This window comes from Neoarius graeffei, chromosome 21 (genome assembly GCF_027579695.1).
Source record: "Neoarius graeffei isolate fNeoGra1 chromosome 21, fNeoGra1.pri, whole genome shotgun sequence".
Classification (NCBI taxonomy): Eukaryota; Metazoa; Chordata; class Actinopteri; order Siluriformes; family Ariidae; genus Neoarius; species Neoarius graeffei.
The window spans coordinates 19,866,596-20,127,604 of NC_083589.1; the positions used below are offsets into that span (position 1 = coordinate 19,866,596).

General features: G+C 42.8%; 3 protein-coding genes, 2 long non-coding RNA genes and 1 pseudogene across 24 annotated transcripts; 4 read left to right on the forward strand and 2 right to left on the reverse strand.

Moving 5' to 3' along the window:
- Positions 1–683: 683 nt before the first annotated feature.
- LOC132869560 (flap endonuclease GEN homolog 1) lies at positions 684–43,408 on the reverse strand. 4 transcript variants are annotated; one of them, XM_060902793.1, is made up of 14 exons: positions 43,334–43,408; positions 40,619–40,781; positions 39,300–39,504; positions 38,971–39,147; positions 37,177–37,287; positions 36,966–37,039; positions 35,871–35,956; positions 35,341–35,491; positions 6,798–6,834; positions 6,623–6,703; positions 6,330–6,460; positions 5,668–5,729; positions 4,910–5,062; positions 684–2,226 (listed from the first exon to the last, which is right to left on the reverse strand). In XM_060902793.1, exons 2-14 carry the CDS (start codon positions 40,777–40,779, stop codon positions 1,001–1,003), a joined length of 2,655 nt encoding a protein of 884 aa, XP_060758776.1. In that variant the 5' UTR covers positions 40,780–40,781; positions 43,334–43,408; the 3' UTR covers positions 684–1,000. The 4 variants fall into 4 exon arrangements, with proteins under 4 accessions (XP_060758776.1, XP_060758775.1, XP_060758774.1 ...); XM_060902792.1 differs by having other exon boundaries at positions 43,205–43,398; XM_060902791.1 differs by lacking the exon at positions 43,334–43,408 and adding an exon at positions 42,863–42,998.
- A 3,990-nt stretch (positions 43,409–47,398) lies between these two features.
- On the forward strand, positions 47,399–50,129 carry ost4 (oligosaccharyltransferase complex subunit 4 (non-catalytic)). Its single transcript, XM_060902796.1, has 3 exons — positions 47,399–47,488; positions 48,119–48,255; positions 50,032–50,129. Exon 2 carries the CDS (start codon positions 48,120–48,122, stop codon positions 48,231–48,233), a length of 114 nt encoding a protein of 37 aa, XP_060758779.1. The 5' UTR covers positions 47,399–47,488; position 48,119; the 3' UTR covers positions 48,234–48,255; positions 50,032–50,129.
- Positions 50,130–52,811: 2,682 nt separating this feature from the next.
- LOC132869562 (uncharacterized) lies at positions 52,812–56,459 on the forward strand. The gene is made up of 3 exons (XR_009650985.1): positions 52,812–55,819; positions 56,096–56,252; positions 56,410–56,459. It is a non-coding gene; the product is annotated as an uncharacterized LOC132869562 (long non-coding RNA).
- Positions 56,460–62,329: 5,870 nt separating this feature from the next.
- agbl5 (AGBL carboxypeptidase 5) lies at positions 62,330–132,485 on the reverse strand. 8 transcript variants are annotated; one of them, XM_060902798.1, is made up of 17 exons: positions 132,385–132,485; positions 132,054–132,126; positions 131,756–131,802; positions 131,318–131,576; positions 130,299–130,470; positions 129,186–129,355; positions 128,772–128,949; positions 124,157–124,335; positions 123,302–123,806; positions 121,379–121,548; positions 120,802–120,937; positions 120,522–120,712; positions 120,162–120,343; positions 118,019–118,210; positions 97,694–97,827; positions 97,567–97,621; positions 62,332–62,581 (listed from the first exon to the last, which is right to left on the reverse strand). In XM_060902798.1, exons 4-17 carry the CDS (start codon positions 131,500–131,502, stop codon positions 62,550–62,552), a joined length of 2,481 nt encoding a protein of 826 aa, XP_060758781.1. In that variant the 5' UTR covers positions 131,503–131,576; positions 131,756–131,802; positions 132,054–132,126; positions 132,385–132,485; the 3' UTR covers positions 62,332–62,549. The 8 variants fall into 8 exon arrangements, with proteins under 8 accessions (XP_060758787.1, XP_060758784.1, XP_060758781.1 ...); XM_060902799.1 differs by having other exon boundaries at positions 132,059–132,126; positions 132,273–132,485; XM_060902797.1 differs by having other exon boundaries at positions 132,273–132,485.
- A 21,670-nt stretch (positions 132,486–154,155) lies between these two features.
- Positions 154,156–213,564, forward strand: LOC132869564 (uncharacterized). Of its 10 annotated transcripts, none has more exons than XR_009650994.1 (10): positions 154,156–154,242; positions 198,195–198,251; positions 198,385–198,815; positions 198,920–199,103; positions 199,237–199,294; positions 199,639–199,731; positions 200,496–200,617; positions 209,195–209,410; positions 209,477–212,964; positions 213,075–213,564. It is a non-coding gene; the product is annotated as an uncharacterized LOC132869564 (long non-coding RNA). The 10 variants fall into 10 exon arrangements; XR_009650992.1 differs by having other exon boundaries at positions 209,477–212,390; positions 212,825–213,564; XR_009650991.1 differs by having other exon boundaries at positions 209,477–211,959; positions 212,198–213,564.
- Positions 202,079–205,430, forward strand: LOC132869629 (GRIP and coiled-coil domain-containing protein 1-like; annotated as a pseudogene).
- Positions 213,565–261,009: the final 47,445 nt, after the last annotated feature.

Consider the following 261,009-nt stretch of genomic DNA (forward strand, 5'->3'; position numbering starts at 1 on the left):
TTATTATTATTATTATTAATAGAAGCATGAACTATACTAGTTTTTCAATTTCTTTAACTGAAAAACAAAACTATAGTATTACTACTATTACTAATTATTATTATTATTAGTAGTAGTAGTATTAGTAGTAGTGGCATTATTAACAATATTAGTAGCAGTAGACTACAAGTAAACTACAAGTTTGTTTACACTTATTTTTGTATAGAGACAAACTCCCTCCTCAATAGATTTCCATTAGATTCTCTCTTTTTCTTTTTGCCGAGTGCCACCTCACTTGTATCGATACATAAATTTATGTTTGCCTGTGAATGTTTGACTTTTACCACTACTGTAACACTGCAATTTCACTCAGGACCAATAAAATTTCTATCTATTAATAATAATCATTATATTAATACTATTAAAGTAACAATAGGTTATTTTGAAGTGTGCAGTGAATGCCAGCGTTTAAAATAAGACAAACATAAGATCTGCTAATTTAAATATATAGCTAGCTAGTCTGACCCTCTACAGATATTGTGAGTGCTGCAGCTGTCATTTCCCTCTTTCCATACAGACCTCTCCAAGCTTTCATGTCTGAAAAGGTGTGCAACATGTCACTACATGGGTGAAGAAAGACCAACACAGGGTGTGCAATAAAAGTGCGCCATGTTTAAGGGATCTGGGTGAGGAAAAGGAAGTGACACGTTTAAGCTTTTATTTTTTTAACGTCCTTATTAGTACATGGCTGTTACTTCATGTCACAAAATCAGCACATGGCCTGGTGGCTCAGTAAGAAGATAATTAGATGTTAATCCTAATAAAAGAGGTGATAACTTCAAGTTTGTCCTATGGGTATTAAATTTATCATGTCTAGTATACACTGAGACAAACCCAACATGCAACCCAAACTTTAGTAAATTGCACATTTTTTGTACAAACATGCACTGATAGAGTTGCAATCAATTATTAATAAAAACAAAATCAGATGGTTTATTAGCAGTAATTAAAGGCATTATTTTTATTTGTTAAATTTAAGTTTCAACCTCTCTGCTAGTGGCAAAGGGCTACAAAAGGAAGCATCTGAATCCTCATCACTCTTTGTACTGCATGTCTGTGTTATGGGATTTGTTCTTGAGTTTGTGTTGAATGGTTGTTTTTCAGGAGTCGTGGAGTCTGACCTTTGATGTGTGTCTACAGAATTTGGAAACGTATTGCATCTGTCCTGTTTACCAAGTTGCTGTGCTCGGACAGTTTTTTGTACAATCCATGATTTAGGCTTGACATTGGCTTTTAGTTTTTGTTGTTTGGCTCGGGGCTGATTCACCACTTCACTGTCATCACTGGAAGAACTTTGTCTTCTACAAACGCTGTTCTTGCATGCACTTTCTTTACGTGTCTGATCAGGATCTTTGGACATTCTGTTGAAGTGTTTGGGTTTAACAAATTTGTATTTGGGTAGCACCAGGACAGGGAAAGAATCTTTGGGCTGCTGTGTTTTTGTGAATGCTTTTTCCTTTGCATCAGAAGCCATAGTGTTAATTGTGCTAAGCTCCAATTTGTGATCCCGTGACTGAGATGGTACTTTAGGGTTGTGACCTAAACCTAAAGCGCATTTCAGTTCAGAACTAACAACTTTGGATTCCTTCTCTTCATTATTCTGAGAACCAGAACACTTTATCATATTCCTCAAATGGACTCTTTCCATCAGTGAACACTGTGAAAGGCCATCAGTCCCTGGAGCTGTTGATTCAGCAGTAGATGAACCACAGACTTCCATTTTGGTACCTTCATCTGATATTTTTACTGGTTGAGGATCAGCTTTACAGTGCTGAGACTGAGGAGATGGGGCAGCAGTAAAAGACAAAGCATCCCAGTCTATGCTACTCAAGTGAAGCTCATCAATCACTACAGATACTGAAAGGGAACTCTGGACCTGAGATACTGTCCCTGTATGGCAGGATGAAGCTAGAACTGCTGGTTGTCTCAATGAGGAAAGAGGGCCATCAGATGCTGACTGGATTTCATGACAATTAGAGTGTTTAGTGAGATGTGATGCAGTAGTTGGTGTGGCAGCGACACAGCGGTCAGCATCAGACTCAGGAATGGGTATCGCCTGTAAGCTTTTCCCTGAGGACACAAGGGCTTCAGGATGTGAAAAACTTTTCAGTGACATCTGAGCAAAAAGATCAGACACTCCATCAGAAGAAACAGCCGGATTCTCTTCTTCTGCCTTCGGTTTCTTTTCTGTTGACATCAAACAAAAAACAAAAGATCAGAACTTTTTTTTGTAAACAAAAAGGTTGCATTTAAAAAAACAACACCACAAAATTCAGTGTCTAAAATGTACCTTAACACATTTTCAAAAACAGTTTTTTATTCTTATGTTTTCAATTAATTTGGAATAAACAACATTATTTCCTCAAACAAACTTACAGACCGACAACTGAGACAGTAGTACAAGTACATTCTGGCACCTAAACTGCAATTAAAACACAGTAAAAACTATGTACTTGAGGTTTTTTCTTGTAAACGTCACACCAACCTGAGATTATAACGAATCCACTTTTGTTAAAAGCTAGGTAATTACTCCATGAATACAGCCTTAAACACATAGTAAAAGCTTCTTTAGAAGAATCTCATTAATGTCTATAAATATTTGTCTGAGGTGTCTGATCATAAATACAGGATTTCAGCCACTTGGCTGAAAAAAAAATTTAAATTTTAAGTTGTGTGATCTTGGACAGATTTCTCAAAGTGAGGTCCTTTATTTGTATTTTAAACTTGGATACATCTATTTGAATTAAAATCTGCTTTATAGTTAAAACAGAAGCCCTTAGCTGCAGAATGTTTGAGGACCCTGGGTCCAGGATATCTAATCTTAAATCAAAAGCTGTTGGTGGATGCGAAAGATTCAGCTGATTGTGGGAGACCAGAAAAACACAATATTTGTGTGTTTGGTTAAGAGGAACAGGTGATTCCATGTTAAATCAACCAGTGACAGAGGACTTTTACACCACCCAATCTCAGAGTTTACTGAGTTTTTCCTCACTTCTGTATGAGAAATGGTGGCCATTTCAAAAAAATTTGCCCTAGCCCCTTAAAAAAAAAAAAAAAAGAGAAAAAAGTAGGAAAAAAACCCTTTTACCTTCATAACTTTCAAAATATACATTCTATAAAGACAAAACATGAAATTTTTATCTAATTTTGGATGTAATAAAAATGTTTGATCTGCAATCAAAACTAGCTGCAATTTGTAATGATTTCAATGGTAAATGGCAAACACTACTTTTCTGTGGGACCCATAATTGATGTCCCCCAGAACCCTACTTCTGTCAACCTGTATCAATCTACACATTTTATGAGACCCTTAGATTTACTTCATGTTACAAAATAAGTGAAGACTGGCTTTGTTTTATGCCCCATTACAAAGAAATAGCAAAAAAGTATCAACAATCCATCAGTGTTGGAGTTTTGCCATAGGAATGTTCATAGAACTGTAATTAATGCATTGAAATGGCCATTTAACCATATCAGGCTAAAGGAGAACCAAAAAACAGAATGGTCCTTTCAAACTGAATGCAATTTGAGAGAGAAGGGGTGTGTGTGTGCACGCACGTGTGTGTGAGAGAGACTGGCCAGTGGAAGAGAGTTAACTGGACGGGGCCTCCTGTGCCACACATCGTGTTAATCAAAGCATTTGAGTGCAGAATGACTGCTGGGATCTGGCTGTGGAAGTGTGAGGGGTTAGCAAGCCAAACACCAGCAGGTGTCACAATCACAGCTTCAGGCTTTGATCTCTGCCACTTCACAGAAGGAAAAGCCCATTTATTTAACCACCCAAGAAATTCTCAGGGTCACTGGTTACCAGGGACAACAGCCTGCATCACTAACAGTATCACTGATGTATTAATTAATTTAAGTATCAGCAAGCCAAAGAAACAATTTCATACATTTCTTAAATGCTTTAAATATGGTGTCCTCCAAATCGATTGCTCCCCCGCAATTAAAAAAAAACAAACACACAAACTGGTTGTGTAAAAACATTACATACAATAATTTAAAAAAAAAAAAAATCCACTCATACAAGACATTATCTCTAACAAAAATTTCATGAGAACTATTAGAACACCGCTAAGGACTATTTTGAATAAATGCAACCAATTTGTCATTCTTAAAATACTTAAATTATTTTTTTATTTGTTTTCAGTATCCAAGAACACCTTACAAAAAAAGGCTGTTTTGTGGCTCGTGGTTCAGGGACTCTTACAAAGGTTGGATATTTCAGCCCAAGATGTCTGCCAGGAGATTCAGACTTTACCACTGATACTTGATCACTGAACCAGTGAAATGATTAAAGCAACAAAAATTCAATGTTTTGCGATGAGCAATGACCAGCTCAGAACTTGAACCCATCTGAAACCCTGTGGTGTGAATTTAAGAAGGAAGGATGGCCACATGCACAAGCCTTATAATATAATATAATATAATATAATATAATATAATATAATATAATATATGTTCTGGATGAAGACCCCTTTTTAAGTGTCTCCAACATCATTAGCATTACAGGAAGACACTCAGGGCTGCTGCTCTCTTCTGGGAAGGGTTGACAAAATATTAAATGTCAGGGTGACAATTTTCAAACCAGCATAGAAAGAACTGCTCTACTTTTAAAGCTGTGGTTCAATAAACTCCTTGTATGCTTGGTCTCAAAATAATCATGTATTGCATGATTACGTAGTTATGGATCACTTTCATGAAGGGAATCAAAAATTTTGACACCCATCATAAGAAGCAGCACAAAGTCTTGAATATTGTGTGTGCAGTGATATGCATTATTTAACGTGTGCTGTTTGGGCTTGTTCACTCAAAAGCAATTGAAACTGATGTGTTTGACTGTGTGTTAGAAGGACAAACAGGGACATACTCTTCTTTAGTTTGTTGTCCTTGGTCTCTGTGGTTTCCTTGTGGAAGAGCTGGACAATGTCTGGGAAAGCCACGGTGAACAGGGTTTCCTCTTCCACAGTCCTCACTACATCCGTCTCCTCCTGAGAGCAGTCCTCAGGAAATACATAATGATCTGCACCGATAACAATACACATATAAGATCAGATGTCAGGTGAGTTAACATCTCAAAATCATTTGATCTGAGAATAAAAAAAAAAAAAAAAAGATACTTTTCAGATTCAAATTTAAATGAATCAGGTCCACACAGTGATGAGGAGTCTTTTATTTTATTATTTACTCATTATCCATTCAGGTCCTGTGTAGAGAATGAGATCATTTGTATTGATGTCCTTCATTTTAAAATGCATTCTCTAAACTTGGTGCATGGACTGTGTGTGTACAGGATGTAAGGAGTCGAAGTTCACAGTTTCCACAGGAAGCAACTTTAGCACGTCAGGATGCCACATTTGTTCCATCACCTGCGACCCGCAAATCACACCACCAATCTCCTTCACGTCTGCTTTCACAACAAGACACTAACAAGAGCAACAGTGACACTTGTCACACGTCCAGAGCTAGAGACTCACGGCTCTGTCTGAAAAGAAATATTTAAAAATCTGCAAAGCCGGCCAATTACTAATGTCCTGGACGCTAAATATATTCCCTTGGATGGCAACAAGTATCAGTATTTGACCTTGAAATATTTATATTTAAGGTTTACAAGATGGAGGATCTCACCTGGTTTACACCACAGGATTTCAAAGCAGGAGATACCATTCCTTATGCGCCGCTTGTGTATTCTGTATAAACAAAAATCAATCTAAATTATTGATCAACTATCCAGAAAGATAATTCTCTATGAAAGGGTGCATTTTGCTAACAACATGCTAGTCAGCTAACATTAGTGGTCCTGATTAACTTTATGATGTATTTGCTCCCTCAAAACAATGATCTGTATGGCTCAATTAATAGCTTTAACCATCAAATGTGTCTGTATTGATTAATCTACTATAAATTCTACTATAAACCCATTTAACGTTGTGATATTTTATTTACTGTTGGCGGTAAGAGCAGCTGTGTCAATGTTATGATGGTTAGGGAAAGTTTCTCGACTTTCCAAGAAGGAATTCCAAGTTGAGCAGGCATTTGGCTTGTTTTTTTATTTCCAATGTCAAAAGTAGGAAATTCTGAATTACAAGCATTAACGCCTCTTTTTAGCTTGATAGCATTCTTACATCCTAACATGTAAGTACTAGCATGAGGATTTGTTTTTGATTGGACTACAAAGCACTTCTCCAAGTCACTTCTGTAAAGAAAAAGGCCAAATTCGGCTAAAATCCGTCAAAAATAATTTGAAGCAAATGCAAGAAAAATGACTAAAGTTCACATGCAGCACAAACCGAATAGGTTGAATCTGTGTTGATGATTGTGCCCCTTGACTTCTGTTCATAAGTTCAGTGTAGGTCATCAGAGAAAGAACTTTCTCACTGGTGTAATGTTTGGGCCACTCCATCTTGTCCAGAGCAAAATTCTGACAGAAACAGCAGTGAATAAAAAAATATACACATAAGTCCTGAAGTACAAGTGATGCTTCAGTATGTAAAGCGTGATGTTTATAATAAAACTCATAGACTGCAAGCTAAACTCTCAAGGTTATAACATTATGCAGAACAGATATAAAATCACCAGAGACCTGCATGAGGAGTAGGTTGGGTTTCCGTCTTTTAAAACTAGTAACAGCTTTGTCCTTTGGAACCAAATATTCATTGATGATCTGAAAGACAAGAGAAATTACACAAATGATACTAATTTCTCAAAAAAGAAAAAAACCAACGATGCATATTATAGACGATGTTAATGGTACTCACCTCTGTGAAAGGGAACATGTCACAGGCCAGGGTTTTCCTGTCAACAAAACAAAACCATTAATAGGCAGCCTTTCATTAATATGCTTGTGGCAGCGGGTGCGTGGCCTAGCATCAGTTTGTGAATGGAGGGCGGGGCCAGGAAAGGTGAGTGGCAAAGTCAATGCACCTGTTATCAATTAATGTTGCATGTGTGTTTGTCTTGCAGTGACGGTGGAGGTTAGAAAAGGAGCTCTCCCGACCAGAACACGTGTGCGTCTGTGTGTGAGAAGCGAGTGAGCGAATGATGCTGAAAAGCAACGAAAAGAGTAAAAATGAAGTGCGTGCGAACATCAGCTCCAGCCTGCTCTGCTTCTGTACTCCACCCACATCAGAGACATATTACAGTGGTGCTGAAACCCGGGAGCCCTCCAGAAAGAGCAATAGCAACACTTTGAAGCCTTGATACTGGCCCAGCAGGAAGATTGCCAGGCGTTCTGGCATCTGGTCACGTCGGCGGGGGCCTCGACCGCCACCGCGGTGGACCCTCCCCACTTCACCCTCACAAAGATGGGCCTGCACGACGATACAGAGGCCTTCATCACTCTCTTTGAGCAAGTGGGCGAAGTGTGGAGGTGGCCGGTCAAGCAGCGTGCAACGCAGCAGCTCCCCGCCAACAGCCAGCTCGTATATGCGGACCTGAAGCAAGCCATCCTGCAGCATGTCGGCCGCTCCCCAGAACAACATTGTCAGAGTGCTTCCAGATGCTGACATTGGAGGAGGTTGGCCAGCCGTTTACTTTCGGCCAACGGCTCTAGGCTGCCTGCCGACGGTGGCTGAGGGTGGATGACTGCAACGCAGAGGGGATCATTGACCTGGTGACACTGGAGCAGTTCATTGCGTGACATCCAGAAGGAACAGGGAGTAGGTCCAGTGTCATCGCCCGGCGTTGCTGGGTCAAGTCATCGAGTTGGTGGAGGACCATCTGGCGGCGGTTCCAGCGACAGGCACACGTGTCACCTATTTCTTTTTCTCTCTCCTTCTCCCCTCCCTCCTCTTCCCATCCCTGCTCCATTCCCCCACCACGGAGAAGGGGGCCGGCTCCCCCCCAGCTGGCCCGCCACACCCATGGTGTGCTCCCATCTTCTCCTTCCGTGTCTGTGTCTTCTCCCCCCTGGTGAGCGATGCCCAGAACACTGGTGCAGAGGGAAAGCCTGGGCTGGTATGCTGGTGCTGCGGGGAACTGGGACAGCTCCAGAGTCAGTGCTCCATGATGGAAGTGGGAGCTGTGGTCCGGATCCCCGACAAGCCAGAGACCGCCCCCGATCAGAGCGCATCGTATACTGGTAAGTGTCCAAGGGGATACATATCACACGTTGGTGGATTCCGGCTATAATCAGACCTCAATCCACCAAAGCCTGGCACAAGATGAGGCATTGGGGAGAGCACAAGCGGTGAAGATTGTGTACACGGGGATGTTCACAATTATCCTCTAGTGTCGGGTCTATATTCTATTTCAGGGACAAAAGCATAAAATAAAGATAGCGGTTAATCCTCATCTCACCCACCCGCTGATTTTGGGGACTGTCTGGCCAGGATTCAGAAACTTAATGGATCACATAGTAGGGGGTGGGTCCTGCAATGATGCGTCACAGAGGGATCCCGGTGTGGCATTGACTGGGGAAGCTGTCACAGAGCCATCTACGTTAGCATCATGTCAGGGCGATGTGAAGGAGTGAGGAGCAGCCCACCCCTCCTCCCTCTCTTGGGGATTCCCTCGAGAATTTCCCATTAGAGCAGTCACGACAAGACTCTGCATCATGCATTTGACCAAGTGATGGTCAAACTCTCCAGCCAAATGCAACACCCTCCTTCTCGTATTTCACTATTATTAAGGATAGGCTATATCAAGTGACGCAGGACACTCAAACCGGTGAACAGATAAGTTGTTAATCCCTAAGAGCCGTAGGGAACTCGTGTTCCATGTGGCTCACTTTAATCCCATGGCCGGACACCTAGGACCAGGATAAAACACTAGCCCGAATAATGGCCCAGTTCTACTGGCCAAGGATTTGCGGGGACATTTGTCGGTGATGTGCGGCGTGCCACGAATGCCAATTAGTAAATCCTGCAGCCACTCCAAAAGTGCACCCACTCCCTCTAATCGAGACTCCCTTTGAGAGAATTAGCATGGATCTCCTCTGGCCATTAGATCAGTCAGCACGAAGATATCGCTTTATGATTTTAGTTCTGGTGGACTATGCAACGCAATATCCGGAAGCAGTGCCTCTCCGCAATATCTCCACACACAGTGTTGTGGAAGCGTTTTCCCGTGTTATCTCCTGGGTCGGGATTCTGAAAGAAATCTTGATGGACCAAAGCACTACGTTTGTCATGCACACTTCACAAGCTGTACGAGTTTTTGGGAATTAAATCTGTCCAAACCAGCATCCATCACCCACAAACGGACGGTTTAGTAGAGCGATTTAATCAGACACTCAAATTTAATTCAGAAATTTGTAAGTGAGGATGCACGTAATTGGGATAAATGGCTCAAGCCCCTGTTATTCACAGTACAAGAGGTCCCACAAGCCTCCATGGGGTTTTCCTCAGTTGAATTATTATATGGGTAAAAGCTGCGCGGCATCTTGGACATGCTGCAGGAGGTTCCTTCAACTAGCAAGAACCAAATTCAATACATTCTCAACCTGCACACAAACTCCACACCCCACACCCTCACGCACTTAACCCAGGAGAATTGATGGCAGGCACAAGAACATCAAGCCCAGCTGCACGACAGGGGCACATGCCTTAGGGAGTTCACTCTGGGAGACAAAGTACTCATGTTATTGCCCACATTTAGCTCCAAATTAGTTGCCAAATGGCAAGGGCCCTTTGAGGTCACATGGCGAATCAGGGATGTCAACTATGAGGTGAAGCGAACGGATGGGGCGGGGCACTATAAATATACCACCTTAACCTCTTAAAACGTTGGAACGAGGAGATCCTTGTGGCGTTGGCAGTTCCAGAGAAGGCAGAGGTGGGGCTGGAGGTAAAAACAACCAAACCAACAACCCAAACTGCTCCGGTCCCTTGTGGAGACCACCTCTCACTGGCCCAACTCACAGAGGTTGCCAAGTTGCAGGAGGAATTTTCCGACGTGTTCTCGCCCCTTCCCGGCTGCACCCACCTCATAGAACACCACATTGAGATTCCCCCCGGGGGGGGGGGGGGGGGGGGATCCCTTACCGCTTACCTGAAAGCAAAAAAAGATGGTTCGGGATGAACTCAAGGCCATGCTCAACATGGGCATAATTGAGGAGTCACACAGTGACTTGAGCAGCCCGGTGGTCCTGGTACCCAAGACCGATGGGTTGGTCCGGTTCTGTGTAGACTACAGAAAGGCCAACGCTGTGTCTAAATTTGACACATACCCAATGCCTCACATTGATGAGTTGTTCAATCAGTTAGGTGCTGCTCACTTTTATCTGACACTGGATCTAATGAAGGGATATTGGCAGAGCCCCTTGACTCCTCTATCCTGAGAGAAAACAGCCTTTTCCACACCGTTTGGATTACATCAGTTTGTTATGCTTCCTTTTGGGTTATTTCGGGCTCCTGCTACATTCCAGTGGCTCATGGACAAGATCCTCCGTCCCCACGCCACATATTTCGATGACATTATTATATCCAGCAATGATTGGCCGTGGCACCTGGAACAACTTGGGGCCATCCTAGAGGCGCTGAGGCATGCGGGGCTCACAGCTAACCTGAAAAATTGTGGAATTGGTTGGGTGGAAGTACAGCATCTGGGTTTCCACTTAGAGTCACAAGCAAATGCATCCCCAAATTGACAAGACTGCAGCGATTGCGGCCTGCCCGAGGCCCAAGACCAAAAAGGGGGTGGGACAGTTCCTGGGGTTGGCTGGCTACTATCATAGGTTCATACCTAATTATTTGGACATCACCAGCCTCCTGACTGATCTCACGAAAAAGGAAGCATCAGATCCAGTCCAGTGGACAGAGCAATGTGAACAGGCTTTCAACCAGGTAAAAGCTGCACTGTGCTGTGGTGGTGGTGGGGCGGACGCATTGGACAGAGGGCTGGGAGCCGTTTTGTCCCAGGAGGTGGAGGGCGAGGAACGTCCCATGCTGTACATCAGCTGCAAGCTCTCAATGCAGGAAAGTAAGTACAGCACCATACAGTAGAAAAGGAGTGCCTGGCCATCAAGTGGGTAGTCCTCACCCTACAATACTACCTGCTGGGGCGCCTTTTGGAGGGTGCTCTGTTTGGACCACATGCCCATTCAATGGCTCCACCGCATGAAGGATGCCAATGCATGGCTCACCTGTTGGTATCTCGCTCTCCAGCCGTTTAAATTTGAGGTGGTCCACAGGCCGGGGGCGCAGGTGATGGTGGCAGACTTCCTATCCTGTCGGGGGGGAGTCCGCTGCAGTCGGGCAATGTGGCAGCGGGGGCGTGGCCTACCGTCAGTTTCTAAATGGAGGGCGTGGCCAGGGAACGTGAGTGGCAAAGTCAATGCACTTATCAATTAATGTGTGTGTGTTTGTTGCAGTGATGGTGGAGGTTAGAAAAGGAGTGAGACAGTGAAGAGAAAGGAGCTCTCCCGACCAGAACACGCGTGTCTGTGTGTGAGCAGTGAGTGAGTGATGCTGAAAAGCAACAAAAAGAGTAAAAATAAAGTGTGAGAGAACATCAGCTCCCGCCTGCTGTGCTTCTGTACTCCACCCACATCAGGGACATACAACCCCGATTCCAAAAAAGTTGGGACAAAGTACAAATTGTAGATAAAAACGGAATACAATAATTTACAAATCTCAAAAACTGATATTGTATTCACAATAGAACATAGACAATATGTCAAATGTCAAAAGTGAGACATTTTGAAATTTCATGCCAAATATTGGCTCATTTGAAATTTCATGACAGCAACACCTCAAAAAAGTTGTGACGGGGCAATAAGAGGCTGGAAAAGTTAAAGGTACAAAAAAGGAACAGCTGGAGGACCAAATTGCAACTCATTAGGTCAATTGGCAATAGGTCATTAACATGACTGGGTATAAAAAGAGCATCTTGGAGAGGCAGCAGCTCTCAGAAGTAAAGATGGGAAGAGGATCACCAATCCCCCTAATTCCACAAATAGTGGAGCAATATCAGAAAGGAGTTCGACAGTGTAAAATTGCAAAGAGTTTGAACATATCATCATCTACAGTGCATAATATCATCAAAAGCTTCAGAGAATCTGGAAGAATCTCTGTGCGTAAGGGTCAAGGCCGGAAAACCATACTGGGTGCCCATGATCTTCGGGCCCTTAGACGGCACTGCATCACATACAGGCATGCTTCTGTATTGGAAATCACAAAATGGGCTCAGGAATATTTCCAGAGAACATTATCTGTGAACACAATTCACCGTGCCATCCGCCGTTGCCAGCTATAGTTCAAAGAAGAAGCCGTATCTAAACATGATCCAGAAGCGCAGATGTCTTCTCTGGGCCAAGGCTCATTTAAAATGGACTGTGGCAAAGTGGAAAACTGTTCTGTGGTCAGACGAATCAAAATTTGAAGTTCTTTATGGAAATCAGGGATGCCGTGTCATTCGGACTAAAGAGGAGAAGGACGACCCAAGTTGTTATCAGCGCTCAGTTCAGAAGCCTGCATCTCTGATGGTATGGGGTTGCATTAGTGCGTGTGGCATGGGCAGCTTACACATCTGGAAAGACACCATCAATGCTGAAAGGTATATCCAGGATCTAGAGCAACATATGCTCCCATCCAGATGACATCTCTTTCAGGGAAGACCTTGCATTTTCCAACATGACAATGCCAAACCACATCACCAATCCCCCTAATCATGGCTGTGTAGAAGAAGGGTCCGGGTACTGAACTGGCCAGCCTGCAGTCCAGATCTTTCACCCATAGAAAACATTTGGCGCATCATAAAACGGAAGATACGACAAAAAAGACCTAAGACAGTTGAGCAACTAGAATGCTACATTAGACAAGAATGGGTTAACATTCCTATCCCTAAACTTGAGCAACTTGTCTCCTCAGTCCCCAGACGTTTACAGACTGTTGTAAAGAGAAAAGGAGATGTCTCACAGTGGTAAACATGGCCTTGTCCCAACTTTTTTGAGATGTGTTGTTGTCATGAAATTTAAAATCACCTCATTTTTCTCTTTAAATGATACATTTTCTCAGTTTAAACATTTGATATGTCATCTATGTTCTATTCTGAATAAAATATGGAATTTTGAAACTTGCACATCATTGCATTCCGTTTTTATTTACAATTTGTACTTTGTCCCAACATTTTTGGAATCGGGGTTGTATTATAATGCTTAATGTGCAATACCTTGCAAACTAAAAAAATAATTACCAGAAACACGTGAATTTCAGAAAAACTCTTAAATATCGCAAAAATGTTTATACGCTCACATTGAGGTGATTTTTTTTTCAGGATGATTTGACAAAGTGAGCAAATTTTTTTTTTTTTTTAAATATATGAGTCCATCTCAGAAACTGGTCTCTCATTTGGGACATTATGGTCAAAAAATACATTTTCTAATTTTACTTTTTTTTGCATTTACCTAACACTCAATTTTTCTTTTGTCATGTTTAATAAAAATAAAGATAGCATCTTGGTTTATCTGGCCTCCACTGTGGAAACTTTTTGTGATTGCAATTCAAATGCTTTTGTAAAATTGATTTACATGTAAAATAACTACATCATAGGGCAGCACGGTGGTGTAGTGGTTAGCGCTGTCGCCTCACAGCAAGAAGGTCCGGGTTCGAGCCCCATGGCCGGTGAGGGCCTTTCTGTGCAGAGTTTGCATGTTCTCCCCATGTCTGCGTGGGTTTCCTCCGGGTGCTCCGGTTTCCCCCACAGTCCAAAGACATGCAGGTTAGGTTAACTGGTGACTCTAAATTGACCGTAGGTGTGAGTGTGAATGGTTGTCTGTGTCTATGTGTCAGCCCTGTGATGACCTGGCGACTTGTCCAGGGTGTACCCCGCCTTTCACCCGTAGTCAGCTGGGATAGGCTCCAGCTCGCATGCGACTCTGTAGAACAGGATAAAGCGGCTAGAGATAATGAGATGAGATGAGAACTACATCATGAAAAATTAAAGCCCCTCCTTCACAGATGAGTGAAAATATTGAATAAATTTCCTCTTTTTGATTGCTTGGGTTAAAAATGCCAAGTTATGATGACTGAATTGATTATTCACTTAAATATGAATAATATGATACATTTTGGGTATTTGATATGGCCAAATAGGACACAATGGAAAAATCAAGAACACACCGGAAAGATGAGAATAACGGCGCTGGTAAAAGAACAGCGACTGTACTGGCTGAAGGTCACGCGAGTCTCTGCTGCAGCGCGCGAGCAATGGGACATCACTACTGCACTGGATGGAGCACGAGGCGGGGGCGGGGCAAAATGACTAGCCGTAGATTCTATCAAAAGTTCGATCTAAATTGACCATGGTTGCAAAATATTGGCCAAAAATACACAAACACTACAAAATATGAAAGTAAGATGAAAAAGAAACAAACATTCTATTGCCTTATACTGCAAGACTAAAACAAAATAAAACTGTCAAAACTCACCTTTTCAGTGATAACATCCGAACAGATTACTCGTGTAACAGAAAGACCGCAAATGGAAGCACGATCAACTTCTAACTGTTAGAGTGGAAAACATAAAAAATTACTACTTTTGGTGAGGTAGTGACCTTGACCCTGAGGCTTTCTGTTTAGATCAAAACACACGATCATATTGGTTTTGGGTATGCGGAAAATGGAGTTACAACAGTGATCAAATATTTTGCATGGATGTTTTATTATGGTTATGATTATTCTGTGAGCGCACCAATCCTTAGGTGTATAAAGTTACAACTTAAAATACAATTAGCGATAACTAGACTTTTCAGTGGAGTACAACCTTTTTAAGGGAATGCAATGTAGTCAACCATTTATCATGTCCCAGATCAAGCCGCCATTTTTCCACAAATTTGCAGAATTTTTGCCAAATTCTGAATAAAAGTATTCATATCAAAGATTTAGTTTTATCTGTATTTCTTTCATCATTTTATTTCAAATTAAAACCAACATCACCATTCAAAACCGTATAGTTTATTGACAGAGTATATTTAGTGGGTACCCCCACAGTACCCAGTTTCTGAGACAGACCCATATATAAATACCATGTCAGCCCCTGAGGCTACATCATGGCAAAAGCATTTTAAGCAGATATCCCAATTACTTTATAGATAAATAATAATAAAAAAAATCACATAAAATATAAAAAGTAAATAAAAACTAATTAAAAAAATAAATGAGCTGCTTTAAAAACACATGACAGAAACTAACACTTTTGGTGGTGGCATCTTCTTAAAAACATCATCCGAGGTATTTTGCAAGTAAAAGTTCTTTTGTGGCGTTTAGCCTAGGATAGCAGAGTGAAATATGCTTGATTGTTGACAGTGTCTTGCAAAAATGGCATGTTGCTGGTTCTTCACCTTTTAATAGAAAACCATGGGTGAGCGTTGTATGTCCAATCTGACACCTGGGATATACCACTTGGTCATATCTATTTTGGAATGGGGATAAAGTTTTTTTTTTTTTTTAAATAACAGGGTTCATTTTGTGCAATTTGTTTTTGGGACATTTATCCCATTCAGTCTGCCACATATCTAAAATATAGGACGCCAGCGCAGGTCTGAGGTCCAAGGCTGGGATTCTGCATTCGGTGATCTACAATTTGACAAAGAAATATTTTCAAAATTGAAATGGAAACACATTTTTCACACTTGAGCCATTGTGAACGCAATCGAAAAACACCATGTTGACATTTATCAGGTCTTGGGCCTATTTCCATCATGTTTAACTGGAATGACTAGCGTGAGATGAGAAAACCCAGCTTTAACCACATAACATCACTCAGTGGGGAAACAGACCATTCGCTATTGGGTTTTGTTGACTTAAAAATTTTGTGCAAAAATTGCAATGGAAACTTGCCTACTGAATGTGTTTTAATGATGTCCTTTCTGTTAATGACAAACAAGTATCTCCTGACCCAAAACATATTGGTGAATTAAATTTATTTACAAAGAGAAGCCATCATATATTTTAACTTGAAGAGCTTTATGGAAAAAAATGCATTATAGCAAACACCATGGTAAATGTCAAATTGTCCAAAGGTGTTGATTAATTTTATATTAATGCGCTTGCTCTAATATATCCAAATTCACTGGATATGAGCAATCATGCGCTCTGATTGGCTACTCTACTACTAGGATATCAGCTCATATACCATGAGTAGAGCAAAACAAAATGGCAGAGAGTGTTGCTGAACCAACTGAGGATGAAATAAAATCTCTACTCGAAAACACCCCCCCCCCCAATAAATAAATAAATAAATAAATAAAAAGCAACAAAATATGGAATGAAAGTATTTGATGGAAAGAACTTTTTTTTTCAAGAACTATCATTATAGCATTTTTTTCACAAACTGCTAGTCATTTTGCTGGTTTGTTTACATTCTAAGCGGAAATTATTTTGTTGGACGTTTTGTATAAACTTTTTTTATTTATTGAATTTGCAAAAAATAAAAATGCTCCGTTTCTCAAGGTCCAGTGAATGTGAATAGAATTCCACTTTTTCCATAGAATGTTGAAGAATGTGAATAGAATTCCACAGTTATTCCACTCACTCATTATACAGGGTTTCCCCAGGTTTGACTACCATAAATTTAAGACTTTAAGACCTTTTTAAGACCAGTTAAATGAGAATTAAGACCTACATCGCACCCATTATGTGGTCATAGAACACCAGATCAAATTCCCAATAATGACAAATGTTCCAAGTAAAAATACTTGTATTATAAAAGTTATATACTTAAGTCATTATGTGCATTGCTTGTCGAATCTTCACATTCAAGACAAAAAGACAAGTCTAAACCTGGAAGAAAGGAGCACAATGTAGGGCCCAAGTCATGGCCTTAAAGGTACACAAAAATGCAATAGGCATACCAAGACATTAATGCCAAAGGTGTGCACTCACCAGTCAAAAAGCCAAACTGAGGGCCTAACTCTAGGCCTAAAGAACTGTCTCTGAACTAATTATGACCATGCACCTAGAGATGATACTTAAAATAAAAAAGTGATGTGGGTGTATTTTTTTTTAAATAAAATACCAAAACATTCACAACACTCTAAACAGACAAACTCTTTGTCTTAGTTTCCCAGCACTTGCTTCAACCATTTTACATTTTGTACCCTTGTAAATGAGGGAGGGAGAGAGATACAGAGGGGCGTAGATAGATAAGAGACGAGGGGGATAGATAGATAGATAGATAGATAGATAGATAGATAGATAGATAGATAGATAGATAGATAGATAGATAGATAGAGTGGGGCAAAAAAGTATTTAGTCAGTCACCAATTGTGCAAGTTCTCCCACTTAAAAAGATGAGAGAGGTCTGTAATTTTCATCATAGGTATACCTCAACTATGAGAGACAAAATGAGGAAAAAAAAATCCAGAAAATCACAGTGTCTGATTTTTAAAGAATTTATTTGCAAATTATGGTGGAAAATAAGTATTTGGTCAATAACAAAAGTTCATCTCAATACTTTGTTATATACCCTTTGTTGGCAATGACAGAGGTCAAACATTTTCTGTAAGTCTTCACAAGGTTTTCACACACTGTTGCTGGTATTTTGGCCCATTCCTCCATGCAGATCTCCCCTAGAGCAGTGATGTTTTGGGGCTGTCGCTGGGCAACACGGACTTTCAACTCCCTCCAAAGATTTTCTATGGGGTTGAGATCTGGAGACTGGCTAGGCCACTCCAGGACCTTGAAATGCTTCTTACGAAGCCACTCCTTCGTTGCCCGGGCGGTGTGTTTGGGATCATTGTCATGCTGAAAGACCCAGCCACGTTTCATCTTCAATGCCCTTGCTGATGGAAGGAGGTTTTCACTCAAAATCTCACGATGCATGGCCCCATTCATTCTTTCCTTTACACGGATCAGTCGTCCTGGTCCCTTTGCAGAAAAACAGCCCCAAAGCATGATGTTTCCACCCCCATGCTTCACAGTAGGTATGGTGTTCTTTGGATGCAACTCAGCATTCTTTCTCCTCCAAACACAAGTTGAACTTTTACCAAAAAGTTCTATTTTGGTTTCATCTGACCATATGACATTCTCCCAATCCTCTTCTGGATCCTCCAAATGCTCTCTAGCAAACTTCAGACGGGTCTGGACATGTACTGGCTTAAGCAGGGGGACACGTCTGGCACTGCAGGATTTGAGTCCCTGGCAGCGTAGTGTGTTACTGACGGTAGCCTTTGTTACTTTGGTCCCAGCTCTCTGCAGGTCATTCGCTAGGTCCCCCCGTGTGGTTCTGGGATTTTTGCTCACTGTTCTTGTGATCATTTTGACCCCACGGGGTGAGATCTTGCGTGGAGCCCCAGATCGAGGGAGATTATCAGTGGTCTTGTATGCCTTCCATTTTCTAATAATTGCTCCCACAGTTGATTTCTTCACACCAAGCTGCTTACCTATTGCAGATTCAGTCTTCCCAGCCTGGTGCAGGTCTACAATTTTGTTTCTGGTGTCCTTTGACAGCTCTTTGGTCTTGGCCATAGTGGAGTTTGGAGTATGACTGTTTGAGGTTGTGGACAGGTGTCTTTTATACTGATAATGAGTTCAAACAGGTGCCATTAATACAGGTAATGAGTGGAGGACAGAGGAGCCTCTTAAAGAAGTTGTTACAGGTCTGCGAGAGCCAGAAATCTTGCGTGTTTGTAGGTGACCAAATACTTATTTTACCGAGGAATTTACCAATTACTTCATGAAAAATCCTACAATGTGATTTCCTGGATTCTTTCCCCCCATTCTGTCTCTCTCTCAGTGTACCTATGATGAAAATTACAGGCCTCTCTCATCTTAAGTGGGAGAACTTGCACAATTGGTGGCTGACTAAATACTTTTTTGCCCCACTGTAGGTAGGTAGGTAGGTAGGTAGGTAGGTAGGTAGGTAGGTAGGTAGGTAGATAGATAGATAGATAGATAGATAGATAGATAGATAGATAGATAGATAGATAGATAGATAGATAGATAGAAAAAAGGTAAGCCTAAAGTCTCTTAAACGTGCACAAAAATGCAATTGGCATACCAATACATTGATACAATGGTGTGCACTCACCAGTCAAAAAGCCAAACTGAGGGCCCAACTCAAGGCCTAAAGAACTGTCTCTAAACTAATTATGACCATGCACCCAGAAATGATAAACAGATAAACTCTTTGTCTTAGTTTCCCAGCATTCAACCATTTTACATTTTGAAGAATAAAAAGAAATGTAAATACTCCTAGTAAACAAGGGAGGGAGGGAAGACATAGATGTGGAGGTGGATAGATAAGAGACACAATGAGATAAATCCACCACTTGCCTCGTTAACGTCTTTGACTAACTCCGTTATATAAGGAGCAAGACTGAATTTTCTTATGTAAAACGTTTTGTTTTTTCCACAGGAGAATGTTGTAGTGACTTCCGAGTCTGGGAACATAGCCTTAAAGCAGGGGTTCTCAACCTTTTGCAACCTGGGCCCCACCAAAGCTGGTTCATTGCAGTTGGGGGCCCCTCTTCTCGCCCCGCCCCCATCCCCCCCCAAACACACTCACCCGCAGTGACGCCACCCGACCTACAGCACCTTATATCGATAGATAGATAGATAGATAGATAGATAGATAGATAGATAGATAGCCCTGGGCTAGATTATTATTATTATTATTATTATTATTATTATTATTATCATCATTATTATTATTATTATTATTATTATTATTAGTAGTAGTAGTAGTAGTAGTAGTAGTAGCAGTAGCAGCAGTAGTAGCATTATCCATTCCATAGAAATACATAGGCCTATTATCATTATTAGGCTATTGTTATAATTGGCAGTAGCACCACATTTCTAATCTGCTTTCGGGCATTATTATAATTATAATTATTATAATAATAATAATAATTATTATTATTATTATTATGGCCTATTATCATTACTAAGCTGTTGGCAGTAGTACAAGACTTATGTTCTTTCAGGCATTATTATTATTATTGGGCCTATTATTATTATTATTATTATTATTATTATTATTATTGCTGTTGTTGGTTGTTGATATTATTATTATTATTATTATTATGCTATTATTATTAATAGGCATTATTATTATTATTATTATTATTATTATTATTATTAGTGTTTTTATTAGGTATTTTATTAGGCTTATTATTAGCTGGCTATTGATATCATTGGGAATTGGGACCAGGCGTGAATTTAGGTTTTACTTTTTACTGTGCCTTTGTGATCTGCATTTGCGTTAATGCGAGACCTGAGCCTGCTTTGCCTTACAAAGATCCTCGATTCTTGGCGAAATGTTTGACAAGCACAGTCTCAAGTCATCCTCAATTTGCGCACGATTGCGATATTTCGTTTTGAGCGCAGTCATTTTTGAAAATCCTGCCTCACACAAGTAGGTCGATGCGAATGGGATGAGCAGTTTCAAGGCTACGTCACACAGTTGCGGGTACTCCTGCATCAATGCTGCCCAGAATGTCGAAAGAGGGCATGAGGTGAAGACTGCCTTAAGTCTACTGTCACTCTTCAGCTCAATAAGCTGTTCCTGCATGTCAACCGGAAGTTCGTCAGCAGTACACACAAATGGATCTCGAACCCACGCAAAAGAGCGATAATCCTCTGTGAAGTATGCCGCAAACTGTTTTCTCATTACCGACAGGTGCTCTGACGCTGCTTGAAAGACAGATGAGAAATCGTGGGAAGTGCCTGCATTACTGATAAAGTCTGCAAGGCTTGGGAACATATCACAGTTCCCCCGACTGATGCGGCCACACACACAAGATTTTATGATAGATTGATGATAGATTTTATAATAGTATTGATTTGTATGTAATAGTCCATTGTCCTGCATTTTGACATGGGTAAATGTGTTGCATCTGCTTAGCTACTATAGCCTGTTAGCCCCAGATTTTTTTTTTCCTCCATACATGAAGCCTACTCGCGACCCCCCTGGAGTACCTCCGCGCCCCACCAGGGGGGCGCGCCCCCCCGGTTGAGAACCACTGCCTTAAAGAGTTCGCTTATGCCCTCATTCAAGCTGTACGAGTGGTGTTCCGTAATTGTTTTTAAAATCCAGAGCACCTCTGCCCGAAGTGTCGGGGTTCCACCGACACCCATCATGCCACTGCTCAGCCCTTGTGTTGTTGCTAGCCTTGCCAATTATGTCTGGCTTGGCTGATGCTCGACAGTGGTGCTAGTGCCAACTCCAGGTGCATTCGGAGATTGAACTGTGCAGAACTGAGCGATGGGCTGGTGGCGGTGGAGGGCAGATGCAATGTGCTTTGAGCTCTTCATGTGAGACTCTAAAGCGAAATGACCTATAGTGGACAACTTGAAGGTCTTTCGACAAACACAGCGTCTTGCTTCAACGTCGCTTCCAGGAACCTCCCTCACCCAATCACGATATCAGGGCTTTCCACAAGCACCGGCTGCCGGCCATACAGCCGACTACACAATTAAGTCCAGCCGGCTACTTTAATGACTATTATTTTTGTAGCCCACAGGCTCTAAATATTAATTTTCGATTTTAATAAAATTAAATGTTTATCTAACGGACTGACAATAATGTCAAACTGATTCGCGCTGTTTGTACCGATAATAACCACAAATTCCCCGCCGACTTCGTTGATCAAGGGAGAGTAACTCATCCGCGGCCCCGACATGCGGTGTGCGCGCATGCACTCAGCGGAGACAGTAGTGTGTCGGGGCCATCGGAGGGAACAGAAGCAGAGATGACGCTTATTTTGTCTCCGGTAAACCAGACTTCTCTCATTCAATTATGTGCTGGCATCAAAAGACACCGTTGGTTGTAAATGAAACCAAACTGAGTGGTTGGAGTGTATTTTCATACACAAATGGAGAAATGTTCGCTGAGTGTTTAATTGTGTAGCCCCACTGCAGACCGTTGTCGTTGTTAATTCATAGCATGCTCAGCTGCGTGAATGTGTCATGCACCGAAAATAAGAGATTTACAAGCCAGCAATGCCTCATGATGCAATACGCAAGAAAAGAAAGATGATTTACTGCCATTTTACTTTGTATTTGAGTAAAGTGAATAAATAAATGGTCTGTCGAAAATACATTTAATCCTGGGAACTGCGTGCACAGGAGTTTATTTTGTGTTTACTCCCTATCAACTCTGGAGAAATTCCGGCTTTATAATGGGTGTCTATGGCGTTATACACCAGTGGAGCTCGTTAAGTTAGTATAGAGAGCTTGAAAAAGTAGCTCAAACTTTCTCATTTAAACTGTGTTTTCAGCCACAAATTTCACTCTACAGACATAATTTTCTCAAAAGTAGTAGTCACACTTGTCTTGAGTCACACAATGTGTCTACCTGAGCGATAGGATTTACAGTTTTTGAATGAGAACCCCGAAAGTAAGGAGAGGACAGCCGCGCTGCCCCATAGACTCCCATTCAAATCCTGACAGCGCTTTTACTACAAAATCACTTGTTTTTAACTTGCTCTATTGTCCACATTTTTACACTAGAGACAAAAAAAATTACATCAATGTGTTCATGAGAGCCTTGTAGCGCTCAATGTGAAAGAATTTTGTGAATAGCTCCTTTCGTTTCCGTGTAAATCACCGTTGTTTGAGGAGAGGGAACTCTGAGAAAAAGTGCTATTTGCTTGTCATATTGTGTCTCTTCCCTAGTCTGGCTAACGCAACTTCAAAGCTCTGCGAGCATTGGTCTGGCATAGATATTAAGCCCAACCGTTTCCCAAAGCGCGTGGTTGACCTGCCTCCCTGAAATGCCTCAGTTTGCTACTGGTCGAAGCCAGAAAAGGCTGTGACGAAGCTTAAACCAATCAAATCACTCTTTCCCCTGACGTATGTGACGCGACGGAAACTGCTTGAGTAACAGGAAGAAGGAGGAGCTGAAGAGGAAGAGGACAATAATAGCGCGATCAAAGGCGAGACGACCACAACGATAGGATTCTCGCTGAGCCCCATTGATTTGGCTACCAGCGGGGCTAACTGGTAGATTAAACTCTTACCGAAGCCGGTCGGGAGCAAGGCGAAAACGTCCTTCCTTTCAATAAATACCTCCAGGGCTGCTCTTTGCTCCATTTTCAATGAGAACTTCCCGTTGAATGCTTTCAATACAGCATCTACCGCTGTGTCAAAGGCTTGCCGCTGCTCTGCCTTGAACACGCCTCTACCCAGGGCCGTTGGAGATGCTCAAAGTTGATTGGCTCCCAATTTTTTGGGAGCTTGGAAGAGCTGGAGATAGCTTGCCTTGCCAGACTAAGTTCGCAACAGCCCCCCATGTTGCGTCACACTTAGCCTGGGCCCGCCCATCCTATCTCTTCCCTGCACTTGAGCACTGTTACCAAGGCGACGAGCTCCACTCAGGGAGCAGAGAGGGGAGGGGCTGCTCACTCTCTCGCTCAAACACACACAGGCTCAGAGCATCGGAGCCTCATAGCCTGCGATAGCGGCTGCTACGCGCACTGCATCACTCTCACGGTTTCCCATAGGGGAATTGTCGTTTCTAGTTTTGTGTTTACTCCCCCCCCGGCTGGCTACTTATTTGTCATGGCTGGCTAGTATGAGCCTTAGTGGAAAGCCCTGACGATATCTTTAATCTGAAAGCCACTGCTGATTAAAACGACACGCCCCCATGCTGCGATTCGCGGAGTCTCCTCTCCACCACGGACTCCGACAATTGCGCCGGCGCGAAAATGTATCAATATTGTTTCTTTCTTTGTGCATACTCCAAGAAATTCACTGATGTTACGCAAAACCCACGTTTTCACATTGTAGAATAGTATGAGTAAATTTAAGACCTTTGTTTAAAAAATTAAGACTTGGGCAAAGCAATTTAAGGCCTTAATTTTGGAATATTAAATTTAAGACTTTTTTTAAGACTTTTAAGACCCCGCATCTACCATGTTATACATGGCTTATAGCCAACTCAGTGCTACGCACCTTGTCAGCTATCAGCTCATGTACGACTCGATTTTGTGGAATAACTGTTAAATAGTTTATATGGTAACATCATGGGAGATGTTTCACTTAAACAGATTAAGAACATTGTTGAAATAGTGAATTGTTCTCTGAAAAGAGGTTTGTTTAGCAATTTTGTAAGGAGTCTCCAGTGTCAGGACTTTGTAACAGTGTAAGAGCTAAAGCTACAAGTTTTCTACTCCAGGAAAGTTATTAGCCAGTTTCATGCACTGGGGTTTCTCTGTAGAATGACAAGCTGCACTTTCGGGTGAGGGAACGAGTGGTTATAGCTGATGGTGATGTAGGAAATGAAGGTGATAACACTAACTTGTTTAGTGGACATTTGCTAATATTAAATATGACTATAAAAGGCTTAAAAGTACATCATTCTATAATAAAGAAAATTTGTTAGTCAGTGATCAAAGCCTTTGACTTGATTATATCAAGAAATGACTTGAAAATGATCATCATGTCTCCTGACTACATACAGTTAGGTCCATAAATATTTGGACAGACACAACATTTTTCTAATTTTGGTTCTGTACATTACCACAATGAATTTTGAACAAAACAATTCAGATGCAGTTGAAGTTCAGACTTTCAGCTTTAATTCATTGGGTTGAACAAAATGATTGCATAAAAATGTGAGGAACTAAAGCATTTTTTAAACACAATCCCTTCATTTCAGGGGCTCAAAAGTAATTGGACAAATTAAATAATTGTAAATAAAATGTTCATTTCTAATACTTTGTTGAAAACCCTTTGTTGGCAATGACTGCCTGAAGTCTTGAACTCATGGACATCACCAGACGCTGTGTTTCCTCCTTTTTAATGCTCTGCCAGGCCTTTACTGCAGCGGTTTTCAGTTGCTGTTTGTTTGTGAGCCTTTCTGTCTGAAGTTTAGTCTTTAACAAGTAAAATGCATGCTCAATTGGGTTGAGATCAGGTGACTGACTTGGCCATTCAAGAATATTCCACTTCTTTGCTTTAATAAACTCCTGGGTTGCTTTGGCTTTATGTTTTGGGTCATTGTCCATCTGTATTATGAAACGCCGACCAATCAGTTTGGCTGGATTTGAGCACACAGTATGTCTCTGAATACCTCAGAATTCATCCGGCTGCTTCTGTCCTGTGTCACATCATCAATAAACACTAGTGACCCAGTGCCATTGGCAGCCATGCATGCCCAAGCCATCACACTGCCTCCGCCGTGTTTTACAGATGAGGTGGTATGCTTTGGATCATGAGCTGTACCACGCCTTCGCCATACTTTTTTCTTTCCATCATTCTGGTAGAGGTTGATCTTGGTTTCATCTGTCCAAAGAATGTTCTTCCAGAACTGTGCTGGCTTTTTTAGATGTTTTTTAGCAAAGTCCAATCTAGCCTTTTTATTCTTGAGGCTTATGAGTGGCTTGCACCGTGCAGTGAACCCTCTGTATTTACTTTCATGCAGTCTTCTCTTTATGGTAGATTTGGATATTGATACACCTACCTCCTGGAGAGTGTTGTTCACTTGGTTGGCTGTTGTGAAGTTGTTTGCGCCGAGTCCTTTTTTCCCCACGAGTGCCGGCGTTAATTACTAATCCTTTTTTAACTTTTTTCTACAAATAAATTTCCAGTACCCTCTTCATTTTTATTGTACTGTCGCTTTCCTTTTTGTACTTTTCATTTTCGCTTTCTTTTTTCCGTTTTTTCTCGTTCTTTTTTCGTAAGAACGCCGAGACCGGAAGCTTTCTTTTTCTCTCCTCCTGTGTAAAGACCACAAGTGGAGGCCATCCACATCGGATCTGCTTTAATATCAACAGATCTTCGTTTAAGGTACGTAAATCTTTTCATCATGGCACACCTTCTGCCTGTTCAGTGTGCTGAGTGCAGGATGTTTAGTCATTCTTCCTCCGTCGCTAGCGATAGCTTTATTAGCTTTATTTGTGATAAGTGCAGATTAGTTAGCTCTCTGACGGAGAAGATTACAGTGCTAGAAGCGCGTGTCCAGGCTTTACAGCAGGTTAGTGAGCGTGAGAACAGTGTAGCTTCTGTAGGGGAAAGTCTGGATGCCCTAGGTGGAGTTAGTAATCCCCCAACTCCGGCATTAGAGCCCTTACAGCGGGGCGAATGGGTGACGGCTCGGCGGCATAAGCGTAGAGCCAAAGCTACCGCTGAGGCTCACCCACGGGAGCACCACTCCTCTCCGCCTCACGTGCCGAACAGGTTTGCTCTCCTTAGTGATGCACCCACTGAGAAACCTGAAAGAGCTCTGGTTATAGGGGACTCTATCATACGGCATGTGAAATTAGCTCAGCCTTTAGGGGCACCAGCAGCTTTAGTCAGGTGTATTCTGGGAGCCAGGGTGCCGGACATAGCAGGTAATCTTAGGGTCCTAGGCAAGCACAGGTTCTCAAAGATAGTTATCCATGCAGGAGCTAATGATATATGCCTTCGTCAGTCTGAGGTTACTAAGAGTAACTTTGTAGAGGTGTTTAAATTAGCGAAGGCGATGTCCGATGCTGTAGTATGCTCTGGCCCCATCCCAATGCGGCGTGGCGATGTAGCTTACAGCAGGTTATGGTCGCTGAACTGCTGGCTGTCCAGGTGGTGCTCTGAAAACAGTGTGGGCTTTATAGATAATTGGGCTAATTTTGAGGGCACTGCTGGCCTGTTAGGGCGGGACGGTATCCATCCCACTCGGGAAGGTGCTGCTCTCATTTCCTGCAGCATAGGTCATAGTCTCAGAACAGGCCTAGTTAATTTCTGACAATCCAGAGCCAAGGCCAGGGAGCAGATGAACAGGCTAAACTGACTGTCTGCTAGCTGCACAGAGTCGTCACTCAGGGTCCACTACATTGAGACTGTGTCTGTTCCCCGAGCTCAACAAAAAGGTAGAAATTTTCAGAGAGGTTGTTCCAGTAACCTAATCAATATAAAATTAGATCATACTGACTGTACAGCTGCTGCCAGCACCTTTAATCTAAAGGTGGGGTTATTAAATATTAGATCTCTTACATCTAAAGCGCTAATAGTTAATGAACTCATTACTGATCAGGAGTTTAATGTACTTTGTTTAACTGAAACATGGATTAAGCCAAATAAATATATAGCATTAAATGAAGCAAGTCCTCCTGGATACAGTTATATACACCAGTCTCGTCTAACTGGCAGAGGAGGAGGCGTTGCGGTTATTTATAACGATTATCTAGGTGTAACACAAAAACCTGGTTATAAATTTAATACATTTGAAGTTCTTCATACTCATATAATGTATGTAGCCTCGAAAAATAAGTCTACCCAGTTAATTCCATTGCTTATTATTTACAGGCCCCCGGGGCCATATTCTGAGTTTCTTTCTGAATTTGCAGATTTTATCTCAGATCTGGTTATTTCCTTAGACAAACCTTTAGTTGTCGGAGATTTTAATATTCACTTCGATAACCCAGAAGACCCTTTAAAAACAGCGTTTGTGTCCATCTTAGATTCAGTCGGGATTAAGCAGAATGTCATAGGACCAACCCATAATGGTGGTCACACCCTTGATCTAATACTAACATTCAGATTAAACGTAGACAATATAGTCATACTTCCACAGTCTGAAGTTATCTCAGATCATTGTCTCATCTCATTCAAACTATGTCTGAGTAATAATATATGCACCTCACCACGCTACTGTATTAAACATTCTTTCACGTCAACTACTACACAGAGCTTTATAAATGATCTCCCAGAGTTGTCAACTTTGATTGGGTCACTGTCAGCCCCTGCAGAACTTGATCAGGCAACTGAATGCTTAGAGTCAACATTCCGCCATACTTTAGATAATGTAGCTCCTCTAAAAAGGAAAATGGTCAGAGACAAAAAATTAGCACCCTGGTATAATGATCACACTCGCACATTAAAACAGACCACTCGAAAATTGGAACGTAAATGGCGTCAAACAAAATTGGTAGTGTTCAAATTAGCTTGGAAGGAGAGCTTCCTGAAGTATAGAAAAGCTCTTAGTGCTGCGAGATCAACATATTTCTTCTCCCTAATAGAAGATAACAAAAATAATCCTAGATTCCTATTTAATACTGTAGCAAAATTAACCAGGAATAAGTCCACTATCGACACATGCACACCTGCAGTATGTAGTAGCAACGACTTCATGAATTTTTTTAATGACAAAATTGAGAATATCCGACAAAAAATTCAAACTACTAATTTAAGGTCAGACAATGAAAGTGACCTTGTAGTTAACTATATAACTGTATCAGATCATCAGTTAGAATGTTTTACTCCCCTTAAAGAAACTGAATTACTTTCATTAATCTCTACATCAAAAGCCTCAACTTGCGTACTAGATCCCTTACCTACACATCTATTCAAACAGATAATGCCTGGAGTAATTGAACCGCTTCTAAAAATAATAAGTTCTTCTCTTACGATTGGCTATGTACCCAAATCCTTTAAACTAGCAGTTATCAAACCCCTGATTAAAAAACCTGACCTTGATCCCTGTCAGCTGTCCAATTATCGGCCAATATCAAACCTCCCCTTTATCTCCAAGATCCTTGAAAAAGCTGTGGCACAGCAGTTATGCTCATATTTACATAGGAATAACATCCATGAAATGTATCAGTCAGGATTTAGACCTAATCATAGCACAGAGACAGCTTTGGTTAAAGTAGTAAACGACCTACTGTTGGCGTCTGATCAGGGCTGTCTCGCTACTTGTGTTGCTTGACCTTAGTGCAGCATTTGATACCATTGATCATTCCATTCTTCTGGATAAACTAGAAAATGTTGTGGGAGTTATGGGAATGGCCCTCTCCTGGCTCAGGTCTTATCTAACTGATCGTTATCAGTATGTTTATATAAATGGTGATATTTCTAGACGTACCGAGGTAAAGTTTGGTGTTCCACAAGGTTCTGCCTTGGATCCACTGCTTTTTTCTCTATATATTTTACCTCTGGGTGATATTATTCGTAAACATTGTATTAGTTTCCACTGTTATGCTGATGACACACAGTTGTATGTCTCTGCAAAACCTGATGAGAGACACCAGCTTAATAGAATTGAGGAATGTGTTAAGGACATTAGACACTGGATGCTTATTAATTTCCTTCTGCTTAACTCTGACAAGACTGAAGTACTTGTACTAGGACCACATACAGCTAGAAGTAAGTTTTCTGATTACACAGTGACTCTGGATGGCCTTTCTGTTTCTTCACGTGCAGCAGTAAAAGACCTCGGAATGATTACTGACCCCAGTCTTTCATTCGAAACTCACATTGATGACATCACCCGGATAGCTTTCTTTCATCTCAGAAATATTGCAAAGATAAGAAATTTAATGTCATTGCGTGACGCAGAAAAACTAGTCCATGCTTTCGTTACCTCCAGGTTAGATTAGTGTAATGCCTTACTGTCTGGATGTTCCAATAAGTGCATAAATAAGCTCCAGTTAGTTCAAAATGCAGCAGCAAGAGTCCTTACTAGAACTAGAAAATATGACCACATCACGCCTGTCTTATCCACACTGCATTGGCTCCCAATCAAATTTCGTATTGATTATAAACTACTACTATTGACCTTTAAAGCACTAAATGGTCTTGCACCACAGTACCTGAGTGAACTTCTGCTCCTCTATGACCCGCCACGCCTACTTAGATCAAAAGGTGCAGGCTATCTGCTGGTACCTCGTATAGTGAAGGCTACATCAGGGGGCAGAGCCTTTTCTTACAAAGCCCCACTGTTATGGAACAGCCTTCCAAGTAATGTTCGGGAATCAGACACAGTCTCAGCATTTAAGTCTAGGCTGAAAACATATCTGTTTAGTCAAGCCTTTTGTTAATGTTGTTTATGAGGTAAAGGTGTAGATCTAGAGGATCTTCAGACATACTGTGTTTTGGTAAACTGGGATGTATGGATGCTGTCAGTCCCCACTCGCTTGCTCACTCAAGTTTGTTGACGGTGTAGTGGCTGGCTGCTTTATGTCCCGGGGCTCCCTCATGCCTGTGTTACCTTCTGGCTCTCTCCTTTTAGTTATGCTGTCATAGTTAGTTGCCGGAGTCCCTGCTTGTACTCGGTGCAATATGTATACTGCTCCTACTTATTCAGGTGACATTGGGCATACCTAACAACCTGTTTTTTCTCCCCCCCCCCAAATCTGTCCCTCTGAGTTACATGGAGTCAACAGGAAATCTTTTGGTGGAGAGGGTGGAGACCTCGACTGGCTATCGTAGCCTGCGGGGAATCGGCCGTCAGACTTTCTGTCGCATGTCCCAGACCCGGTGAAATGTAACTGAATTGACTAAGGGTCCCATCTGCATCTCATCATTGCTGAGGAGAGTGCTCCCATCACCCAATCAAGCATCCAGCCAGAGCAGGTCATGATATATTTTTTACCATATTAACATGCCATTGTTGTGTGTTATGCCTGATGTAAAGACTCTCGTCTCTGCGAGCCTACCACACAGATTTAATACTTGTCATTTTTAGGGCATACCTAACAACGTGTTTTCTTTCTCTCCCCCCCCCCCCCCCCCCCAATCTGTCCCTCTGAGTTACATGTTGGTCCTGGGATTGAGATGCTGGCCTCTTCTGCCCCTCGGACCTGCTTGATCCATCCTGGTGCCCTGCGTCTGGTCGGAGTTTTATCGCACCGCTCCTGTGAAGGACGGCCCCATGAGGACAGTTGAGGGTTATACCTGGAGGATGCTCTGGACTCTTACAGTAATGCTTTTATGGCTGAGGACTACAGTTGTCTTGCTAACTTTAGGACTGCAGTTATCATGAACAGTTTTGCACTCAAGTTTCCATCAATGAAGAGTTATAACATCAACGAAACTGTCCTCATGTTAAAACTGTTAATATTATAGTCAGGCTGTCTGTTGTTGCCCAAATGAGGATGGGTTCCCTTTTGAGTCTGGTTCCTCTCGAGGTTTCTTCCTCATGTCGTCTGAGGGAGTTTTTCCTTGCCACCATCGCCACAGGCTTGCTCATTGGGGATAGATTAGGGATAAAATTAGCTCATGTTTTAAGTCGTTCAAATTCTGTAAAGCTGCTTTGCGACAATGTTTATTGTTAAAAGCGCTATACAAATAAACTTGACTTGATTTATTCTGCGATCATCCACTACTGTTGTCTTCTGTGAGTGTCCAGGTCTTTTTGCATTGATGAGTTCACCAGTGCTTTCTTTCTTTCTCAGGATGTACCAAACTGTAGATTTTGCCACTCCTAATATTGTAGCAATTTCTTGGATGGGTTTTTTTCTGTTTTCGCAGCTTAAGGATGGCTTGTTTCACCTGCACGGAGAGCTCCTTTGACTGCATGTTTTCTTCACAGCAAAATCTTCCAAATGCAAGCACCACACCTCAAATCAACTCCAGGCCTTTTATCTGCTTAATTGAGAATGGCATAACGAAGGAATTTCCCACACCTGCCCATGAAATAGCCTTTGAGTCAATTGTCCAATTACTTTTGGTCCCTTTAAAAACAGGGCTGCACATGTTAAGGAGCTGAAACTCCTAAACCCTTCATCCAATTTTAATGTGGATACCCTCAAATGAAAGCTGAAAGTCTGGACTTTATGGCCATTATATAACTATAACTTGAATATGTTTCAGTAAACAGGTAAAAAAACAAAATTTGTGTCAGTGTCCAAATATATATGGACCTAACTGTATTTATGCTCAAACAATAGAAGAAAGAAATGCGAGAGACTACCCGAGAAAGCTGTTGCATCATGTGAGTTATGTTTTACACATCAGGTATGATTTCCAGATAATCATCCAAATTTAAAGTAATGGTGACAAATTAAAGCAGTAAAAACAACATTGTGTCTTAGTAAGGTGCTGGACCAAGAATCAAGAACAAGTTCCTATTAAAGTGGCCAGTAAGTGTATACTCACAGGCCATTTTAATAGGAACTTGTTCTTGATTCTAAGATTCCTGTTATTGGCTGCAGGAGTGGAACCCAATGTGGTCGTCTGCTGTTGCAGGCCGAGATGCTTTTCTGCTCACCACAGTTTTAAAGCGTGATTATGAGAGTTACTATATCCTTCCTGGCAACTCGAACCAATCTAGCCATTTTCCTCTGACCTCTCTCATCAACAAGGTTTGTTTCCCCCCACAGAACTCAATGTTTTTCGCACCATTCTGTGTAAACTCGAGAGACTGTTGTATATGAAAACCCCAGAAGATCAGCAGTTTCTGAAATACTCAAACCAGTCCATCTGGCACCACCACTCATGCCACAGTGAAAGTCACACTTTGAGATCACAATTTTTCCCATTCTGATGTTTGAAGTGAACATTAACTGAAGCTCTTGATTTGTAGCTGCATGATTTTATGCACTGTGCTGCTGTCAAGGGATTGGCTGATTAGAGAACTGGATAAAACAGTTGATGTATGGGTTTTCTTTCCCGCGACCTAATAAAGTGGCCGGTGAGCGTATATCGAAATTTAGGAAAAGGAAATCTAAAGAATCATTCTCAAATAATTATGATCGGATCAAGTAACTAATTAGATGACCATATCAAAATTGTGACCGGTTTAAGACAGATTTTATATATATATATATATATATATATATATATATATATATATATATATATCTCACACACACACACACACACACACACACACACACACACACACACAGGTGCTTGAAAGTTAGTGAACCCTTTAGAATTTTCTATATTTCTGCATAAATATGACCGAAAACATCATCAGATTTTCACACAAGTCCTAAAAGTAGATAAAGAGAACCCAGTTAAACAAATGAGACAAAAATATTCTACTTGGTCATTTATTTATTGAGGAAAATGATCCAATATTACATATGTGAGTGGCAAAAGTATGTGAACATTTGCTTTCAGTATCTGGTGTGACCCCCTTGTGCAGCAATAACTGCAACTAAACATTTCCGGCAACCGTTGATCAGTCCTGCACACCGGCTTGGAGGAATTTTAGCCCATTCCTCCGTACAGAACAGCTTCAACTCTGGGATGTTGGTGGGTTTCCTCACATGAACTGCTCGCTTCAGGTCCTTCCACAACATTCCGATTGGATTAAGGTCAGGATTTTGACTTGGCCATTCCAAAACATTAACTTTATTCTTCTTTAACCATTCTTTGGTAGAACAACTTGTGTGCTTAGGGTTGTTGTCTTGCTGCATGACCCACCTTCTCTTGAGATTCAGTTCATGGACAGATGTCCTGACATTTTCCTTTAGAATTCGCTGGTATAATTCAGAATTCATTGTTCCATCAATGATGGCAAGCCGTCCTGGCCCAGATGCAGCAAAACAGGCCCAAACCATGATACTACCACCATCATGTTTCACAGATGGGATAAGGTTCTTATGCTGGAATGCAGTGTTTTCCTTTCTCCATACATAACGCTACTCATTTAAACCAAAAAGTTCTATTTTGGTCTCATCTGTCCACAAAACATTTTTCCAATATCCTTCTGGCTTGTCCACGTGCTCTTTAGCAAACTGCAGATGAGCAGCAATGTTCTTTTTGGAGAGCAGTGGCTTTCTCCTTGCAACCCTGCCATGCACACCATTGTTGTTCAGTGTTCTCCTGATGGTGGACTCAAACATTAATGTGAGAGAGGCCTTCAGTTGCTTAGAAGTAGGGGGGTGTGTTAGACCAAAAATTTTTTTCCTACCCCCTCCAAAATATGGAGATGATCTATCTAAGTATGGAAATACCAATACTTGGCCAACTGAAAAATGCTAACCCCCCTGTACATACCCTCTGAAGTTAATAACCCCTCCAAATAGTCAAAAACTGCCTTTTTCACTAATATAAACATTCCTTAACGGAAATAACTCTTAAATATAACATCAAAAATCACAGTAATAACATTTATTTCTCACAAAAAGAATTGCTTAAGGCACTGGAAATGTTTCAGATGCAACAGATAAGGCTAAGTGGCAGAAATTGTGTCTGAAATGTCCATTTTGACAATCAGTAGAGAATTACATAGTTTGCACTGATTTGTCAGTGATTAAACTTGTTTGTCTAGAATAGCACCCATTGCTTGAGTGAGGTCATCCAGAGTAACCTCTGCATTGGAAATGATGTTGTTCAGATATAGTTTCAGATTGACTGCATATGAATTAAGGGGGAGCTTCCTGTGGTCCTTCATTAGGCGAAACAGATCACTTGTCTTAGGCAGGGAAAGAGATGTGTCTCGGACATAACACACCTCCAAGTAGAGACGTCCTATCTTGGTATCCTTATCTATATCAGTTGCAGCTAGGTACTTATCAACTTCAGCAGCTGATGTGAATGGACCCCCCCATAGATTTGAGAGCAGTGAGGTCTTTGTTCCTACGGTGTTCCACTGCAAGGTTGGCATTCTTTTTCAGTTCCTCTTGTTTTGCATCCCAAGCCAACAGGATCTCTGGAATCCTACCTCCTTTTCTGACCACACTGCCATAGCTTCTGAAGGATCCTGACTGCCTTTGTTCAACAAGATCTGTTGCCTTAGCTTTTACTTGTGCTGCAGAGGCACTTTTGAGCCGTTTGTTGTAGTCGTACCTAGTGGCATACCTGAAGAGGTTCGCATTCATAGATAACTTTAAAACACATTAAAAATAGCAGCATTCTAATATCAAACAGCACTGTAATGTATTTTGTCATATTGTAAGAATGGAAACTTTCAGAGGGTATGTGCGAGAGGGGTTAGCAAGGTTCAATTTAATAAAATTTGACATTTTCCCACATAGATGGACCATCTCCATATTTCTAGGGGGGTAAAACATGGAAAAGTCAAAATTCTTAAAATAACAACCCCCCCCCATTAGAAGTTACCCTGAGGTCCTTTGTGACCTCGCCGACTATTACATTGTTTACTCAACAATGGTCTTGAATTTCTTCCATTTGTACACAATCTGTCTGACTGTGGATCAGTGGAGTCCAAACTTTTTAGAGATGGTTTTGTAACCTTTTCCAGCCTGATGAGCATCAACAACACTTTTTCTGAGGTCCTCAGAAATCTCCTTTGTTCGTGCCATGATACACTTCCACAAACGTGTTGTGAAGATCAGACTTTGATAGATCCCTGTTCTTTAAATAAAACAGGGTGCCCACTCACACCCGACTGTCATCCCACTGATTAAAAATACCTGACTCTAATTTCACCTTCAAATTAACTGCTAATCCTAGGGGTTCACATACTTTTGCCACTCACAGATATGCAATATTGGATAATTTTCCTCAATAAATAAATGACCAAGTATAATGTTTTTGTCTCATTTGTTTAACTGGGTTCTCTTTATCTACTTTTAAGACTTGTGTGAAAATCTGATGTTTTAGGTCATGTTTATGCAGAAATATAGAAAACTCCAAAGGGTTCACAAACTTTCAAGTACCACTGTGTACACACACACAAATGTCATTTTCAGCTTGTTTAAATATCTATCTATCTTAATCTGTGCTCAAACATACTGTAGATAACTCACTTTTTGATGACCGTTTCGACAGAAGAGGCATGGCGAACGTGCTCAGAGCGGTGCCAGTCACAGGGACACTGCGATTCATAGTCCTGAGGCTGACAGAATTTTGCACTGCCACAAAACACACAGCCACCGCGCTCATGAGCTTTAGTAGAACCTGCAGCATCCGGGAGAAAGAAAGACATGCGAAAGAATACCTGAGAAAGCTGTTGCATCATGTGAGTTATGTTTTACACATCAGGTATGATTTCCAGACAATCATCTAGGTTTAAAGAAATGCAGACAGGTGGCAAATTAAAGGGGAAAAAACAACATCATTCTGTCTTAGTAAGGTGTTGGACCATCATGCCTCTCTTTAAGGGGATAAATGGACCCAAACCATACCCTGACAATTCCATAACCACTTATTATTCCTTTAATTTGACACCCATATCAAATATTTCATTCTATGTTCAGATGAAATGGGAATTCTTGGTGGTTTGGGAATAAAACTGATGAATTGTGATAGTTATGTGTATATTGTGTGGTAATCTCACCGGGGTGACGACACACCGGGCAGTGGGTGACCTTCTTCACAGCAAACTCTTGAATCTCGGAAGCAGTTTTCCTCCAATCACTGAATCTATGAGAATACATGTTGTAATAATGATAATAATGCGGCACGGTGGTGTAGTGGTTAGCACTGTCACCTCACAGCAAAAAGGTCCTGGGTTCGAGCCCAGCGGCCGACGAGGGCCTTTCTGTGTGAAGTTTGCATGTTCTCCTTGTGTCTGCGTGGGTTTTCTCCGGGTGCTCCGGTTTCCCCCACAGTCCAAAGACATGCAGGTTAGGTTAATTGGTGGCTCTAAATTGACCGTAGGTGTGAATGTGAGTGTGAATGGTTGTTTGTCTCTATGTGTTAGCCCTGCGATGATCTGGCGACTTGTCCAAGGTGTACCCTGCCTCTCGCCCACAGTCAGCTGGGATAGGCTCCAGCTTGCCTGCGACCCTGTAGAACACGATAAGTGGCTACAGATAACGGATGGATGAAGTCTTTTTTTTTTTTAAATCAAACCTTCTCTAGCCATATTACGGTTTCCATCCTGTACTACTATTACGATTGATTTATACAAATTTGTGAAACAAAATTTAGATGTACTGTCTTCCTGGTTTCCAATTGGTACAAAAATGAGTCTGAACCCCGATGATGTCAGGAGACAAAGAGAGCCAAATTGATCATGTTCTCACAGTGGGAGCAGCATACTCTTTCGTCAATCAATCAGAGCAATACTAACCAATCAGGGGCGTCTGAACTCAAGAGGGTAAACGGTGTTTTTCTCCGAGTGTATTACACTACCTTGTGAGGCAATGTGAAAACATGCAGCGGGATCACGTGTCTCGGAGGAAGCACATGCCTTCACTCTTCCTGTTGGTAGCTGTTGTGTGAAAGGAAAGCTAGCTCCTGGGTGTAAATTGGCAAATGACGAAATTAGGAGTAAATGGAGCTTTAAAAAAGGCTCTACTAACACTACGTTCACATCTATGGACCTTCTATTGTTTGAATAATGCTAACTATGCCAATGCAAACCTCCTGTTATCATATGAAGCATCCACAGTTATAACAAACTAGTCAGAAATCTTTCTGCACCTACTTCTGAAGAAGAGTTGTTTCTTTTAAATTCTGTATTAATTTAAGAGCTTGTTCTTTCCCAACGCCTGGAACACCCTGCAGACAGACACACACACACACACACACACACACACACACACACAAGCATTTAGCTTAAAGTAATTCTCTCAAATGGCTATCATGGACATGTCCAAGGTTTAAAATTCAAGTTCTCTGTGTAGTCCTTAGTATACTTTAGGTATGTAATCACAGCCCAGGAGCATGGCCAGGCCCACGAGTGTCTCTCGCTTCAGCTGCAGCTCAGTCTCCACTCTGAACATCTTATAGCAGTCTATCTGAGGGTCCTGATGTGTGTGTGTGTGTGTGTGTGTGTGAGAGAGAGAGAGAGAGAGAGAGAGAGAGAGAGAGAGAGAGATGGCATGAGTGAACAGATCGTTTTAGAATAAGGGTGTGAAGGCATTTTCACCGCAATAGATGAAGTAACACATTGTTTACATGCATATGAGTAAGATTAAATTGTAATGAATGCAAAGACCTAGAGAGAAAAAAATGTATGTAAACAAGTTCTTCTGCATGTTTACAAAAGAGCTTGAATTCGAAAGTGTCATTGTTAAAGGTTTCTGTTACAATTAGTATCACACACACATTAGCAGATGTTCAGGACCTGATGTGTGTGCCATTTTCAGTCTCTCTCATTTAAAAACACCTGTTTGGTATTTCTTTCTGAGAAAGACATAAGAAGCCTTCAAAGCCTTTTTATCTCCCAAGAATCTACAATTAGAGATGTGTGCATTATTATGTGTGCTATTATTATTATGTGTGCTTTTCAATTAATGTCAAAAGTTTCTTGCCTTCTTAATGAGTTTGAGATCAAACAGTAAATAATAATAAAAATACAGTAAATAGCCCTATTCTACAACTGTAGAAATCCATATGTCTTACAACAACTTGTTCATGATGTGTTTAAAGGTGCAACAGTTTTCCTTTTTTTCTTCTTAAAAATACAAATAACATGGAAAAGTATGTAGAAATGACAGCTGAGGGAATCCTGTCTGGAAAACTACCATCTGGTCCAGAATGCTTGTTTGTGTTCAGATAGACCTCCTGTCAGCCTTTTTACAGACGCTCCCTAATGCCCCTTTACTAATACGACACGTTAAAGCCCATTATCTGGAAAACAGCACAGCGAGTGCACTTGTGAACATCCTCATAAATTACTACAAGCTGAATTTTGTGGGTTTGTAGTGTTATATTGTGTGCATGAAAGTGATGCCAATGACAATCCTTGTTGTATACAGTACCAGTCAAAAAAGTTTGTACACTCCTACTCAAGTTTGTCTGTATTTAGACTATTTTCTACATTGCAGAACAATACTGACGACATAGCAACTATGAAATAACATATGGAACATGTATGGAATTATGTGGTAAACAAAAAAAAAAAGTTTCATATTTTCGATTCTTCAAACTAGCCAGCATTTACCTTGATGACACTTGGCATTATTTTACCAAGCTTCATGAGGTAGTCACCTGGAATGCTTTTCAATTAACGTCAAAAGTTTCTTGTCTTCTTAATGAGTTTGAGATCAAACAGTAAATAATAATAAAAATACAGTAAATAGCCCTATTCTACAACTGTAGTAATCCATATGTCAAGAATGGCTCAACTAAGTAAAGAGAAACGATATCCATCATTACTTTAAGACATGAAGTGTCTTAATTAATAAAACAAAGAAAAACTATTGAATTAGGAGGTGTGTCCAAACTTTTGACTGATACAGTATTCAACATGCACTTTGTCAACTTTGCATAATGCTATGATTTAATAATGACACTAGTTGAACCACCATGGGTTCTGGGGAAGGAGCTTTGTATTCATGAGACAGGCTCATGGAGGAAAAGTTTAAAAAAAAATGTATCATTCAAATCTTATTCAACTCTACCTACAAATTGTTTGAGAATGGCCACCAACTCCACATTTCTGATATGCGTGTATTTCATAATGATTCTGATACGGAAGTGAGGACCTTTGTGTTCATGTTGAAGTTTCTGTAGACAGTTTGTGCGCCGTATAAGAAAGCATCGCCATCACTGGTAATGCAGCCGTCCACCAAACCCTGCGCATCCAAAAATGCACACATCGCTTCTGCCTCGCCTGCTGCAGACACCCACGGTATTCCCAGATAGTCTAACATCTCAGCACACTGAAAGACAGACAAAACAGAGATACAGGATGATGGACTGCAATAAAGATTCAACAAAATTTCTTCAGTAACAGGTGGACTGGTTCCGTCTTGTTTATTTAATATTTTACTCGAACCTTTACATGCTTTTAAAATAGTTAGCTATAACATACTTCTCTCAGCACAGCTTTAAACCGCCCTCTGCTGGTGTTTTTGGCTGTTGCTGGTTTAGAGATGCTCTTGGATTTACTGCCACTGAACATCATCCCTGTTCTCTTGCTCATAGTCTCTGCCTTGATCTTGGGAGCTTCTCCTTCCATAACGAAAACGAGCTTGGTGCCCATGCGAAGGAGGGAAGATGCGCGAAAAAACAAATTGCTGCAAGAAGCATTTGAAGCATTCAGTTAGAAGAACTGAGGAAAGAAAATGAAAATTCACCAAACAGCAACTGGAGGTTATATTAATCAATTTCACACAGTTTTAAGTGTGTTAATTCAGTGCATTGTTTGTGGAAACAGGTTACATTTAGCATTGAAAGAAAGAAGACCAAAAAACTAGTGCTGTCAAAGTTAACGTGATAATAACGTGTTAACGCGATCTCAATTTAACGCGATTAAAAAAAATAGTGCCGTTAACGCAAATTCTAATTTGGCCCTGCGAGTCACCCGTAGTTCCTGTTGAGGCTTGTCGTGCGCTGCTTCAATAAGAGTACGTGTGAGTGATGGAGAAAGGCATAGACATATAAACATCCTCGCCGCCATATTGGATGGGGCAAAGTGGAGATTCTTCAACTGTCTCTGGTATAGCGTCTAGACAGTAGCCGAGAATAAAGATGCCTCATTCATGTGCTGCGTTTAACTGTACCAACAGGTTTACCGTCCAAACGAGATCACATGGGATTACCTTTCACAGGTGAGACTGGAAAAATACTTTTCAATACTGTTCCTTCAGTCTTCAGTTTCCCAGCTCATCTCCACCGGGTAGGTGTAGAGTTATAAACAGTGAGAATTAGATAATACAGTGCCACACTATGATGAACGTTTTTGAACGTATGATGAATGTTTTTATTTTTGTTATCTGTTTTTTTCTTCTTTTATGGCAAATACTTCTCTTCAAAAGAAACTAATGAAGAGTAAAATAAAACTTTTTTATTTTCACAGTAATATGCACTTTATTTTTCATCCCTTGGTTTTCTCATCTAATATGGAAGTTATGGATGTCAGTGGCTGTGACAAGATGTGTTATGCTCTGCAATAAAAAAAAAAACATTGGTACAAAGCAAGCCCATTCACTTTTTTATGCTGATAAGAGAATTACAATGGTTTTTCATGTGACAAAAATGTGCGATTAAATTGCGAATAATCACGAGTTAACTATGACAGTCGCGACATTAATCGCGATTAAATATTTTAATCGCTTGACAGCACTACAAAAAACATAAATTTACAATCTTGAATATCATCTAGATTCTATAAATCAAATCCATTCCTACCGTAGGTGAGGTTTTGTGACTTTGCCCATCATGCCTTGGACATGCTGAGCTTCACAGATCCACAGACTGAGATCCACAGCTAGAGTTTTACCTGCGAGACTGAACAACGGGACGGATTCCCGCACCGGACTCAGGATTGACCACAAATCATTCACCCCCATGACTGATGAGGAAACAGGAGATAAACAAAATGGTTTAAAAAAAATACAACAGTTATTAAATACTGTGTGTGTTTGTAGTGTTATATTGTGTGCATGAAAGTGATGCCATGACAATCCTTGCTGTATACAGTACTAGTCAAAAGTTTGTACAATTGTGTGTGTGTGTGTGTGTGTGTGTGTATATATACACACTGCATGAACATTAAGCACAGTGTTTGTGTGCATCACTGGATGAACACAGTGTTACTGCATGAGCATTAAGCACTGTGTGTGTATCATTGCATGAGCATTAAACAGTATGTGTATCACTGCATAAGCATTAAAGCGAGACGACCTTTTGATTTCATAAAAATTGGTGAAATTTAGTTCCCTCTGAAATTTCGTCATTGTGATACATGTTTATTTCTTTAATATCTCACAAAATATCAGGCCATTCTGTGGCTGGGAAATTATTTAATTTGAGCAGGGATGAGAGTGGGTCCTGATGAAAAAAGGATAAAATCTGTAATACCAACAATCCTCTCTGGCTAAAATGCATACGTTGCAATCCTGAAATGAGTGTCCTTTGTTGTTAAGATGAAGGTAGACAGCAGAGTCCTGGCCTGAGGAACTGGCTCTCCTGTGTTGAGCCATGCACCTGTGAAGTGGTCGTTTTGTTTCCCCAATATACGAGTCTGTGCATTCCTCACTGCAGTGAATTTCATACACTACGTTGTCCTGTTTGTGTCTGGCTTTTCTGTCCTTAGGGTGGACCAGTTTCTGCTTCAGGGATGTTACTGGGTCTGAAATGTACTGGAATGTTGTGTTTGTAGAAGATCCTCCTGAGTTTCTCAGATAGACCAGAAATGTAGAGAATGACAATGTTCTTGCGTTTGTTCCTGTTATCCTCCTTGTCCGTTATGTTCCTTTTTCTGCTCTTGAAGAAAGACCAGTTGGGATACCCACAGTTCTGAAGTGCTTTCTTGATGCGATTCTGCTCCTTCTCTTTTCCCTCTACCATTGTAGGGATGTTCTGAGCCCTGTGTTGCAACGTCCTAATGACCCCCAATTTGTGTACCTTCATCTTAACAACAAAGGACACTCATTTCAGGATTGCAACGTATGCATTTTAGCCAGAAAGGATCGTTGGTATGAGCGAGGAGTTAAAGAAGCCATTTTTGTCAACCTGGAACAGCAATCACTGAACAGAGGTGGGGGTCTAAGACATCATTTATCAGCCAACTACAATGCAGTCCTTGGCACACTTCCCAGACAACTGAATGCACACCAAAACCCAGCTGTTTTCAGTGACTCACAGGAGGACAGAGAGAATCAGCATTCCACTGATCACCCTAACGACTCTCGAGGCCATTCACATCCAGCCCCTGTGACCCACACCAACAGGGTGACTCAACGACACCTTATATGAGCTTTTAATCCATGAGAGGATAAATATCTGATACTTCCTATTAGTCAGACAGAACTGAAGAAGCCTTTCGGATGAGAGGTGAAACGTCTTCAAGAATCTTCAAGCAAGTCCAGTTGCTCTCTTTTACCAACCACAGTTTACTATGACCTGGATGACTGAAAATCTTCACAGACATAGATAACACGAATTTTACATCACATTCAACGAGATTTAAATGAGACTAAAGATGGTGACTTACAAATAATGTGTAAACATCGTTGGAGTTAATAAAGTTTGAACAGCATGAAGGAATATACCCTAACCCCCCGAAATTAATTTAAAAAAAATTCTCAACGGATTTGGCATAATATAAAAAGGTCGTTTTTACTCAGAAAAAGCGGAAATCCGCCAAAAAGCGGACAACTCATCCTTGTTTGAGGGAATTCCCTAGCAAATAATGTGCATTGAATCACTCGATTCGCACAGTCAAGCAGACAGAGGAAGTCTGTGTGTGCATGGGCAGATTTACGTTTGACCATTCTGTCACTAAACAAACAGCTGATCACACAGAGGTGCTCGCCAATCACCAATATTTATTAGTTTGGTCCTGCGTTTCCTTTCCTTCGCAACATAATGTCTTTTCTTCTCACTTTCTGTTACTGCAGTCGGTCTTTCACATTTCATTCGCACACTCACATCCTCCATTTTTCTCTCCTGTTTCAAATTTGTATCCCACAATGCCTTGCACAAACAGGGAAAGCCCACCACGTGATGCATGATGTAGTATCTTGAACTGGATCATGGTGAAGCAGGAAAAAAAAATTGCAGAGAATTTAGGGCCACGTGGCCTGAAATTCATTAACTGTTCTATTTTTTTAAAACCTAATAAAATTGGAAATCTGTGATTCGAATTCAATGGCTTTCGGTCCACTAAACAAAAATAACTGGGTGTCAGGGAAAATTATTTTTATGACCTACACTTGAAAACTCTGAAAAGCAGTCTACCTTTAAGGAGTGTGTGTGTGTGTTTTTACCTACCTAGACTGAACCCCAGACTGCTCTGCTACCCCGTTTATAAACACACAGTTAAATCATTATCTGTAACTGTTTCCTGAACCTGCTCTCCATATTAACCCATAAACACCAGAAAACTGCAGCTGTACGAACTGTACAATGAAGACGATCGGAATATCCACAACAAATAGTTTGAATTTCATCTTCGGCGCCATAGATCTGCGCTGCTCCCTTCATCATGTGTCCACACTGCGCCCCCTGGTGCCGCGGAGAGCTGTGACTCCACCGCTCAGCCAGCTGGCCGCCATCTTACCACTCACATTGCGTGTGTTTGGCTTGTGTGTTAAACCGTCGTATCCGATCAAATTTGCCCCAAGAAAAGTATCTCCTGCCTCCCCCCATTACATCCTCTTATTTTCTTAACTTTACCCACATTCCTTTCATATCTTTATAGCACTCCCCTTCACTGTTATTGTTTTTTTCCCTTTTCCAGTTCAGTCTCTGATCATTTTTTAATGGCTCTTTTACAACCCCGATTCCAAAAAAGTTGGGACAAAATACAAATTGTAAATAAAAACGGAATGCAATAATTTACAAATATCAAAAACTGATATTGTATTCACAATAGACAACATATCAAATGTTGAAAGTGAGACATTTTGAAATTTCATGCCAAATATTGGCTCCTTTGAAATTTCATGACAGCAACACATCTCAAAAAAGTTGGGACAGGGGCAATAAGAGGCTGGAAAAGTTCAAGGTACAAAAAAGGAACAGCTGGAGGACCAAATTGCAACTCATTAGGTCAATTGGCAATAGGTTATTAACATGACTGGGTATAAAAAGAGCATCTTGGAGTGGCAGTGGCTCTCAGAAGTAAAGATGGGAAGAGGATCACCAATCCCCCTAATTCTGCACCGACAAATAGTGGAGCAATATCAGAAAGGAGTTGGACGGTGTAAAATTGCAAAGAGTTTGAACATATCATCTACAGTGCATAATATCATCAAAAGATTCAAAGAATCTGGAAGAATCTCTGTGCATAAGGGTCAAGGCCAGAAAACCATACTGGGTGCCTGTGATCTTCGGGCCCTTACACAGCACTGCATCACGTATAGGCATGCTTCTGTATTGGAAATCACAAAATGGGCTCAGGAATATTTCCAGAGAACATTATCTGTGAACACAATTCACCGTGCCATCCGCCGTTGCCAGCTAAAACTCTATAGTTCAAAGAAGAAGCCGTATCTAAACATGATCCAGAAGCGCAGACGTCTTCTCTGGGCCAAGGCTCATTTAAAATGGACTGTGGCAAAGTGGAAAAATGTTCTGTGGTCAGACGAATCAAAATTTGAAGTTCTTTATGGAAATCAGGGACGCTGTGTCATTCAGACTAAAGAGGAGAAGGACGACCCAAGTTGTTGTCGGCGCTCAGTTCAGAAGCCTGCATCTCTGATGGTATGGGGTTGTATTAGTGCGTGTGGCATGGGCAGCTTACACATCTGGAAAGACACCATCAATGCTGAAAGGTATATCCAGGTTCGAAAGCAACATATGCTCCCATCCAGACGACGTCTCTTTCAGGGAAGACCTTGCATTTTCCAACATGACAATGCCAAACCACATACTGCATCAATTACAGCATCATGGCTGTGTAGAAGAAGGGTCCGGGTACTGAACTGGCCAGCCTGCAGTCCAGATCTTTCACCCATAGAAAACATTTGGTGCATCATAAAACGGAAGATACGACAAAAAAGACCTACAACAGTTGAGCAACTAGAATCCTACATTAGACAAGAATGGGTTAACATTCCTATCCCTAAACTTGACCAACTTGTCTCCTCAGTCCCCAGATGTTTACAGACTGTTGTAAGACATGCAGGTTAGGTTAACTGGTGACTCTAAATTGACCGAAGGTGTGAATGCGAGTGTGAATGGTTGTGTGTCTGTGTCAGCCCTGTGATGACCTGGTGACTTGTCCAGGGTGTACCCCGCCTTTCGCCTGTAGTCAGCTGGGATAGGCTCCAGCTTGCCTGCGACCCTGTAGAACAGGATAAAGCAGCTAGAGATAATGAGATGAGATAATCAATTTATTTGGGGCGGCACGGTGGTGTAGTGGTTAGCGCTGTCGCCTCACAGCAAGAAGGTCCGGGTTCGAGCCCCGTGGCCGACGAGGGCCTTTCTGTGCGGAGTTTGCATGTTCTCCCCGTGTCTGTGTGGGTTTCCTCCGGGTGCTCCGGTTTCCCCCACAGTCCAAAGACATGCAGGTTAGGTTAACTGGTGACTCTAAATTGACCGTAGGTGTGAATGTGAGTGTGAATGGTTGTCTGTGTCTATGTGTCAGCCCTGTGATGACCTGGCGACTTGTCCAGGGTGTACCCCGCCTTTCGCCCATAGTCAGCTGGGATAGGCTCCAGCTTGCCTGCGACCCTGTAGAACAGGATAAAGCAGGTAGAGATAATGAGATGAGATGAAAACATAACCCTAGGGACAATCTCCTCAACACCAAATCAACAGGAAGTGATGTCAAATCAAATCAACATGGCTGCTCACTACATGAACAGTAATCACTAATAACCTACATCATTGTTAAACATAGTAGCATTTCTTAATTTTATCCCTTTCATGCATAGTGTCCACACTCATGGACCATCACTTTAAGGCTCTTTTTTTTTATGTTTTAGGATCTCATCTCGGGCGGCACGGTGGTGTAGTGGTTAGTGCTGTCACCTCACAGCAAGAAGGTCTGGGTTTGAGCCCCATGGCCGGCGAGGGCCTTTCTGTGCAGAGTTTGCATGTTCTCCCCGTGTCCGCGTGGGTTTCCTCTGGGTGCTCTGGTTTCCCCCACAGTCCAAAGACATGTAGGTTAGGTTAAGTGGTGACTCTAAATTGACCGTAGGTGTGAATGCGAGTGTGAATGGTTGTCTGTGTCTATGTGTCAGCCCTGTGATGACCTGGCGACTTGTCCAGGGTGTACCCCACCTCTCGCCCATAGTCAGCTGGGATAGGCTCCAGCTTGCCTACGACCATGTAGAACAGGATAGTGGCTAGAGATAATGAGATGAGATGAAAACAAAACCCTAGGGACAATCTCCTCAACACCAAATCAACAGGAAGTGATGTCAAATCAACATGGCTGCTCACTGCATGAACAGTAAACACTAATGACCTACATCATTGTTAAACATCGTAGCATTTCTTAATTTTATCCCTTTCATGCATAGTGTCCACACTCATGGACCGTCACTTTAAGGCTCTTTTTTTATATTTTAGGATCTCATCTCATCTCATTATCTGTAGCCACTTTATCCTGTTTTACAGGGTCGCAGGAAAGCTGAGAAGTTTTGGATGTGCTGGAGAAAATGTTACATAGCGGTTTCACTCTCCCATCCTCAACACAAGATCTCAGTGAAAAATTAATACAACTCTGGACTGAAATAAATGTTGAGACATAGTATAAGTTTATTGAAACAATGCCATGGCGAAAGCATGTTGTAATCAAAGCTAAAGGCGGCCGACCAAATATTAGAGTGAGCAGCTTTTTCTTTTCTTTTTCTTTATTTGCTTGTTCAATCTATAACACTGACTGTACAGTTCAGGGGTGGGTTTCCCAAAAGCCTCTTAATGCTAAGAGCATCTTAACTCAGAGAGAGAGCGGTCATTGTGCTGCTTGCTGTACCATTTAACGATGATCTTTGTGCTACATGTCCCCCCCATTTTGTAAGTTCAAAAACCACAATGGAAAGGCTGGGTACATACGGTATACCCAACACTAAAGTCAGAATATTCAATTCCACTGTTAAATCTGTACTCCTCTAAAGAGCAGAGACGTCGAGAGAAACCTCAACCATCAACTTCAAACCCAGAACCTTCTTCCTGTGAGGTGACAATGAGTTCAATCTGAGTTCAATCTAGACTGCCTTAGTCAACAGTCTGAATACTTTTCATGATGACAGATTTCAGTTTTTGATTTTAATAAATCTGCAAAATTTTATGAAAAAAAAAGTTTTTGCTTTGTCATTCTGTATTATTGTGTGTAGAATCACAGGTTCACAACCGTGGTCCTGGAGAACCCCTGTCATGCACATTTTAGTTTTTCCTGCTCTAAAACACCCAACTTCAATCAGTAGTAAATAAAGTGAATAGTCTCCGTTGAAAACAGATAAACGCAGTCCATCTGGCGCTTCTTGAACGCTGCATGATATAGTTCCACGATGACGTGTCTCTAGTCTGCAGAGGCGGAAGTAGACGTATAGCTGCTGTTGCTCGGCTAACAACCTTTCGGCTACGTTAAACTCAATAGTTCATGTAAGTTATTTATTTTATTAGGCATTTTATTTACAGCTGCAGTTTAAGTATTTCTTAATGTGCTTGCGTGCTGACTGCATAGAGGTCTTTTAAATATTTAACAAGACGTATCTGATTTAGGTAGTTAACATTAGCTAGCGCCAGTGTTTTAAGTGTCTTGTTAAACAAAGCTACGGCTAACTAACCGGACTCTTCAACATTAAAACACTGACTACATTTGGTTTACTAGTTGATAGACTGTGTAAATGTACAAGTGAATAGAATGGATACATTATATTTCTGTATTTAATTGATTAACCACTCCGTCAGAAGTTCACTTCGTGAACGAGTCGACTCTTTTATGTAAACGTAAACGCACAGTTGTATACACTGTTGAGCAAAGACGAACAGTTATCGCAAACTTTATTTGGTTTGGGAGAAATTGGCAACGAATCATTTGAGGACTGAAAGAGTCAGCTTTTATTGGTGAGTCGAGTCAAATGATCCGACTCACTGAAAAGAGCCGAAATTCCAGATCGCTACCAGAACCAGGATAGAGTTAAGGAGTTTATATGCGTCCTTAGTATAGTGATCCGTGCAGTACATTTTTATTATTATTATTATTATTATTATTATTATTAATTCCTACAGCATGGTGACGGATGTACAGCTGGCCATATTTGCCAACATGCTGGGGGTGTCACTGTTCCTCCTGGTGGTGCTCTATCACTACGTGGCTGTCAACAACCCCAAGAAGCTTGAATGATAACATCAAGATGACTCGGAAGGTAATTACCATTATTAGTGATCCTATGTGCTGATCTTTCAGTCCTCGGTAATGGATTCAGGTGCATCTCTGAAATGTTAATAGTTTAGATTTTGTTAGTCTTATTTTCTTTTTAAATGCTAAATACAGTGGGGCAAAAAAGTATTTTGTCAGTCACCAATTGTGCAAGTTCTCCCACTTAAAAAGATGAGAGGCCTGTAATTTTCATCATAGGTATACCTCAACTATGAGAGACAGAATGGGGGAAAGAATCCAGGAAATCACATTGTAGGATTTTTAATGAATTAATTGGTAAATTCCTCGGTAAAATAAGTATTTTGGTCACCTACAAACAAGCAAGATTTCTGGCTCTCACAAACCTGTAACAACTTCTTTAAGAGGCTCCTCTGTCCTCCACTCGTTACCTGTATTAATGGCACCTGTTTGAACTCGTTATCAGTATAAAAGACACCTGTCCACAACCTCAAACAGTCACACTCCAAACTCCACTATGGTCAAGACCAAAGAGCTGTCAAAGGACACCAGAAACAAAATTGTAGACTTGCACCAGGCTGGGAAGACTGAATCTGCAATAGGTAAGCAGCTTGGTGTGAAGAAATCAACTGTGGGAGCAATTATTAGAAAATGGAAGACATACAAGACCACTGATAATCTTCCTCGATCTGGGGCTCCATGCAAGATCTCACCCCGTGGGGTCAAAATGATCACAAGAATGGTGAGCAAAAATCCCAGAAGCACACGGGGGGACCTAGCGAATGACCTGCAGAGAGCTGGGACCAAAGTAACAAAGGCTACCATCAGTAACACACTATGCTGCCAGGGACTCAAATCCTGTAGTGCTAGACGTGTCCCCCTGCTTAAGCCAGTACATGTCCAGGCATATCTGAAGTTTTGCTAGAGAGCATTTGGATGATCCAGAAGAGGATTGGGAGAATGTCAGATGAAACCAAAATAGAATTTTTTGGTAAAAACTCAACTTGTGTTTGGAGGAGAAAGAATGCTGAGTTGCATCCAAAGAACACACTTCCTACTGTGAAGCATGGGGGTGGAAACATCATGCTTTGGGGCTGCTTTTCTGCAAAGGGACCAGAACAACTGATCCGTATAAAGGAAAGAATGAATGGGGCCATGTATTGTGAGATTTTGAGTGAAAACCTCCTTCCATCAGCAAGGGCATTGAAGATGAAATGTGGCTGGGTCTTTCAGCATGACAATGATCCCAAACACACCACCCGGGCAACAAAGTTGTGGCTTTGTAAGAAGCATTTCAAGGTCCTGGAGTGGCCTAGCCAGTCTCCAGATCTCAACCCCATAGAAAATCTTTGGAGGGAGTTGAAAGTCCGTGTTGCCCAGCGACAGCCCCAAAACATCACTGCTCTAGAGGAGATCTGCATGGAGGAATGGGCCAAAATACCAGCAACAGTGTGTGAAAACCTTGTGAAGACTTACAGAAAACATTTGACCTCTGTCATTGCCAACAAAGGGTATATAACAAAGTATTGAGATGAACTTTTGTTATTGACCAAATACTTATTTTCCACCATAATTTGCAAATAAATTCTTTAAAAATCAATGTGATTTTTCTGGATTTTTTTTTCTCATTCTGTCTCTCATAGTTGAGGTATACCTATTGATGAAAATTACAGGCCTCTCATCTTTTTAAGTGGGAGAACTTGCATAATTGATGACGACTGACTAAATACTTTTTTGCCCCACTGTAAATGTCAGAAACAACACTGAGTTTGTATTTGCAGACTGTCTTGTCCTCCCCCTTTAGGTGAACATTGAGACTGGGGACCATCGAACGAAACGGAAGATGATGCAGCCTGTAAAATTGTTTTGTATGAAAATGTTAATAAATCTGTAAATGTTGAATCTGTCTTGTTTGATTACAAAGTCAACACTGTCATGAATCTGATTTGAAGATACACTTCAATAGGAATGTAGGGAATCTGAACAGGATGTGTGTCTTTAAAAGGCTCTGATTCAGGAATAGAGTGCCTTGTATGAAAGTGGTGGTTTGTTTTAAAGAGAAGCTTATAATACAATGCAAAAAGAATATACATGTTTCAAACATGTTAGCTAATTAATTCAGAGCTTGTATGATGGTAGAAATGTCATGGGAGTTTTCTGTAAGGAGATGTTTATGGAGGCGGCACGCTGTCGCCTCACAGCAAGAAGGTCCTGGGTTTGAGCCCCGGGGCCGGCGAGGGCCTTTCTGTGTGGAGTTTGCGTGTTCTCCCCGTGTCCGTGTGGGTTTCCTCCAGGTGCTCCGGTTTCACCCACAGTCCAAAGACATGCAGGTTAGGTTAACTGGTGACTCTAAATTGACCGTAGGTGTGAATGTGAGTGTGAATGGTTGTCTGTGTCTATGTGTCAGCCCTGTGATGACCTGGCGACTTGTCCAGGGTGTACCCCGCCTTTCGCCCGTAGTCAGCTGGGATAGGCTCCAGCTTGCCTGCGACCCTGTAGAAGGATGAAACGGCTAGAGATGATGAGATGTTTATGGAAGTGTGACAGCTTTGTAAGAATCAGAGGTAAAGCTGTAAAGTTTTCTGCTATGGGAAAATCTTCAGGATGGAGGACATTGCACTGTATGGTTTCTCAGTAACAATCTGTGGTGTGTGTGTGTGTGTGTGTGTGTGTGTGTGTTTAATTATTGATGTCAAAAATGAGGCATACAGAGTTTATCCCAAAATGGAAGAGAAGCTCTTCTTTTTATATGGTCACATGTTATACTAGTCAGAGAGAAATCATTAGCTATGACATGATCAAACTGTATATTATTCACTATTTTATGACTCGTACAGCCTACAACGCCATTATGAATATTCATGAAATCATTCTGCCCATTACATGTGAGACTGAGGATGATGAGTGAGGAAGGAAAAAAACTGGTTCAAACCAGAACCTTGAGTTCTATATGTTTGGGTTTAATGAGTGGTGTTTTAAGGAGCTGTGTGCGATTTTGGAGGATGTTCTTGTTTAAAGTCAGTGATAAAGCTAAGCAGTCATGAGTTTCGCTATTATAAATGCAAACAATGAAACATATTTCTAAATCTGGAGATACATTTATTAGAAATAGGAGTGCAATCTCCGTGTTATAATACAGTGGAATAATCTATCTCAATCTTACTACAAAACACATTGTTTCTTTTAATACACCTATTTCAACTCACATCCAACAGTTTGACAATTGTGACACAAGTAAGCTGGTGTTGATTACTTTTCTATAATGGTAGTTCCAAGGTTTATATTAATGAGCTTGTTGAGTTTTAATCCAACTTACACATGGGTTGTATGTGTGATACTGAACCATGAAACATGGTTAATATTTGTATGAAATATCAATAAACATTTTTTTATTGGGGGAGGTTTCTGTTAGGACAAGTCTAACATTTTTGGAAGGAGTCTCCAGTGTCAACACTGTGTAAATCAGGGGTCACCAAACTTTTTTTCTCTGGGGGCCACATTGTCGTTCCTGACTGTGATGGGGGGCCGGGGTTGGGTCAGCTATATAACACAGAATTGTATGACCCAGACAAATATGACCACCAGCAGGCCTCATTGTGTAGTTGAGATTACTATCCTGGCACAGCCATCCCCACTACTATATCAACACTCGATTCCTGGCACATATTTGTTTATCTTTACTAGTGGTTTGCAAAAGTAGTAATCGAGTCTTCACACTTTGTTTTAATTTGAAATACCACAGATATTCCATTTATTTATTTTCTAATAAAAATAACATCAAAGCTGTCAAAGTAAGAAACATCTGCCTAGTTGAGGTGATTGACACTGGCAAAGGTGAATGGAAAATTATAAATTGTAGGTAGGCCTGTTGATATTATTAATAATAATAATTGTGTGCAGCACTTAATAAAGGTCAAATAAATAGGCCTATAAAATAAATACATAAAAAAAACCCCTGAAATTATAATAGATCACAGCAGTTGTGCTGTCATGGGCGCCGCCAGGGGGAGAAAGGTTAGAACAATTCTAGGGGCCCAGCACTGCCATGGGGCCCTTTAAGGGGCTGATAATATGCTTTTAATGATTTTAATAAGACTTTTGAAATAACAACAATGCAATATTCCATCTGGCAAAATGAGCTAATTGAACAAGGTTGTCTATTTCTTGAGTTCTTCAACATATTGTCATTTAACCCTCCCCCTTTTGCGAAATGGTACGGTCCAGTTCTGGTAGAAGTGCGATGCGTTAAATCTGTGTGCTGATCAGTGCAACGCTACTTGCTGCTGTGTCGCGGTTATTGGTGGGACATGGCGATTCATTTCCGCCAGTTCGTTCATGTCGGTCAGTTCAGCAAAGAAATTCGTTTAGTTCATCTTGAACTAAATTCGAAGTTTAGTTCATCTTGAGTGAACGAGAGGTGGCAGAGGTCTCATCTCATATCATCTCTAGCCGCTTTATCCTTCTACAGGGTCGCAGGCAAGCTGGAGCCTATCCCAGCTGACTACGGGCGAAAGGCGGGGTACACAAGTCGCCAGGTCATCGCAGGGCTGACACATAGACACAGACAACCATTCACACTCGGTCCATTCACACCTACGGTCAATTTAGAGTCACCAGTTAACCTAACCTGCATGTCTTTGGACTGTGGGGGAAACCGGAGCACCCGGAGGAAACCCACGCGGACACGGGGAGAACATGCAAACTCCGCACAGAAAGGCCCTCGCCGGCCACGGGGCTCGAACCCAGGACCTTCTTGCTGTGAGGCGACAGCGCTAACCACTACACCACCGTGCCGCCCGCGGCAGAGGTGCCATCCACAATAGATTTTCATACATTACAATGTGCTTGAGAAAAAGATGGAAGAAAAACATTATCCTAGCATTATCTGAAAAAGACTACATAAACAAAGCTCTGAAAGTTAATTAAATGTAGATGAGAATAAAGCTGTTTTTATATTTATTATATTTATTTTAGTAGAGCCATGGTCTGCCGGCTATGCAGTTGTTCTCTCAAAGCCATTAAGCAAAAAAAAAAAAAAAAAATTGCTTATTTAACAGCAACACTCATTTCAGAGAATAACATGCACCCCCCCCCCCCCCCCCCCCCCCTCCTCCACACCCAAGTTCATGTTAAAGACCAACGGAATATTCAACTCTCGTCCCAGCCGGGGCGAGGGGGGGGGGACGACTTATCGTGATGGTAAAAGTTGTGATAAATCAAGTCACTGTAAAGTTAATCTGAAAAGGTAAATAAAGTTCTTGTAATTTTTATATGTATTCGTACTGCCTACATTGTTTGCATTGTTTCTTCTTGAACTGGTCTCAATTTTAAAACTCACAATTTACAATGACCAGTCAATTGTGTACTGTATCTGGCGCTAGCTCCGTCCAGTACTACTCTGTCAACAACGAGAGAGGTGGTGGTGTTGCTGAAAAAATGAATACAAATGCTAGTTCTGAATAAATAAGTAGTGGCAGCCCGCTGTATTTTATTCTCTCTTTTTTTAAGTATTATTATGAAATTGTAATAGACATGCATGCCCCCCGCCCCCATAGTGGTGCGAACTTTCTGATAATGGTATCTCCCAGTAGGCAAGGGAAATGAAGTAAAGCCAACTACGATAGATGCAGACTGTTTCATGCAGTTGTTCAAACCCATTAAGTAACACCCATTTTGCTCATATTCAACAGCAACGCTCATTACAAAGAACAAACCACTTTATTACAAATTGCATTAACATTAAAAAAACGAACACAGTATGCCGCGATCTCCAGAGCCACGTTCTTCATTGTTTATCACAGTCATGGAAACCGTTGCTATGCGCCCAGCCCAGTATGGCAGCAGGCAGGCTGGCTGCTGGCTGTTCGTTCGTTCGCGAACTGCTGAGCTCGTTCGCTGTGAACTGAAATGTATTGCTGAGTGAGAGCTCTAAATTGTAAACTAAAGACCTGGCATGTGTCAACGCTCTGATAATAGGGCTCAGATAGCCCTTAAAGAAGTAAAGTGGCGCTGCTCTGCACAGATCAAAATGCAAGTTGGACGCCCTTCTGCTACTGAACAGATCCTGCTGATTCGCCAACGACCGAGATTCAGCGACCGCCCTGCTGCCAGCGAGCAGAGACTGCTGATTCGCGAACAACCGAGAACGAGAGGCAGCGCGAACTAGTTCTAGTCGTTCACTTCGAAGACTCGTTCAAAAAGAACGGTTCGTTCGTGAACAACACACCACTAGTCGCGGTGCAGCAGCCAGCCAGCCAGCAGTGGAGTGCGTACAGTCTGTGATCGCTAAATATGAAGAGTGACTGTCAAAAACGTAAAGAAAGGCAGCTGAAAGCTGAGAGGGACCGGAGAGGCAGGCAACTGGTCACTCAGCTTTTCCCAAAGAAAGGTAGCTAATCGCTCACGTGTGTTCAAAATATTAGCGAATGGTAAATGAACAGTATGAACGTGGTTGGATTATACTATCAAGAGAACACTTTTACAGTTTGTACAGTGACATTTTTTCCATTTTAATAACTGAACTGACTTGTGTGATAAACAAGATGAAATATTACGGTATGCTGGTGCTAATAACTAGTGCTAATAATCAGTTTCATAACTAATGGGGTGCCCTAAATATGCACAGATTCAGCCTCAGGGGGACCTCCGCCCTACCAAACCACTGAACCCCCCTTTGGAGAAGGAGGTAAGCAGCAATACAACCCATAAATGATTTAGGCCGTAAGGTGAACCCCGAAAAGTCTTTCAGAAACAAGATTCCGCTCCGACGTCTCCAAACTACATAATATCCAATTCTTAAAAATGGATGTATTATGAAATGATGTCATCAAAAAGTTCTCACCTTGTAATGCTGTCAATTTTTCGCACGAAGGCTTGAAAAAGCGAACTAATGTCATCGGCGTGGAATGATATTTTGGCACCGCGGAATAAGATTTCGCTACAGAACAGGTTCCACGGTTGCTGACGTAGCCCCATTTCGTAAACAAGAGACCAACATGGCAGCCGCCACAGCCTCGTCTAGCAGCAGTGGAGGAGAGGAAAGTTTGGAAATAACGGCAAAAAGGAGAAAACTTCTTGCACGTAAGCAGTGCTATACGCATATAGCTTCTGTGAAGCACGGAGTGACCCAGGAATTTACCTTCAAACGGTGGAATACGTACCGGGACAGTATCCGACAGTGGCTGCAGTTGAGCGGTGAGAACAGGAGAGTAGCCGAAAACTACAAACACTGTTTAGATTTAGAGTTTGACAAAATACCCGAGGATGCTGCCTTCCACCCTGCATGTTACCGCAGGTTTACGGACAAACTTGCTATTGAACGAGCGGGAAAGCGTATGGTGCGCAAGAAAGAAGGGGGAGATGAAACTCAAGACGCCGCAAGACCCCCCGAAGCTGCCCCCCCCTCCGAAGCTGGCCCCTCAACATCGGGCAGCACTAAGAGTCTTAGATCCAGGTCAGCACTACCTATGTCCAGCTCAGGTCCCGTCCTTCCTGCCCTGTGCATTATATGTAAAAAACCCCCCTCAAATTCGTCTTAAAGGGAGGCAAACGACAAAGGGAAGCTCTTTCAAAAGCTGAGACCTTAACAGCAGGTAAGCAAACCCCCCCCCCCCCCCCCCACACACACACTCACACAAAGGGTCACAATCACTGATCAGCCCACCAACCCCCCTGCCCCCACACACACAAAGGGTCACTATCACTGATGACTATCTACAGTGCTATCTCCCTCTGCAAGTGTGTTTGCATGCATGGATGTTATGTTTCAATGTTTGTATGCATGTAACATATGTGTGCCTTTATGTGAATATGCTACTGGCAAACTTAAATTCCTATGTGGTAATAAGCATGTCTTTCTGTCTGGCAAGGCAAGTTGCAGACTGCTGCTGAGACTAAAGATGACCACAGTATTCTGGTACACATTAAGGACAAAGACTGTGTGGCTCTGGAGGTGCAGTACCACAAGAGCTGCTACCAGCAGTACACCAGATTTCTGAATGAGCCTGCTAGACAAGAGAAGGACAAGTAAGCCATGTACTAACTTCTCATACATGACCATAGAATGCTACTTGCTACTGTTCAATGTGAAGACAATTAGTCACAGCACTGTGTGTGTGTGTGTGTGTGTGTGTGTGTGTGTGTGTCTTCCCCCCCCCTCTCTTTCTCTGTCACTGACACCTAGGTCATTGCCTGGATGCTGACCCCTGCCTTTTTGCACCGTGCCACAGGACTTTTTTATATATATATATATATATATATATATATATATATATATATATATATATATATATTTTTTTTTTTTTTGTATATATATAAATTTGCATTTGTAATGTGTATATATCACTGTTTTGTTGTTTACATTTTCTATTAAAGTTTGCAATTTGCCACATAGTTCTGTTGTGTGATGTATGATGACTCAGTCTTGCATCTTCTTTGTTGCCGCTGCTGCAGGTGCATAGTGCTGCCTAGTGCATTTACCTACCTCTACTGTGCCGCTGCATAGGTAGTGAATACTTGAATCTGTATCAATCCATTGTGCCTCTTCAATCCATTGTGCCTCTGAACTGAGCAATAGAACTGCAATATTATATATAGGTTGTATTATTATTATTATTATTATTATTATTATTATTGTGTATTATTATTCCTATGGACTCTTCTCCTTCCTGCACAATTTCTTAAATCTTGATCTGAAATCACACGCATTGCCTATATATTATATATGCCATTTTATGGCTAATCCATGGTGTGTATAGCCCACAATGACGAGTCAATACTCTATTCCATTACTGCCTGTGTAACATTGTAGGTCTGTTTTTCAAGCAAATTGTTTTATGGTTGATCAGTACTTTATAGTTAATAACCTAAGAGAATGAATACATGAATGGTCCTAGTCATAGACCATTACACCATATTTTGTACTATAATAATGGTGATAATAAAAAATTTTATTCTAATAATAATAATAATAATAATAATATAAACACTTCAATATACCACATATATGCAATATTGTCTTAGTGATGTATTTAAAGCACTATTTAGGACTTAGAAGACATTTCACCCACTTTGGAGGGTGTTTTGGAGACTTTTTCTACGAATGTGACTGTAATTACGCAAGCTGTCAGCTGATCTGTGGTCAAAAATCGGCAACGCGATTGGTCCAGACCGGTCACGTGATGTCCCGACACGTCATTTTTAGAGGAAAATACTTCGCCACAGCAGTTATGCTCATATTTACATAGGAATAACATCCATGAAATATATCAGTCAGGATTTAGACCTCATCATAGCACAGAGACAGCACTGGTTAAAGTAGTAAACGACCTACTGTTGGCATCTGATCAGGGCTGTGTCTCGCTACTTGTGTTGCTTGACCTTAGTGCAGCATTTGATACCATTGATCATTCCATTCTTCAGGATAGACTAGAAAATGTTGTGGGAGTTAAGGGAATGGCCCTCTCCTGGCTCAGGTCTTATCTAACCGATCGTTATCAGTATGTTGATATAAATGGTGATATTTCTAGATGTACCGAGGTAAAGTTTGGTGTTCCACAAGGTTCTGTCTTGGGTCCACTGCTTTTTTCTCTATATATGTTACCTCTGGGCGATATTATTCGTAAACATTGTATTAGTTTCCACTGTTATGCTGATGACACACAGTTGTATGTCTCTGCAAAACCTGATGAGAGACACCAGCTTAATAGAATTGAGGAATGTGTTAAGGACATTAGACACTGGATGCTTATTAATTTCCTTCTGCTTAACTCTGACAAGACTGAAGTACTTGTGCTAGGACCACATACAGCTAGAAGTAAGTTTTCTGATTACACAGTGACTCTGGATGGCCTTTCTGTTTCTTCACGTGCAGCAGTAAAAGACCTCGGAGTGATTACTGACCCCAGTCTTTCATTCGAAACTCACACTGATAACATCACCCGGATAGCTTTCTTTCATCTCAGAAATATTGCAAAGATAAGAAATTTAATGTCATTGCATGATGCAGAAAAACTAGTCCATGCTTTTGTTACCTCCAGGTTGGATTATTGTAATGCCTTACTGTCTGGATGTTCCAATAAGTGCATAAACAAGCTCCAGTTAGTTCAAAATGCAGCAGCAAGAGTCCTTACTAGAACTAGAAAATATGACCACATCACGCCTGTCTTATCCACACTGCATTGGCTCCCAATCAAATTTCGTATTGATTATAAAATACTACTATTGACCTTTAAAGCACTAAATGGTCTCGCACCACAATACCTGAGTGAACTTCTGCTCCTCTATGACCTGCCACGCCTACTTAGATCAAAAGGTGCAGGCTATCTGCTGGTACCTCGTATAGTGAAGGCTACATCAGGGGGCAGAGCCTTTTCTTACAAAGCCCCACTGTTATGGAACAGCCTTCCAAGTAATGTTCGGGAATCAGACACAGTCTCAGCATTTAAGTCTAGGCTGAAAACATATCTGTTTAGTCAAGCCTTTTGTTAATGGTGTTTATGAGGTAAAGGAGTAGATCTGGAGGGTCCTCAGACATGGAGTGTTTTGGTAAACTGGGATGTATGGATGCTGTCAGTCCCCACTCGCTTGCTCACTCGAGTTTGTTGACAGTGTAGTGGCTGGCTGCTTTATGTCTCAGGGCTCCCTCATGCCTGTGTTACCTTCTGGCTCTCTCCTTTTAGTTATGCTGTCATAGTTAGTTGCCGGAGTCCCTGCTTGTACTCGGTGCAATATGTATACTGCTCCTACTTATTCAGGTGACATTGGGCATACCTAACAACCTGTGTTTTCTTTCACTCCCCCCCCCACCCCAAATCTGTCCCTCTGAGTTACATGGAGTCAACAGGAACTCTTTTGGTGGAGAGGGTGGAGACCTCGACTGGCTATCGTAGCCTGCAGGGAATCGGCCGTCAGACATTCTGTCGCATGTCCCAGACCCGGTGAAATGTAACTGAATTGTCTTGGCCAGCCCTAAGGGTCCCATCTGCATCTCATCATTGCTGAGGAGTGTGCTCCCATCACCCAATCAAGCATCCAGCCAGAGCAGGTCATGATATTTTTTACCATATTAACATGCCATTGTTGTGTGTTATGCCTGATGTAAAGACTCTCGTCTCTGCGAGCCTACCACACAGATTTAATACTTGTCATTTTTAGGGCATACCTAACAACCTGTGTTTTCTTTCTCTCCCCCCCCAATCTGTCCCTCTGAGTTACATGTTGATCCTGGGATTGAGATGCTGGCCTCTTCTGCCCCTCGGACCTGCTTGATCCATCCTGGTGCCCTGTGTCTGGTCGGAGTTTTATCGCACCGCTCCTGTGAAGGACAGCCCCATGAGGACAGTTGAGGGTTATACCTGTTAAAACTGTTAATATTATAGTCAGGCTGTCTGTTGTTGCCCAAATGAGGATGGGTTCCCTTTTGAGTCTGGTTCCTCTCGAGGTTTCTTCCTCATGTCGTCTGAGGGAGTTTTTCCTTGCCACCGTCACCACAGGCTTGCTCATTGGGGATAGATTAGGGATAAAATTAGCTCATGTTTTAAGTCGTTCAAATTCAGTAAAGCTGCTTTGCGACAATGTTTATTGTTAAAAGCGCTATACAAATAAACTTGATTTGATTTGATTATAAAACTCCTTAAAGAAGGTAATTCAACACTGAGTGTGGTAAAAGATGTTGGTTGTTTCCAGTCAGCTGTGTCTAAAATTTGGAGCAAGTACAAACAAAATGGGAAGTTTGTAAAAGGGAAACATACAGGTAGATCAAAGTGTCAGGACAGGAAACTCAAAGCAAGATGCCTTGAAAATAGACAATGCACAAGAAAAGAAATGAAAAACAAATGGGCAGAAACAGGAGTCAATGTTTGTGACCAAAATTTAAGAAATCGGCTGAAGGAAATGGGATTTACATACAGAAAAGCCAAACGTTAACCATCATTAACACCTAAACAGAAGAAAACAAGGTTACAAAGGGGTTAAAGAGAAGGAGTCATGGACTGTGGGTGATTGGATGAAAGTTATATTCAGTGATGAATCATGAATCTGCATTGGCCAAGGAGATGATCCTGGAACTTTTGTTTGGTGCTGTTCCAATGAAACATATAAAGATGACTGCCTGAAGAAAACAAGCAAATTTTCACAGTCATTGATGATATGGGGTTGGATGTCAGGTAAAGGACCTGGGCAGATGGCAGTCATTACCTCTACAAATGCACAGGTGTACATTGAAATTTTGGACACTTTTCTCATTCCATCAATCAAAAGTACTTTTGGTGGTGATGAAGTCATTTTTCAGGATGATAATGCATCTTGCTACAGAGCAAAGAGCATTAAAACTCTTCTTCAGGAAAGGCAGATCAACTCAATGGCATGGCCAGCAAACAGTCTGGATCTCAATCCAATTGAAAATATATGGTGGAAATTGGAAAAAAAAAAGTCCATGACAAGGCTCCATCCTGCAAAGCTGATCTGTCAACTCTTATACGAGAAAGTTGGAACCTGACTGATAAAGAATATTGTTTTTCATTAGTGAAGTACACGCCTCAAAGAATTCAAGCTGTCATAAAAGCCAGAGGAGGTACAGCAAAGTACTAATTGTGATTTTTTTTATGATTCCATAATTTTTTCCTTATCATTGAGTGATTCCATAATTTTTTCTTCTACTTGATCTTGAAAAAAATGTGCCATTAATTACAAAAAATTAATTTAATTTTTTGAGGTATATTTTACAAAGCCAGAATGTTCAGCTGTTAAATTAAATAATTTTGTGTCATATCTGTGATTTTTTTTTTGTGCTACAAAGTAAAACAGCTGAATTAACATCCTCCAGGAGTAGTGATTCCATATTTTTTGCCAGGGGTTGTAGGTGCGGAGAGACTCACCACGTTGAGCGCATTCTTCTTGTCGGGACACACCTCCTCAGCCACAGCAAGCATGCATACTTTAACAAAGTCCCCATCAGTAAACGGCTTTCCATGGGTAGCTAGTAGGTGAGCTACCTTATAGCTAGCTCGGACAGCAGCCTGGTTGATCTGGGTTTGGCGAAGGAATACATTCTGTTGTGCAGCCAGTCCGCATTTCATCCTCCGAATCCTGTCTTCTCTTGTTTGCCCTCGCAAACTAGCATACTCTTTTTGGCGGGTTTCGTAGTGAAGACGCAGATTATATTCTTTGAAAACCGACACACTTTCTTTACATACAAGACAAACTGCATGGTCCTTACACTGAACGAAAAAATAATCGGTGGTCCACTGTTCTTTAAAAACTCTGCACTCTCTGTCAGCTTTTCGCTGACCGCTAGCCATTTTGCTGTCCTGAACACTGACAGTTCTCTGCGCATGTGCTGCCTGTCACTGCTTGATCGCGAGCATATGACGAAAATTCGGAAAATATGAATAGTTCATTTTATAACTAAATATCAATTTTAATTGATAAAATCAACAAAATACAAGATGCAGACATGTTATTATTTGCCAAAAAGCAATTTAAAAAAATAGGCCATGACCACTTTTGGGGATTGCCTCATAGGGCCGGTTCAAGTGGTGGGGGGCAGAGGGGCTGGGGGGCCGGTCAAAGGGGGGTGACGGGCCGTAGTTGGCCCGCGGGCCGTAGTACTACTTTTAGGTTCTCCACCACAACTGAGTCTTCAGGACAAAGGGCTCTGTAACATCAGAAGGTACATTTTTTTTTTGTTCGTTTTAGAAAAATGGAGAAAAAAAAGAGAGGTTGTGAACAACTGTTTATAGCTGTTATAATGTAAGAAACAGGAACTACTGTATCTTGTCTAATGGATGTTCCATGATTATTAAGTGCAACTATGAACTCATAAAATGTGCTGTTCTTTAATAAATAAAAAGTTATTGTTGGCAAATTGCTATGGTAGGAATAAATCTCTTTGGAATAAAGAGGAATTAGTCACTTTGGGACGTGTTGCTACGTGCTGGTCAACAAAATATTAAAATAAAATCTTTTTATAACATTATTCATACTACAGATGAACAGTCACATAAGATCTGAACATGCTATCTGATACATGAAGATGATTAATCCTTTATGTAGTTCCTGAGTCAAAATGTGATTGGTCCATCGTGTGAAAGTCCATGAAGCTGTGAAGCTTTCATCTTAAGATGTGATCTTGTACAGGCATTACTGACACCGTCAGGTTAGGATTATACACGTGAATAAAAGCTGCAGCTGTGTGTTGATTCACGCTGTACCATCATCCTGCCGAGTGAGGCAGTATGTGTGAGTGAGGGAATAAAATGGATATTTAGAGAAGCAGTTCAGGTCTCTGTGCTCTGGGAAACACTGCCACTCATAGGCCAAAGCTCAGATTGTGCTGCATCTGGAGCATCGTCCTGCTAAAAACAATGAAGACTGCGTTTAAATTATACAGTACTTACAAGAAAAAAAATACATACAGTAAAAGGAGCACATTACAAGTGTCTTAAGTTATAATATGCTGTTTCATTTCAGACGAGTTTATAATGAGTGTTCAATGAGAACGAGGTTTCTTTTAGACAATTACATGATCCCTTAAATTAATGTAGAGCCACAAAGTCAAATGCACATATCATTTAATCTAGTTTTCTGGAGTCTAAGGTCATTTTCTCATTTGCACATCGCCTTAAAAGGCATGCGTATATAACAATTCCCATGTGTTTCATATTAAAGGGCACATTCTGGACCAATTTCGGTTTTTTTTTTATATGAAAGTATGTCCCTTTACACACTCATCCAGAAGGGTAATTTTGCACAAGGCCATCTGTCTACAGCAGAAAAAAATAAAATAAAACGTGTCTGGAAAAATCCCAAGGGAGTCTGGAGCCGGCAGCATGGTGGTGTAGTAGTTAGCGCTGTCGCCTCACAGCAAGAAGGTCCGAGTTCGAGCCCCGTGGCCGGCGAGGGCCTTTCTGTGCGGAGTTTGCATGTTCTCCCCGTGTCCGTGTGGGTTTCCTCTGGGTGCTCCGGTTTCCCCCACAGTCCAAAGACATGCAGGTTAGGTTAACTGGTGACTCTAAATTGACCATAGGTGTGAGTGTGAATGGTTGTCTGTGTCTTTGTGTCAGCCCTGTGATGACCTGGCGACTTATCCAGGGTGTACCCCGCCTTTCGCCCGTAGTCAGCTGGGATAGGCTCCAGCTTGCCTGCGACCCTGTAGAACAGGATAAAGCGGCTAGAGATAATGAGATGAGATGAGTCTGGAGCCAGAATCGTGACGTTATCTGCGGAAGCGCGAGCAGGCTGTGCAAGCTTTGCATGGTTTCAGTGCACAGCCTGTGTAGACCAAGCGCTCCCATTTCAAACTCATTGTCCAGTCTTTTGGAAAACGATGAGTACTAATCCTATCAAGATTGGTGTTGCTACACCCTCCTACGATACATCTGTTAACTATTTTAATAATTACGCAATAACGTTGAAGAAATTTGCAGAAAACCACCAGGTCGTTTTCTCATAAACAAACCAGCGCTGACGTAGGATTCAGAGGGAAGCGTCCCGCACGTGACATCACGACAATCAGTGTTTCCCGGGAAATCCGAATGCCAAGGTTTTTTTTAGAGGCGGACCAATTTGCCTCAAATGGCTTGATTTCAACTGAATTTTTCTGGTATTGTGCAAGGTAAAAAAATTGCAGAGAATGCAGAATGTGACAGATATTTGACCAAAGTTTAATATAAAATAGGAGAATTACATTGATCTTGCTCCTGAATTTACCCGTGATATGCCCTTTAAAATGTTCAGAACAGCCTTAGCGTTCTCTATAACCAGGCCCTGTTTTGAACTAGAGCATTGTTTAAAGAGATAATTTGACATAGAAGTTAAAAAGTTGAAGTCAGATTTTAGAAATTCTTCATATCTCTTGTAAAAAATACTAATGTGGACAAAGGTAGTAGAATGTATGGATAAAACGTATAATAAATGTCTCAAATGAAATTTCGTAATATTCTTTATTGAGTAGAATTCCTGTCTATCACTTTACTTTCAATAAATGCTAAAGGAACTGAGATAAAACAGGACTGAATAATGACTTTGTACTACATATCAAGCTTCATGGGATATGTACAAATGAAAAATGAGCATTAAAACTTTTTTTTTCCAAACCAAATATTTACTATTTAAAAAAAAAAAACACTGAAAATCAGTTTCTGTCTAGCTGTAGGAGCAGGGAAACATTACAGGACAGGCCACGTCTGGAAGAAATGTCGCTTCTGCCGGTGTAAATGGAAAAGTCTACTGTGTAGCCATTCTTTGAGTTAGCCAAGACAAACAGTTTGTATCCTCAGTTTGTTGGTTTTGCCTTCATATACTGTTATCCCAGTTTGAGTCTTGGAGGCAACCATTATTTCATCCACAGCCAAGTCTCTGTAGGGATGATAAAATGACTTGTATGCATTCTTGAGGGTGTCTATCAGGTGTTTTAGCTGGACGAGTCTATCACGCTGGGCCGTCCCCTTTTTCCTGTCATTATGGACATCATCAGCGTTGCGCAAATGAAGATTCCAAGATATTGTTCTGTATCCATCCTGTGATGGCAGAAGCAAAGAAAAGCTGTGATCCTGCCTCCTGCTGCTGTCAATTTTTCACCATAGCCATGTACAAAAGCAGCCCAATGTACTTATAAAAATCCCCTGCATCCAAGTCTGACTATTTGTACTTCTTTCTCTGGGGTACATTTTAAGCAGCCACAGTGTTTGTATTGTTTGTACAGGGAAGAAACGTTTGAAGAAGTCATTGAGGGGTGTATATGTGCAGGTGGAGCTGAGCTGTGGCTCTGGTGTCCGAACTGGGTGAAACCTGGAGACGTGCGTGTGTGTGTGTGTGGAGGGGGCAGTGTCCAAGTCTTTATCAGCCTTCCAGGACAGTGGTGCTGGCTGCTGAGTAGGTGGATGCACTGGTGTATGGGGTGCTGTGGCTGTGGGAGAGGTACTTGTGCCTGGGAGAATGAGTAAGAATTTACTCAAGGAGCTTGAGTCAATGTAAAACATCATTTTACAACCCCAATTCCAAAAAAAGTTGGGACAAAGTACAAATTGTAAATAAAAATGGAATGCAATAATTTACAAATCTCAAAAACTGATATTGTATTCACAATAGAACATAGACAACATATCAAATGTCAAAAGTGAGACATTTTGAAATTTCATGCCAAATATTGGCTCATTTGAAATTTCATGACAGCAACACATCCCAAAAAAGTTGGGACAGGGGCAATAAGAGGCTGGAAAAGTTCAAGGTACAAAAAAGGAACAGCTGGAGGACCAAATTGCAACTCATTAGGTCAATTGGCAATAGGTCATTAACATGACTGGGTATAAAAAGAACATCTTGGAGTGGCAGCGGCTCTCAGAAGTAAAGATGGGAAGAGGATCACCAATCCCCCTAATTCTGCGGCGACAAATAGTGGAGCAATATCAGAAAGGAGTTTGACAGTGTAAAATTGCAAAGAGTTTGAACATATCATCATCTACAGTACATAATATCATCAAAAGATTCAGAGAATCTGGAAGAATCTCTGTGCGTAAGGGTCAAGGCCGGAAAACCATACTGGGTGCCCGTGATCTTCGGGCCCTTAGATGGCACTGCATCACATACAGGCATGCTTCTGTATTGGAAATCACAAAATGGGCTCAGGAATATTTCCAGAGAACATTATCTGTGAACACAATTCACCGTGCCATCGGCCGTTGACAGCTAAAACTCTATAGTTCAAAGAAGAAGCCGTATCTAAACATGATCCAGAAGCGCAGACGTCTGGATCATTTAAAATGGACTGTGGCAAAGTGGAAAACTGTTCTGTGGTCAGACGAATCAAAATTTGAAGTTCTTTATGGAAATCAGGGACGCCGTGTCATTCGGACTAAAGAGGAGAAGGACGACCCAAGTTGTTATCAGCGCTCAGTTCAGAAGCCTGCATCTCTGATGGTATGGGGTTGCATTAGTGCGTGTGGCATGGGCAGTTTACACATCTGGAAAGACACCATCAATGCTGAAAGGTATATCCAGGTTCTAGAGCAAAACATGCTCTCATCCAGACGACGTCTCTTTCAGGGAAGACCTTGCATTTTCCAACATGACAATGCCAAACCACATACTGCATCAATCACAGCATCATGGCTGTGTAGAAGAAGGGTCCGGGTACTGAACTGGCCAGCCTGCAGTCCAGATCTTTCACCCATAGAAAACATTTGGCGCATCATAAAACGGAAGATACGACAAAAAAGACCTAAGACAGTTGAGCAACTAGAATCCTACATTAGACAAGAATGGGTTAACATTCCTATCCCTAAACTTGAGCAACTTGTCTCCTCAGTCCCCAGACGTTTACAGACTGTTGTAAAGAGAAAAGGGGATGTCTCACAGTGGTAAACATGGCCTTGTCCCAACTTTTTTGAGATGTGTTGTCATGAAATTTAAAATCACCTAATTTTTCTCTTTAAATGATACATTTTCTCAGTTTAAACATTTGATATGCCATCTATGTTCTATTCTGAATAAAATATGGAATTTTGAAACTTCCACATCATTGCATTCCGTTTTTATTTACAATTTGTACTTTGTCCCAACTTTTTTGGAATCGGGGTTGTATAATCTCCAATGTCAAATGAATGAAAAAGTCTGTTTCTGACATGATGGGTAAGTTCTTAGAGAGTTCCTAAGTTTCCATTAGTCAGTTTCATACAAAATGTAGATGGACACACAAATCCATCAATTACACAGGCTGAGAGGTAGATGATGTGGCGTCAAGCTCTCTTCTTAGCCTTATGCGTAGTTCCATTTAACTCGGTAGTTGGAAGTCAGAGCTGGGAATGCCAGCCCACCTGAGTTGACCGCATTCCAGTACAAGTTGGAAAATCAATACCAGCAATATCAGTTCTAGGTATGGTTATCCGTAAGCAGTAGCAGTTGATAAAATGCATTGCATGGTATTTTTGTACAAACAAACATTGTAGCAACATATCCACAGATAAAAATTGGACAGTACTGTGTGTACGACTGATTTACTGAGACACAAATAAGACAAATGTGCTAATGAACAGTATATTACTACAGCTTTCACTACTGTTGATGCACAGTGCATCCATCTTGGATTTTGAAGTTGGGGTTGGTGAAGTTCCTCTGACTTTCCGAATTGGAAATCCCATTTCAGGGGACATTCCAATTGACATTTCTGACTGGGAACTCAGAAATCCTAACTTTGCAGTACAAATGGAACCCACCAATACTAAACGCTGCATATTTGATTGAATGGAATATGTTAATGCAGCCGCCATCTTGGTCTGGCCAAAACTGACCTGTAAACCAATGCAATTTAAAAAGGAAGCTGTGGATCTTTCAGGCTAAAAAGCCATCGAAATTACACATTTCTCAGAGTCCCATAAATGATGCCTTACAGTTAAGGGTTTACAATCTACATTTGAAAAATACTGGGTCACCGCTAGTGTTGCTGAGAAATCTATGATTTAATGTGACTTAATTAGTTTAAAAAAAAAAGGTAAGAAAAAAATCCACCTTTTGTTGAAGTTGCTTCATCACACAATGAAAAAATGAGAAAAATCCAACCTTACATTGAAAAACCTGTTTTATAAGGTTGGAGATGCAGAGCAGGGCATTGGAGACCATTCCTCTTTACACAATCTCTCCAGATCATCCAGGGTTCTCTTCAGCTCACCCCACAGGTTTTTATTGGGATTCAGGTCAGGGGACTGAAATGGCCATGGCAGAAGCTTCATTCTGTACTCAGCTAAACATTTTTGTGTTGATTTGGACATGGTTCAGCTCATAGGTGGCACAGTGGTGTAGTGGTTAACACTGTCACCTCACAGCAAGAAGGTTCTGGGTTCGAGCCCAGTGGCTGATAGGGGCCTTTCTGTGTGGAGTTTGCATGTTCTCTCTGGGTTTTCTCCAGGTGCTCTGGTTCCCCCCCCACACACAGTCCAAAGACATGCAGGTTAGGTTAATTGGTGGTTCTAAACTGACCCTAGGTGTGAGTGTGAATTGATGTTTGTCTTTAGGCGTCAGCCCTGCTGGCAACTTGTCCAGGGTGGACCCTGCTTCTCGCAGTTGGGATAGGCTCCAGCTTGCCTGCTACCCTGCACAGGATAAATGGTTACGGATGGTTCAGATCATTGTCCTGCTGGAAGATCCAATGATGACCCAGTTTTAGTTTCCTGACAGAGGCAGCCAGATTTTTATTTAAAATGTCCTGGTATTTCATGGAGTCCATGATACCCTAACAAGGTTTTCAGGGCCTTTGGAGGAAAAACACCCCACAAAACATCACAGAACTTCCACCATGTTTTACAGTTAGGATTGGGTGCTTTTCATTAAAGCCATCCTTCTTTTTACACCAAACCCACCTTGAGGTGTTTATTGCCAAAAAACTCCATGCTTGTTTCATCAGACCATAGAACACAATTACAGTCAAAGTTGTATTAGTGTTTTGCAAACTTCAGGCGTTTGCATTTGTGGTTAACGGAGAGAAAAGGGTTTTATCTATAATTTGTGCGCGTGGAGGTGGCGTCTGATGGTGGTTTTGGAAACCCCAAGATTTTACTTTTTCTTGTAATTCACCAACAGTGATCCTTGGGGATGTTTTTGCTTCTCTTACCCTCCTCCTCACTGTACATAGGGCAAAATAAGCTTGAGTCCTCTTCCAGCCAATGGAGGTGCAACAGTTCTAATTGGTGTCCAGTTTTTCTTTTTTATTATTATTATTGCCCTAACAGTACAAATGGACATTTTCAGGTGAGTAGATTTTAATATAACCATTCCCTGACTTATGAAAGTCACCACACTTCTCCCACATTTGGTTTGTGTTCTCTCTTATTTTTCCCATGTTGATAGATGATTCAAGGAATTTGGCCTGTGTGTCATCTCATATTTGTACCCCATTTAATCAGCAAGCCATGGATTACAGCTTGAAAGTTCCTAGACATGCCAATCAACTCAAAAATGTACAATGAAATGGGAAACATGCTTCAGTTACACTGCGTTCACTATAATTTCCAGGAGTGCCAATAATAGTGGCATGTGTTTTTGTTGAAAATAATTATTTATTGATGAGGGATTTGTTTTTCTCTGAATATATTTATTTCAGTTGAAGGTTGGATTTTTCTCTTTTTTATTATACAGTGTAGAATGTGGAACTGATCATTTTATGGTCCGTGGAAAGTTCAACCTTAGAACTTGTTTTTTGTTTTAAAAAAAAAGGGGGTTGTATGACTGGAGTCCAAGTTCCAAAACATTAAATGTATTTTGATGGTTCTTGGGAAAACTTTAGGGAACAATTCTATTCTGCAGGCCTCGATGTCCTTGGTCTTACACAAAAGCAGCATAGAGACTGGTTTGATGAAAATAATGTCAATCAGCTACAGTGGTGCTTGAAAGTTTGTGAACCCTTTAGAATTTTCTATATTTCTGCATAAATATGACCTAAAACAACAACAGATTTTCACACAAGTCCTAAAAGTAGATAAAGAGAACCCAGTTAAACAAATGAGACAAAAATATTATATGTGGTCATTTATTTATTGAGGGAAAATGATCCAATATTACATATCTGTGAGTGGCAAAAGTATGTGAACCTCTAGGATTAGCAGTTAATTTGAAAGTGAAATTAGAGTCAGGTGTTTTCAATCAATGGGATGACAATCAGGTGTGAGTGGGCACCCTGTTTTATTTAAAGAGCAGGGATCTATCAAAGTCTGATCTTCACAGCACATGTTTGTGGAAGTGCATCATGGCACGAACAAAGGAGATTTCTGAGGACCTCAGAAAAAGCGTTGTTGATGCTCATCAGACTGGAAAAGGTTACAAAACCATCTCTAAAGAGTTTGGACTCCACCAATCCACAGTCAGACAGATTGTGTACAAATGGAGGAAATTCAAGGCCATTGTTACCCTCCCCAGGAGTGGTCAACCAACAAAGATCACTCCAAGAGCAAGGTGTGTAATAGTCGGCAAGGTCACAAGGACCCCAGGGTAACTTCTTTTTTTTTTAAAGATTTTTTTGGGGCTTTTTTCACCTTTATTGAATAGGACAGTGTAGAGACAGGACAGGAAATGAGCGGGAGAGATAGACGGGGAGGGATCGGGAAATGACCTCAGGTCGGAATTGAACCCGGGTCCCTGGATTTATGGTATGGCGCCTTAGCCACCTGAGCCACGACACCCCCCCAGGGTAACTTCTAAGCAACTGAAGGCCTCTCTCACATTGGCTAATGTTCATGAGTCCACCATCAGGAGAACATTGAACAACAATTGTGTGCATGGCAGGGCTGCAAGGAGAAAGCCACTGCTCTCCAAAAAGAACATTGCTGCTCGTCTGCAGTTTGCTAAAGATCACATGGACAAGCTAGAAGGCTATTGGAAAAATGTTTTGTGGACAGATGAGACCAAAATAGAACTTTTTGGTTTAAATGAGAAGCATTATGTTTGGAGAAAGGAAACACTGCATTCCAGCACAAGAATCTTATCCCACCTGTGAAACATGGTGGTGGTAGTATCATGGTTTGGGCCCGTTTTGCCGCATCTGGGCCAGCACGGCTTGCCATTATTGATGGAACAATGAATTCTGAATTATACCAGTGAATTCTAAAGGAAAATGTCAGGACATCTGTCCATGAACTGAATCTCAAGAGAAGGTGGGCCATGTAGCAAGACAACGACCCTAAGCACACAAGTTGTTCTACCAAAGAATGGTTAAAGAATAAAGTTAATGTTTTGGAATGGCCAAGTCAAAGTCCTGACCTTAATCCAATCGAAATGTTGTGGAAGGACCTGAAGCGAGCAGTTCATGTGAGGAAAACCACCAACATCCCAGAGTTGAAGCTGTTCTGTACAGAGGAATGGGCTAAAATTCCTCCAAGCTGGTGTGCAGGACTGATCCACAGTTACCGGAAATGTTTAGTTGCAGTTATTGCTGCACAAGGGGGTCACACCAGATACTAAAAGCAAAGGTTCACATACTTTTGCCACTCACAGATATGTAATATTGGATCATTTTCCTCAATAAATAAATGACCAAGTAGAATATTTTAGTCTCATTTGTTTAACTGGGTTCTCTTTATCTACTTTTAGGACTTGTGTGAAAATCTGATGTTGTTTTAGGTCATATTTATGCAGAAATATAAAAAATTCTAAAGGGTTCACAAACTTTCAAGCACCACTGTACTCTCCATGAAATAAGAACTTTATATATCCTTCTTCAATGAGAATCTGAGCAATCACCCTGCTGTCGAAGGAGCATACAAAGAGCATAAGGTCACTGTGCAACATGAGTTAAGAAGGATGAAAAATGAGTGGTGGTCCAATATTTCAGCACAAGTTCAGAATGCATATGATAGGACAGATTCTAAAATTATGTACTCCGTGTTGTGGAAGGTATTTGGTTCATATTCATCCAATCTAGTACCTTTGAAATCCAAGGACGGCACGTCACTCATATAAAAAAACAAAACAAAACAAAAAAACCCCAATATCACTCAATGCTGGCACAAACACTTTTCAGACCCATCAGTGGTCAATAATGCAGCTATCAACAGTTTACCCCAACATTATATTAACCATCTTATGAACCTGACCCCAACCACCGATGAAGTTTGCTCATCGCTTAAGCAGCTCAACGCTGGGAAAGCACTTGGGTTTAGATGGTATCCCCACCAAACTCGTGCAACACAGAGGTGAAAACATATTGTCTGTTATCCATAACATGATCACTCTTTCCTGGGAGGGAACTCCAAAGCCACAGGACCGGGTTGATGGCATCTTGGTAACCATTTTCAAGGGCAAAGTAACCAAATCTGAAACATGATTATTACTGAAGCATCACTCTTTTGGAGGCAGTTGGCAAAGTGTTAGCCAGACTGTTGTTGAACAGGTTGATGGAATACATCTGCCCTGAGGTCATCTCTGAGACTCAAATGTGGTTTCAGGTCAGGGAGAGGGACAATGGATATGATTTTCTCTGCACATCAATTCCAGGAGAAGAAGTGCACTGAGCAGCAGATTCTACTGTATCAAGTCTTTGTTGATTTCACAAAGGATTTTGACATCGTAAACACCCAAATGAGGATGGGTTCCCTTTTGAGTCTGGTTCCTCTCAAGGTTTCTTCCTCGTATGGTCTGAGGGAGTTTTTCCTTGCCATTGTCACCACAGGCTTGCTCATTGGGGATAGATTGGGTATAAAATTAACTCTTGTTTAAAGTCATTAAAATTCTGTAAAGCTGCTTTGCGACAATGTCCATTGTTAAAAACGCTATAAAAATAAACTTGACTTAAACAGAGATGCCTTGTGAAAAATCCTAGGGAAGCTTGGGTGTCCACCAACTTTCATACACATGCTGAAACAACTGCATAGGAATATTAAAGCTTATATTATGGTCAACGGTAAGTCAATGTCTGATAAGATATCTGTTGACAATAGTGTCAAACAGGGAGACATTCTTGCACCCACCTTATTCTCCATCTACTTCGCTGTACTACTCATGCATGCTTTTCAAGACTGTGACACTGGTATTTTCTTGAGGTTTAGAACAACAAGAAAGGTTTTCAATTGGAGATAGTTTTATGCCAAAACAATGACCTTTGAAATGGTTATTTATGAACTGCTATACGCTAATGATTCTGACCTTCTTGCTCATAGTGAAGATGATATGCAGGATAATGGATCGTTTCTTGGCTGCTTGCACTGCCAATAAGTATGAAAAAGACAAAAGCTGATGTTCACACCTGCACCATGTGAACCATACATGAAGCCAAACATACACGTAAATAATACCAGACTGTAAGTATCCAGATTGGATACTTTTGTACAGCTTGGGAGTACTTTGTCAAGAGATGGATCTCTGGCTGTTGAAATACACCCGTGTATCCAAAAAGTATCTGTTGCCTTTGGAAAGTTGGAAGAGAGTATAGTATTTCTCTGAAGACTAAAAAAAAAAAAAAGTCAGTGTATACAAGTCACGTATACAAGTATACAAGTCAGTGTATACAAGTCACACTTGTCTTTAGCAAACCTCAGCCTGGCTCTTCTTTGCTTCTTCATTGATGGAATTTTTTCTCGCTTTGCATGAATTCAAACCCGCCTGGAGGAGCCCATTTCGAACTGTCCTTGCCATGCACTTAACCCCAGCTGCCATTCTTTATGTAGGTCACTTTTTTTTTTAAGATATTTTTTTGGGCTTTTTTTCACCTTTATTGGATAGGACAGTGTAGAGACAGGAAATGAGCGGGAGAGAGACAGGGAGGGATTGGGAAATGACCTCGGGTCGGAATCGAACCCGGGTCCCCGGATTTATGGTATGGCGCCTTAGCCACCTGAGCTATGACCAAACATCTCGTCTTGGACCAGAAAGTCATTGAGGAACTTCGAGGCCTGGGTCTTCTCTGCCAGACTACAACATCACCGGACTTGCATGCTGTGTCTCACCCAGAGAGGAGGTACTGGAAGCGGTGTGAGAGGAAACAGAAGCATGGCAAGCGCAGAGGTATCCACGCTAGGGTAGCTGCTAGCCTGCACAATACCATCCCTCATTCTGGCCAACGTATGCTCACTAGACAACAAAATAGATCACATAGAACTCATGCAATCTGCGCTATGTGATATGAAGGATTGCTGTGTTTTCATCTTTACGGAATCCTGGCTGAATAACAACATCAGCTTTTGGAAACATCAGCTGATGAGATCAATAACCAATAACATCCGGTGACACTCTGAGGAAGACGACAGTTACGTACGTCGAAACATGTCAGGTAAACAAACCTAAAACTAGATGTCTGATAAAAAAGAAAAAAACTAACCATATCTAATATAAGACATAATGAACGTAATTGAGAGAACATCACCCCGGACTCTGCTATCCAGCTAGCTGGGCTAACATGCTACAGCGCTGACCGAGCGTTTATGGAAGGAGGCAAGACTCGCGGTGGGGGAGTGTGTGCTTACATCAGTGATGCTTGGTACCAGAATGCTACTGTTATGCACAAACACTGTTCTCCGCTGGTGGAGTTTATCATCATCAAGTGCCAACCCTTCTATCTACCGAGGGAGTTTACATCGATTCTGCTCGTCGCTGTTTACATCCCTCCCACCGCTAACACCAACGTTAGGAGCGAGGCACTCAGTGAACTCTACCAGGCCATCAGTGAACAACAGACAGCACACCCAGATGGATTCCTCATCACAGCAGGTGACTTCGATCACGCAGATGGTTTTACTGCCCAAATTACATCAGCATGTGGACTTTCCAACAAGAGATGACAACTTACTGGACTTGGTGTATACAACTCACAAAGGAGCTTACAAGGCCTTCCTCCTCCCCCACCTGGGTCTCTATTGCCCCTTTTCCACCAAAGCAGTTCCAGGGCTGGTTCGGGGCCAGTGCTTAGTTTGGAACCGGGTTTTCTATTTCCACCGACAAAGAACTGGCTCTGGGGCCAGAAAAACCAGTTCCAGGCTAGCACCAACTCTCTGCTGGGCCAGAGGAAAGAACCACTTAAGTCAGCGGGGGCAGGGGGGCGGAGTTCTTAAGACCAACAACAATAACAAGACCGCGAAAGATCGCCATTTTTAAGTGACGAGAAGCAGCAGCTGTACAAACGCGAAGTCATCCATTATCATTATTGTTGTTGTTGCTGCTGCTTCTTCCGCGTTGTTTTTGCTTCGATATTTGCGCCAAGGTTTATGCAAACGTAGCGACGTAACTGACGTATACAGCGACGTAATGACGTATCCAACGACGTAGCTGATGTATACAGCGACGTGGCTTCCCTTAGCACCGCGAGCTATGTGTGGGTGCAATCAGTTAATTATTGATATTAAGTGATCAATCTCGTTAAATCAGTCTCATTAAATTTTGAAGGTTAATAATTAAAATGAATCAATCCCATTGAATCGTTTACTTTGACTCATTTGAATAGAATCATACCATAGAATCACTCATTTGAAGTGAATCATTTAGTGAATCATTTAGTGAATCATTCAATGAATCGTTTAGTGAATCGTTCAGTGAATCATTTAGGGAATCGTTCAATGAATCATTTAGTGAATCATACCATTAATCCTGGTGCTTAATAATAAATTACCAAACAGCTAAATTATGGTATATTTCCAAATTATTACGATCACTTACCATATTACATAACTTGTATATACACCCTTTTGAATTCGAGGGAGACTGGGGACTTCATATTGTTCACACAAATAAACACAGCTTGTTTAATAAATGAATTTATTATACAAAGATAAAATAAATCAATATATACACAAGCAGTGAGGTGTGTGTGTGTGTGTGTAGGACTTGACCATGTGTTTAGCCTCGTGTAGCTAACTACACGTGGTGGAGGCCTAGCTTGTTGGTAGCTAAACAAAAGAATGTTATCTAAACAGAACAAAGGATTAGCTCTGTGTTTAGCCTTGTGTTGCTAGTGTGAGTTTGCTAAAGGCCCTATGGCCTAGCTAAAGTGTGTGTTTGTTAGGCCTGGTGAGGCCTACTGAGCACGTGTTGCTAAAGACAAGGGTATTAGCCGTAGCTAACTAAAAGCTAGCTTGTGGATTTCTAGCTGAGGTGTGGTTTATCAGGCCTGATGGCCTGCTGAGCACATGGTAGGCCTTGATTAGCTTTGTGTTGCTAAGCAGACAAAAGGGAAGCTGTAGCTAACCCACTAGCTCATAACCATACTGAATCCACTGAAATCTTGAGATCAAGATGTATAATAAGAGAACTATATGTTAGTAGTAAAGAATAAAAGAGAGAAGCATGCGCAGCCTATCTATTAAACAATTGAGAGAACATAGAACCAAAATAAATCAACACGCTGCGTGTCTAACAGTGTAACAGATAAACCTGGGTTTAAATTCACACTATTTCAAATAAAAGCAAATTCCTAAGACTATCCTAATTATGCCCAAATGCCAAAATCTTACTTAATCCTGCCTTTAGCAAGATATGAAGAACTATTCGCCGGTGTAGTCTCGGGCCTCGCCGTGGGAGCACGTGAGCCGCTCGTGATGGAGGCGGAGAAAACTTTCGGGTCCAGCGGAGCACTTGGGTGGGTCCCGTGGAAAGCAGAGGGTTCTTGGTCCGAATCTCAGCGTTCGTGAGGAAAAGTCTCTGATCAGAATAAGATGCACAGCGCTTTGAGTTAAAAAGGATTCAATCGCTTCTTAACTTTTAACTGCCTGGGCTGCAGTCGTGACGTCACTTCTAATGCAAGTAAACCGGTTGTAACTCAGGTTGAGTTTAAAGATCGCGCGACTCTAGAGTTTACCTTTGCCAAGGGTAAGAAGGAAAATCGCGCTGAGTGATGGATCTTGCAAGAAAGAAGACGTCTTTTTGGGGTGGAGAGCGCGCCTCTTTATACATCCAGATCCATCGGAAGCTAGACGTGAGAGAGCAAGATGGAAGCGTTGTCCCATTGTTTTATGTTTCCTTGAATGATGACGTAGATGATCCCGCCCACGCGTGACGTAGGTCACACGGAAGTGGACTGGGAATTGTAGTTCTGACACAAGATGGCGGCATGATACCTACAGTCCCCCTTTTGGTCTCAGGGGTATGACGGAGTCGTAGCACTGAGAGCACCGTATCGTATCACCGCCGTGTCCACAGTCCTTGAGGTAGAGTTGCTCTGCACAGTCCATGGTGTCCTGTGAAGACTGTGTAAACTTGTGAGTTCCAGTAAGACAGTTGGAGACAGAGGCATTTTGGGCATAATATAATCACTATGGGCATTTTGGGCATATAATCACTATCTAACTAACTAGATCAAAACCACATCAAAAAAATTAAACATGGAACATGAAACATGTAGTGTTCAATTTCTTATGCATAAAAAAAACAAGAAAAGAGAAGAAATGAAGGAAGGAAAGAAGTATTGGTGTTTGGGTTGGCAAACCTAATCTTCTGGGAAGGTGATAGCAGTGGGTGGTCTGGCTAGAAAGCGTGCGCTACTGCGGCTAGCTGTCGGGGACACAGACCATCTTATCTAGCTTGGCGTAGTGTCATGTATGGGTTGCCTGGGCAGACCCAGTGGATGTCTTTAGTGAAGGTGCACATCTCTAAGTTTTGTGGATTCACAAAAGTGAGGATAGCACTGCCAAGACTATATGCCAGGTGTATTTGCGATGAATACACACTAGTAATAATAACGGATTTTAGTATTTTATCTACCATGTTATACTGGAGGGTTATTACTTCATTGGGTTGGTGAAGTCTGACCGGGAATGTTAATGTACGCTTATGGTTGAGTGATGCGTACAAGCTAGGTGGACATGATGGGCCTAGCTGTCGTCCACCCCCTTTTGGAGTGAGGACTGTTCAAAAGGTTTGATTCGATTATCATGGAAATCGATATGAAAGTGTTTGATTAGGCTTAGATGTCCTAATGTGATACGCGACGGGGAACGGTTTTCCCACGATCGAAAGGTCTCGACCAGGGTGGTAGGAACTTCTCTGAGATTCGGGCGTAGTAGGCTTTGTGTCCTTCTACTCTCGAATCGAGATTCTTTTGGGCACCTGTAAAGGTTGACTGTAGGTGGCGTCGTAGGTCGGCGACATGTTGATGTGCGGTGTATGCAATCGCGACGCTCATGGCCTCTGGTTTGTATAGGAGATGCGGGGGAAGAACCGACTCTCGCCCAGTCATCATCCCAAAGGGTGTGACTTCAGTGGCGCAATGAGGGGTGGACCGAATGGCCCTTAGCACCAAGGGAAGTTTCACGTCCCAAATTTTACCATGGTTTGTGATATACTCTCGCAGCATGCTCACAATGGCTTGAATGGCTCGTTCAGCCTGACCAGAGAATTGAGGGTGGTACGCGATATTGAATTTCACCTCGACGCCTAACATGTTCCACAGCGCAGCCATTACACCAGCGGTGAAATGGGTGTCTGTGTCTGAGTCGATGGACAGAGGGAGATTTTTGCCACTAGGGGGAATCGCGATGTCGGGTGTTTCGACACCAGACTCGGTGTGCAAAGACGAACTGAAGTTCATCAAAAATTTGATCTCGCGTGGTGCTCGGTTGATCGGTGTTCGCACTGATCTCGTCGCAACGGGTTTGTGCATATTTTGTGGGATCCAACGACTGTGGGGTTTTGTTTTGTGTGAAGTTGACTAAGTTTATGTCGCAGGGCTTGGTTGGGATTGGGTCGCCTTGTGAGAGCCGTGTGTCTGAGAAATGGTGGTGAAGACTTTAGCGCACATGAGAGGTGCGTCTTGTGTGTTTGCCTTCGCCACCAGGGGGGCCCTACATCCTGACCCTCGCCTGCTGTTTCAGAGGGATCTCCTTCCCCCTTTTACGAGATATACCCGTGGTTCCTGGCCTAGTCATGCCAGCAAATAGCTTTTTGCCATTTTTCTTGGGCTCTTTTGTTTTCTCTGTTGAGGGGTCTGACGTCTCCTGTAACAGTTCTTTAATCTCAGCCAACTGGGCTTTTAAAGAGTCCAGCTCTGAGTGGAACTCACCAGGTTGGTCTGAGTCACTGTGTTGGTCGTCTCTACCCTTATGTTTAGAGCTACGGTCGGAACGCTTCTGCCGTTTCTGGTTAGAGCGGGGATGACGGTTTTGCTGCCAACCGTTTTGTTCCCTATGACCCTTTTCATGTGATGGGCGATTGCCATAGTCACTGTGGACTCGCCCTCGGTCCCTCCTGGCCTTACCTTGTCAATTTTTCCACTCATCCTTGTGATGGTTCGGCAAGGATCGGGCTGGACCGGAATTTTTCCAGGTGGGTCCCCCTTTTGGAGCTTCGCCTCCTACTAAGGTTAGTGGGGGCTTGTCCTCACCCTGGAGACTAAGGACTCTGGGTTCATCATCATTTCCGTTTGCGGTTTTGACAATGGTCTCCCAGGTCATTTGGGCTAATCGCCTAGTTTCCCTCATCGAATAGCGACCTTGTCGACACGTCAGTGTGACATGGGTCCGCACGCTTGGGTGGAGGTTATGTAAGAAGAGAGATATGAAACCTCTATCTTCTTCCAAACCTGGTGCGCTACTACCTTGGAAATAGGCAGTACGTAGCCGTCTGTAATATTCACGAGGCGCCTCAGACCGTTTTTGTTTGATTTGTAATGCACACAATATCGCGGAGGTTTCGTCCGTGTATGGCGCATATTCTTCCCTCATGTAATTGCGAAGTTTCGAATAACTATCGCGAATGTTTGGGGGTAGTGTCTCTAAAAAGGCACGAACGCTACTACTGGAGGTCTTCCAGATTAGTCTAAGTTTTTCACGTGTTGTGGCGTTCGGCAGGTCCATCAGGCATCGATCAATTTCTCATAAATAGTTATTTACATTTGTTCTTTGATTGTCGGGATCGAATTGTTCGACATCTTTGGCAAGTAGGTCAATTTGCCGTAAGCGAAGGGTTTGGTGCACGTCCTTGTGCGACCTTCTTGGCTCTTCTGAGCACTCACTATCTAAGCTACTCTGGTGTTGTTCCCGTTTCGCACTAGATTCGTGGTCTGATTCATTTGAAGATGGATCAGGGAGACTGAAGCGCACTGACCTAGGTGTGCTACGGGCCTGGGCTCGGGATGAGCGCAGGGCGGCTCCATCCTGGCTAGACGACGACGGAGTCGTGTAGCGAGTTGATGGAGTTTGGCGGGGTGTCTGGTCCTCGACCAGATCATTTACGGTGTCCGGTTCGGACGCCTCTTCCCGCTCTGAGCTTTGGCGCATTGTTGGGGGTCTTTCACGCCCCTTGCGCTGCTCTGGGGGGGTCTGCTCCTGGGCAGCCCTCTTAGCAACCATTTCGGCTTTCTCTAGCCGTTTGGTGCAATCATCAAGGGAGGTCTTCAAGAGCTCAAGCTCCCTATGTAAATCATTATTATCGGCTGTCAGCTTGGCGTTGCTGGTGGTCAGCCTTTCAACCTCTCCACGAAGGCATCTGATTTCTGAATCAGCATTTTGGAAGTATGATAGGAATAGCTTACCTAGTGCCGCTTGGACACTAATAGTTCTTTTTGGATCTCTCATATGTTTGTTTGAGTTATCTAAGTTGTTTTGGCATTCACTCTCACTCGTGCTCTTAATGTTTGCCTTTTCGGAGGCAGAGCAGTGAATGAGGTCTGCGATGACCTCAAGGAGAGACACGTCTTGAGCGTTGTCTTCCATTTTTGAGACATGAGGGGATGCCATTTTACTTAGGCTGGATGCTAGATAATTAATCAAGTTAATTATTAATTTAATCATTATTAATTAACTATGTAATTAATTAATAAGGTTTATTTGGAAATGCTCTCTTATCCCAAGTTAAATAGGTTATGAGCATTGGTGATATGGTTATCACACTACTGTTAACCGTTTTAACACACCTGGGGATATACCTTAGCAGTTGCTGAATCAACTGAGTTTATTTGTTGTTGAACAATATTCCAGAAGTCAACAAACCAATCGCCTCACACGGGGCACCAATTTAACTGTGGGTGCAATCAGTTAATTATTGATATTAAGTGATCAATCTCGTTAAATCAGTCTCATTAAATTTTGAAGGTTAATAATTAAAATGAATCAATCCCATTGAATCGTTTACTTTGACTCATTTGAATAGAATCATACCATAGAATCACTCATTTGAAGTGAATCATTTAGTGAATCATTTAGTGAATCATTCAATGAATCGTTTAGTGAATCGTTCAGTGAATCATTTAGGGAATCGTTCAATGAATCATTTAGTGAATCATACCATTAATCCTGGTGCTTAATAATAAATTACCAAACAGCTAAATTATGGTATATTTCCAAATTATTACGATCACTTACCATATTACATAACTTGTATATACACCCTTTTGAATTCGAGGGAGACTGGGGACTTCATATTGTTCACACAAATAAACACAGCTTGTTTAATAAATGAATTTATTATACAAAGATAAAATAAATCAATATATACACAAGCAGTGAGGTGTGTGTGTGTGTGTGTGTGTGTAGGACTTGACCATGTGTTTAGCCTCGTGTAGCTAACTACACGTGGTGGAGGCCTAGCTTGTTGGTAGCTAAACAAAAGAATGTTATCTAAACAGAACAAAGGATTAGCTCTGTGTTTAGCCTTGTGTTGCTAGTGTGAGTTTGCTAAAGGCCCTATGGCCTAGCTAAAGTGTGTGTTTGTTAGGCCTGGTGAGGCCTACTGAGCACGTGTTGCTAAAGACAAGGGTATTAGCCGTAGCTAACTAAAAGCTAGCTTGTGGATTTCTAGCTGAGGTGTGGTTTATCAGGCCTGATGGCCTGCTGAGCACATGGTAGGCCTTGATTAGCTTTGTGTTGCTAAGCAGACAAAAGGGAAGCTGTAGCTAACCCACTAGCTCATAACCATACTGAATCCACTGAAATCTTGAGATCAAGATGTATAATAAGAGAACTATATGTTAGTAGTAAAGAATAAAAGAGAGAAGCATGCGCAGCCTATCTATTAAACAATTGAGAGAACATAGAACCAAAATAAATCAACACGCTGCGTGTCTAACAGTGTAACAGATAAACCTGGGTTTAAATTCACACTATTTCAAATAAAAGCAAATTCCTAAGACTATCCTAATTATGCCCAAATGCCAAAATCTTACTTAATCCTGCCTTTAGCAAGATATGAAGAACTATTCGCCGGTGTAGTCTCGGGCCTCGCCGTGGGAGCACGTGAGCCGCTCGTGATGGAGGCGGAGAAAACTTTCGGGTCCAGCGGAGCACTTGGGTGGGTCCCGTAGAAAGCAGAGGGTTCTTGGTCCGAATCTCAGCGTTCGTGAGGAAAAGTCTCTGATCAGAATAAGATGCACAGCGCTTTGAGTTAAAAAGGATTCAATCGCTTCTTAACTTTTAACTGCCTGGGCTGCAGTCGTGACGTCACTTCTAATGCAAGTAAACCGGTTGTAACTCAGGTTGAGTTTAAAGATCGCGCGACTCTAGAGTTTACCTTTGCCAAGGGTAAGAAGGAAAATCGCGCTGAGTGATGGATCTTGCAAGAAAGAAGACGTCTTTTTGGGGTGGAGAGCGCGCCTCTTTATACATCCAGATCCATCGGAAGCTAGACGTGAGAGAGCAAGATGGAAGCGTTGTCCCATTGTTTTATGTTTCCTTGAATGATGACGTAGATGATCCCGCCCACGCGTGACGTAGGTCACACGGAAGTGGACTGGGAATTGTAGTTCTGACACAAGATGGCGGCATGATACCTACATATGGAAAAGCAAACTGGTTCTCAGCTGGCTCGCAAGTTGAACGAGTTGTGAACCAGCACTGGCCCCGAACCAGCCCTGGAACTGATTTGGTGGAAAAGGGGTATTAGAGGAATACACTGAGGCCGTCACACATTACATCGCTAAATGCACTGATGATGTCACTCACTGCAAAACCATCACTGTTTGTGCTAACCAGAAGCCTTGGCTGACAGGAGAGGTTCACAGGCTCCTGTGGGCTCGAGACGCAGCCTTTAGGGCTGGTGACACCGCAGGTTTAACAACAGCCAGCGTGAACCTGTCCTGCGGCATCAGGGAGGCAAAATGTCAGCACAGCAATAAAATATCTGGAAATTTCATCAACACCAGAGATGCACAGTCTCTCTGGCATGGCATTCAAACTCTCAGAAACTATAAACCCCCACCATGGACCTGTGAGAGTGACATCACATTGCTAAATTGCCTAAATGACTTCTTTGGACCCTTTGAAACACAAAACAACACACCAGCACAGAAGACCACTCCTCCCCCGGATGAACAGGCCATATGTCTGGATCCAACCAGTGTGGAGAGGACCCTCTCCAGGATCAACCCATGTAAGGCAGCTGGACCAGACAACATACCTGGTCGTGTTCTGAAGGACTGTGCCATGTAGCTCAGGGATGTCCTCGCTGACATCTTTAACATCTCCCTGAACCAAGCTGTTGTCCCCATGTGTTTCAAAGCTACAACCATAATACCAGTGCCAAAGAAGCCCCTCCCATCTAACTATAATGACTATCGGCCCATAGCACTGACTTCCATCATCATGAAGTGCTTTGAGTGACTGGTCATGCAGAACATCAAGTCCATTCTCCCTCCCTCTCATAACCCATTCCAGTTTGCATATAGGTCAAACAGGTCCATAGAGGATGCCATTTCTGCTGCTCTCCACCCAGCCTTCACTCACCTGGACTTAAAGAACACCTATGTGCGAATGCTGTTCTTGGATTACAGTTTGGCATTCAACACAATCATTCCCCAGCAGCTAATACAAAAACTCGGACATTTGGGACTCAACACCTCTCTTTGTAACTGGGTGCTGGACTCTCTTATAGGGAGGTCACAGAACATGTGGGTCGGCAGTAACACCTCCAGGACCATCATGCTGAGCACAGGGGCCCCACACAAGGGTGTGTGCTCAGCCCGCTGCTCTTCACCCTGCTGACCCATGACTGTGTACCAATCTACAGCACCAACCACATCAAGTTTGCAGATGACATGACTGTGGTGGGCCTCATCACTAAGAGCAATGAAGCCAACTACAGGAATGAGGTGAGCCAACTGGTCGAGTGGAGTAAAGACAACAATCTCTTCTTGAATGTGGAGAAGACCAAAGAGATTGTAGTTGACTTCAGGAGAGGTCACTCACAGCATTCCACTCTGACCATCGATGGTGCTGCAGTGGAGAGGGTGAGCAGCACCAAATTCCTAGGGGTGCACATCACTGAGGATCTCTCCTGGTCCAACAACATCGCATCGCTGGCCAATAAGGCCCAAACTCACCTCTACTTCCTCCGCAAACTGAGGAGTGCACGAGTCCCACCCCCCATCATGTGCTCATTCTACAGGGACACCATTGATAGTGTCCTCACTGGCTGCATCACTGCGTGGTATGGAGGCTGCAGTGCCTCCTGCCGGAAGACTCTGCAATGCATAGTGAACACGGCCAGCAAGATCATCGGTACCCCTCAGCCCTCCCTTACGGACATCTATCACTCCAGTCTCACCCACAGAGCCATCAGCATCGCTGGTGACACCTCCCACCCTTCACACTCACTCTTCAGCCTCCTGCCCTCAGGGAAAAGGTACTGGAGACTCTGGGCCTGCTCCACAAGACTGCTAAACAGCTTCATCCACCAGGCTATCAGGATGCTGAACTCTGTCCACTACCTACCCCTGGTCTGTAACACATTCATTCACACAAGAAAACTACCTCATCCGTTTGCACATCACACCACAAACATTAGCATTACTGCTGTATCTGCTGCTATTGCAAATTTGCACTACTGTCATATACACCTCATAAGCTGCTCTTCTAGCACCTTCTTCGTTATTGTACTGTATTGCACTACTGCTATTTTGTACACTGATTTTAGAGTATATTTTTTATTGATATTAATATACATTTTTCTTAATTTTTTATCTATATTTATAAATATTTATATATATTGTTTTTTCATAAATGTTTTTTTGTGTGTGTGTATGTAATCTTAACCTGTTTTTACAAGTAAGGTGAGAGAGAGAAACAGCATTTCGATTCTCCTATATGTCCTGGATATATAGTGAATTGACAATAAAGAATCTTTGAATCTTGAATATTTTTGAATTCCAATTAAATTTAAGGAACTACAAGCACCGTTTTGCCATCCAAACTGGTTCTATTACAAGAGGATAGTGATGACCACAGCAGTGGCTTTTATACTTTTCCTCATTAAATAAGATTTGGTTCAGGTGATCACCTAATCAGTACCTAATTAAGTAAAATGAGGTATGCTTGGGTTGGAATTCTAGTTTTGGATATTACTATGAAGAGACACAACCAGCCTGAAATCTATCAGTAGTCATAAGTCCGTTATGGCAGCTCATGCTAATTTAATATCCACTAATTAGAAGCATGACCAATCCCCCTCATCCTCGAACAAAGAGTAGGTGAGACAAGCCCAGAACTTCCTGCAAGATGCCCATGCGATCACCGATAACATCCAAAGCAAGATTGACAGCATAAATCATCTTCACCTTTCCCAACAACATTGCGCAGCTTGGAAAATAAATCAACAATATCACCGGTAGGAAGGAAAGACCATCGGTCTTGGTCAATGGAGGATCACCTGAAAAGTGCAAAGAAGGCTGGCTGAACTACTTCAAGAAGCTTCTTGGAGGCTCTCCACCTGTCTCATAAAACCTCCCAATAATTCAAATTGCAAAGGCCCTTAATATCAACACTTCTCATTTCATGAGCAAGGAACTTGAAGCAGCTACCTCCCCTTACAGAAAAACCACATGAACTTCACATGTGATTTCTCACATGCGAAATATGTGGAAAATGTGTTTTGCACATGGGAAACATGTTATTTGCACATGGGAAACGTGGTTTTGGCCCAATTTTATGTGAATCACATGTGGGAATGTTTTACATGTGGTAACATGTTTTCCACATATGCTCTACATGGTAACACATGTGGTAACATGTGATCACATGTGGTAACGTGATCACATGTGAAATACATGGGAAATTCATGTGTTTTTTCTGTAAGGGTCTGAATTTACCAGCATGACGTCATCTGGTCCTGGCAACATTCCTCTCTTGATCTGGAAAAATAAGAGCTTCCACTTGCTTCTTCTCGAGATTTGCAACCATGTGTACACCTCCCATGAGGCAACTTCATTTTGGTTTTCCTTGAACACTCTACCCATACCAAAATAAAGAAATTTTACTCTCCATAAAAACTATTGCGGGACCTCTCTGACTGCCATAGCCGCAAAACTGTACAATAAAATGCTCCTTAACACACTTGTTCTGAAAGTAGATCCTTCAAATAGTTGCTTCATGTAAATCAAAATAGCTTTTGCATAGGGCATTCTACTCTTCCTCATATTCTTTCACTCTGGAGGATAGTTGAGGAAATAAGGAGCACAAAGAAAGAGCTTTTATTCGTTGACTTCAAGAAAGCCTTCGATTCTGTCAACAGGGAGGTCATGTTTGAGATTCTTCCCCTTTATGGTGTTCCAGATGAGACTGTTCAGGCCATCAAGGTTCTCTGCACCAACACCAGTACAAGAGTTATTACCCTTGACAAAGAGACTGAATCATTCCAAAATAGCACCGGTGTTCTACAAGGGGACATCCTTTCCTTTTTATCATTGTCCTCGACAACATCCTCCATGTCTCTCTTGATGCCAATAACAAAAAGAGTCTGCTAATAAAGCCTGGCACCAGCTACAGACATCCAGGTAAATACATCACTGAATTTGATAATATTGCAATCCCCTCCAACACTGTAGCAGATGCAGAGAACCTTTTCCATGCCCTAAAAGAAGCTGCTGATTGTGTTGGTCTTCAATGCAACCCTTCAAAGACAGAGTTCATCTCCAAGTCCAGAGCCTGTCTCAAACAAGCTGGTTTATGCTTGGGTTCTTGGATCATGGACTCTGGGAAAGACTTCTTCATTAGGAAAGCCCAAGCTTGGAATTCATGTAATAAAATGAACAGCGTTTGGTGCTCCAACCTGCCAAACTTATTGAAATTAAACCTTTTCAAGTCCACTATCGAATCAAACTTAATGTATGGCTCAGAGACCTGAACCCTCCGTGCACACCTCCAGAAATGCCTCAATGGTTGTGACACCAACTAGCTCCACAGGGTTCAGGGTTTGTCCTGGAGGTCCCACCCCACTTTGGACCAAATCTATGGTACCCTGCCGAGGCTAAGCACCCACCTGAGTCAGGTACATGCACAGTTTGTGGACCACTGCTTCCGTGCCAAGGAGAAGCTAATTTCCAAGTTCCTCCTTTGGAAATTAGCTGGTAGGAAATGCTTTACCTATCCCCAGGTCATTGCTAGGGACACCAAGATCACTCTCACTGAACTGGGCATTGCTTTGGGAGACCCTGACTGCTGGCGGGAGGTTGTGCGTATTCTCTCGGCCAAGGCTGCACAATGATGATGATTTGTTGTAGCACAGACTGCTGTTCCTTCACTTAAAAATGACTAATTTTACATCGGAAGAAGCAAAGATGAGGAAAGTTATCATGAGAAAAAGCATATGGGGAATGAGAATGTGAGATTTGCATCAAACGTGCAAGTCTTCCACTCAGTGTGAAAGAGTTGGCAGCCTTGTCTTTAATATACTCTGAATAAGGTTATTGTCACATAACCTAGCACAAACTTGACAGATAAAATAATACTGAGGTAAACTGATAAGTATAGCCTATGTTATACATTTACTTGTTGGCCTCATAATGGAAAAGTGGCTATAATGAGTAGCTTTGCTAGGTTCACCATTCGAATGTCACCATTAACTGGGTAGGATAGTAGTGTTGGACAGCTAACATTGCTAGGCTAACGATAATTTACTCGAACTGGTTACAACCATAGCCTAGTTACAATAGTGCTCAACATAAGGCTGTAATGACTAAATAACAAAAATAGCCTCAATGAGGCTGTAGCTCATACTGGCCACTGTTGTGTGAGAGTTTGAAATCCGATCAATCCTATGGGAGGAGTAGCGATTTTTGTGAAATTGCATATGACCCCTGAGTAGCCGCATCCATGGCAGGTGGCACCACCTGGCGAACAATTCTTGTTGGAATAATTATGTCTTTAGAGTCTTCTTGAGTTTCAGTGACAACACCCCTGCAGTTTAAGAAGAGTAGCGTTTAATGTGATGAGTCACTCAAAAGTTTCAGATACCCATAAAATTGTAAATATGACAGGTGGCACCACCATCTTGACAACTTGTATGCACACCCACCTGGGGAACATTGTATGTGAGTCTGATCAAAATCCAATCAATCCTGTAGAAGTAGCAATTTTTGTAAATTGTGGATGGATGACAGACAGACGACAGATGGACGATGCATGTTCGCATAAGCTCATCTGGCCTGGCCTGCAGTCAGGTGAGCTAAAAACCAATTATGCAATATTACCTGTGAAAGGTTATTCCAGTACCATGGGCTTCTACCATTGAACTATTTTGTTTTTACAACCCCACACAGCACAAGAGTCCAGTATTTTTAACAATGTTTCATTGTTCAAGCAACCACTGACTTTCATTCATTCACACCAAAAAAAAAATCTCCTGGACCAATTTGGTGGCACCATTGAGGTATGAACCAGAGGCCAATGCAGCATCTATGTTTATACGTACATGTTCTTAGCCTCATTACTCTGAGTCACATATGATCTTGCAATAAATTGGAATCGAAAGAAGGCTCTATAGACTGAGGCACCATTTGAACTGTATTTCTGCGCTGTATCATCACAAAGATATGAATGGAAAAATTGAAAAACACCAAATCTGACCCAGGGGCGCATTCACCTACCCCTTTGCTCATAAGGACACCAGAGCCCCAAAGTAATCACATTAAGTCAATTGTGATATCATAAATGACTTTCTGATATTTTAAGCACTTAGAAACATGCAAAAGTTGAAAGAGAATTTGAATTAGGCTACATTACATCTCTGAAAAGTTAAAGGGGCCGGTTCACCCTTCTCAGAAGCCTATGCACCAAGTAGCGATTCACCATTTTTACATACGTGGATATTCCACTGCTTGAAAAACAATCTGGCAACATTCTAAACCATAGATTATAAATTGTAATGTGAAACTAAAGACATTTTCTCAAAGCAGTTACAGTGGCATACAAAAGTTTGGGCATCCTTGCTTAAAACGTCTGTTACTGTGAATAGTTAAGTGAGCAGATGATGATCTGATCACTAAAAGGCATAAAGTTAAAGATGACATTTCTTTTCAGCATTTTATACAAGATTTGTGTATTATTTTTGTTTTGTAGAATTGTAGAGTGAAAAAAAAGGAAAGGAACACTATGCAAAAGTTTGGGTACCCCAATACATTTGAGTTCTTAGGTAACTAGGAGCTGGAGACATTCACAGGAACGGTGCTGGACTATATCAAGTTCTGCATCGGGAATGTGATGGTGGATAAAAACATCCAGGTCTTCCCAAACCAGAAACCCTGGATGACCAGCCAGGTCCGCTCACTCCTCAGGGCTCGCGATGCTGCCTTCAGGTCAGGTGACAGAGCTCTGTACAGAGCTGCTCGAGCTGATCTGAAAAGAGGAATAAATAAAGCCAAGGCGGACCACAGGCTGCGCATAGAGTCCCACCTGTCCAGCAACAACACACGGGAGGTGTGGCAGGGCATTCAGGACATCACAAACTTCAGAGACTGTGATGTGCCAACAGGAGACTGGAGTGCACCACTAGCAGAGGAGCTAAATTGCTTCTTTGCTCGCTTTGAAACATCTCAGCAGCACTCATCTGCTCCTGCCCTGCCCCCACCACCACACAGTTCCTACACCACTCCTTTCACTGTACAGGAGCACGATGTCAGACAGGTGCTCCTGGCAGTGAACCCCAAGAAAGCTGCCAGCCCAGATGGTGTACCTGGTAAGGTGCTCAGAGCGTGCGCCCACCAGCTCGCCCCTACCTTCACCAGGATCTCCCTGGCTCAGGCAGTCATCCCGCCCTGCCTAAAATCTGCAACAATAATCCCAGTGCCGAAGAAGTCTCCCGGCACCAGCCTGAATGATTACCGTCCTGTGGCCCTCACCCTGGTAATCATGAAGTGCTTTGAGAGACTAGTTCTTCAGCACATCAAAGACCACCTCCCCCCAGACTTCGACCCCTACCAGTTCGCATATCGCACAAACAGATCCACAGAGGACACCATTGCCGTAGCTCTCCACTCTGCGCTAAATCACCTGGAGCAGCAGCAGAGCTACGTCCGCATACTCTTTGTGGATTACAGTTCAGCTTTTAATACAATAATCCCGGACATCCTTATTAGAAAACTGGACACTCTTGGCCTCCCCCCTCTCACATGTGCCTGGTTAAAGGACTTTCTTACTAACCGGCCCCAGACTGTGAGACTTGGCCCCCACTTCTCCTCCACCCGCACGTTGAGCATCGGCTCTCCACAGGGCTGTGTGCTGAGCCCCCTCCTGTACTGCCTCTACACCCATGACTGTAGTCCGACCCACAACAACAACAACCTTATCGTCAAGTTTGCTGATGACACCACAGTGGTCGGACTCATCTCAAAGGGAGACGAGGCAGCCTACAGACAGGAGGTCCTGAAGTTGGCAGCCTGGTGTTCAGAAAATAACCTCGCTCTAAGAAAACCAAAGAGCTCATTGTTGACTTCAGGAAACACAGCACCGACCTAGCCCCCCTCTACATCAACAACGTGTATGTGGAGAGGGTCCACACCTTCCAGTTTCTCTGTGTCCTCATCTCCGCCGACATCTCCTGGTCAGCAAACATTACAGCAGTCTTTAAGAAGGCTCATCAGCGGCTACACTTCCTGGGAGTCCTCAGAAAGTACAACTTAAGCTCCAACCTGCTGCTGACCTTCTCCCGCTCATCCATCGAGAGCATGCCGACGTACTGTATTGAGGTATTTCACCTGACGTCACAGGGTCACGTGACGCCCCGGTGTCCGCCATTTTGAACGTCAAGCTACATACTAATGCTGCAGACAGAGAGGGAGAACCGGCTTGAAAAAAAAACGTGTTACAGACACCTAGAATAGATTAATTTGTCAGTAAGCACTCTATAAATAACCATGGTGTTTGCTTGTTGTGCTGTGGGCTGCCACAACAGACAGGGACAGCGTACAGGACGCTCCTTTTACCGGTTTCTAGTGATGGGAATTTCGGCTGTTTTTCGGGAGCCGGCTCTTTTGGCTCTTCTTACTATAAGGAGCTGGCTCTTTCGGCTCCCAAACGGCTCCTGAGATTTTATTTTTGATTTAATTGCTGCAATTAACTAGTTAATTAATTACATTATTTATATTTTATCAGTAGGATGTTTTCCATTTTATTTTTTAGTTTTTGTAGCCATTGTAAAGCTTTATAAAGTATAGCAGTGTAACAATGTTCTAGCTATAGAAATAAAACTTACTTACCAATTAATAAATTATTTTCTCACAAACATAATGCAAAACTGTGTTATATTACCAATATAAAATACACAGCTGATTTACCCCTCCTCAGGTGCCTCACAGACTCCTCTCCCCTGCGCTCCACAACTTTAAGCATTACACCAATTTTCGTATTTTCGCAGCTGTGAATGACATCAACCAAAAAAAGTAGGTGTACACCATGCTACTTTTTTTCCTTTGAATGGTAATAGACAACACAAAGACGCAATCGGACAGCAACTTTTTTTGTGAAAGTCTCTCTCTCTGAGGCACCTAAGGACAAAAAAATAATTCGGCTCCCCAACTCGGCTCCCACCGAAGAGCCGGCTCCCGTCGTTCACTTCAAAGAGCCGGCTCTTTGAACCGGATCGTTCGCGACCGACACATCACTACCGGTTTCCTACTGACCCAGACAAGAGGGATTACAGCTGTGAAGAGACAGGATTGGGAGCCAACAGAGTACTCCAGACTTTGCAGTGATCATTTCATTTCAGGTTAGTTTATCAGTTAACGCAATTTTGATAAAATATATAGCAAAAAGTAAATGGGTCAGTGTTTGTTAACCCATCTGAGCAGTGAAACAAGGCAGTGTTAATTTGTCTAGGGTTGCATGTAGCAGACATCAGACATAAAACGCAATAACAGAGGCTAGAAAGAAACGGGACACAGAAATAAACAGGGAAATTAAGTAAAAAGAAAGAAAGAAAGAAAGAAAGAAAGAAAGAAAGAAAGAAAGAAAGAAAGAAAGAAAGAAAGAAAGAGAAAAAAAAGAGCACGGATCTCCAAACACATGAGAAGCCTATCTTACGCACATATCACACGGACTCCACACACGCATCGCGTCTGAAGTCATAACTCATCAGGGGAAATCGTATCCGCATTGGCATGTTCAAAAAACAACCTGGGCGGCACGGTGGTGTAGTGGTTAGCGCTGTCGCCTCACAGCAAGAAGGTCCTGGGTTCGAGCCCCGGGGCCGGCGAGGGCCTTTCTGTGCGGAGTTTGCATGTTCTCCCCGTGTCCGCGTGGGTTTCCTCCGGGTGCTCCGGTTTCCCCCACAGTCCAAAGACATGCAGGTTAGGTTAACTGGTGACTCTAAATTGACCGTAGGTGTGAATGTGAGTGTGAATGGTTGTCTGTATCTATGTGTCAGCCCTGTGATGACCTGGCGACTTGTCCAGGGTGTACCCCGCCTTTCGCCCATAGTCAGCTGGGATAGGCTCCAGCTTGCCTGCGACCCTTTAGAAGGATAAAGCGGCTAGAGATAATGAGATGAGATGAGAAAAAACAACCTCGCGTCAACAATGATACCACACGCAAGAAAAAAAAAATAGTCAGGCTACTCAACAACCATCCTGGCAGCAGCAGTCGTTGTCATGTAAACACAACACTTCGGATATGCAAATGCTTCCCGTTACACACGATTGCTATGTCAATAAACATCATTTTGCCAATATTTTAGAGACCCCCCAACATTTCCCAAATCATGTTTTCAAAGGATCTCATGTCTGTTTCAGGGGATCTCGGATCCCCCGAGTAACAAGACAGTGTTGTGAACATAGCCTACCTTGTACCGTTTCAAACTGCTGGGGTCATCCTTCATCAAACTGTTGACTTCTGTCGACAACCTTGGCTCCATACCAAGGCTGGGTACAGTGTTTGTGATAAAAGACAGATCCAATTTAACACGAATCACAGCTTACTTTCTTGTTAAAATGTGCAAAGGTCTCCACCATCTCATACTGCCTTACACTGAAGGACTTAAGCGTGCCGTCCAAAATGGCTGCATCACGTGACTTGGTCACGTGGGTGAAATACCTCAATTACAGTATGGTACGGCAGCTGCACTGCTGTAGACAGGGAGAGGCTCCAGAGGGTAGTTAAGGCAGCACAGAAGATCACTGGCTGCCCTCTCCCCTCCCTGATGGACATTTACACCTCCCGCTGCCTTAGCAGAGCTAAGAATATTATCAAGGACAGCTCCCACCCTGGCTTTGATCTGTTCGACCTGTTGCCCTCAGGGAGGCGCTACAGGTGCATCAGGACAAAGACAAATCGATTAAAAAACAGCTTCTTTCCAAAAGCCATAACCGCCCTGAACTCGGATATGCTCTGACTTTATAGTCTATTTATTTTACTTTTAGTTTTTTTTAGATTATGGCGTGCTCTTTTTCCAATGGTTTAGTCTTTTTTTAAGTTTGGGTGCTCTTTAATCCAAGGTATTCTAGATCCACAGCCAAAAAAGAGAAAAAAATCTCTGACTAAGGCACTCCAGATTAAAATGTCTTTAATATTTTAGACAAGTCCTACATGGACAAATTAAAAACAAAGCCCACGCGTAGCGGCATGGGTGCCTTCTTCAGGGCAATATAACAAAGGAACAAGGTAGCTTTGTTCAAGATGTAGAAAAGGACAGGTGAAGACAATTGGATAATTAGTCCTGAAGCTCTACACATTGCTGAGTCCGCCCCTCACACATCTCCCAGCACTAAAACGTTGCACTAAATGCACTAAAAAGCCATTGATTGACAGTTTTTGATGGAAAACTTTTTAGTGCTGGGAGCTGTGTAGGACTTGTCTAAAATATTAAAGACATTTTAATCTGGAGTGCCTTAGTCAGAGATTTTTTTCTCTTTTTTGGCTATTTATTTTACTATTTTACTAATTTATAATGTGCAGTACTTTATAAGATGACTCTCTATGCAATACTTTTATAATGTGCAATTCCACACTCCATAATGTGAAACGCAACACATTCACCTCAGGACTGTGCACCTTACACACAGCACATACACCTCAAGTCTGTGCACCTTACCTTACCTTGCAATACTTCATAATGTGTAATATTTTATCTTATAATGTGACTCTCTCGTGCAATAATTTATAATGTGACTGTCTCTGTGCAATACTTTATATGTGTAATACCTCACTCCATAATTGTGTAACACAACACATACACCTCAGACTGTGCACCTTACCCCCATTACACCCCCCCTTTTTTCCCCTCCCCCTTCCTCTCTCTCTCTACACGCTGTTTGCACCATTATTGGAGATGCTTTAATCTCATTGTACATGTGTATAGTGACAATAAAGGCATTCTATTCTATTCTAGCTTTTACCAAGGTTTCAGACCTTAATTAGTTTATTGAGCTATGACTTGTTCACATTCATCATTAGGAAAGGCCAGGTGATGCAAATTTCAAAGCTGTATAAATTCTCTGACTCTTCAAACTTGTCCCTAAAATCAACAGCCATGGGCTCCTCTAAGCAACTCCCTAGCATTCTGAAAAAATAAAATAATTGATGCTCACAAACCAGGAGGAGAAGGCTACAAGAAGATAGCAAAGCATTCTCAGGTAGCTGTTTCCTCAGTTTGTAATGTTCTTAAGAAAGGGCAGTTAACAGGAACGGTGGAGGTCAAGAAAGGTCTGGAAGACCAAGAAAACTTTCTGTAAGAACTGCTCATTGGATTGCTAGAAAAGAAAAGAACCCCCCGTTTGACTGCAAAAAGAAGATTTAGCAGACTCTGGTGGTGCACTGTTCTACTCTGCAGCGACACCTGAACAAATGACCTTCATAGTAGAGTCAGCAGAAGAAAACTTTTCTTGCATCCTAGCCACAAAATTCAGCATCTCAAGTTTGCAAATGAATATCTAAACAAGCCTAATGCATTTTGGAAACTAGTCCTGTGGACTGATAAAGTCACAACAGAACTTTTTGGCCACAATGTGCAAAGATATGTTTGGAGAAAAAGGGTACTGAATTCCAGGAAAAGAACACCTCTCCAACTATTAAGCATGGGGTGGATCGATTGTGCTTTGGGCTTGTGTGGCAGCCAGTGGCACAGGGAACATTTCACTGGTAGAGGGAAGAATTAATGCAAATAAATACCAGCAAATTCTGGAAGAAAACATCACACCATCTGTAAAAAAAAATTGAAGTTAAAAAGAGGATGGGTCCTACAACAAGATAATGATCCAAAACACACCTCAATATCTACAATGGCCTCAACACACACAAGCTGAAGGTTTTGCCATGGTTCTCACAGTCCCCCAACCTAAACATCGTTGAAAATCTGTGGATAGAGCTCAAAAAAGTAGTGCATGACAGCTCAAGAATTTTGCAGAATTGGAAGCCTTTTGCAAGAACAAATGAGTGAAAATCCCCCAAGTAAGAACTGAAAGACTCTTAGCTGGCTACAAAAAGCATTTCCAAGCTCTGATACTTGCCAAAGGGAGTGTTACTAAGTACTGACCATGTCAGGTGCCCAAACTTTTGTTTCAGCCCCTTTCCATTTTTTTGGTATTTTATAAATACAAAAAAAAAAAAGGAAAAATAAATTTTGTAAATGATGGAAATAAAAATGCAATCTTACCAAAAATGTTAAAGAAATGTGTCATCATCTTTAACTTTTTTGCCTTTTAGTGATCAGCTCATCTTCTGCTCAAATAACTATTGGTTGGGCAAGGGTGCCCAAACTTTTGCATGTCACTGTATATTTTAAGATCCATTCTGTTTTCATTTGATTTTTCCATTGTAATGGATCAGAACCAGCCTCAGCCATCTCTCTTGCTGCCACAAAGGAAAGACAATATCAGGCAGCATAGTCTACTCAGAACTTCCACATATGACATGTAGATGAAGAGAATAACCATATGAAAATGGAACAGATCAACCAAAATAATTTAAAATATAACTAACAAAATATCTTCAATTTCATGTTATAATTTATGATTTTTGGCTTAGGATGTTACTGGATTGTTGCGGATTGTTTATCAAACTGGAAATTCCATAGATGCAAAAACGGCAACTTGTTACTTGGGGCAGAGGCTTCTGGGAAGGGTGAGCCAACCCCTTTAACTAGATGCAACCTTTTCAGATTTTTTTTTAAATTAATTGACTGTCACATGTCATGGTTTAAAATCCCTTAAAATTACCATATTGCAGAACACAGCTATTTCCATTTCAGTTTAATGCAACTGCAATGGATTATATAGTACATTCGAGTTTTTGCTTTATTATATGAACTATGTTATAAGCCATATATTTTAAACAAGTGTTCCATCCCATGAAGCAAGAACTGCACACACACACTGGAGTTGAAAATGAAATAGCTACAATTCCCAGTGGTATCTTTTTGCACTATATGTACATTCAGCACTCCATTACTCTAAAAGGTGTGTGTGTGTGTGTGTGTGTACTTGCAACATATTGAGGACGGGAATACGCTTTTTCCCCCCAACAGAGTTAGGACATTTTGGCTGGTCCTCACGTCTTCAAAGGGCTGATTGAGGGTTAAGATTTAGATTTTGGGTTCAGATTAGAGTTAGGTTAGGGTAATGGGAGTATTAGGGTAGGGCTAGGGAACATGTTATGTTAATGAGTGTCCCCACAACGATAGAAGTATGTACGTACGTACGTGCGTGCGTGTGAGAGAGACCTGTTTCCTTGTGGCTTCTCTCATCTCCCCAGAGCACTTATAACTTTGGGAAGAGTTCCTCAGCAGAGCTTTTGTCATTGAATGCAGCGCAGTGTGATCTGTCCCAAACACACCACATAATGAAGTCACTCATCATGTAAAGACTAAGCTCCCTAATCACACCTAATTAAATTAAATTTAAAAAAAATGCAAAAAAAAAGTTTTTGTATAGATTTCCAGAATTCTTTTTAAAAATAATTACCTTCTATTTGAACCAGAATCTAAACAAAAGAAGCTTACAATAGAAAAAAATTTCCTTCAACTACTAATGAGGTACCTCACCGCAGTTTCATGCAGCACATTGACATCAATGATGTTGAGATAATTAAGTGTAGACCTGTTAGGTGTTTTTTGAGACCGGGTTTGACAAGCTTCCAGGATCTCATGATGGGACTGTCACAGCATGTTAACCGAGGGAGAGGATGAGAGGAAAACTCTGTTTTAAGTACTGGGATTCGACTAGGGCAGAAATGCAGCTCACACCTGAAATCACAGAGACCAACAGAGAAGATGAACCCATCTCATCTCATCTCATCTCATTATCTCTAGCCGCTTTATCCTGTTCTACAGGGTTGCAGGCAAGCTGGAGCCTATCCCAGCTGACTACGGGCGAAAGGCGGGGTACACCCTGGACAAGTTGCCAGGTCATCACAGGGCTGACACACAGATACAGACAACCATTCACACTCACATTCACACCTACGGTCAATTTAGAGTCACCACTTAACCTAACCTGCATGTCTTTGGACTGTGAGGGAAACCGGAGCACCCAGAGGAAACCCACGCGGACACAGGGAGAACATGCAAACTCCACACAGAAAGGCCCTCGCCAGCCACGAGGCTCGAACCCGGACCTTCTTGCTGTGAGGCGACAGCACTAACCACTACACCACCGTGCCGCCCAAGATGAACCCATTTGATAAAAATAAAAGAATATAGATGTTTTATTCAGGTTTAACAGCTGCGATATGAAAATTAACTGCATTACCTTCTGCACTCAATGGATGAGATAACGTCCATGAAAAGAGCTCCTTTAAAGAGGTCTGAAAAGAGAACGTGATAAGTAACTTAAATTTCCAAGACGTATGCAGGTTTATACAGTCACAGTGCTCTACCTGTGACAACCTCTTCCTCTGCAATACTGAAAATGACTGAGTGGAGCTTGGCCTGCCATTCATGATGCCCCTCCCATTCCATGAAGGAGGATCTTTGCTCTGTAATGTTGGCTGAGAATGAGGATGTCTGTTTCCTACGCAGACACAAGAAAGTAAAAGAAGAATGTAATGAAAACCAGGATTGTTGTGAATTATTTTTTTTAGTCATTCAAAAATTAAAAAGTACAAAATGTAGTCCATAAATCCTGTACCAAAAAATGTTCATTTGCATGGCCAGCTAATGTACACCTGCTCTTTCATGCAAATATCCAATCAGTCAATCATGTGAGAGCAGCGCAATACACATAATCATGCAGATACAGTTCAAGAGCTTCAGATAATTTTTAAATCAATCATCAGAATTAGGACAAAATGGGATCTCAGTGACTTTAGCCATGGCATGGACGTTGGCCTGGTTTGAGGATGTCTAGAACTGCTGATATCCTGAGATTTCCATATGCACAATTCCAAAGACTGTTTACACAGGATAGGACAGGTAAATTAAATAACAACCCTCTTTACAACCATGGTGAACAGAAAAGCATCTCAGAACACACAACACATCAAACCTTGAGATGAATAGTCTAAGACTACATTCAGACTGCACCCTGAAACGACCCATATCCGATTTTTTTGCCCATATGCGACCTGTATCCGATTTGTTATTGACAATCTGAACGACACAGATTCGATTTTTTCACATGCGACCCAGGCCGCTTGGATATGTGGTCCTAATTCCGATTCATATCCATTATTTTCACATGCGACTGCAGTCTGACCGGACAGGTCGCATTCATGCGACCTACACGTCATCAACAAGAGACAAACGTCACTATTCTGCGTTGGCTAATCCCACCTCTTTGGTGGAAAACAACAACAATGGCGGACGACAACTCGGCAGGCGGCCATGGAGATGCTGCAGAAACCTCCGAGGGCACCCAATGGAGGGACTGTGAGGTGCTTGAATTACTTAACATTTGGGGGGATAAAGCTATGCAGGCGAAATTGGAGGGGTCATACCGAAATCGCGCTGTTTTTGAAACAATAGCAAAAGCACTGGCCGAGCGCGGGTACACGAGGTCCTGGCTTCAGTGCCAGCGAAAGGTGAAGAGCCTTCGTGCTAAATATAAAGAAGCTAAGGATGCCAACAAAAGAAGCGGCCGGCGTCGTGTGACATGTCCACATTACGACCTGCTCGACCGCATTCTGGGCGACAAACCTCGCGTGGACCCTACAGAGCTGCTGCTGGATAGTGCGGAGCAAGCCTGCACCGAGGCGGGCACCGACGACAGCGCAGGTCACGCTGCTAGGGCAGATAGCCCTACCAACTCCGATACAGGTGGGTGCACATGCTGTCCGAGTTAACTAGTTGTTTTGCAATTCGAAATACTACCGCAGTGGTTTGAAATGGTTGAAAATGTGGACCTAAATGAAACTTTGTTGCTTATTTTAATAACATCCAGTAATTCTATAAAAAAACACTGTACTAGCGTATCATTAACTGTATTGTGTTATTGATTACATGCACAGTGGATGGGCCGACATCACTGTCCCCAGGTTCCCCTGGTTCCATCGCGGAAGAGACACAAAACAGTAGGGCTACTGATGCACCACACAACTCTTCTGCATCTACATCCATTGGCTGTAAGTATTGCCGTTTTTTGTCATTATAATTTAAGCTACATCTTTTGGCAACAACCTACCTGAAAACACAACAACAATAATAACGATAATAATAAAAGTAATAGTAATATTAATAGTAATACAACAAGAACAACAAAAACTTTGATTTATAAAGCACCTCTCCAAATACCCAAGGTCACTTTACATGGTGTGCATGAGTATGTACTGTGTGTGCATGCACGCGTGTATGTACAGGGAGTGTGTGGGATAGAGGGACAAAGGCTTCTGTGAAGAGGTGTGCTTTGAGCTGGTTTTTCATCTGGGCCAGAGGGGGGTTACTAACCCATTCCTATGTTATTCCCTTTGTAGCTGCACCTGCAAAGACTCGTAAGAGGAAGTCAAAAATGGAAAGTACTCTGGAGGTGTTTGCTGACAGAATCAGTAAAGCCTTTAAGGCTGAAGACAATGGCCTACTCCTGAAAATGCAGGCGGCTCAACATGAGCATGACCGCAGGATGTTCCAGATGTTCACCCAGTTTATGGACCGACATCCTCCACAGCCACCCCAGCCACATTACCAGGCCCCAATGTACAACCCAAACTATCCACATCATTCCTGAGCCTATCCAATGTCCCCATCCCCATCTCCAACCCAGCCTCTGTTCCTTCAGGATCTCAACCAGCCACTGCCACATGCTTTCCACCCCCAGGATCACCCCCCCCCCCCCCCCTCCTTTAGACCTGAGGATGAAAAGTAAGGGCTAATACCATGTTCAGTTTTTCAACTTGAAGTTGATTTTTTTGTTATAACTATGGTGTAATAAATACACAAGCAACACCAAAACAAGTGTGTGAACCTTTTATTAATTCTTAAAGCAGCAGTAGCAAATAAACTAACAAAAATATGTTGATTTATTGTTCACAGTTGGTGTGGGTAACACTCGCAATAACAATCAAACTATAATTACAACATAATGAAATGTACTGTTAATCTTTTTAAGTCAGGAATCAGATATCAATGTATTTGCACATTTTTAACGTGCTATATTGACAAATAGGATACAGCTGGCTACAGCTGGCTATAGAACAGTTGTGTCAGTGCTTCCCTCACTCTTGCTGGTTGCACATCTGGCAAGGCCCCTCCTTCAGGCCCTCTGTCAACATTGAGAGCAGCTCCACTGAAGAACACAGCAATGTTCTTTTTGGAGAGCAGTGGCTTTCTCCTTGCAACCCTGCCATGCACACCATTGTTGTTCAGTGTTCTCCTGATGGTGGACTCATGAACATTAACATTAGCCAATGTGAGAGAGGTCTTCAGTTACTTAGAAGTTACCCTGGGGTCCTTTGTGACCTCGCTGACTATTACACGCCTTGCTCTTGGAGTGATCTTTGTTGGTCGACCACTCCTTGGGAGGGTAACAATGGTCTTGAATTTCCTCCATTTGTACACAATCTGTCTGACTGTGGATTGGTGGAGTCCAAACTCTTTAGAGATGGATTTGTAACCTTATCCAGCCTGATGAGCATCAACAATGCTTTTTCTGAGGTCCTCAGAAATCTCCTTTGTTCGTGCCATGATACACTTCCACAAACATGTGTTGTGAAGATCAGACTTTGATAGATCCCTGTTCTTTAAATAAAACAGGGTGCCCACTCACACCTGATTGTCATCCCATTGATTGAAAACACCTGACTCTAATTTCACCTTCAAATTAACTGCTAATCCTAGAGGTTCACATACTTTTGCCACTCACAGATATGTAATATTGGATTATTTTCCTCAATAAATAAATGACCAAGTATAATATTTTTGTCTCATTTGTTTAACTGGGTTCTCTTTATCTACTTTTAGGACTTGTGTGAAAATCTGATGATGTTTTTGGTCATATTTATGCAGAAATATAGAAAATTCTAAAGGGTTCACAAACTTTCAAGCACCACTGTATAAGCCATAATCACCAAAATTAAAACAAAAAAGGCTTTAAATATTTCACTTTACATGTAATGAAAATGAGTCCATGAAAACACAAGTTATTAAATATATAGCATTTATAGCCTATATACATTGTCATTTAAAAGTTAAAATAAAATGACAGATAATAATGGACAATGACGGAATTTTTACAACCCCGTCTGTCAAAATGACGGACAATGAAAAAGTCTAACGTAACCACTGTGTGTATATATATATCAGCTGGATAGTACAGTGGTAATGCTCACTGACTACGACGCAGGAGATAGGGGTTCGAATCCCAGTCGGGGCAAAACATCATCCAGTAAGGGTCCTTAGGCAAGACCCCTCATGATATATCGGCCTACCTCAGGAATGAGTGAAGACATAACTGATAGAGTCATACCGGCTCAGACGTCGCCCGGGTCAACAGTTGCTAGGGAACCAGGGCAAACTGATGAGAAATGGGCTACTGGAACAAGACATCGATGGACGAGGACAGAAAATACGGAGTTGCTGGAATGCTACTATACAAGCAGTCCCAGAGAGAGGGGACCATTGGATACTTCGAAACCCACAATCAAGGCTAACAAAGAAACAGCTACTAGCCCAGTGTTCCAACATCCGTAATCGAAATCTACTATCACAACTAGAGATTAATGAAATACAACAACGATGCTACAGCAAGGGGGAGCCAGGAAGACAGGTCAGCGGGGAGATGTCATCATCCCCACAACCAGAGATTGGGTACCAAGCCCCAACACCTAACAGCTGCTGACCTGAGAAGGAAGATCGTGACCCAACTGGAAACCTGGAGCCCCCGACGAATACTGAGACCAACAAGCTGATACACAGTACAGCAACAGTAATCATGGAGATGCTTGGACACAAGGTGGGCTCGGGACATAAACAGTATCCAGACGATTAGAGGCCAAGATAAAGGCAGCATGGAGAGAAGTTAGCCAGCTAGCTGAACTACAGAAAGGGAACATGGTGAATAAAGGGGCACCCAGGAAGTACAACTCACTCTCCATACCAGAGGCACTCGAAACTGCCAAACTGCTCTGGCCACCCGGTTGAAGAGATACAGGTATTAGGTTAGTGGACCTAAGAGCTGACCACAGCAACCTCCCATATATACCTTGGCATATACCAAGGAGATGCGCTATCACATATCTGCATAGGCCTGAACCCCCTCAGTCGGATCATCACGAAGAGCGGCTACGGGTACCGATTCCGTAGTGGGGCAACAATCAGCCATCTGCTCTACATGGATGACATCAAGCTGTATGCCAGGAACGAGCGAGAAATAGACTCGCTGATCCACACCACCTGGATCTACAGCGATGACATAGGGATGTCATTCGGATTGGACAAGTGTGGCCGGATGGTCTCAAAGAGAGGCAAGATGATCCGGACTGAGGGGATTGACCTACCAGAGGGCAACATAGGTGATATCCAAGACAGCTACAAGTACCTTGGCATTCCACAGGCTAATGGAAACCATGAAGAAGCCACAAGGAAGTCAACCACAGCCAAATACCTCCAGAGAGTAAGGCAGGTCCTGAAAAGTCAGCTGAATGGTAAGAACAAGGTCCGAGCCATCAACATGTACGCACTACCAGTCATCAGATACCCCGCTGGCATCATAAACTGGCCAAAGGAGGAGATAGAAACTAGACTATCAAGACTAGAAAGCTCCTCACCATGCATGGAGGGTTCCACCCCAAGTCCAGCGCCCTGAGACTATACACTAAGCGGAAAGAGGGAGGCCGAGGGCTAGTGAGCGTCAAGACCACGGTCCAGGATGAAACATCGAAAATCCGAGAATACATCAGAAAGATGGCCCCAAAGGATGAACTGCTAAGTGAATGTCTCAGGCAGCAGAACCCTGATGAGAGTGCAGAGGAGGAGGAGGAGGAACAGACAACCTGGAGAGACAAACCCCTACATGGTATGTACCACCGTCAGATAGAGGAAGTGGCTGATATCAAGAAATCCTACCAGTGGCTGGATAATGCAGGACTGACAGACAGCACAGAGGCACTAATCATGGCAGCACAAGAACAGGCCATAAGCACAAGAGCCATAGAGGCCAGGATCTACCAGAGTAGATCAGACCCAAGATGCAGACTGTGCAAAGAAGCCCCTGAAACAGTCCAGCACATAGTAGCAGGGTGTAAGATGCTAGCTGGATCAGCGTACATGGAGAGGCACAACCAAGTGGCTGGGATAGTATACAGGAACATCTGCAACCAGTATGGAATAGAAGTACCCAAGTCCCAATGGGCCATACCACAGAAGGTGGCTGAGAACAACAGGGCCAAGGTTCTGAGGGACTTCAGCTTCCAGACTGACAAACAGATCCTGGCTAACCAACCGGACATAGTGGTGATGGACAAAGAGCAGAAGAGGGTGGTGGTGATAGATGTGGCGATCCCAGCTGACGCCAACATCAGGAAGAAGGAACATGAGAAACTTGAGAAGTATCAAGGGTTGAAAGAGCAGCTGGAACGGATGTGGAAGGTCAAGGGTTGCGTGGTCCCCGTGGTAGTGGGGGCACTTGGGGCAGTAACCCCCAAACTGGGAGAGTGGCTCCAGCAAATCCCAGGAACAACATCTGAAGCCTCAGTCCAGAAGAGCGCAGTCCAAGGAACATCGAAGATACTGCGCAGAACCCTCAAACTCCCAGGCCTCTGGTAGAGGACCCGAGCTTGAGGATGACATGCAGGGACGTCACTAGGTTTGAGAGACAGGGGTAGCTTAGCACCCAGAGGAGAAAAGGTATTGTGCGCGCGCAGCGCGCGCCGAACATTTTTCAGAGCACCTACTAAGGCTGTCAATCAATTCATTATTTCAAGAGCATCACACCTTGGGGACACACTTCCCACCATTTCTATTCTATTTTAAAATTGCTTTCATCATTTAATTGCTTGCTGAAGCAACTTCACCAGACTCCCTTTCTTAAAAAATCTTCATATATCCATCTAGCCAAAGGATAGACAGACAGATAATCTTTTCCCATGCCAAAACTAATGCTAGTAGGCTACAACCCACACAGCTTAGTAAGTTTGTTCACCATGCTAACATGCCAGATTTACAGTTGAAATAGAAAAGCTACAATATCGTCTTTCCTCACTACTCATTGCTCAATATAGCCTAGGTAAAGTTAAGCAAATGCGAACCACTGACATCAAATTACAATCTCACCGTGTGTGTCTGCAAATGAAAGCATAGAATTCTGACTCTCTGCAAACCCAACTCAATGGAAGCCCGCACCGCGCCTGCTGCAGAATGCCCGCGTAGTTAAAGTCCTACTAGCCTACCACTCGACGTGACGCTTGACACAGAGCCAATGAGGAGGAATCATAACGATATTAATAATATTGCATTAAACAATAAATAAGCAAGCAGAAACTGTTGTTCGGATTAACTTGCGTTCTTGATGGCTCATGTTCAGTGCTTTACTGCCTTTGTTTTTTTTTTGGGAAAAAAAATAAAAATATAAATAATTTAAAAAAGGGCAAAAAATATAGGGTGGCTTTGCCATAAGATAGGGTGGCTGGAGCTACCCTAAAATGGGTCTGGCGACGTCTATGATGACATGGATACCACCACCCCCCCCGGGGGTGAGAAGGAGATTGATTTTATATATATATATATATATATATATATATATATATATATATATATATATATATATATATACACACACACACACACACACACACATATACACACACTATATTGCCAAAAGTATTTGCTCACCCATCCAAATTATCGGAATCAGGTGTTCCAATCAATTCCATGGCCACAGGTGTATAAAATCAACCACCTAGGCATGCAGACTGTTTTTTACAGTTTGGAGCTGGCCCCTTCCTCTTCCAACATGACTGTGCACCAGTGCACAAAGCAAGGTCCATAAAGACATGGATGACAGAGTCTGGTGTGGATGAACTTGACTGGCCTGCACAGAGTCCTGACCTCAACCCGATAGAACACCTTTGGGCTGAATTAGAGCAGAGACTGAGAGCTTGTATTATTTAATCATTTATTTATGCATTTATGATGCAAAAAGATGAACAGAGATTCTGACGTTCGGTCACTTGTGAACCCATTTTCCCTCCGCTAAAAACATTGCGGCTGTTGTGCCTTAACGGGCATATGAACAATGTTATTTTACAACGTAGCAAGACAATTGCAGTTAAAATATGAACAGTCCACTACAACGATTTAAGTGACAATCTAATTTGACCTGTTTGCGTGAGCTCAAACCTTCCTTCTGGCCCGCATGGATTTAAATTGGGAACTCGCTTGTGCATAATCAAAGTCGTCAATGGAGACTGCTGCCGAGGCAATTGTCATTAAATTTTGCGTCTTTGCCTCGGACAGACGACTTCTCATTGACGTTTTAATTTTATTCTGAAGGCTGAACCCGCGCTCTGCTGTGACACTGGAGACGAATAACCAGCGCCACTTCAGCCAAAGTTCTGAAGTCGGGAAACATTTCTCCCAGGGAAGTGATCAGAAGCCGGCAAGAGCCTCTGAAAGTTGGATTTCCCGACCCTGCTAGTAGCTAGAGACCGCGACAACAACGTCAACGTCATTCAAAACGTTGAACATGATGCCGGTAGAGCAGCAGCAGCTAGCTGATGTGAAGTGGCACTAGCTGAGGAGGATAACAAGACACGTTGCCACCTTCCATCATCAACAGTGTCAACGTTGACACAAATGAGGTGGAAGAGTTATCCAGTGATGGCCATTTTGACACCGATGATGATGACCATATTGTTAGTTGGTGACAATGTTTTTTTTTAATTATCATTTTACATTTTCCTACATCTGGCTGTGCATCATGTACGTGTGAAGACCTGTGAGAAGACATCAACAAGTAGGACTCTGATGTGGAGAACAATCTCTCTTTTCTCTCTCATAGACTCTCTCATTCACTCACCCTCTCTGTCTCACACACACACACACACACACACACACACACACACACACACACACACACACACACCACTCTCTCTCACACTGTCTCATTCTCTCTCACTCACTCACTGACACATACGTTCACATGGATATGGAGTTGCTTAGAGCCAAATGCCACCTCATCTCTCCTCAGTCCACACTTCTTACCTCCCCTCACTCACTCACTCACACACACACACTCACTCACACACACACACACAATCATGTACATAGTTTTATTTATAGAATGTTTGAAATGTTCTGATCTTTAAAAAAATAAAACAGTGCTGGTTTTCCTGGCATTTTGGCAAAGACAGATGTTATCTGAAATCTTGTTCTCTGTTGGGTTCCATCATGACTATTAGTTTGTGTAGTGCTACACTTTGTGTGTTCTCTGCTTTCCATCTTCATTTTGGAGTAAAGAAGTGTATGCAGGGTTTAAAGGGGAATGTTTTTTTTCTCCTCTCCAACCTTTACTTCCCTATAGATTAGCTTTACCTGCCTATCCACCATGCAGTCGGTACATTGTTTTGTTTTTTGTTTCGGATCGGATGGGGGGGGGCCCATACATACCTTCGCCTGGGGCCCCCAATTTGCTACATCCGCCACTGTATATACACACACACACACACACACACACACACACACACAGGGTGCGATTTGTCAAAAAAACAGAAGGGGGGATGGTTTTTTTTTAAATCATGAAACGTCACAAAATTAAGGTAACAATAGGCTAACAGCTCAATAACATCCGATGATCAGGGGCGCGGACAGGATTTTTGAACTGGGGGGGGACTGAGCTGTCAGCAAATGATTCCATTTTGTGTATATATGTATGTGTGCATATATATATATATATATATATATATATATATATATATATATATATATATATATATATATGCACACATATATACACACACACACACACACACATACACACTACCGTTCAAAAGTTTGGGGTCACTTTGAAATGTCCTTATTTTTGAAAGAAAAGCACTGTTCTTTTCAATGAAGATCACTTTAAACTAATCAGAAATACACTCTATACATTGCTAATGTGGTAAATGACTATTCTAGCTGCAAATGTCTGGTTTTTGGTGCAATATCTACATAGGTGTATAGAGGCCCATTTCCAGCAACTCTCACTCCAGTGTTCTAATGGTACAATGTGTTTGCTCATTGCCTCAGAAGGCTAATGGATGATTAGAAAACCCTTGTACAATCATGTTAGCACAGCTGAAAACAGTTTAGCTCTTTAGAGAAGCTATAAAACTGACCTTCCTTTGAGCAGATTGAGTTTCTGGAGCATCACATTTGTGGGGTCGATTAAATGCTCAAAATGGCCAGAAAAATGTCTTGACTATATTTTCTATTTATTTTACAACTTATGGTGGTAAATGAAAGTGTGAATTTTCATGGAAAACACAAAATTGTCTGGGTGACCCCAAACTTTTGAACGGTAGTGTGTATACATGTTATTTCACCTCCCTCACTGCCATCACCAGGAACTATCTGCAGGCCAGGACAATGATAACATTTTAACATAGCCTATGGAAATCCAAAGTTTACACATTATCATCACGGACAGCAATTGCAAAACTAGTTTTAAAACCGCTAAGTTCCAACTGTTAAACATAGCGAGAGGCTGGGCTACGTGTGTGTGTGTAAAGTGTAAACCAGTGCATCCTGACTTTCTAACTATGCCTGTGTGTTGCGTGAGCAGCAGTCAGTCAACAACTCTTCGCAAAATTTCCTTATGAAACAATATGCTCGCTGAAATTATGGCAGGGAACGCCAGATTAAACATTAAAACTGCCTTCTGAGCACTGTATCTACAGACTACCACCGAAAGAAGGAGGCTACCAGAAAGGCTTCTCTACTCCGTACGATTTTACTTTCACTACGACATTACTTTGAACAGACTATCAAAAAATTGCAAGGTGATATGATAAAGTAAGGCACAGTTTACTTAGTCGTTTTTTTTTTTTGTTGAAAAAATGATGCAATCGTTTTCTGCCTTTTGGCACCCTTCATCATGCCGTGTTGGGGTCCTGAACTAGGAGGAGCTGTCCCCGATATGCCTGTCAAACTTGTTGTGGGTAACCATAGCAACCAAGCTCGAGCTCGCAACCTGTGCAGTCTGCGCAGTTGCAACTATGTACAGTGGTGCTTAAAAGTTTGTGAACCCTTTAGAATTTTCTATATTTCTGCAAAAATATGGCATAAAACATCCTCAGATTTTCACACAAGTCCCAAAAGTAGATAAAGAGAACCCAGTTAAACAAATGAAACAAAAATATTATACTTGGTCATTTATTTATTCAGGAAAATGATCCAATATTACATATCTGTGAGTGGCAAAAGTATGTGAACCTTTGCTTTCAGTATCTGGTGTAACCCCCTTGTGCAGCAATAACTGCAACTAAATGTTTCCGGTATCTGTTGATCAGTCCTGCACACCGGCTTGGGGGAATTTTAGCCCATTCCTCCATACAGAACAGCTTCAACTCTGGGATGTTGGTGGGTTTCCTCACATGAACTGCTCACTTCAGGTCCTTCCACAACATTTTGATTGGATTAAGGTCAGGACTTTGACTTGGCCATTCCAAAACATCAACTTTATTCTTCTTTAACCATTCTTTGGTAGAACGACTTGTGTGCTTAGGGTCGTTGCCTCGCTGCATGACCCACCTTCTCTTGAAATTCAGTTCATGGACAGATGTCCTGACATTTTCCTTTAGAATTCCCTGGTATAATTCAGAATTCATTGCTCCATCAATAATGGCAAGCTGTCCTGGCCCAGATGCAGCAAAACAAGCCCAAAACACGATACTACCACCACCATGTTTCACAGATGGGATAAGGTTGTTATGCTGGAATGCAGTGTTTTCCTTTCTCCAAACTTAACGCTTCTCATTTAAACCAAATTGTTCTATTTTGGGCTCAGCCATCCACAAAACATTTTTCCAATAGCCTTCTGGCTTGTCCATGTGATCTTTAGCAAACTGCAGACAAGCAGCAAGTTTTTTGGAGAGCAGTGGCTTTCTCCTTGCAACCCTGTCATGCACACGATTGTTGTTCAGTGTTCTCCTGATGGTGGACTCATGAACATTAACATTAGCCAATGTGAGAGAGGCCTTCAGTTGCTTAGAAGTTACCCTGGGGTCCTTTGTGACCTCGCCAACTATTACACGCTTTGCTCTTGGAGTGATCTTTGTTGGTCGACCACTCCTGGGGAGGGTAACAATGGTCTTGAATTTCCTCCATTTGTACACAATCTGTCTGACTGTGGATTGGTGGAGTCCAAACTCTTTAGAGATGGTTTTGTAACCTTTTCCAGCCTGATGAGCATCAACAACGCTTTTTCTGAGGTCCTCAGAAATCTCCTTTGTTCATGCCATGATACACTTGCACAAACGTGTTGTGAAGATCAGACTTTGATAGATCCCAGTTCTTTAAATAAAACAGGGTGCCCACTCACACCTGATTTGTCATCCAATTGATTGAAAACACCGGACTCTAATTTCACCTTCAAATTAACTGTTAATCCTAGAGGTTCACATACTTTTGCCACTCACAGATATGTAATATTGGATCATTTTCCTCAATAAATAAATGACCAAGTATAATATTTTTGTCTCATTTGTTTAACTGGGTTCTCTTTATCTACTTTTAGGACCTGTGTGAAAATCTGAGGATGTTTTGGGTCATATTTATGCAGAAATATAGAAAATTCTAAAGGGTTCACAAACTTTCAAGCACCACTGTATGTACTGCTGTGCACCTCAATAAACCGAATGGTAATTAGTCTTTTGATTTTTCCATGAGGTTTGCCTTATGCAAAGAAAGACAGCATAGACGTTTTTACCTCCCTATAAGGGGGGGGGGGGGGGGGGGGGGGGACCGAACGAGGTGAATTTAAATCTGGGTCGGACGAATCCCCCCCGTCCCCCCCTCTATCTGCGCCCGTGCCGATGATATCAAATAACACTAAATGAAAATGAACACTAAACCAGAGATAGTAAATTCATCTTCCTATCTCTCTGACTAAATACACGAACACTAACACACAACAAAGTTCGCATTGCTTGTCGTGTTGCTGTGATGTTTCTCTCCCTCCGGATTAAATGGACAGTGACTCGAAAATCACTAAAATACATGAATACTAAATGAACAGTTTGCTCTGATGGCGCCGTTCATGTGGCCTTTTCTGCTTTCCCGTCGGTGCGCTATCCGCCGCGTTTCGCCCTTCTTTAATCCACATTTCTGCGAATTTCTCAGCAGGGAAGGAACGCACGTCTGGCCCATTGACAGCGAGGAAAAGAAGGCTGTTCAGTGTGGATACATTCATTCTGTTGCACTCATCAGTAAGGATGTGATTCATGGCGCTAAATCCACGTTCACACACTGCTGTTGACACGGGAAGCGTGGAGACGACAGAAAGCAAGTTGAGGAGATTTTCTCCTTGGACTCCGTTGAACTTGTACTGTCGAAATTCTTTCAGCAGCAGAGCGGTGTCAGAGACCTCAGCTGCCAGGGTTTTTTGAATTCTGACAAGTTTTTCTTCCCCAAACAGAATGCGCTCGCCTTCATCCTTCGGCCAGCTTAAGGGGCACAGCGCAGCACACGCAGCAAGCACACCGTTGTCGTCCAGCCTGGATATTGTTATTATCTACAATGTATCTATTTGCTGGGGACGTTTGTGAACATCAAGGCTGCCAGTTCGGGTCATTTTGAAAGTGAGTGCAATGTAGACCATAGAAAACTGTGTCACAACATGCCTGTCATGTCAATTTTTTTTTTTTGGTTTGTTTGTTTTATTGACGGGGTTGTCCCCGAGGATTTTTTTTCAGCGGAGATAAAAACCAGAGGGGGGATGATCCCCCCCCAGCAAATCGCACCCACTATATACGTGTGTGTGTGTGTGTGTGTGTGTATATATATATATTATATACACACACACACACACCTCCTACTTATTCAGGTGACATTGGGCATATCTAACAACCTGTTTTTTTTTTTTCCTCCCCCACCCACATCGGTCCTGGGATCGAGATACTGACCTCTTCTGCTCCTCAGACCTGCCTGATCCATCCTGGTGCCGTGTCTGGTTGGAGTCTCATCGCATCGCTCCTGTGGAGGGCAGCCCCATGTGGACAGTTGGGGGTCGCACCTGGAGGACGCTCTGGACTCTTGCAGTGGTGCTTCTGTGGCTGGGGACTGCAGTTGACTTGCTGACTTTGGGACTGTGGTTGTCATGAACAGTTTTGCGCTTGGGTTTCTGTCGGTGGAGGGTTTATAGCATCAACGAAGCTGACTTTATGTTAAGACTGTTAATGTTATAGTCATGTTGTCTGTTGCCCAAATGAGGATGGGTTCCCTTTTGAGTCTGGTTCCTCTTGAGGTTTCTTCCTCATGTCGTCTGAGGGAGTCTTTCCTTGCCACCGTCGCCATAGGCTTGCTCATTGGGGATAGATTAGGGATAAAATTAGCTCATATTTTAAGTCATTCAAATTCTGTAAAGCTGCTTTGCGACAATGTTTACTGTTAAAAGTGCTTTCCAAATAAACTTGACTTGACTCGAATAATTAGTGAATACCTCGGGCAGCAGAAACCTGAGAAGGAAGTGCAAGAGGAACCATTATGGAAAGACAAACCACTGCACGGGACGTACCGCCAGCAGATAGAAGTGGTGGCCGATATTGAAAAATCCTACCAGTGGCTGGATAAAGCTGGACTGGAAGACGGCACAGAAGCACTAATCATAGCTGCACAGGAACAGGCCCCAAGCACAAGATCGATAGAGGCCAGGGTCTACCACACGAGGCAGGACCCCAGGTGCAGACTGTGCAGAGATGCCCCCGAGACAATCCAGCACATAACAGCAAAGTATAAGATGCTAGCAGGAAGAACGTATATGGAACGCTATAACCAATTGGCTGGCATAGTGTTCAGAAACATCTGTGCCAAGTATGAACTGGAAGTCCCAAGGTCAAAATGGGACACACCTCCGAAGGTGGTTGATAATGACCAAGTTAAGATCCTGTGGGACTTCCAGATGGACAAACTGTTAATGGCTAACCGACCAGACATGGTAGTGGTGGACAAATGAGAGAACAAGGCTGTAGTGATAGATTTGGCAATACCAAGTGAAAATAACATCAGGAAAAAGGAACTTGAGAAGCTCAAGAAGTATCAAAGGCTAAAAGAAGAGCTAGAAAAGATGTGGAAGACAACAGTGGTCCCTGTGGTGATAGGAGCCCTCAGTGCATTGACCCCCAAACTGGGAGAGTGGTGCCAACAGATCCCAGGAACAACATCTGAGCTCTCTGTCCAGAAAAGTGCAGTCCTAGGAGCAGCTAAGATACTGTGCAGGACCCCCAAACTCCCAAGCCTCTGGTAGAGGACCCGAGCTTGAGGAGAAAAAAAATAAAGAAAAAAATCCTGCCTGAAGGAGGAGCAAGTGGGGACTTACAATAAATAAATATATATATTTTGTGTGCGCGTGCGTGCGTGCGCAATTAAAATGTATATAAATTACACACACATACGTGTGTAAAATAAATGATCGATAGAAATACAAGCTCATGCCATTTTCTTTTAAAGACAACATAAAAGGGACCTTTATACATGCAAGTAAATACGAAAGTTGTTTTTTTTTTTTAACACTCAGTATACACTTGATTGGCTATGCTCAGGTTGGGGTTTGTACTAACTCAACAATGATTGCTGAGATACTTTTTCACTTTGGTAACTAGCTAGCAATCTACTTATTTTGAACATCTAGTATGACTGTATATATTTCAAAGGAAAATTGTTTTGACTGCATTATTCTTGTTGTCAAGGAAAAGTGCTTCAAGTTGCTCTTTAAACCTTCATTTCCCTGTACTGCAAGTGTCCACTCATCATGAAGTTGATTCATATCCAGAAAAACAGTAATACAAATGTAGGGTTTAAAAGGTTGTCAGTTGCTACAGTTCCTTAAAGGCAGGGTAGGCAATTTTTTTAAAAATCAGAAACAGTTATTTTTTTAAACTTTTCGTTATATCCTGATAGCAATGAAGAAATCAAATGCTCCGATGATGAAAAGAAAAAAAAAAGAAAAAGGTCAGTCATCTCTGGCAAATCACAGGGCTGTAAAAAGCCCGTCCAATTATTTCAGTCAGTCTGAATAAAATGAATGGATATCCTACCTGCGCACACTCTGCCAGTGTACTCAACGTGTGGGACCATAGTCTTCCACAAGGCTAGCTAGGCATATTGCAGACATATGGCTAGTGCTAGCAGGCTAGTTACACAAGAACGACAGAGAAAGGGCAGTGAAAATTTCCAATTACACCTAATGTTATACCTACAACAGTTTGTACTGCTAAACAAAGTAAGAAAAGAAAGATGAAAAAGAAGCTGGATAAATGCTGACTTCACATGCTATTGGAATTATGGTAAACATGAGTTGCAAACTTGAAAGTTGCATAAGAATGCCCCCTCGACTCGTAATTTTAAGTGGGAACTTACAAAATAATTTGCATACCAGAGTTCCTGAATTGAGATGACCTTCAAACTTTCAACATGGCAGAGGACGACAGTTGTGGATGGTACACAAATGCTTATTTTTAACAATCATTAGCTGTTGCTTGTGTAAATAATCTGTGTACACTTTATTTGATATAGAACAATGCAGGGTAGCATGTGTGCTACCAAATCAAAATAGGAGATCCCCAAGAAGCAAGTGAGAAGGAATTTTGCATCTGTTTTCATTTCGCTCCAAAAATAAAAGCACTTGAACATGACATACTCATAACTCCTACTTCCCAAGTGGGAAGTAGGGCCCTCTGACTAGCATGTGAGGGCAGGAAAAGCAGGACGCCAAACCAAAGTGAACATTGGTGCGGCTTTTCAGCGATGGTGATAATGGAGGGAGTTATCTGGTTTGCTTTGTTTTTTTTTGGGGGGGGGGGGGGGAATTTTGTGAGTTGGATACAACAGTGATGTGCTATGCTCCTCTCCCCCAGTGTGGACTCATCCTTCAGCAGAAAGGAGGGGGTGGGACTTTTCGGTTGGATTCTTTTCAAATCTAGCTTACTCTTGCTGATTTCTGCAAAAATCACCTACTCTGCCTTTAAATTCATGCCAAGAATTCAGTTGCTGGAAATGTTGCTCCAAAAAGTTGTCAAGGTGGATATACTGCTATTTATAAAAAATATTACATCATTTATAAAGTCAAGAATGAGCTTAAGATTTAATTACTGAGGTTCATGATATTTTCTCGGACTCCGACAATGCAAGGTAAACATCCTACCTTATAGTAGCGTGAAAAGCAACATGAAAGGCGAAAGAGAGAAAAAAAAAGCAAGAGCTGAAACTTCAGGACAGTCAGAGCAGAACCCTTTTAAAGGTGCAGTGTGTCATTTTAGTGCATCTAGTCACATTTTATTGCAGTTTCAAATGACAAATTGCCCCTTTAAAAGACATGAAAGTGCAGGAAAAAGAAGTCAGAATTCTTTGTTTCCATTTAACCAACTGTCATGTTTATTTAAGAATCAAAAATTTGGACCACCATCTCTTCCAACAGCCCAAACAATGTGCGTAATATATGGTACAGTATAATAAATTATGTAAAGTGTATACATACAGTATAATGGTGTACACTGCTTTCCACACTGCAGATTAAACGTGAAGCACATTGTAGAGTTAAAGGCTAAACATGATGTGGAAATTTGCTTCAGACACGAGCATCAGCAGCTTGATTATGGACAACTCGTGTTTCTTGTTTTGTTTTTAAATAAACAAACACTCAGAATCTAGTAGTCTAAATAGTTCGGGTTGCTCCTTAAATGATCTACAGGAGCAGAGCCCTGCGTAGAGCATAGATACCCTTTCACAAGAAAGCTACATCCCATGATGGAACTGAATTTAGGTTATAGAATATAAAAGACTGAAGAAGAAAAGAAGAACAGGACACTTTTACTGATGGTTATGAGGTGATACCACAGCAGAGACAGCAGGGGCTAGTAATGGCTTACAAAAACAAGGTCGATCACACACACAATCTATTCACTGAACTGGCGATTCTATCCAAACTTGATCCATTAAATCACAAGTGGCCTCATCCAATAATGAAAAAAAAAAAAAAAAAAAAAAAAAAAATCACAGATGCACACAAATCTCATTTCCATCACAGTGGTTCAAAATCAAGGCTACATTTAAAACAAACAAAAAAACCAGGCAAAAAGTGTGGCAGTGCTGACGTAGTATGGGTCAACGAGTTGAATAAACTGCCTGCACATTACACTTATGCTGCATTTGATTATCTAAATTTTTTGAACTCAGATTAGGAAAAAAACACGCCCCACAACTCAGGAAGGTCTCCTCAATCCTGAGTTCAGCAAGTGATGTCAAATCAACATGGCTGTTCACAGTATGAACAGTAAACAAAAGGAGCACTTCTTACCTTTGAATGAGTCCTGTGTGTGTGTGTGTGTGTGTGTGTGTGTATATATATATATATATAAAAACACACACACACACACACACACACACACACACACCCTTGTTAAATCTATAGTTCACCGTTTTGTACATCACTCATTGTTGCTAACGAAGTTAACGAACTTCTTTTCCTACTTTGTACCTTGAAAATGACGTAATTTCAATTTCAGAGTTCCCACTTCTGAGGCAAAACGAATGCAACTACCTTAAATAAAATGAATCTTGCTAATTTAAATTTTCAGAAATGTTCTCCAAATTTAGATTCAGAGTGGTAAATTTAATAAAAAGTTTCCAGAAACATCTATACAGAAAAGAGCCACCTACCAGTGATCTGAATAAACATTTCTAAACATTAGAATTGCCCTACATAAAACGTACTGAATAAAATTTATATACATCATGAAGCTGACAAATGGTGAAACATCTATGAATTTTAGTGAATGTGTTTAAATGGTTGGATTTGTTACAATACCACGCACAACAGTCAGATGAGGACTTTTTTTTTTTTTTTAAATCTCAATCTGGCAAGGAAAAAAAAAATTTTAACTACTGTTTGAGTGGACTGGCTGATATTTTAGCAAAATGAGCAGAGACTACCATAAGAACAGAAACACTCATACTTCACTCTCGTACTACAGTACTGTGCAAAAGTCTTAGGCACCATACAAGCTTTGTTACAGATTTCTATTTTATGACTTCTACATTATCAAGTCAGTACAATTTTTTTTAAGAGTTCTAAACATTCGTTTTCCAGCACAAAATTAAAATGTTACAAAAGAAAAAGTTTGCATCTGAGCAGCATATTATATAAGAGACCACTTTTCAGACTGAAAAAGAAAACATAATGAAGGCTACTGAATTTTGCTGCAAAGTTAAGAAGCAAGTGTGACAAAGTGTCCAGAAGAACTGTGGCTGGTTCTGCGAGATGCTCAGTTAAATCTACAGCTCATTTCCTTATACAACTACACTCATTGTACCGGAGACTACTATTTATTTTTTTTAAAGCAAAGGGTCGTCTCACACCTAATATTAACTTTGTTTCATTTACTATGGCTTACTGCTGTTTATAGTAATTTTTTTTTTAATCGTTGAAACATTTCATCTTGTTTTTTTAAGACAGACATTTTTGGTCTAAAAAAGTATTTCATTACATGCACCTAAGACTATTGCACAGTACTGTATATTGAGATTTGAAATTGTTTTGCTATGAAACTGCTTGCCAATGTGAACCAGAGCTTGTAGTCTTAGTCAACATACCCCTTTATTCTGTTAACACATTGCTAACATTGTAATTATTCTTTTGAATAGTGTAAACAACAAATCTGTTCACAAACTGAGTAACTTACTTTTAGTGATATTGGTAATTATTTCTTCCTTGAGAAATATTACTGCACAAAGTCCTCTGTGAATGGAACCTCTAACTTTTCATGACATATGATGCTTTTCAGTTCATAACCACATGACTAAAGGTCTATAAATGTGACATTATGCTACAGTATTAATATCTTGCAGTCTTGTTTTCAGAGATCATAAATACTGTCTGACAGTAATATCCACTCTTTTAACCCCAGGAAGGTAGACAGACTGAAGAAGTGGTGGTATAGTACAGGCATTTTCTATATATTACAATCTTAATTGCAAAGAAAATTAAAAAAGAGTTAATCAAATTCAGAAATGAATGACGAGAAGAAAAGTGCAAGAATGCGTACTGCAGAAATGATTCATCACTGCTCAGGAAACAAATATTTCTGGAAAAAAAAAAAAAGGAGCGCACACACACACACACACACACACACACACACACACACACACACACACACGTTGACATACAGTTGCTATGCACCATTTTGTGTTCCCGTTACATTCAGTCATTGGCATGGAGTATGTGTTTCAATATTAATATGATCAAAGTGCAATGCTACGAAAAGAACGGACCCATTACTTGCATGATTTAAAAAAAAAAAGGGAGGTTTAAAATTTGGCTTTTAATACCAACAAGCAGATTCATAATTTTGTAAAATCACTGCCCATTCTGTCAAATTAAAACCATTAAAACCCTCAGGGCCTTCTATTTAAAGAGAAGCACCATGTCAGAGACTCAGTTTCTCTCTCAATCTCACACATATGCACGCATGCCCACACAGCAGCCAGTTATTCTTGCTGCGCTGGCTGTGCTTTCGGAGTGTCTCTGAGGCAGGTATGGTGCAGAGGGCTTAGTTTGGTGAGCAGGCCTGTGTGGGAGTACAGACCTGCTGTATTGATGGAGCAGGAGGCTGACCCCGCCCCCAAGGAGGACGAGGAGGGAGAAGAGGAAGAGGAAGAGGAGGAGGATGAAGGGGAGAGCGGGGGACGTGCTGGGACAGCTTGGCTGTTGCTGGGACAGTGGAGTGAGAGGCGGTGACTGAGGTGATGTGGACGCCTCTTCTCCTGAGCTTTCGACTCTACAGGGAACAGATATACAACATGCACCTGGGTGACACACACCAATATTTACAATTGATGGCCATGTAGACAAATTCAAATGGAGTAGGTCAGTTCTTATATCGATGTACTGATTACCAATCAGCAAGTTGTTTTACTGATGTTTTTGAGGCATCGTTTATTAAAATCAGCTGACATTTAAAATTAGACATCTAATGTGTGCTTTCCAGTTCATTCATTTGGCCTTCCGTTTAATGCAGACTGGAATAATAGCTTTCAGAGATCACAAGAGGGTGATATAAAATCTGATATGATGATCATTTGACCTGACAATTCGTTTGGTTGTTCACAATCAGGCAGGTTAATACGGGTCCATCTAGTGGTCCTTCCTTATATGACACTGAACACCGATAATCACAACTTGGATAATTAAAGTGCATATCCTGGACCAAATTCGTTTTTTTTTTTATATGAAAGAATGTCCCTTTACACACTCATCCAGGAGGGTAATTTTGCACAAGGCCATCTGTCTACAACAGAAAAAAATAAAATAACAAAACGTGTCTGGAAAAATCCCAAGGGAGTCTGGAGCCAGATTTGTGACATCACCTGCGGAAGCGCCAGCAGGCTCCGAGAGCTTGCACGGTTTCAGTGCACAGCCTGTGTAGACCAAGTTTAGCAGCGAGCAATTTTGCATTGAAATATGGAATTGTCACCTGAGCGCAATGTAGGAAACGATGAGCACTAATCCCACCAAGATTGGTGTTGCTACACCCTCCTACGATACATCTGTTAACCATTTTAATAATTACGTGATAACATTGAAGAGATTTGCAGAAAACCACCAGGTCGTTTTCTCATAAACAAACCAACGCTGACGTAGGATTCAGAGGGAAGCGTCCCGCACGTGACATCACGAAAATCAATGTTTGCCGGGAAATCCAAATGCCAAGTTTTTTCAGAGGCGGACCAATTCGCCTCAAATGGCTTGATTTCAACTAAATTTTTCTGGTATTGCGCAAGGTAAAAAAAATTGCACAAAATGTGACAGATATTTGACCAAAGTTTAATATAAAATAGGAGAATTACACTGATCTTGAGGGCGGCACGGTGGTGTAGTGGTTAGCGCTGTCGCCTCACAGCAAGAAGGTCCGGGTTCGAGCCCCGTGGCCGGCGAGGGCCTTTCTGTGCGGAGTTTGCATGTTCTCCCCGTGTCCGCGTGGGTTTCCTCCGGGTGCTCCGGTTTCCCCCCACAGTCCAAAGACATGCAGGTTAGGTTAACTGGTGACTCTAAATTGACCGTAGGTGTGAATGTGAGTGTGAATGGTTGTCTGTGTCTATGTGTCAGCCCTGTGATGACCTGGCGACTTGTCCAGGGTGTACCCCGCCTTTCGCCCGTAGTCAGCTGGGATAGGCTCCAGCTTGCCTGCGACCCTGTAGAAGGATAAAGCGGCTACAGATAATGAGATGAGATGAGACACCGATCTTGCTCCTGAATTTACCCGTGATATGCACTTTAAGGGTTGAACTATTTATTTACGTCTGTTTTTCCTATCTGAAAAATGCAAATTTTATATATATTAAATAAAACAATCATGGGGAAAATGCTCCAATTATCAATACATGAAAAAGGCATCGAACCCAAGCTTAAAGTAAAGTATTCTTAAACTTTCCATCGAGAGAACACCAAGTCCAATTTCCAGACCATCTTGTTTTTGAGTTCTTGAGGTTTGGATTAAATTCAGTTCAAGTAACCAGTCAAATAAGCTCATAACAATAAAATCTCGCTAAGAAATTTAATTGTTCTGACAATATTGGGTTATGAATTCCGGTATCATGCACACACAGTAGGCAAAAAGGCATTAGAGGCAGTGCTAAATCCTGATCTGTAAGACCACACACATGCTATGTGTAATTAGTCATACATATTCTTGTACATCTATCCATGTTAGCAACAGAGAGCTCGCTCACCTCTGATTGGCCCCAGGGCTTTGTGGGCGGGCTTGTGTGAGCTGGGGTTGTTTCCAGAGTTGCTCCAGCCAAATGTAAAGCTAGGGGAACTCTTCAGCTGTGAAGAGATTTGCTTGTTCCCAGCGATGTTGTGGCTGCGACTCCGGCTTAAGGAATTTTCCGAAACAGAGCTGCTCAGACTTCTGATGCATACAGTGAGAAAAGGAACAGTTGTTCCTTTTAATAAAGCAGTAGAAAAAAAAATAGGATCCCCCCCAAAAAAACAAAAAAAAACCCACAACACTACATACAGCACATACAAACATACAACTTAGTTGAGAATTTAGGAGGATATAAAATTTGGTTTCAGATTGCCCTTACGTGCATCTCGGAGGGCTGGGAGCCTTGTTTGAGTTCTTCTGGCCGTTTGAGCCCAAGCCCTTACTGTTGCGCACATGCTTGAGCAGTGATGCTCGTAGGTTCACCAAGCTGCTGTGCTCAGACAGGACAAGCCGTGGCCATGGGTTACATTCAGCCATGTCCAGTGCTGCTATTGCGACTGCACGGCCAACCTGAAGAACAAACAGGAATGAACACTTGAGGAACCTGGCTCCAGGATGAGACAGTATAATGCACACAGATTATGAATGATTTGTTTTACCTGTTCGTATACCTCAGGAGTGTATTTGGGAGGGAAGGCAGGAGGGGGAGGAGGAGTGGCTCGGCCGTTGTCATGGCAGGCAGGTGGAATGGTGTTGACTGAGCGGCCTGTGTTATAGTTACACTCCAACGTGTAACTGCACAAAGATCAAAGCAGATCTCTCAGTAATCCCATACTGAACTTTTGAGCTGCTGTTCAATCTCAGAATAAAGTCAGTCAGTCAGTCAGTCAGTCATTTATACTTCATTTTTAGTTATACAGTATATTAATGCAAACATATGGCTTGGGGAGAAATTAAAGGAGAAATTTAAAAAAAAAAAAAAAAAAAACTGTGGGAAGCATTCTGCCAGCAATGGTTTGGCTCTTCTTTAAGAGTAAAACAAAACATCATTGCAAATCAATATCCTGACTGATCATCTTTATCCTATGAAGAACATTTCCATTCTGATGAGAATGGTCTCTTCCTGGAATGTTACCAATGTCACCATCCACTGAATGATCTGATGAGTATTTAAGGCTCTTTATACTCGTTTTTCCTTGAATTTGTCACCAGACTGTGCATACATTGGTGGCTTACCTGTGAACTAATCCAATGGCTTTGTGTATAGCGACTCTGCCGCTGCCCTCTTTAGACTGACCATCACGCTTGTCCCGTGCGTACATGTTCTTCTCTGAGAAGTTACAGCCAAGAAAGTCGAAATGGGCACAGTTCAATGAGATCAGCTTCGGATACATCAGGTTCTCCACCTACAACAAAAACAGATGAAGAAAAATTAGTTTGTGCTCATTTAGGATCAGGATTTGTTTTCCTTGAGCCATGAGAAAAATTAATAGAGAACTGGAAGCTGTGAAACATTAGACACAGGCTATTGTGGGTGGTAAAAGAGAGCAACTGGACTTGCTTGAAGACGTTTCACCTCTCATCTGAAAGGCTTCTTCAGTTCTGTCTGACTAATAGGGAATATCAGGTATTTACCCTCTCATGGATGAAAAGCGATCCTAAGGTGTCGTTGAGTCACCCTGTTGGTGTGGGTCACTGGGGGCTGGGTGTGAACGGCCTAGAGTGTCGTTGCGGTGATCAATGGGTTGTTGGTTCTCTCTGTCCTCCTGTGAGTCACTGAAAACAGCTGGGTTTTGGTGTGCATTCAGTTGTCTGGGAAGTGTGCCAAGGACTGCATTGTAGGTGGCTGATAAATGATGTCTTAGACCACCACCTCTGTTCAGTGATGGCCGTTGCAGGTTAACAAAAACGGCTTCTTTAACTCCTCGCTCATACCAACAATCCTCTCTGGCTAAAATGCGTACGTTGCAATCCTGAAATGAGTGTCCTTTATTGTTAAGATGAAGATAGACAGCAGAGTCCTGGCCTGAGGAACTGGCTCTCCTGTGTTAAGCCAAGCGCCTGTGAAGTGGTTGTTTTGTTTCTCCAATATACAAGTCCGTGCATTCCTCACTGCAGTGAATTTCATACACTATGTTGTCCTGTTTGTGTCTGGCTATTCTGTCCTTACGGTGGACCAGTTTCTGCTTCAGGGTGTTACTGGGTCTGAAATGTACCAGAATGTTGTGTTTGTAGAAGATCCTCCTGAGTTTCTCAGATAGACCAGAAATGTAGGGAATGATAAATGTTTTTGTGTTTGTTCCTGTTATCCTCCTTGTCCGTTATGTTCCTTTTTCTGCTCTTGAAGAAAGACCAGTTGGGATACTCGCAGTTCTGAAGTGCTTTCTCAACAACACCTTAGGATTGCTTTTCATCCATGAGAGGATACTCCCTATTAGTCAGACAGAACTGAAGAAGCCTTTTGGATGAGAGGTGAAACATCTTCAAGAATCTTCAAGCAAGTCCAGTTGCTCTCTTTTATCACCCACAGTTTACTATGACGGGCGGCACGGTGGTGTAGTGGTTAGCGCTGTCGCCTCACAGCAAGAAGGTCCGGGTTCGAGCCCCGTGGCCGGCGAGGGCCTTTCTGTGTGGAGTTTGCATGTTCTCCCCGTGTCCGCGTGGGTTTCCTCCGGGTGCTCCGGTTTCCCCCACATTCCAAAGACATGCCGGTTAGGTTAACTGGTGACTCTAAATTGACCGTAGGTGTGAATGTGAGTGTGAATGGTTGTCTGTGTCTATGTGTCAGCCCTGTGATGACCTGGCGACTTGTCCAGGGTGTACCCCGCCTTTCGCCCGTAGTCAGCTGGGATAGGCTCCAGCTTGCCTGCGACCCTGTAGAAGGATAAAGCGGCTAGAGATGATGATGAGATGAGTTTACTATGACCTGGATGACTGAGAATCTTCACAGACATGACGCAGGCTATTCATCTAAAAAGTATCACCTATGCTGCAAGTACATGCCATTATAAATAATGGCTGCACTACCCCACTACGTCTCATTTCTACTGACATGTTGCAACTGCATGTAGTATACATTCTACACATCAAATCAATATAAACCATCACTTTATTTTATAGTCCGTGTCACCAAGAACGCATATACACATACACACTTACTTGCTGATTCTCATCAGGTAGGTTGTTCCCATACATAAAGCATCCTCTTTTGGAGGCATGGCCATGCAAGTCTATGTAATAAGCCACTCCACTTTCCTGGGGTGGGATTTGCTCTGTCGGGGAAAGGTTAGAGACGCACGCTTCACTCCGACTTGGTGTGGAATCGTTCTCATCGCCTTGCCCGAGCTTGCCCTTCACTCTGCCTTTACTCTCCCAGCTTTCGTCCATCTGCATGGGAATCTGTGAGAGTTCGAGGGTTGGGCCCTCCAATCGCTCCACCTCGTTGCGACAGTTGAGGTAGTGTTCAAGTTCAAGGGGTGTGGTTAGCTGTGGCATGGTGGTATTGGATTGGTTGGAGAGTTTAAGTGCTGAGGGAGAGCTGGGTTTAAGGCGGTTGTGCCGGTGATGGTACAGGAGGAGGGATTTGGCTCCATAGATGGAGGGGTGCAGCTCAGCACTTGGGTTCATGTACTGTCGGTTAAGATTCACGCCACGCGAGTCCGTCCTAAAAATCCAACCATATACACAAACACAGATACACACAGCACTGTGTTACGACACTTCAAATTACGGTCACGGATGAAGCAAATTCTCCAAAATTTAGTAAAGATTTCATACTTAGGAAATGTTGCAGTTAGTTCTAACTAAAACGATCCAGAAACAAAATCCCTGAAACGATCATTAAAGACTGAAAGGAAAGTGAAATGCCTTTTCCATTTTCAGTTTCAATTTATTACATTTAAAAATTTTACATATTTATTTGGTCCATATATTATGTTATTTGATTAAAATTAGGATGAGACGTGTTGTTGAAAACAGCCATCAAAAAAAGTTATGGTTCTCTGTGTTACAAACCTATAGTGACCTCTCACAACCCCATCGGGATTGAGCATGGGGATGAGCTTAAAGACAAACATCCGGCACAACATCTGCGCCCGTGGGTCCTCCTGATTCAGAATGAAGTTCAGGAAGCCATTGAACACAAAGCTGGAGGGTGTCTCCCCAGGATGCACCCTGCTGCTGATGAAAAATACCTACACAGATATATAGACACAGAACTTCAGTTGACATAAAACACAACCTGGCATGCAATTATAGGAGAATAAATCAACAACGGACCAGACTTGAAGTGGAATTACCCCAAAGTGGATTATTTTCCAATAACAGCATGAAATGGAAAAAGTGTGAAAACATTTTTACACCAGCAGCATTAAGAGCTGATAGCTCACAGTAAAGTGTTATAGGAATTTTAGTCAAGCTTAAAGGGGAACAGAGGGCAATATATAGAGTAAATAACAATAAAACACACATTGATGAACCTTATTCAAGACTTACAAAAGTTTTTTGTTCTAAGGTTGGAAAGTTAGTGTTTTGAAAGTAGCTCGAGCAAACTATTTCCGCAGTTTGAACAGCCCGCCATGATATTAATTTTATCCAATCAGAATGCACGTTCATTTTCTCTGTGTAACACTCATGACGCATGTATGTGCCCAGTTGTGTTGGCTCATTGAGGTTGGGAATAGCACGTGTGAAATACCTGTTTCTGCCTCTTGCGACGATTTCGCAAGTCCACGGGTGGCGCCTATCTCATTGCAGCAAATAAATTCTGCTGGACTCGTGAGCAACTCCACGTTACATTTTCCGCACGAGCACCACGCCGCGTCACCTGCACGCAGACGCTCTGCCCCATGCTCGCCATGCCCATGGTCAGCATCAGTCTCATCCTCGCCGTCATCCGAGTTTTCTTCTCTTATTTCATCACCGGAGTCGAGAGTACCTCTCTTAGGTTCAAACTGGTACCCTTCTAAGCCATAGCCTGCTTGCAGTGTGTCTTGCGGGATCTCTTCGTATGATTCGACAGAGCTGTCGCTTTCACTTGATGCGCCCGACGCCATGATTACACACTTATCTCCTCTATTTCGGAGAGTTCCGCTAGTGCAGTGGGTAGCGCTGACGTCACGGTCTTTTAAAAATGGCGACTCTCGTGCGGTTTAGCGTATAAAGTATTATATTTACAATTACCAAGATATTTCGTTGTTTTCTAGTACATAAATTTGATAGAATACTTAAGAATACGTTACTTTGTCACATCAGCAACCGTATATATTATATTTTGTACCCCTTTAACTTGAGGGCAGTGGGTGGACACCCATTCAGGGCAGCCTACAATGAAGAAGTAAGACAACTCCTTCCCTACGCTAGTCTGGGAGCTTACCTTGGGCAAGCGTCAGTACTCCCCTAGCCTCCCTCACCAGGGATACAGGTACGTCACACCTAGCCCTAGGATGGACTCCCAAGAAGTCATGGGCAGCAGCATGATGGATTGCTGTATCAGCAAAAGAGCCTTTACAGTCACCGGTGAATACAGCAGGATGCTAGCATTCTATGCTCGGGTCCACCAGACCCAATTAGGTGGCCACTGCGGCTGAGGAAGGCAACGGGAAACCACCTCAGCATATTTTCTTCTTCCTTTGATCACTTATAGTATTACGACTGATACAATGCATGATATTGGAAGTAACGACGTGAATGGGATCTCTGCTAGGCAAGGTGCCACATCCGGCAGGAGAGGAATGGGGGCCTCTCAGGTCGTCAATATGCGAAATCCTCCTAATATGTTGATCCGAATTGGTACATGGAATGTGAGAACAGTGTTGAGTAAGGAGAAGTTAGAGAGCATCAAGCATGAAATGCGCAGAGAAAACACTCAGATCTTAGGCCTTACCAAAGCATGCTTGAAAGACAGGGGTGATTTCCTCAGTGATGGCATGCACGTAATCTACTCTGGAGGAATAAGGAGGGAAAGAGGCGTCACCTTGCTCTTAGACAATCAGACAGCAAAGTGCGTCGAGATAGTGGAAAGTCATAGTGACTGGCTTCTGATGGTAAGATTAAGAGGAAATCCGGTGGATATTACAGTCATCGTCATGTACATGCCTACCACTGACCACCTGGACGAGGAAGTAGAGGAAATGTATGATAATGTCAAAGAGTTGATCAATTGCAGAAAGAGCAATGATTACATGATAATCTTACGAGACTTCAACACAGTTGTTGGAGTAGGAAGTGAGGGTTTAGTTGCAGGCCGTTTTGGCCTTGGTAAAAGGAATGAGACAGGTGATATGCTAATTGAATTCTGCAAGCACATGAACCTTATGATAGCTAACACCTGTTTCGAGCACCACCCAAGACAAAGGTATACATGGAAGGCACCGGGAGATGTCAGGCACCTGCAGGTCGATTTCATCCTGGTGAGGCAAAGGTACCGAAACAGTGTGAAGAATGCAGCAGCATACCCAGGAGCTGACTGTAATTCCGATCACAACCTCATCATGATGAAGGTGAAGCTAAGAGAGTATCCGGTAATAAGAAAATCATGAGGTGGAACAGGGAGAAGCTGAAAGGTGATGATCAAGAAAAGTCTGCAAAGGGAGCGAATAAATATCTTGAAGTGGAGACTGAATGCACAAGCCAGAACTTGGTATAGAAATGCTGGAATCACCTCAAAAGCGCAGTTGTGAAAAGCAGAGAGGAAAATGTCAGGTACAAAGCAAGTAAAAAGGTCAAGAAACCTTGGGTCACTGAGCAAATGATAGACAAGATGGAGGAGAGGAGGAACGTAAACACGGAACACGGTAAAGCGATGTACAGGAAACTTAATGAACTTCGCAGAGAAACGGATAGAGTGCGCACTAAGGGGTGAGAAGATGAGTGCGTCGAGCTTGAAGAACTGGATAGAAGAAGGAGGTCAGATCTAATGAATGCTAAGATGAAGGAGCTCTGTCAGGGGGAGCGAGGGGGCAAGAAGCAAGATAATGTGCTGAGTAAGGACAGAACTCTGCTGACAGATCCAGCTGATGTTAGGAGGAGATGGAGAGAATATGTAGAGGAGCTCTACGCCAAGGATGACAAACCAGATAGCATACCACTAGAGAGGGAAGAAGTAGTCAGGTCAGGTGACATCGGACCTGATGTCTTAAAGGACAAGATTGTAAAAGCGTTACAACAGCTGAGTGATGGGAGGTCGGAAGGAATTAACGGAATACCGGCGGAAATGTTGAAAGCAATGGGTCCAGAATATGTGAATGCATTTGTAGATCTCTGCAGGTCTATATACAAAACTGGAGTTTGGCCAGAGGACTGGTTGAAGTAAGTGTTAATACAGTTGGAGAAAAGATCACAAATGACACGCTACGAGGAACATAGAACCATAAGTCTTATCGCACACGCCTCAAAGGTGATCCTCCGTGTTTTGTTGACTTTCGGAAAGGGGTTGGTACCAGGAAGGCCATAGCGGTCATGAGGCTGCTCAGTGAACGCTGCATTGACCGTGGTCAGGATGCATACGTGTGTTTCGCGGATTACGAGAAAGCCTTTGACAGAGTAGAGTGGATAAAACTCCTGGAGGTGTTAAAAAGCATTGGTGTTGACTGGCGTGACAGGAGACTGAGAGTGGCTTTATATATGGGCCAAACAGCTACTGTGAGAAAGAAAGATGGTGCCACAGAGCCAGCAGATATCGGATGTGGTACTAAGCAAGGTTGCTCTCTGTCGCCACTTCTATGCAGAAGCGATGCTCAGAGAGGCTTTATCAGATATCGAGGAAGGCATTTGCGTTGGTGGCCAGCTCGTCAAGACAGTCAGGTATGCAGACGACCAGGCGACGGTAGCTAGTTCTGCAACGCATGTTGGATTGAATGATGGCTACTGCCGTGCATTATGGTATGAGGATCAACCTGAAGAAAACAAAGATAATTAAGATTAGTAAAAGGCCTGGTGAACAATTTGAGATCCGTCTTGAGGGTAAGAAGTTAAAACAGGTGACACAGTTAAACTACCTTGGAAGTATTCTAAGTGAAGATGGTTATTGCAAAAGGGAGGTCAGATCAAGGATAGCTTGAGATAAGGATGCCTTCTCGAGTAGAAAACAGTTGATGCCCAAGAACTTCAACTTCAGTTTGAAGAAGCACATCATCAAAGCTCTTATCTGGAGTACCCTCATGTACAGTACAGGTGTGAAACATGGTCACTGCATAAGGACAAGATATGCAGGCTGGAGAGCTGTGAAATGTGGATGTGGAAACAAGTAAATGTGGATGTGTGACATTGTCTGGTTAGATAGGCTCAGTAATGAAAAGGTACTCAGGCGTGCCAGGGAAGAGCGTGCAATTATACACACAATCAACAAGAGGCATAGAGCTTGGTTTGGACATGCACTTCGGCATGGGGACCTGCTGGTCAAAGTCATGGAAGGCCGTATGGCAGGAAAGTGGCCTCCTGGGAGACGAAGGACAGGGATGCTAGATTGTATCAAGGATGGCCACTCTTACACAAGAGTAAAGAGACGGGAACTAACAAGAGACCTACTATAAGGCTGGACCTGCCTTAATACGGCAGAGCACTTGAGAGATTTAGCTACGTGTCACCTTTCTGTGTGTGTCTGGTTATATAGCTGTAGAGGAATTAATACCCGTTTGCCAGCAAAGCGGTGTGGTCGTGGCATGCTGTGGTCAGGAAAGAGTTTCTCCAGTCTGGGCTCTCTCTCCTCCAGCATGCCATGGCAGGAGGTCACAGTCAGCAGGTCTACTCTGTGCCCATCCAGAGAGTAACACAGCAACTCACGGTGATAATACAGACTGTCTGCTGGACTAGAAACAGAGAGGAAGAAAACGAGGTGTTGAACTGCAACTAGATCCCTGTACTAGTTAATTCATTTCAGAAACAAACAACCAGGAACTGATTCTCAAATTTTTGCTGCTATCAGTGAATTACTGCAAAGAAATTAATCAATGAATGACAGTGAACAAAGCATGTCAGGAAAAAATAAGAAACAAGTATGAGAAAAATAAGGGGCAGTGTAAGAAGAGACAGTGAGTGTGTATACCTGCATGGCCCCAGTGTGTGAGAATGGCTGAGCAGTCTTTGGTCGAGCTGCAGAAGCATGTCCTGGCACTCAGTATACGAGAACGGATAGCAGAAAGCAAAGTACGTGAGGACTCCTCTCCCTTCCAGCACACGATGCACAAACGACAAAGTGAACTGATTCTCTGACATCTATGTGGGGGGGACCCCACACACACACACAAACATGGAAGTCACTCAAATTTGTTTACGGACAGTCAGAAAAGTGAAAAAAAAATGACTAGATTATTTTTTTGCAGGGTTTTGCAACAAAATATAATTTTCCAGATTTTCTGCATTGCTCACCCTTTGGCCCCTCAGTGAATGATAGATTTCAAAGGAAAAACCAAAATACTGCACTGCTTAAACATTTAAATGATTATGCAAAGAAGAGAATTTCACAGCATGGGCATGGTTGTGTAGTGGTTAGCACTGCTGCCTAACAGCAAGAAGGTTCTGGGTTTGAGCCCAGTGTTTGACAGGGGTCTTTCTGTGTGGAGTTTACATGTTCTCCCCGTGTCTGCATGGGTTTCCTCTGGGTGCTCTGGTTTTCCCCACAGTTCAAAGACATGCACTTAGGTTAACATGGGGCAGCCTTGGCCTGAAAGTTGGGCTGAAGTGTCCTTGAGCAAGGCACCTAACCCCCAACTGCTCCCTGGGTGCTGCAGCATAGCTGCCCACTGCTCTGGGCATGTGTGTGTGCTCATTGCTCACTTGTGTGTGCTCACTGCTTCACATGGGTTAAATGCAGAGGTTTAATTTCACTGTGTGCTTAAGTCTGTGCTTGAGTGTGCGTGTGACAAATAAAGGCTTCTTGGCTTTGCTATTTAACAAAAGTAGAAAGTGTCACAAAGGACAACGTTTTGTCCACAGTGCTGTGAGAGACAGGAAATCTCTTGTTGCAGCCATTAGGGCTAAAAGGAACCAAAGAGTCCAAAGACTGAATTATCACAAAGCGTTGAGCTAAACAGAAGCCCATGATTGTATTTAACAGTTTGATAAAAATATGCAAGAATGCAGAAAATCAGAAGAGGTACAATGCCCTGCAAATCAAGCAGTGTTAAAGAGAAAGAATAAGAACAGACACAAGTACTACCTCGAATGTTGGTCGGTCTCGGACTCTCTCCCAGCGCATTTTCACAGGAAAAGTGCGCACAAATGGAGCCATGCCTTGAGAGTACAGCTTGCTCTGTTTATTCATGTTCATCACATTAATCTTCAGCAGTTTACCCGGCAACACGCCACGCACGCTGAAGTAGAACCAGGATCTGCACTCATATGGACACACAGACAACACATCACTTTAGGAAAAAGATACTGTTTTGTTAAAATCAGTAAGATATTTGGGAGAAGGTTGTATGGAATGACTGTGCACATTTCTAACTAAAGCCCATTTTAAACTCATTGCTTCATTCAGAATTATCATGATCATTATCATTTCCATCAAAGTGTTAGATGCCTTTGTGCATGCCCATCCTGTATCTTTGTTTTAGATTATTTGTATCAATTTGTCATCATCATGGATTTTATGCAGTATTCAAGAGCTATGCATCATACCTTAGGCTATATTTTATTGTACACTATATGGCTAAAAGTATGTGGACTCCTGACCATCACAGTCAAATGTGCATTTTGAACATCTTTTTTCCAGATTTAGTCCCCCTGTGTTTATGGTTATAATAAGCGCCACCCTTATGGGATGGCTTTCCACTAGATTTTAGGGTGTGGCTGTGGGGATTTGTGATCATTCAGCTACAAAAGCATTTGTGAGATCAGGTACTGATGTTGGATGAGGAGGTCTGGGATACAGTCGGTGTTCCAGTTCATCCCAAAAGTGTTTAGTAGGGTTGAGGTCGGGATCAGTGCAGGTCACTCAAGTTCTTCTACTCCAACCTTGGCATGACCATGTCTTCATGGAGTTCACATTGTTTACAGGGGCATTGTCATGCTGGAACAGGTTTGGTCCTCTTAGTTCAAGTGAAGGGAAATGGTCATACTATCATCCTATAGAATTATGCACTTCCAATTTTGTGGTAACAGTTTGGAGACGAACCACATATGGGTGTGACGGTTTGGATTCAAATTGACCAGGGTGACCAAATACAACATTCTTACCGGTTCCCATTCTCGAACTCAGTGTTTGCACAGTCAGGTTTAGTCCAGAGATTGAACTCATAGTCGACATGCGAGAACGAGCTTCTCTCAGCATCATGTTCGGGCGCATCCACCTTCTCCACTCGGCCCAGGTTCCCAGAGTCGAAGCGTGAGCTGAACACCACATTCCCAAAGCGGGCCTCCATGACCAGGGCTCTGGGCTCAGATCACCGCTTAAACATGCTGCTCCTTGACAGTCTCTCACAAACACACCTCACATCTAGCAGATGCAGAGAGGACACTTGAATTTAAAACAAAGTGAAAGCAGAAAAAACATTGCATTTACTCTATTCTCTGGGATGCTTAAAAAAAAACGTTGTGGATTGCACTGCTTGGAAATTGTGTCTTGAGGAAAGTTAAGCTGATTTATAAGTTTATAAAAATGGTTCTTTCATTTACCTTTTATTTTCCCAACAAAGCCAAGCAGCTCAGCACTAGAGATGAACCTGTGGAGAAGGATATAAAAAGATAAACCTGTATTAATCCCTGATGTGAAAATGAAAGTGTTGCTGAGACATGAACAGTGAGACAGAATAATACATATGACAATGTCATAATATGAGAAGTAAACAGACTGAAAGGCAGCACCATGATGTGTGCAAATGTGATAATTGTAGAATTTGTGAACCATGTTAGTGATCACAGGTAAACCTAAATGATCTTTTGTATAAAAACATAAATATTACAAACAGATTACCTTACAGCTCAGTTGCTGGTTTCTACTTACAGTCTTCCAGTTCAGTAACCAGTTTTAGCTAGCTTGTCTTTACCTTATTGATATTCCGAGGAACAAACAAACAAGATACAATGACAGCAGCACTTATCATTACTGACTCCTTTACTAAATCACACAGTTGGTTTAAATGCACAATAATACACAAAAAAAAATTAATAAAGAATAAAAAATGCCAAAGACCTGGCTCAGATTCCTATTCTAGCGCTGATAGTTTTCGCAGGCCATTGCAATGACAACACAACTGTCTGATAATTTAATGTATACACAGCAGGAAATAAAGTAAAAAAAATACCCAGAAATGCATCGTACAGCACTGCTATTGTACGAAATCCAACCCAATTCTCACCGTCCGCTGAACAGACTCTAACACCCAAACAAACCCACTTAGCCGTCTCTGTGTTACAAAAAGACGGCCGCTGATTGGTCCGCTGGTCTCACAGCGCGCACACAGGATCATAGTGAGCGCTCATTGGCTGCTTCCACGGAAACTCTTCATCTCTACATTTTCTCCAATTTGAAGTTTCTGAATCACAAAATACCTCATGAAACAAAATAGTAATAAAATAAATCACATTAAAACAGTAGTGTAAAGAGATAAAACAAATAAAAATATGAGCTCATTGTAACAGCAAACACGTCTTTTTAAAATTAATTTATTTAAGTATTTGTTTAATTATTTACCGTTACTACACTTCAAATGAAGGTCACAAATGAAGCAACTTCTCCAGAATTATCATCTCATCTCATCTCATTATCTCTAGCCGCTTTATCCTTCTACAGGGTCGCAGGCAAGCTGGAGCCTATCCCAGCTGACTACGGGTGAAAGGCGGGGTACACCCTGGACAAATCGCCAGGTCATCACAGGGCTGACACATAGACACAGACAACCATTCACACTCACATTCACACCTACGGTCAATTTAGAGTCACCAGTTAACCTAACCTGCATGTCTTTGGACTGTGGGGGAAACCGGAGCACCCGGAGGAAACCCACGCGGACACGGGGAGAACATGCAAACTCCACACAGAAAGGCCCTCGCCGGCCCCAGGGCTCGAACCCAGGACCTTCTTGCTGTGAGGCGACAGCGCTAACCACTACACCACCGTGCCGCCCCAGAATTATCATTGCAAATAAAATGGACAATAAACTACATATATAAATAATAATAATAATAACAATAATGAACATAAAACATGTGATAAACAAACTAATGTGAGCTCACTGACTCAGCAATAAAATAATTAGGGAATAGCTTGGAACACTTCTTCATAAAAACATTTCATCGCTAAATTTTTTTGTTAAATTAAAGATTTCTGAGTTATACTACTACTAATAATAATAATAAAACTAATACAATAAATCTCATATTAAGATAGAAGTGCAGATAGCTTGGGTAATAAACTACATATCTCATCTCATCTCATCTCATTAACTCAAGCCGCTTTATCCTTCTACAGGGTCGCAGGCAAGCTGGAGCCTATCCCAGCTGACTACGGGCGAAAGGCGGGGTACACCCTGGACAAGTCGCCAGGTCATCACAGGGCTGACACATAGACAGACAACCATTCACACTCACATTCACACCTCATCTCATCTCATTATCTCTAGCCGCTTTATCCTTCTACAGGGTCGCAGGCAAGCTGGAGCCTATCCCAGCTGACTACGGGCGAAAGGCGGGGTATACCCTGGACAAGTCGCCAGGTCATCACAGGGCTGACACATAGACAACCATTCACACTCACATTCACACCTACGGTCAATTTAGAGTCACCTGTTAACCTGACCTGCATGTCTTTGGACTGTGGGGGAAACCGGAGCACCTGGAGGAAACCCACGCGGACACAGGGAGAACATGCAAACTCCACACAGAAAGGCCCTTGCCGGCCACAGGCTCGAACCCGGACCTTCTTGCTGTGAGGCAACAGCGCTAACCACTACACCACTGTGCCGCCCTCATTAAAAATGTAAAAAAGCTAATGATAAGCAATAATAATTAAACAAACAAAATACATACATAGGTAAATAATAGGATAACATTAGTTTGTTTGTTTACTACCTCCGCCAAGGAGGTTATGTTTTCGGTAGCATTGGTTTGTTTGTTTGTTTGTCTGTTAGCAACATTACAGAAAAAGTTATGAACGGATTGCTCTGAAATTTTTTCCAGAGGTGTGACTGGGCACAAGTAACAATCCATTAAATTTTGGCAGTGATCCGGATCACCTTCTGGATCCCAGATTTTTTTAAAGGATTCTTGGCGGAGGTCTGCACTCTCCGAGTGCTTTTCTAGTTTTACCTATGTATTTACCGATGTAAATACCCAGTCACTGGGGTTGTACTAGATAGTGCATAGTACTGGTCCCAAGCCCGGATACACTGGGGAGGGTTGTGTCAGGAAGGGCATCTGGTGTAAAACCTACAGTGGTGCTTGAAAGTTTGTGAACCCTTTAGAATTTTCTATATTTCTGCATGAATATGACCTAAAACATCATCAGATTTTCACACAAACCCTAAAAGTAAATAAAGAGAACCCAGTTAAACAAATGAGACAACAATATTATACTTGGTCATTTATTTATTGAGGAAACTGATCTAATATTACTGTAGTAGTTCAATACTGGTGGGTGGAGCACAGAGGACGGCAGGACAGAGATCAGGTCCAACTTAGCGTTTATTGTCACACTTTTCAGTCTAACAATTCAAATAGACACACACACACGACAAGTGTCTCGTTCAGGGTTGAGCCCCTCTGCTGTCTGCTCTCCCTCCTTATATAAGGCGTGGTCACTGGGAAGACACACAAACAGGTTAATTGCTCTCAGGTGTAGTGATTCTGCCACTCACCTTCCCTGACTCCGCCCTCCTGTCACAGACCGGCGCTTGACCACGCCCCCGCTGCCACATACCCCCACCACCCGACTCAGGCCGGGCAGCCGTCCGGCCTGCAGCCGACTTCCCCCCCCTTGACGGGAGAGGAAGTCCGCCACGACCATCTGCGCCCCCGGCCTGTGGACCACCTTGAAATTGAAGGGCTGGAGTGCCAGATACCAACGGGTGATCCGCGCGTTGGCATCCTTCATGCAGTGGAGCCACTGGAGGGGCGCGTGGTCTGAACAGAGGGTGAAAGGGCGCCCCAGCAGGTAGTAACGGATGGCGAGGACTGCCCACTTGATCGCTAGACACTCTTTTTCGATTGTGCTGTAGCGCCCCTCACGCACTGACAGCTTCCTGCTAATGTACAGGACGGGGTGGTCCTCCCCCTCCATCTGCTGGGACAAAACCGCCCCCAGCCCTCTGTCCGACGCGTTGGTCTGCAACACAAAAGGGAGAGAAAAGTCAGGGGAGTGTAATAGTAGCCCCCCACACAGTGCAGCCTTTACCTCAGAGAAAGCCCGCTGGCATTGCTCCGTCCACTGGACCGGATCTGGTGCCACCTTTTTAGTGAGATCAGTCAGCGGGCTGGTGACGTCCGAATAATTAGGTATAAACCTACGATAATAGCCAGCCAGCCCCAGGAACTGTCTCACCCCCTTTTTGGTCTTGGGCCTCGGGCAAGCCGCAATCGCTGCTGTCTTATTAATTTGGGGACGCACCTGCCCGTTGCCCAAGTGGAAGCCCAGATACCATACTTCCACCCGCCCAATCGCACACTTCTTTGGGTTGGCTGTGAGACCCGCTCGCCTCAGCGACCTAAGGACGGCCCTGAGGTGTTCCAGGTGCCTCGGCCAGTCATTACTATATATGATGATGTCATCAAGATAGGCGGCCGCATAGGTGGCGTGGGGGTGGAGGACCCGGTTCATCAGCCGCTGAAACGTAGCGGGCACCCCAAACAGCCCAAACGGAAGTGTGATGAATTGGTGTAACCCAAACGGTGTGGAAAAGGCCGTTTTTTCTCGGGATAGTGGAGTCAAGGGGATCTGCCAATATGCCTTCGTCAAATCCAGTGTCGAATAAAAGCGAGCCGTGCCTAGTCGATCGAGCAACTCATCAATACGAGGCATTGGGTATGCGTCGAATTTAGACACCGCGTTGACTTTTCTATAGTCCACACAGAACCGGACCGACCCGTCGGCCTTGGGTACCAAGACCACCGGGCTGCTCCAGTCACTGTGGGACTCCTCGACGATGCCCATTTCAAGCATGGTCTGAAGTTCTTCCCGAACCACCTTTTTTTGTGTTCGGGTAGCCTGTAAGGGCGGCTACGCACTACCACCCCCGGGGGCGTCTCTATGTGGTGCTCTATGAGGTTAGTGCGACCGGGCAGGGGCGAGAACACGTCCGAAAACTCGGTCTGCAACTGGGCAACCTCCGCGAGTTGGGTCGGGGAGAGGTGGTCTCCACAGGGGACCGGAGAGGGACGTGATGCTAATGTTCCTTTTTGAACCACCGACACCAACGCCATGGGGACCTCCTCGTTCCAGAGTTTGAGTAGGTTGAGGTGGTAAATCTGTAGCGCCCCACCCCTGTCCATTCGCCTCACCTCATAGTAGACGTCCCCGACTCGCCGTGTGACCTCAAAGGGTCCTTGCCACTTGGCGACTAATTTAGAGCTCGATGTGGGCAACAGTACAAGTACTTTCTCTCCCGGTGCGAACTCTCTAAGGCGCGTACCCTTGTCGTACAGGCGGGTTTGCCGTTCTTGGGCCTGCCGCAAATTCTCCTGGGTTAGGTGTGTGAGTGTGTGGAGTTTTGCGCGCAGGTCAATAACGTATTGAATTTCATTTTTGCTTGGTGAAGGTCCCTCCTCCCAATTTTCTCGCAGCACATCTAAAATGCTGCGCGGCTTATGCCCATATAATAATTCAAACGGGGAGAACCCCGTGGAGGCTTGGGGGACCTCTCGCACTGCAAAGAGCAAGGGTTCGATCCATTTATCCCAGTTACGCGCGTCCTCACTTACAAATTTTTTAATTATGTTTTTAAGGGTGCGATTAAACAGTTCCACTAAACTGTCCGTTTGTGGGTGATACACGCTGGTGCGGATCGGCTTAATACCTAATAACCCATACAGTTCGTTCAGTGTTCGTGACATAAACGAGGTGCCTTGATCAGTCAGAATCTCTTTCGGGATTCCAACTCGGGAGATGACGCGGAAGAGTGCCTCCGCAATACTGCGTGCTGAGATATTGCGAAGAGGCACTGCTTCCGGGTATCGCGTTGCATAGTCCACTAGAACTAATATAAAGCGGTACCCTTGTGTTGACCGATCTAATGGCCCGACAAGATCCATCCCAATTCTCTCAAATGGGGTCTCGATTAACGGTAGAGGGCGCAAAGGCGCTTTTGGAATGGCCGCTGGATTTACTAACTGGCATTCGCGGCATGCCATACACCACCTACGGACATCGCCGCGAATCCCCGGCCAATAGAATCGGGCCATTATTCGGGCTAGTGTTTTATCCTGCCCTAAGTGTCCAGCCATGGAATTAAAGTGAGCCGCCTGGAATACCAATTCCCAGCGGCTCTTCGGAATTAAAAGCTGCGTGACTCGTTCTTTAGTTTGAGTGTCCTGCGTCACTCGGTATAATCTAGCCTTCATAATCGCGAAGTAGGGGAAGGACGGGGTGGCGTTCGGCTGGAGCGTTTGACCATCGATTACTCTCACTTGGTCAAACGCATGCCGCAGAGTCTCGTCTCGCGACTGCTCTAATGGGAAATCCGCGAGGGATTCCCCAATAGAGAGAGGAGGAGCCGGCAGCTCCTCACTCTGACGCGGAGATGACGTAGACGGCTCTGCGACAGCTGCTCCTGCCAAAGCGACACCGGGAACTCCCCCTGTCAAATGGCAGGACCCACTCTCTACTAGGCGTGTCATTAAACCCTGAAATCCTGGCCAATCAGTCCCCAAAATTAAAGAGTGGGTAAGGTGAGGATTAACCGCCGCCTTCACTATGAATTTTTCCCCTCTGAAAATAATGTGGACCGACACCAAAGGGTAGCGGTGAACATCCCCGTGCACACACAACACCTTCACCCCTTGTGCTCCCCCCAATGCCTCATTTTGAACCAGGCTTTGGCGAATTGAGGTCTGATTACAACCAGAATCCACCAACGCCTGATATGTAGCTCCTTGGATACTCACCGGTATGCGATACGCTCCGGCCCGATTGAGGGCGGCCTCTGGCGCGTCGGGGATCCGAACCACCGCGCCCACTTCCATTGCCGTGCACTGCTGTTGAATGTGGCCCGGCTCCCCGCAGCGCCAGCAAACCAGCCCGGGCTTTCCCTCTGCACTCTGAACTATCAATACTGGTGGGTGGAGCACAGAGGACGGCAGGACAGAGATCAGGTCCAACTTAGCGTTTATTGTCACACTTTTCAGTCTAACAATTCAAATAGACACACACACGACGAGTGTCTCGTTCAGGGTTGAGCCCCTCTGCTGTCTGCTCTCCCTCCTTATATAGGGCGCGGTCACTGGGAAGACACACAAACAGGTTAATTGCTCTCAGGTGTAGTGATTCTGCCACTCACCTTCCCTGACTCCGCCCTCCTGTCACAGACCGGTGGTTGACCATGCCCCCGCTGCCACAATTACATATCTGTGAATGGCAAAAGTATGTGAACCTTTGCTTTCAGTATCTGGTGTGACCCCCTTGTGCAGCAATAACTGCTACTAAACGTTTCCGGTAACTGTTGATCAGTCCTGCACACCGGCTTGGAGGAATTTTAGCCCATTCCTCTGTACAGAACAGCTTCAACTCTGGGATGTTGGTGGGTTCCCTGACATGAACTGCTCGCTTCAGGTCCTTCCACAACATTTCAATTGGATTAAGGTCAGGACTTTGACTTGGCCATTCCAAAACATTAACTTTATTCTTCTTTAACCATTCTTTGGTAGAACGACTTGTGTGCTTAGGGTCGTTGTCTTTCTGCATGACCCACCTTCTCTTGAGATTCAGTTTGTGGACAGATGTCCTGACATTTTCCTTTAGAATTTGCTGGTATAATTCAGAATTCATTGTTCCATCAGTGATGGCAAGCCATCCTGGTCCAGATGCAGCAAAACAGGCCCAAACCATGATATTACCACCACCATGTTTCACAGATGGGATAAGATTCTTGTGCTGGAATGCAGTGTTTTCCTTTCTCCAAACATAATGCTTCTCATTTAAACCAAAAAGTTCTATTTTGGTCTCATCTGTCCACAAAACATTTTTCCAATAGCCTTCTAGCTTGTCCATGTGATCTTTAGCAAACTGCAGACGAGCAGCAATGTTCTTTTTGGAGAGCAGTGGCTTTCTCCTTGCAGCCCTGCCATGCACACCATTGTTGTTCAATGTTCTCCTGATGGTGGATGTTTTGTTTGTGTTGTGGGTTCTTCAATAAACACACTGGTACTTGAAAAGAACGAGCTTTATCTAGTAACTGGTTGCACACTCATATTACAGGCGTACACTCTGAACTGTGTTCACCACTCCATCTACCTGTTCTAACACTAGGCTTCCGTATGTGCATGCGCCACCTATCTAGCTCATAGGGAATCACATGACTAATCAAATTGTTCATATCATTACATCTCCCTTCTTTAAGTAAAAGTATTATATTTTTAAAATGATGGCTCTTTTTTTTTTTTTTTTAGATTTTTTTTTAGCTTTTTCACCTCTACTGGATAGGACAATGCAGAGACAGGAAACGAGCGGGAGAGAGAGACGGGGAGGGACCGGGAAACGACCCTGGGCCGGAACCGCACCCAGGTCCCCGGATCCACAGCACGGCGCCCCATCCACCCGAGCCACGACGCCCCCTAAAATGATGGCTCATGCACCTTTAAACCTTTTGAACTTACTTTAACCTTACAGTTACTCTATTGTAATTTACTTACTTTAATCTGAAAATCCATCAAACTATGTAAAACTAAATTTCAAAAATGTTACCACATCCTGACTGAACTACGATACTAAATCTGTTCAATCAGTCTCTCAGGTGGTCTTATAATCCTTGAAGATCTCTTGAGGGGTTGTTCTGGACTCGGAGCAGGATCTGTTGCCTCGGATGATGGATTCTCTGGATGCTGACGTTGCTCGGCTGCTTCATCAGACGGCTGATCTGCTTTGGCTGGCCCCAGGATGTCACGGCGATTCTTCCTCAGCACAGCGCCATCTTCTGTCTGAATGTTGTATGATCTTGGTTGAATCTCTTTCAGGACAGTTGCTTTCTGTGCCCATGTGTTGGTTTTGTCTTTGAGTCGCACCTTGTCGCCAGTATGCAGTTCAGATAAGTTCTGTGTCCCTCTGTCATAGTAGAACTTTTGTTTTGCTTTCTGCTGTTCTTTGTACCTCTTCACCTTTCCTCCCTCCTTTGTTTTCAGCAGCTTTTCCTGAATAGGCAGGTTTGATCTCAGTCTGCGTCCCATGAGGAGTCTTGCAGGTGACATACCACACTCCAGCGGTGTTGTGCGGTACACGAGCAGGCTTTGGTAGTAGTCTGTTCCACTGTCCATGGCTTTGTACAGCAGTCTCTTCACAGTCTGAACTGATTTTTCAACTAGTCCATTCGACTGTGGGTAATGCGGACTCGATGTTGTGTGCACAAAGTTCCATTCCTCAGCAAAGCGTTTGAAGCTCTCACTGGAAAATTGCGGTCCATTATCTGAGAAGACCTCACTTGGCACTCCATGTCTCGCAAAGATGGCTTTCATGGCTGTTATTACTGCCTCCGCTGTTGTAGTGTTCAGTCTACTAACCTCTGGATATAACGAGTAGTAATCTGTCATGACAATGTAGTCTCTTCCAGCACATTCAAACAGGTCAGCACCCACTTTTTGGTATGGTCTGTCAGGCACTGTGTGTGGTTTGAGTGTTTCAGCTGGATTGCTTGATTGATATCTCAGACATGTTGAGCAATCAGACGCTTCATTTGCGATGTCTCGATTTATCCGCGGCCAGTACATCACCTCGCGAGCTCTTTTACGACACTTTTCAATTCCAAGATGCCCTGCATGAATCTTCTTGAGCATGTCATGTCGTAGACTCTTTGGAATGACGATCTTACTGCCCTTGTAGATGATGTCGTCAACTACGGACAACTCTGCTCTGCAATTCCAGTATTCTGTGATATCAGGTGAACAATCTTGCTTTGTGTTGGGCCATCCATCTTTGATGATTTGACATAATCTTTTTAAAGTTTGATCTTTGTATGTCTCTGTCTTTATCAGTTCCATCTTGACATCAGAAACAGGTAAGGCACTTGTGATCTTGTCCACATAAGCATTCACATCATCATTTATGTTACTGCTCACCGGTTCCTTTGGGTCAACTGCTCTTGACAAGGTGTCGGCTGTGTACATCAGCTTACCTGGTGTATATGTCACTGTCAAAGAGTAGTGTTGAAGGCGAATCATCATTCTCTGGATTCTCAGTGGACAGTCATTGAGTGGCTTTTGAAACAGTGCGATCAATGGTTTATGATCAGTTTCCACACTAATTTCCTGTCCTGACACGAACTGGTGAAATCTCTCACAGGCATAAGTTATACTCAACAGTTCTTTTTCGATTTGTGCATAACGCATCTCCGCGTCTGTCATTGAGCGTGATGCATATGCAATTGGCTGCCATTCATCGTACAGCTGCAGAAGAACAGCTCCTAGTCCACTCTGTGATGCATCGGATGAGATCTTGATGGGTTTAGCTGGATCATAGAATCTAAGTACCGGTTCAAGTGTAAGCTGTGTCTTCAGGTCTTTCCATGCTTTTTCATGTTCATGACTCCACTCCCATTCTGTTTTCTTTTCGGTTAGTTGTCTCAGTGGTGCCATGCGTTCAGAGAGATTGGGTATAAACTTTCCCATGTAGTTTATCATTCCATTGAACCGCTGCATGTCTTTCTTGCATTGTGGCCTTGGCATGTTTTCTATTGCTGACACTTTTCTGGGATCAGGCCTAACCCCTTCGCTGCTCAGTATGTCTCCAACAAATGTCAGTTCTTTCACGCCCAGCTGGCATTTCTCTTTGTTCAGTTTTAAGTTTGCTTTTCTTGTCGCTTCTAGGACACCTTTCAGTCTCTTGTCGTGTTCAGCTTTTGTACTTCCCCATATGATTATGTCGTCCATTGATGTGTCTACACCTTCCAGATGCTCATAGATCATATGAATTGTCTTATGGTACACCTCAGGCGCTGAGGCTATGCCGAATGGTAATCTCAAAAATCGGTATCTGCCAAAAGGGCTGTTAAACGTGCACAATTTTGAGCTTGCACTGTCCAATTTGAGTTGCCAAAATCCAGAAGACGCATCCAATTTGCTAAAATACTTTGCGTTGGCAAACTGTGACATTATTTCCTCTCTCGTGGGTAATTTGAAATGTTCTCGCTTTATAGCTCTGTTCAAATTTCTTGGGTCCATACATATTCTAGGTTTGCCATTCTTTTTGTTCACAATGACCAGAGAACTCACCCAGTCAGTTGGTTTGTCTATTCTCTCGATCACTCCCAGTCTTTCCATCCTGTCCAATTCTTCTTTCATGGGCTTATGAAGAGCAAATGGCACTTTTCGGCATGGATTGATGACTGGTGATACTGTCTTGTCAACTTGGATCGTGTGCTCTCCAGGAAGACAGCCTAGACCCTGAAACAGATCCTTGTACTCTTCCATCAGTTCGTCATACTCTGTATCTGCATTTTCCACTGTTAACACTCTTTTTACTAGATTCAGTCTCTCACAAGCAGCTAATCCTAATATGGTCTGTACATTCCCGGCCGCTACTATGAACGCCAGTGTATGCTCTTTGTCCTTATGTGTCACTTTGACCATGCATTTTCCTTTAACAGGTATTGCTGCTCCGGAATATCCACTCACTTTCACTTTTGTTGCATGTAATTTAGGTCTGGGTCTGATTTTGTTAAACACAGTCTCTGAAATCACATTTGCTTGAGCTCCAGTGTCTAATTTCATCACAATGTTTGCATCATTCACTTTCAGGTTCAGCATCCAATCTTTCTTGTCTGTATTTTATTCTGTTACTACATCCACATAGAATTCCTCAGAGTCACTCTCATTCACTGTATGCACTTTGCTCTGTTGTGCCTGACTCATGCACTGTCTTGCATAATGGTTCTTTTTGTTGCAATTATTACACACTTTACCATACGCGGGGCATTTTTTGGGAGGATGCTGCGTGCCACATCGACTGCATGCCTTTCCTTGCACGTCTCTGTGCGCTAGTCTCGTTTCACTCTTGACGTCGGGAGCGCCTCTTTTCTTCCTGACTGCTCCTCGTTCTTCTCTTCTCACTGCATCGACGTTGCAACTCTCACCGACCAGTTCTTTTGCTTGCGTTCTGACTGTTTCCGCCGCTCTGCACATAGTAATTGCTTTCTCTAAGTCCAATTTTTCTTCTCTCAGTAGCCTTTCTCGTAGACTATTATCTGGAATTCCGCAAACAAGTCTGTCTTTTATCAACGAGTCTGTCAGTTCTCCAAATTCACACGTCTTGCTTCGGTTCCTCAACTCGGTTACATACTGATCAATTGACTCTCACATTTTCTGAACACATGTAAAAAATCTGTGCCTCTCAAATGTGACGTTTCTTTTCGGAATACAGTACTCCTCGAACTTCCTCAGTATTTTATCCAATTTCATTTTGTCATCTTCTGCGTCAAACTGAAAGTTGTTATAGACTTCTAGCGCATCTTCGCCCACTACATGTAAGAACACTGATGCTTTCGTCTTTGCACTCTTATCGTCGGCACCAATAGCTGATAAGTACAATTGAAAATGTTGCTTAAACTTCCTCCAATTCTCAGCCACATTACCTGTCAGTTGTAGACTGGGTGGTGGTTGTAGCACTTGCTCTTTTATGCTCTTTTTCTCCCGCGGAAAACAGGCTAACAACCCTCAGTTGACTTAACTTGCTATGTTCTCACCGGACTAGCATCAGATGTTTTCAGTCAATCCTCTCCAATTCACTCTTAATGTCGAAGTTTCTCCTCAAGTCCATCTTCTGACACCATGTTTTGTTTGTGTTGTGGGTTCTTCAATAAACACACTGGTACTTGAAAAGAACGAGCTTTATCTAGTAACTGGTTGCACACTCATATTACAGGCGTACACTCTGAATTGTGTTCACCACTCCATCTACCTGTTCTAACACTAGGCTTCCGTATGCGCATGCGCCACCTATCTAGCTCATAGGGAATCACATCACTCAGGATGACTAATCAAATTGTTCATATCATTACAGTGGACTCATGAACATTAACATTAGCCAATGTGAGAGAGGCCTTCAGTTGCTTAGAAGTTATCCTGGGGTCCTTTGTGACCTCGCCGACTATTACACACCTTGCTCTTGGAGTGATCTTTCTTGGTCGACCACTCCTGGGGAGGGTAACAATGGTCTTGAATTTCCTCCATTTGTACACATTCTATCTGACTGGATTGGTGGAGTCCGAACTCTTTAGAGAGGGTTTTTAGATTAGATTAGATTAGATTAGATAGAACTTTATTGATCCCTTTGGGCGGGTTCCCTCAGGGAAACTAAAATTCCAGTAGTATCATTACAGGATAAACGGAGAACAGAAATAGAGAAAAAAATTTCTAGATAAATTAAATTAAATTAGGTATTTGCATATACAAATATTAAAAAGAATAAGAATAAGATATGGAAAAGAGGGGGGGAAGGGCCAATGGAAGAGGTATTGCACATTATATTGCACATTATATTGCACATTGTCCAGTATTGTTTATTGTCAGGCTAGACTACTACTAGACTGGCATCATCCATGATGTTCAGTATTTTGTCCATAGTCTTCTTCTCTGCCACCGTCACCAGAGAGTCCAGCTTCATGCCAACCACAGAGCCAGCCCGCCTGATCAATTTGTCCAGCCTGGATGTGTCCTTCTTGGATGTGCTGCCCACCATGGTGTAAAACAGGACACTGGTGACCACGGTCTGATAGAACATCCACAGGAGTTTCCTGCAGATGTTAAAGGACCACAGCCTCCTCAGGAAGTACAGCCTGCTCTGCCCCTTCCTTTACAGGTGGTTGGTGTTGTAAGTCCAGTCCAGCTTGCTGTCCAGCCACAGCCTGATGTACTTGTAGGAATCCACAGCCTCCACCTCGACTCCCTCGATCAGAACTGGTTGTGACCTTGTTCTGGACCTCCCAAAGTCAATGACCAGCTCCTTGGAGTTTTGTAACCTTTTCCAGCCTGAAGAGCATCAACAATGCTTTTTCTGAGGTCCTCAGAAATCTCCTTTGTTCATGCCATGATACACTTCCACAAACATGTGTTGTGAAGATCAGACTTTGATAGATTCTTTAAATAAAACAGGTCATGAAGTTCTTTAAATAAAACAGGGTGCCCACTCACACCTGATTGTCATCCCATTGATTGAAAACACCTGAATCTAATTTCACCTTCAAATTAACTGCTAATCCGAGAGGTTCACATACTTTTGCCACTCACAGATATGTAATATTGGATCATTTTCCTCAATAAATAAATGATCAAGTATAATATTTTTGTCTCATTTATTTAACTGGGTTCTCTTTATCTACTTGTAGGACTCGTGTGAAAATCTGATGATGTTTTAGGTCATATTTATGCAGAAATATAGAAAATTCTAAAGGGTTCACAAACTACCAAGCACCACTGTATGCCAAATCAAATATGCGGAACAGATCCACTGTGGTGACCCCAAACGTCCAGGAACAGCCACAAGAAGAAGAAGAACAACAACAAGAAGAAGAAACAGAAAATACATACATACACTTGATGTCAGATGTTTCCATACACTCTTTATGGACATGAATATCATAGCAATATTTCAGTGATTTCTCTGAACTGTTCTTTTTCTGTGGCATTATGATTGTACCACATACATCTTTAATTGAAAAAAAAAATTGGTGCATAAGTCTCAATTCATTTTAGATTTTCCGAAATCAACACAAGGTCAAAATGATCCTGACTTTTAAACACAGTCCACATATTTTTGATAGGGTTGAGGTCAGGACTTGTTTTAAGCTTAATATTTGCCTGCCTCATCCTCCACAACTAGCTATGATGTGTGTTTGGGGTCACTGTCCTGTTTGAATACCCAGTTGTTTCCAAGTTTCTGAGGGTTTGAGGTTATGCTGAAGAATTCCGAGGTCATCCTCCTTCTTCATGACTCCATCCACTTTGTGCAATGCACCAGTTCCATTGGCAGTAAAACAGCCCCAGAGTATGATGCTACCACCACCATGCACAGTTGATACAGTGTTCCTCTGCATGTCTGGTCACCGTGGTCAAACAACTCAATCTTTCTCTTGTCTGACCATAAAACTTTCGTCCAGAAGGCTTTTTCTTTGTTCATGTGGTCAGCTGCAAATTTTAGTCAGCGTTGATGTTGGAGCAGGAGCTTCTTTTCTAGATGGCAGCCTGTTAGACCATGGTGATGTAAAACTCACTTGACTTTAGACAGTGACATTGTTAATGGCAGGCCTGTGCCTTGATGGTTACTGGGTTGTTCCTGACCATCCAAACCAATTTCCTCTCAGCTGAAATCAATTTGGGTCTTCTTTCAGCAAAGTGGCTTGGCAAAGTGGCTATACAGATCTCACATACATATCAGTTTGAACTGATTATTTTTGAAACTTAACTTGTTTACAAATGGCTTCCAGAGACATTCCTGAGTTGTGTAAATGTATGATCCTCTTTCTATCTTTGTGTTAGCTATTAGTGGCACAAGCTAACTGTGTTAGCTACTAACCCCATCTCCAGCAAAGTTGGGATATTTTCCAAAATGCAATTAAAAAAAATTTGATTTGTTAATTCATGTGAACTTTATTTAACTGACAAAAGTGCAAAGGAAAGATTTTCAACAGTTTTACTGACCATAAGCACTGTTACATTAATGGACCTTGCTTTACAAACGACTTCTGTGTACTTACAGCTTTAGGAACAAAGGTACATTTTTATGTACACAGGTACATTTTAGATTTAACAACAAATAAATACATAAAATAATTAAGGATTTGTTTTTAGCATCATCACTACTGCTGACTCTCATCTTTATCGCTGTAATAGAAACTAATAGACAATTGAAATGTATTCTGGTGACGGGTCTTCGCCTCTAGATTGTAGCTGACTCTGAAAAGCACGACACTCGCTCCTACCTGAGGGTTATCATCAGGGGGTTTAGGATTTTGTCAGCATCATTTTAAGTACTAAAGAATTCATCCAGACAACTGTGTCAAAAATGGCTTCTTAAGGCTGTCCACAAGCCCTCTAGTGTTAAAAAAAATATATAAATGAGTAACATTTTTAGATTTCATCAATGTATGTAACATTTGGAAACAATTTCCAAAAAATAATAAATAATTGGCTGACGTCATCAGTGCTTAATAAAAGAGTTCCTGAATGTGTTCTACATATTTATTTGTAGCCTAAAAACGAACTGTACATAACAGATAAAGGCAGAGATAGATGAGATAATGTTCTGTGTTGATAGAGCTGGGTTTTTTCTCTCCTTTTGTTTTCCTTTTCTTTTTCCTTTATTCACCACTTTGTGTTTCCTTTTTCTTCTTTAACATTTTTCTTTTTCCCTTTTCGCTTCATGATTTTTATGTAGTTAAATCATTTTTAATCAAATTGTTAGATACACTCTAATAAACAAAACAACTATTGGGTTATGTTTTGAAGCCAAGCAAGATTGGGTTATGATGTTGACGCAGTATGATGGGTTGATTTTGTTATGCTCCGCCCCAGACATCCACTCCGGAGATTACAGTTCTCCCATGTCAGCGCCAACCCGAATCCGGGACGGGAATTCCATCCTGCCTGCTTCCCCGTTCAGCGAGCGCTCACCTGAATTCACTTTCTGGTTTTCACCGCTGCATATTTAAAGGCCGTTCTCAGATTATGACTTTACCAGAATGTCTTGTTTGCTACTCTAGTTGTTTCTGTGCCTCTATTGTGGCTAATGGTTTTTTGCTCTAGCTATTTTTCTGGTTTGTGGTTTTTTTTTTTTGCACTAAGCAGTTTCTCTTGTTTATGGTTTTTTGCACTAGTGTTTTTGTCTTTGCCTGTCTCATGTTTCTGTCAAGTTTTTTCTCTTTTTTGTCCTGTTTGTTTACCTCTTGCCATGCCCTTTTTTTCCCCTGGATTAAATCACCTTATTTATTGGATTACTGTCTGTATTCTACTTTTGGATCCTTATCTCACCACACCTCCACCACCCCTAATGGCACATTCTGGCCAACATGGATCCAGTGGAACTCACCCATCTGAGAACGGCCATCCAGCAACAAGGGACTCTCCTCAGGACCCACCAGTAAGACCTCCAACAGATTACCCAGAACCTTGCCACCCTGTCCAACTCACTCAACCTCCTCACCACACAGATGCAGCACTATCAAGCTGTGTCTACCCCTACCCAGCTGTCTCCAACTTCAGCTCCCGTCACTGCTTTTCTCTGTGAGCCGAGACTCCCAGCACCTCAGCCCTATGATGGAGAGCCAGGTACTTGCAGATCGTTCTTATCTCCGTGCTCATTGATCATGGAGCTGCACCCTCTGACCTTCCCCATAGAACGCTCCTAGGTGGCATATATCATCACACTTCTCACCAGCAAGGCCAGGGAGTGGGGGACAGCGGTCTGGGATGCAGACGCTCCCTTTTACTCCTCTTTCAAAGATCTCTCCAAAGAGATGAGGCGAACGTTCAACTGCTCTCTGTCCAGCCGGGAGGTGGCTGGGGAACTCCTGGAGCTGCGGCAGGGGTCCCGGTCTACCTCGGGCTACGCCATCGAGTTCCAGATGTTGGCGGCATCATGCGGTTGGAACGAGAGCGCCCTGGTCGACACGTTCCTGCATGGCTTGTCCGACACCATTAAGGATGAGCTGGTATCGTGGGAACTGCCATTGGACTTCTCCAGTCTCATGGACCTCGCCAACCGCATCGACGCCCAGATCCAGCAACAGAGGAGAGAGAGAAGACCCACCCCAGCTTCACCTGCTCTCCACCTCCTGCCTTGTCTGTCGAATCCATGCAGGTAGACCGGGTATGGGTGTCAGTGGAGGAACGATAACACCGGCGGAGCACAGGGGCCTGCTTCTACTGTGGTCAGCGAGGGCACATCTGCTGAGCCTGCCCACTAAAAGGATGAGCCCACCAGTGAATCGAGGGGCCCTGGTGGGCATCTCTCGGAACCAGCCCCCCACTGATCGTCCGTTACTCCCAGTAGTCATCCACAACAACCAGCATCACCATCTCCAGACCCTCATCAACTCAGGGGTGGACAGGAACCTGATCTGCTCTGCCACTGCTAAGCGTCTGAGAATCCTGCTACTTGCCCTCGACGTCCCTCTCACTGTCCTGACACTCAATGGAACTGGCTTGACCACCATCACCCACCTTATCCTGAGGATTTCCGGTAACCACTCAGAAACCATCCAACTCCATGTCATGAATGACCCCCATGTACCCATCATCCTAGGATTATCCTGGTTAATGCAGCACAACCCCCACCTTAACTGGGCTGACAACACCATCCTAGGCTGGAGCCATTCCTGCCTAGCTTCCTGCCTGAACTCTGCTCTGCCTCCCGCCAAACCATTGCAGCCTTCAGCCAGCAAGTTTCCTGACCCCTCTCATGTGCCTCCGGAATATCTGGACTTAAGACTCGTGTTCAGCAAGACCCAAGCAGTGTCCCTCCCTCCTCACAGACCCTATGACTGTGGAATCAACCTCCTGCCCGGGATGGCACCACCCAAAGGGCGACTCTGCTCTCTCTCTCTCTCGTCGAAAGGCAAGCCATGGAGAAGTACATCTGAGTCTCTGGCAGCTGGGATCGTCCACCCTTCCTCCTCTCCAGCAGGGGTGGGATTCTTCTTCGTGGAAAAGGACAAGTCACTCCACCCCTGCATTGACTATCGAGGTCTCAATGCCATCATGGTCAAGAACCGTTACCCACTACTGCTCATGACCACGGCCTTTGAACTGCTCCAGGGAGCCAAGATATTTATTAAGATGGATTTACGCAATGCCTACCATCATGTGAGAATCAGGGAGGGGGACGAGGGGAAGATGGCCTTTAACACCACCATGGGACACTAAGAGTACCTTGTGGTCCCTTTCGGCCTGACTAACATGCCCGCAGTCTTCCAGGCACTTGTCAATGACGTCTTGAGGGACTTTCTTACCATCTTTGTTTTTGTGTACCTGGATGACATCCTGATCTTCTCTCTCTCCCTGGAGGAACATCGGGGCCACGTCTGGCAGGTCCTCCAGCGCCTGCTAGAGAATAAATTGTCAAGGTGGAGAAGTGTGAATTCCACCAGAACTCTGTCTCGTTTCTGGGGTTCATCATTTCCCCTGCTAGGATCCAGATGGACCCCCTCAAGCTTGAGGCAGTTGCTGACTTGCCTACCCCATCCTCACAACGAGAGCTCCAACGTTTCCTGGGGTTCACCAATTTCTACAGGTGCTTCATCTGTGATTTCAGCATGGTGGCTGGACCTCTCATAGCATTGACCTCGATTAAGACTCTGTTCAAGTGGGGGGAGGAAGCAGAGAAAGCCTTCTCCATGCTCAAGCGCAAGTTCACCACAGGACCCATTCTCACCATACCCAATCCAACCAAACAGTTCATCGTGAAGGTCGACGCTTCCGAGTCTGGGGTTGGAGCCATTCTCTCCCAGAGGGCCAACAATAAGAAGGTCCACCCCTGCTCCTTCTCTCACCGGCTGTCCCCTGCTGAACGAAATTACGACATCGGTGACAGAGAGCTGTTGGCCATTAAGCTAGCCTTGGAGTGGAGGCACTGGCTTGAAGGGTCAGATCTCCCCTTCCTTGTCTGGACCGACCACAAAAACCTAGAATATCTCAAGTCCGCCAAACGCCTTAATTCACGGCAAGCCCGACGGTCTCTTCTCCTGATTCTGATTCACGCTCTCCTATTACCCAGGCTCCAAGAACGTTAAACCCGACACCCTGTCCAGGATATTCTCTGCCCGCCAGGAGGAGTCTAATATGCCCAAAACCATCCTCCCTCCATGCTGTCTGGTGGGGGCCGCCCTACTTGAGGTAGAGACATTAGTGCAGAAGGCCCTGGAGCAGGACCCCGGAGAAGGTAACTCAAACATGCCACCTAACCATCTGTTTGTTCCCTGTTCTGTGCGAACCCAGGTGTTGCAGTGGGGTCATGGCTCCAAGTTGGCTTGTCATCTGGGAGCTGCTTGAACCCTGGCGCTCATCTAACAGTGCTTCTGGTGGCCCTCCATCAAGGAAGACGTCCAGGAGTTTGTGGCAGCCTGCGATACATGTGCCCAGAATAAGACAGCCAATCGTCCCCCTGCCAGCTTGCTAAGACCGCTCCCAACTCCTCACCAACCCTGGTCTCACATCGCCCTGGACTTTGTCACAGGACTCCCCAACTCAGGTGGCAACACATGCATCCACAGTTATTGACAGTTTCTCTAAGATAGTCCATTTCATCCCTCTGCCCAAGCTTCCCACAGCTAAAGAAACCGCCGAATTACTCATCCTTCACATTTTCCACCTACACGGACTCCCCACTGACATTGTCTCCAACTGGGGTCCTCAGTTCACTGCACAGTTCTGGAGGACCTTCTGCAAACTCATTGGGGCCACCTGTAGTCTCTCCTCAGGTTTTCATCCTCAAACCAACGGCCAGGCGGAACAGGCCAATCAGGATTTGGAGGTTGCACTCAGGTGCATGGCATCCAGGGATGCTGGTTCTTGGAGTAAGTACTTACCTTGGGTCAAGTACACTCACAACCCTCTCCCTTCATCTGCCACAGGTCTCTTGCCCTTCCAGTGTTCCCTAGGTTACCAACCACCACTCTTCCCCAACCAAGAGGCAGAGGTTGCCGTACCCCCAGCCCAGATCTTCATACACCACTGCAGGAGGACGTGGGCATTGGCCCGGAGAAGACTCATTCACTCCGCCCTAGCATTCAAGAGGCAGGCTGACAAACGCTGCTCTAAGGCACCCACCTACTGGGTGGGGCAGCAAGTCATGTTCTCCATGCACCATCTGCCACTCAGAACCGTCTCCCGTAAGCTGGCCACCAGATATCTAGGACCCTTCCTCATCAGCAAGGTAATCAATCCATGTTTCATCAGACTGGCATTACCACTCACCATGCAACGTATTCACCCCACTTTCCATGTGTCACAGCTTAAACCTCTGGTCTCTAGTTATTTCTCTCTTCCTAAAGCACCTGGAGGTGCTTGTTGAAGGGGGGGGGGGGATAGGGTACTGTCATGCTCCGCCCTAGACATCCACTCCGGAGATTACGGTTCTTCCACATCAGTGCCGATCTGGATCCAGGACGGGAACTCCATCCCTCACCTGAACTCACTTCCTGGTTTTCACCGCTGCATATTTAAAGACCAGACTCTGACTTTGCCAGAACGTCTCGTTTGCTACACTAGCTGTTTCTGTGCTTCTATTGCGTCTCATGGCTTTTTGCACCAAGTGTTTTTTCTTGTTCATGGTTTTTTGTACTAGTGTTTTTGTCTTTGCCTGTTGTGTTTTTTGTCGTTTTTTTTTTGTCTCTTTTTACCCAGACTACTTTGCTGTTTTTGTCCTGTTTGTTTACCTCTTGCCACGCCCTTTTTCCCCTGGATTAAATCACCTTATTTATTGGATTACTGTCTGTGTTCTGCTTTTGGATCCTTATCTCACCACACCTCCACCACCCCTAACAACAAAAAGGGCTTTTTCTATACAAACAAACACAAAAACCCACAGTGATGACATTACATTAATTGCATCTAGCAGATGCTTTAATCCAGAGTAGCCTGAGGTTAGGTGACTTGTTCAAGGGCACTTCAGCCATTCCTGCTGCTCCAGGGAATCAAACCAGTGATCATTTGGTCCTAAAGTTGCTTCTCTAACCATTAGTCCATGGCTTCAAACGCTGATTACACAGTTTGCAAGACATACATTTAATTTTGAAGAACTGTCGAATAATAAGTAGCTTGCTACAAAATTCATGTTAAATACATAATTTTATACAACCAAAACAATTTCTAGAGATAAAATGCTAGAGATGGCACTGATCTGATTCCCAGGATTGGTATCGCACTGATGCCAGGAAAAAATATGGACTGGGGGTAAAAAAACAAAAAACAAATCCGATCCTGTAACAAAGGGTTAATTTTGAAACAGGAAATGTTTAGCCATAATTGTACTTTTATTGACATGTGTTTTATGCACTAAAGCATATTTTGCAGTGTAATTGATGTGTGCATGAGTTTAATTGAATAAACAAAACTGATTTTGTGCAAGTTGTCTTTATTTATTTTTTGATAAAATATTGCACTGGTATCTATCTGCTATTGATCAAAGTTTTAGTATTGGTACTGAAAAAGATAAATGGTATCATGCAACCCTGATTAAATATATAATTTTAGTTATTTATCCATCAAAACTGCCATACTGTGCATATGTAAAATACAACTTAAAACATATTACAAACACTAAACAAGCATTCTTCCTTTCCATTTCTGGTCTTTCTTTCATGGATTAGGTTCAGCTTGAGTTTGTGTGGTTTTTCATGTGCTGTTCTAAATTATCCCTCAGGTTTTGAAGGGCCTGAGATCTGGGGAATTTTATCCAGGGATCAGAGGTCACTATACGCTCAGTGTGGAACTGTGTGCAGTCTGAGTTACTGTGCACAATGAACACACTTCTCATGTCTCTGAGCTTGTTTAATGTCTAAATGATTGACATGTCTTTCAACATATTCTCTATTCCCCAAAACAGAAATGCAGGAACACTGGAATGTTCATGACAGGCACAGATGGTCATCACACACTGAATATAAAAGAAAAAGATCAGAATTAATCACAAATTGGACTGCAGTACTTCATAATCAACAGCATGTAATCATCTCTGCTCCAAGAGAAACATTATGATTTCCTGTTTGTCATTTGATAATTTCATTCTTACTAACACAATCTTTAGCTAGAACAAATGAGAACTTCCACAAGTTCTAACAGGAAAATGAGCAGATGTTTATCCATCCTATTATCCAATCACAGACCTCAGTGGTTCCCCCCCCCCCTTCCCAGAACAAATACTGCAATATTGCTCATCAGTTCTATTTAAGTGCAAACTTTAAGAACAAGCTGAGGTGAAGTTTACAGGAATGACAGAAGACATGGTGTGGAAGTCAAGTGCTAGAAGTAGTGTCAATGTGAGTAAAGTGGCTACTTAAAATGTTTGTGGCAATGTGGAATAAAAGACGATCATTTTAATTTGTTTTTATGAGATTTGAGAAGAAAGTGTGCTGCTTATCAGAAACGGAAAAACAGAGATCTTGTTCAGGCAAAAGCAGCAGTTGCCTGGACAGACAGTCCATCCAGCTGTCTGTCTGTCCATCCATGTTTTCGTTTCTAGGCCATATCTTTAAAACTACTGAACATATCTTCATGAAACTTTGTATGCATATCAAGCAACATGTGAGCTGATGCCTGTTGCTATTTTAGATTTTTGGAAAAAAGTATTTTTCAAACTTTTACATAAATAGATTTTGACTTAGTTTCTAAGAGCAATGTTCATTTCTGGAGCATATATCCAAAACTATTCATTATACAGATTTGAAACTTGGTATACATGTTAACAAGGTGATATAGATGTGCCTTTTCATACTAAGAACTTTGAGAAATTTTAATTTTTCATGTTTCCATGGAAACAGTTTCAGATTTAGTCTCTCAGGTTAGTCCTAGGGGTAGGTTTTGTTTCTGGAGCAGAACTTGAAAACTATGAGTGGTATGGTCTTGAAAGTTGGTATATGTATTGATTATACATTAGTACATGTGCCTTTTGATACTAAGAAATGTGAGAAATTTAAATTTTTAGCTCACCTGGACCAAGGGTCTGGTGGGCTTACGCCATGGGCTGCTGAGGTCAGTGTAAAGAGGTAGGGTTGGTTTCTGGCAGCAGAACTTGAAAAACGTGACAATATCTTGAAACTTGGTATATACAGTGCCTTGAAAAAGTATTCATACCCCTTGAACTTTTTCACATTTTTCCACCTTACAACCACAAACTTAAAAGTTTTTTATTGAGATTTTATGTGATAGACCAACACAGAGTAGCACATTATTGTGAAGTGAAACAAAAATGATAAATGGTCTTCAAAATTTTAAACAAATAAAAATCTGAAAAATGTGGTGTGCATAAGTATTCAGCCCCCTGTACTCTGATACCTCTAAATACAATCCAGTGCAATCAATTGCCTTCAGAAGTCATCTAATTAGTTAATAGAGTCCTACTGTGTGTAATTTACTCTCAGCATAAATACACTTGTTCTGTGAAGGCCTCAGTGGTTTGTTAGAGAACACTGAAGAACAAACAGCATCATGAAGACCAAAGAACTCACCAGACAGGTCAGGGATAAAGTTCTGGAGAAGTTTAAAACAGGGTTAGGTTATAAAAAAATATCCCAAGCTCTGAACATCTCAAGAAGCACTGTTCAATCCATCATTCAAAAATGGAAAAAGTATGGCACAACTGCAAACCTACCAAGACACGGCCATCCACCTAAACTGACAGAGCGAGCAAGGAGAGCACTGGTCAGAGAAGCAGCCAAGAGGCCCATGATCACTCTGGAGGAGCTGCAGAAATCCACAGCTCAGGTGGGAGAATCTGTGCACAGGACAACTATAAGTCGTACACTCCACAAATCTGGCCTTTTTGGAAGAGTGGCAAGAAGAAAGCCATTGTTGAAAGACAGGCATAAGAAGTCCCGTTTGTAGTTTGCCAGAAGCCATGTAGGGGACACAGCAAACATGTGGAAGAAGGTGCTTTGGTCACATGAGACCAAAGTTTAACTTTTTGGCCTAAATGCAAAGCGCTACGTGTGGCGGAAAACTAACACTGCTCATCACCCTGCACACACCATCCCCACTGTGAAACATGGTGGTGGCAGCATCATGCTATGGGGATGCTTTTCTTCAGCAGCGACAGGGAAGCTGGTCAGAGTTGATGGGAAGATGGATGGAGCTAAATACAGGGCAATCCTGGAAGAAAACCTGGTGGAGGCTGCAAAAGACTTGAGACTGGGAAGGAGATTCACCTTCCAGCAAGACAATGACCCTAAACATACAGCCAGAGCTACAATGGAATGGTTTAGATCAGGGGTCACCAAGCTTTTTTCTCTGGGAGCCACATTGTCATTCCTGATTGTGATGGGGGGCCGGGGTCGGGACAGCTATATAACATAGAATTGTATGACCCAGACAAATATGACCACCAGCAGGCCTCATTGTGTAGTAGAGATTACTAGCCTGGCACAGCCATCCCCACTACTATATCCACACTACTATATCCACACTACTATATCAACACTTGATTCCTGGCACATATTTGTTTATCTTTACTAGCGGTTTGCAAAAGTAGTAATCGAGTCTTCACACTTTGTTTTAATTTGAAATACCACAGATATTCCATTTATTTATTTTCTAATAAAAATAACATCAAAGCTATCAAGGTAAGAAACATCTGCCTAGTTGAGGTGATTGAGACTGGCAAAGGTGAGTGGAAAATTATAAATTGTTGGTAGGACTGTTGATATTATTAATAATATTAATAATAATTGTGTGCAGCACTTAATAAAGGTCAAATAAATAGGCCTATAAAATAAATACATTAAAAAAACAGTGAAATTATAATAATATGAGCAATAGATCAATAGATCACAGCAGTTGTGCTGTGTCCTGCACGTCATTGCTCTCATCCATGGCCAAAGAAAAAAAACTTGAATTCTGATGCTTTCTCATTCAGCTGGTCATACACGTTGTCACCCAAATCTTCAGTTCGCCTGGTCATAGTAGGTGCGGAGAGACTCACCACGTTGAGCGCATCCTTCTTGTCGAAACACACCTCCTCGGCCACAGCAAGCATGCATACTTTAACAAAGTCCCCATCAGTAAATGGCTTTCTATGGGTAGCTAGTAGGTGAGCTACCTTATAGCTAGCTCAGACAGCAGCCTGGTTGATCTGGGTTTGGCAAAGGAATACATTCTATTGTGCAGCCAGTCCACATTTCATCCTCCGAATCCTGTCTTCTCTTGTTTGCCCTCGCAAACTAGCATACTCTTTGTGGCGGGTTTCGTAGTGACAATGCAGATATTTTTTGAAAACCGACACACTTTCTTTACATACAAGACAAACTGCACGGTCCTTACACTGAACGAAAAAATAATCGGTGGTCCACTGTTCTTTAAAAACCCTGCACTCTCTCTCAACTTTTCGCTGACCGCTAGCCATTTTGCTGTCCTGAACACTGACAGTTTTCTGAGCGTGCACTGCCTGTCACTGCTTGATCGCGAGCATATGACAAAAATTCGGAAAATATGAATAGTTCATTTTATAACTAAATATCAATTTGAATTGATAAAATCAGCAAAATACAAGATGCAGACATGTTATTATTTGCCAAAAAGCAATTTTAAAAAATAGGCCATGACCACTTTTGGGGATTGCCTCAAAGGGCCGGTTCAAGTGGTGGGGGCAGAGGGGCTGGGGGGCCGGTCAAAGGGGGGTGGCGGGCCGGAGTCAGCCTGCAGGCCATAGTTTGATGACCCCTGGTTTAGATAAAAGAATATTCATGTATTAGAATGGCCCAGTCAAAGTCCAGACCTAAATCCCATTGAGCATCTGTGGCAAGACTTGAAAATTGCTGTTCACAGACGCTCTCCATCCAATCTGGCTGAGCTTGAGCTATTTTGCAAAGAAGAATGGGCAAAAGTTTCAGTGTCGAGATGTGCAAAGCTGGTAGAGACATACCACAAAAGACTTGCAGCTGTAATTGCAGCAAAAGGTGGCTCTACAAAGTATTGATGCAGGGGGACTGAATACTAATGCACACCACATTTTTCAGATTGACCTGGTGACTTGTCCAGGGTGTACCCCGCCTTTCGCCCGTAGTCAGCTGGGATAGGCTCCAGCTTGCCTGCGACCCTGTAGAAGGATAAAGCGGCTAGAGATAATGTGATGTGATGTGATTTTTCAGATTTTTATTTGTTTAACATTTTGAAGACCATTTATCATTTTCATTTCACTTCACTATTATATGCTACTCTGTGTTGGTCTATCACATAAAATCTCAATAAAAAACTTTTAAGTTTGTGGTTGTAAGGTGGAAAGATGTGAAAAAGTTCAAGGGGTATGAATACTTTTTCAAGGCACTGTAGTTGGTATATAGGGTGGGGGATAGAGAGGGCTCTGTCTTCTTGTTTTCTTTCAATCAGTCTCATGCACAATATTTTGTGACAGTCTGTAGACTCTGACTCCCTGTCTTCAGCCTTCACATTAATTTTTAAATCAACGTACTTGGTTAATTTAAACTTGGTAATCTGACAGCAGAGCTCCACACTTAAGAGAATATAGTAATGCATCAACCTGATTTTTGATGTCTTTTGCGACCATATGACGTCTGTACGTGTACCACCACAGGAAACCTGATCATACGTGCAAGGCAACATATCTCAAACACGACCACTGGATAACGAAATTTGTATCTTTATTTACATAAGATAGATGGGGTTTTATCCAGTGCTTATTTTTAATTTGCTTTTTTTAAAAATAATGTGGGATTATTTACTAACATGTTTTACACTCATCAGGAGCTCCACTTTTAGGTAGTGCACACACACACACACAGTGGTGCTTGAAAGTTTGTGAACCCTTTAGAATTTTCTATATTTCTGCATAAATATGACTTAAAACATCATCAGATTTTCACACAAGTCCTAAAAGTAGATAAAGAGAAACCAGTTAAACAAATGAGAAAAATATTGTACTTGGTCATTTATTTATTGAGGAAAATGATCCAATATTAGATATATGTGATTGGCAAAAGTATGTGAACCTTTGCTTTCAGTATCTGGTTTGACCCCCTTGTGCAGCAATAACTGCAACGAAATGTTTCCGGTAACTGTTGATCAGTCCTGCATACCAGCTTGGAGGAATTTTAGCCCATTCCTCTGTACAGAACAGCTTCAACTCTGGGATGTTGGTGGGTTTCCTCACATGAACTGCTCGCTTCAGGTCCTTCCACAACATTTCGATTGGATTAAGGTCAGGACTTTGACTTGGCCATTCCAAAACATTAACTTTATTCTTCTTTAACCATTCTTTGGTAGAACGACTTGTGTGCTTAGAGTCTTGCTGCATGACCCACCTTCTCTTGAGATTCAGTTCATGGACAGATGTCCTGACATTTTCCTTTTGAATTCGCTGGTATAATTCAGACTTCATTGTTCCATCAATGATGGCAAGCCATCCTGGCTCAGATTCAGCAAAACAGGCCCAAACCATGATACTACCACCACCATGTTTCACAGATGGGATAAGGTTCTTATGCTGGAATGCAGTGTTTTCCTTTCTCAAAAACAATGCTTCTCATTCAAACCAAAAATTTCTATTTTGGTCTCATCCATCTACAAAACATTTTCCCAATAGCCTTCTGGCTTGTCCACGTGATCTTTAGCAATCTGCAGACGAGCAGCAATATTCGTTTTGGAGAGCAGTGGCTTTCTCCGTGCAGCCCTGCCATGCACACCATTGGTGTTCAATGTTCTCCTGATGGTTGACTCATGAACATTAGCCAATGTGAGAGAGGCCTTCAGTTGCTTAGAAGTTACCCTGGGGTCCTTTGTGACCTCGCTGACTCTTACACACCTTGCTCTTGGAGTGATCTTTGTTGGTCGACCACTCCTGGGAAAGGTAACAATGGTCTTGAATTTCCTCCATTTGTACACAATCTGTCTGACTATGGATTGGTGGAGTCCAAACTCTTTAGAGATGGTTTTGTAACCTTTTCCAGCCTGAAGAGCATCAACAACACTTTTTCTGAGGTCCTCAGAAATCTCCTTTGTTCGTGTCATGATACACTTCCACAAACGTGTTGTGAAGATCAGACTTTGATAGATCCCTGTTTTTTAAATAAAACAGGGTGCCCACTCACACCTGATTGTCATTCCAATGATTGAAAATACCTGACTCTAATTTCACCTTCAAATTACCTGCTAATCCTAGAGGTTCACATACTTTTGCCACTCACAGATATGTAATATTGGATCATTTTCCTCAGTAAATGACCAAGTATAATATTTTTGTCTCATTTGTTTAACTGAGTCCTCTTTATCTACTTTTAGGACTTGTGTGAAAATCTGATGATGTTTTAGGTCATATTTATGCAGAAATATAGAACATTCTAAAGGGTTCACAAACTTTCAAGCACCACTGTATATAAATTATTAGTCTTTTATTTTTTTCAACATTTGTCAAAAGGTCATGACACCTCAGTGTGTGTAGTTTGTAATGTTCATCATGTTTAAGAACAGAGAGCATTTTCTTTCCTGAAGCTCCTAGATTATTCTCTGACAGATTCAGTTCTCTCAGCTGTGAGGGGTTTGAGCTCAGAGCTGAAATCAGAGCAGCACAGGTTTCATCTGTGACACCGCACTTACGCAATCTACAGAGAGACACAGTGACACTCTCTGTTTATGAACATCAAGAGTTACTTTGTGTGTCTTGAAATCAGAAATGAGTAGTGTATGTGTGTGTGTGGGGGGGATACATTCATATATGTATGTTTAGTTTAAGATGGAAATGTTTCTCAGTGATGTCTTTTGTAAATTCAAGACATGCCGCAGTGTTTTTTGGAGAGCAATAGTTTCCTTTGTGAAAACCTTCCAGTAACAACAGTATTTTTCAGTGCTCTTTTCATGATGTTAAAACATGAACAAATAATTCAGGAATTTCTAGAGATTTCTGCATGTCTTTTGCTGTTCTCATTTGGGTTCTCTTTCACCTTCACATTTTTTATTATTTATTTATTACATTTTGTGTCTTGAAATTGGTGCATTTTTCAATTTACTAGGGATGAGCGAGTACAGCATTATCTGTATCTGTAAACCATATGAATTATCTGTATCCGTATCCGTACTCGGAGTGGCCTACCCCGGAAGTGGGTCTGGTTGTCTTGAAACGGGCAGGGCTTTAACCAGTATGTTATTTTAAGCATGCAATTGATATGGGTTGATCAGAAATTGTTATATTTATTGCTGATTAGAAAACTATTTACAGGACAGCATCAGCATTGAGCTTCAGATCAATGGTTTTGATCACGATAGCAAACGAACTATTTACAGAACAAGTTTTGCAACAATGAATACAACACATGCGGTTGCAATAATGAAATGTAATGAACAAGTTTTCATACTCAACATAACTTTCTTTTTTTAACTTTTAATTTTTTTATGATCAGTGTGATTTTTTTTTTTTATTTTTTTATTTTTTTATTTCCACACCAGGGGTGTGTGTGTGTGTGTGTGTGTGTGTGTGTGTGTGTGTGTGTGTGTAGCTTAATTTGTAATATTATTTATACCACTGCTACCTAGAAAGTGTCAGACACTCAGTGCGTGAAGTAAAATAAAACTGGTTAGAGCCAACTGACTGTTTAAAAAAAAAAAAACTCCGACGACCGGCAGAGAGAGGGAGAGAGAGAGAGAGAGAGAGTGTGTGTGTGTGTAGCTTAATTTGTAATACTTATATCACTACTACCTTTATTTTTACATGAATTACAGCAAGAAAGTGTCAGACACTCAATGCGTGAAGTAAAAAAACTGTTTTTAACCAACGGTTAAAAAAAGAAAAAAAAATCTCCGACAGGCAGAGACGCAACGCGAGTCGCTTTCTACCAAGCACCACGTTTGAATGAACCCATGTTTACCAGAACTCTACTGGTTATAAGAAAGTACAAACTGAAATAAAAACAAACTTGAAGCTGAAGAAACCCGAAACGTTAACGGAAAAGACCCGCGAACCTGAGTGACTGAGGGAGAGACAGAGAGCTGTTCTCTGTGTGAGTGAGCAGAGTGGTGTGTGTAGGGGAGGGGCGCTGTGACGCTGTGTGAGGATTTTCATTCAGGCCGAGCACAGATATTGACTCGTATTACTCGTATAATACTTGTACTCGGCAAAAGTGCTTTATCCGTACCGGATACTCATTTCAGCCGAGTATCCGGCTCAACTCTACAATTTACTGTATGTGTTTTAATGTGAGTGAGGATGTATTAATAGTGTTTTTCTATTGAGATTATTCTGTTACACAGATATGGCAGCCCTGTTCCTAACTCTGACAGAGATGTACTGAATGAACTTTCACTGAGAGAATAAACACTATTTATCTTAAAGGAGATATGCAGAGCCATGGTCTCACTTTTTGTTTATAAATGCCTTGAGACCTCAAGAATGGCAAAGGAATAGTTTTAAGCATTAACAATAAATCTAATATAGTAATTTTTACGATTAAATAGGTAGTAGTCTGAGTGAATGACCTTGACATCTGTGATGTCACCGCAGGAAGGCTATCAGTCTCATCGCCATTTCCGCTATACTAAAACACAGAGCTGACTGTAACTTCGAGCTTCCGTTTTGAGCTAGTTTATCACCATGCCATGCAGATGTGTTGCTGGGGGGTGCAGCAACATGACAGAAGGTGGATTTATGTTCCATTCAGGGCCCAAGAATGTTCAAACTGCAAAGATTTAGATGCGTTTTGCGAGAAATTCACGGGCACATTTTACTGATGACTCGTACAAAACCTCTGATCTGTTGAGGAGCGTTGGCTATAAGCCCGTATTGAAAGAGGGTGCAGTACCAACAATTGAAGGAAAAGAAAACTACAAGAAAAGTAAAGTAAGTTCAGTTGCACCAGTTCTCCCTGAGTGTGAGCCAAGGGTTGTTGCTAAAAAACCCGGGACGGAACGGCACGGGATGGGACGTAACATCACTCGGGCACTGATCTCCCCGTGGTTGTTGCTAAAACCAGTGACGTCCCTTCCCGGGTTTTTGTAATTGTCTGAGCCGAGCAGTAATGGCGGAGTACTCAGTATGGAGAAAATGGAGAATGAGTGGACCAGCTGTCTGATTTTTCTGCTGGATATGCTTGCCTCAGCAGCAATATCTTGCCCTTATGTGGAAGAAGTCAATGAATGGAGAACTGAACGAACAGCTGAAAGTCAGATTGTTTCAAAACAATTGGCCACAAGCTCGGCCTTCAAGAAGTCAGAACACAGCTGCGACTCTCATTTGGATACAAAACAACAAAAACACTCGTTGTTTACCTGCATTTAGATTAATATATGTAACTTGTATTATGTATTTAAGATACCGGTATAAGATTATTTAATTTGCTTCAGAATGCGATTGTCTCAGTTCATCTGATTATTTAATTAGCCTTTTATATTTTATCAGTGAAAATGCATGCATGTACATGTATGTTGCATAAGGTATAACACCTATCCTGTTTTAATGAGAGTCAACCCACAATCAATGAAGTCAAATCAGTCTTAGTTGAGCAAGTTGGTAACGGTATTTCTTACTTTCACCATAAATTTTTATTTATATGACCAAAGTCTATAGCTGTTAAAGGCCTCTGCCTTAAAACCAGTTACTGCTGTGACGTCACCCACCCAGGGCTGGCTGGCTCAGCGGGGCAGCTCGAATGCCAACTTTGTGGTCGATTTTAACTCTCAATAAATAAATAAATAAATAAATATATTTTTTATTCCCATTTATGCAGCATACAAGAGTCAAAGATGGAGATACGATCCACTCAGAAATGTACTTAAAAATAAAGGTTCTGCTTATGTCCTTTAAGCTATTTTTTGAGATAAGATAAGATAAGATAAGATAAGATAAGATAGCCTTTTATTATCCCACAAGGGGAAATTTACATTGTTCCAGCAGCAAAATATATAAAGAGAAAAAGATAAGGCAGTGAAAGAGTTATGCAAAAGTACTAAGTCTACAAAAAAAGGATATATATAAAAGAAATAAACTACAAATTTAGAGATAAAAAAATTAACAAATTTGCATAAATTAACAGGTTTGCAGATACAGTGCTCAGCATAAATGAGTACACCGCCTTTGAAAAGTAACATTTTAAACAATATCTCAACGAACACAAACAATTTCCAAAATGTTGAAAAGACAAAGTTTAATATAACATCCGTTTAACTTATAATGTAAAGTTAATAAAATACACTTAGATTACACATTTTTCAGTTTTACTCAAATTAGGGTGGTGCAAAAATGAGTACACCCCACAACAAAAACTACTACATCTAGTACTTTGTATGGCCTCCATGATTTTTAATGACAGCACCAAGTCTTCTAGGCATGGAATGAACAAGTTGGCGACATTTTGCAACATCAACCTTTTTCCATTCTTCAACAATGACCTCTTTTAGTGACTGGATGCTGGATGGAGAGTGATGCTCAACTTGTCTCTTCAGAATTCCCCATAGGTGTTCGATTGGGTTCAGATCAGGAGACATACTTGGCCACTGAATCACTTTCACCCTATTCTTCTTCAGAAATCCAACAGTAGCCTTAGATGTGTGTTTAGGATCATTGTCATGTTGGAAAAGTGCACAACAACCAAGGGCACGGAGTGATGGTAGCATCTTCTCTTTCAGTATAGAGCAATACATCTGTGAATTCATGATGCCATCAATGAAATGCAGCTCCCCGACACCAGCAGCACTCATGCAGCCCCACATAAGGACACTGCCACCACCATGTTTCACTGTAGGCACCATGCATTTTTCTTTGTATTCCTCACCTTTGCGACGCCATACAGTTTTGAAGCCATCAGTTCCAAAAACATTTATCTTGGTCTCATCACTCCAGAATATAGAGTCCCAGTAGTCTTCATCTTTGTCAGCATGGGCCCTGGCAAACTCTAGGCAGGCTTTTTTGTGCCTGGGCTTTAGGAGAGGCTTCTTTTGTGGACGGCATCAATGCATGCCATTCCTCTGCAGTGTACGCCGTATTGTGTCACGGGAAATAGTCACCCCAGTTTGGCTTTCTATTTCTTGAGATAACTGCAGTGAACTTGCATGCCGATTTTCTTCGACCCTTCTCATCAGAAGACGCTCCTGTTGAAATGTTAACTTCTGTGGATGACTTGGACGTCTCTGTAAGATGGTTGCAGTTCCATCTTTCTTAAATTTTTGTACCACTTTTGCTACAGTATTCTGACTGATAAGTAAAGCTTTGCTGATCTTCTTGTAGCCTTCACCTTTGTGGTGTAAAGAAATTATTTTCTTTGGGGAATTCTGAAGAGACAAGTTGAGCATCACTCTCCATCCAGCATCCAGTCACTAAAAGAGGTCATTGTTGTAGAATGGAAAAAGATTGATGTTGCAAAATGTCGCCAACTTGTTCATTCCATGCCTAGAAGACTTGGTGCGGTCATTAAAAATCATGGAGGCCATACAAAGTACTAGATGTAGTAGTTTTTGTTGTGGGGTATACTCGTTTTTGCACCACCCTAATTTGAGTAAAACTGAAAAAATGTGTAATCTAAGTTTATATTATTAACCTTACTTTCACATTATAAGTTAAACAGACGTTATATTAAACTTTGCCTTTTCAACATTTTGGAAATTGTGTTCATTGAGATATTGTTTAAAATGTTACTTTTCAAAGGCGGTGTACTCATTTACGCTGAGCACTGTTAAGTAGGAAAGAGATCAGCTTATGTTGAAATGCCTCATTCTGAGTTAACCTTGGTTTATGATAGGTGCTGTTAAAGAAAAAAAAAGTCATTGTTTGTTAAAATGTTTGTCTGATGTTATTGAAATAACACACAAAAAAAAGGGGGGGGGATGTCATATATGGTAATCATATGTGCCTGGACATATACTGTGTCACTTATGGTAATGCCTGAGGGCTACCTGGAGGGTGCTGCAGGAAGTTAGGGGGAGTTAGCCGATGTGCTATGTTGTGCTGCTCAAGCTGATTCATTAAAGCCTGTTAAAGATATTTAAGAGCCTCCTTCACTATCATTTACAGTACACACTATTTCAGTTTTAAATTTTTTTTTTTAAATCAACAAAAGGACCACTGATTGAACATAATTAGTGTAAGCTCTATATTGGTCTTTTTATATTTGGATTTTTTTTTACCTTTTCACTTTTATTATTAATTTTTTTTAGATAGGTTCTATTTCACTGCTGCTTTTAAACTCTGCTGTTTTGTGCTGCAGCTTCTCACATATGTACATCTGACCCAAAGATGTGACAAATCATCAGTGTGCAGTGAAAAGAAACAATGTTCCTCCTCAGGACATTGATGAACCTAAAACTTCTGCTTCAGTCTCACTATTAGAGAATGTGTGTTACTGAGGAGCAGGCCATATGACTCTGAGAGATGATCTTACCTCAGGGTCTCCGTTTTACAGTGAGGATTCTCCAGTACAGCAGAGAGACACTTCAATCCTGAGTCGCCTACAGTATTATAGGACAGATTCAGTTTTGTCAGGTGTGAGGAATTTGATCCCAGAGCTGAAGTCAGAGCAGCACAGCCTTCATTTGAGACACCACACTCCCACAACCTGTACAGAGACACACCCTTCATTAATTGATTTTTATCTTGGTTTAAGACTTACTGTAAAGATGATATGTTTGTAAAAAGACTTTTTATTCAAAATGACAAGGATTTAATATCACCTGTTTACTTAACAATGTACAACCCCGATTCCAAAAAAGTTGGGACAAAGTACAAATTGTAAATAAAAACGGAATGCAATGATGTGGAAGTTTCAAAATTCCATATTTTATTCAGAATAGAAGATAGATGACATATCAAATGTTTAAACTGAGAAAATGCATCATTTAAAGAGAAAAATTAGGTGATTTTAAATTTCATGACAACAACACATCTCAAAAAAGTTGGGACAAGGCCATGTTTACCACTGTGAGACATCCCCTTTTCTCTTTACAACAGTCTGTAAACGTCTGGGGACTGAGGAGACAAGTTGCTCAAGTTTAGGGATAGGAATGTTAACCCATTCTTGTCTAATGTAGGATTCTAGTTGCTCAACTGTCTTTGGTCTTTTTTTGTTGTATCTTCTGTTTTATGACGCGCCAAATGTTTTCTATGGGTGAAAGATCTGGACTGCAGGCTGGCCAGTTCAGTATCCGGACCCTTCTTCTATGCAGCCATGATGCTGTAATTGATGTAGTATGTGGTTTGGCATTGTCATGTTGAAAAATGCAAGGTCTTCCCTGAAAGAGACGTCATCTGGATGGGAGCATATGTTGCTCTAGAACCTGGATATACCTTTCAGCATTGATGGTGTCTTTCCAGATGTGTAAGCTGCCCATGCCACACGCACTAATGCAACCCCATACCATCAGAGATGCAGGCTTCTGAACTGAGCGCTAATAACAACTTGGGTCGTCCTTCTCTTCTTTAGTCCGAATGACATGGCATCCCTGATTTCCATAAAGAACTTCAAATTTTGATTCGTCTGACCACAGAACAGTTTTCCACTTTGCCACAGTCCATTTTAAATGAGCCTTGGCCCAGAGAAGACGTCTGCGCTTCTGGATCATGTTTAGATATGGCTTCTTCTTTGAACTATAGAGTTTTAGCTGGCAACGGCGGATGGCACAGTGAATTGTGTTCACAGATAATGTTCTCTGGAAATATTCCTGAGCCCATTTTGTGATTTCCAATACAGAAGCATGCCTGTATGTGATGCAGTGCCGTCTAAGGGCCCAAAGATCACGGGCACCCAGTATGGTTTTCCGGCCTTGACCCTTACGCACAGAGATTCTTCCAGATTCTCTGAATCCTTTGATGATATTATGCACTGTAGATGATATGTTCAAACTCTTTGCAATTTTACACTGTCAAACTCCTTTCTGATATTGCTCCACTATTTGTCAGCGCAGAATTAGGGGGATTGGTGATCCTCTTCTCATCTTTACTTCTGAGAGCCGCTGCCACTCCAAGATGCTCTTTTTATACCCAGTCACCTATTGCCAGTTGACCTAATGAGTTGCAATTTGGTCCTCCAGCTGTTCCTTTTTTGTACCTTTAACTTTTCCAGCCTCTTATTTGCCCCTGTCCCAACTTTTTTGAGACGTGTTGCTGTCATGAAATTTCAAATGAGGCAATATTTGGCATGAAATTTCAAAATGTCTCACTTTCGACATTTGATATGTTGTCTATGTTCTATTGTGAATACAATATCAATTTTTGAGATTTGTAAATTATTGCATTCCGTTTTTATTTACAATTTGTACTTTGTCCCAACTTTTTTGGAATCGGGGTTGTAATTAAAAGTTATCATACTGAGTGTTATATCTAGTTCATCTCATCTGTTGTGAACAGAGCATAGCAGACTGACCATTAACTTTAATCAGAGAGAGAGAGAGAATCTCAGATGGGTCTCTACTTCATAGCCTATGTCGAGCATCCATATAACAATACAGATTTATATTATTGAAGAATCAAAGAAGTAAAAGTCAAGTCAATTTATTTGTATAGCACTTTTAACAACAGACATTGTTGCAAAGCAGTTTTACAGAAAAATCCAGATTTTAAACATAAGAATTAATAAATGTATCACTAATGAGCAAGCCTGAGATGATGGTGATTAGGAAAAACTCCCTGAAACAACATGAGGAAGAAACTTTGAGAGGAACCAGACTCAAAAGGGAACCCATCCTCATTTGGGTGAAACAGATTGCATGATTTTAAATAACTTGCTTCTATAAGTGTGTCCTATATGATCAAAAAGTGCAGTTGTGTAACCAGGAAATTCATAATAGTTTTGGCATGAAGTCTATTTTGTTGAAGTTATCAACTGTTCGGGGCGGCATGGTGGTGCTCTGGTTAGCACTGTCGCCTCACAGCAAAAAAGTTCTGGGTTCGAGCCCAGCAGTCAACGGGGGCCTTTCTGTGTGGAGTTTGCATATTCTCCCCATGTCTGCATGGGTTTCCTCCAGGTGCTCTGGGTTCGCCCACAGTCCAAAGACATGCAGGTTAGGCTAATTGGTGGCTCTAAACTGACCGTAGGTGTGAATGTAAGTGCGAATGGTTGTTTGTCTATGTGTCAGCCCTGCGATGACCTGGTGACTTGTCCAGGGTGTACCCCACCTCTTACCCATAGTCAGCTGGGATAGGCTCCAGCTTGCCTGCGACCCTGTAGAACAGGATAAGTGGCTACAGATAATGGATGGATGGATGGATGGATGGATGGATGGATGGATGGATGGATGGATGGATGGATGAACTGTTCATTGATGGAGATTTGAGTGCAAAACTGTTCATGACAACTGCAGTCCTAAAGTTATCATGGCAATTGTACTCCTCAGCCATCATAGCAAAACTGATTGTATTAACAGTCTAGAGCCTATCGTAAAATGTTTGAGTGATTAAGTAAAATGTTTGAGTGACATTGAGTGATTAACAGTTCTGTGGGTGGAAATGTTTTATTGATAATAGAGGTCATAGGAAAATGGCCAGATTGGCCTAAGCTGCCAGGAAGGATATTGTAAGTATATAACCACTCTTTATAACCACAGTGAGCAGAAAAGCATCTCAGCATGCTACAGCAGAAGACCACATTGGGTTCCACTCCTACAGCCAAGAACAGTAGTCTTAGAATCAAGAACAAGTTCCTATTAAAGTGGCCAGTGAGTGTAGAATCATGGTGAAAAACAAACTAACATGAATTAGCACTAAGATATAACGTGAAGTAGAAAACATTCCTTTTGATGAGAATTAAAGGTAGACTGCCTTTTAGATTTTTCAAGTTTACGTAAGTCATAAAAATAATTTTCCCTGATACCCAATTATTTTTGTTTCGTAGGCCGAAAGCTACTGAATTTGAATCACAGACTTCCAATTTTATTAGGTTTTTTATATAGAACAATTAATGAATTTAAGGTCACGTGACCCTAAATTCTCTATTTTTTCCTGATTCACCATAACCCAATTCAAGATACTATGTCATGCATCATGTGGTGGGCTTTCCCCGTTTGCGCAAGGCATTGTGGGATACAAATTTGAAACAGGAGAGAAAAATGGAGGACACAAATGAAACGTGAAAGACTGACTACAGTAACGGAAAGCAAGAAGAAAAGATGCTATTTTGCGAAGGAAAGGAAACGCAGGACGAAACTAATAAATATCCAATACTAATATTTTTTAAAGATATTACAGAAATAAACATATATCACAATGACCAAATTTCAGAGGGAACTAAATTTCACCAATTTTATGAAGTCGAAAGGCCATCTAGCTTTAACATTGATATTTTCTCAACCAGATTACTTGATAATTTCTTGTAAAATAAAATATTACTGAATTATAAAACTAATAAAGTGTGGAAATGTCTACAAATTTGCTTCACTGGGTTCTATGGGTTTAGTATATGAAATTCACAGTAAATTGGAAGTGTAGCTGGTTACATATTCAGTTTTACACATTATTTTTGTTCTCTTCTCAAAACCAGGTGTAAATTAGCACCGTGTGTTAATGGGAGTAGTTGCCAGGTGCCCAGGTTTAAGGAGGTATTTGGCTCGTCCAGCATGGATTGAGGCTTTGATTTTTTTTAAATGTAGATTAGTTATCATATCTGTACATTAAAACATACTGTAGCACTGTGATCTCCTCACACACACACACACACACACACACACACTGATCCTGTTTTCAAATTCATCTCTGTGTTACTCTATAAATGTATTGGAGTCACTGGGTTTACTCAGTCTTTAGTTATGACAACATGTGTAATAATACGAGACCATTTTAGGATCTTAGTGAAATATCTGTTCATGAAAAATGCATGGTTTTAATTATCCTTATCTACTAAGCTGCTTCTGTATCACAGATCTGGCAACCCTATTCACAGGCGCTAGATGGAGACGTAGACATACTGAATGAACATTCACTGACAATAAACATCATTTCAATTTTTAAGAACAGTGAAAAAAATCAACAGAAGGATTGTTGATGTGGCTAACAATTTTTGGAAACACCTTTTGCTCTCTTTTGAAATGAGAAATTCTAAATTGAGGGTTTTTTTTTAACCTGTTTCCTTCCTATGGCATTAATTTATTCATGTCACTGCTGCTAGTAAACCCTCCAGCTCACACACAATGCATTTAGTTTGTGTCTCAGGTGCAGTTCATGTGATTAGTCACAATGTGGTAGTAAATCTCACAGTAATTCCAGACAAATTGAAGTCACATCAAGTCATATTTTGTGCAGGTTCTCACATACATACATCTGACCCAAAGATTCCGTGACTAATCATCATTGTGCAATCAAAAGAAACAATCTTCCTCCTCAGGACATTGATGATGAACCTAAAACATCTGCTTCACTCTAACTATTAGAGACCGTGTCTTTACATAATATTACATGGCATTTAGTAGACGTTCTTATCCAGAGCGAAGTAAAACAAATGCAAAAGTCAGGTACAAGAATGAACTTCTAAACAAGAAAGTTCTAGTGCCTACTGAATAAGTGATAGAATAATATTAAAAGTAGAACTTCTTGCTGTGGTGTTTATGTGATTCATTGACCCAAATGGTGTGCTGTTTCCTCTTGCGTGTTGTGTTTATTTAATTTGTTTCTTTGGGTTAATGGTATACACTGTGTGCAGCAAGGGCGTAACCATGGTATAAATATTGGGGGGGTCCAAATTTGAGCCCTTCCCAAAATATTTTTAAGTGCATTTCGTGCAATTTTTATATGGGCCTATTGATAAAGATGTGCTTATCTAGAACATTGTTTTGATGAATACAATTACCAATGAACATGTTAACATTTATATCTTGTTTTTTTTTAATTGTGTATCAGGCAAAACACAAAACAGAATGTGCAACTGCAAAACATGTAACGCAATACAACATACAAAAAACATGTAAAACATTGCATGAAAATCTGTCACACCAGAGCTAGTCACACACACACACAAACACATTTCAAACAAATGCAGAAATGCCAGATTGCTACAAAAAAATGGCTACCAAAGCAATAGAAAGGAGCATTACCCTGGTTAATAGGTCAAAACAACATAGAACTTTGTAGAAAATATATTGACTTTATCTAAATAAATGGCCCAAAAATATGGAGGCGTTCAAGAATAGAGGGCTACCGCATGACGTCACCGTACCGCAAGATTTTGTTAGGGCGCCATATTGGAAGACCTCAAGTATATACATACAAAACAAACTACGAGCGAGAGTGAAGTGACACGATGGCTGATAAGTCTGGTTATGTGAGTACATTACCAGCTGCAGAAAGGGCACGGTATGTGGAGAAACTGGCTGTGATTGATGGGTTTGACCCATATGATAAGGCTCAGGGCAAGGGAGAATGGAAACATAAGGAGGACCTGACACCAATTCTGCCATCTGTTCGCTACCCAGACATTGTAAACTATTTGTTGTTTACACCCAATGCCTACACTGCTGATGACTTGAAGGCCTACAAAGGGCTACAGGCTTACAATTATGTTGTTAGTGGCTTGGTTCATGATATTACAGCTGTTGTTAAGAATAACCTACATATAGTTATGGCCAAGGTAATCTTGTTGATATTTATCTTTTAATAATATATCTTTTCAGTTGAAAAATTAATACTTTTTGCTACTATTAAGGTATCCATAATTTAGGTTAATTTATCCAAATTATACATATGTATTTATGATCTATGCCTACACAACAACTATGCTTTATTTATATAATAGGAGAGAGAGCAAGCCCCAAACCATCCTAAAATTATTATTATTATTATTATTATTATTAAATTGTAGAAGTCTGGGAGGCTTGCTCCTCATACAGTTATCAACTTGGGGCCAGTTTAGCATGTTTTAAATCTGAATTTCTTGCGTTTGCTTACCTCAAAGTGTCCGCAGATCATGCACAGACTTATCCATTATATCCACAGTTTTTTGCCAAGTCTCACACAGGTTTCTTTCAAGTCTACTGTTGGGCCAATAAATCATAAATAAAACAGCTCAGATTTGTTTGTTTAAGTCGTTTGCCACTCCACTTTATTCTCGTGGGTTCACATACCGCTGCCGTTATTTCCCCCTAATCACGAGTTTGTTGGTCTTCCAATATGGCGCAGGGTCTGTTTACTTCCGGTTTCGGGTGACGTCAGTGAAATCCCTCTATAATGACTGACCAAAATGATAATTTTATTTAATTTATTTACATTTAATTAAAGGACAGTATGCTCTTATTACTAGCCTACTGATGACATGCAGCCTATGATGAGGTTAAAAATAAAGTTGTTTTAAGGACTCGTAATACAATGCTCTTTACCAGTTCATCTTCAGAGCAGGTCTCTGTCTGTTCCCTTCCTCCACCATGCCTGTGACTCTCTGTGACAGACTCATCATGTCTGTGACTCGTCTGGAAAAAAAGGCGAATGTCAGCCCGTTGGTCCTTCCAAGGGCGTAAAAACAGTGTTGATATTGGTGGGGACATAATTTGGCCAAGCGCCCCAGTGCGCCATGGTTGTCGCATGAAATGTGGCCTACACTGTACAAATGATTGGTTGTCCATTCCTTTGTGTTATTTTGATTTTTAGCACCAGGTACACTCAGTCTTAGACTTAGGCTAACATCTGCATGTATACGGGCAATACATTATCACACAGAGAAAGTGGACATTGAAGTTGCTGTGAATTTTGCTGTAGTGGATGACCTACCCAAAATACAACAACACAATCAATCAAAATTATGTGCTGCTGCTTCATTTTCACACAACTTTTACTATTTTCACACATTTGAAATATCATGTGCTTCCTTTTGAGTTACTGCAATTTCAGAATCTGGAAGTAATGTAGGTATGGGTGGTAGAAGTGTGAAGAGTTTTGGTAGTTGTAGTGCATTTTGCAAAAATGTTTATTCATTAAGTTGAAAGGGTTAAGTGACCATTGTTTCACATTTTTACATTTTATTGCAGAGGTTACATACATATGCATATACACATGCATATATACATATGCATATACATGCAAACAATGAGCAAGAAAAAAGTAAATATAAGTAAACATTTAGCATTACCTACAAGCATTTATTAGTGTGTGTGTGTGTGTGTGTGTGAGAGAGAGAGAGAGAGAGAGAGAGACATAGAGAGAGAGAGATTGCAAACAGAAACTCCTTGCTGTTACAGGATCATATGACAAAAATGTCATATTATGTCTTCCTTACGTTTTCTTTTATTGCCCGACATCACTGCCTGTGTGCTGTTTTGCTGTAGCAGCGAGCTGGATGCTGATTTTACCGCTTGCTACTGCTTACAGCCAATGACAACAAAAAACCATAGCAACGTCAAGGCAACGGGAGGTGGGCCAATCAAAAACCATAGCAACGTCAAGGCAACGGGAGGTGGGCCAATCAAAAACCATAGCAACGTCAAGGCAACGGGAGGTGGGCCAATCAAAAACCATAGCAACGTCAAGGCAACGGGAGGTGGGCCAATCAAAAACCATAGCAACGTCAAGGCAACGGGAGGTGGGCCAATCAAAAACCATAGCAACGTCAAGGCAACGGGAGGTGGGCCAATCAAAGCTTCATAAAGCTTTTTTACCTGCTGTCCCCACCAATAGTCAGCCGTCTTTGAGAGGTCTGTTCACAACTGAAAATCAGCTGGAAGCGATACCGCGTTTGGTGTTTTTATTCAGTGTTTCCCGCATCGCGGCTTCTCCATTCAAAAATGGTATGGACATTTTAAACTCAGCTGAATATTGGTATGGACGCGTCCATACGCATTTTTACGCCCATGGGTCCTTCCTTTTCTTTGCGGCTACCGCCATTTGAATGTGTCCACCAGCAGCCTACCTGACAGTCCGACTGAGTGGATTTTCAAACCAACGAACCACATGGGCTGACCCAAGTGCACAATCATAGGGGGTGGTCGCAAAGGTTTTTTTTTGTTGTTGTTGTTTCTCTGTGCTTCCTAAATTGAAAGTAAATCGGACATAACAAGTGAAGGATTCATTATAGCCATGGTTCAGGATGGCATATTATTTGTCTCATATTGATTTAATACGCCAAATATTGGGGGGGGGACAGATTGGTACTTTCCCAATATTGGGGGGGGACATGTCCCCCCAGTGCCTATGGTGGTTACGCCCATGGTGTGCAGTGAATTTTGCTGTGTTTTCTGATTAACATTATTTGCTGTGATATTGTTTGTGTGATTGTATAGCAACCAGCTGATTATTCCAGCTAGCTGACTATTCCCTCGGCCTCGCGCTTGCTGCGCGTGAGACTGCTTGATTGTTAATTGATGGACAGGTGTGTACCACAGATTGAGACAGTGTAGGAGGAAGCAGACCCAGACACAATAAAAAAGGACACATGCAGGCAGGCAGGAGAGGCAAAGGGCTGGAGCAGGGTGCTTCGTCGAGAGAACATGGACCCGGAGTCTTGATTCAACGCATACTAAAGCTAAGTAAAGGAAAGTCCGCCTGCTGATACTGGACTCGCTGGTTTATTGAAATAGCATTCACAAAGCAGGATGATTGTTGGCAATATTCGGCACGTTTCCGCTGAAAAAACTCAAGCGGCTTATCAGCGTGATTGGGGTGTAATGCAGGGGTCACCAAACTTTTTTCTCTGGGGGCCACATTGTCGTTCCTGACTGTGATGGGGGGCCGGGGTCGGGTCAGCTATATCACAGAATTGTATGACCCAGACAAATATGACCACCAGCAGGCCTCATTGTGTAGTAGAGATTACTAGCCTGGCACGGCCATCCCCACTACTATATCCATACTACTATATCAACACTTGATTCCTGGCACATATTTGTTTATCTTTACTAGTGGTTTGCAAAAGTAGTAATCAAGTCTTCACACTTTGTTTTAATTTGAAATACCACTGATATTCCATTTATTTATTTTCTAATAAAAATATCAAAGCTGTCAAGGTAAGAAACATCTGCCTATTTGAGGTGATTGACACTGGCAAAGGTGAGTGGAAAATTATAAACTGTAGGTAGGCCTGTTGATATTATTAATAATATAAATAATTGTATGCAGCACTTAATAAAGGTCAAATAAATAGGCCTATAAAATAAATACATTTTAAAAAACAGTGAAATTAGAATACAGGGATGCAAACAGCGCGCCTTTTTCACGGCTGAATCGCGCAGATCCGAATTTTTTTTTTTGGGGGGGGGCGTTGGAGTGTCTGATTATAATTTCAAAGTAAATTCTGTATTAAAATTACTAAATAAGCAAATCCGTTGCAGTCCATGAAACAGGAAGTGTAAGGATGAGGAAAAAACAGTTTAAATCGGGAAGCTGCGCACATTTGCGCAGTCCTCAGGCTGCACAAATGTGCGCAGCTTCCCGATTTAAACTGTTCCTCATCCTTACACTTCCTGTTTCATGGACTGCAACGGATTTGCTTATTTAGTAATTTTAATACAGAATTTACTTTGAAATTATAATCAGACACTCCAACGCCCCCCCCCAAAAAAAAAAATTCGGATCTGCGCGATTCAGCCGTGAAAAAGGCGCCATCCGCCAAAAGGCGCGCTGTTTGCATCCCTGATAATAATATGAGCAAAAGATCACAGCAGTTGTGCTGTGTCCTGCACATCATTGCTCCAGGGATGTGATTTGGGGCTGGTGAAATTATCTGAAAATTTTAGCCGGGGGTCTGGGGGCCGCAGGCCCCCAGCTGGTCCAGGGCAGCACCCTGGTGAGGGGACAAGGGGGAAAGCCCCCCGAAGCTCCTGGGTTTTGGGGTTTTCTGACTTAAATTGTACTAAAATGGCAAGCAAACACACAAGAAAAAACTTGTCATGATTAACAAATTCAAGCCAATTTAATGGTCAACATGCAACTCTGACACACACGCTCGCTCACTCACTCACTCTCTCTCTCTAGCGCGCTCTCACTCGCTCGCTCGCTCACTCACGCACGCTCTCTCTCTCTCACTCACTCGCTTTGCATCTTTAAGCTCGATCACGGAGGCTGCCATCTTTCAACTCTGTTTGAAGCGAGCTTACGTACAGCGCGTTCATTGGTTGTTACAGAGCGATGGGCCAATCACGTACCTCGTTTCATCAATGACGGAATTGCGTAAATGACGTAATTACGTCAATGAGATGAAACGAGGTACATGATTGGCCCATCGCTCTGTAACAACCAATGAATGCGCTTGCTTTAAACAAAGAGTTGAAAGATGGCAGCCTCCGTGATCGAGGCGTAAAGATGCAAATCCGAGGCTGCCATCTTTCAAACAAAGTCGGAACGAATAGGATACGAATGTGGATTTGAGGGAAAAATCGGAAGCTTTTTTTTCAAGTTTTGAGGTGAAAAAAGCGGAATTCCGCGAATTCGCGGAAAAATCACATCCCTGTTGCTCTCATCCATGGCCAAAGCAAAAAACTCGAATTCTGACGCTTTCTCATTCAGCTGGTCATACACGTTGTCCCCCAAATCTTCGGTTCGCCTGGTCATAGTAGGTGCGGAGAGACTCACCGCATTGAGCGCATCCTTCTTGTCGGGACACACCTCCTCTGCCACAGCAAGCATGCATACTTTAACAAAGTCCCCATCAGTAAACGGCTTTCCATGGGTAGCTAGTAGGTGAGCTACCTTATAGCTAGCTCAGACAGCAGCCTGGTTGATCTGGGTTTGGTGAAGGAATACATTCTGTTGTGCAGCCAGTCCGCATTTCATCCTCCGAATCCTGTCTTCTCTTGTTTGCCCTCGCAAACTAGCATACTCTTTGTGGTGGGTTTCATAGTGACGACGCAGATTATATTCTTTGAAAACTGGCACACTTTCTTTACATACAAGAGAAACTGCACGGTCCTTACACTGAACGAAAAAATAATCGGTGGTCCACTGTTCTTTAAAAACTCTGCACTCTCTGTCAGTTTACCGCTAGCCATTTTGCTGTCCTGAACACTGACAGTTCTCTGCGCATGCGCTGCCTGTCACTGCTTGATCGCGAGCATATGACGAAAATTCGGAAAATATGAATAGTTCATTTTATAACTAAATATCAATTTTAATTGATAAAATCAACAAAATACAAGATGCAGACATGTTATTTGCCAAAAAGCAATTTAAAAAAATAGGCCATGACCACTTTTGGGGATTGCCTCATAGGGCCGGTTCAAGTGATAAGGGGCAGAGGGGCTGGGGGGCCGGTCAAAGGGGGGTGGCGGGCCGGATCTGGCCCGCGGGCCGTAGTTTGGTGACCCCTGGTGTAATGTCTTTTAAGTGACGCCTTAATTTATTTGGCTTCATGCTGTCCACTGCAGCACTTTTAGACACAGTAAACACACCGGTCTTTCCTCGTTTCCCACCGTATCACAGTGAAGCCAAGCGCTACATACGTTTCGTCATATTTTCTCGTCTTAGCTTTCGGGAGACTGTCGTTTGTTTCATTATCTCCGTCTCTTTCCGCCTTTCTTTTCATCCCTGTTCAAATATTTTTCCATGGTGTCTCTTGACGGTTTGTTCACTGCGCTTCATATCCCCTACTCTCTGTGCTGTGTACGCAAAAAAACCCCTACCCCATAGCGCTAATACTCCCCGCACACACCGACAATGAGAGCGCCACTGCCACCTACTGTAGTGGATGTGCAATAGACCCCTTCGCAGTAAACGTCATTCATACGTAAGAGGAAATTGCGCGCGCAGCCTGGACCCAAAAAAGACTCGGAAATGCATAGTTGTGTTGTCGGGTGTCAGAATCGTAGCAGTGATGGGGTTAAAATGTTCAGAATTCCAGCAGGATCTCACCCATTCCAAAAACATCGCCGACGTCTATGACTACAAGCCATCAAACGTGTAGACTGGGATGAAAGCACTATCAAAAATGCGTGGGTTTGCAGTGCCCACTTAATCACAGGTAAGATCAGGCTATTTATTAAAGCTTTCTTTTTTTATTCTTTCTAGTCTTCGTTTATTGATGTAGCAAAATATTTTGGTAACGTTTGTCTGATTAGCTGGGTCATAGTTACACAATGTAATGAATATTAGCTTGTTAACTTGGCTTTGCATGCAATTTTGTTTGTAGGAGAGGTCTCGCTTGACTCAAGCAGTCCAGATTTTGTGCCATCATTATTTGTGTATGCCGAAAATCACAATTTTAAAGCAAAGATGGAAAGGTAAAATTGTGCCCTCACTCTAAATGCCAACTTGCGTTGACTGCTTTAACCTAGCTCCCGTCCCGTTCAGTTTCCTTTCGGGTCTCTGCCTCTCGCTTTTTACGCAGCTCTGATTTCTCTTAGCTGCACTCTTTACACCAGGGGTCTTCAATCTTATCCGCAAAGGGCCGGTGTAGCTGCAGGCTTTCATTACAGCCAAATTGGAGGCTCACTTGATTGTTGATTGGAGACGAGGATGAAATGATTAAACAAGTGAAATCATGTGTAGCTCCTGCTTGGTTGGAATGAAAGCCTGCAGCCACACTGGCCCTTTGGCTATGTTCACACTGCAGGCTGAAGTGACTCAAATCCGATCTTTTCGCCCATATGTGACCTGTATCTGATCTTTTATTGACAATTTGAACGACACAGATCCGATTTTTTCAAATCCGACCCAGGCCGTTTGGATATGTGGTGCTAATTCCGATTCCTATCCGCTCTTTTCATATGCGACTTCAGTCTGAACCGCCAGGTCGCATTCATCCGACTTACGTCATCAACAAGCCACAAACGTCACTATTCTGCGCTGAAGTAGGCGGTGGGTCTCTCAAAGTTACAACAACATGGCGCATAATCACGGGCGCAGATAGAGGGTGGGACGAGTCATATTTAAATTCACCTCGTTCGGTCCCCCCCACTTACAGTATAGGGAGGAAAAAACATCTATGCTGTCTTTCTTTGCATAAGGCAAACCTCACGGAAAAATCAAGACTAATTACCATTCGGTTTATTGAGGTGCACAGCAGTGTATACATAGTTGCAACAACTCACATAAAACAAAACAAAGACTGATATTCGGTTGGTTGAGCTGCGCAGACTGCACAGGTTGCGAGCTCGAGCTTGGTTGCTATGGTTACTAACAAGTTTGACAGGCATATTGGGGTTGGTTTGCTGGCAGCTTTGCCCCCCCCCCCCCCCCCCCCCCCCAGTTCAAAAAAACGTATCTGCGCCCCTGCGCATGACATCAGTGCGAGGGATGCTTCGGGCTGTGAAGGTTCTGAATCTTCTCAATGGAAGGACGCAGAGGTTAGGGAGCTGATTTCCATTTGGGGGGATGCAGCTATTCAAGCTAGATTGGATGAGTCATACCGCAACCGGGCGGTTTTACTTCCGTAAACACTGGCCATGCTCACTGCGTGTGACGTCGTCATATCCTGCAGTGCGCATGCGGAACACTTTTAGGTCGCTTTTCGTTCATACTGAGGATCACATACAAGTCGCATATATTTGTTAATGTGAACGACCTCACAAAAAAATCGGATTTCACAAAAAAATCGGAATTGAGCATTAAGCCTTGCAGTGTGAACGTAGCGTTTGTGGATAGGATTGAAGACCCCTGCTACACTATCATTCCTTTCATGCCATCACCTCCTGCAAATTGCTGTTTAGTGTTGGTATTTGCTGTTGTAGCTAAAGCCACATTGCCATCACATCACTGGTGTAATTTGATTAAAACAAAATTAATATGAATGTCCCATTGTTAATCAAGTTGTACATGCCCGCACATAACATAATCATATGCGTCTAAAGACTTGTAGGCATGAAGTTTTTCTTGGGTGTACACTGAAGTCTTGTCAATAAGGTACGAGTATATATCTGGCCATTGTATACCAGGGAACTTACTAACATCGTCCATCCACTCTTTAAATGCGGATCCGGTAGGCGATGTCCACTTGTTAGAATTAACTTGTGTAGCATTCTCGATCTTGTAACGACAATTGTTTGGCATAATCTGAGAGCTCATAATGCTGGTCTATGGGCAGCGCCATTGTTTCTGGGTCCAGGCTGCGTGCGCATCCTGGCAACGGTCGGTTTGTTTACAAACATGCGAAGGGGTCAATTACACTTTATTCTAGTACGGCAAAAGCATGTTCCCCGGGGTCCCCACGCCCCCACTATTTGAGAAGGACTGGTATAATACAATATCCAGTGGGGTGTAGCCCTGACAGTCTTTTGTTGTTTGCCCATAGTGTTTTGGAGTGATTGGAGCTCGCCTGCAATAACAAGATGACTACCCAGTGGGCACACAATGTTGCCTTGACCAGGGCTGGATTAATATGGCCAGGGGCCCCTAGGCTACAAGTTGCTGTAGCCCCCCCCCACCCCCCCACCCCCCCCGGCCACCACCATCTTATCCCATCTACCTGTAAAGAACTGTTTTTCTACATTTTAGTGGTTTTTTTTTTTTTTTTCCCCCCCCATTAAACTTTGTACAGCTGGGCCAGCAAAAACAGAACACCAAAAACTATAAGGTTTAGATTGACAACTTGTGCAACTGTCAATTGAATGCGCCTGTAGGCCTTTTAGGCAACTGAACCTCTCAGTACACGATGAGGCAATAAAAACAAAGTAAACAAACTAATGATCAACAACCAGTATCATTCTTAAGTTTGTCCTTCTAGCTTTTCTTGTAGAAAAGTCAATTAGACTTGAAAAATCCAATGAACGCAGAATGTCACTTTCAAGAGACATTAGAGACAGGTGATTCAATCTGCATTGGCCCATGGTGGATCTCGGTCTACTTTTAACCAATCCCAGTTTAGAAAAAGACCGCTCTCCACTGGCATTAGTCATAGGCAAAGTCAGTCGTAGGGCAATGTCAACATTTGGGAACACCGGCAGCAAGTTCCTCGTTCTCAACTTGCAGAAGAGATCTAGCAGAGGTCATGTCAATGTCATCGGAGTGTGCGCGTTTGTGAAACTAGTGGCAGTGGCCCATTCATCCACAAATGGGACGGGGTCTGAAAGGGATGGTCCTTCACCCTCACCAGAGCTAGTAGTACTACTAGCTGCTGTTGACAACGTTTGCTACGCTAGTGTCATTATGACTTGCACTTGCCAGTTGGGTTTCATTAGGTTAAAAAAAACCCCGTTAGTTTTGGTATATTGCTCAATAGAGCTTTGTCACGTTGGGCTTTTTGCCATTGTACCTTGCGCTTTTGAGCACCGTTCTTGTATTTTCTGTCACACACGTTCAACTGTGGAGTGACATCGTGCGTGACGTCTAACGTTTATATATGGAAGGCGGATTTGCCTCACCCAATCAGCGTCTATTTAAATATTCATTTTGAGCCAATGAATATGAAGGTTTTTGACCAATTGGGGGCCCCCCTGCGAGGCAGGGGGTGTGGGGGGCCCCTAGGCTGAAGCCATATGAAGCCTGTGTGGTGATCCGGGCGTGCGCACATGCATGGTGTTGGATATCTAATCATGATCAGCGTTCAAACATTTGTCAAATTTCATTAATGGCTTGTTCGTGATCCTCCACTTGGTTATATTGATGCAAGTGTTAAAAAAAAAAAAGCTGGAAGTTAATTATCTAATTATCCCTTTCTAATGCTAGTCTGGTTAATCTCTATCTAACCTTTGTTTAAGGATATTGTGTCTGGAGTCTGTAACAGGTGTGTATATAAAAATTATACATGGTGTACATACACGTGTGTAAGCTACACTGTAACCCAAATAAGTTGGCACAACTCAAAATAATTGAGGCAATCGATTGCCTCAATTATTGAGTTGATGAACTTAAATGTCTCAATTTCCCAGAGCTTAAAAAGCTTGATGGCTTGGTACTTGTACCTTTTGATAACAGCTGACTTAAAAGTGCTCATTTAGCAAAACTCCAATATATGCAGTTAATGACTGATAGATTTGTTAAAGTGAATTTAAATAATTAATTTACCATGACTTAAAATTGAGTTTTCAAGACACTGGAATAAGTGCACAGAAATTTAAAAAGTACACAACCACACTTGTTTACCAAACTGTAAAGTGTTTATTGCTTATCAAGTACACTTTATGGTTTTTCCTTCAAGTCATCATAAACATTGTATACAACTGACCAGATAACATTTCTACTAACAGGGTGTCCCAATAAAATGTACACACCACTGGGGATATTGGATATTTACCCAACAAAGGGGCACACCAACTAAAATTACTAAACATTGATACACACATTGGCTGCACTCCATGCTGCCCTCTTGTCTACTCATAGATGCACACCACAAGTCTGCAGTGTGAACGCTGTCTGTACAGATGCATACAACCAATAGTCTGTAACAGACTATTGGCTACCAAACAGAATAACAAGCAAAAATAACTAAGTGCCTTCCTGAGTAAGTAGGACAAGAAAATCCAGTGGGATGGTAAATCTCCACACAATAAGAGCACATGCACAGTGAATATAAACAAATCCAGAGTGACAACTGGGCAGTACTTTTACTACAAAAGTGCAAGTTTGGTCTTATTTGCTGAACATTAACTGAAGTAACTAACTAGCTTACAGGCACATAGAACATGGCTGTATGTCATTTTACCCTTTATCCTACATCAAATCATTCTTCATGCTCTGCAACTTGGGTGAGAGTTTCCCACCGTCTAGGCCAAGTAAAGTTCTTTTTTTTAAGGATATATTTTTGGGGGCTTTTTCACCTTTATTGGATAGGACGGTGTAGAGACAGGAAATGAGTGGGGGAGAGAGAGATGGGGAGGGATCGGGAAATGACCTCAGGTCGAAATCAAACCCAGGTCCCTGGATTTATGGTATGGCGCCTTATCCACCTGAGCCATGACGCCCCATAAGTTTTCTGAATGAATTCAAATGTTAGTCAAAGGTTTGGGATAGTGGAGGTGCAAAGCATATGAGACCGAAGATGACCAGGAAGGCATCATTAAATGTGGGAAGACTCATCACTACATCACCTTCAATGACAACAGACGCTCTCAGAGGGTGGTAAAGGCTTGTCATTGATGACAAAAGTCCCACGGCGATGCCTTCACACTCGTTCATCTGACTCTTCCTGAGTGAATGAAAGACAAACTAAACTTTTTTTTTTTGTACATCTGAAGATGTTAAGTCAAAGTTTAGTCATGGCAACTGACTTTTTGGAGCTTGATGTTTTGTCTCTTCACTAAGAGATTTCATCTGTTCTAATTCTGATTTGGGAATCAAGTTATATCTCTGGACAGTGGACCAGTAGACCACACCTTTTCGCATGACAAGGGGTAACATGTCAAGTTTGTCAAATTCCCTATACAATTGACAATTACACAGAGGATTTGAAATTACACCAGACTCCAGATGTGCAAGGTGTGAATAGAGAGCCATGCCCCTTCCTGATCCCTTCTTTCCAGGTCCATGGGGCCCAAGATCGAAAAACGGCCAATTGGAGTCAACAGAAGGGTAAGTCATTGTGCCATTGGCAGTTTTTCGATCATGTGTCCAATGGTAAAGAGAGCTAAATAAAATGGGACATGGCATTTGACAAAACAGGCGAGGCCTTGTCAGGGTTTCTGCAGGTTTTAAAAAGTGAAATTTTATACTTTAGACCGTCATGGGTTAAATTTAAGACCTTCACAAAGTACAAAAAATAAGAAAAATCAGACCGAGTATTATTTTCAGCCCTTTTGACCAAAGTGCAAAACGGCCTCAAAAATGCGGTTGCTGATAGCTTGACTACACCTTTCACACCTGACCTCATGACGAACAAAACTGCCTGACACTTTGTGGATTGCACTTATGCTTCTATCTCCAACGAATTTCACAAAAAGCTAAATGAAGTGGACAGATGATACATATAAGGATTTTAGACTTTAATAAATTTAAGACCAACAGTACAACGTGTCCATATTTAAGATTTCTTAAAGCCTTTAAATAGAAATCAAATTTTAGACTTTTTTTTTTAGATTTTAAGACTTTGCAGAAACCCTGCTTGTCGACCTCCACTTGTTTTTAAACATCTTGCATACACATTTTCAGTCAGGATATACGCTCATCTCAACACAGAAAAATGATGTAATGAAGGCATTAATGGTAAATTAAATCTAACGGGTCATCTGTATTGAATAGAAAAAAAGACCGTACATGAAGAAACTGAGACGACTAAACTTAAATCAGAACATTATACACAATGTAATCTATAAGGAGACTCACTGTGCAGGTTATGAAAAACCCAGATGTGTCCTCTTGCAGATGTACAGGAAGAGCCTGCAGAACAGTGGTGTGCTTGCTGTGTATGTCATGGGTTTCCTATTCAGATAAAGACGGAATTGTACAAACAGAAGTAATTAATGCTTATTTTAAACAATGCAATCAGAACATAGTTTGTCCACCTGCCCACAGACAAATGACTAAACAATTCAAAGTTCTTTCATCTTGCCTGTTCATCGTGGACTTTTAAAATGTCAGCCAGAGCATCTGCCATCTTGCCCGTTTTTGATGCCTTCTGTCTGAATAAGGCCATCAGATGAAGATGGCGGTCCAATTGAGCATAGAATGTGTTGGGCAGGTTTTGGTTGGTAATTCTCTGGAATTCTGCGTACACCTGCATGACAATAATAGAGAAGTACAGCAACACTCAAGTTAGTAATTTCAGGGAATACCTTTGCAGGTTTTCATGTGAATACAAAATGAGTAAGAACCACAATTTTTACTTGTAAGAGACAGCTGATCCATATTACCTCAGATTCCATTTTGAGGGCAGGCCAGAGGTCCAGGAGTTCATTTACTGGTGGGCAGGTCAGAACTATGGTCTCTTGGCGTAATGGAAAAGTGGTCTCCATCTTTCGGATGAGGGCCAGGTTCTTGTCTGTCTTCTGGCACTCCTCCACAATTATCTGTCTCAACTCCTGAAGGCTTGCATGGTCCTTTCCTTTTGGAAAGTTCGGCAGGAAATTTACTTCTGCCCGTTTGGGTCTTTTTATGTTTGAATGGGAAGGTTCATTGTCAGGATTGCTCCTGCTTCTTTTCCCAGCATTAACAGCAACCTCCTGACACCCAGCCTGTCTCCTCTTATTTCTGAAGTTACCCATTTTAAACTTGATACTGTTTTTCCATCCATTCCAGCCCATTTCAGATCCTGCTTCTTTCAAGCAGGGATGTTTGGCTACAAGAGCTTCAGCAGCCTTTGCAATCTCTTTATCACTGGGATAAGCCTTAAAACCATGTATGGTAGATGCAAGGTGTTTAAGGTCTCTTAACTTAAGGTGTGTTGCTCTTCTCATATTCTGCATTTCCATCTCGAAGTGTCCGCTCAACATCAAATGGAAATGTGGGAACTGGAAAAGGACCTATAGGCCACCTGTTGAGACGCTCTGGAGAGGACACATCTGACAGTAGAACAGTGGATGCGATAGAGCTGGAGTCCTGTGAAACTGATGTGCACAACAGCTTTGTGGCAATTCTTGAATGTTTCTGAGAGAAGTAAGCTTCCTGTCAAAATCTGGGTCTTTGTAAAGCAAGTCAAGGTCAATTTCCAGTTCTTGTTTTATAATCTTGATCAGTGCATCAACAGAGGCTGGTCTAGAGCCGAGTTGATGTTTCCTAGCCTGGTCTGGATCAATAATACAAATGATCATTGGTTGTGGGGGTGTAGCTGCCATTGTGCTATTGAAAATAAAATAAAAAAAATCACTACTCCTTTTTTAAAAAAAAAAACAGTGCTTGGCCTCAAACCGCATGGTCCAAACATGTAGCAGGGGCCCAAGCACTTGACTAAAGCAGTGTAATGCTCCACATAATGATATTTGGGACGGAGCTTAACCTCAGGGAAAGCCTCCAACAGTGCCTGCCTATGATCGCTGATTTTGAAATAGTCAAGGGTTTCATCTGTAAATGATGGGCACAAAGCTATTCTACCACCTGTTTGAGCTCCATCAAAACTGCCCATGTCCTGTCGCCCTCTGGTACCACACTACCAACTAGAAAAGGGAGAACTCAGAGCAGAGTGGCATTTTCATGCCCCTTACCTCCAACTGTTCTCTGAGAAAGACACATTTGGGGAAGTGGCTTAGGTCTATCCACTTTATCACCATGTTGATATGGGAATGATGTAATCTTGTTCAAATACTCCAAAGTAAAGTACTTCAGTTGGATCATCTCTTTAATACAAAGACTAAGCTCCATGGGAACTATACCTTCCAGAAGATCGTGGAGTATATCTGGAGGAAACCCTGTGATCGTATGGAGGTAGTTCAGAGACTCCTGCAACAGTCACCTTTAACACCAAAGTAGCTGCTTAGTGTCACTTTAACAGTTTTCACATGTAGGTCATGGCTGGCTTTAGTTATTTAAGAACTTTCCCTCTCTGACTTCAGTTACTTGAAACTGTTCAACTGAGCCCAAACAGAATCTGCAAACATGGCCTGCTCTAAAAGACTCTTGAAAACCACTTAATCCATGAGCAGCCAAATTGTCAGCAGAAACACAAGACAGTGCCTTTAACATTCTGACCAACACTTTTGATGAACATGCCATCTATTTCCAGAGTATGAACATCAATGGAGCAAGTACAGCTGCATATCCATACTTGGAGGTCTGCCACTTTTACCAGTATAGCTAGCTGTATAGCATGTAATGCTGATCTATATTTTGGTGGAAGGTTAGCCAGGACCCAATATACAGTGCACATTTTTGTGAATTTTTCTAGATGTGCCAAGCAGATTGCAAATTTCTAGCTCATCAATATAGCTGGAGTGGCAAGATGAGATCCCCAGTTGACAGTAACTCATTTTCAAGGAAATGAGAGCCATTGGAGCAGGATGCATATTGACCAAATGCAACATTTGTTTCAGTAATCTTGCTAAGAATGTCTCTGTTTCTAAACTCTTGAATCATTGAAAGGATAGGAACATGCATGCTGGCATGTCCAGGTTGCTCTAGCTGATACTCCACTGGCATAACACAAGGATAGTTGTGCTCAAAGGTTTTTCTGCGCTTTGATGAACTCAACAGCACCTTTACAGACTGATGTAGACCGAACATTGCAGTCCATGACAGCAGCAACAACTTCACTCAGTGTAGATTCTGAAATGCTATGGCCATTTTTTTTTTGAAGTATGTCATGAACTGTCTCTTTGATCAGCGGCTCTGATAAGATCCGATTTAAGTGGTCTACAATTTCCTTCTTGAGTGGCTGTGTTTGAGACATGGAGGATTGCCTGCATCTTAAAGAATGCATCTTCCTTATTTTTTAAAAGAAGACTAACTGCGTCATCCCTATTCCCTACTTCTCTGCTCTGTCCAGGGCATTCTTCAAACAAATCACTTGCTTCCTCTGACACACTGGCTGGAAGATTACATGGATCCTCACTGAAAATATCCTTTTTTTTTTTTTTTTCCAAGTCTGATACAAGATCTGCTTGGTGTTCTACTTTTATGAGAATTGAACGATGAGTACACATTTGTGCTATACATACAATCCTTATGGGCATGTGATTGTTTCATGATTTTTCAAATGCTTTTGGAGATGACTGAAAACAGATGACTCAGAAAAGGGTTGCTGAAATGGGCATAGAGGGCATTTAAATAATACAGGCCCCTGACTCTGCTGTGTATGACTGATGGGTTGAGCTGCATGATATCTTGATAAATGAGTACTCTGTGCATTAAGTGTCTGAAATGTACAAATGCAGTCAGTGTAGAGGCATGGAATACTGGCTGTGTTGCAGCCTCTAGTGTCTAAATAACTGTGTTCTGGATTTCAAAGATGCTGAGCACAACTTACAGTTCCAGGTCACTTTGGAACCAGCAACCTAAAAGGGAAAGAAAACAATGATGACAATTTAAACCACCAACTTTTAAGACAGAATTGCTTTCATGCAATGTTCATATAACTATTGGCTTGCGACATGACCTTGGATGACAGCCAGCACTGTTTTAAAATTATGATCTGCAGTGCAAAAAAAATCAACTAGGACCATTTGTATTCATTAACACATTCCTGAATTATTGTCATATGTTTACGTGACACTACAGACACATGTTGGCTGATCCACTGACTTCTTCCAACCTTTTTTTTTTTTTTTTTCTCTCATAACTGTACAACTTAAACATGCCTTAGTGGCTTGGTGTCATCTAGTGGTAGATAACGGCATAACACTGTAACACCAACATTTAGGTTCACACATTCAACAGGTTTCATGTAGTTCAAACAGTAAAGTAGAATAAATGATATGGGAGGGGGTAGAGAGGAGTGGTTGATAGAACAATTAACATTCATTTGATTACCTGGTATTTTTCACCACAGCCACTTAACTCCATCTGCGCTCACAACTGGAACAGAATAATGCAAACACATTAACTCCTCTGAGGCTGAACAAAATAAAAGCTTACACAATGAGTTTTAAATGCTTCCATTTACAATTATAATATCCAAACTTCAATCCATGCTCAAGTTTAGTTGCTGAGCTTTTGTCTACAAACCTTCCTCAGGGCACATGTGAATGCTGCGTGCACGTATACAGACATGCTGGTGCAAGTGTCTGAGGCAACTTTCCTCTATTCGATGCTAGTTAAACTTTATGGATGCATAGTTGATCAACAATGTCCTTTCGACAAACTAAAGCCTTACGGTCAATGCTCATTCCAAACGAGTTTCACGTGCTAATTTAGTCAACACCGGTGTTATATTCTTGACAGTAACTCATTTTCAAGGAAATGAGAGCCATTGGAGCAGGATGCATATTGACCAAATGCAACATTTGTTTCAGTAATCTGAAACTTGTAAGAGTTCTATACATATCCATGCTTTTAGATAATCTTTATTTACTGAAGTAATAGTAAAAATTGGTGACTTGTAATTAGAAAACATTTGAGTCAAGACGTGTGTAAGTGATCAGTATGATTGTATTGACCTATGTATTTACTGGTATCAGCTATCTTCTACTATATGGATAGTGCATTATAAAGAAGACACTTTATTCTTTAAAGCATATCTTGTCATATATGAAAAGGTGAACTGAGCAGATTCTCTTGGCAAATATGCTTTTAACTCAAAGTACAATGGGGTGGTTAAGATAACAAATCTTGAATTTGTACTTTATAATGTGTGCATAATTCATATCATAGGACAGTGTATCTTTCTGACTACTGGTATTCTCAATCAGTGCAAATCTGTTAAATTTAGGGGGAGATGTTTTCTGCTCCCTTCTTAGGCCAGACAGTTTTCTATTGTGATTTTACAGATTCACCTACCTTGTTTTTAGATGATCCTAGACTCAAGTTTTAGGTCTTTATGTAGCCATTTGTGTGATTAGAAAAAAAAGGATACAACAGCAAATTTGACCATGCATGCCTCAATGTGGTACATGATAAAACTTGTTTCCCTACCCTAGGGCCATTCAATTTCTGTGTTCTGGAAATTGAGTCTTTCTTGTAAAATTGCATTTTGAAAGACAGTTTTAATCAAATTACTGTAATTCCAGATACAAATTGTCTTTCATAATACATATGAGCAATTAAGTATTTAACTGTACCTGTAATATCAGTGTACAGTATGTGCCTAACTCAATTAGTAATGATCACATGGTCTTACCTACTCTTGTTTTCTTCACTCTTAAAACAGCCAAAGATAAAAGATATTCCTCCCTACCCTGACAACTTTATTAAAATCAGTAAATCACGAAATAAAAAACGCCTGGCCTTATAACACCTGATATTCACACTTCCCTCATTCATTCTCATCCAATTATAAGCATGAACTAATTTTTCCTTTAATATGCCAGTTATTGACTTGTATATGAATTTCAATTCATTTGTCGCTTTCATTTGACATCTTTGTAATCATGTCACGTTGGAAAAAGTGGAGAAGCGACAGGGCAGCAGCTGAAGCCATTGCGCGACAGGGCAGCAGCTGAAGCCATTGCGCGACAGGGCAGCAGCTGAAGCCATTGCGCGACAGGGCAGCAGCTGAAGCCATTGCGCGACAGGGCAGCAGCTGAAGCCATTGCGCGACAGGGCAGCAGCTGAAGCCATTGCGCGACAGGGCAGCAGCTGAAGCCATTGCGCGACAGGGCAGCAGTGACTAAGTCAACAGATGCTGATATTGTTGATAGACACTATGTTTGACAAATCAGATGAAGTGGCTAGCTCTAACGATCCTGATGTTGCTTCTCTATCTGACCATCAGAATGATGAAATCAGTGGAAGTAATGAAAATGAGTTTGAACCACCAACTGGACAGTCATCCAGTGATTCAGCTGACCAAGCAGATGAATGATTTACATGGCAACTTGGGTGCCTGGGCTAAAAAAAATAAAATGACTAGGAGCAGTGTGACCTAACTATTAGCTATTCTGAGAAGAGCTGGGCATGTCGATCTTCCAAAAGATTCAAGAACTTTATTGAAAACCCCAAAGGTTGTCAACGTGGAAGACAAATGTGGAGGCCAGTGTATCTATATCTAGGCCTTGAGAATGCCATTCTTCATGTTCTGTCTCGTAATCCTGAATATGCAGAAAGAGAAGTGCATTGATTTGAAAATTAATATTGATGGCCTGCCTCTGTTCAAATCAAATTCTGATACTGTTTGGCTGATTCTTGCAAGTTTTTTTTTTTTTCCCCTGATTTCAGTCCTTTCATTGTGGCTATGTATTATGGAAAGGATAAACCAAATTCAGTTTCTGAATTTTTGGAAGATTTCGTTGACCAATGGCAGTACCTGAAACCAAACAGAGTGATGTTGAATGATTAACAGCAACTGAGTCAACTGTTTTGTTTTATTTGCGATGCACCAGCCAGATGTCAAATGTATAAAGGGTCATTCCGGCTATAATGCATGTGAACGATGCACTGTACATGGCAACTGCAATGGACGAGTTGTATGACACCGAAGAAAACATTGCAGCATGCACTGATCATGTATTTTCCAATATGGGTTACCAACAAGGCCATCAAACAGGCATTTCTCCTCTGTTGGAACGTGGAGGTGTGTGTGTGTGTGTGTGTCTGGCTTTGTGCTAGATTACATGCATTTAGTTTGCCTTGGGGTGATGAAGAGAATTTTGCACTTCTTTAAAAATGGCCCTAGATGTTGTAAGCTTGGTAGTCATCAGTTGTCACTGACTTCTGATGACCTGACAAGTTTCAAAGGACTTTTTCCATCTGAATTTGTTCGTCAACCTAAAGGTCTAGATGAAATGGAGCGATGGAAAGCCACAGAACTTCGTCAGTTTCTTTTATATACAGGACCTCTTGTTTTAAAGAACATTTTGTCCGAAAGGGCATATACACTTTCATTGTCAGTAGCAATTTCATTGTTGCTTGATACTGATGATAAACGTAATGCAAATGTGGAGTTTGCTGGACAACTATTGAGAATTATTTTTTTTGTTAACTGCCACAAGATCTTTGGTCCTACATTTAATGTGTACAACGTACATATCTTCATCTTGCTGATGTGTGTAAATTTGGTTCTTCATTGAACGAGTTATCAGCCTTCCCTTTTGAAAATCATCTGTATACTATCAAAACTGGTAAGAAACTCAAAGAATCCAATAGCTCAGATTGTGAAAAGGCAACATGAATTAATTAGTCTGTTGGTGCAGTAACAGAAGCAAGACAGCATGTATTCAAAGTGAAAGACTGACACTTCTTGCTAAATTTGTCATTTGTGAGATCAGGGAAGGTCAAACATGCATGGCCAGGGGCGCCACTAGAAATCTTGGGCCCTATGAAAGATTACAATTTAGCCCCCCCCCCCCCCCCCCCCCCCGGTAAAATTTTCAAGCTCGAGCAACTGAATTTGAAGTCTGTTTTTGGCTGGCACTTCTACTTTACTATGCATGTGATCAGCTACCTAGCAAGTTTAGGTGATACAATTATTTGGTATATGAACACTTTAAATGCAGAACTGTCAGAATTAGACTGAATAGACTGTTGCCTTAAAATGAAAATTCCAATGAGAGAGAGATCTATAGATAGATAGATATTCATTCTTATAAATTTTTTTCTTTTATTAGCAACTATTAGGCCACTCAGTAGCCTATGGAGTTCATTCAATCCAAATGTTTTTGAGAGAAATTGCATGCATCACTGTGTCAGTATGGATTTATGACATTCTGTATGCACATTATGGATACTCCAGAGCCCTCCAGCAAACATCAATAATCAGGATTACAAAATGTATTCCTTTTTCCTCCATTTATTGACTTGTTGTATGTGATCAAATGTATGCCTTGATGACTGACTACACTAGTTTTTTGATACAATTACATAGTGCACTGCAAGAAATCTGCTAAGTGTTTTTGGTTTCTTTTAGGCATCACACATTTTATTAGAAAACACAGCAAATGTTCAAATATTAAAGTTAAATACTTAGCAACAGTATCAATAAATCCACACATGAACAATAGCAATGATATCTATGACCACAGCTAATGTGCAAAATATTAAAGTTAAATACTTAACAAATCCACACATGAACAATGGTGAAACATCTAGACTTAATTATACAATAAAGATGCCTATGAAAGTGTGTGTTTTTTTTTTTTTTTTTTTTTTTTTTTTTTTTGTACACACAGTGATATCCGGACTTCATAATTTATCGCTCCTGCTTAGCGACTTCTAGAATGTACACCTAGAAACTGACAGCTGATCTAAGCTGCGCTAATAGCTCTGTGCATACACGGAGCTACACATTTCATGTGTCCCGCTCCCAGAATCACTACCATTAGTAAAAAAAAAAAAAGGGTGGAGGGGTGAAATGACTATCCTAAATAATTCAAGAAAAATGTTATTATAGCAAATCATAACCATGTATAATTTGCAAATTTTAACAGATGAAATGTATTTTATTTCAAAAACTTACACAAGGCAATACTATTAAATCCCTCACAGGCCCCCCCCTGTCAGTGCCAGGCCCTTAGAACCCCCCCACCCCCCCAGCAGTGCCCCTGTGTGTGGCTGACATTTTGAAAAGACATCAAATTCAAAACTTTTTTTTGTGAGGCCTGTAAACTCGGGCGGCACGGTGGTGTAGTGGTTAGCGCTGTCGCCTCACAGCAAGAAGGTCCTGGGTTCGAGCCCCGGGGCCGGCGAGGGCCTTTCTGTGTGGAGTTTGCATGTTCTCCCCGTGTCCGCGTGGGTTTCCTCCGGGTGCTCCGGTTTCTCCCACAGTCCAAAGACATGCAGGTTAGGTTAACTGGTGACTCTAAATTGACCGTAGGTGTGAATGTGAGTGTGAATGGTTGTCTGTGTCTGTGTCAGCCCTGTGATGACCTGGCGACTTGTCCAGGGTGTACCCCGCCTTTCGGCTGTAGTCAGCTGGGATAGGCTCCAGCTTGCCTGCGACCCTGTAGAAGGATGGAGCGGCTGGAGCGGCCTGTAAACTCGAAGGACTTGAACATTGCCTATGTGAACACTTTTACATGTACAAACAGAAGGATTGTCAAACATCATGAACTGCACAGAAAAGTTGTCGGTCTTCTGTTTAATGATGGATTTGCGCTTATGCTGCTTTTGCATGATGCTGAAAAAAGCAGAATTATTACCCAATGAAAGGTATTTGGTGAACTATTGTTTCCATGTTAGATAACCTACCCAGTGCATGTTCTTTATGCATGTTAATTAGAAACAATCAAATGTTTTAGAGGCACGCTTAAATTGTTTCCCTCCTTTGTTGTAAAGAATACCATATTTTCCTTATAAACGTGCCCTTTCAAATAATTTGTGCACTCACCATTTTTCTCAATCTTTTTTTATTTTTGTAAAATGTTAATTCTCATCTCTTATTGTTATAAAACTGTGTATATATACAAAATGAAGTGCTACCTGGTGAGAGATCAATACATTAATCTTGCTACTAAAAATAAAATTTGCACTGAAGATACTCACTGTGCATTAATTGGTAAAGTATGGTATACCCATCAAGTGAATGAGCATGATTGAACTGGTTTTGACTTGCTTAGATTATCATTAATCAAGTTGTTAATCTTGAATACCGGTAATTTATTTGATAAAGATCTCTTTTCTGTATTTGATATTATATTGAATTAATAGTTTGGTTACTGTATCTGTACATTAGCTTAGGTAAGCTTCATCTTTACAAAGAAGGCATTTTCCTATTTTATTTGGGATGTTAATGGCACTTCACCTTTATTTGAATGTTTAAGGAAAGTCATGATTTGCAAAGCATAAATCCTCAGTTTAAAATTGGTTTAAGAACACTGAAATATCAAATTGATTTGGAACTGGAAAGACTGAAAACGCATACTATTTTTCTGAATTTTAATACCACGGAAAGTTTTTGTGATTTAAAGTGGGTTTTTTTTTTTTTTTTTTTTTTTCTTAAGAAATTGAACCAATTGGATGGCTTGGGTCAGGGCAGTGTGATGTGAGGAAGGGGAGATGGAAGTAATGCTTGGGTGCAGGGGAGTGAAGTTCTTTGGCCAAGATCAGCCAACAGCAGTCACTTGATCAAGGAACGAAAAGAGCCGGGGAAATGGTGGTTCAGGTTTCCTTTGATAAAGGTCAAGTTTACCTCGGGTAATTGAATATATTTAGCAAATATCTTTAAAGATCATATTGTTTATACTGTTCAATTCTATTTTATTTATTGCATTGCCAGTTTGCACCGTGGGTCAGAGAGGACTGATATTTCATCTGTGCTGTATGTCGAGCATGTATAGCATATTTGACGACAAAGTTGACTTGATATTACTCTACTGATGATCCATTTGATTGCCTTTATCACTGTTTGAAGTCATAATGGGTTATATATTATGCAGCTTAATCAGCAAGTTATTTAATGTATATATTGTACAGTAATTTATACAAATTGTCTTTGAATATTAAACCATGAACCATTAAGTAAAAATTACAGGACATGCAAGAATGTCAGGATTACATCTTGACAACTGTCACTGACAGCAATAAGCGAAAAAGATATCCCACAACGGATGATGACTTTTTGAATATGAAAGTAAGTTATAGAAAATATCCTTGCAATGTTTGAAATGATGTATGGCAAGATAATTGGCACTTTTTTTCTGTTAGTATGTATAGAAATCAAACTTGTTAAATGTATGTTAATTGTATAAAACTGAATCCTTGGACACATTTGTCAGCCATTATCAATGATCGATAATCGCTAGACAACTAAGGGACATGCAGTTGGATTACCACTTTTTTTTTTTTTTTTGTAAATTAGATTACAGACTTAAATTCTAATTTAGTTAACATGGCTTTCCTACATTGTAAGTGATTACATTTTTTTTTGTCAATTTATTTAGTAATTGAAAAATATATTTTCTTGTTGAAGGTGGTGCACCCCTCCTAGAACTGCCACCTTATTGTGGTGGAGGGGTTTGTGTGCTTGAATGATCCTAGGAGCTATGTTGTCAGGGGCATTACGCCCCTGTTAGGGTCTCCCAAGGCAAACAGGTCCTAGGTGACAGGCCAGACCAAGAGCAGTTCATCAAAACCCCTTATGAAGAATAATCAATCAAGGACCGTGACGTTGCCCAGTATGGTGCAGCCGGGGCCCCACCCTGGAGCCAGGCCTGGGGTTGGGGCTCGTATGCGAATGCTTGGTGGCCGGGCCTTTGCCCACGGGGCCCAGCCGGGCTCAGCCTGAAGTGGTGATGTGGGCCCGATCTCCTGTGGGTTCACCACCCACAGAGATGGCCATAAGGGGCTGGTGCAGTGTGGATTGGGTGGCAGTCGAAGGCAGGGGCCTCGATGACCTGATCCCAGACACAGCGGCTAGCTGTTGGGACCTGGACGCCTCCCTGGGGAGGTGTTCCAAGCAGGGCCCCCCGGGAGGAGGCCCCGGGGAAGACCCAGGACATGCTGGAGGGACTGTCTCTCGGCTGGCCTGGGAACGCCTCGGTGTTCTTCCTGAGGAGTAGGGTATTAGGCAGAAAAAGAAATTTACCAGTCAAAAATAATATTTTATATAATCCTGATAAGCGCCGCAGGTGCGAAGACGAGCGCCGCAGGCGCGAAGTCCCTCTAGGGGGGTCTGGGGGCATGCCCCCCCAGAAAATTTTTGAAATTTAGACTTCATTTCCTGCATTCTAGGACATTTTCAGGGTGAAATGGCGTGTAATTTTTGATCAGAAATATTGCATATTTTTACTTTGTATTTTTTTTCAGTTTCACTCCTGAATGTATCAGATGTATGTATGGTGTCTGATTTGGTAACAAAAGTGAAAAGAAAATAAACAACAATGAATTGTATATAATCTTTTGATCTAGTTACAGTATTTAATAAAAAAAAAACCCAACAGTATTCTATTTTACCATACCCCAATGAAACCCCCTTGTTAATCAATGTATCACACATACCTTTTCTGTCTTTTTGTGGAAAAACGAATCAGTTTTTGTCACATTCAATTTGGGGCGTTTGTTGGGATTCATCTTGATCCAGAAGAGTGAGTCAGCAAAAAAAAATGCGGTTCTCCCGCCAAGAAAGAGGAAACTACAACGCAGGGTGTTTGGCAATTTTCGACCAATCAGAATTCGCGATTTATTCAGTCCGCATGTTACAAGATTCAGTGCGGGCCAAAATGGCGGAAGCGATGAAATATTCTGATTTTTCATTTCAAGTTTTCAGTATTTTTCGTATTAAACTGTTTCTTACGATTTGTAAATGATGGCGGAACCACACACGGACTGGCCATCGGGAGTAGCGGGAGTTTTCCCAGTGGGCCGGTGGTTCAGTGTGGGCCGGCGGAGAAAAAAAAACAGTTGCGCGCTGGCCTTTAATATGATAAGCAATGTTAACAGTTTCTTTAACAAACTGTTAACATTGCTTATCATATTAAAGGCCAGCGCGCAACTTTTTTTTTTTTTTTTTTTCTCCGCCAGCCCACACTGAACCACCGGCCCACCGGGAAAACTCCCGCTACTCCCGATGGCCAGTCCGTGTGTGGGCGGAACATAACTGGTTTTATCGGATGACGTGGGAGTATTCATGTGCGAAAATTTTCGGCATTATCGTCCGTTTCAGTATCCGTCTGTGTGTATACTTGCCCGTTGAAATCGGCAATTGCCCGTCAAATTTACGGGTGGACGGGTCTCTGCCTAATACCTTACTGAGGAGCTGGCCGAGGTGTCTGGGGGGGAAAGGGGAGTTTGGGCTTCCATCCTCTGCGACCTGGCCCCGGATAAGCGGAAGAAGACGAGACGAGGTGGTGCAGTTTGTGACAGAACGGATCACCATAGTTTGGAATAGAGTGGTATGAATTCTTATTCTTGCATGTAATCACTGTCCAGCTTTACTATGATGTATTCTAATGCATTTGTCAGAAATTGAAGCCATATTTCTTTTGGCGGGTTGTTTTCAGAATTTTCATTTCAGAAATCTATAATGATGGCATATTTTGATTTGTCTACTCTAACTTGCAGATGAAACAACGCTACCTGTGATCAAGAAGAGGCACTGAATTCAACCTTCACCTTGTGGTATGCTATTCATTTTAATGTTAATGTATTTGAATGGTAACTTCATAGATGTAGAATAGTGTTTTTCATATCAGTTACAATTGTACTTGTGAACATTATCATAGCTTACTGAGATGTATTTTCTGTTGTATAGAGTGATATAATTGGCAAATTTCCTCCTGACCACATGACAAGTTCTGCAGAATCGCCAGCATCAGGGGCACCCAGGAACTCAAGAAGTTGCTCCCCATCACCGAGGGTGTCCAGGGTCATTGAAAATTGCACCCCAGCAGCTAGGGTGTCCAGGGATGAGACATGTCCCGGCACCTAGGGCGTCAAGGGAGAATAGTCTCGTCCCTACACCTAGATCGCCCAGGGACAACAGCCGTACCCTGGCACCTAGGGTGTTCAGGGATGAGAGGTGGAACCTGGCACCTAGGGCGTTCAGGGACAAGAGGCACACTCCTGCACCAAGGACATCCAGAGATGAGGGGTGCACCCTGGCCCATATGTTATGGGACATGCCCACTCCCAGGACCTCAAGAATGCAGGAAACTCTGGATATATATCCCATGAGTGTAGCTAGTAAGTGACTGTGATTATTTTCAATTTTAAAATGTTTATTTGTTACATAGTAATTCAGTATATTTTCATATATGTAACAGTTTCCATTTGCATACAATACATAGTTCCAGAAAAGTCATTCAGCTGCTGGTACAAATCTGCAATGGTGTGAACAATATAGCCTCCCAGCAGTCTGAATCTTCCCATCAGAACATGGAGCCCCCCGTGACATTTGATACATGTGACACTCTGGCTGATCTGGAAATACTGGAAGAGCAGTTAAGTGATCGCACCATGAAGGACAATTTGGTGAGTATATTAATTTTGTTTAAATCAAAATGATTGTCTTAGAAATTGATCCCATGGATATTAATACATGTAATTTGAGGAACAGGTATATTCAGATTCATTATATGAAGTTATTTTTCATTAACTTCAATAGGCGAAATGCGTGTTGGTGGAGTGAAAATCAGCATCATTGTGCAAGCAATATTGAACAGGTAAGAGGGTGAATAATTTTTCACTCTAAATTCTAAGAAAGGGAAGCGATCATGAAAAGGATGGTACTTTATGACTTTGGATAAATCTTGGTATGTGTTTATTCTTGCTCTCAGTGACCAGTAATTTTCAGGGTTTGAGACATGCAAAATGGCATTGTGACTCATGATTTTAACCTTGAAATAAAAATTACTGGTACTTGGTGTTATTATAGAATTGATATGAAACATATGATTCATGACTTGAATGGTATGGGCCAAGTCAGTAAAAATATTAAACACCACCATACCCCTCATGTTTCAAAATTAATTTTTAAGAAATGCTTATTTAATGAATGTATTTTTAGGGTGTTGTCCAACAAGGTCATGTCTCTTTAATCTGAAAGGCAACGAGGGAAAAATGGCTTTTATTGACCTGAATCTTTACAGAGTTGTGCAAGGTATGTAATATGTTTTGTAGCATTGTGATATGGAGTTGTTTTATCTTTGACAGCTAGTTTTGTTACATTTGTTTTATATTACATGCAGGGGACATGATAATGACTAGTCAAAACAAATTAGTGATGAATAGGCTTTTTTGACACCCTTATGTGTCAAAAGCATAGGCTGGTGTACTCTTGTGTTAAGTACTGGGCCAAATGCGAGCTACAATTAATCAATTTTGCTGATGTAGGAAAGTCTAAAGTGTATAGATGGTGTATGTTTCATTTCATCCAGATAGCTACTATTTGTAGCAGTGAAGCTTCCTATTGATTTTTAAGTCACTCTCTTTAAGATCATGGTCATACAAGTTGAAATGCGTGGTTTTTTTTTTTTTTTTCTCCACAATTTTCTGTTTCTAGATAACTAGAAAGCTAATGAATGGATTTCAACATGTTTCATAAATTTGTTACCCACTGTCTTTTAATTTATGGTCAAATGGGAACATGTGTTTTTGTTTTAAGAGATTTTCATGTGAAATGATGCATTAAACTGTTTAATGCATCATGTAATGGGAATATTTTGGGCAACATTTTAATTTTCCATTATCAATATTTTTCATGACTAAATCATAATGGGCTGAATTCTGTTATTAACAGTTGGCAAAAAAACTTCCAAATTATTTATTGACTTTTTTTTACAATTAATTGTAACTATCTCTACTTGATACTGTTTTTTTCAGTTGAATATGAAATCTTGATATGTTCTCAACTTTATCTTTCAGAGACGGTGTCCTGGCTACACACAGTGGTGCCACTGAAGCAGAGGTGTGTTCGTGCATCAGTTCCCACCTCAAATATGCACCAGACAGGCGAGGAGGTGGAGGCCGAAAGCCATGATTGACATGTAAAGAACAGAATAAAAATAGTTCAGTAGAAAAAATAGATTTGTTTTATTTACCCATAAGTATATAGATGCTCTGTCAGTGTTTTTTAATTTCAAGCTAAAGATGAATCACACTTGTTGGAGCCATATTTGAGTGATGACTTGCTTTGAGTTGCTGGCAACCTGTAAAAGATTTAGTTATTGTAAAACTTACCTGTTTATATGCCTACCTCTTTTTTTATATACTTGCCTCTTATGTATACTTACCTGGACCTAAACACTCTGTCTGGCCCAATGCACCTGTGATGTGGGTGGTACTGTGAAACCCCTCCCTCCGACGCACATTGGTGTGAATCACAGATTTAATTGGTACACTCACAGGTGCCTCGCAGACAGTGTGAGTAGGACAGTTTTCAACTGCATAGTGTACCCTCTTAGTTTATACTTTTTTTTTTTTTTTTTTTTTTTTAACTGTTTATTGGATTCATTGAAAGTCAACCAGACTGTGGAAAGTAAATGGAACATCTCGTTTTATTTCACTCTCCATGTGCTCACTTTGGAATGCACGTCTAAACCCCACACTCTGCCTTGTGTGGTCAAGGAAATGTTTGGTATAAAAATGGCCACAATATTGGTCAAAAACTACTCCGAAGATTGACGCAGGAACAAAGGATTACAAACCTGGAAGATACCGTTGTGGATTATACGGAAGCAAGGACAGGAGAAAGTTTGCTGCGTGAGCCGACCGTTTAAGGACACAGCACAATGAAGAGACTTCACCTGGCATTGTGAGTAATGAATGAACTTTTGGAAATTACTTTGACGGACACAAAAGCAGCAGAACTTTATTCTTTGATCCTCTATCATTTGTTAAACGGACAGTTAATTAAGTTAAAATGACTGACACGGAAGCCCAGAGTGCTGCAAAAGCGGAGGAACTTTTAAAATCTCTCTGTGCAACGCAAAGAAGAAAATTAGGAACATGTACAAGGAAAAGCAATGAAATTAAAGCCTTGCTTATTGAAAATGGAGATGTGGAAAAAGTAGAGCTGCTTATGAAAGACTTTGTAGCATACTTAAATGACTTTAAAGATGTGCAGGATCTTCTTGCGAAGATGAAAGGGAGACTGATTACGTGGAGTGGTACGAGCCCTGAATGATGAACTTTGAATATTTTATGAAGGATGTGGACACTTGGAAAATGCAACAGCACAAGCTGCAAGAGCTCGTTGACCACAAAGACAGTGTTTCCATTGTTTCCTGGGTCTCGACTAAATCATCTTCCTCCTCTTCTGTTAGTCACTGCAGCTGAGAAGGCTGTGCTGGAGGCATGCTCCAAAGCTCTGCCTGCATTGCATGCACTGAAGATGGAAGAAACTGCTTTAAAATAAAAAAAGGAACAACTAGAACTTGAGACAAAGCTGGATGCTGCTGACACCAAGTTAAGTGTTGTGTGAGGATTCTGAACACCAGGGAAACGTAATGAATGAATATTACAATCAGAATGTGCCCCACACAAACGAACACACTCTCACTGATGCATCTGCCATTGAATATGCTCCCGTTATCACAGTGCCCAGGACGCCATTGCAAAAGGCGGTGAAACACATCAGCAAAGGTGAGCAATTACCAACTACTTCATCTAGCCCCCATGGTAACTCTAGTCATAATGTCTCAGATCTCAGTGCTGCAATGTTACAAACACAAAAGCTCACGGAATTAATGTTACAGCAGCAAAATCTCATTATTGCCACAGGGAGAAGTGCCAGTGTTTAATGGAGATCCACTGTCTTATCAGTCATTTGTACACGCATTCAAGTATCTCACTGAAGACAAAACAAGCAATTGCCAGGATCGGCTTTATTTTTTTAGAGCAGTTTACATCAGGGCAGGCCAAAGATCTAGTGCATAGCTGCATGCACATGAACCCTCGCCAAGGCTACACTGAGGCTAAACAGCTGCTCGAACAACACTTTGGCAATAAAATGAAAATGGCTAATGCCTACATTGAAAAGGCCTTGAATTGGACACCCATTAAGCCTGATGACGGAAAATCATTAGTCATATGTTCTATACCTGAGAGAATGCCTTAACGCCATGAATGACCTGGAGCACATGGATGAATTAAATGTTGCATCCAACTTGAAATTGCTGTCAAAAGTTCCATACAAACTGCGTGAAAGATGGCACACTAGTGTATGAATCTGAACAGAAAAGGACTCGCATTAAATTGACAACTTGTGGAATTTCTGGAGACCCAGGCCAACATCTTGCTGCATCCCATATTTGGGGATATCAAAGATCCTGTCCCAGTCAAAAGCGTAATATCAAAATCAAGACTGACCAGTTCAAAGACTCCCAAGAAGAGCTTTGCAACCACTATGGCATCAACTGTGGGCCAAAAATAGACAGCTACCTACCTTGCCAACATGCAGTTTCTGTGATGATGCCCATTCAGTCACTTGCTGCATCAAGTTTGCATTGGAGCCTCATGTTGTGAAAGTAGAACATCTGAAAAACGGTCACTGCTTTGGCTGTCTTAGAAGGGGTCACATGAGCAAAACCTGTCAAAGACTAGAATGCCAAACCTGTAAAGCAGGGGTGTCCAAACTGATCCATAAAGGGCCGTGTGGCTGCAGGTTTTCATTCCAGCCATGCAGCAGCACACCTGACTTGGCTCATTCAATCAACTGAACTGTCTTCACACAGTCAAATACTTGCAGCCACACCCACCCTTGATTAAAGGGTGGGTGTGTCAGTTGATTGAGTAAGCCAAATGAGGTGTGCTGCTGCATGGCTGGAATGAAAACCTGCAGCCACACGGCCCTTTATGGATCAGTTTGGACACCCCTGATGTAAAGGACACCCCACACTGCTGCACATTGACCATGCCGACCACAAGCAGCAGCAGCAGCCTTCAGCAAAGCCCACCAACTCAAACACCCCTGTGGAAAGCACTTGGGTGTCAGTGAATTGTGCAGCAACCGGGGCCAGTAACAGCTGTGCTATGGCCATTGTACCAGTTCAGATCAAGGCGGCAAATGGAAGTAAGACCCGTTTCAAAGATGTCGTTCAGGCCTATAAGAGCTTACTGAAGGAGGCATTGGAAGCTAGCTTGAAAGTGGTGACTGTCTGCGCAGTGCCCAGCACCCACTGAGCGTGCTGAAGACCATGGCTCACTTCACAGTGAAGACAGCCTGGATGCTGCTGAATCCGGTGTTGAAAGCATCATGACTAGCAGCAGCACTGCAGCAGATGATCAGGTCAGTCATAGAGAAGGTAACACGATGCTTCTGCAGTCAAAGAGCAAACTGGATAATGGCATCATATCTAGCAGCACTGCAACTGGAACAAACTGCAGAATCAGATTGCTGAGTGAACCAACTAAAGTCCCAGCTATCTACGTTGACCACCTCTTTGGCCACAGTTACACAGGAAAAGTCTCACATGGAAGCTTCATTCCAAGCAGATAAGCGCAAGATGAAGCAGGAGTTTGAGAGAAAATAGGAGCATAAGCAGCACCAGTCTGAACTCCAGGTTGTACAGGAACAGCTTGCAAAGAGCAGAGCACGTGTGATTATGCAGCAACATCAGTATGATCAAGAACATGACCATTGCCACATGCTTTGTGAACTCAAACTCTTGCAGGAGGAGAGGAGCCTTAGGAAGGATGCTGAACTTAAGTCGGAGGATGCCAGGAAAACCTTTGCAGAAACCATGCAGGAAAAAGACCAGGGGATAGATTATGAAGAGTGGCTGAAGCAGGTTACTCAGGAGTGTGAAACATTGAGAATGAGCCTGCAGGATCTGGAGGTTGCAAGAAACAAGCCTGAGCAGCAGGTGGTGGAACTGCAGCAAGAAATTGCTGATCTGAAGGCACACTTTAACCAACAACTTCAACAAGAGATTCAAAAGGTTGCTCAGGCAGAAGCCTGCTTGCAGGAGCAGGCACAGCTAGAGGAACAGCGAGTTGCAAGTCTAGAGGAGTGGGTTTCTGAGCTGTCAGGGCTGTTGGGTGCCTGTGAGAAGGCCAGGCAGAAGGACCAGCAGAATGGTCAGAGGCTACGTGAGCAAATCCTCCAGCTGGATGCAGAAAACAAGGCCCTAGCTCTTGCAGCTAGCACTACCAGGACCACCTCATCTGACCTTGGCATTGATTAAATGAACCTGGATGTGAACACACTGAAGGACAAGCTGGAGAAGGTGAAGAAGCTGCTGCAGCTGGTTGCACAGAAATCTCCAGAACAAAATTTGGAAATTGAGAAAATACTGGAGGAAGCAGGAGGCTAGGACATGGAGAAGGCTTCAGTACAGCATCAGCAAGAGCTGCAGCAGCTAAAGGAGGAGTTTGAACACTACAAAGTGCGAGCACAGGTGGTCCTAAAGAACAAGAATGGCAAAAATGCTGCTCAGACCAAGGAGCTTGAGGGAGCTCGGGATCAGCTGGCTGAACTGCAAGAAAAGTAAATCAACCTGCGTGTCCAGTCAGACAAAGCCAAAGTGATGCACAAACAGCTGATTAAGGAGCACCAACAAGCACTGGCAGCCCTTCATCAGGCTCATAAGCACAACCTAGAGAAGATGGAGGCTCAGCACAGAGAGAACTTCTTGCATCTTGAAGAGCTGCACAAGCAGAGGGTGTGCACCATGGCGTTACTCGAAGAGAAGGACCTCGAGCTGGAAAAACTACGAGCTGAAAGCATTCAGGGACAGATTATAAGTGATGGTGTAGCAGAGAGATGTTGATTTTGAAAATGGCAGCTCTGTGCATGAAGATTCTGAGATGATTGCTCACACTCTGAAGCTATCCATGTCTGGCCCAATGCACCTGTGACGTGGGTGGTACTGTGAAACCCCTCCCTCTGACATGCATTGGTGGTGTGAATCACAGATTTAATTGGTACACTCACAGGTGCCTCGCAGACAGTGTCTCAGACAGTTTTCGACCGCATAGTGTACCCTCTTAGTTTATACTTTTTTTAATAAACCTTGTTTGTTGGATTCATTGAAAGTAAACCAGACTGTGGAAAATAAATGGAACATCTCGTTTTATTTCACTCTCCGTGTGTGCTCTCTTTGGAATGCACGTCTAAACAACCCCACGCTCTGCCTCGTGTGGTCAAGGAGATGTTTGGTAAAAAAAATGGCCACAACACTGCTTGAACAAGACAGAAGCCATAGTCACATGTTACAGATGCAAAGGTTCAGAACATGCTGAACATGTTCACATTCTCCCAGCATTTGGTGTGATTTGAGGATATAAAATTTAACTGCCTTAATGTTGGTATTATGTTATAACATTGCCACAACATTGAGGCTTGTTGAAAATCAACCTCCATCCAACCAGATTTAGATGTCATGGTACAACTAACAAACAACGTTGACACAACTAGCAAACAATGTTGGCACATCACAACATTGTCACATCAATACAATGTAGTTACAACATTGTAAAACAACATAGGCACAACATCATTACAATGTTGTAACCTTGCCACAACTAACAAACCTATAGGCTCTCCCAACCTCATGCCGAATTAAACGGACTTGGACTTTTATGCGTATACTTCTCTATTGGACGGTGTCTGTTTTATTGTTATCCCCCTGCCATGCTAATGGATTGAATATTTTTATGGACTTTTTGTGCACTTTTTTTTTTTTTTAAATAAACTTGTTAAACTGCCTTCCATTCTCCAATGGTGGATTTCTCTCTTGCGCTGGTACAAACGTCGCCCTTTGTGTGACATTAGAAAAGTGGCATAGTCAGCAGGATACCAGCTCCACTGTTGGAAAATGGAAACAGCACAGACAAGTGTAAACCAACAAATACAGGGCAGCAGTAATACAGCTATTATAGCTCAGTTTATGCCATGGTTTATGGGGGCAGTTTGGGTCCCAAAATTTGATGGGGATAAAACAAAGTTTGAAGAATGGAGGGGGTCAGGTGGAGGCCATGCTGAGGGCCCAAGGACTGAATCCACTACAGCAGGCAGACTTCTTGTTGGGTGCTTTAGAAGGGGAGGTCAAGCGGGAGCTGCAGCTTGTGGAACCTGGAAATAAGAACACTGGAGAGAAAGTATTAGACATGCATTGCAAAAACTGTATTTTAAACCAGTTATTAAGGCACAACTAAGGGCACTTTTTTTTTTTTTTTTTTTTTAAATTGTAGACAACAGAAGAAAACAAATGCTTTTATATTAAGGCTACAAGAATTGTTTTAAGATGGTGAGATGTTGGTGGCACTGAAGAGGGTGATGACCTCTTACTTGACCAGTTGATGGTAGGCTTGCGTACTGGACCTGTTAAACAAGAGTTGAGCAGACAGATGCGGTGGAATGTACGTATGACGTTTGCTGCTGCTTGTAAAGAAGCATGGGCCTTGAAGCATGAGATGCAGGAGGGAGAAGATGGTGTCCTTTCTCAGAGGATCACAGCATCAACCCCCCCCCCCCCCCCCCCAGATACTATAGCTGACCTTGAGCTACTAAAGAGCCAAATATGGGTAGAACTACAGCAGGGACTGATGGGAGAAATGAAGGAGCAAATGAAAGTCCTTTCAGCTAGCCTAATGGAAGAAGTAAAGGCCCATTTTACCAGCAGAGAATTATCAGTGCCTCATGCACAGCCCCCAGACCATCATGGGGCGCCAGTGGCCCAGATGTGACAATGACAGGCTGTAGCACCCGCTTATCAGTGGGATGCGCAGGGCCGTCTCATCTGTCGGAATTGCGGTGAAGCTGGGCATGTACAACGCCGGTGCCCTTGAAGACCATCTGGGCGGCAGGATTTTTAAGTTCCCTTACAGCTGTGGGGAAAGTTACCCAGCATAAAGAGCCCATAGGACAACATCGGTTTGCCTTGATGGGTGGGTGCCTTGTTAGTGTAAACATGAATGGAAAATCAATACCTTTTGTGCTTGATACTGGTTTGCAGGTTACTTTAAGCCAACGCTCGTTTAAGAAGTATCTTGAAGGCAGCTGCTTGACCAACATTGATGAGGCCCCTTGGCTGACCCTTTGTGCAGCCAATAGTTTGAAGATCCCTTATGTGGGCTATGTGTTAGTCAACTGTAGGGTAGGAAATGTACAGGTTTTTGGCAAGGGTGTGATTGTCAATGACTACTGTTCTGGGACCAGACAAGGGCATACTTGGCATGAACATTAAACCTGTCTGTTCTTGCTCAGGGGAATCACCCAGGCCTGACTGCTTTTAAGACCACTGTGAAAAATGACGAGAGGTGGTAGTGGAATTTTTCATAGAAACGCCAGAGACACGTTTTCCCGACACTCAGACACCTCCCAACATGCATACACACACATATATATATATATATATATATATATATATATATATATATATATATATATATATATATATATATATATATATATATATATATATAAAAACGGCTGATGCGCACTTGTTGGTGTCTCTTCCACATATTGGAATTTGCTTTTTAGCGTGAGATCACACATGCAATAGACATGCATTCCTCAGCTTAATGGTTATTTACCAGCATCGCGAGTAGTGTAGGTGCCCGTTGTCTCGCGTCATGTTCCACTCGCCACACAATAGTTTTACCACACACATTTTCATTCACCATTGCACCTGGTGTAACAACAATCCGGGCCGGGAGGGGGGGAAACCAGAGCCCTTCCAGAACCAATGTTTTAACCACTGTTCCGGTGCAGTGGCGGGAACTTGGTTGAAATGGTGACGTAATGTTTTGTTTGTAATTATTGTTGTGTAGCTTTATATATGTATTGAATTTTTAATGTGGTGTATGGGTTTTTTTTTTGTTTTTTCCCCCCTTCCTTATATGTCTGGGGTATATGGTGGTATTGGGTAGGTTTAACTAAATGGGATTTATTATTGTTGTTGTTGTTGTTGTTATTATTATATATATATATATATATATATATATATATATATATATATATATATATATATATATATATATATATATATATATATATATATTTTTATTTTTTTTTTTTAAACTGAGTGTTTAATGTAATGGGATGCTTCTATTGGTTGCTGATTGTCCAATCAGCATGTTACTCTTGATTGTGAACCCTTTACAATGAGCACTCCTGCCCCTTTTAGAGAGAGGCGCAGGAGGACACGCTTGCTGTGAGGCTGTGTAACAGAAGTAGGTGCAGAGAAGTGCATATTGAGTTGTTTCAGAGTGTTTTATTGTAGTTATTTGTGTTGCCTGATTGAGGCCGGTTTTGTTTTGCGTTTCTTCTCAGTTTTTATTTTTGTATTCACTGTTTGTACTGTAAATAAACTCGCACCCATTTTTACGTTATACTTTAAGTAGCCTTAGTTTTTCTTCCTCTTGTGGCCAATCCTGGTGTGAGGTGGGGGTGGAGAAGCCCTCGTTGTCACAACCACCATGCCACTGATTGAGGGTCAAGTGTGGGCCCAAACATTCATAGTGTCACAGAATTACTAGTAAACCCCCATGTCCCTTCTTTCAGGGTATAGCAAAGCTGCCACGACAGACACAGGTCGTCATCCCATCCCAGTCAGAGATGATTGTGTGGACACGGGTATCTGACCATGCTTCTAATCAGCTTCGTAATGTGATTGTAGAACTCCTGTCCAACAGTGGCCAAGAATGGTGTGTGGCTCGCATTGTGACCACGCTGCAGGATGGACGAGTGCCTTGTCTATGCAATCTCAACCCTTATCCTGTGGAGGTTCCTCAGTGGCAGCTACTGGCAGAAGTGACAAATGACCGCGACTGACATCCAGGGGGAACGAGAGCTCGTCATCCACAGCATGGCGACAGATGTCATGGAGGTCGAGGTGAGGCAAGTGGGAGCCATAGGAGAAAATTATGCCATTGTTCCACATCTTGTATTGTCTTTGCAGGGAGATGGGCTGATTCCTGCCCAGCAGGGGGAGATGACCAATCTGTTGTAGAAGTGGGTGAAGGTGTTTTCCAGTCATGATGAAGACTTCGGCTGTACTGGTGTTGTAAGGCATCAAATACCGACTGGGTCAGCGCCCCTGAGCCGGGAGAGATACCGACCAGTGCTGCCTAGTCTCTATACAGAGCTGAGATCCCTATTGCAGAACATGCTGGACAATGGTGTGGTGAGCAAGAGTGCAAGCCCTTGGGCTGCTCCAATTGTCCTTGTTAAGAAAAAAGATGGGAGCTGGTGCTTCTGTGTAGACTATAGGAAGTTAAATGCCCTCATGCATAAAGATGCTTATCCATTGCCACGCATTGAGGAATCGTTGACTGGACTTAAAGCTGCTGAGTGGTACTCCACATTAGACTTGGTGAGTGGCTACTGGCAAGTAGAGATGCATCTTCTAGATGGAGAAAAGACTGCCTTCACAACTCCCTGTGGCCTATGAGTTCAACCGCATGCCATTTGGATTATGTAACGTTCCGGCTACTTTCCAAAGATTAATGCAGCGTTGCCTAGGAAACTTCACAAATGATTCATTGCTTATTTACCTTGATGTGGTAGTGTTTTTCTCCTGATTTTAGTAGCCACTTGTATCACTTGGAAGAGGTATTTCAACATCTCCATTATCATGGGTTGAAATTACAGCTTAAAAAGTGCAGTCTGTTCCAGTGTCAGGTAACCTACCTTGGCCATGTCATCAGTGAGCAGGGTGTAGCCACCGACCCAGCTAAGACGGCAACAGTAAAGGATTGGCCAGTCCCCCAGACTGTGAAGCAGGTAAAATCCTTTCTTGGCTTCGCTGGCTATTATCGCCGGTTTATACCTGCTTTTTCGAAAATAGCAGCACCCTGAATGCAGTGACTCGTGGTACTGCCACCCACATAAAGGCTGCCTTCATTGATTGGTCACCAGAATGCCAGCAGGCTTTTGAACACTTAAAGGAAGCCTTGCTTAGTGTGCCGGTCCTGGCTTATGCAGACTTCTCCCAACCATTTAGACTGTATACAGATGCCAGTTTGGAAGGTTTAGGGGCAGTATTGGCCCAAGTACAGGGGGGTCAAGAAAGGGTAATTGCATATGCCAGTCGAAGTCTGCAACCAACAGAGCGAAATGACCAAAATTAGTTCCTTTAAGTTAGTTATTAGCCCTGAAATGGGCAGTGACTGAAAAGTTTAAAGATTACCTGTATGGTGCTGAGTTCACGGTGTTCACAGATAACCCATTGGTGCACCTGGACACTGCTCGTCTGGGCGCAGTAGAGCAGCACTGGGTGTCACAGCTAGTGAACTTTAAGTACACAAATATAGACCAGGGACCCAGAACAGGAATGCAGATGCCTTGTCCAGGCTGCTAAACCCACAGGAACTGACGCTGGCTCAGACAGACCATGTAGTGGTGGAGAATGAGACCTGAGCAGAACGGCAGGCTCAAAATCCAGAGCTGAACCAAATGTGCCAGTGGAAGGAACAGCAAGTACCACCAGCTGAGGTGAGTGACCCTTTGCCTCCATATGTGAAGAGCTGTGCCGAGAATGGGACCAAATTTTGTTGCAAGATGGTGTTTTGGGGAGGCTGCATAGAGAGGTGGGGTCTGGATTGGAGATTTTCCAAGTCATCATCCCTGAGCAGGTTACTAAAGAGGTGTGGGAGACTTGCCATCAGAGTATGGGACATCCCAGTGGTGAGCAGATCCTGGCAACCCTGTGCCAGCGCTGCTACTGGCCGAGGATGGTGCAGGATGTGGAGTGGACAGCAACCTGCCCTCAATGTGTCCTGGCGAAGGCCGGCCCAGAGGTAAAGGCACCTCTGGTGTCTATTTTTACTACTTATCCATTTGAGGTCATTGGGGTCGACTACCTTTCTTTGGGGTGGCCTGAGGATAGATTTTAGTAATGACAGACCTATTTTTCCAAATACGCTCTTGCAGTGCCTACTGGAGATCAGTCTGCCAACACGACTGCCCAAGCCTTGTATGGCTACCTGATTCAGATATTTGGCTGCCCGGAAAGAATCCTGACTGACCGGGGGGCAACATTTGAGTCCTCTATGATGAGGGAGCTTTGTCAGCTTTACGGATGTCAGAAGAGCCACACTACAGCCTATCACCCACAGGGGAATGGTGCATGTGAGATTTAACCAGACCCTCTTGGGGTTGTTGAATTCCCTGACTGAGGTCGAACAAACTCGGTGGTCGAATCAGCTGCCTGCTCTGGTCCAGGCATACAACACCACCCATAGTACCACTGGGATGACCCCCCCACTATGTGGTCTTTGAGAGACATGTTAGGTTACCTGTTGACTGGGCAACCGGCCTGAAGCCTGTGGCAGGGTCTCGTACCTTGTCAGGATGGGTGAAGAGGCATCAGGAGGCCCTCAGCTATGCTTACCAGATGGTGCAGACTCGAATTCAACACAGACAGGACCTGGACCAGGCAAGGTACAACAAGCGAGCCAAGTTAGCACCTTTGTTCCCAGGAGAGCAGGTGCTGATTCGTAACTTTCGTAGAAGGGTCAGAGACAAGTTGAACTTGAAGTGGGCACCAGAGCCATTTGTGGTGGTTAGACAGTTGCGAGAGGGTCATCTAGTCTATGTATTTTGGCCAGAAGGTAAAGAACAACCAACTCGCATAGTACATCGTAATAACCTTTGACCTTGTCCCTTGAATGTGTTGCAGAATAACCAGGTGCCAGATGAACCTAGGCCGGCGATGATTGACTGATTGTCTGAACAATCAAATGCCTTGCCCCCTCCAACTTGGTGGCTACCGAGATTGTCAGTAGGTGCCAACCAACAGCCAGTTACGAATTTAGTGGGGCCAGCTCCGGCTCATCCATCTGACCCTTCAGTAGTATCCAAGGCCTTGCCTGGTGAGTTAGATCAGCCCAGTGTACATCGTTCCCAGCAAGCTAATCTGGGAGTATTCCCAGCTAGGTACTGTTCGGAGTAAGTGGTTGGGACGATCTCCATTAAAGGGGGGGGGAAATGTTAAAAGTAGAACTTCTTGCTGTGGTGTTTTGTGATTCATTGACCCAAATGGTGTGCTGTTTCCTCGTGTGTGTGTGTGTGTGTGTGTGTGTGTGTGTGTGTGTGTGTGTGTGTGTGTTTTTTAATTTGTTTCTTTGGGTTTATGATATACACTGTGTGCAGTGAATTTTGCTGTGTTTTCTGATTAACATTATTTGCTGTGGGTTTGTGTGATTGCATAGCAACCAGCTGATTATTACAGCTAGCTGACTATCCCCTCGGCCTAGCGTTTGCTGTGCGTGAGACTGCTTGATTGATGGACAGGTGTGTACCACAGATTGTGACTGTGTAGGAGGAAGCAGACACAATAAAAAAGGACACATGCAGGCAGGAGGAGGGAAGACAAAGGGCTGGAGCAGGGTGCTTCGTCGTGAGAACCTGGACCCAGAGTCTTGATTCAACGCATACTAAAGCTAAGTAAAGGAAAGTCCACCTGCTGATACTGGGTTGAGTGTTGCGTTATTTGTGCCTGCGATGTATTTTTATTTTTTAATTTTTTTATTTTTTCCTCCTTCCCCTCCTTCTAGCGCGTTGGCTGTATGCAGTGAGCCTGTGAAAGACGATTCAACAGAGCCTGGCGTGAAGCTTGGTCTGGTAAGCTGAAGTTGCTCGGCCTGTTTAGGAGGAGCAAGCCTACGGAAGCGAGATGACAGTGGACGAATGCGGAGTATGACTCAACGCTCACGAAAGATAAGTAAAGGAAAGTTGATTAGTCTGCGTGTGTTTGTATAATATAATATCCAGTGGGGTGTAGCCCTGACAGTCTTTCATTGTTTGCCCATAGTGTTTTGGAGTGATTGGAGCTCACCTGCAATAACAAGACAACTAGGCTGTCCCAACCTCATGCTGAATTAAACAGACTTGGACTTTTATGCGTAGGCTTTTCTATTGGACGGTGTCTGTATCTTATTGTTATCCCCCTGCCATGCTAACGGATTGAATATTTTTTTTTTTATGGACTACTTTTGTGCACGTTTTTGTGCATTTTGTGTAACTTAAATAAACTTGTTAAACTGCCTTCCGTTCTCCAATGGTGGATTTCTTTTATGCTGGTATGAACCTCACCCTTTGTGTGACAGTAACACTGTAATATATTCTGTTGAAGTATCAGCAACCAGCCGAGCGAAATAAAACAATTCAACCATACGAAGGTTACATTACATGACATTTTTATCCAGAGCGACATACAATAAGACACCGTCTTGCTGAGAAGCAGGTTATGTGACTCTGAGATCTTACTTTAGTATCTCCAGTTTACAGTGGGGATCCTCCAGTACAGCAGAGAGAAACTTCACTCCTGCGTCTCCTACATTATAGGACAGATTCAGTTCTCTCAGGTGTGAGTGGTTTGATTCCAGATGAAGTCAGAGCAGCACAGCCTTCATCTGAGACACCCCACTCCCACAACCTGTAGAGACACAATGACACCCTTCATCAACAGATTTATCTTGAGTTGCTTCTTGTTAAACAGTGCGTCATGTTGGACTGTCTGCACTATACTAATCACTATACCAATCAGAAGGTATGAAGTACCTCTATGACTTGATGGACATACTCAGAAGGGATTTGATCAGCTGCTGCTGGTCAGGAGGTGATCCAGATGAGAGCAGAGGGAAGCAGATTCCCTTTGATCAGGTTTATCAGCGGCACGTGCACTGATGCTGATTCAGTTACATCACACACTCGCACTGTGTTCTGAAAATCTAGAGGAAAACGATATTCATCCAATCCATCAAAAATGAATAGAACCTTTTTCAAACTGCCCTGGTGAAAAATAAATGTGCCAAGTGTACTAAAATTTAGCATACTTTTGTGTACTTGAAGCCACACTAATCATCAATATACTTGGTGTGTTTATGATTAGTTAACTTGAGGCATGCTATTTTGGAACAAATAATTTTGTACTAAATATATTGTAATCAAGTTGCACTTTTCTACAATTTAAAGTGTATTTTTAGTGTACTTTTATGTGCTAAAGTGGAACAACTTAAAGTATATTTCATATACTTTAAGTATATAACTTTTATATGTACTAATATGCTTAATTGGTACTTTGTATTATAAGTACCTTAAAAATTAGTACACTTTAGAAATTACACAACTTTCACTTAAAGTATATTTTAGTGTAATATAGTATAATTTTAGTGTCAAGTGTTGGTGTGAAAGCGTGATATATTTACAAAAAGTACAATTTGTGTAGTACATTTTCAATATACTATTGAAAATATGAATATACTTTAAATACAATAAAGTGGTGTGTGGGTGGGTTTTTTTTTTTTTTTTTTTTTTTTTTTTTTGCCAGGGTGGACAGTGGACATGCCCATTTTCTTTTGTTTCCTTAAAACGGACATGAAGGAGCTCCAGCAGACTCCGTTTTTGGTCCTTCATCAAATTCAGCTCTCTTAAAGGAAGTGGAAATATGAGGTGGACATCCTGATTTGCTTTCCCTTCAGCCCAGTCCAGAATGAACTTCTGCACAGAAACTGTTTTTCCAATACCAGCTACTCCCTTTGTCAGCACAGTTCTGATGGGTTTGTCTTGCTCAGATAAGGGCTTAAAGATGTCATTACATTTAAGTGTTTCCTCTGTTTTTTCTCCTGGATGCTGCCTCAATCTCTCACCTCATGTTTGCTATTGACCTCTCCACTGTCTCCCTCTGTGATGTAGATCTCATTCAGAAGTGTTGGGGTTTCCCAGGTTTGTTATCCCTCCATTTACACATTGAAATTTTTTTTTTTATCATATTTAATTTGAACTTTTTCTGAAATTCATTTACAGCAGCAGATTCTGGTTCATGCCTCTAAGATGAAGTATGAAGATGTGGTGATGCATTGGGTCCAGACTTTAAGATCACATTTCTGAATGGTTATTATGCCATCACTGTTTGTCTTATTCTACTGTGTCTTATATAAACACTCACTCTGTAGTTAATAAGAGCAGAGAGGTTAATAATACCAGCATGTTAGTGCCACAGTCATGTTATTGATTTTGAGCTTACCTTGAATCTCTGATATTCTTTTCTATTCTGTCTCCTGCTTTCTGTACAACACTGTGAACAAAAATGTCGCTGTTAAAGACAACAACTTTCACTGCTATAGTAGAGTCTAAATTTTAGCCTTAATTTTGTTTCAAGAATTGAGTGCATTAACATTTTTGAGCTCCTGTTACACAGTGATCTCCAACCATGTGTGTTCAAGCCAAAATATACAGAAGAACTGCACCAGTGAGAAAAGCAACAGGAAAGAAGCAGAGTGCAACTGAACAGATTTTAACCCGATGAGAGAAACATGTTAGCACAGCAATTGAGCTACATGGTTATATTCCTTCTAAGAAATGGACTGATGTTAGCTAAAATGTTCTGTGTATAATTATAGATTAGTGCTATAAGACAGGGAGTGCTATTCAGCTAAACTCGTCTTCATCCGCTTATCTGGGGCCGGGTCGCGGAGGCAGCAGTCTGAGCATGGAAGCCCAAACTTCCCTTTCCCCAGACACCTTGGCCAGCTCCTCGGGAAGAACACCAAGGCGTTCCCAGGCCAGCCGAGAGACACAGTCTCTCCAGCATGTCCTGGGTCTTCCCTGGGGCCTCCTCCTGGGGGGACATGCCTGGAACACCTCCCCAGGGAGGCATCCGAAAGGGATCCCCGAGCCACCTCAGCTGATTCCGCTCAATGTGGAGGAGCAGCGGCTCTACTCCAAGCTCCTCCCGAGTGACTGTGCTTCTCACCCTATCTATAAGGGAGCGCCCAGCCACCCTGTGAAGGAAACTCATTTCAGCCGCTTGTATCCGCGATCTTGTTCTTTCTGTCATTACCCAAAGCTCATGACCATAGGTGAGAGTCGGAACGTAGATCGACCAGTAAATCGAGAGCTTCACCTTTTGGCTCAGCTGCTTCATCACGACAGACCGGTAAAGTGACCACTGCGGAGGCTGCACCGATCTACCTGTCGATCTTGCGCTCTCCTTCCCTCACTCGTGAACAAGATCCTGAGATGCTTGAACTCCTCCACTTGAGGCAGGACTTCTCCACCAACCTGGAGAGGGCAAGCCACCCTTTTCCAGACGAGAACCTTGGACTTGGAGGTGCTGATTCTCATTCCAGCCACTTCACACTCAACTGCAAACTGCCCCAGTGCATGCTGAAGGTCCTGGTTTGAAAAAGCCAACAGGACCACATCTGCAAAAAGCAGAGATGAAATCCTGTGGTTCCCAAACAGGATTCCTTCCGGCCCCTGGCTGCACCTAGAAATTCTGTCCATAAAAATTATGAACAGAACTGGTGACAAAGGGCAGCCCTGCCGGAGTCCAACATGCACTGGGAACAGGTCTGACTTACTGCCGGCAATGCGAACCAGACTCCTGCTCCATTCATACAGGGACCGGACAGCCCTTACCAAAGAGCCCTGAACCCCATACTCCTGCAGCACCCCTCACAGAATACCATGAGGGACACGGTCGAATGCCTTTTCCAGATCCACAAAGCACATGTGGACTGGTTGGGCAAACTCCCATGAACCCTCGAGCACCCTATGAAGGGTCTAGAGCTGGTCCAGTGTTCCATGACCAGGATGAAAACCGCATTGTTCCTCCTGAATCCGAGATTCGACTATTGGCCGAATTCTCCTCTCCAGTACCCTGGAGTAAACCTTCCCTCGGAGGCTGAGAAATGTGATTTCCCCTATAATTGGAGCACAATCTCCAGTCCCCTTTCTTAAAAAGAGGGACTACCACCCCAGTCTGCCACTCCAGAGGCACTGTCCCTGACCGCCACATGATGTTGCAGAGGCGTGTCGGCCAAGACAGCCTCACACCATCCAGAGACTTGAGATACTCAGGGCGGATCTCCTCCACCCCCGGTGCCTTGCCATCGAGGAGCTTGCAAACCACCTCAGTGACTTCGGCTTGGGTAATGGACGAGTCCACCTCTGAGTCATCAGCCTCCACTTCCTCAATGGAAGACATGACGGTGGGATTGAGGAGATCCTCGAAGTATTCCTTCCACCGACCAACAATGTCCCAAGTCGAGGTCAACAGCTCCCCACCCACACTGTAAACAGTGTTGGCAGAGTACTGCTTTCCCCCTCCTGAGGCGCCAGCCGGTTTGCCAGAATTTCTTTGAGGCTGACCGATAGTCCTCCTCCATGGCCTCACCGAACTCCTCCCAGTTCCGAGTTTTTGCCCCTGCAACTGCCCGAGCTGCAGCACGCCTGGCCTGCCAATACCAGTCAGCTGCCTCAGGAGTCCCGGAGGCCAACATGGCCCGATAAGACTCCTTCAGCTTGACGGCATCCCTTACTTCTGGTGTCCACCAGAACACCTTCTGGAAGTTCAGGGATTGCCACCACAACAGGCACTGGAGACCTTGCGGCCACAGCTCCGAACAGCCGCATCTACAATGGAGGTAGAGAACATGGTCCACTCAGACTCGATGTCCCCTGCCTCCCTCGGAAGCTGGGAGAAGCTCTCCCGGAGGTGGGAGTTAAAGACCTCCTCGACAGAGTGCTCGGCCAGACGTTTGGGCCTGCCAGGTCTGTCCGGCTTCCTCCTCTGCCAGCGGATCCAACTCACCACCAGGTGGTGATCAGTTGACCGCTCAGCTCCTCTCTTCACCAGAGTGTCCAAGACATGGGGCCGGAGATCCGATGAAACAACAAAGTTGATTATTGACCTCTGACCTAAGGTGTCCTGGTGCCATGTGCGCTTATGGATACCCCTATGCTCGAACATGGTATTCGTTATGGACAAACCGTGACTAGCATAGAAGTCCAATAACAAAGCACCACTCAGGTTCAGATCGGGGAGGCCGTTCCTCCCAATCACGCCCCTCCAGGTGTCACTGTCGTCGCCCACATGAGCATTAAAGTCCCCCAGTAGAACAATGGAGTCCCCAGTCTGAGCACCTCTCAGTACCTCTCCCAGGGACTCCAAGAAGGCCGGATACTCTATACTGCTATTCGGCCCGTAGGCACAAATAACAGCAAGAGCCCTCTCCCTGATCCAAAGGCGCAGAGAGGTGACCCTCTCGTTCACTGGGGTAAATTAAAACACATGGCAGCTGAGCTGGGGAGCTATAAGCAAGCCCACACCAGCCCACCGCTGCTCACCATGGGCGACTCCAGAGAAGTGGGGAGTCCAGCCCCTCTCGAGGAGTTGGCGTCCAGAGCCCAAGCTGTGCGTGGAGGTGAGCCTGACTATCTCTAGCCAGTACCTCACAAGCTCAGGCCCTCCTCCTAACCCTAACACCCCCCCCCCCCCCCCAAGTGACAGTCCATGTCCCAACAGCTAGCCGCTGTGTTGGGGATTAGGTCGTTGAGGGCCCTGCCTTCGACTGCTGCCCAATCCACACTGCACTGGCCCCCTACAGCTACCTCTGTGGGTGGTGAACCCACAGGAGGTCAGGCCCACGTCACCACTTCAGGCTGAGCTCAGCCGGGCCCTGTGGGCAAAGGCCCGGCCACCAAGTGCTCGCATATAAGCCCCGGCTCCAGGGTGGGGCCCCAGCTGCGCCATACCGGGCGACGTCACGGTCCTTGATCGACTATTATCCATAAGGGTTTTGGTGAACTGCTCTTGTCAGATGGGGCAACTCGGTTACAGTTAGTCACCATAGTGGGTGTTTTTGGGTACCTTGAAGTACAGTGTGAAGTTGATAGAGTATTGCTGTGATATATTGCGCATGTGTTTTTTGTTTTGCTAACGCGATTTGCTGTGCTGTTATTCCACATGTGTGTTTGTTTACATTGGTGGGGAGGTGACCTAAGAACTGCAGCAGGTGATTCCTGTGAATTGAATAATGACCACCGCACCTAATCATCCAATCCGTGAGATTACTGACTGATTTAAAAAGGCACAGAGACTTACTTCAGGGCGGTAAATCGATCGCTGGCGCCGGAACACGCCGCCACAGGAAGACCTGTCCAAGTCAGGAGTGCTTCTGTGTCCACGCGGCGGGGTTTTTCTATAGGGCAATCCACAACTTTTGTGAAGGAAAGTACCCGTTTCATTGAGTGTTTGTGTGTAGCATTGTATTCTGTAAGTTCCTGGCCTGTTGTTAATTCCTGGTCTGTCATTTGCCTGAGGTCCAGTGATTGGAGCAGTTTCCAGGAGCCTTTGTGTCGTCACTCTTACCTCCGCTGCAATGCCTGCCCTCGGAGGGGAATTCCTGTGTTGACCATGCCCCCTTTCGGTTTCCGGGAGCCCTTGTGTTGTCACTCTCGCCTTAGTTGCAATGCCTGCTTCCGGAGGGGAATTCCCGCGTTGACTACGCCCCCTTTGGACTACCGGGAAAAGATCCATTAACTGTGGCTGTGTGTAGTGACTGAGACTGGTTATATCATGGAGACTTTTATTATCCTTTTGTTTTGAGTTGTGTTTATTGTCCAGATTGTATTTGTGGTGAACAGTGCCATTTTCGACTAACCTATTGTGACCGTAGTATTGTGTGCATTTTACTATTTATGCTAGTATTAAGGAAAGTAGTCTGTAGTATTTTGGTTTTGCTATTTATACTATTTGGCTGGTATATTAACTCTGCATGGGTTGTAGTGTGTGGAGAATGGTCATTTATTTTTAGTTATGTAAATATTCAAGGTGCCTAATTTCTGGGTTTTGTGTTTTTGTTTTTTTTTAAAAACTCTGTTTGACTTGTGCTCCTGCGAGGTCTGGTCTGTCACCTAGGACCTGTCTTCCTTGGGAGATCCTAATGGGGCCATAATGCCCCTGACAACATAGCTCCTAGGATCATTCAAGTACACAAACCCCTCCACCACAATAAGGTGGCAGTTCTAGGAGGGGTCAGCTAAACTAACGCTTCCAAATGCAGTAACTGTAGAAGATTCTTATGGCTTAGTGACCTCTTGGTATCTAAATGATGCTGAACACTGCCCTAACCTTCAATGACTGGAGTCTGGACATAAAGTGGTCCCGAAAAGTATTTGGATACTTACACTACACTTACAAAAATGTATGAATTTCACACGTATAAAATATGCAAACCACTACAAACCAAGTGGCATTGATTTTAAAGAATGACACAGCAACACAATGTTCAAAATTAGTCAAAAAGTATTTGGACATTTAAGCCTGTTCTGGTTGTCACCTTAAAACTATAGTTAATGTGATGAACTACACCATACAGTTACTCTGCGAGGGGAACCTGTGTGAAACTGAAGGTAACAGACTACATCTATCCACATGGACCAGCTGGTTAAAAGAGGGTTGCTGCACAGTTTAACTTCAAATTTGCAACTTTTTTTAAGGCCTTTTAAAGAGCAAAAAGGAAAAATAAATTCTGCTAAAACATGTGGGAAATGATATGTTCCTGTACAACAGAATACTACGTCATATCAAATAATATATTAAATTTTAGTTTTAGACTGGAATTTCCTTTTCACTGTGATTTGAGCAGTGACAGTAACAGTGAGGAGACGTTACCTGTGGAGAGATGAAGATTCTCTGTCTTTAAACTCCAGAGCATTATGCACAGACTGATCACTCTTCATGGAGATACAGCTGAGTGCTGGCGATTCTGATTGCATTTCCTGGAGTTTACTGCACAACATTATAGACAGTCCATATACACTCTTGACAGTTTTAAACTTTTTAATTTAATGAGGACTCAATTTTACATGTATAATGAATGGCATCATTTTTTTTTCATCTTAAGTGGTGACTGTTTTTCATCAATAGTAAAACCTTTGGTTAATTTATTCCTTTCATATGTACTCACTACCTGTGTAGAGATGAAGATTCTCCATCTTTAAACTCCAGAGGAATATGCATAGACTGATCACTCTTCATGGAGATACAGCTGGGTACTGGTGATTCAGATCTCTATCCCTTGAGCTTAGTGCACAACATTATAGACTTTATTGATTTATATACACTTTTTACAGTTTTAACTAATTTATTAATTTAATGAGGGATTAATTTAAATTACCATTTTTTTCATACAAACTTTGTTATAGATTTCTATTTTATGACTTCTACATTACTGTGATGACCTGGCAACTTGTCCAGGGTGTACCCAGCCTCTCGCCCATAGTCAGCTGGGATAGGCTACAGTATGCCTGCGACCCTGTACAGCAGGGGTCTTCAATCCTATCCGCAAAGGGCCGGTGTAGCTGCAGGCTTTCATTACAGCCAAATTGGAGGCTCACTTGATTGTTGACTGGAGACAAGGGTGAAATGATTAAACAAGTGAAATCAGGTGTAGCTCCTGCTTGGTTGGAATGAAAGCCTGCAGCCACACTGGCCCTTTGTGGATAGGATTGAAGACCCCTGCTGTACAGGATAAGCAGCTACAGATAATGGATGGATGGATTTCTACATTATCAATTCAATACAAAAATATTTTGGAGTCCAACCATTCATTTTTTCAGCACAAAATTAAATGTTGGAGGGAAAAATTTTTTGTATTTGAGCAGCATATTACATAAGAGACCAGTTTTCAGATTAAAAAGAAACCATAATGAAGGCTGCTAGGTTTTGCTGCAAAATTAAAAAGCAAGTGTAACAAAGTGTCCAAAAGAGCTGTAGCTGGTTCTGCAAGATACTCACTAAAACCTACAACTCATTTCCTTATAAAACTGCATTAACTGTACCAGAGACCACTATTTTTTAAAGCAAAGGGTCGTCTCACACCAAACACTGACTTTGTTTCATTTATTATGGATTAACGCTGTTTATAGTATTTTTTTAATGTTGAAACATTTTTCATTATTCTTAAGCCAATTTTGGTCTTCAGCATTTCTTTACATGTGCCGAAGACTTTTGCACAGTACTGCATATTGAATAGCATCGAATGTTTTTTTCATACTTAGTGATGACTGCTTTTCTTTAATAGTAAAACCTTTGGTAAAGCCAGTATCTCACTGGGCTACGGCAGCCTGCAACTAGTTGGAGACACAACAATTGCGATAAAATATGCAAATTAGTGACAATTTTCACTTGGAATCACACTGAATTGATATTTACATATTTTACCACAATTGTTGTCTCTCCAAATAGTCGCAGGCTGTCACAGCCTGGCTTTCCCTAGGCAGGTAGGGAAGTAGAGGAAGCCTCACAGAAACTGACTTGAGAAGGGTTCACGACGGCTTTGCGACACCAGCGACGCATTTGCGGCTATTTTGAGAGAAATTTTGTCGCACAAATTTTTTGAACATGTTCAAAGTTTCAGCGACAAAGGAGTGACACTTTGTGACTCATGCAAGGAAATTGAGAAGCCCCGTGAATGTTTCAAGACACTTTTGAAACTCTCTCGCGAATGACGTTCACGATTTGTTGCAAGCTGTCGCAGCCGAGTGTGATACTACCCTTAAGTTATTCCTTTCACATGTACTCACTAAATAATTTAATATGAATAAGTAACGGCAAAAATACTTAGACATGGGGGGTAAGGTAGGTTGCCATTCTTCTGAGTGTGGGGACACATTGTCTGTGTCCAGATCAGGGGTCTCCATTTTTGAACATTAGTAAAGTAAGCACAAACACACAGCTGAGTCCTGAACAGTCCGATTTCTTCTGCTGGAATGGGTTACGCTCCTAAAAGCCACAAAAATAGATGTCATTAAACTTTCACACAATATTTTTCACATTTTTGACCTAAAGAAAAATGTTGCTCCTTTGGTTTAAAAAAAATGTTTACAGTATTGAGTGATCAGCCCACACACTGGGACTGACCCCTTATATTCTCATAACAAAATCATTCCTTTATTTTCAGTAGGTGCTTTATCCTGATCAGAGTCGCAATCTGGAGCCAATCTTGTGAAAACGAACACACACACACACACACTTTGCTTTAAGAATTTTACATAGACACAGCTGAGTCCCAAAGAGTCTGATCTCTTCTGCTGGAATGGATTATATGCGTAGAAAACACCAACAAAAGTGCAGTGAAACTTCATGATAATTTTTACATCTTTGACCCCAAAAGGTTGCTCCTTCTCTGACAACAGTTTACAGCAAAACAAGACGTATTGAGAAATATGTCACTCAGATCCACAATGTATTTTATATGAAAAGCATGAGTTTTTCAACATGAGAAGATAAACTTCATATCTTCAAGCCAACATGTGATTTTCTTATTATATAGTCACAAACAGAAAGCACTCAAATTTATCAAAACAATTCATTGATTTCCTCATGAGCGACATATATAGAATTATGTCATGGTTTTGGTTCTCCATGTCCTGTAAGTAGCTCGTATGAAAAACGAGTGGCGTATTTCCCTGTAAAACACTTGTGTCCATATAACAGTGTGGGAAATAAGGCCGGACCAGTGGACATGTATGTGCATTTTTTTTCGTCTTGTCTCGTCTTCTTCCGCTTATCCGGGACCGGGTCGCGGAGGCAGCAGTCTAAGCATAGAAGCCCAAACTTCCCTTTCCCCAGACACCTCGGCCAGCTCCTCGGGAAGAACACCGAGGCATTCCCAGGCCAGCCGAGAGACATAGTCCCTCCAGCATGTCCTGGGTCTTCCCCGGGGCCTCTTCCCGGGGGGACATGCCTGGAACACCTCCCCAGGGAGGCGTCCAGGAGGCATCCGAAAAAGATGCCCGAGCCACCTCAGCTGGTTCCTCTCGATGTGGAGGAGCAGCGGCTCTACTCCGAGCTCCTCCCGAGTGACTGTGCTTCTCACCCTATCTCTAAGGGAGCGCCCAGCCACCCTGCGAAGGAAACTCATTTCAGCCGCTTGTATCCGCGATCTTGTTCTTTCTGTCATTACCCAAAGCTCATGACCATAGGTGAGAGTCGGAACGTAGATCGACCGGTAAATTGAGAGCTTCGCCTTTTGGCTCAGCTCCTTCTTCACCACGACGGACCGGTAAAGCGACCGCATCACTGCGGAGGCTGCACCGATCCGCCTGTCGATCTCACGCTCCATCCTTCCCTCACTTATGAACAAGATCCCGAGATACTTAAACTCCTCCACTTGAGGCAGGACTTCTCCACCAACCTGGAGAGGGCAAGCCACCCTTTTCCGGTTGAGAACCATGGCCTCGGACTTGGAGGTGCTGATTCTCATCCCAGCCGCTTCACACTCGACTGCAAACCGCCCCAGTGCATGCTGAAGGTCCTGGTTTGAAGAAGCCAACAGGACGACATCATCCGCAAAAAGCAGAGATGAAATCCTGTGGTTCCCAAACAGGATTCCTTCCCACCCCTGGCTGCACCTAGAAATTCTGTCCATAAAAATTATGAACAGAACCGGTGACAAAGGGCAGCCCTGCCGGAGTCCAACATGCACTGGGAACAGGTCTGACTTACTGCCGGCAATGCGAACCAGACTCCTGCTCCGTTCGTACAGGGACCGGACAGCCCTTAGCAAAGAGCCCTGAACCCCATACTCCCGAAGCACCCCCCACAGAATACCACGGGGGACACGGTCGAATGCCTTCTCCAGATCCACAAAGCACATCAAATCAAATCAAATCAAGTTTATTTGTACAGCGCTTTTAACAATAAACATTGTCGCAAAGCAGCTTTACAGAATTTGAACGACTTAAAACATGAGCTAATTTTATCCCTAATCTATCCCCAATGAGCAAGCCTGTGGCGACGGTGGCAAGGAAAAACTCCCTCAGACGACATGAGGAAGAAACCTCGAGAGGAACCAGACTCAAAAGGGAACCCATCCTCATTTGGGCAACAACAGACAGCCTGACTATAATATTAACAGTTTTAACAGGTATAACCCTCAACTGTCCTCATGGGGCCGTCCTTCACAGGAGTGGGGCGATAAAACTCCGACCAGACACAGGGCACCAGGATGGATCAAGCAGGTCCGAGGGGCAGAAGAGGCCAGCATCTCAATCCCAGGATCAACATGTAACTCAGAGGGACAGATTGGGGGGGGGGGAGAGAAAGAAAACACGTTGTTAGGTATGCCCTAAAAATGACAAGTATTAAATCTGTGTGGTAGGCTCGCAGAGACGAGTCTTTACATCAGGCATAACACACAATGGCATGTTAATATGGTAAAAAATATATCATGACCTGCTCTGGCTGGATGCTTGATTGGGTGATGGGAGCACACTCCTCAGCAATGATGAGATGCAGATGGGACCCTTAGGCCTGGCCAAGACAATTCAGTTACATTTCACCGGGTCTGGGACATGCGACAGAATGTCTGACGGCCGATTCCCTGCAGGCTACGATAGCCAGTCAAGGTCCCCACCGTCTCCACCAAAAGATTTCCTGTTGACTCCATGTAACTCAGAGGGACAGATTTGGGGTGGGGGGGAGGGAAAGAAAACACAGGTGGTTAGGTATGCCCAATGTCACCTGAATAAGTAGGAACAGTATACATATTGCACCGAGTACAAGCAGGGACTCCGGCAACTAACTATGACAGCATAACTAAAAGGAGAGAGCCAGAAGGTAACACAGGCATGAGGGAGCCCCGGGACATAAAGCAGCCAGCCACTACACCGTCAACAAACTCGAGTGAGCAAGCGAGTGGGGACTGACAGCATCCATACATCCCAGTTTACCAAAACACTCTATGTCTGAGGACCCTCCAGATCTACTCCTTTACACATGTGGACTGGTTGGGCAAACTCCCATGAACCCTCGAGCACCCTATGAAGGGTATAGAGCTGGTCCAGTGTTCCGCGACCAGGATGAAAACCGCATTGTTCCTCCTGGATCCGAGGTTCGATTATTGGTCGAATTCTCCTCTCCAGTACCCTGGAGTAAACTTTCCCTGGGAGGCTGAGAAGTGTGATTCCCCTATAATTGGAGCACACTCTCCGGTCCCCTTTCTTAAAAAGAGGGACCACCACCCCAGTCTGCCACTCCAGAGGCACTGTCCCCGACCACCACGCGATGTTGCAGAGGCGTGTCAACCAAGACAGCCTCACAACATCCAGAGACTTGAGATACTCAGGGCGGATCTCATCCACCCCCGGTGCCTTGCCACCAAGGAGCTTGCAAACCACCTCAGTGACTTCGGCTTGGGTAATGGACGAGTCCACCTCTGAGTCATCAGCCTCAGTCTCCTCAGTGGAAGACATGACGGTGGGATTGAGGAGATCCTCAAAGTATTCCTTCCACCACCCGACAATGTCCCCAGTCGAGGTCAACAGCTCCCCACCCGCACTGTAAACAGTGTTGGCAGAGTACTGCTTCCCCCTCCTGAGGCGCCGGACGGTTTGCCAGAATTTCTTCAAGGCCGACCGATAGTCCTTCTCCATGGCCTCCCCGAACTCCTCCCAGTTCCGAGTTTTTGCCTCCGCAACTGCCCGAGCTGCAGCACGCCTGGCCTGCCGATACCCGTCGGCTGCCTCAGGAGTCCCGGAGGTCAACATGGCCCGATAGGACTCCTTCTTCAGCTTGACGGCATCCCTTACTTCCGGTGTCCACCACCGGGTTCGGGGATTGCCGCCATGACAGGCACCGGAGACCTTGCGGCCACAGCTCCGAACAGCTGCGTCCAAAATGGAGGTAGAGAACATGGTCCACTCAGACTCAATGTCCATTGACATTGAGTCTGAGTGCATTTTTTTAATTCATAATAAAAATGACAATTTATATGTATAATATATATATATTTTTCTTCTATTTTCCAAGTTCTAGTCCAGCAGATTTTAGTCTGAATGCCAAATGATATTACCATATCTAGTTTTGAGTCATTTTAAAAGTCATTTTGTTACAAAGTTATTTGGAATCTCATACTCAAAATTTTAACTCTATCATGTAAGAATAGTTGTATTGTTAATTACTAAATTTCTCATAGACTTATTATAAACATAGAATAAAAAATAGTCATTGTTGACATAAAGTTTCATGAGTGTTATTATATTACCTATATATGAGTACCAGTAAGCTGTAACCAACTGGCACATTGTTGCCCCAACAATTTTTTCATGACATGGAAGTGACCTGTGTGTGCTACTGTTTTCTTGGGTAGAACTTTAAGCATGTTTTTCTTGAATCTTCTGACATTTTCTTGTAAATGATATTCAATTTGTAGTGTAATTAGCAACTAATGTCTAATGTAATTTGGCCTTTGAAAATCACAAAAATGTGCCTGGAAAGAGCTGAGAAGCCATCTCCAGGCATCTAAAGCCCTCTAGCTTCTGGGGCCCTAAGGCGGGCCCCAGACCCCCAACCGCATTGTTCTGGGCCTTTGGCCCATCATTCAGACAGGCTGAAACTTGGACGGACAGACGACATTTCAGACTTGTCTGTCCTGTGGCAGTCTGATTAAAATTCCTTATTTCCCACGCTAATATAATATGTGTATACATTGTGGTCTTATGTATTAAAGGTTGAACATAGTGTTATGTACCATATAGCCTATACCAATTTATGGGTTTTGGGTTAAAAAAATGACTATGGTAGAATATTCAATGCTTATGGATACTAGTTTTTCTGTTTGTTTCATTGTTTACAGACTTGTCTGTATAAGAGCGCTCCATGGTGACATCTACAGGCGAGAGATTGGAAATACTGAAACTTTTAAGATGCAGCAGAATCTCTCAACTGCTGGGTTTCACGTGACGTCACATCCGCCTCATTAGTTATTCAAAACTTTAGCTGGTGGTCAGTGCCGTATTAAGCCAATGCGGTGCCCCTGGGCACTATACCTCAAGTGCCACCCCCATCACCCTGCGCGCACGTGTTCAGTAACCTCCTGCACACACTCACAAACCTTGCCCTTTGCTGTCAAAAATAGTAGCATATACATAAACAATAGTACACATAAACAAGGTCATTCTTCCTCATTGAAAATGTATTAAGTAGGCTACATCAGCCCATCAAATTCACTGAAAACAACCAACGATATGCATGTAGGCATATTGAAATGTCTTATTCAAAAATGAGCAGCATATATTTGTATGTCTCAATAAAAACCTTCAAAGCATCCATACTCTATTCTATCCATATTAAAATGTCTCAATTCAAAATCTGTATCAATTCAAACAGCATCAGCAATTTAAACAGCATCCATCTATATACAATACAGCATATTCAAATGTGTCAATTCAAAATGTGTATCAATTAAAATAGCATCAATCTAGGCAATATATTCAAATGTCTCAATTCGAAATATAAATTCAAATAACATCCAGTACGGCATATTCAGTCGCTGACCCCTCGGCTAACACTGGCTGTGGTTGTAGCATCTCCCCGGCTAGTGCTAGCAGGGCCATCTCCCTCACTAGCATCGCTGATTTCACTAGCTTCAGTGCTGGTAGTGACAGCAGTTGATGTTTTTATTAAAAAACGATCTAACACTGGAACATTTTTAATTGCAGCTACACGCCTGGAGTCTTTCTCTTTTTTTAATTTTCTCTTCGCACAACCACTCAATTGATGTCTGTCCATTTTTCATTTCTACACTCTCAGAAATAAAGGTACACAATGGTACAAATATGACACATTAAGGTACACAAATGTACCTTTCAGTTTGATGTACCTTAAATGGTACAAAACTGGACCTTTGTGGTACGACACTGTACCTTTCAAGGTACAAAATTGGAGAAGGTACATGTTTGTACCTTAGGGCATGGTACTTTGAGCTGCTAGGGGGAGGATTCCAAAAAGCAACTAACGGTCCTGCTCTAGATGCTAGCGCAAGACAAAATTCTACTACTACTCGCGTGGTCGCCTGAAGGATGGTGACTTTGTCCGCCCTCTCCACCGAAGAGCTTTTGGACTTCTTAGTAAAAGCGGGCCTGGAAATAACAGACGACGACAGAAGGAAATTTACAGGTGAGTTACCATACTGTTGTTCTGATTGTTTGATGCTGAAGCTTTTTACACACATGTAATTATTGTTTTTATTTTTTGGAAGAAAATGAAATTTGTTGTACAATTTCTATGAATATTAATGTGCAGTGTAAATGTCAAAGTTTTATTGTTTTTACATTTGAAAAAAAATAAACAAGATTTTTTAATTAAAAAATGTGTTAAGTTTGTATGTGCTGGCTTTTAAACATATTTATGTACATTGCTATGGGCAGATCATGTACCTTAAAGGTACAAATTAACTTGTCTCTGTGGTGGTACCATTGTGGTACAGATTTGTACCATTGTTAAAGGTACAGCATTTGTACCATCCACTAAAGGTACAAACTTGATCTTGAAGGTACAGATGAGGCACTTAAAGGTACAAAGCATGAAGGTACAAATATGTACCCCTTTTGAAAGGTACAGCTCTGTACCCTCTAAAGGTACTGCCACAGAGACAAGAGTTTGTACCTTTTAAGGTACGGATCTGTACCTTTATTTCTGAGAGTGTACCGCAGTTTTTAAAAAATTGATACATTTCACCGTAGGTGGACTGGCTCAACTGACAGGTTGAGGAAAGGGGGGTTAATGGTCACATAGGCCACTCTTGCTCAGAATTATGATTATTGTTGTTGTTTTTATGAAATTAGTGTTCATAATGAATTATATATGACTATTTAACAATGTCAAGTGTATAACCATTTTAAGTGTACAAACATTCACGAAAAATATTTTTAAAGTTTCTGTCATGTGGTGCCCCCCCACTGGCTGTGAGTGGTTAGTGCCCCTGGGCACTGTGCCGCAGGCCCATATAGTTAATCCGGCCTTGCTGGTGGTCTACTAAAGCTAAGTTGATAAAGTGTTTGTACGAAGAAGGTGCATTGTTCGCATGAAAAATGCCTTACGCTTGCATTGTTTTAGGTTGTTCGAATCGATCAAACCTTGAAACTGATAAAAGTTTCTTCAGGGTTCTCTGTGAACGAATTAAAAAGGGTGAACAAATACAGGATTTCACAAAAAGATGTTGAGAAAGGTGGCTTTTGAACCTCTCACTGAAATCAAAGGGAGCCGAGTCAAAGCATGCTGGAGTTTGCAGTGATCACTTCGTGAAAGATTTGTATATTCCTCTCCGCTATGTCATTTCATGTTTTCCAAGTAGGGGAGAGCGGGGTAAGATGAGCCACTTTTTACATTTTTCATCATAACTACATGTTAAAGCCATTTTTGCTTCCAGTCTACACACCATACCAAATTTCAAAGTGTACTGTTACTATCTGAGCAAAAAATAATTGATAAGCTCTTATGGTTAGAGTGATATTACCTCTTGAAAAAAAAATGTCAAGTGGCTCAACTTACCCCATGCACGGGGTAAGATGAGCCACTGTGTGGGGTAAATTGAGCCAACACAAAACATGTTAGGTTAACAAAGTAAACAACTTTTATTATTAGAAATGCAATCAATGAATCAAGTCAAGTCAATCAAGTGGGGGATAGGGCCGTTGCATAGAGAAGGGGAGATGAAGAGAGAGGTGATAGAACGAGATGGGATAGGGAGGGATAGATAGATGGATAGAGAGAGAGAGATATGCATAGATAGATAGAAAGAGGGATGGTTAGAGAGGGAATGAGAGATATACTATATTATAGAAATTACTAAAACAGTAGAACAGTGCCAAAAAATCTTATTTCTTTCAGTAGGTTAAAACATTGCTAAAACATGCAGCAATCATTCCATCAATCATTTCATCATTATTCAATGTTCCAAGCGTTCAAATTGCAAGGGAACACCATTTGCCTCTCCCTCCGTGCTGTCCCACCAACAGTAAAGGGGCGGGGCAATTTTTTCACAATATCCTGTCTTGACAGGACAGCCTTATCTTTCTCTTTGAAGACAAAGGTCGGCTTTCTTGCAGAGCCATGGCATGACCGGCTTCTTTTGACAAATCTTGCCTCTATTTCGAAGACATCCAATTTGATTATCTGGCCAATGAAGAAATGCACTTTCTTCTTCCCCGTGAATTTTGCCACAACATAATCCCCCACATCTAACAACTGGTCTTCCTCATCTGATGTCATATATATATATATATATATATATATATATATATATATATATATATATATATATATGTTGTTGTCATATATGACCAGTAAATGTGAAAACTTAAGTGTCATCCATATTGGGTAAGCTCAGCCACCAATGGGGTAAGTTGAGCCAGTGGCTCAACTTGCCCCACATCTAATGGCTCGTCTTACCCCGTGGCCACCATTTTGTAGAAAAATGCTAATAAAGGGGATTAGGCTAATCAAAATTATTTTTATTAGCATTCATATCATAGCTTAGAAAGCCACTAACTTAACCCTAATGTGTCTAAATATTATTCTACTTTTGTCTTCTCTAAATCATCTTCACTGTGGACAAACATGGAATTGACTTAGAAAGCACAAAAACACATTTTTATAAATATCTCCCTTACCTAGTTTGACATGTGGTGCTCCTCTCCACAAGTGTAAGTAAATGGTCCCGCCCCCCTTTGAATGTGGTCACATGATCACATTTGTTTACTGTTTCTTAGAAACAGGGGGTGGCTCATCTTACCCTCTGGCTCATCTTACCCCGCTCTCCCCTACTTTCCTTGCTATGTGTCATTAGTTTACAGTACTTTTTTTTTGGTGACAAAGTGCTAAAGTCCCCAGCTGTTTCTTTGTTTACCCCTCATAAAGTCCATATGCATGAAGGTCACGACAAAATTCTTACCCAGCCATACAGTTAGAATGCGCTATGATCACTTCTCCATCTTAACTAAGATCCAAGTCTTTAAAGGGGTTTCTGATGATCTTTGTGAATGATTTACTTGAGAGATAAAAGCAAACACAAGTGAGAATCAAGCGAACTGTTGTTTGTTTACGCTTCAACTTGCAGTGCTTCGTTGTAGACACAAATGAAAAGCTTAAAAAACATACTTACATAGGCAAAAACAATACAGGATTCATTTGGCAGTGACTTGATACCGATGTCCTTTACCCAGCCACATACAAAAAAGTTGTAAGCCTCCATGCTCTTCCACACTTTCATCTGTTTTGCGGTGTAGAAGGATGTCTGCAACACCAGATAGTTTGAGATATCGGGGAACTCGACTGAAGGGTAGTTTTCGAGATCGTATGACAAATCCTTCTTTCCCAGACTGTAGGGGTCGATTCCATTGCACATAGCAATCTTCTGAATATATCTAAAGACAGCAGTAGTTTCTAGATTACAAGCATACTCTGAGAAGTTATCGCTAGTTGTTTGCACTACGGCAGTTGTTTAGACCGCCAGCTATTTAACTTCCGGTAAAACTGCTAAGAAAAGTCACGTGACTGAAACCCAGCAAGTAGAAACTAATCATGAGGAAGTGAACTTTGTAGGTGCATTTGGGTAATTGAGTATTGCACGGGTGCAGATAGAGGGTGGGACAGGTGGGATTCGTCCCACCCAGATTTAAATTCACCTCGTTCGGTCCCCCCCACTTATAGGGAGGAAAAAACGTCTATGCTGTCTTTCTTTGCATAAGGCAAACCTCACGGAAAAATCAAAAGACTAATTACCATTCGGTTTATTGAGGTGCACAGCAGTACATACATAGTTGCAACAACTCACATAAAACAAAACTAAGACTGATATTCAGTTAGTTGAGCTGCGCAGACTGCACAGGTTGCGAGCTCGAGCTTGGTTGCTATGGTTACCCACAACAAGTTTGACAGGCATATCGGGGACAACTCCTAGTTCAGGACCCCAACACGGCATGATGAAGGGTGCCAAACCGAAAAGGCAGAAAACGATTGCATCGTTTTTTCAAAAAACAACGACTGTAAGTAAACTGTGCCTTACTTTATCATATCACCTTGCAATTTTTTGATAGTCTGTTCAAAGTAATGTCGTAGTGAAAGTAAAATTGTACGGAGTAGAGATGCCTTTCTGGTAGCCTCCTTCTTTCGGTGGTAGCCTGTAGATACAGTGCTCAGAAGGCAGTTTTAATGTTTAATCTGGCGTTCCCTGCCATAATTTCAGCGAGCATATTGTTTCATAAGGAAACTTTGCGAAGAGTTGTTGACTGACTGCTGCTCACGCAACACACAGGCATAGTTAGAAAGTCAGGATGCACTGGTTTACACTTTACACACACACACGTAGCCCAGCCTCTCGCTATGTATATTCCTCGCACAACACATGTTGGGGGTGGAGTTGGTTTGCTGGCAGCTTTGTCCCCCCCAGTTCAAAAAACGTATCTGCGCCCCTGTGATCAAGCTCATTAAATCTGAAGGTTAATAATTAAAATTGAATCAGTCTCATTTGAATCATTAATTCACTCATGGAATCAGTCTCATTAATCAGTCTCATTAATTAATACTATTAATTTTGTTGCTTAATAATAAATTACCAAACAGCTAAATTATGGTATATTCCAAATTATTATGATCACTTACCATATTACATAAATCATATGCACCTTTGAATTCTTGGAGATTGGGGACTTCAAAAATATTGGAACACAAATAAACACAGTTTCAATAATAAATGAATTTATTATAACAAAGATAAAAAAAATGGATAATGGCAGTTGAAATATATACAAACAGTGAGGTGTGTGTGTGAGTGAAGACAAAAGATTAGCTTTGTGTGCTAATTAAGATGTGTTTGTGTGTGAGGCCTTGTGACCACGTGTTTCTAAGTAAAGCAAGGAAAATTAGCTTTGGTAGCTAACTAAGACAAAGGAATGCTCGCTAGCATGTGTTTGTGTGTGAAAGGCCTGGTGAGGCCTGGAGACCACGTGTTTGTGTAGGCCTAGATTAGCCTCGTGTGGCTAAGCTAAGACAAAGGGAAGCTAGCTAAGGTGGGTTTGTCAGGCATGTGGCCACGTGTGGAGGCCTAGATTAGCCTTGTGTTTAGCTAAGACAAAGGAATGCTAGCTAAGACAAAGGAATGTTATCTAAGTAGAACAAAGGATTAGCTCTGTTGCTAACTAAGGTGTGTTTGTGGGTGTGAGGCCTTGTGTCCAAGTGGTGGAGTTGACCACGTGTTGCTAAGTAAAACAAAGAATTAGCACGTGTTGCTAATGTGTGCTTGTGTGTGTGGCCTGTGTGTATGAAAGGCCCTATGGCCTGAGCAAAAGGCTAGCATGGATTGCTAGCTAAGGTGTGTTTGTGAGGCCAGGTGAGGCCCGTGACCACGTGTTTGTGTGTGTCAGGCCTGGTGAGGCCTGGTGACCACGTGTTCGTGTAGGCCTAGATTAACCTCGTGTGGCTAAGCTAAGACAAAGGAATGCTAGCTAAGGTGTGTTTGTGAGAGGCCATGTGTTTGTGTAGGCCTAGATTAGCCTCGTGTGACTAAGCTAAGACAAAAGGGAAGCTAGCTCATAACACTACTAAATCCACTGAAATCTTGATGAGGTCAAGATGTGTGATAAGGAAATTAAAGTGTTAGTGAGGAATAGAGAAGCATGCACAGCCTATCTATTAAACAATTGAAAGATTGAAACAAAAATCAATTCAACATGCTGCGTGTTTACAGTGTAACAATTAAACTGTTCCTGAGTGTAAATTCACACTACTTCAATAAAAGCTAATTCCTAAGATGAGGTTTTTTGATTATGCCCAAAAATGCCAGTCTTACACAAGATTATGAGAAGATGTCCCGAGACTTTTGGAGTTTTCACCGTTGTGGAGATCTCTGTGAAGCACAGGGGATTTCTTGGAGAGGCTTAGTGTAACCCCCAGGGGGAGTACCAACCAGTACAGTTTACTATTAAATCTGAACGTTAACCAAACCCACAAGCAGGGGATCCCAATGAAGGGAACAATGAAGGAGAGAGAGAGACTGGAGTATTAAAATAAACAATTTATTTTTTTCCATAAAAATATAAATAAAACACACACACATTCATTCAGTCCTTGGGCTACACACCTTGAGGGCAACAACAATCAGAATGGACAGATCTTAATGTTTCAAACAGTTCAGCAGACAAGAAAACAATACAAAAATGCACAAATCACTGACTGATTACACTGCATGCCACTGGCCACACAAAGAAAAAGGAAAATAAATTTAAACAAACCAGTGAAGCAACGAAAACACAAAGTGGCCAAAACCAAAAATTGTTACCCTTCAACACTAACCCAAATGACCCACAACTTGCACACCGCACACACATGCACGCACCATACACACAAGCATACAAACACCCAGCCCACCGGTAGCGACTACCAAATACGCACCGTGAGCCGACCTCTCACACCGACACACGGACACACGCACACACTTTAAACTAAAAATGGGGCACAGGAAAAACAGTGGCTGGGGTGGCGTAGAGTGCTCCACCTGCAAGGAAACATGGTTATAATATACCAAAATCAGGTTCACACGGCTGTTATTTTACATACTTTGGTCACAGAGGCAGTCTAAACAGGGTAAGATGTTAAAACCTACACTACCTGTATGAATGTCAGCCACAACGTAGAATCAGGGATTAGTCGGTCGCCTTCACAGCAAAGTTGATGCACTAGGTTTTGCGGTCCTCAGCCAATCACCAATGCTCACGCTACAATAAATTCATGCCGCATGAATGTAATCTATATAAACGCTCGACGCGTTAAAAAGAAAGAAAACCGGCACTTACGTTCTCTGGACACAAGCAGAGCACAACACGCCACAGGATTACAGCAGCACGAAGGATTACAGCAAATCACTAACGTGGATTTCTCTCCAAAGAGATGCAAGACACGAGGCCAGTGAGCAAGAGGCCAGCTCATAAGGAGGCAAACCGACCAAACGGAAATGGAGCAACAAAGCCCCAAAAAAATGACACAAGTGGGAAACGCTGCTACTCTTAAGATGTCATGCCAATTACCAGGGCACCTAATCTTAATTACAACCACGCCCACTACACTACACCGCACCCCTTAAAGGCACCCACTGCCAATCGAGCAACCCCTTGCCCATGTTACATTAGTTTCACAGGAGCCCGTAGAGACTTCTGTAGAAAAACAAAGAATTCTTGGTCCGACGCTTCGTAGCTCATGGGAAGGAAATCTTTGTAGAACAAGGTGCACAGCGCTTCAGTTAAGAAAAAGAAAGGGTCCAGCCGCTCTCTTAACTTTGAATTAAAACTGCTTGGGCGGCAGTCGTGACGTCACTTCTAATACGGATAAAACCGGTTGTAACTCGACTGAGTTAAAGATCGCGTGACTCTGGAGTCTACCTTGGCCAAGGGTAAGAAAGAAATCGTGCTAAATCGTGGATCTTGCAAGAAAGGGGTCTTTTTCTGGTTTGCTCGGGTGAGCAGCCTCTTTGTGTCCGTGTTGAATTCACGGCGCCGAAAGAGGAGGAGCTAGGAGTTCCCGGATTTCTTATGCTTTCATGGAGGATGTGACGTTGGTGATCCCGCCCCGGCGTGACGTAGGTCAACGCGGAAGTTGGCTGATGGGAAATGTAGTTTCTTAAAAGGGACTGTACCTACAACTTCAGCCTTGTGAAATAAATATTAAGAGAAGGAAAGTGTTCCTATGACTTGAAATCATTTCTGAGGTCACTAAACACGTGTTTAATTGCAAGTGATTTCAGGTCACTTTGATGGAATCCATGCTGTTCAGTGAGTCGAGAAACATACAGTCCCCCCCAAGGGAACATTCACTAGACATTCACAGCTAGTGAGGGCCAAATGAGGCTCTGAGTACAAGGGGGCATGACCAGACGAAGCTCCACTTCAAGGCGTGTATTGTTTAGTAGAAAACCACGTGACCGATGACAAACGAGGCCTCAGTTGTTCATTATTCGAAGTCTCATTGAAGAGTTCGCTAGCAACACCTTGTGCTAAGACAAATAACAGCAGTTTTAATTTCTACATCACAGCAGTGTTCTGCCATTTTACATTATTATTATAAATATAATTTGCACAATCTTACATTTTAAAATAACTAATGTAATAAGTTTCTTTATGTGCCTTTTTGTTATTTGGTGTCTACTGTTCTTATTTTCACGAACACACACAGTGACTTTGTATAAATTTATGCTTAGTATAATTATGTCTGCACAATAAAATGGTGTGCATAAACATAAAGAGGGGTAACATGGGCAACTAGGGACAGTCGGTTGTTTATTGGAGTAAAGTTAGCGGGGGGGGGGGGGGGGGAGACGACAGAATTTCTTTACAAATTGTTATTACTGACCAGATACACCACTTTGAAGCTCTATTCTCTTATTTCTCTCCATCTTTTCCCACTTCTACGTGGGGTCGACATTTTTGACAAGTCTCCTCCACTTGCTCCTATGTAGCACTTCCTCCCCTGTGAGTCCTTTTCTTCTTAGATCTTCCCTCACACTGTCCATCCATTTTCTTTTTGGTCTTCCACGATTTCGTGTTCCCTGCACTTCCATCTCCATCACCCTCCTTCCAATGTGCTCCTCCTCCCTTCTCATTACATGACCATACCATTGGAGTCTCTTCTCTTGCACTTTCTTGGAAGCATCCGTCACCTTAATAGTTCCTCTTATTCTTTCATTCCTGAGCTTATCCATCTTTGTTACTCCACATGCTCATCTTAACATTCTCATCTCAGCCACATCCAATCTTTTCTCTTGCGTCTTCTTTGTAGCCCATGATTCTGCTCCATATAGCAGTGCTGGTCTTACTACTGTCTTATAAACCCTGCCCTTGGTCCCTATATTTATTTTTCTGTCGCATAATCCTCTTGATGTCTTTTTCCAATTCCTCCAACCTGCCTGGAATCTATGTGTTATTTTGGTGTCTAAATCTCCATCACTTGCCATGGTGGATCCCAGATATTTAAAGCTCTCCAGTCTTTTCAAGGACTCCCCTTGCATATTAACCTCACCCTCACTTCCATCACAGAAACTCAGTTATTCGGTTTTCTTTCTGCTGATCTTTAACCCTCTCTCTTCTAAAACCCTCCTCCAAAGCTCCAATTTCCTTCTGACTGCCAATCTGTTTGTGCAGCATATCACAATGTCATCAGCAAACAGCATGCACCAGGGAGATGGGTCCCTTATTCCCTCAGAGATGGCATCCAATATTAAGTCAAAAAGATACAGTAGGGGCTTAGAGAAGACCCCTGATGCAGGCCCACTTGAACAGTAGTCCATCCAGTCAGGCCCACACTGCTCCTTACTCAAGTTCTAGCGCCCAAGTACATTGTGGCAGCGGGGGCGTGGTCAAGCGCCGGTCTGTGACAGGAGGGCGGAGTCAGGGAAGGTAAGTGGCAGAATCACTACACCTGACGGCAATTAACCTGTGTTTGTGTGTGTCTTCCCAGTGACCGTGCCCTCTTTAGGTAGGGAGAGCGAGAGCAGAGGAGCTGATCCCTGAACTAGATGCCGGTTGTGTGTGTGTGTGTGTCTGTTTGGTGTTCAGATTGTTCACTGAAAAGTGTGGCAATAAAGCCTATTTTGAACTTGATCTCTGTCCTGCCGTCCTCTGTGCTCCACCCACGCATACTGAACTGCCACAATGGTGCCAAAACCCGGGAAACATTGGAGCGCAGCAGCCGATCAGCCCCATGGAGTCCTCCCCGTTCACCGACCTGGTCCACGGCCCAGCAAAGCCAGCACCAGGTGCTAGTCACCCTCCGAAAGGAACAAGAACAGCGCTTCGAGGCCCTGGTGCTGGCCCAGCAAGAAGATCGAGAGGCGTTCCGGCACCTCCTCGCGTCGGCGGGGTCCACCAGCACTCCCACCGCGGGCCCGTCCCCCCTCACCCTAACCAAGATGGGTCTGCAGGACGACCCCGAGGCATTTATCATGCTCTTCAAGCAAGCATCCTTAGGTCGCTGAGGTGAGCGGGGCTCACAGCCAACCCAAAGAAGTGTGGGATTGGGCGGGTGGAAGTACGGTATCTGGGCTTCCACTTGGGCAACGGGCAGGTGCGTCCCCAAATTAATAAGATGGCAGCAATTGCGGCCTGCCAGAGGCCCAAGACCAAAAAGGGGGTGAGACAGTTCCTGGGGCTGGCTGGCTATTACCGTAGGTTTATACCTAATTATTCAGACGTCACCAGCCCGCTGACTGATCTGACTAAAAAGGGGGCACCAGATCCGGTCCAGTGGACAGAGCAATGCCAGCGGGCTTTTTCTGAGGTAAAGGCTGCACTGTGTGGGGGGCCACTTTTACACTCCCCTGACTTTTCTCTCCCCTTTGTGTTGCAGACCGATGCGTCGGACAGAGGGCTGGGGGCGGTTTTGTCCCAGGAGGTGGAGGGGGAGGACCGCCCCGTCCTGTACATCAGTAGGAAGCTGTCGGTGCGTGAGGGGCGCTACAGCACCATAGAAAAAGAGTGTCTGGCGATCAAGTGGGCGGTCCTCGCCCTCCGTTACTACCTGCTGGGGCGCCCTTTCACCCTCTGTTCGGACCACGTGCCCCTCCAGTGGCTCCACCGCATGAAAGATGCCAATGCGCGGATCACCCATTGGTATCTGGCACTCCAACCCTTCAATTTTAAGGTGGTCCACAGGCCGGGGGCGCAGATGGTCGTGGAGGACTTCCTCTCCCGTCGGGGGGGTCGGCTGCAGGCCAGATGGCCGCCCGGCCTGAGTCGGGTGGTGGGGGTATGTGGCAGTGGGGGCGTGGTCAAGCGCCGGTCTGTGACAGGAGGGCAGAGTCAGGCAAGGTAAGTGGCAGAATCACTACACCTGACGGCAATTAACCTGTGTTTGTGTGTGTCTTCCCAGTGACCGCGCCCTCTTTAGGTAGGGAGAGCTAGAGCAGAGGAGCTGATCCCTGAACTAGACGCCGGTTGTGTGTGTGTGTCTGTTTGGTGTTCAGATTGTTCACTGAAAAGTGTGGCAATAAAGCCTATTTTGAACCTGATCTCTGTCCTGCCGTCTTCTGTGCTCCACCCACGCATACTGGACTGCCACATACATATCTTGTACTCAGTGCACATACTTTTCTGGCCCACCTTTTAATCCTCATGCACCTCCATAATTCTTGTCTAGGAACTTTATCATATGCCTAGGCATATGATAAAGTAGATCGATGAATGCCAGGTGCAAGCCCTTTCTCCTTTCCCGATGTTTTTCCATTAGCTGCCTCAGTGCAAAAACTGCATCCATGGTTCCCCTACTTGGCATAAAACCAAACTGTTCATTGTCTGTTGATGTTTCTATCCTAAGCCTTTTCTCTATTAACCTTTCCCAGATCTTCATTGTATGCGACATCAGTTTTATACCTCTGTAATTGCCACAGCCCTGGATGTCTCCCTTCTCCTTGTAGATAGGTACTATATAGCCCTGGATCTCTCCATTCATTTGGAATTTTCTCTTCCTGATAGATCTTTCGCATCAGGTCCCACAGCATATCCACTCCCTCTTCCCCCAAACTCTTCCATACTTCCACTGGAAAACCATCTGGTCCACTTGCTTTTCTGTTTTTCATCTTTTTTTAATGCCTTCTCCACCTCATCCCTACTTATATCTTTCTGTGGTTAAACCCTGATTGGGGACTCTGTCCCCAAAAACTGCCCTAGGATTCTCCTCATTAAGCAAATTCTCATAATATGTCTTCCATCTTTCCTTGATCTTATCCTCATTGTTTAACACTGTTCCTTGGTCATCCTTAACTTTCTTTACTTCTTTTTCACCTTCTTCTTATCTTTCACTGCTTCTTGCACTTCTTCATTCCACCACCAAGCTTCTTTATCTTCTGGAGGTCCCTTTCCTGACATTTTGCCTAGTACCTCCTCACCCACTTCTTTAATTGCTCTCCTATTTTCCTCCCACCACTGCAGGACACCAACATATGGTTGTGTTCTTTCCAACACTTTCTCTTTAAACTCCCTCTTAAGCTTTCCCTCTTTCAACCACCACTTGATCTTTAGTTCCACTTGCCTCCGTTTACTTCTCCTGGCCACTCTCCACTCTGTATCCACCATCTTGTGCTGTGCCACCACCCACTCCCCATTTATGACCTTGCAGTTTCTCACCTCTTTCAGATGTTGCCTTCTACACATTAAAAAGTTTATTTGACTTTCCCTTGCACCACTCTTGTCGGTCACATACCGGTTCTATTCTTTCTGGAAGAAAGTGTTGCATATCACCAGATTAAAGGACACAGCGTAGTCAATCACTCTCTCCCCTTCCTCATTCATGTCTCTGATTCCCCACCCTCCATGCACTCTCTCCACCACTCCTCTTCCTCTACCCACATGTCCATTCAGGTAGGCCCCCAGGATCAACCTCCCCTCTGGCATCATCCTAGTTTCCAGATCCATCTGCTCCCAAAAGGCTTCTTTCTCTTCTTCCTCACAGCCAATTTGGGGTGCATATGCACGCAGGATGTTCACAATCTCCTTGAGACTAAGTCTGATGCTCATCACCCTATCACTCCTTCTGCTAACACTGACTATGCTATCTTTGAGATACTTTGATATCACAATCCCCACACCATTCCTTCCCTGCTGGTTCGCTCCACTGAAAAGTAGCTTATAGCCACTTCCCAGTTCCTTTGCCTTGTTTCCTTTCCATCGCGTTTCCTACTTTGAAGCTCCATTACAATGTGATCTAATTACACAAAATCACCAGTACATACAGGGCCTACAAACACCTATGTAAATAATAACAGAAGCAGAAGACATGTCCATTATTTTTCTTGGCAGGTGGCATATACGTAGGCCATCATAATGCTCCACAGCTACAAAACTAAGCAGCTTAATTTCAACTTGTGGTTGAAGGACAAACTGCCACATATCATGTGCTTTGGTCCTTGTGAAACCTGTTGATAATTTGTGAAATTAACTCATGCTTCAGATCCATTTTTTTCTCACCCTGTCATTGATAGACGGGAAAAAAAATCATCTGGAAAGATGCAGATTGTTGAAAATAATCAAAAGCTTCATGTCCAGGATTGTTTCAGATTACTTATAGGAAATGTAGAAACTTGAACACAAACACACATTAAAGCTACATGTGGGGGTCTTATATTATTGTACAATATTGTTTAAAATCAGGGCTTTGAACCGGTTCAAGGAACGAAAACGAAAACCGGGAACTTTTTCTATTTCACATGGAACAGAAACGAAACCAGAAACTTTATTATTTTTTATGTTCCGGAACAGAAACGCTTATTAAAAATAATGGTAACCGGTTAATACCGGTTTTTATTTCGTTCCTCAAAGTTTCTGTAGCCTACAAATAGTCATTCTTCTCCTGCGCAAGTTTCTATGACCCGCTGGGGTTCACTTCCTGTGTGATGTTCGCTGACTGAATGGAGAGAGCGGGAAGGTGGACTACTAGTGAGTAATTGCATTACTGAGTGTCTCTGAGCAAAGAAGAGCCTGAACGATGCAACCTCCCTATTGGCTGTTTGTAAAAATGTATCAGTTGTTGCCCTTCCCACGGGAATCATCGCGGACTCGAGAGACGAGACCTGACGAGTTAGTTCGTTGGTAGCAGAACAAAATGTCTGGACACAAATCGGGTTTTCAGAAAAGGAAAGAAAATAAACGGAGGGTTGAAAATACAAAAAAGGAGGCAGAAAATGCAAAACGAGTTTTAAGGTAGGACAAATGGTTACTTTTCTGAGGCAGCCCGCCGTGGCTGCCTGCAGGCTTATTTATTATAGCCCATTTAGTTAAAATAGTTTATATAAAATGTTTATAGTTATAGTTATGTGATGGTTGTCCTGATTTAGACTGTTTTTTTTTTTGGGGGGGGGGTTGCGCGATGTTGCACCCGGGTCCAGATTAGGGCAGAACCGGCCCTGGCTACATTTCAGCTGTAGTATGTACTTGCATAGATGTGTACTTGGTCTTCCAATATGGCGCCTAACAAAATCTCGCAGCGCGGTGACGTCATGCGGTAGCCCTCTATTGGCCCTTTTCCACTACCCTTTTTCAGCTCACTTCAGCTCGCTTCAGCTCACTTCAGCCTGACACGGCTCGCGTTTCGACTACCAAAAACCAGCACGACTCAGCTCGCTTCAGCCCTGCTTAGCCCCTAAAACTCGCACCGTTTTGGAGTGGGGCTGAAGCGAGCCAAAGCGAGCCGAGTGAGGCTGGGGGCGTGAGCAGACACTCCCCTGTGCACTGATTGGTGAGGAGGAGTGTCCTCACATGCCCACACACGCCCCGCGAGCGCGCTGGGATCTGTAAACACCGCAAACCCGGAAGGAGAAGAATTACGAATTACGAGAATTTCTGAAGCCTTATGCGCCTCGCCTCATCTATACGCTCTTGCCAGTATCTGTCCGCGTTGTCGGTGACAACAAGCCACAGCACCAAGACCAGCAACACTAACGACTCCATGTCCTCCATGTTTATTGTTTACTATTCGGGTCGTGAGACTACCGCTTAAAAGCTCACTGATGTCACTGTTTGCGCTGCTTAACGACATCACCTGATGTCCACCCACTTTCGCTAACTCCACCCAATGTGTCCACCCACTTCCAGCCAGCACGGTTCAGCGCGGTTGTAGTCAAAATGCAACTCCAACAGCCCCACTCAGCCCGACTCAGCACGGCATGGCTCAGCCCGACTCAGCCGCGTTTGTAGTGGAAAAGCGGCATATAGGGCCTGACTAGCCTTTGGTAACGCGCTAAACGAATTCTCTTTCATTTTTGGCACTTTTTCTGTTTGTGTAGATGGGAAGACATACTGAGAATCCAAATCGCCAACATTTGAAATAATAATTGTTTTGAATGATTTCTTGTCTTATTTAATGAAGGTTGTAATAGAATTAGCCTACATTTGGCTTAAGCTGGATGAGACAGAGACATAATTTTATAGTCATTTGTTAAACAGCTGACAGGGAATGTAATTAACCGTTCCGGGAACGAAATTTTTTTGTTCTAACCGGTTCGGGAACGTCTATTTAATGGTGGAACCCAAAACCGGAAACGTTAAAATTCCGTTTCTGTTCGGAACGAACCAATAGGAAAAAAATTCTGGTTCAAAGCCCTGTTTAAAATATTACAGTATAAACTTACACCAATATATAAAGGATACAAAGATAATTGTATTAAAAATTGATTTAAAATTGACCTACTGTAAAACATTTAGTGCTTTAACGTTAACATTCATACAAAACTGTTGACCTCAGACTGACAAAGACCTTCAGTCTTTATTGTACCAAGCAGGTGAACTATCTTAATGATGTGTGTGTGTGTGTGTGTGTGTGTGTGTGTAAAGTACCCACTACTAACTTTACTTCAGTATATAGAAAACAGATCTGTTTTGCAGGTAAGGTTTCACACCAGCTTTACATATAATATATACACATTCTTCTTAATTACTCACCTTTGGTCAACAGTCCTTGTTGTGTGATACTGATAGTTTCTGCCTTAAACAGTTTTTTTTAATAACCACCCCAAAAACTGAACTTGAGCCTGATTGAAAAATAGTTTCACTCTTGGAAACATGATTCATTACATTGGGAAGGAGTTGACTCCGTGAACCGGATCTTTTTGTGGACGTTGTAATCTATCCTTTTACTGACAATTCATCAGTATTATGTTTTCAGGTTTCTCAAATACATTATCCACAGTGCAAAGTAGCCTAATTTTTGTATGGAAGGAAAAAAAAGGAATGGGAGGCTCAATTCTGACAGATCGACACTGTGTCGAGCTTCTGAAGTGCAGATGTTTCAAAACACTGCATCAAACTATGGGCCCTGTTTCAGAAAACAGGTTGAGCAAACTGAGTTTAAACCTGATCACTGGGTTGACTAATTCTGAGCTACTGAACTCAGAGTTTCTGGTTTCAGAACATGTGATAATTACTTCACGCAACTCTGAGTTCAATTAATGAATAAAGCGCATGCATGAGGAAATACAACCCCGATTCCAAAAAAGTTGGGACAAAGTACAAATTGTAAATAAAAACGGAATGCAATAATTTATAAATCTCAAAAACTGATATTGTATTCACAATAGAACATAGACAACATATCAAATGTCGAAAGTGAGACATTTTGAAATTTCATGCCAAATATTGGCTCATTTGAAATTTCATGACAGCAACACATCTCAAAAAAGTTGGGACAGGGGCAGTAAGAGGCTGGAAAAGTTAAAGGTACAAAAAAGGAACAGCTGGAGGACCAAATTGCAACTCATTAGGTCAATTGGCAATAGGTCATTAACATGACTGGGTATAAAAAGAGCATCTTGGAGTGGCAGCGGCTCTCAGAAGTAAAGATGGGAAGAGGATCACCAATCCCCCTAATTCCCAGAATCTGGAAGAATCTCTGTGCATAAGGGTCAAGGCCGGAAAACCATACTGGGTACCCGTGATCTTAGACGGCACTGCATCACATACAGGCATGCTTCTGTATTGGAAATCACAAAATGGGCTCAGGAATATTTCCAGAGAACATTATCTGTGAACACAATTCACCGTGCCATCCGCCATTGCCAGCTAAAACTCTATAGTTCAAAGAAGAAGCCGTATCTAAACATGATCCGGAAGCACAGACGTCTTCTCTAGGCCAAAGCTCATTTAAAATGGACTGTGGCAAAGTGGAAAACTGTTCTGTGGTCAGATGAATCAAAATTTGAAGTTCTTTATGGAAACCAGGGATGCCGTGTCATTTGGTCTAAAGAGAAGAAGGATGACCCAAGTTGTTATCAGCGCTCAGTTCAGAAGCCTGCATCTCTGATGGTATGGGGTTGCACTAGTGCGTGTGGCATGGGCAGCTTACACATCTGGAAAGACACCATCAATGCTGAAAGGTATATCCAGGTTCTAGAGCAACATATGCTCCCATCCAGACGACGTCTCTTTCAAGGAAGACCTTGCATTTTCCAACATGACAATGCCAAACCACATACTGCATCAATTACAGCATCATGGCTGCATAGAAGAAGGGTCCAGGTACTGAACTGGGCAGCCTGCAGTCCAGATCTTTCACCCATAGAAAACATTTGGCACATCATAAAACGGAAGATACGACAAAAAAGCAACTAGAATCCTGAGCAACTAGAATCCTACATTAGACAAGAATGGGTTAACATTCCTATTCCTAAACTTGAGCAACTTGTCTCCTCAGTCCCCAGACGTTTACAGACTGTTGTAAAGAGAAAAGGGGATGCCTCACAGTGGTAAACATGGCTTTGTCCCAACTTTTTTGAGATGTATTGTTGTCATGAAATTTAAAATCACCTAATTTTTCTCTTTAAATGATACATTTTCTCAGTTTAAACATTTGATATATCATCTATGTTCTATTCTGAATAAAATATGGAATTTTGAAACTTCCACATTGTTGCATTCCATTTTTATTTACAATTTGTACTTTGTCCCGGGCGGCACGGTGGTGTAGTGGTTAGCGCTGTCGCCTCACAGCAAGAAGGTCCTGGGTTCGAGCCCCGGGGCCGGCGAGGGCCTTTCTGTGTGGAGTTTGCATGTTCTCCCCGTGTCCGCGTGGGTTTCCTCCGGGTGCTCCGGTTTCCCCCACAGTCCAAAGACATGCAGGTTAGGTCAACCGGTGACTCTAAATTGACCGTAGGTGTGAATGTGAGTGTGAATGGTTGTCTGTGTCTATGTGTCAGCCCTGCGATGACCTGGCGACTTGTCCAGGGTGTACCTCGCCTTTCGCCTGTAGTCAGCTGGGATAGGCTCCAGCTTGCCTGCGACCCTGTAGAAGGATAAAGCGGCTAGAGATAATGAGATGAGATGAGATGAGACTTTGTCCCAACTTTTTTGGAATCGGGGTTGTAAAAAGTCCTCATCAATGGAACGGAGAGAACGTGATTAGTCAGACAAGTGGCGAAAAAAAGAGGTTCGCGCCTCCGACTGGTCCCCAGTGGAGCAAGAAATATTAATGACTCATATGCCGACTTTAAAGAAAAAAAATGTGAGCAGGCATGGCAGCAAAAAAATGCTGACAGAGTTAATGCGTAACTAATTTTAAAAATGATCAATTCTTCCACTTTTTGATTATTTATATTATCTGTAGCTGTCATAGGCACTTGCGACAATGTGATGATGGAGCAGTTAGTGTTACTGCCTCCAAAGCCGGCGGCCTGGTTCCTCTCCTGACTGTAGCACATCTTAATATGTTTATTATGATTTGCTGTAATCATACATCTGCTGATGCCTCAGTCTGGACACATTGTCAGTGATGCATCTGGGATCATCAGGTGTTTCGGGTCTTTCAACATCACACACTCTCCTCCAGGTGACCTCACCGGGGTTGATCAGATCCCAGCATGTGTCCAGACAGCTCTAGCTACTCTGTCCTCATGACTCTCCTCTTTTGAGCCACAGCCATCTTGAGGCTCTCTCAGCAGCTTCAGTCATGCTTTTCTTCTTGCCTTCAATACCCAAACTACCGAAGGCTTTGGCTCAAGAACAGGCCACGAATCCCCTACAGCTGACTTCCACTGGCTCTCCATCCTGACTGTTGACAATTGCTGATCAGTTCCGCATATGTGGAGAGCTTCCTTTCGAAGGCTTCATCTAAGCGATCTTCCCATGGGACTGTTCGCTCCAGCAGCACCACTTGCTTGGTGGATTCAGACACAAGGACAGTTTCTGGTCTCAGGGTGGTGACTGCAGTGTGGCTCGGGAACTTCAGCTGCCGTCCAAGGTCCACCAATAGCTGCCAGTCTCTTGCTGAGGTCAGGATGCCTACAGATGATAATCTCTTGGCAGGATTTGGCTGTTGTCTAGCTGTGACAAAGGTGATGATCTTCTTGGAGGATTGGCTCTGCTTTGCCCACTCAAGGCCTGTGCTGACTGCTTCAGCAATAGTCTTCAGGACCTGATCATGCCTCCATTGGTATCGTCCCTCTCTAAGTGCCTTTGTATAGCTGCTGAGGATATGTCTTAGGGTTCCTTGTTTGGAACGCAGTGGGCATTCTGGTGACTCTGCTTTGCCCCAAGTGTGCAGATTTGACGGGCTTAGAAGAACGTCATATACTGTCTGGACGAGAAATTTGCTAAAAAGCATCAAATTTAAATATGATAAAAAGCATTTGCTGATTGACCAACATTTAACTTTACGTGTGTGTGTGGTGGTGTAGTGGTTAGCGCTGTCGCCTCACAGCAGCAAGGTTCGGGTTCGAGCCCCGTGGCCGACGAGGGCCTTTCTGTGTGGAGTTTGCATGTTCTCCCTGTGTCCACGTGGGTTTCCTCCGGGTGCTCCGGTTTCCCCCACAGTCCAAAGACATGCAGGTTAGGTTAACTGGTGACTCTAAATTGACCGTAGATATGAGTGTGAATGGTTGTCTGTGTCTATGTGTCAGCCCTGTGATGACCTGGCGACTTGTCCAGGGTGTACCCCGCCTTTCGCCCGTAGTCAGCTGGGATAGGCCCCAGCTTGCCTGCGACCCTGTAGAACAGGATAAAGCAGCTAGAGATAATGAGATGTGTGTGTGTTAGAATATTTTGGTGAATCCCCACAAGCCCAAAACACACTTGGCAGCAATTAAGATGAAATAGAAAAATATAGCTTTTTCCCCCCTGTAATTTCATTACAGGCGATGTTTAGCCTACCCTAAACAAATAGTACTTGATGGCATTCAACATGTGATATATTTAATTTGTTGGAGGAATTTTCTTAGGGCAGCACGGTGGTGTAGTGGTTAGCACTGTTGCCTCACAGCAAGAAGGTCCGGGTTCGAGCCCCGTGGCCGGCGAGGGCCTTTCTGTGCAGAGTTTGCATGTTCTCCCCATGTCCGCGTGGGTTTCCTCCAGGTGCTCCGGTTTCCCCCACAGTCCAAAGACATGACACTCTAAATTGATTGTGAGTGTGAATGGTTGTCTGTGTGTCAGCCCTGTGATGACCTGGCGACTTGTCCAGGATGTACCCCGCCTTTCGCCCATAGTCAGCTGGGATAGGCTCCAGCTTGCCTGCAACCCTGTAGAACAGGATAAAGCGGCTAGAGATAATATGTATTTATACCTACAAATCTTCAAATGCTGAATAGATATTGTAGCAGTCTCTCAGAATTGGGTGTATCCTTGGGATCTTTAGGTATTTTATAGCCAATAGAAAAAAGGCAGAGGTCCAGAAAACAGATGTAGGTCCACCACCACCTATAGTGGCCGAAGAGATGGCCCTCAGTCAAACCTATTGCTGAGGGCATCTCGGGTGGAACCTCTTTGGACCCAACCACCCCCAGGACACAAGGGTCTATATAAGAGGTTAGTTATTGAAATTAATGTTTTATATACATTCAACTTTTGGCAGTGTTGTCTAACTGACAGCAGCCCATCCATCTTGGACCCAACTTGGCACACAGTTTTTCTTCTAGCAGCCCAATTCTTTGGAATTGACTGCAGCTACTTACTTCTCCACATTCTGAGTTGTCCTTCAGACATCATAATCTATTTTAAGGTGACGCAGAGTTCTATATTTGAAAAAAGTGATGTGGCCTGTTCTGTGCACTGTTGAAAAAAATTAAATTAAAAATAGTTGCTTTCCTGGGTAGAGTTATAATTTGAATTGATAATATTGTTCATACTTCACTAGTTACTGACGGTGCAATCTGTCTGGTGGAATCTTCTGCTATGACAGACCTCCATGCAGTTGTAAGTACAGCTTTGTAGTCTTTAATACCCCACTAATTGTACATAATGGGTGTGGCAGCGGGGGCGTGGTCAAGCATTGGTCTGTGACCAGAGGGCAGAGTCAGGGAAGGTAAATGGCAGAATCACTGCACCTGATGTTAATTAATGTGCTTGTGTGTCGTCCCCAGTGACCGCGCCTTATTTAAGGAGAGGGAGCGAGAGCAGGGTGGCATGGTGGTGTAGTGGTTAGAGCTGTCGCCTCACAGCAAGAAGGTCCAGGTTCGAGCCCCGTGGCTGGCAATGGCCTTTCTGTGTGGAGTTTGCATGTTCTCCCCGTGTCCGCGTGGGTTTCCTCCGGGTGCTCCGGTTTCCCCCACAGTCCAAAGACATGCAGGTTAGGTTAACTGGTGACTCTAAATTGACCATAGGTGTGAATATGAGTGTGAATGGTTGTCTGTGTCTATGTGTCAGCCCTGTGATGACCTGGCGACTTGTCCAGGGTGTACCCCGCCTTTCGTCCGTAGTCAGCTGGGATAGGCTCCAGCTTGCCTGTGACCCTGCAGAACAGGATAAAGCGGCGAGAGATAATGAGATGAGAGTGAGATGAGAGCGAGAGCAGAGGGAGCTCTCTCCCCAACCAGACAACTTGTGTGTGTGTGTGTGTGTGTGTGTGTGTGTGTGTGGGGGTGTGTGTGTGTGTGTGTGTGTGGGTGTGTGTGTGTGTGTGTGGGTGTGGGTGTGGGTGTGTGTGTGTGTGTGGGTGTGTGTGTGTGTGTGGGTGTGTGTGTGTGTGGGTGTGTGTGTGTGTGTGGGTGTGTGTGTGTGTGTGGGTGTGTGCGCGTGTGGCTGGGAGAGTAAAAGTTTGCACTGAAAAGTGAAAATTAAAAAAAAAAAAAAAAAGTAGTGTTTTGTGAACTCAGTTCTGGCCTGCCGTCCTTCTGTGCTCCACCCACCCATACGAACTGTCACAGTGGTGCTGAAACCTGGGACCAAGCACAGAAGAGAACAGCCCCATGGAGTCCTCCCCCTTCGCAGACCTGATCCACGCCCTCACCACGGCCCAACAGAGCCAGCACCAGGCGCTGCTCGCCCTCCGAAAGGAGCAAGAACAACGGTTCGAGGCCCTGGTGCTGGCGCAACAGGAAGATCGTCAGGTGTTCCGGCACCTCCTTGCGTCGGCGGGGCCCTTCCCCCCTCACCCTAAAGAAGATGGGCCTGCAGGATGGCCCCGAAGCTTTCCTCACGCTCTTTGAGCAGGTAGCAGAGACCTCGGGGTGGCCGGTGGAACAGCGCGCGGCATGCCTCCTCCCCCTGCTAATGGGAGAGGCGCAGCTGGCTGCGCTACAGCTCCCCGCCGACCGCCATACGTGGGCCTTCCTCCAGTATGTGGGGCGCACCCCCGCGCAACAACGTCAGCGCTTTCGTGCTTTGCGCTTGGAGGAAGTCAGCCGGCCGTTCGCGTTTGGCCAGCAACTCTGGGACGCCTGCTGGCAGTGGTTGAGGGCCGACAACTGCGATGCCGAGGGACTCATCGACCAGGTGGTACTGGAGCAGTTCATCGTGCGTTTACCAGCAGGAACCGCAGAGTGGGTCCAGTGCCACCGCCTGGCATCGCTGGATCAGGCAATCGAGCTGGCGGAGGACCATTGGGCAGCTGTCCCGACGGCAGGACAGCAGACAACCTCTGCTCTCTCTCTCTCCTCCTGTGTCTCCTCCTCACCCCATTCCCCCACCGCGGAGGCGGGGGCCGGCGCCACCCTAGCCGGCCGGCGCCACCCTAGCCGGCCCGCTGCACCCATGGTGCCCTTCCGTTTCTCCCTTCTGTGTCTGTCTCTCCGCCCCCCCTCAGGTGAGTGAGCCCCAGAGCACTAGTGCAGAGAGGAAGCCCGGGCCGGTTTGCTGGCGCTGCGGGGAGCCGGGCCACCTCCAACAGCAGTGCTCAGTAATGGAGGTGGGCGCAGTGGTTCAGATCCTCGATGCGCCAGGAACCGCCCTCGATCGGGCCGGAGCGTATCACATACCGGTGAGTGTCCAAGGGGATACATATCAGGTGTTGGTGGATTCTGATTGTAATCAGACCTCAATCCACCAAAGCCTGGTGCAAGATGAGGCATTGGGGGGAGCACAATTGGTGAAGGTGTTGTGTGTGCACGAGGATGTTCACAACTACCCCCTAGTGTCGGTCCACATTCTTTTTCGAGGGGAAAAATTTATAGTGAAGGCCGCGGTTAATCCTCGCCTTACCCACTCAATAATTTTGGGGACTGATTGGCCGGGATTTGGGGAGTTAATGAGTCATCTAGTGAAGAGTGGATCCTGCCATAGTTTAACAAGGGGAGGTCCCAGTGTCGTGTTGGCAGGAGCATCTGTCACAGAGCCGTCTATGTCATCTCCGCGTCAGAGTGAGGAGCCGCCAGCTCCTCCTCTCTCTATTGGGGAATCCCTCACGGATTTTCCATTAGAGCAGTCGCGAGACGAGACTCTGCGGCATGCGTTTGACCAAGTGAGAATAATCGATGGTCAAACGCGCCAGCCAAATGCCACACCGTCCTTCCCCTACTTCGCAATTATGAAGGATAGATTATATCGAGTGACGCAGGACACTCAGACTAAAGAGCGAGTCATGCAGCTTTTGATTCCAAAGAGCCGCTGGGAATTGGTATTCCAGGCACCTCACTTTAATCCCATGGCTGGACACTTAGGGCAGGATAAGACACTCGCCCAAATAATGGCCCAGTTCTATTGGCCAGGGATTCGCGGTGATGTCCATAAGTGGTGTATGGCATGCCGCGAATGCCAGTTAGTAAATCCAGCGGCCATTCCAAAAGCGCCTTTGCGCCCTCTCCCATTAATCGAGACCCCATTCGAAAGAATTGGGATGGATCTCGTTGGGCCATTAGATCGGTCAACACGAGGGTACCGCTTTATTTTAGTTCTGGTGGACTAAGCAATGCGATACCCGGAAGCGGCGCCTCTTCGCAATATCTCAGCACGCAGTATTGCGGAGGCGCTCTTCCGCGTCATCTCCCGAGTTGGAATCCCCAAAGAGATTCTGACTAACCAAGGCACCTTGTTTATGTCACATACACTGAACGAACTGTATGGGTTGTTGGGTATTAAGCCGATCCGCACCAGCATGTATCACCCACAAACGGATGGTTTAGTTGAACGGTTCAATCGCACCCTCAAAAATATAATTAAAAAATTTGTAAGTGAGGACACACGTAATTGGGATAAATGGCTCGAACCCTTGCTATTGGCAGTGCAAGAGGTCCCCCAAGCCTCCACGGGGTTCTCCCCATTTGAATTGTTATATGGGCGTAAGCCGCGCGGCATTCTAGATGTGCTGCGGGAAAATTGGGAGGAGGGACCTTCACCAAGTAAAAATGAAATCCAATACGTTATTGACCTGCGTGCAAAACTCCACACACTCACGCACCTAACTCAGGAGAATTTGCGGCAGGCCCAAGAACGACAAACCCGCCTGTACGACAAGGGTACGCGCCTTAGGGAGTTTGCACTGGGAGATAAAAGTACTTGTACTGTTGCCCACATCAAGCTCCAAATTGGTCGCCAAGTGGCAAGGACTCTTTGAGGTCACACGGCGAGTTGGGGACGTTGACTATGAGGTGAGGCGAACGAATAGGGGTGGGGCGCTACAGATTTACCACATCAATCTGCTCAAACTCTGGAACGAGGAGGTCCTCATAGCGTTGGTGGCGGTGGTTCCGGAGAAGGCGGAGCTGGGGACGGAGATTCAAAAGGGAACATTGACATCATGTCCCTCTCCGGTCCCCTGTGGAGACCACCTCTCCCCAACCCAACTCGCGGAGGTTGCCCAGTTGCAGACCGAGTTTTCAGACGTGTTCTCGCCCCTGCCCGGCTGCACCAACCTCATAGAGCACCACATTGAGACGCCCCCGGGGGTGGTAGCGCGTAGTCGCCCTTACAGGTTACCCGAACACAAGAAAAAAAGTGGTTCAGGAAGAACTCGAGGCCATGCTCGAAATGGGCATCGTCAAGGAGTCCCACAGTGACTGGAGCAGCCCGGTGATCTTGGTACCCAAGGCCGACCGGTCGGTCCAGTTCTGTGTAGACTATAGAAAAGTCAACGCGGTGTCCAAATTCGACGCATATCCAATGGCTTGTATTGATGAGTTGCTCAATCGACTAGGCACGGCTCGCTTTTACTCAACACTGGATTTAACAAAGGGTTATTGCCAGATCCCCTTGACTCCATTATCCTGAGAAAAAAAAACGTCCTTTTCCACACCGTTCGGCTTACACCAATTAGTCACACTTCCTTTTGGGCTGTTTGCGGCGCCCGCTATGTTTCAGTGGCTGATGGATAGGGTCCTCCGCCCCCACGCCACCTATGCGGCCGCCTACCTCGACGACATTATTATCTATAGTAATGACTGGCCGAGGCACCTCCAACATCTGAGGACCGTCCTTAGGTCGCTGAGGCGAGCGGGTCTCACAGCCAACCCGAAGAAGTGTGCGATTGGGCGGGTGGAAGTATGGTATCTGGGCTTCCACTTGGGCAACGGGCAGGTGCGTCCCCAAATGAACAAGGCAGCAGCAATTGCGGCCTGCCCGAGGCCCAAGACCAAAAAGGGGGGTGAGACAGTTCCTGGGGCTGGCTGGCTATTATTTTAGGTTTATACCTAATTATTCGTACGTCACCAGCCCGCTGACTGATCTGACTAAAAAGGGGGCACCAGATCCGGTACATTGGATGGAGCAATGCCAGCGGGCTTTTTCTGAGGTAAAGGCTGCACTGTGTGGGGGGCCACTTTTACACTCGCCTGACTTTTCTCTCCCCTTTATATTACAGATGCGTCGGACAGAGGGCTGGGGGCTGTTTTGTCCCAGGAGGTGGAGGATCGCCCAGTACTGTATATCAGTAGGAAGCTGTCGGTGCATGAGGGGCGCTACAGCACCATTGAAAAAGAATATCTGGCGATCAAGTGGGCGGTCCTTGCCCTCCGTTACTACCTGCTGGGACGCCCTTTCACCCTCTGTTCAGACCACGCGCCCCTCCAGTGGCTCCACCGCATGAAGGATGCCAACGTGCGGATCACCCATTGGTATTTGGCACTCCAACCCTTTAACTTCAAGGTGATCCACAGGCTGGGGGCGCAGATGGTCATGGCAGACTTCCTCTCCCGTCAAGGGCGGGGGGTCGGCTGCAGGCCTGAGTCGGGCGGTGAGGGTATGTGGCAGCGGGGGCGTGGTCAAGCATCGGTCTGTGACCGGAGGGCGGCAGCAGGGAAGGTAAATGGCAGAATCACTGCACGTGATGTTAATGTGTTTGTGTGTCTTCCCCAGTGACCGCGCCCTATTTAAGGAGAGAGAGCGAGAGCAGAGGGAGCTCGCTCCCCAACCAGACGACTTGTGTGCGCGCGCGCGTGGCTGGGAGAGTAAAAGTTTGCACTGAAAAGTGAAAATAAAAAAAATTTTTAAAAAGTTTTGTGAACTCTGTTCTGGCCTGCCGTCCTTCTGTGCTCCCCCCACGCATACGAACTGTCACAATGGGTTAGAGAAGGACACTTTTTTTAAAAATGTCATTACAGGAAAATGACAGACACTGTCAGCTTCCACAGCAAGACAAGACAGATCCAAGAGGGCTTTATTGCAGGGGTGGGAGTGGCAAGTTAAAATTTAAGGAAAAAAAAAAAAAGAAGCTGGGGGGGCCGGGGGCATGCTCTCCCGGAACATTTTTAAAACTTGCGTCTTTTTTCCTTGCATTTTAGCATACAAATTTGTGAACAAAGAATACATGCTTTCAACAGAATAAATTGTTTAAGTCAACCATATTTCACAACTTTTGAGAGTAAGACAAGGTAAAGAAAGTAAGCTATAACAGATTCAAGATGATAAAAATCAAACTTTGAAAAATTAAAAAATGCCAGTTGACGTTAGTCAACAACACTATCACATGGTCATCTTCCTCTGAGACATAACACTTCTCTCATGAAGCTGAATGGACTTCTCCACATCTGACTGCAGAGTGTCCTGAAAGTTCCTCGTTGAAGGAACACCTGCAGGAATTGTCACACTACAAGACTAGAGTTTTTGACTTTCCTGCAACTTCCTTGCCTCTTTCTGTTCCTTGCTGATCCTGTATGCTTTATGCATGTTTCTGGAGAGAGCTGTGTCCACTTTGGCATGTTTTGGATCAGCATGGAAGTACATCTGCACTGATGTTATTTTCCTGCTTAACAGTTAATGCTTAACTGTTTGCACAGCACTGTATGTCTTTATTTTCATGCTGCCTCAAGAATCCCCATAATGCTGAAATGTCCCTTCAACCATGGAAGCATGACAAAAGAGCTTTCACCATCTTTGATAACAAAGGATATCTTCCAAACTTCCCAACTTTTGCCCACCAGAGATCCACCTTTTCATCTTGGCATGCTAGTGGCCCTGGAAGATGACCATCTATGGTGTAAGAGCTCACTCAAAGCCATCATCACCACCACAACCACCAAATCCTCCCGCACAAAGAAATGTGACCGAATACAATCCCTGCTCGGTTTTGTTTATTTTATGTGTCCCCTTCTGCTTGGTTAAAGACAACGGCGGCTCTCGCGCTGTTTGCCGTTAGCGACGCTCGCGCAGCCTCCACATCACGCGCTGTTGTAGCAGGACGGCAACGAGCCGAGCCGAATTTCAACTTCCTTCTCTGGAACTACCGGAAGTGTTTATTGGTCTTAAAATCCAGGCAGTTCCTCGGCAAATCGCTTTGCCATATTTTCGAGTGGAAAATTTAAGCAATTAAAAAATATTTTACATGGAAATTGATTGTATTTCGTGAAAAAAAAAAATCAATGTTTGCAAGGTTTTAAAAAAAAAAGTTTAAAACCATGATTTTCCATGTTTCCAAGGAAATGCATCCATATACAAATACACAGTGCACTGAAATACCGTTTCCCTCATGGTGCATTTATAGAGAAAATAGACTGACTGACTATAGCAACCCAAGTATACATTTGCTATCTAAACATCTAGCTATCCAAGTACAATAAACAAATGACGAGAGACAGGTGCAAAGTGGCAATTGTGAATGTGTGTAAATGTCCATTTTAGTGAAAAATACCAAAGAATGAATTTCATTTTTGAAGAGTTCAAGTTGTTCCAGGATATTAAAACAAGTATAAAGTGAGCACTGTGCATGTGTGCACAAATGGATCAGAAACTGTAGTTTCAGTTTGAACTGTTTGACTACTGTCAGTTCCTCAGGGGTAACAGCAAGTTGAGAACTCTTGACTGCCTGGGGGAAGAAGCTGTTGCAGTGTCTGGCAGCGGTGGTTCGGATGCTCCGGTACCTTCTGCCAGCCAGCAGGAGGGAGAACACTGCATGCGATGGATGGGACTTGTCCTGCTGGCATGGGTGATGTGCTTCTTATAGAGTTGGAAGATGGTCCCCAACAGGGCTCTCAAGTTTTGAAGTTTGCTCAGAGTGAGTTTTTTTTTTGGTTGTTTTTTGGTGGGGTGGGGTCCCTCCTCGTGTCCCATCAACCCAGCTACTTTAAAAAAAAAAAAAAAAACAACAAAAAAAAAAACCATTCAATTAGATCAATTACACTGTTTATTCTATAACATAGTACAGTAAAATGTTGTTCTTTATTGTGCATAAACATTTGCATTTCAAACTAAATAAAGGCAAAAAACACAAATATAGCCCCAAAGGGCCCCACTGAACAATGGTGGATTGTGTGTGTGTTTATGAGTGATGCTGTGTGTTGTGGCAGATTTAGATGCCTTAATTACGGACACTGGGGGCTCCCATTTAAAGCAATGGGACTCAATGCCAGCCATTTTCACTGTCATGATTGCTGAGAGGGTTCCGTCCAGGGCCAAGGCATTTCTTGTTTTGGTCTTGTTCAAGCCCACCATGGAAAAAACCCTCTCAGCATCTGCATTGGAGTGGGGGAGAATTAAAACTAATTTGGCAATTGCAGACAGCCTGGGAAATCTGCTCATTCCAGTCACCTTTGGGGGGGGGGGGGGGGGGGGGGGGGGGAGCCTAATTACACCCCTACATATTTTACTCTTATTAAATTGCTCATGTCAATGTGTGTGTGCTGGATATTTATTACCCTATTCTTAAGTGAACTCATGCCTTCCCAGAAAGCCTCAACGTCAAATTCCGTTTGGTGTTCGGGCATTGGGACCTCCATTAACTGGTAGTCCTGAAACTCCTCTGCAAGTTGGTCTTGGGGTTCACGATATGGAAGCAGTTTGGTGAACCTAAAGAATTCAATGTGTACTTAACCAGTAGAAACAAAGGGCTAGTTTTTCAGCAAATGTGATCAAACTTTGCAATAGCTTTGAAATGTTAAACCCTTACCGATCCACAAAGTATGCAGCATCATTGACTTCACAGTCTGCCCTCTGCTGCACATCCACAAACCTGGCGTGTTTCAGGAGACTCTCTTTAAGGGGCAGTTTTGCCATGGCATATTCAACTGCCCCCATCAAAAATGCCAAGACAGCCTGGTGGAATCTCTCCACCTGCTGTGGAGTGACATCTCCAGCCTCTAGGAGCCGGTTAAGGGTTGCCCTGGTTGTAAAACCCACATTCAGCTTTTGTCCTATTAGAGTTATGAATAGAATAGGGTAGAATAGGATAGAAAGCCTTTGACATTATACAGAATATAAAAACATTTAAAGCTGCTCCATAAAGTGCACACAAATACTGTTCAATAAAACTAACTACTGTACATAGACTGCAAACATGTACAGTAAACGTCAGACACTTAAAGTAGTTCTAGAATTTGAAAATCGCCTTTGCATGTAACGATGAATACTAATATTTGTAGTATATTAAAAAAAACTACTCAAAAATGTTTATCCGTTATGATTTTATAGAGGATTTTCTGCGATAGCCCACGAGCAAAACATCGCGCCGCGATCACGTGACCGATGACGTAGTAAATTGACAAGCTAGACAGCTTACTGCCTGTACATACTGTGACTGTGAGTGACAATTCGCGGATCTACGGATTATTTCCACTGTATACGATGGTAAAAAAAAAAGTGTGTAGTGAAAGTTCATTATGTCTACCTATTGAAACTATTCTTTAAATTCGTTTCTTAAGACAAGGATTTTTTTAAGATGTTACCTTGACAGTTTCGGCGATAAACTTCCGCCTTCTTCAAAACAGTCACCAGATGTCGAGTGGTGACGTGCCTTATCAGCTGGTGTTACTCTAAGGAGGCGTGAACATCCCGCCCAATTTGACAGGTAGTTCACGCCTCCTGCTGTACCTGACAGCAGGAGGCGTGAACTACCTGTCAAATTGGGCGGGATGTTCACGCCTCCTTAGAGTAACACCAGCTGATAAGGCACGTCACCACTCGACATCTGGTGACTGTTTTGAAGAAGGCGGAAGTTTATTGCCGAAACTGTCAAGGCACACAGACTGTCCATCAGGAGTAGCGGGAGTTTTCCCGGTGGGCCGGTGGTTCAGTGTGGGCCGGCGGAGAAAAAAAAACCAAACAGTTGCGCGCTGGCCTTTAATATGATAAGCAATGTTAGCAGTTTCTTAAAGAACAGTTTCTTATAGAAACTGTTAACATTGCTTATATTAAAGGCCAGCGCGCAACTGCTTTTTTTTTTTTTCTCCGCCGGCCCACCGGGAAAACTCCCGCTGGCCAGTCCGTGTGTGTCAAGGTAACATCTTTAAAAAAATCCTTGTCTTAAGAAACGAATTTAAAGAATGGTTAAAAAAAAAAAAAAGTGTCTCGCGTACAGCTGTTCTAAAACCAACAAAGACGGAGTATCTCTGCATCAGTTCCCTGATCCTGATCAGAATAGATACGATCTCGCTGAGTGGAACCGGCAAGTAAAGCGGACGAGGGCAGACTGGTGCTAGTTGAAGGCTAGTGCACATATTTATGCTGGTGAGTGTAAAGGGAAAAGTGGTTTTTATAGTCCATGGGAGAATCTTGAGGCGCGCTTTGAACGAGCTTCCCGAACCTTTAGGACAATTAAAGGGTTCTTTAACTAAACAAGAACTAGACGATCCCTGGACGAGTTCCTGCTTTGCACTTCTACGATACAGCCGTGACTGTCCCCATTCAGGCCCGCATTTTTCTTCTCCCCAAGCTCCGAATGCACACAAAGCAGACTTTGACAGCTGCAGTCATTTCCATGTTGTTGGAAAGGCCGCTTGAACGCCATCGGTTCGCCCCAAATATACTGCCGATCACGACGCACATTTCGGCCCAGACCTCTGATTTAGTAGAAAAAAAAAAAAGTTGTGCATCGACTCACCTCGACTGGAACACGATTCACTTTCGTCTTCAGACGCAATTTCGTCTGAATAATCGCCGTCTGATTCACTCATTTCGCTTGTGTTTATACTAGATGCTGCCATCCTGGTCAATTTACTACGTCATCGGTCACGTGACTCCCGACTGGGATTTTCAGGAAATGCTTCCCAGAAGCTCGGTTTTGTCGCTCAAATACACCCTTTTGATGGGGAAATTTTTTATTTTTAATTTGCATACATTGAATATATACCCTTATACTACATTTTCATCAATAGTGGGTTCTAAAATTCTAGAACTACTTTAAACCACAAAGGCAAACACCTCCCACAGTTTTAACAGAATCTTCACAGACAAAGGCTCATAAAGTATCTCTGCTTTCACATTGGTGACATCCTCACTGTCAAAACTGAATAAGTCATTTGTGGTCAGTAAACAGAGAGTTTATGTATTTGCATATAGGGAGAAACTTGGGGAGCATTACCAGACAGTTGGTTGGATGGATCTGTGTAATTGATGTCCTCCACCGCTCTGCGGTGCCTGAACTTGCAGGAATCTTCTGCACAACTTGCGAATGAACTTGGTCATCTACAAAGTTGCAATTCATTACATTAAAGAGACGGTTTTATCCCAAGCGAGTACACAAGCATAACAAGGCTAGTGAAGATGAGTAGGGTTAGTAGTTATGAAGGGAAAAAAAATTAATAAATTAAAAAAAATAAATAAATAATAATAATTATTATTATTATTATTTCACTGAAGATGTTAGTGACAGCAGATGAAAAACCAATGGCATAAACAGAGCTGAACCCTCATATTTTACCTCTTCATAGAGAAGGAAGACAGATGATTTCTCTCTCTGGAGGAGATTAAGGGAGGAGAAGGCTGGCAGTCTTGCCTGATAGAAAAGCAGGTAGACTTCTGTTATTGGGTTGGAGAATGCAT

Coding starts and splice junctions, on each gene's coding strand:
- LOC132869560 (XM_060902791.1), bottom strand. CDS start 42,968: ATGATCCAGTTCAAGATACTACATCATGCATCACGTGGTGGGCTTTCC. Junction 35,957..36,965: donor GAAACAACTCTTCTTCAGAA/GTAGGTGCAGAA, acceptor GTATTCTCATAG/ATTCAGTGATTGGAGGAAAA. Junction 2,227..4,909: donor GGACAACAAACTAAAGAAGA/GTATGTCCCTGT, acceptor TGATGTCAACAG/AAAAGAAACCGAAGGCAGAA.
- ost4 (XM_060902796.1), top strand. CDS start 48,120: ATGGTGACGGATGTACAGCTGGCCATATTTGCCAACATGCTGGGGGTG.
- agbl5 (XM_060902800.1), bottom strand. CDS start 131,502: ATGGAGGCCCGCTTTGGGAATGTGGTGTTCAGCTCACGCTTCGACTCT. Junction 128,950..129,185: donor CACACACTGGGGCCATGCAG/GTATACACACTC, acceptor CTCTGTTTCTAG/TCCAGCAGACAGTCTGTATT. Junction 97,828..118,018: donor CTGCTCCATCAATACAGCAG/GTCTGTACTCCC, acceptor GTGTCTGCGTAG/GAAACAGACATCCTCATTCT.